General features: G+C 45.7%; 3 protein-coding genes and 4 long non-coding RNA genes across 12 annotated transcripts; 3 read left to right on the forward strand and 4 right to left on the reverse strand.

Annotated features, from left to right (window-relative positions):
* The first annotated feature begins 710 nt into the window (after positions 1-710).
* Positions 711-3,931, forward strand: LOC135178558 (uncharacterized). The gene is made up of 2 exons (XR_010303616.1): positions 711-860; positions 3,164-3,931. It is a non-coding gene; the product is annotated as an uncharacterized LOC135178558 (long non-coding RNA).
* A 968-nt stretch (positions 3,932-4,899) lies between these two features.
* On the forward strand, positions 4,900-8,038 carry LOC135178560 (uncharacterized). Its single transcript, XR_010303618.1, has 3 exons — positions 4,900-4,925; positions 5,682-5,761; positions 6,365-8,038. It is a non-coding gene; the product is annotated as an uncharacterized LOC135178560 (long non-coding RNA).
* Positions 8,039-42,114: 34,076 nt separating this feature from the next.
* On the forward strand, positions 42,115-57,208 carry LOC135178563 (uncharacterized). Its single transcript, XR_010303619.1, has 5 exons — positions 42,115-42,209; positions 44,528-44,673; positions 44,762-44,892; positions 45,577-45,778; positions 57,118-57,208. It is a non-coding gene; the product is annotated as an uncharacterized LOC135178563 (long non-coding RNA).
* Positions 48,579-72,996, reverse strand: SMARCA5 (SWI/SNF related, matrix associated, actin dependent regulator of chromatin, subfamily a, member 5). 2 transcript variants are annotated; one of them, XM_064149492.1, is made up of 24 exons: positions 72,979-72,996; positions 68,766-68,840; positions 66,009-66,175; positions 65,145-65,245; positions 64,426-64,526; positions 61,913-62,092; positions 60,805-60,960; positions 60,594-60,725; positions 59,782-59,850; positions 59,190-59,299; positions 58,715-58,941; positions 57,358-57,479; positions 57,113-57,265; positions 55,889-56,021; positions 55,097-55,245; positions 54,754-54,873; positions 54,352-54,462; positions 53,758-53,871; positions 53,450-53,572; positions 52,272-52,404; positions 51,353-51,471; positions 50,316-50,528; positions 49,759-49,869; positions 48,579-48,886 (listed from the first exon to the last, which is right to left on the reverse strand). In XM_064149492.1, the coding sequence occupies exons 2-24, from the start codon at positions 68,799-68,801 to the stop codon at positions 48,821-48,823; spliced, it is 2,946 nt and encodes a 981-aa protein (XP_064005562.1). In that variant the 5' UTR covers positions 68,802-68,840; positions 72,979-72,996; the 3' UTR covers positions 48,579-48,820. The 2 variants fall into 2 exon arrangements, with proteins under 2 accessions (XP_064005562.1, XP_064005563.1); XM_064149493.1 differs by lacking the exon at positions 72,979-72,996 and adding an exon at positions 71,289-71,597.
* Positions 72,997-77,904: 4,908 nt separating this feature from the next.
* On the reverse strand, positions 77,905-182,000 carry GAB1 (GRB2 associated binding protein 1). 5 transcript variants are annotated; one of them, XM_064149495.1, is made up of 12 exons: positions 151,703-151,818; positions 147,441-147,733; positions 120,508-120,802; positions 109,932-110,145; positions 99,866-100,470; positions 98,636-98,721; positions 98,126-98,429; positions 85,701-85,790; positions 83,509-83,602; positions 83,048-83,171; positions 80,081-80,203; positions 77,905-79,810 (listed from the first exon to the last, which is right to left on the reverse strand). In XM_064149495.1, exons 2-12 carry the CDS (start codon positions 147,504-147,506, stop codon positions 79,652-79,654), a joined length of 2,160 nt encoding a protein of 719 aa, XP_064005565.1. In that variant the 5' UTR covers positions 147,507-147,733; positions 151,703-151,818; the 3' UTR covers positions 77,905-79,651. The 5 variants fall into 5 exon arrangements, with proteins under 5 accessions (XP_064005565.1, XP_064005566.1, XP_064005564.1 ...); XM_064149496.1 differs by lacking the exons at positions 83,048-83,171; positions 147,441-147,733; positions 151,703-151,818 and adding exons at positions 80,816-80,891; positions 181,061-182,000; XM_064149494.1 differs by lacking the exons at positions 147,441-147,733; positions 151,703-151,818 and adding an exon at positions 181,061-181,993.
* A 5,743-nt stretch (positions 182,001-187,743) lies between these two features.
* On the reverse strand, positions 187,744-204,747 carry LOC135178949 (uncharacterized). The gene is made up of 3 exons (XR_010303796.1): positions 204,659-204,747; positions 203,838-203,981; positions 187,744-187,812 (listed from the first exon to the last, which is right to left on the reverse strand). It is a non-coding gene; the product is annotated as an uncharacterized LOC135178949 (long non-coding RNA).
* Positions 204,748-237,049: 32,302 nt separating this feature from the next.
* On the reverse strand, positions 237,050-252,025 carry USP38 (ubiquitin specific peptidase 38). The gene is made up of 10 exons (XM_064149499.1): positions 251,268-252,025; positions 250,419-250,554; positions 246,661-246,790; positions 246,312-246,413; positions 244,540-244,698; positions 243,177-243,370; positions 242,563-242,656; positions 241,179-241,285; positions 238,798-240,145; positions 237,050-237,406 (listed from the first exon to the last, which is right to left on the reverse strand). Exons 1-10 carry the CDS (start codon positions 251,950-251,952, stop codon positions 237,245-237,247), a joined length of 3,117 nt encoding a protein of 1,038 aa, XP_064005569.1. The 5' UTR covers positions 251,953-252,025; the 3' UTR covers positions 237,050-237,244.
* Between the last annotated feature and the right edge of the window lie 35,501 nt (positions 252,026-287,526).

Below are 287,526 nucleotides of genomic sequence, written 5' to 3' on the forward strand. Positions count from 1 at the left end.
TGTGGTATACCCTCAGATGAAGTACATATCTGTGTCAGACCACCTGGAGCACTGACCACTGGTTTTGGGATGGACTTGGGAAACAGCTGTGGAAGGCATAATGCTGTTGCTCTAATCACAGAATCAACCAGGTTGGAAGAGACCTCCAAGATCATCCAGTCCAACCTATTCCCCAGCCCTATCCAGTATGTGACTAATTATTAGTGTTTTCAGGCTGGCAGTTGTTGCTTTGAAGGCTTGTTTTGTGGTGCATTGAATGTTTAGGAATATCTTATGATCTGCAGTTAGGGCAGAAGAAATCAGATCTTTTCTGATCAAGAGGCATTTGGCTCCCATGTATCCAGGCTTCTCCCCTGGAAGGATATGTTTGTCATGCTTACAAAGAGCATTAAATCTGCACAGCCTCTCTGTGGGTATGACAAAGGAGAATATCCTCATCACAACTGGAGAGTGTCAGTAAATGTGCAATTCAGAACTTGGTTTTCATCTGAGAACTTGTCCTTTAGCTGCTGGTTTCATAACTTTTGTGCTCTCTGCACCCTTCACTGGGTAGTAAGTAAATTCTTTCCCAAACCTCCTAGAGTTACACAGCCTATGGGACATCTAAGCTCCTGTAGCAGCTGCTTAGGGAACAGGTTGATTCAGCCAATGAGCAGCTCAGGAAATGATAAGTGCAGCAGGGGTTAGGCTTTTGAGGTCTTTTGCTTCAAGGGGGGGTAATGACCAGGGCTTCCCTGCTGTGGGAACAGTGACCTGGGGATCTTTCCTGTTTGTTTTCTGTTGGTTTTGCCCTTTCCCAGGTGCAGAAGGGGAAATGAAGATGTGTAAGGCCGTGCCTATGTCCATTCTGCTGTTTACAGGTGAGGCAGCATTTCTTCATGCTTATTTTCTCAGCTATTACTTTCTCTGCAATATCTGTAATTAGATTTTGTAAGATACTCCTGAGTGTATTCTAAAGATGAATTCCTATGACTCAATGCATAAATTGTTGTGCCACCATTGCAGGTGGTTTTGTGGTTTTCTATTGTATCACATGAATGGTTGCTTTGGATACAGTTCTGCCAGTGAGCTCTCACTTGCTCAGAAAGCATAACAATTGTTTTGCCATACAAGATCTGTAGCACTGCTAATAGCAAAGCTTCAAGAGTAAGTTAGGTTGTTGTACTTTAAAGAAGACCCCAGCAGAGGCAGACATGTGTGCCAATAGAAGGTAAGACTCCTTCAACAGTAGTCGTCTCAAATTCATTAATGAATTGCAAAAATCACTGTTAATATCAGTAGTGATCAATAGTCTAATAATCAATAGCAGAACCAGAGGAATGGGAACAGATAAAACTCCTCTTCTTCATCAGTGCTGCTAGTTACAGGCACTATGACAGTGTTCCCACGATGCTGCAAGGAAAGCACCACAACTGGAGTGATCTGAGACCATTTAATAGTCAGCAGCAGGGCTCCTTATTGCCCCCCCAGAGAGCTTGTAAATGTAGTGAGTAGAAGTGAGAAGGGCTCGTTGGTATCACGCTGCAAGTTTCATCACCACCTTCCCAACCACACCACTTGCAGGACCCCAGCCCTTTATGTCATTTCTGTCTGATGCAAATGTTTAATACTCAGAATTTGTGCCTGGATGGGATGGAACAGAGACCCCTCACTTTGTGTCTGCTGTTAGACAATGATAAAGGCTTTAAAATGTATCAGTTAGAGTTTGTGACTATGTCAGTTTAATAATTCACTGGAATATTGTTTTGTTGTTAAAAGGGGGCTTCCCTCGGTACAAAGACGTAATGCACTTAGTTCTTTACACCTCTGCCTCTCTAGAGGGAGAGTTTAAGAGGGTGCTAAGAGGTGGAGGGGGTCGGCTAGAGGACCTTCTTATCATGAACATACACGTGCTCTCCAGCACAAGCCTGGCTGAGAGTTTATGCCATCCCTCTTCAAAGGAGTTCGTGAAGATATGTGTATCATCAGGCTCCCTCTGCTGAACTGTGCTCTGCTTGGCACTCCTAGAAGAGCTCCAAAGTCACAAGACAACTTTTTCACCTAACCATTGGACAACTTGAACCCCTGGCTAAGAAGTGCAGCATTTTCTCAGAGAGAGAGGCAGCATCTGCCCATGAGTACTGTTTGGTTTTATTGCAGCATCTTTGCTGCCTTCCAGAGAAGCTGTGGGTGTTATGTCTGGAGACGATGCTAGGATTCTAGGAAGAACATTAGAGATAAAGACCTCTTGGGAGAGGCCAGAATTATGCAAGGTGTTTGATGGTGGTGGTTTTTGTAAACTTGTATCTCCAAGAATTTCACGTGGCACAGCTTTGTCCCCCTCTGCTGCATCAGAGTCCGCTACTTCACGTGTGGAACTCCCTGGAATTTCCCTGGCTACATTCGCTTGCATAGAAGAGGTTTGGTTTTGTTTGCTGTGTCACAACTGTGACTCTGTAAGAAAGCATCTACTTAATGCTCCTATAACTTTGCCAACTGTCAGTTCAGGGAAACTGTTTTACCCCACCCCAAAATCTCTCTTCATTAACTTGCAGCTGAAATTGAGAAGTGCGAGAGGGTGTTTTCCTTTGTTACCTAAAGCAAGCTAATGAGTGTCGTCATCTGTGTTAATTACTTCCCATTTGAGAAGCATACAGGACAAGAGAAGTGAGAATGAGGATGGATTTCAGCAAACATCCCAAATGAATGCAGCTGCCTGTCCTATCAAGCCCCATCAGAGCAAGTGAAAGTGATTTCACTTGCCACAGTCCCCAAACCTAGTCAAGCTCTGCTACTATTGCTTTATGGATTTAATTTTCTTATGGAAGGAAACAATCTCTGAGAAATATATCTATAAATATCTCTCTCTATATATATATAAATGTAAAGAGATGAAATGATAGCTATATATCTATGAAAATATTTTCTTTCAGCTGGGTAAATGAGTCCTGTTTTTTTTTTCTGAGAAATGTCTTTATTTCACCTGAAATGTTCCTGCAGAAGAGTCAGGTGGAGGGGAAATACTCCACACATAAAGCAGGCAGCAGGGCTGGCTAACTTACAGGCATTTGAAAGCAGCATTTTATTCTATAATTATCCACCAAGCTTACAATAAATGGCCTGGCATACTCCAGCAAAGCATCTTTTTAACATAGATTTATTCCCCCCCAAAAAAAAACTGTAGGCTATCTTTGTACCACTGTGGATGTTGCTGCAGAAACCATGACACCGCTGCACTTCAGCACCGACTCAACTGCAGGTCCTTCCAAAGACGCTGGAACCGAAACCGTGACCCTGACGCACTTCAGCGCCGACTCAACTGCAGGTCATTACAAACACACAGAGACCGATGGATCCGGAACCCCGCCACGTGAGAGTGATCCCATTCCAGGTCTGGTGTTGAGTTTGTTGTTTCCTCCCAGTCCTGGGTCAGTTCTTCCCTTGGTGTGCACACCCAAGTCTTATGAATGCACCGTTCCACTTTCCCCTTGTTGTTTGCCACTCCCATCCAAAAGTCTTGCACACGCCAGCCAAGTCAGCAGCAATAGAACTTGGATTGGTTTAAATGGATTTGCCCCCTGCTTCTGCAGAGGTGGAAGCTGAAGCACAAAGAATATTTTGGACATCTGAAATAATGCATTCTAAATAATCGTCTGTCAGGAGGCCAAAACCCTCACTTTTCATGGTCAGTGAGTATCTTGGTACTTTGTGTTAAGGGAAGAAAACAGATGAGGGTGACAACAACAGAAAAAGGCCTCACAGACCTGCTAAGTGTCTTGGTGCTCTCTTTGACACCCCTCTGTAGCACCTGCCTCGGTGTGTCTCGACTGCTGCTGTGCTCCTGCTGATCTTTCTGGAGGCTTCATGAGGTCACTGCCTTTCATGAGCCCCACCTGTGCTCTGTGAGCTGTGGGAAGCCCTAGGTGGACGCCAGGTCTTCTGATTGCTCAGGTTTTATCAATTCCTGCATTTGTGAGGCTTTGTGCACTCGTGGTCATCTCTGCAGCAGCTGCTGGGGCAGTGTTTCTAGCTGAAGAGTCAGGAATCATGCTTGCCCTTTTTCCTGTGTCTTCTCTGTGCTGCTTATGCTGAGATGGTACTGAAGGCTCAGTGGTAAAGATGAGAGAAAGGCAAAAAAAAAGGAGGAAGCTTTTGGTGCCAGCATTCAGACCTGCTTGCTTCCTCAACCCTTCCTCTTTCAGCATGGCATGAGCTGAGAAAGCTTCTGTTCTGACTTGGACATAGGTGTGCTGGTTAGATATGTAAATGCACAGCTCTGAAGATGTGAGAGAGCCCTGGCACACAAAGCTTTACCTGCCAAACAGACAAAGCACTTATGAAGCAGGGTAAACAGAAATGAATGTGCAGGAATGGTGAATGTAGGCACAGAGTAGCTGGTATTGCAGCTATTACTATTTTGGCAGGAAATAAGGAGTTACTTTCCTTCTAACACCTGACTGCAAATTGAGTGCTTTGTAATCACACACACTCACACCCCCACCAAAAATAAAAGGCAAGGAATAATAGAATGATTTAGGTTGGAAGGGAACTCAAATATCATCCATTTCCAACTCCCTGCCATAGGCAGGGATCTATCCCACTAGAACAGGTTGCTCAAGGCCTCATCCAACCTGGCCTTGAACACCTCCAGGGAGGTTGTGGAGCACAGAATGACTCAATGTGATCAAAGATCAAAGATCACATTGAGTCATTCTGTGCTCCACAACCTCCCTGGGCAACCTGGGCCAGTGTCTCACCACCCTCATTGGAAAGAGCCCTTTCCTAACATCTAGTTTGAATCTCCCCTCTGCCAGTTTAAACCCATTACCCTTAGTCCTGTCATTACAAGTCCTTGTAAACCAGTTTTAGCTTCATGACAGTTTTCTCATGGTTCTAATTTCTGTTCTTTTTCCCTTTACTAGAAAAGCATCTGTCAACAACATTAGGTAGGTTGACAACCTCAATGTATATACTTCTGCTTAAATGTGGTTTTTATTCTTTACCTATCTTTTGAACTTTTGACTTATTTTACTGCCATTGGTTATAGAAAACAGAAGCTACACTTACCTACATTAAAGGTCTGATAAAGATATTATTTAATTGCAAATTGTGGCATTTCTCTGGTGATTTTATAGAATCAGTCAGGTTGGAAGAGACCTCCAAGCTCAGCCAGGCCAACCTAGCACCCAGCCCTAGACAGTCAACCAGACCATGGCACTAAGTGCCCCAGCCAGGCTTTGCTTCAACACCTCCAGAGCCAGTGACTCCCTGGGCAGCCCATTCCAATGCCAATCACTCTCTCTGCCAACAACTTCTTCCTACAATCCAGCCTCTGAATTTAACTCTGCTAGACTAACCCAGAGTAATTGACTTGTTGCCATAATTAGTACTTAGGCCTTTTTATTTCAGTACAACCTGCAACACCAGTAATATAGGGAGCAGCAGTAACTGTTGGTATATTAAGATTGGAGATGAATACAGCACATAGCCAAAGAAATATTTGACTGTAATGTGCTTGACTCATTTCTGTACAAATCCAGACTAGAATGAGATTTTTTGTTTGTAGGGAAAATAAAGACTTAGATTTTAATGCCACATATAAGGATTTTATGCTGTGTAATTATCCACCACAACTGTAGGTATTGTTTTTTCTTTCCCTTTCTGAATGGCTTGGAGTCATGGCTGTCTTACTGCTCTTCTAGTGGCAGGAATCAGCATTTCCTTGGTGCTCCTTTTTATTCTTGTCATTACTGGCATTTGGTATGCACGGAGAAAGTCAAAGGTAACCTTTGGATGTTTGTTTATCTGTGTATATTTTTCTACATGGATTACAGAATATGAAGTGTCAGCTTCCCAGGTTGCTCACTTTTCCCTCAGATTCTGGCGTTCACGTGCACTGCAGTTGCTTTTCTACTGGAATATTTTTGCCACTGGATGGCATCCTTAAAATTAGTTAAGTCTTGTAGTCAAAGTTAATTTACTTGAGCTGACCTGGGTAGTACCTGCTCACATTTTGGTAGGGGTGATTCCTGGTTTACAGTTTTATTTTCCCTTTAATGACAGTTTTGTCATTAAATGCCCTGCATTAGACATTACAACTGAACAGTTCAAGTCAGTTTTGTCTTTCTGAATTACTTGGGCTGCTGTCATCATTTTGCAACCACAGTAATGCATGCTGTAAATTAATATTGCCAAAAAATAAAATAGGAAGTGACTTACCTAATAATAGGAGTGAATATAGATTGTTATGTAAAAATAGCCCACTGTAGTAATAAAGCAAGTTAATATAAGGAAAGTTGTCAGCAGAACTAACACTGATATCATAGTGACCTGCTGGATGTTGATTTAACTGCTGTGTCAATAACCTGATTGTATTTCTGTCCAGGCTGAAATGAATTCTATCCCCTCTGGAGAACCTGGAGTGTCCTTACAAAGTATTTCAACACATGAGAACCAACGAGAGTGGCCTTTTGAAAGAGCACTACAGTGATAGCAGGAGGGCTGTTGCAGGACCCTGTGTGGTGGAACCCTGTGTGCCGTGGGACTTCCAATCAGTAATTTTCCCTTTTTCAATGAGAGTTTCAAATCACTCCAAAATAATTTGGAGTGTCAGTATAAGCAAATCTTGTTACCAAAACGAATCTCAGTTGATGCTATTGTTAAAACCAGGGGAAACATTAAAACCAAGGAGCTTCTTAAATGCCACCTGACGTGACATGCATTGCCTGTAGCCTGACAAGAGGAAGGTCAAACTGCTGCAGAGACCCCAAGTCTTGTAATCCATTTCCTCATCAGTACCACAACTAAATCCAGTTCTGAGGAGTGTGTGAGACAGGGGACTCTGGGAAACTTAACCACTGGTATTTGTGGCCCTTGCTGTGCATTTGATCTGCTTTATATTACAATCAAGTGTACTTACTTCCATGCTACTCTTATTTCAGTAATAGCTTCTTTTCTTACATCCTTTTCAGGAGAAGAGATGCAAGGGAAGTCCTCTCAATTGTAGATATTTAAACAGCACTTTCAAAACAAAAATCTTCAGAAAAGCTGAATTCTTGAAATGAAAGGTATCCTATGTGGAAAAAAAAGGAGGAAAAAAAAAGTCAATGTATTGATAAACTTATAGCCATTAAAGTCAGCAACTGCATGGTGAAAAGGTGAGCTCCTCAGTCAGTATAAACTGACAGACCTTCCTTCCTCTAGTTCTGTCATTGATGATGGCAGTGATAATAGTAAGAGTCAGTTAAGGCTGAAAACCTGAATTTTGATGGATGTTATTGTCTTTATTGCATTGCTACTTCCCCTAGCTGGTATTAGTGACTCCACAGTCACAGGTGACTGCTGTGGAGCCCTGCTTGAGCAAGGGTTGGGGGATCTGGGGCAGAAGACAACAGAAGACATGTACCCAAAGGGCTGCTTTCTGGTAATGTGGTAGAGAAAAGAAGACTGGAGAGGTAAGGGGATCATCTGAAATGACTCTAGCAGAACATTCTTCTATGAGCTTTTGCTGAGACAGCTTCTGGCCTACTGGACAAAAGTGGTATGTCCCTACCTCCTATTCATCTGTGAAGACAAATGTTTAAGAGCGTGGGGTAAGTCCCACAGTAATGGAGCAAACCTGAGAGCTAAGCATTTGCTGGAAATCACAGATTCTTTGCCTGCACTGTAAACCTTCTCAAGCCAGTATTACTTTTCCCAGTGATACTGCATCAGCTATCAATTTCAGGTACTGACTGACACTGTCTGCAAATAAAAGCATTTTATTGCCAGAGTCTGCATTTCATGAAAACCAAAGAGGTATTTTCAGTTCACTTCAGTGAAGCAAACTGAAAAGGAATATTTGAAACTCCACCACTTTTTCCATTTGTTGGGCAGATAAAGAGATCTCTTCCATTGCTGTGTGTTTATTCTGAGTTTAAGAGAGAGGTAACTATATGGATCCTATCTGCAGTGCTTTTATGTGGGGCAGGAGAGCTGTGCTGTAGCTCCTTCCTATGTGTGTTTTTAATCATGTGCATCTTCTGGTTTCCTTCCATTAAACAAGTTCCATAAGTGTCAAGTGTATCAGCTCTGATATTATACACATAAACCATCTTGGTCAAACCAAAAGATGTCCTCTTGCTTAAGGTAAAGACAAAGGATCTGTGTGCAAGTTACATTAAGCTCTATCCCTTGAACAGAGGAATACATTTTCACTCTGATTAAATCCAAAAGCCTGGCAGTAACAACTTAAGCATTTTTAACCCTTAAAGCCTTTCTTAGGCAAAGGCATCTGTCAGGCTTTCAGCATTTTATTTGTACTCACTTGAATTCTCTATTCCCCTTCTACCTGTGCGTGTCAGAAGCAGGCTCAGCAGCAGCCGCTATGTTTGCCTGCCTGTAGAGATCTAACCTGGAAGTGACACCAGACAGAATATTGTAGGTGGTAAATATGAGACAGGATGAGAAAGGCTAAAGGGCCCAGGGTATTATTAACAGTGTGTGTGTCTTTCTTTAGGCAGACAGTAGGTGTGACCACCACAGGCAGGGCTATGAAAGTACCTTGTACTGAACCGTCAGGAATCAGCAGAACTGCCTCTGCTCCTCGGCTAGTCCTTGCCAAGGAACAAAGCATTAAGTAGACACAAACACAGGAACTCTCTTTCTGTCTCAAACATTCCTTCTAGCAAACTTTTCACCATGCTAGGTGGCTGGAAGCAGCTCTGTTGGAGACAAATTGGACACTTTTTGTTCATGGAAGGACATAGGTCCTTTGGCAGAAGGTCAAACCAATTGTTTTCAGAGCACTAAGATTGCTCTTGGACATTACAATCATGTTTTAATGCTTTTGTTTATATCAGGCTGTGGCTTTCTGTTCCCTCCTGTGTGTGCTCAAGTGCAGTGAAGTGCCACAGCATGACATCTGTGCTGCCTGATTTGGGCACTCCAGTTCCAGAGCAGGAAAGGGGCATGTTCTACTGTGTGCCATTGATAGGGTTGGTGTGAGGGCCCACGGCAGAGATATGTTCTCCTGTGCCACTCCCTCGCCTCAGTTAACCTGTGAACACCCTGTTTTCTGCTTCATGCTGGACACAATCTTTTTGTACTTTTTCCCCATATAAAAGATGTCTTGAGCAAGAAGCAGCAGAGCTGCTGTGCAGGGAAAAGTACACCAGAGAAGGGGAATTTTTCCTCAGCACTGTAGCTGAGGAGGAGTCATTTTGCTTAGCTGTAGTGTAGCCTTAAGCAGAATGCCTGAGCTAATCTTAGTGGAACTATGTTCTGTGTATTTCAGGTGTATCTGGCAGTAGGTTTGTGCCCCTGATTAAACAGAAAGGAAAAAGGAGGAGCCTTTACTGAAAATTTCCAGCAGGCTGACTTTGCAGCTACCACCAGCTGGAATTCTGGAAGTTTACTGGTACAGACTGAGCAGGTAAACAGAGGACAAGAAATGCAGGCAAACTTGTGTTTCACATACCCTGCTTGGCATAGTCATTGAGTGTTTGTATGCTGTCCTGGATTTACTGAGGAGCTGGCCTCCTGCCCTCTTGTCATGATTCTTCTGAGTTGAAGAATCCCACATTCCATGGACATGGATGTTAGGCTGGATGTTAGGAAGTTGTTGCCAGAGAGTTGTTGGCATTGGAATGGGCTGCCCAGGGAGGTGGTGGAGTCGCTGTCCCTGGAGGTGTTGAAGCCAAGCCTGGCTGGGGCACTTAGTGCCATGGTTTGGTTGATTGGCCAGGGCTGGGTGCTAGGTTGGACTGGCTGAGCTTGGAGGTCTCTTCCAACCTGCTTGATTCTATGATTTCAGTTCTCTACAAAAAACAGAGATGGGTGCAGAGTGCTGCTCACTGTGTAAAACTACAGATGATACCAGTAAAGGTGAAAGAATCTATCAGCCCTAAAGGCTGTGCTGTGATTGAAGTCTGGCAAATCCTAAATTCTGAGAAAGAGCATCGGGGAAAATGAGGTGAGCACCTGAGAAAGGCTCTGTCCCAGCCAGGTGCTGCTCCTGAATCAGGAATGCTTTGCTGTTCTCTGTTTCTGCTGTTACAGTGCCATTAGGGCAGTGGGACTTGCTGCTTATTCAGTAGTAGGTTCCCCCACGAGCATAGTGCCAGGCACTGTTGGGATCAGGAAGTCTTGTGTGCACGTGCACATGGAATCACAAGCAGGGTTGAGGTTGGAGGGGGCCTCTGGAGCTTGAAGTTGTGCAAACGTTTTGTGGTCTCATGAAAGCCATCATCAGTACAAACTCTCCAGAAGAAGACAAAGTCCCCCCACGTTCTTCTGTAGAGAATACAGAGTAAGCAGCTGCTGGCAGTGACAGAAATAGGCATCAAGGCTGTTTAGTCTAGCAGCCATACTGCTCTGTGCCTCTCGCCAGTGGAGCCCAGAGCACTCAGGAGCTTTTGGGAGAAGTCCTGCCAGTGACTTCTAAACTAAATTCATTTTTGTTGTAACTGTCTGAGCTGTGCAAAATTTTCTCCCATCAGTGCTCCAGTGGAATCATCAAAACCATTCCTGGGAGTGCTTTACTGAGCTTCATTGCTCCTGCTCTGCACTACACTGTGCAGATTCCACACTGTGATTTTCTTCTCCCATAAAATTTCCTTACCTCTGAAAGTCTAGTTTTAGATCTCATTTCTTCTGACAAAGGAATTCCTTTTAGAGGTCCATCCAGGTAGTTGTATTCTATTGAGGAATATAATTTCACAGTTCTGTGTTATTCTGAGTTTGCAAAGTGTCTTCTGGCAGTAAAAAGTTGATCTCGGATTCTCACTTAGAAAATGAAAGCACAGATCCAGTGCCTGCAAGTTACATCAAATGAAAAGCACTGTCTGAGTAATAGAAGAGAAAAAATAATCTATCATTCTTCAGTACAGATTTGCAATTTCAGCAGCAGATGGCTGAGATAGAGCCGGGTGTGGGCACATGAATAGCGACATTGTTACTCATCCGTCAGCCTCATTACACCTAGGCAGCCTGCCTGTGCCCTCTTACAGGCACCCTATTATTACCCAAGAATACATTTTGATCAAGATGTATAATCCTGGCATTAAATAAGTTCATTTAAAAATAGGATTATGGTGGGGATGATTAACATGGCATCCCAAAATCTGATCCTACTGTGATTAGAAGGAGAATGAATTCAACACTGCTCTGTTTTTGAATCTTAGCACCTTGAGACATTCTGGTGACTCAAGGCTGGATTTGCTTCCTTATCTGCACACTGCATTTCAAGACCGATGAGAGACCTTGATGACAGATAAATAATCTGTAATCATCAGAAAGATTCTCATTAAAATAACGACCTTGCAGAAAGCTCTAAAAGCAAAAAAAGGAATTATCAGCTTCCTTGAAATGCTTCAATCCACTACTAGACAGAGTTTTGGTTTAGTAGGTGAAGTGGAACCAGGGAACATACACGACTGGAACTGCATAGCATGTTTAAGGTTTTCAAAGAGGCTTAAAAGTAAATTCTGTTGAGGATCTGCATTTGTTACGCAACCAGGGCATGCTGCAGAGCTGGGCAGAGGCAAGCTGCCTGTTAAAAAATGCCTACCTGGAGTTTTTAGATCTTATTAAGTCCTTTACATTTCTGTTCAGAACATGTTTGTAAGACTTTTAAGAAGCCAAATCACTTTCTGGGATTTGTTATGACTGACTTTTCCAGCTGCTTGCTTTCAGACATGCATTTGCAGGAACACCCTGCATAGATGAAAAGCAACAACCCTTAGGGTTACAGGAAAAGATCAAGGGATGGGTTGCCATGCCAGAAAGTAGAAGGTGGCCAGCAGCTGCAGTGGAGTTGGACTATCCATTTCCCTTTAGAAACTTGCCTCAGCAGCCTTGGCATACTGGAAGAGAACATGGGATATATATCAGAAAACAGCTTTGAGGGCTGAGGACAGAATCTGGAGCAAAGATTTGCATACGCACATATGACTGAAAAACTGCAAGCTCTGAAGGGCACCAGCTGGAGAGGACTGGAATGGGGAAGCAAGTCAGGAGAGACTTTCAAAGGTGGGTTCTCCAAGGGCTGTGCAGGATCTGTCTTTGTGAGAACAGAACCTTCAGTTTCCTGTCTGTAAGTCGTATTAGGTATGTTTTAATGACAACTCCAGACTAGTGGAGGCTGGCGCTAAGTGTTTTGCAGCTGTGTGGATTATGCCAAGCTCAGGAAAACCACAAGACTGAAGCTGAATGTCAGGTTAGAGGTAGATGTGGTTGGACCCAGTATTAACTGAAGAAAGTGGATATTGAATACTAGAATTAGCTTGGATTTACCACACACTCAAAAAAAAAGTCTTTTGGACTCAGCAGCTAAAAATGTCACTGCTGTGTGTACTCACTTCAGACCAGAATGAGCTGTCAGTGGAAAATACAATCTTCCAAAATTCCCTTGTGCTTTTCCACCACAGAGAATTCTGGAACTCTCAGAGGTGCTGTAGAGACACAGAACAGCTCCATTTTTATGTAGCCCCACAACATGCATGGCCAAAATGCATTTTTTTGCATAATACAGGTACAGAGGTTCTCCTTTGCTGAGATGTGAGAAGTCAAGGAGTGCAGTTCTGAAATGCTGCAGCAAAAAGCTGTGTTTTCAGTCTGAAGTGAGAGCTGAGAGCACAGGAAGAATAAAGGAAATGGAGAGATGAAGAGAGACAATGGGATAAACATTCTGGATCAGATGTAGAGGCTTTAATGACAATGTCAAATGTCCAGAAGGCAAGAAGGGAGCAAGGACAGAGATCAGTGCTAGAAATAATTGGCTTAATTGGAAGACATAGGTTTAAGTCTAGAGGAGTACAAAGGATGAAGTAGCAAAAGGAACATAAAAAGACCAGGGACTAGAAGAACAGACGGGGAATTGAGATTGGGAGGCTGAAAGCAACCAAAATAGTAAGGAACCAACAGTGATGAAATTGAGAAGTAGAGATTGCTGAAGTGAGGAAAGACAGCTGGAGGTGGAGGCTTGGAAGGCTGAAAGCATGAAATAAAAGGAAGTGGAAAGGAATTGCTGAGTTTTAAGGGGTGAAATAAAGCAACTCATCATTGATCCTTGGAAAGCTAAAGATGAGTGCAAACCAAAGTCCTGAGCATTGATCTGAAGTGTCCCAACGTTCAAAAGGACTGGTGTGTTTCAGAGTACTGCAAGTCAGGGCTGCCTCTATAATGGGAAAACCAAACTGCAGTGTGAAGTACTCCTGAACTCAGGGTGTTGTGGCCTAAATGTTGATGGTATAAGCAAGCCAAGTATTTGGTACTTGTAGCAGCTTTGCAAGCACAGCTGTTTGACACAGGCTTCCATTATGTTTAAGGCAGTGTAGCAGCACCAGCTTATTGGTTAGAGGATACCTACCAATTCATTTTTTCTTCCTTGAGGGCCCTTTAGTTTACAGAGAGGTCCAAATGTACTGATAGTTCCAATTCAGATTGAAATCAAGTCAGTGCAACTGTTTCCTTTCCAAGGTTTCTTCACAAGCTGGGACAGAAAATGTGGCAGTCTGAGTGTTACACAGTGTCTCAGTGAGGAGTTTCTGTAGGAGTTCTTGTCTCTGAAGAAGGCTTTCTGAAAAGCCTTGCTTATCCCTGACGGTAGAAGCCCTTTCTGTACTGATTTATACACAGCAGTGCTGCGGTCTGGGTGTGTGGATGCACCTGGATTTCAACAACTAAATGCAGTGCAACTTAATGATGCCTACTCCATCTGAAGCTGAATGATTAGTAGTAGCCACTAGTTTAACTAGTACAATGATTAGTAGTAACCAGTAGTTTAACTAGTACAATATCCCTCACTGTGCCCTCTTTCAGGTGAGAACACACAGAGTCCTACTTGCTTACTCTGCTTCTGGCCCCATGACTGGCATTGCTGACTGCATAGGCATAGGAAAGCTGCAGAGTCCCCCTCCTTCCACTGCAGTCCCCCAAAAAGCACCTCCACCTGCTGATAAAGGAACACTTCTGCAGGTTGGGGGTATAAGCTCAGAGCTTTTTGGGTTAAAAAACCCTAGAACATAGAAGATAGTCCACTGCCCAGACAATGGTCTTACCCATTAGGCTATTAATAGAGAAAACCATTGTTGTGTTAGGAATGGCACTGGTGTTGCCCAAGGTATATGCTCTTTTTATTGTTTTTTAAGAGCTTTTCTCACTCCATGAAGGATTTGTCTTCAGGAAATTAAACAGCCTGGTTCCTGGGTGATAGAAGTCACCCAGTATTTCTTATAGCATTCCCATACAATCAGTGGAAGAACCACTGGAGATCTTCCAAGGAGCCACTTTTGGGCTAAAGAAATTCTAGTAACCATGGCTGGGTAGTCTAGAACAACAATTTCTCTCCCTTTTCCTCATCCTTTACTGTTACTTTAATTAAATGTGAAGTAATATCTAGTAAGCCATTATTTCTTTAGTGAAGGCAGATTAGAAACTGGCAAAAACATCCTTGTGTCTAAGGTATAAGCCATTATTTCTTTAGTGAAGGCAGATTAGAAACTGGCAAAAACATCCTTGTGTCTAAGGTATTTAAGTAGCTGTGTCAAAACCTGGGGTGTTGAGACACACAGCTGTAAAACCAGACATCTGCTTACTAAGCTGGCTCTGAAAATGCCTGATCTTGGTGTGCAGCCACACACAGAAAGGTTCTGATCTTCAGATGCTTGCATTGTGTTACGGTTGGGGCTTCTCCATACGTCTGTAGTCAGATGCCAGTTTCTGCTTCAGTAAAAAGAAGTTTTCTCTGTTCCCACTGTTGTTGCAGTCAGCTATTAGAATTGTTTATGATTGTTCCCATCTTGCTTTAAGATGAATATAGCAATTTATTCATAATTAGTCCCAGTTGTCAGTGTCTGCTAACGTGCTCCATGGAGATGCTTCTCTTATTCAGAAAAGAATAGTAGGGCTCCTACTAAGAACCTTGATTCTCTTTCAGGGATGCTTTGAGAGATGAAAGGGAAGCTTTGAGGGTGAAAAACACTGGAACAACTAGCTAATTCTGGATTTATATATCAGAATCTCTCCCTCAACAATGATCTACTTCTGTGTGCTCTGAGACAGCAGATCCTGCTGTCTTAAGCTTTTTCATAGCCTTATCACTAAGCACAAAGAATACCACTTTAAAATATGTCTACTTTGCCACGTAGATTCAGCCACAACAGAGAGAAAAGGGTCTAGGCTGGATGTTAGGAGGAAGTTGTTGGCAGAGAGAGTGATTGGCATTGGAATGGGCTGCCCAGGGAGGTGGTGGAGTCACCATCCCTGGGGATGTTGAAGCCAAGCCTGGCTGGGGCACTTAGTGCCATGGTCTGGTTGACTGGTTAGGGCTGGGTGCTAGGTTGGACTGGCTGAGCTTGGAGGTCTCTTCCAACTTTCTTGATTCTATGATTTTGGAGACAACAAAACCTTTCCTCTTTGACATACAACAGACATTTTGTAAATGTTGTGGAGGATTTCATTTATATGTTTCTTATTTTTAACTAAACTTTTTCACATCTGGTCTGGAAAATGAAAGTGAAAAATGCCATAATCTAACTACAGAAAAATAAATCTTAGAGTGGTGGGAAGTAATGCAGAAAGAACTTGGAGCTGTTCCATCTTAACCAATTTTTAACTTCATTTCATTATATTCAGGTTGTTTCACCTTCTGATTGGAAAAATGTCTCACTTCCTTCTGCTGCTCCCAACCTTTCAACATCATTGGGTCATACATTAGGGTAATGAAAACAGCCTGCAGACATGCAAAACCAAGCTGTATTTATGCTGTGGAGGATGGCTGCCTTAGAAGATTCAAGGAGGATAAGACAATGATACATAATTGCAGCTAATTTTTTGGTTGTCAAGTTCTGGTGTCTTATTTTAGGCTGATTGCTATGGTTTTGATAGATTTCATTGGAAGATTACATGCTGGTGCAACAGCTTTTTGGTCTAAATTGTCTTTACTTGTTTGGAATGGAATTTAGTGCTTAAACAGGCTAAAGAAGAACTCAGATTTCAAGGCCAGGTCAGTCATGTCAATCCACATCTATCATTCTTTAAGAGACTGAAATGATAAAGACCACACAAATTGTTTCACAAAAGATCTTCAAGCAAAGATTTTTTTTTCCTCTGGAGGACTGGGAGTTCTTAACCTCAGTGTAATTCCTGGCTGTGGCATTGATCACATCCAAAACTTCAGATCAAAACACTGTGTCCAGTGCTGTGTCCAGTTCTGGGCTCCTCAATACAGGAGAAATATTGAGGTACTGGAATGTGTCCAGAGAAGGACAACAAAGCTGGTGAAGGGCCTGGAGCACAGCCCTGTGAGGAGAGGCTGAGGGAGCTGGGGGTGTGCAGCCTGCAGCAGAGGAGGCTCAGGGCAGACCTCATTGCTGTCTGCAGCTACCTGAAGGGAGGCTGTAGCCAGGTGGGGTTGGTCTCTTCTGCCAGGCAAGCAGCAACAGAACAAGGGGACACAGTCTCAAGTTGTGTCAGGGAAGGTCTAGGCTGGCTGTTAGGAGGAAGTTGTTGTCAGAGAGAGTGATTGGCATTGGAATGGGCTGCCCAGGGAGGTGGTGGAGTGGCTGTGGCTGGAGGTGTTGAAGCAAGGCCTGGCTGGGGCACTTAGTGCCATGGTCTGGTTGATTGGCTAGGGCTGGGTGCTAGGTTGGATTGGATGATCTTGGAGGTCTCTTCCAACCTGCTTGATTCAATGATTCTAAAACAACAACGACAACAAAAATTTGCCTTTTTTCCTCCCAGCTGTAACCTACTCTGCAGTTACAAACATGCACATTCTGAGGACTTACTGTGCTCCTCCCGAGGTTAATAAAAGTATCTGAATCTGGGGTGAATGCAAGAAAGGAAAACTTTGCATCTGAGGAGGTTGCAGCTGTCTAGCAACACAGGGAAGATGGTGATTTGCTAGCACAAACTCTGTTCAAGCTGCTCTAACAGTGGTACAACATAAGGTTGTAACACATGCACAAAAATTCAGATGGGAATGTGGAGCAATTTGGGGCCTTTTTTCTGTCTGAGCTCAGCAATTAGCAGGTGGACAGTATCTGATTTTTTGTGTATTTAAAAAAAACAACCAAAACCTCACCCCAAAAACCCTAGGAATGTTTAGTCTATCCAGGCAAATTCTTAAGAGAAAAATCCACTCATTTCCAAAACAACATTCCTGCATGAAATTTTGATGGTTCTGTAGCAGTGTTGTGGGGTTAGGAAGAGTAATTTGGCTCACAGCTGCCAATTGAAACACAAAGTGTTTTTCTAAACACGTGCATGTTTAATCCCCCCTGGCTTTGAGCAGCATCTGCAGTTTGTTTTGTTGTAGCATTTAGATACATTCTCAGCATCTTCCTTCAGCATCCTTTGTAACTAAAACTGGCATAGAAGTTTACATATACAACATGCACACACCCATCTGGACAAGAATCACTGCAGATCATAGAATCATCAAATCAACCAGGTTGGAGGAGACCTCCAAGCTCATCCAGTCCAACCTAGCACCCAGCCCTAGCCAATCAACTAGACCATGGCACTAAGTGCCCCAGCCAGGCTTGGCTTCAACACCTCCAGGGACAGCCACTCCACCACCTCCCTGGGCAGCTCATTCCAATGCCAATCACTCTCTCTGACAACAACTTCCTCCTAACATCCAGCCTAGACTTTCCCTGACACAACTTGAGCCTGTGTCCCCTTCTTCTGTTGCTGGTTGCCTGGCAGAGGAGCCCAACCCCGCCTGGCAGAGGAGCCCAACCCCACCTGGCTACAGCCTCCCTTCAGGTAGCTGCAGACAGCAATGAGCTCTGCCCTGAGCCTCCTCTGCTGCAGGCTGCACACCCCCAGCTCCCTCAGCCTCTCCTCATAGGGTTTGTGTTTGGTCTGAAGATAGCTGAACCTGAAAATATGATCACAGAAGCTTAAGTGTAGGTAAAGGCTTATTATGGCTAGGAGATGTGTGTTGACTTGGTGCAGTGATCTGACTGTCAGCCTGTGTCTCCGAATGTTTGGTAAATATTTTGCAGCTCTGCTATAGTTTGCAAAACTGTTTGTGGAAACTCTCTCCACAACAGACACACCCAGAAGACCGCCAGCACTGCCTGCTGGACCCAGAGCCAGGAATGCAGTGCTCTTCCTGCCCGTGCTCTGCTTCACTTGCAGCTTGGTTGCTTGGTTCTATGTTAACGATCTTTTACAACTGAAATGATTCTAATATTCCACATTCACTGTTAATGTCTGACCATGCATCTAACAGAAAGCAGTGGTGGAGATCCCCAGTAGGGCTGTAAACACCAGCTGAGCCAGCGAGGGTGTCACTTCTGTACTTTGAGAGTGCTGGAGCACTGGACCAGGCTGCCCAGAGAGGCTGTGGAGGCTCCTTCAGTGCAGACCAAAATCCCACCTGAATATGTTCCTGTGCAGCCTGATCTAGGTGAAACTGCATTAAAAGCAGGGTTGGACGAGAAGTCCCTTCCAAACCCCACCAGCCTGTGATTCTGTGAGGGAGGTCACCAAGTCGGTGGCTGCAACCCCTATGGCTTTGTTTCTGCTCTCTTCCCTCCTGACCTGGGAGGCTCCTCGGGCAGTAATTGCCCCTCATCTGCGTCAGGTGTGGCTCGGAGAGGTAGCAGCCCTGTCAGGGAATGGAGACAGGTGGAGTCACTTCTCATTTGGGGGGATTTGGGGGTGGTTGTTTTGGCTTTTTTTTATACCACAGAATTAAGCAGGTTGGAAGAGACCTCTAGGATCATGGAGTCCAACCTGTCACCTAACCCTTCTAATTAACTAGCCCGTGGCACTAAGTGCCTCATCCAGCCTCTCTTTAAACATCTGCAGGGATGGAAACTCCACCACCTCCCTGGGCAGCCCATTCCAATGCCAGCCACTCTTTCCATGAAGAATTTCTTCCTAATGCCCAGCCTAAACCTGCCCTGGTGCAGTTTGAGACTGTGCCCTCTTGTTCTATACCTGGCAGCAGAGCCCAACCCCACCTGGCTACAGCCTCCCTTCAGGCAGCTGCAGACAGCAATGAGCTCTGCCCTGAGCCTCCTCTGCTGCAGGCTGCACACCCCCAGCCCCCTCAGCCTCTCCTCACAGGGCTGTGCTCCAGACCCCTCACCAGCTTCGTTGCCCTTCTCTGGACTCCTTCCAGCACCTCAACATCTGTCTTGAATGGAGGAGCCCAGAACTGGACACAGCACTGAAGGTGTGGCCTGAGCAGTGCTGAGCACAGGGGCAGGGCTGCCCTGGCGCTGCTGGCCACACTGTCCCTGCTGCAGGCCAGGATGCAATATGGTGATCAAGAGCAGAAACATGTTGTGTGCTTTGGGCTTTCCCTGTTGCCATTCAGAGCCGTTTAGAGAGGCTGCTGGTGCCCTGCCCTCGGGAGGCAGGCCCCTGGGAGTCATCAGCTTGATTGGCGCCAGCTGAGGTGCCTGGCTCCTGCTGCAGAAAAGCCTCCTGGCTGTGCAGAGAGCTGCCTGCTGCGTCCCATGGCGTGGGGTGAGTTGCTGCTCCCTTGCTTTGGGGGGGAAAAGGTGTAAGGACTCCCCAGGAATGGGCTGGGGTGGGTGGAGGGCTGAGGGAGGCAGTCCTGGGAAAGGGCTGACAATGCAAGGGAAGGGGATGAAGGAGGTCTGCCCTTACAGGGGAGGTGAAGGTGGGAGGTTTGCCGTTGGAGGGGAGGTGGAGCAGGAGGAGGTCTGCCAGTACAGGGGGGTCGAAGGTGGGGGATCCACGTTCAGAGGAGAGGTGGAGCAGGAGGAGGTCTGCCAGTACAGGGGGGTCGAAGGTGGGGGATCCACATTCAGAGGAGAGGTGGAGCAGGAGGAGGTCTGCCAGTACAGGGGAGCTGAATGTGGGAGATTCACATTTAGAGGGGAGGTGGAGCAGGAGGAGGTCTGCCAGTACAGGGGAGCTGAATGTGGGAGATTCACATTTAGAGGGGAGGTGGAGCAGGAGATCTGCCAGTACCAGGGAGTGGAGGGTGAGGGTCCGGGCCCGCCATTTTGGAGCGGTGGGAGGGGGAGGCCGCCATTTTGGAGCAGTGGGAGAGGGGAGGCCGCCATTTTGGAGCGGTGGGAGAGAGGAGGCCGCCATTTTGCAGCGGTGGGAGAGAGGAGGCCGCCATTTTGCAGCGATGGTGTGGGAGAGCTGCTGTTGTCGAGGGTGTTGTGCTTCTGAGGGTGAGAGAGGTATGGTGTGATCAAACATGGAAAGCTCACAGGATGCTGTGGTTTTGGAGGCATGATGGAGGCTGCTGGCAAATGCTGTGGGGGCAGCTTTGCACTAATGCTGAGGCCGTGGCCATGTTGCTGCCCCTGGGGCTGAGGACACCTGTGTAAAACTGAACTGTCTGTGAAGTGTTGACCTCCTGCCTGCAAACTGAGTTTGCATGTGGCCTTGTGTGCCTTGCTGTCAATAAGGGTATGGGGTGGTGCAGCTGATGAGGCATAAGGGCATCTGAAATGTGATAAGTCTCTGCTTGTTGCCGAAATCCAGTGTGTTCTCTTGTCTGCTTGTGGCATATACAATCAGATCCAGGTGGTGTGGGGCGAAGGAGAAACCTGAGGGTCTCTCATGGAAAAATACCCTGTTTCCAGCTAGCTCAGTGGCTTACCTCTATTAACTTGGATCATTTGTTGTATCCCAGTTGCTTTGAAGGTGAACTGGCATAGCTGGAGTCTAGTTCAGTAAGTTTCAGACTTATCTCAGTGAGACCTATGGAACAAAATCATTCACACATATAGAGATCCATAAAGCAGCATTCTATGTGCTAACTTGAATATGGAAAATGGGGGAAGGAAAATATGACTTCTGCTACCTGATCTCCTTGAAACCCTGCAAGTACAGTTAGGGTGGATTTCAAATAACTGCCTTACTGAGGGAAAATGCCTTACATTGTTCAACCCTTGCTACCTGATTTGATTTATGACTGTCTAAATGTGCTCTGCGGCTGAATTACAAGGCAAATGTGTGTATTAAACCTGGTGACTGTGGGAAGTAAGTAACAGTGATACACAGCTTAAAGCATGTTCAAACCCAAGAGCTGATGTGACCGATGGGCTCTAGCAGATATTAGTAGTTTGAGGGCTTGTCATCTAGCCACAGGATCCTGATGCTGGCAGCGTGTTGAAAGGGATGTGTGGGAAACCAGTGCAAAGTGCTGATTTATTTTATGCTAATGGGGAGAAGTCCATACTGTTCAAATTAAATCCTAAAGCAGAAGCAAATCGTCCAGCCAAGCCCATCCTATGGAGTCTCAGTGAAACAGTTAGTGGTCTTCTTTGTGACCTCAGAGCTGTAAAAAGTTAAACAATGTTAGGGGGCTGCTGTTTTCAAGTGCTTCTGGCTGCTGCAAGCAGCTGAGATTTTCCTACAGATGGCTATTTAAGTTAGAAGCCAAATGGAGGGATCGCAGCAATTAGTGCGTGTTGGCTTCTGACTGCATCAAAGTGAATAATGTGGGAGAAGTGAGCCAGGACTGTGCCTCGCTCTGTGCTTTTTCCCACCAGAGGCTGAGTACCAGCAGGTCTTCTCAATTTCTCAATTAAAAAAAAGGGAAAGAAGGGGGAAAAAAAAAAAAAAAAAGAGGGGGAATTTCTTGCTGCTTCACTTGAACAAAATAAAAGACATTATGCAAAGACTGAGTGCAGTGGTAGGAAATTAAAATGTATTTCAAAGGGAAGAACAGCCTACTTCAGGGCTCTTTGACTGGGTCTGCTGTATAATGTTTCTCCTACTGCTGCCATAAATGGCCTCCCCACAGGCATGCTGCAGGCTCCTTGTAGGGAATAAAGCTCTCCCACTTTTTTCTCTCTAGCCTGAGCCCTAGAGAACTGCAGTGGGACGTCAGCATTTGTACTTAAAAGAACCGAAGGGCAAAATGCTTTATCGTCTTGGAGACTTAGAATTTCCTGAGGAAAGATGGAGGGGCAGAAGGAGTGTGAATTAACTTTTTCTTTTCTTTTGGCTTTTTTTCAGCTGGTGTTTTATTTCATTTTTTCCCTACTAAGGGACCTCATTTGTACATAGCAGAAACCTCAGCTTCACTGCAATTCTTACACCATTGTCCAGTGAGGTATTTTTATTATCTCTTCTGAATCACAGGCTCACAGGATATTAGGGGTTGGAAGGGACCCAAGGAGATTGTTGAGTCCAACCCCCCTGCCAGAGCAGGACCATACAATCTAGCACAGATCACACAGGAACACATCCAGACAGCCTTTGAAAGTCGCCAGGGAAGGAGACTCCACAACATCTCTAGGGAGCCTGTGCCCCTTGCAGTGAAGAAGTTCCCCTTTGTGTTGAAGTGGAACCTCTTGTGTTGCAGCTTGCATCCATTGCTCCCTGTCCTATTCCAGGGACCAAATGAGCAGAGCCTGTCCTGACCAGCCCTCGGATAGTGATAAACATTGATTAAATCCCCTCTCAGTCTTCTCTTCTCCAGACTAAACATCCCCAGGTCCCTCAGCCTCTCCTCATCAGGCAGTGCTTCAGCCCCCTATCATCCTCACAGCCCTCTGCTGGACCCTCTCCAGCAGATCCCTGTCCCTCTTCAACTGGGGAGCCCAAAACTGAATGCTGTATTCAAGATGAGGTCTCACCAGGGCCGAGTAGAGGGGAAGGAGAACCTCCCTAGCTGTCCTCAGGGATGACTTGAAGCAATGGAATTATGTTGGAAGGTAGTGATCAAAGAACTGGTCTCAGTTTTTAAGTCAAGAAATGCCTCTGGGGAATGATCAAGTGAAAACTCAGCGTTTTTCCCTTCAGGTCTTTCCTTAGGGAGCACACAAAACAATGACAAAATCTTTCTGTGTCATGGTTACCATTGTAGATGGCATCCAGTTTTTGCCTCCACCAGATGAAAAGATGCAAGTGTGATTGTCTTATACTCTTTAGTGACTTGTAATTAGCACCCTGGGACTAGTAATCTTCAAATTAGTATTTATTTCAGTGGTGCCCTAATGAAAAGGCTTATCTGTGAAAAATTTAAAAAGGGAGTTGCTTTCTGCACTGCTATTATAACCCTCTTTAAAACGAGAATGAGGAGCCCACAACTAACAAATCCAGAACAGAGTGCTCCTAATGTTGTTTGAAGAGTGGCTAGCAGCCAGTCTTTGAGTGGTCCTGGTAATTGGGCAGGACTCTTGAGGACTGGAAGAAAGAAATATCACCTGCCCCTGCCTTCTAGAAGGGCAAGAGGAAGGATCCAAGGAACCTACAGGTTGGTTAACCTCACCTTGATCCTTGGGGAGATCTTAGTAGTAACTAATCCTGGAAGCAGTTTCCAAAGATGAAGAGGAGAAGATAGTGATCAGAGGTAGTCAGCAAGGATTGATAAGCCATTCTCTGTAGTCTTAAAGGTCTTTTTTCAGCCTAAATGAATCTGTGAAAGCTGTCTGAGCTGCAGGCCTCGAGGGATTGTAATCAGCAGCATAAGGTCCAGCTGGAGGCCAGTCATTAATGAAGGATCCCAGAGGTCAGTACTGGGGCCGTGGCAGTGCAGAACAGAAAAGTGTGAAATGTGCTCTGCCACTTGATGGCATCTGACATCTGAGCATAAGAGGTGATTGAAAGGACACAGAAACTGAATGCGTGCCCAGGGGCACAGCTAAACTGCCTCAGGATCTAGCAGTATAAGTTATTTCAAGTAAAGGTTACTGGAGTCACAGGGGGAGAAGAAAGTCTCGAGCCGATTGTAAACTGAAAGAATAGAATAAATTGATGCCAGCCAGCTGTGAGAGCTGGTGACAAAGACAAGAGGCCATGGAGCTGGCCCTTGACACCAGCAGTTGGAGTTGCCTGGCATGGAAACCTCCTGCTGGCAATAGAAAGACTGGGAACAACTGCTGCTGCCAGCAGGGTGTTGAGAAGCGAAGCTGCAGTTCCATCAGAATTTATTTCCTCAAAGATCAGTTGAAATAAAAACCAAACCAAACTAGGAGCTCACTGCTGCGTGAGCACCAGAAGTGAGGGGGTGGCACCACGTGAGGGAGCAAAGGAGGACGTTTCAGAACGTGGCTTCTTCAGCCTGGTGGCCAAGGACAGCTGCAGACAGCAGTACCACAAAGTGGCTGGCTTCTAGTGGTTGGAAACAACGGGATCATTAATTTAGCTCATGACAATTGAAGATGAAACATAACCTACTTACTTTTCTTCTTGATTGTGGTGAGGTTTCCAGCCACCTTCTCCATGCTGTATTTCAGCAGAGAATTACACCACCTTGACTCTCTCGTGCTGGTAGTGATTTATCATTAGCACCTTGGGACTTGCCCTTCTCCCATCTCCTCTAGTCTCAGTATGAATTTTCAGCCCCACACATGCAGGTCAAACCCATATTTCTTACTCCTCCTAGATCAGCAAAGCACTGCATTCCCATAACACAGTTCTCCAGCAGACAGACTGTAGCTGGTGCTCTTAGGAAAGGGAATATCACAATGATTTCTAGCAAGCTATCATTTCATTTCATACTAGACTTACTGTGCTATAGTTTGCTGCTTGTGGTGATGAGCTTTATGCTGCCTTTTCCTTGAGTAATTCTTGGAAGTGTCTTTATTTGGGAAAATAGCTACGCAATTACATTGCCACTTCTTTCCAAATGAGATTGAGATGTGTTTGTGTTAATACATGTGGTATGTTGGCTGTGAGGTGAATCATATACTTGGGGATTAACAGCTCCTGCTGCTTTGGGTTGTTGATTGGAAATAATTTAATTTTCATATTTAATACCTTATGGGCTATCAGAAAATGCAATATAACAACACTTTGATTCTCTCTAAAGTCTTTTAAATACCTACTGAGGTTATTGCCAAATGTTTCTGTCTGTTGTTAAACCCACAGTGGTTTTTTTGCCCAGTTGGGGTAATACTATCTAGCTTGGATGGCCTGCTGGTGTGGTAGGACAGTTGGAGGTGGCAGGCAGGGCAGGTGCTCACAGGCTCATAACGCTGCCTTCTGAAGACTCTTGATTCTTGAGTTCTGGAGCCCCTATTACAAGAGGGATGTGGAGATGCTGGAGTGTGTCCAGAGAAGGGCCATGAGGATGCTCAGAGGGCTACAGCAGCTCTGCTGTGAGCACAGACTGAAAGAGTTGGGGCTGTTCAGTTTGGTGAGGAGGAGGCTCTCAGGTGACCTTCTTGTGGCCTTCCAGCATCTGAAGGGGGCCTACAGTAAAGCGGGGGAAGGACTTCTAGGCTATCAGGGAGTGACAGGGGAAATGGAGCAAAGCTGGAGGTGCAGAGATTCAGAGTGGCTGCGAGGAGGAAGTTGTTGAGCATGAGAGTGGTGCGAGCCTGGTGCGGGATGCCCAGGGAGGTGGTTGAAGCCCCATCCCTGGAAGTGTTTAAGGCCAGGCTGGATGAGGCTGTGGGCAGCCTGATCTAGGGTAGGGTGTTCCTGCTCATGGCAGGGGGGTTGGAACTGGCTGATTCTTGTGGGCTCTTCAACCCTGACTGATTCTATGATAATTGCAGCTGAACTGCTTCTGTAGAGTTGGACACTTTCTGGATGTATTTTGTGAAGTTTGTGTTAGATCACAGTTGAAGTGCTGAATGTATGAAAGTCTAAAGTCTTCTGGAGAGATTCCTGTTGATGTCAGTGAATTTTGGAGTAGGGACTTACATGTGAATAGACCTGCTCTTCCCTGGCACGAGTTCATGACATTCATTGGTGTGTCAGTGCAACTCTTCCATGAGTATGTTCTGCCAGCTTTTTGGTAGCGCTCGATCAGCACTGTCAGATTTGCTTATGTCTCATATATGTAGAAATCTAATTGCAGATAGCAAACCCACACCACGTTACACTGCAGCTGGGAAGCTGACTTTGGAAAACACTGAACACGAAGCAAATGTAGGTGGTAAACACAATATTCCTATATGTACACTTTCCCTTTTCATTTTGCAGTCGTTTCTAGAAAGGAGGAGAGTAACAGACAAGAAATGCTAGATTTTAAAATTATTTTCCTAGGTTAAATTAAATTATGGGATGGCACACTCCCCACTGCATTCTGAATGTATTTATTTGCCCTGGAAAAGGAAGCCATTGTCGAATGAAGTTGAAGCAACCCACACTGGAGGGCAGTGTTGACTGCTAAGAATTGGTGTCTTAACCCAGCAGTTTCTACAGACCGGGTTTTGGGTGTGACATGGGTAGTGGTTGGGTTTTCAGAAAGCTAAACGTAGACATAGACCTCATCTATGGCAATTACCATTTTTCCATTTAGGGGGGATGGTGTAGGCATTGTCTAGGTTCATAGCAGGATCCAAAAGGTATTTGTGATGGGACACATCCCACTTATCTCAGCTTCCCGCATCTGCTTCCAAGTATTTTCAATATAGCTCACGTGGCATAAATAGCAAAGTTCCTTTTGCAGAATGTTTGGGGGAACATTTCACCACGTAGGAGGAACTAGGTGGATTGTAACAGTTGAATCCCAAGTGCAAGGGAAAAGCTAATGAAATATGTTTTGATAACATCAAATGGCTGAAAACAAACCTTTAGGAAAGATTCACAGTAAAAGAACTTTACAAACTGAGTGTTCCCCCTTCTTGTGTTTCCTCCTGTGAGCAAAGCGTAATGTCTATCACAATCACACTTAACTGCCTTAATACCTTGTTGTGTCACCATGTTCCCCAAACAAATACCTGTTAGCTTAGTGCTGAAGTTTGGAAAATCCCAGCCTTACACATAAAGGTCCATCCCAAGGACAAATTTGGGACAATGAATGCCTTTATTATACAAAGGCTTGCAGCTAAGCAGCATGATGCTTTGTTTACAAAGATTAGTCTGACAAAAGTGGTTGCCCTCATGCTAAAAGGAAGTAAACCAGAAACCAAGTAAAATCAAACCAGGAGTAAGCTGCTTGTTCTGTGGCTTCATCAGCTGATGGCAGTGATTGACTTCTTCCTCCCTAGACATCATGCATGTATTTTGTATTTTACAGTCTTCAAACTGGAGGTGCTGAAAGTCTCTGCAGAGCAAGTCATGAGAAGCTCACCTGCCTGTCTCTACCAACAAGCAGAAAGGGATATTTCCAGCTGGCAAAGGTCCAGCATAGCTTTTGCAGGGTTATGATTCATGTCTTTCAATGTGACAGGTGGACTTGATGATCTCAAAGAGCTCTTCCAACCAAAACAATTCTGTGACCCTAAACCAGAAAGATCTTGTCCTATGCTATGAAGAGTTGGATAGTTCTCTTCTGTAGCTCATGGTCAGAGAACAGAAAGCAGGAAAAAAACAGAAAACCCAAGGGAAGGTTGTCAGGACGTGCTCATGACTGTCTGTACTCTAGACCTCCCTATTGACCTGCAAATCTTTCAGTAGTGTGTGAGACTGAGTTGCAATCCAACTTCTTAGAACTGTTTCAGTGCCTGGGGTGCAGTGCTGTAGCACAAGAAGCCCTTCAGCTTAGGAGAAATAGAGACAGAATGTTGGTGGGGTTTAGTAGCAACTGGAAAGTGAAAATGGTGAATTGGAAAAGAGATCAAACAAACAAAATCACTGAATATTGGTGCTGCAGACTAACACCCACATAAACACTGAAATCCAGAGTCATCTTATGTCTTGAAGCACCTTGAAAAGCAGAATATGTATTCTTAAAAAGAAAGATCTTATACCTTAAGGCACCTTAAACAGCAGAATATTTCATCTTAACTGGAAGATTATGAATCACTTCTGCCTTCTCCAGATTTTAAAATATCTTAAGCTCAACATTTGTTACCCCAGTAATTAGCGGGAAGAAACATCTGCAAAAGCAATCCATTAAAAGTTATTTATTTAAAGAGGTGGAGAAAACCAGTCTCAGTAGCAATAATATTTCTTCCTACAAGCATTTTGCATCACCGTGAGTGGTTGTGATTTAGTAATGCACACACCTACATATAAACCTAGCAGGCAGCACTACTTGCACATTCTCATAGCTGTGATGTTGATAGTTTATTTTCGCCCTTAGTAACATTATGTTAATGTGTCAGTGCCAAGATCAATTTGTCCCAGCAGCAAGATCCTCTGTAAACAGAATCTGTCATAAATCAAGGGTTTTTTTAGAAGCCATTTGTCTGATCATGATTTTTCTACCTTTTGCCAAGTCAGAATGTTTGGAGAGCTACCAAGTGAGCAGTGAAAATAGGGTAAAGGTTTTCCAGGTAGTGCTTTACATACTGTTAAAGCACAGGGCTTTTGGTAGCAGTTATCATGCTAAGAGGCAAAGATCTATTTCTGTGGTTTCTGGATAAAGGAGATGCAGGTCCCGCGTGTTTAATTTTCATGATTCTGTTCTCTTGATCCAGAGCATGCTGCTCTGCCAGACTAGTCTTAGCCACCTTTGTGTGGTGTGAGAGGCTGAGACCCTACCCTGTACCAAAGCCACAGTGCTGCTTCTGAGACTGCTGCTGGTGGTTCTTTGCAACACCGCATCACACACCTTGTCTAGAACTCTCTCTGTGTGAGGCAAGGCTTGCCTGGATGCAGTCACAGAAAGAGTTGTTAGGACTAGGTGTGACCTCACATCTCTTAAGATCTGACAACACTTTAGTGGACATAAGCTGAATCCAGTTCTCTAAGCCTGCTATGCTGCAGATGTTGCATATTCAAATTGTACAGGCTGGACTGTTTAAGAGCTAGGTAAAGCCTTGTGCAGTTACCTTGAAGTCTAGGTAGGTTCTTTGCTCCTGTGATCTGAATAGGCATCTACAGGGAACCTCAGAGAGTACGCTCCAAAACAGGAACCTTCTGTTGCTTTGGACTGTTCCCTAAGGATGGCAGAGTACAAATCGGAGTCTGTCATGAACAGGGCTCACCATGCGTTCCTAGTTTGCCACTGTGTCTTTTGTTCTGTCTTTGGGATCCAAATTGTGTTTTTCAACAGTGTTTGATATTCTGGGCTTAACTGTCTATGCATCCTGCTGCTTCGTACTAATGTGTCTTTGAAAATAAGAAAATAGAGTAAGGATTATTAGAAGGCTGTTAAGTGAGTGTCATCTCCATTTTTATGTACTTCAACACTTGCTTTAGATCCTAGTAGGAGGAAAAATTTGTTCCCAGAGAGACACATTTCAGCAGAGAGCTAACATGCAAAGTTTTACAAATCTGTTTTACTCTGTTATGCCTTAGTGCTCTATTCAGATAGTTAGGTGTAGCCTGATGAAGGAAATCTGGGTCTGCTGACTTCCAGAACAAGTGAAAAGGTGTAAGAAGAAATGTAAAGTTTCAGTGAATAGAGATCTTAGCTTCTAGATGAATCCAAGCTTTCTGGCTAAAATGGAGAGTGTATGTACAGAAGTTGTTTCCATAATGAAATAGCTCTCCGCTGCCTCTGCCCATTGTTTGAAATGATCCCTAGCCTGCTCTTTAATCAGTGTGCAGTTTCTTCTGGAAGATAATACCTTCTTTATGGTCACTGGTTGTACTGCAGGTCAGAAATGAGCCTTTACACTAAGCTAGTCTTGCAAAAATCTTTTTGATCCTTTACAAGCCTAGCTGTAAGCAATGGAAGAATCAAATGTTCTCAGACTTCAAATGGTCCAGGAAAGCCTTCCCTTCCTTCATTATCTGGAGGAACAGCTTTCTTTTTGTAGCCAAATAAGCATCAAAGGATCACAAACTTGGAAAAAGCAAGTTATGTAGGCTTATGTGGAATGATTGCAATGAACCCTCTCATTATGAGAGTCAGTGTGGTACTCCTCTTGAATTCCCCAGTTCAGCTTTTGTCACAGGCAGAAACACTAGTGACTGAAACGTTATGGGATTCATTAAGTGTAATTTTATAGGTTGTAACTAAAACCATTGACACTCAATAGAAATTTTTAATACAATGCTTTTTATTAGACGTGGTATTGAATATCATGTCTATATCCAGGATAGTTTGGTCATGGTTATGTTTCTGTTAACAATGATTAAGGGCAAAATAACATTTCTGTTACCACATAGTTTAACAAATAAGCTGCACAGAGAGACTGGGTTCCAATCCAAGAAATATTTCCCCATAAGTGAGGAACAATTGCTAAATAGTGCTGAGCCAGCCAGCACAGAATGAGTGCACGCCAGAAAACTAACAAATGAAACCTTGCTATGATACTGCTCTGTGAGCCGTTGGGAGCATCCTGATTCTGGGTGTTCCTAATGGGGTGCCAGAAATCTATCTCCTTTCCTGGTGGTCAGGGGAAGATGCAGCACTGCCTTGCTGGCTTGTACAACTAAAAGAAAATGTGATTTTTCTTATTTAGATAAACTGGAGAACATGTGTTTAGCAGAAGTGAGAGGAGGAAGAGGAAATTTGGCATGGGAACAGACAGCGTCTTGGTTTATATAACTCCCTTTTGAAGGAAGGGAACTCCATAGGTTCAGCCAGGGCCTTGAAGTCATTTCTAATGCAAACCAAGATGAGCTCAAAGCCAGTAGACAGTACTTCTTTTGAAAAATCCTCTTTTACTAAGGTTATTACATTTGTGGGAATAGGTGAGCTGATGTGAGAAGAAAATTGCTCAATAGCAATACTTCAGGGTTTGTCTTTCCCAGTGCGGTATGGCCAAGAACCAGACAAAGTCTTTCTTCCTAGCATCTCAAAGCAGGAACATCACTGTGGCCAGCAGGACAAGGGAGGTTATTCTGTCCCTGTACTCAACACTTACCGTGTCCAGTTCTGGGCTCCTCAATTCAAGAGAGATGTTGAGATACTGGAATGCGTCCAGAGAGGGGCCTGGAGCACAGCCCTGTGAGGAGAGGCTGAGGGAGCTGGGGGTGTGCAGCCTGCAGAAGAGGAGGCTCAGGGCAGAGCTCATTGCTGTCTACAAGTACCTGAAGGGAGGCTGTAGCCAGGTGGGGTTGGTCTCTTCTGCCAGGCAAGCAGCAACAGAAGGAGGGTGAGGGGACACAGTCTCAAAGTTGTGTCAGGGGAGGTCTAGGCTGGCTGTTAGGAGGAAGTTGTTGTCAGAGAGAGTGATTGGCATTGGAATGGGCTGCCCAGGGAGGTGGTGGAGTCACCATCCCTGGAGGTGTTGAAGCAAGGCCTGGCTGGGGCACTTAGTGCCATGGTCTGGTTGATTGGCTAGGGCTGGGTACTAGGTTGGATTGGATGATCTTGGAAGTCTCTTCCAACCTGGTTGATTCTATGATTCATATATAAAGGACAGTGCAGACCTGAGGAATGTCTATACTATAGTATGAGACTATTACTAAAGGTTATTTGGATTGAAATCCTCCTCTCTGTTAAGCCAAGCACAATTGAACAGAAGGGCATCTAACTCTCGTCTTCCTGTACTGCTTCTTGATCTGTGGTAACTGCTGTTTGTTGGGTGTGGCCTCAAATGGTTTGCCTGCTTAAAGAGATAGTTGATAACAATTTCTATAGTTGCTAAGCTCTTGCCAGAAATAATGAACACACTGTGGAGTGCTGTTGAAATATGCAGCCCTACATTTTTTCACATGACTTGCTTTTCTTACATGTAGACCATATGTCAGTAGTTGTAGGTCAGTGTGGAGGCACATGTTACTGGGACTGCTGTAAGGCCAAGTGTGACAGCACTTACAGGAGATGGCAGGTTTCACATAGTAACTTAGTCTTTCAGGGATCACTTTGACATGCATTTTGGAGTGTAATGTCATAAAGAGACAGGTTCAGGGTAAATAAAAAGGACATGACACAAGGTAGGGTTCCTATTCTGTCGTTAGTGCTAAGTCATCTTCATTTAACAGGAATCCAAGTTGGTAGCATGGGCTTCAAAAATGGTGGGATACAAAATCTGTCAGTTTTAAGGGACTGTAGCAGTGCTGTCAGATCTTCAGTGGAGGCAAAATAAACTTAAAGCAAGTTTTACTCAGTGGAGTTTGAAGGCCCCAGATGTAGACAGCTATTGAAGCTTCAATCCCAGAGGAAGCTGTAGAGGCTGCTGCAAAAGATACATTCCAGTAAGCATAAATGTTGTCTGTCACTCAATGCCCCTTCTCGAGCTGCTTTAGACAGGTCTACTATTCTACTCTCAATAAGATCATTTGCAAGTTCAATGACATTGTCAGTAAGTTTTTAACAGGCTTCTTGCTCTCTAAAGACTTCAGAGTTAAAGTGCCAGCGAATGTGCTTTAGAGCAAGTGCTGCTGCAAATGTCTTTGCACCAGATACTTTCTTGGTCAGAAGTGTTTATGAAGCTGAACTGTTGATCCAAGTGTGTTGCTTAGATGCATGTAAATATTACTAACTTGTAGGATATGGAAAAGGATGCAATAAATTTGGTAGGACAAATTATAAAGTTAAGGAGTTGAACATAGCTAACAGTAAACTGTCACACAGACAGAAATATTTGACTTTACAGGTGATTTGCTTTCCTCTTTTCCTCTATTAGGATGTCCTGCAGATGTTTGTTACAGCTGTTACAAACTTCTTACAGGGAAATTAAGAACAAATCTGTGCTGTATTTAAACCTAAGGGGAGTAAGAGCAAGTAAGGGAAATATTGTAAGGGGCCAGTCCTGTTCAGTATCTTTATTGATGATCTGGATGAGGGGATTGGGTCCATCATCAGCAAGTTTACAGATGACACCAAGCTAGGAGCAGGTGTGGGTCTATTGGAGGATAGGAGAGCCCTGCAGAGGGAGCTTGACAGGCTGGATGGGTGGGCAGAGGCCAATGGGATGAGATTTAACACGGCGATGTATAGGCTAGATGTTCAGAGGAAGTTGTTGGCAGAGAGAGTGATTGGCATTTGAATGGACTGCCCAGGGAGGTGGTGGAGTCGCTGTCCCTTAAAGTGTTCAAGAAAAGCCTGGATGGGACACTTAGTGCCATGGTCTGGTTGACTGGTTAGGGCTGGGTGATAGGTTGCACTGGATGATCTTGGAGGTCTCTTCCAACCTGGTTGATTCTGTGATCCTTTGTCAAATTGACCTGGGTGTAACTGTTTCCAGAGACTTCAGGCAGAAGTACTGGCAATGTTTATGAAGCTTGTCATATAACATTAAGTCCTGAACTGAATTGGTAACAATGATCAATCAGTATTTGCAGCTAGTCAGATACAAAAGAATGGAATTGTATTAGCTGTCAATTGTTAGCCATGAAAAAAATTCAGTACAGTACAGTGAAACGAAATGCAGGAGAGACTCTGAATAACCATGCACTTGAACAGCTATTCATATGGCTAGAAACCTAGGCTGGAGGAGAGAGAATCAAACACTTGCCATTGTGTTCTTAAAACAGAAAATTAAGAAGGAGATTTCCAAGCACAGAAGTTACATGCTGCTGTACTGAATTCCACTTACTGATGCTGTGCTGTACTTGTGGCAATAACTAAGAGATTTCCACAAGAATAGAACTGCCTTCAGTCCTATGCTCTTATCTTGCCGTATAGATAAGGTAGTTGTCATGCATTTGTAGAGCATTTGCAAACCATGAACCACATTCTTGTAAGCTCCAGTTGGGCAAGCAGCCTCAAAACGAGCAGCACAGTACATCTAAGCTTTGTGCTTTCTAAGAATGAGAACTATTTCTTCCTGTGTAGAAAACCACGTTAAATCCCATTAGGAGTACATCCCACAGGGATTTTCATGGCAGATTTTTTTTTTCTTCTTTCTCCCTGCACTGCAGAGAAGCAGATCCCTCTCCAGGGCTCCCCAGCAGTACCAGGGAACTTGTCGTCAGACTGGCTTGGTGTTACGCAGTACATGGCTCATGCATGGTTGGGTATTTTTCCACCCCCTGAGATAAATTCCTTGGCAAATGTAGAGTGAAGATGAAGGTGTCATGTGAGGGGAGAAAGACAGTACATTGCAAACCAAAATTTAGTTGAGTTGAGGCAGCTCTAGCTAAACCTGAAAGCAGAGTCTTGAGATTCATTCAGAGTTTATGTTCAAGTGGCACTGCTTCCACTTTTTTTCTCCTTGTCACAGAAACTGGAGTTCTGGTTTTAGTTTTGAGTGTGTGAGCTTCTTGCTTAGAAATAAGCCAGACTGCTTGCATTTCAGCTGCTTTCCTTAGTTGTGCAACCGGGTGAAAGGATAGAGCTAGAGGTATTTAGTCAGCCCTGGATAAGCAGGGAGTGTTTTGCAGGCTGCCTTTTGAAGGATGAGCTAAGTGCTGCTATGTTGCTACTGTAAGATAACTTATTTTTAGATCTGAGAAATGTGTGGTGCTAGGCAGTGTTCCACAGCAATCCAAACAAGAGTTATTACAAAAAGTAACAAGTAAGCAAAATACAAACCAGAAACCCCTGTTGGAAGCATCTACCAATAGCCCACACCAAGCCCAGCCCAAGCCTGAAGCAAACCCAAATTAGAATGTGTATTTTTCTTGAAGCCCTATGAACATATCTTTAAAGTTTCCCATGAGGTTTGGGAAAACTGTTTTATTGGGATGGAGGCATCTAGAGGATGTCTCCATTTTCAACACTGGTTTTAGCCTATCAGACAAGTTTAAGCCTACCACTAACCACCACCCAGAGTCATATTGTCTATAACTTGCCCACAGGATTCCCACCCCTGTGTTCCTTGGACTAAAACATTGGTGCAGATACTCTGTGGAAAGGGCTGCAGATACGTGATTTTTAAAAGCAGTATCTGGAGGATGAGGATGCAATAACAGCTTGCAGAACTTGTTTTTTGGCTAAGAAGCCCTGCTTGTGCATTAGTTAGTAATCATACTCACATCTATCCATTAGTGCCAGAAATCCTACTGCTGTGTTGTCAGCTTCAGACAAAAGATGCTTCACTTCTGACAAGCTTTCTACCAGCTTGAAGTCTGTTTGTTGCCCATGAGTGAGTTGCCTGTCTCCAGATGAAGGGGGTTGTGTAAATATGAAGACAGAAGAGTAGCAGTTAAGCTGACTGGTCTTACTGTTTGTGAGATAAAGACAGCAGAGACAGGAATGAGCTGAGATGTTTTGTTGCTTAGGGTTTTGAGAGGTTTGAGTGTCTTGGTTTTTAAGGTATGCTTCAAAGAAGGCAGTCCCAGGATCCTTGCTGCCAATGGGACCTCAGACACAATTGCAGATACTAAAACATGTGTTTCCCAAGCTGTTGGAAGACGTGCAGTAGTTTGGTTGTCAGTTGATGTTATTGTCCTCTGTGTGTCACTTGTTATGTCTGCATGCTCTTCAGGTAATTCCCCAGTTGAGAGTAGAATGTACTCACACATTTGCTAGAGCAAGGAGAGCATCTGCTATCTGGTTATGCAGGCATGCTGAGGGGACTTTTTCTTATCAGACATTCTCAGTGACCTTGAAGAACTGAGTCAAGGTGGTAACAGCAAAACTATTATGACGTTGCAGATTCCCAAGCCAGGTTTTTTGATGCAGGAGTCCTGGAAACATAGAATGGCAGGGATTGGATGGGACCTCTGGAGATTGTCCAGTCTGACCTTCCTGCTAATGCAGGTTGCACAGGAACATGGTATTATAGAACAGTTTAGGTTGGAAGGGACCTCAAAGCTCATCCAGTTCCAACCCCCTGCCATAGGCAGGGACACCTCCCACTAGAACAGGTCACTCAAGACCTCCTCCAACCTGGCCTTGAACACCTTCAGGTAGGGAGCAACCACAGCCTCCCTGAGCAACCTGTGCCAGTGTCTCACCACTCTCATTGCAAAGAAGCAGTGAGGGTGGTGAGACGCTGGCACAAGTCTAATATCTAGTTTGAATCTCCTCTCTGCCAGTTTAAACCCATTACCCCTCGTTCTGTCATTACAAGACCTTGTCAATAGTCTCTCCCCAGCCTTCCGGTATCTTTCAGATACTGAAAGACCACTATGAGATCTCCTTGAAGCCTTCTCTTCTCCAGGCTGCAGAGCCCCAACTCTTGTAGCCTGTCCTCATAGCAGAGATGCTGCAGCCCTCTGAGCATCTTCATGGCATCCTCTGGACTTGTTCTAACAGTTCCATGTCTTTCTTATGTTGGGAGCTCCAGAACTGTACACAATACTCCAGATGGCATCTGGATGAGAGCAAAGAGGTAGAATCCCCTCCCTTGCCATGCTGCTCCTGCTGCAGCCCTGCGTCCGTGTCCAAGTGGGCTTTGAAAATCTTCGCAACCTTTCTGGGCAGTCTGTTCCAGCACTTTTACAGTAAAGTTTTTTCTGTGTTCTAGTTTGTGTCCATCCCCCCTTGTCCTGTCACTGGGCACCACTGAAAAGAGCTCAGCCCTATCCTCAGGACCCCTGCTTTTTAGATATTCACAGTATCACCAAGGTTGGATTCATATGCATTGATAAGATCCCCTCTCAGTCATCTCCTTTTCCAGCTTGACTCCTGAGTCTCTCAGCCTCTCCTTGTAAGAGAGGTACTCCAGTCCCCTGTGGGCCTCTGCTGAACTCTTCAGTAGTTCCCTGTCACTCTTGAACTGGGCAGCCCAGAGCTGGACACAGTACTCTGGGTGCGGCCTCACCAGGGCAGACTGGGGTCCTGGTGAAGCTTTCAGCTGAGTGAATGTGATGTGCTTCAAGCTTTAAAAAAGTGGGCAGTAACAATAGCGTGGGAGAGGAAGTGAATGTAGCCAGGGAAGAGATCACGGACAGGCAGGAGAAACAAGCTGGAAAAGGCACTTCCCTCTCAAGCAGCCTGTGCAACCACTACCTGTCAGCCCTGGAAGCTTTTGATCTTCCTGCTCACTCCCCACACAGTATATTCCCTCTCATACTGCCAGAGCATCTTTCTTCTACAAGACTACAGAACTTAGAGGCATTTGCCCTAATTTTAAATTAGCTACCTTGCACCCATGAAAGCCTAAATCAGAATGATATATGATGAGGTAATATGTAAAACTGGGAAGCAAGGCTGCTGTGTAATTATCACAAGGGAGGTGTGTTTATGTCTGCCTGGGTGGTTGCTCCTGTGTGGCACAGGAGGATAGCAATCCTTCCTCTTTGCCTTTCATGAATTACTAATGAACTAAAGAAATCCACCACAGCATTCTTTACAACTCCGAATTAGAGACCAGTGCTCTGCAAAGAAAGAGTGTTGGCAGTAGGGAGCCTGTTGACAGACAACTGAAATATGTATCAACACTAAATAGTATTTCTCCTCAGCAATCAGTGGCATGCTTTAAAACCCAGGCACTCGGGCTGCAGAATTTTTACAAGTGTAGGAAAAATGTTCTTATTCTTTTAATAACTTGGTCAATTTCATATGAACTCTATCTAGATAAGAAATAAAATCCCTTATTCCTTGAAATGTAGAAATCTTTCCCATAATTTGTTTCAGGTAGTAGGTGGTAGAAAGCTAATCTGTGATCTCTGTTAACTTTGAGATGTATATGAAAAAGCACAACACAATTATAGAGCAGATAAGGTGAGTAATTAAGGGAAGTGTACTGCCTCTGAAGCTCTGATGGATAGAAGTGCTTGGGTCAGCAGCTTCTAATTTGAAGTCTTCTTTCATCATAGAATCAACCAGGTTGGAAGAGACCTCCAAGCTCATCCAGTCCAACCTAGCACCCAGCCCTAGCCAAGCAACCAGACCATGGCACTAAGTGCCCCAGACAGGCTTTGCTTCAACACCTCCAGGGACAGCAACTCCACCACCTCCCTGGGCAGCCCATTCCAATGCCAATCACTCTCTCTGCCAACAACTTCCTCCTAACATCCAGCCTAGACCTCCCCTGCCACAACTTGAGCCTGTGTCCCCTTGTTCTGTTGCTGGGTGCCTGGCAGCAGAGTCCAACCCCACCTGGCTACAGCCTCCCTTCAGCAGCAATGAGGTCTGCCCTGAACCTCCTCCAGGCTAAACAACCCCAGCTTCCTCAGCCTCTCCTGGTGCAAACGTGGACCCAAAGCACCAGCATATCAGGCCAGAGACATTGCTGAAATTTGCTCAGTAAGCAGTTTCTAAGTGTCACTATCTTGTGGAACATGGTAACCTCACACAGGCAGGAGTCTGTTGAACTGTGCAGTAATTAAATGTGTCATAACAGGCTTGATTATCAAGTTTTGTATTTTCTAGTTTCCTCACCTAAACCAACCTGATGCAGACTGCTGTATTCCCCTTCTCTTGCTGGATTTCATATAGCTCTTATGTCTTGATTCTCTCATAGTAGAAAAAAATTGATAGCAGTTAAGATCACTTTTCACTTCAAACTATGTCAGGTGGCCATAACACCAGCTCTGGAAAGAGTTCACTTTCTCAGTCAGGTAAGTAGTCATGCGGCTTCTGCGCAAGCTTCAGTTACTTGCATACAGGCTGCCTTCTATGAGTAACGAACAGCTGCTGAGCCACTGCTAGGCTTGGTAGTCTTTAAAGACACATACATGGCTGTTTTCTGTCCTTGAATCCAGCTTTGGCAGGAATTAAGGAGACCTGTTTAGGAGATAGGATTTGCTATGACCATCTTTCCTCCTGTCTCCAAAGTATCATGAGCATTTCTGCTCTGGATGGCTATTAACACAAGCTAAACACTTCAGGAAGATTAGCTTTCAGAAAGGCTTCCTGGAGCGGGCTACGTATCAGTCACCTCAGGAGAGACAAGTCTGAATCACAGCACCACTTGCCTATTGTACAGAAAGGGCATATATTTTCCCAGGCAAAGGTCACTTTAGCTTCCTGGCATCAATCCCATCAGGGATTAGGGGTTTAAATATGCAAATTAACATGTTTGCATTTACAAAGATTTCAATTTCAACTGCAAACCTACTTGAAATAAGTGCTGATGTTGATGTGCTACAGCAATGACAGTAATACTGAAAGGAGCTACCTGCTTGTATCTGTGTCACCTAATCCTCATTCTGGTCCTTTCAAGATAGGCTCCAGCTGACTTCCAAGGAAGCTGTCCTTGTGATATGCCCACAATGCACTGGCTTGCAAAACTACATATGCTGTCTGCTCTATTGGGTAAAAAAAGAGTGTGGCCATGCTTTGCCAAAACTGATAGCAATTTCTGGGAGTCTGTGGCCATCACTACCCCATTAGGAGTTTTTCCCACCCCTCTCAGGACACGCTGACTGAGGGGAAATATCTTTCTGGTGATCCTGTGTATTGCACATCTCTACTTGTTTGGAGGCTGTACTCAGGGTTATGCACAATGTAAACATGAATAAGATTGATTAAATTAATCTGACTCATTGAGTTCCATTAAAATGATTTTATAACCCAGAAGAGAAATCCAGAAGGTTTGATCTTTTTATGGCAAGCACACATAAACCAAATCAGAGCACAGCTGGAGAGAGCGTTACATGACCAGACCCATTTGTCTGGAGGAAAAAAAGGTCATCTGAATATTAAGCAGTTCTACATTGTCCTACCTTACTGGTTTGCAGTTCTGGACAAGTAACAGTGTTGTGGTGGCACATTTTCCTCAGGAACTCTGCAGACTTACAGTTGCATCCTGTTGCAGGCTGACTGTTAGCAGTGAATTAGGGCACTGAATCAGTTCTTCAGCCCAGCTCTTTAGTTGTCAAGGGCACTGAATCAATTCTTCAGCCCAGCTCTTTAGTTGTCAAGCTGTTCAGGGCAGCCTGACCTTGAGTCACGTAAAAGATGTTAGAAATTCAGCTGAGAGATAAGCTATGGGTGGAATAGTTTCTCTGAGTGTACTCATTTAAAGCTTGATGCAAATTACATGTGGATACTGCTACTTTTCAGCCATCTATACTCATTCTCATTTGATCTCCGGAGAAACCTGTTTCCAGACTGCCTGTTGCCCAGCAGTGTTTCTGTAACTATAACCTCTGCAACAAAGAATCCATAGTCCCAAATCCTGTATGTCACCTGTGAAGTGAAAATCGAAGAAAGGAAACTAAACACCAGGTTTTCCTAAACAGTCTGGGAAGCCTATTTGAGAGAAGAAAAACAAAACAAAGGTGTTTCTTCACTCCTCTAAGGGGTTAGGGACTTCCTCCGTTTACAAACAGATTGTCTCCTTTTACATACTTGAGTCAGTTGTGTCTGCCACAGAGCGTGAAGGAAGGGCGCTTTTTGAGAGACAGTGGAATGGCAAGGTACTTCTTTTACATGGTGAAATAATCCACAAAGGCATTTAGAAGAGGACAGAAGAGCAGCACCCAGCTGGCAAACAGAAAATTCTCAGGCTGAAGAGCCTGACAGCTGTCGAAGTTGATGGCTGTGAGAGCTGCTTGACGTGAATCACTCGGGTGAGGTTCCACCACACAAATTACTGCAGCAGCTTCCTTCAGTTGCAGCTTTTCTGTCAGCTGAACTAAAACTCTTATGAAGTATGTTCCTGACAAGATGTAGATGGAGAATCAAAACTGGTTGATGCCTTCGGCCTGTATTTTTGCATAACTTAGTTAGCTTTAGGAATTGTTCATTGTATTCTTTACAGTTCTGTTCAGCTGTAGGCAGGTGGCAGAATGGCCCCAGAGCAAAAAAAAAAAACCCAAGCGATTGTTTTCAGCACCAATAGGGCAAGTGACATTTCTTGGCAAAGCAGTATTTAGCTTTGAACAGACAACAGTCACTTCCAGTAACTTCTGAGAACTCACTGAGAAATGTACAGCTGTGCAGTGAAGGAGAGAGCACAGCCACACAGAATGTAGAGCTGCTTTTCTGGTAGTTGCAGCAATGACAAATCTGCAAAATATACTGCAGTCAAACAGCAAAAGAGCTAAATCCTACTTTTATTCCAATATTGCAACCACAGTACATTTAGTTAACTCCCTGAAATGGGATCTTTCAGGCTGTTAACCTTCCCCAGAACCCTCTTTGTTGATCCCTCTCTGCTGTTCTTCTGACCTCTCATTACAAGGAGTGGTGCAAGGATTGTTCTGCATTTTAACTGCTACTTGGACAAAAATGGAAAACAAAGAAAATGATGGGGTTTATTACCAGGGAACTTCATCTCTTCAGCAAAGCAGCCTGAAATATTTGAATTGAAGGCACATATTTTCTAACTGGCAGGCTGAAATTTGACTAATGCTAGCAAATGAGCCATTGCCAGTCCTCTGTCTTAATTCACAGATTGGTCGTGATGAGATAATGTTTTGCTCTGTCAGTGAAGTGTTACTCTGGGAAGATGTCTATGCTAAGGTGTATGTGTAATGGTATTTCTCCCCTGTCCCTAACTGGCTGAGCATGCTCTTACAATTAGAGAGGTAAGCTTAATTTAAACTCCCTTCTTTCTTCTTTTTTCCCCTGAAGTTTCCTTTCTAAAAATCAGTTGTCAGCCTTGAGAAATAAGATGCCTGACTTTCGTGCCATATTTTTGATTCCTTGTATTTACACCACATGGGGTTTTTATATGGTTTGCTCCAGAAAGGCTGTCTGATTATTCAGTTACAGTATGGTTTATCTTTAAGAAGAGGGAAAAAATAGTTATTGAAAGCACATTGGTCTGTGCCAGCTGAAATGGTCCTATCATTCTGTCTTTTGCTGTGGCAAATGATTTCCTAATTCTCTGTTAAAGAATACTGCATAAAGAAGTGCCTGGAGCCAGTTACTTCTCTAAAGAGGTGCTCAGAGTCCAAATCTAAGTCACTCTTGCCCTGTGTAACAAATTCTCATGTCATGATGGTGTTGCAGTGCTGCTTAAGATTGTTTTAAACCATCTAGTTTCAGAATGCAAAATTGGCCTGCTTTTATGCTAAACATTTTACAAGCATCAGCCAAAATTCTTCTGATGCAACAGCATCTGATTTGCACTTACAATCAAAGCAGCTCTTTCAATAGCTAACTTTGACTGATTGTAAGCAATTGGAAGAGCCCTATCATTACTCTGATGGGAGCACATCCAGTGTGCCTTAGTCTCTTGCTTCTTACAGACTAACTGATCTGAAGAAAGCAGTATCACCTGGATGTAAATAAGGAGAACCAAGTGGGGGCAGAAATCAACAAAGCAGCACAAAACCAAACAACCAGCATGCAGATTTCATGAGTTCACCACAAAAAGAGGTGGGAATATCCTGGAAGTCCCACAGTCTCTTCATCTTATTTTGACGTAGCACTGCTACAAACTGTAGTTCAGATCTCATGCTGGTTTTCAGAATGAGAGGGGGAAGTGTTACCTTGGGGGAAAATGTAACTGAAAGTATCAGATTGTGTGTTAATTGTATGAGTTTATTATTGCACATGAAAAAAATGTTCTGTCTCCAGAGAAAAATCTAACAAAGAAGTGTTAAGCTTTTCATTCTCTTCCTTCTTTCCTTCTGTGTGCTGCTTTTATAGCTTACCAGGCACCACGATTAATCATGGCAAATCACAATTTGCTTTTTATTCTTTCAGGACCATCTCTGGTATGGATGGTGATGTGTGCTGATCCCTGGGCTCACACAGACTGGTATGAAGCAAGCTGACGTTCCACCAGCCTCTGCAGCAGTGGAGTTGCCTCTTTTGCTTTGCCGTGAGTTCGCTTTCAAACTCAAATTTAGGGAAGCAGAGGGATGTCAGCTTTTAACTTACTTTCCATGCAGTTCTCAGCACTATGAGATCATTAAACATCAACTCACTTGGATCTAGTGATGTATTTTGTTACATAATGAACAGTTAGATGTCCCTGGTGTCCTTGGAATTGGAGTCTAGAGGCTTCAACTTATGCTCTGGATTGGCATCACTTACTGAGTAGGCCAGTGGTGCTGGAGCTGTGGCCTCTCTTAAAGAATTTACTTAAACATTATCTCCCTTGAAGTTACTGCTGCTGTTCTGAGAGACTGGTTTTTCTCCCCACACGTGACAAAGTTACTTAGCTCCTGCTGAGCTCAAGAGTCAGGGGAAATTACTGTGGCCCCAAAGCCTGTGCTCCTAGCAGGGCAGAAGCTTGCTTCTGTAAGAGGAACACAGCTCAGTTACCCAGCCGAGCAGGAAAGAAGCCATTGCAATTGCTAAAAATCTGGCCAAAATAATCTCTTCAGAGAGATTTAGTGTGTTAGATGTGAACATCTCTATGTACAGTCAGTTGGCTCTGAATAACACATTTCTGCTCACGTTTACATGTTTTATTAGTCTGATAACTTTGTTAGTCCCTCTTAAGATTTTCTTTATGTGATCTTACTGACATCATTTTAAATGAGAAAGCAAATGTTGATCTAAAGCCACAGATACCCTGACACAAAGCTAGAAGTTCAACTAACATCTGAGCAGCAGTGAGGAAAACCTTTTGACCACTAGCACAGCCAGACCATCATCTCTTGTCCCTGGTCCCTCAAGGGTTCCTACTGGGTCCTGTACCATTTAATATTTTCATCAGTGACGCAGACAGTGGGATGCAGATGGCACCAAGCTAAGTGGTGCTGTTGATGTGCTAGAAGGATGGGATGTCATCCAGAATGACCTGGCCAAGCTGGAGAAGTGGGCCCAAGTGACACTCGTGAGGTTTGGCAAGACCAAGTGCAGGTCCTGCACCTGGGTCAGAACAAGCCTCCTTATCAAGCCAGGCTGTGGGCTGAGAAGGACTTTTACAGTACAGACTGTAGTGATAGGATGAGGGGCAGTGGTTTGAAATTAGAGGAGATTTAGACTGGATACTAGAAACAAGTGGTGGAACAATGCAACAGGTAGCCCAGGAAGGTAGATGAGGCTGGAGTTATTCAAAATAAGGCTCAACAAGGCTCTAAGTAACCTGCTCAAGTGGAGGATATCCTTGCTGACTGCAGGGACATTGGACTAGATGACCTTTGGAGGTCCTTTCCAACCCAAACCATTCTGTGACTGACATGCTTGATTCCCACCATCATCACTGCAAGATCAGTCCCCGGACGGCCTGTTGCCAGATATGCTGTGCTAGTCCTTGTTTCACAGGGGAGTGGAGCAGAGCTGGCTCATGCCTTAGCCTTGCCACATTAAATGTGGTGTAATTGAGTGCAATTGAAACAGGCTTTGGTTCTGTTTAAGGGCTCTGAGAACATTCCAAGGGTAGGTGCAGAGTTTAAGTGAATGTATCTGAAACTGCAGTTACTGCATAGTCACATTTTCCCCTAACTGTGTTTGCTCTGTCTTGAAACTGCTCACACTAGAACCTTTCCCCACATGATGAAGGGGCTAAGTTGTTTCAGTGCTTAGGTTATTCTAGTCACAAATTGACTACTCAACGTTCAAGGCTACTTGGCTTGCTCATGCAGCTGTTCTCAGTTGCGGACTGGATGCACACAATAACTGCAGCCAAGCTGCTCAGACTCACTCTTGATTTGTTTTGAAGTCTGGCCTAGGGCAGGTGCTCTCACACACAGCCTCCCACTGATGGGAGCTGTTTTCAGATGCCAGGGAGAATTTGGTAGTGGCAGTGTTGGACTGGAAGTGCATTTGATTTTAATCCTTTTTTTATCAACCTGAACCCCAAACATCCTGTTAAGAACTTTATTTCACTTGAGGTTGGGTAGTTTCTTATATGTGAATATGGGTTGCCCTCTAGTGAAGAGAAAGAAAAAGCTTGCTCAAAAAATGAGCTGCCCTGTAAGAACCACAGGTCAGTTAAGACTAAAGCCCAAGATAAATTCACAGATTCGGATTCAGAGACTGCATCGGGTTGTAAAGGGCCTTCAAAGGTCACCTTGTCCAACCCTCCTGCTGTGAGCAGGGACACCTCCAGCTAGATCAGGCTGCCCAGGGCTACATAGTGTCTCTATAAATATGTAGTATCAGCGATGGAACAGGCTGTCTGCACCTGCAACTTAAAGCTAGGCAGTGCTGTCCTGGCTTGGTAATAACTGATTTAATTCTTTTAAGTTGACAGGCATGATGTAAAATTTACTGAGATCTGAAATCTATGACTGAGTGATGGTGGATCCAGTTCAGAACCTGGGCGACTCCTTCAGCTGCAGCATAGGTGCCTGCCTGGTTCGCCCTCTCTCCTGTGCAGACTCAAGAGCCTGGTGAGTAAGCTGAGCATCGAGTGAGCACTGTGTTCTTAGGTTCCTCACTCTCACGTGCATCTGGAAATAGCAAACCTACTTCCTTTAGGATAAAGCTCAGCCTGAGACGCAACCAAGAGCCTTTGGGAGCTTGCAGTTTCATGCTAAATTAGCAGCCGATCGTGCAACAGCCTAATTCTGATTGATGGTCTCAGCCTGATACCTGCTGCACTCCTCCTGGTAAGTACATCAGAGTAATTCTTCAGACAAGGTGGAGGTGGGGAACAGAACGTGCAGGTAGTGATGGGCACTGTGTTAGTGCCAGACTTCAGCAACATATTTACTGTGTTCCTTCTCCCTGACAGTGTAGGAACAATGAGCTGTCCTGCTGCAGCTTTGCTGCTATTGCAGATGTGTACACCTGTGTCTGTGAGCAGGAGTTGTGGATTTAGCTTACCATGGAGGCTCTTTTACACAGGGGACAAGTGAGAAATTGACTTGTTTTCTTGCAGCTGGAGAAAACTAAAGGTTTGTGTGGATATGAGAACTATGCATCCTGCTTTAAATCAGATGAATGGAAGTTCCCAAAGGCTTTTTTGGCCCCCTGAAGTGGGGTTGTTCTTACCTAGGTAAAGACCAGTGTTTTGTTAGCTAGATGCTGTGGACTTTCTGCAGTTACACCACAATGAAACAGGCTCTCTTAAGACACAATTTGTCTGCCCTCCTGCAGCAGTCTGCATTAAGGAAAGATTAATTCTATCCTCCAGTGTCTGTTCCTGCTGTTAAGTAGACATATTTCCCAGCAGACCTGGGGCCTCTGTCTGGATGAATCTGATGCTTGGTGTTTTCCAGCTTATAGTTAATGTGCATGGGAGGGACTTGTTCTGGTTTCTCAGGTTTTAATGTGCTTGGGTTCTTGTTAAGGTGGCAGCTGGCTGAGAATGGTACATTCACACTATTTACACACTGAGATCAAAGGGAAATGCACACAGGCACAATGGCAAAAGAAGTCTTGACTGCCACCACGTACAGCCCTCTGCTGAAGGAAATGTCAACAGCACAGCCTTGAAATGCTGCAGAAGAGCCAACCCAGGTGCCCCAGTCTCCAGGCAAGACAACGGAGCAGGTAAAAAGCAGGGGCAGGAATATTCAGCACATTGCACTTGGCTGGTCTCACAAAGCTGCTGTTGTCCACAAAGACATGGTCCCAGCTGATGTGCCACACCACAGGCCGCTGCTGAAAATCACCAGTAGGGACTCTAGAAGCAGTTCTGTCCGTTACTGGAGGCTTGACAAGGCTGCTGGTTCTGCTCTGCACTCCACTCATAACTCTCCTTCTGCTGAAGCAGAGGAAACAGCCCTCTGCTGAGAAAAGCAAAGCACCCGGCAGTGACACTGTGGTTCATAAGGCTGATTTCTGAGGTCTTCTAACATGTCATTTCACCCAAAAGCACTCTGGAAGTGAGCTCTGGGCTGGCTCCTTCCCACAGACAACTGCCTGCTGCACTTCCAGTGCTGGTTGAACTACTGACAGGGTTAGTGTGACTTACTCATGGAATTCAAACTCGCACTCTGTGAAGGGGAGGTGGTGGTGGTTTTTTTTCCTTCTTTTAAACCTAGTTTCTCCTTAATGGTTTGTGTGGCTACAGCTGCAGATGTGCCTTATACCCACCATGGTAGGCTGCTGCTGGCTTTGAATGCACGATAGTATCTAGAGTTCATGGATCTGAGGGTGTTACTGGGGAAGGCAGACATTACTATTAGACTGGAAGCTAAGTAGTAGATTATAGCAGCTTTTAAATGAGTGATACTGACAGTTTTGTCTCAGATTGTAATGAGGACCTCAGACCTGAGGACAGCAGTGGGAGCCTCGCAAAGGTAAGGCTGTAATTGCAATCATCTGCAAGACTATTCCATGTGATCAGTAAGAATTAGAACTGTATTATGAAGCTACACTAGAAAAAAATATGTCACTGTTTAGGTGCTGCTGTTAAAGTGCTTTCAAATGTGCTGAAACAGATTCTGGTACTTGGACCAATACCAATGCTGGCATTCCTGTATTCCACACTCGCCTGATACAGGTCTTACTGCACCAAAAGACAGGCAAATACTTCTAAAAAGGTAGGTTATTTTGCTAGATGGCACTGGGGGGAACACACTTCTAAAGTAAATACTTTGCTTCATTCCTTACTTCCACTTGAAAGAAAATAGATTTGCTGTAACTAGTAGGAGGCCCTGGGGGAGACTTGAGGTTTAGTTCCTTTCTCTTTCTGCATACTGGCACTTGAAAACTGTTAGCAGAGTTAGGTAATAAATCTTTCCCTTCTGCTTCCTCTAAAGGTTTTTATTTAGCTACCTGTGAACAACTGTGGCTTGCTGTGGTTCATTTTTTGAGGGTTTAGGTCTTGTGAAAAGGGATGCTTTCAAAGGGAGGTGTAAGCAGTTAGACTGATGTCCTCTAGGGCTGTCATGACAATCCACCTGGTAGTCTTGGGTACTGGCTCTTAGCTGCTGTGCAGGCCAAGTTCTTTCAGCACTTTGAAGAGCCAAGTGGGGTTATTTCACCTATTTTCAGCTGTGCTCTGCAAATAAAAACTCGTTTAAGATACTAGTAAGAACTGCAGTGCTGTATTGGAAATCTATGTGGGTGAAGTCTAGGGATGCCTTTCTCCCTGCTGCCTTTCAACATGTGTTCTTGAAAGGGCTAAAAGCAATCCAGGATCCCTTAGTGCAAACTGAGCATTTGCTCTGTTTTTTGGTGTGGTGTTTGGTTTTTTTTAACTCAATTCCAAAACGATGTGATGTTAGATGATGGCATTGGGAAAGACAGGACTTCAGCTCGGTCGTTACACACCAGACACATGCAAAAAGGAGAGTGTAGGAAAGAGTTGTGCGTGGTGCTGTGGGACGAGTTCAGGGAGCAGCGTGGATTGCCACCTAGTCAGTGTTTGCTAGTGATGGGGACTGGTACTTAGCAACATCTGCGTAAGGGGGCTGTTGTTTTACATATTGTTACAGGCTGTTCTGACTTGTACATATGACCAATAAAAACAATTCTGCAGCATCACTGCCTTGCCTTTGCTCTGGTGCAGACAGTAAGCAGAAAAGAGTCCAGTCTGTATGTGTGGTGAGCCTTAGTTCTATAGGAACACACCTGGACGTGGCAACAGTGGATTTGCGCAGGGAAAATGAAGCTTGATAAAGGTAAGACACAGCCTCCAGACATGAGATTTTGGTGATGGTGTGTAACAAGAAAAATATATGTAAATAGTTCCATATATACATTCCAGTCTGCACCTGTGGTGAGCCTTAGTTCTATAGGAACACACCTGGACTTGGTACTAGTGGCAACAGTGTTATTTGCACAGGGAAAGTGAAGCTTGCTAAAGGTAAGACAGAGGTTCCAGACATGAGATTTTGACAGGTGATGGTGTGTAACAAGAAAATATATGTAAATAGTTCCATATATACATTCCAGTCTGCATCTGTGGTGAGCCTTATTTCTATAGGAAAACACCTGGACTTGGCACTAGTAGCAACAGTGTATATTCATGCAGCCTGGAGAAGAGGAGGCTCAGGGCAGACCTCATTGCTGTCTACAACTACCTGAAGGGAGGCTGTAGCCAGGTGAGATTGGTCTCTTCTGCCAGGCAAGCAGCAGCAGAAGAAGGGGACACAGTCTCAAGCTGTGCCAAGGGCTGTGTAGGCGGAAGTTGTTGTCAGAGAGAGTGACTGGCATGGGTTGCCCAGGGAGGTGATGGAAGCAAAGCCTGGCTGGGGCACTTAGTGCCATGGTCTGGTGGACGGGCTAGGGCTGGGTGTGAGGTTGGACTGGATGAGCTCAGAGGTCTCTTCCAACCTGGTTGCTTCTATGATTCTGTGATAATTTTGGCATTCCAGTGGCAACAGTAATGAAAAAAGTCCTGTGAAGCTTTATTAATAAATGAAGCCTATTTATTACTTCAAGTGTTAATGGTAAAAAAAATTCAGCACAGCTGTTGCATTTAAAAAAGTGAACCTACATTAAGTACTATGTTCCTAGTTCAGTAAACAGATGAACCCGATGTCTTTTAATGACATAATAGTCGAGCATTATACAGTACATCTTATGAAGACCCGTAAATTAAAGAACTACTTTTTAAATTTAGTGATTACAAAAATCCTGCATTCACAGCTTTAGCTTCTTTTTTCTTCCACGCCCATCAGGAGTGCCATCCATTTTGCGCTTCTGTGCCTGAAAGGTAAGGGTCTGGGTAAGGTCCTGTGACACAAAATGTCTTTGAGCAAGCAGTTTGCCTCGAATCAAAGCAGGTGGAGGGTGACTGACACATCTCAGCTGTTAAGGTGTCTAACTTCACGTGCTGTAATATGGCAAAGATGCACACCCTCCTGGCATGGCTGCTGGTTTGTGCTCTCAGTATGACTTTATACAAGATGTCACAAAACTTCCTAATCCACCACCCTCACCCTTCCTGATTTCTGCACAACTGCATAGCAAAGCTGTGCTTCAAAGCTGTTGATACAACAGCTCAAGGCAACAGTAAATTCAGCAATAACTCTATGCATGCAAACAGGGAAGTTATTTCCTTTACAAAAGAGACCTGTCCTCTTTGGCAGCGCTTTGAAATCAGTCAGCAGAGAGCATTCAGACAGCTGTGCTTTTTCCCAAAGCTAGCTCCAAAAACCAGCAATGGCAGACTACACAGCAATGCCTGCAATCACAGCTGTAGCCTTCTCCAAGTGGGATGAGTGGTCTACATCGCACCTGTATCTTGCACTGGTAAGCATATCACCTCTTCAGGGATAAACATTCATCAGGCCAAGCAGATCTCGGGTTTATTTTGCCAGGATAGGCCTACAGAGTGTACCAGCTCAGGCAGCAAGTTTGGCTATCTGCTCCACAGCATGCGAGCTGCCATTTGGAAACTGAACTCCTTTCCTTGATATCCACAGCCATACTGGCTCAATGGGAATTTCGAGGGGCTCCTGACACTGCCCTGGTAAAGTGGGCTGTTGTTTCTGAGTAACTTCAGCTGTCCCTGGTCTAGAGAAGTAGAAAAGCAGCCTGGATTCAAATGTGCCGCAGAAATGCCCCTCAGATCTTACCGAAGATGGTTTTGGTCCACGTTTCTTCTTCTCTGCCTTTTCCTTTTCTTCCAGTTCCATGTTTTCTCTTTCAATCAGGGTGATTAATGTATTGCATCTCCTTTGCAGCTCCTAAATTGTACAACATATTCACTTGTTACCTTAGGCAGCCATTCAGTGTGAAAAGAATTATTAGACTATTAGAAATGGCTGTAAGGAAGTGAATTTTTTGTGGGTGCCTGGGCAGAGTGAAAAAGAAATGAAACACTTTTCGATAGTTTCTGGCTGGCTTTACAGGAGTGGATCTGACCAGAGATGCTTGCTTTTTAGAACACGTTCGTATTTACTCAAACTTGTGTTGGTTTTGAAGGGTACTGTGGAGTTTTGAGTTTCTCCTCCCGTAAGACTGTTTCAGTTCATTGCATTTTCCATCCACTGCAGCTGCTGGAACATCTCTAAGCATTTAATGTACAGTACACAGGCCGCTGCTTCAGTGCTGCAGAAGGTAGTTCATTGGGCAGTGTGTAACTACCTGGGTCAGGGCACTCGTGCAAAAAGAGCAAGAGCTGGGTACATACCATGGCAGTTCTGGACTTAAGGAACCAGTCAAATCTGAACTGCGGGGAGTTGCGGATGCACTGCCGTAACTCGTCGTAGACGTTCTCTTTGTCAAAGCCCAGCTTGTGCAGCATGCAGATGAGAAAGCGATCCTCCTCCTCCGTGTAGTTCTTCCCCTTGTTGGTGCCATACGAGATCCTCAGCTGGTGGAAAGGGGCTTTGTACCTGCCGATCTAAGCGAAACACAGAGGATCACGTAAGACCGCGCGATAGTTCCGTTAGCAGGGAGCTGGGATATGTGAAAGCAATCCAGCACATGGAGATGAAAACTAGATCCTTATGATCTTTGGTGCTGAGCCACCGCAGGTAAGCAACTGCAGGACCTGGAGACTGCATTTACCAGCACCATGGAAGCTGGGCAAGTTCTAGTTTAGCTCTGTCTGTGGATTTTTGGTTAATGACAGACTGCAGACCTACTGCTGCATTTGAAAACAGTGAAAATCTGCCTGGTTTCAAGTGGCAGTGAACCTTTTGACCATACAAACCCTTAGGAACAGTCAAAATCAGAGCAAGAGTAAATTGGTACATGAGAATGCAGCTGTAGCAGACACTCTTCTTCCCCTGAACAGTTAACTGGGAAGTGGGAGTGCAGTTAATTGTCTTAATTTACTACAAATCTGTTCATTACCAAACCTTAGCTGGTGAAACAGAACAAAAGCCTCCCCTGCTTGGTAAGTCTTCCTTTTCACTTGCTTTAAGCACATACATAGAGCATTTCAAGTCACCTGTGTCCAAAAGACACAGGCTTATTCAAAAGCAGGCAGTGACTAGGAGCTGTCTGTCTTGTGACAAAGATGGTTTTCCATCGAAGTTAGCTATAAGGATAACCAGCTAGGACAGCACAGCTATGGAAGGGAAAAGCTAGAGCAAGCAGCTGCTGGGGAACGTGCAAATACCTTGCCCACTGTAATTAAACCTCCAACAGTGGCTGGACAGTCCTGCATCTCATCCTAGCAGCACAGGGAAATAAAGGAAGCAGCGAACACAGCAAAGGTACCTTTGTATCAAGTGCTTTCTTTATGCTGATTCTTCTCTGAATTCTGGCTTCTCCTCTTTCTATCTGAGCCATGATCTTCTCTATGTCTTGGAGTTCGTTGCATCTTTCCCAGAACACCGCTGAGAAAAGAAGAAGCCATTAGCCTAGAAGTTAGGGATGTTTACCTGGGAGAGTTATGTTGGACATTAAATCCTTCTTTCCAGAACTCACTGCTGTACAGCAATAGGCATGGCTTACCAGGTAAGGCACCTCTGTATCCTGACAGCATGAGGTGCAGTGTTACAAATGCTACTGGGAATGGGCTAGAGAGAGGATGTCTCAGGTTAACTAAAAGCACTTTGGTTAAACTATCTCCTTCTCAAAGCAAACACTGCTTGGAATGGAACCTGATGTAACAGCAAGACATTTTTACAGAGGGAAAGAGGAGGGCAGCTGAGTGGCCTGAGACAAGAGCAAGTATCTACAAGGTAATCAAGTGTTTAAGGAAAAGAGGGTTTTTGGTAAGCTGTCAGGTACTATCAGAAGCTTAGCCCCAGGACATTGCAACTGTACAGTAGAAAACTCTGCTGGGACATCTGTGGTAAGCAGCCAAGTGGACTTAGGTTAAGCTCCAACGGCCATTATATATTTGGTCACAAAACATTTACTGAATTCCACTCTTGATGAGGTAATAAAGGTGTAAAGATTAAAGCAAGCTACTGGTTAGTGAACACAAAGAAAAGCTTGAATGATGCAGGGGCTCAAGATGCCCAAATGTAGATCAGTAGCTCCCAAAAGTACAGCACAATGCTAACCCTGAAAGTCTTCTAGCGCCACCTGCAAACCTCTCAGGACTAAAGGGTGCCCATGTTCACAGGCAGTTGAGGCAAGGAAAGCAGCACTAGGTAGGCACCGGCAGAGCAGCTGCTTCAGCAGTTACCTGAATACTCGATGACCTCCTCCGGAGTTTTTCCTTCTACTTCTCGTGCTATGTTCTCAATGTCATCCCGGCCCCACTTCTCATTAGCTTTGATGAACTGGTTAAAATCTCTCTTATTCCAGTTAGTGAATCCCTTTAGAGCAATCAAAAGGAACATTGCACAGAAGTTCAGTATTTGTTTCCCTCCAGATTTGTTTGAGTAGATTTAACTGGCCTGTAACACTTCCATCATGCCAACAGTACTGAACCTGCCTTCCCTGCAGTCGGTGTAGTAGAAGCCCAGCTGTTATACTGCAGTGCTGCATGAATAGTACTGCTCCTCTAAATGCCTACTAGTTTCAGATGAGTCTTCAGCTCATAAATGAATCCCTCCCAACAATGTTCCCTGGAAGAGAGCATGGGGTCACTTTTTAAGTAGAAAAACCCCTCAAATGGAGCAATAGGCTCAGTGACCCATGAAGGGCCTCACAGATACCATCAGCTATCTTCCCTGGTTACATAGGTCTAAAGCTCTCTTATGAGAGAGCAGGGATTAGAAACAGTAATGCTGCAACTGTAAAATCAGCCTATTGTGGCAGCTGATATTAGCAGTAACTTTTACAGGCTCTGGTTTAGCCACAGCTAATTTGATTACACCATTGTTGTTTTCAATAGTGAACTGCTCCAGTGCTGCCCTTACTCACATGAGAGGTCCTGGCCTGTAACCACCCATCTTGCAAAATACATGCACATAATACCCAAGCAAAGCAAAGAGGCATTGACCTGTTTGCAGTTACTTAAATGTACCTGCTCTCCACTTGTATACCTGCTCAGCTTATACACCAGCCAGAGTTTAGGTGAAATGAGCGTTCACCCTGCAGGACTCACTTCCACATGGGAATGATACTCTGGCAGAAGAATTGGCCTTAAACCAGGTGGGAAGTGGCACATTTGCTCTGCAGCTGCCCTGCAAGGTCCCTCAGCTGAGGAAAGAAGTCACAGTCTAGTCAGTGCTAACCTGGGAGCAACTTTGACACTGGGCTACAGTGTCACAGCACACAGATGAGATTCAGTGGAGTCTGAGTACCCTAATGGGACGCATGTTCTTCAGAGGTCTCCAACGTGAAACCTCTTAGCCAGACTATGGCATGTGTGAATCAGTGACCGAGAAATGTCTTGCTGACAGATCAAACCTGTACCTGGGTTAGAAGCTTCTCCTTTTCTTCTAGCTCCTCATCGTTAAGAGGCTCAGCCTCATCAATCTTAAGCTGCTCTTCCTTTTGTGCTTGAGCCGCATTTGGCAAATCAGGGTTCCGAGGTACCTGTGGAGTTTGGCACTTTGTCAAATGCGAGTCGGGCTTGACACTTAATTGCTAATTGTCACTTTGCCATTAACAAAAGATTGGATTCAGCTCAACTCCACTTGATTTAAATTAGTGTGAAAGGCAGGACACGTACAGACTCTCAGTACTGCAGTGAACTGCTGCAGCGTGCGTTCTTTCATTACCTTGTACCCAATTGTCTTCCTGTAGTAGAGAATCTCTTTTTCCAGGAGTTCAAAGAGGCGGGGAGGGAAGAACTGAAAATCCTGTACATTTGGCTGCTTTGGAGGCCGCGGTGCCTGCAACACAGAGGGAGGCTGTAACTGACTCCTCCTCACACTCAGGATGGGTTTGCTTCTAAGAACTGATTTTAGTTTAAGAGCAAAACAACAACAAAAGCTTTCTACAAAAAATCTACTCTCATAACTGCCAAAACAATCCCAAAGGTCACAGCAGGCAAAAGACAACTACAACTGTGAAGAATATGAAAGTTAAAGCTTCCTGAGAAGGTCTTTTGGGAGCGGCAGGCAGGTGGGGAAAGATTCACATGTCCATCCCCGTGAATAATGTCAGGTGGTCTGTGCAGCAATAAAGAAAATCTACTGCTGCTGAAATAGAAAATGAGAAACACTTTGGTATACACAAATTTCATTCTGCTCTTCACTTTCTCCACCAAAGTTTGTCTCAAGTCCTCTGGACTCTTCTAAATTTATTTCCATAGCACGTTTTTATTGGGACTGTCAGCTGGCACTGTTTCTTTTTGAAAGGAGTCACCTTACCTTGGGTGCTTTTGGCTCACTGACTCGAAGAGCCTCTCTGAAGTAAGCATCCACAGCGTAGTTGGCTTTTCTTTCTCGTTTGGGTGGTTCAATCCACTCTGTAAATGCCATCTAGAAAAACAAATCCCACGCCCCAAACAATTATTACAGCTGAGCCTTGCCAAATATTCAGACCAGATCTAAGTTTTCTATAACTCTACAGCTACTTAATTAATAAACCTTGCCAAGTAGTTACACAGATTTAAACAGTACCTCTTAAACCACAGAAGCCTTAACTGGAAAAGGCCTCCAAGGCTGAGTTGAGCCATTAAGCCAGCACTGCCAAGTTCACCACTAAGTATTGCAATAAACCAATCAGTTCTACAGTCCAGTGCTGTCTCCAAAAAGACATGGAAATGTTACCTTCTGTTTTTCCCTGTAGTCTTCCCCTTCAAAATTATACACACTGGACTCTGTATCCATTGTGAAATTCCTGAGGGAGCTCTCGCCCATCTTGGAGAGTTTTTCATTCATCTCTGCAGTCTTGGGAAAAGAGAGCAAAGAACAGCAGCAGTTTAGAAAGGTGTTTCACGGGGCAACCTCTCATTATTTACAGCAGCAGAAAAACCCAAACATGGGTTTTCCATGACCAACATGGAAACCCTCAATGGCAAAACCTCCTCCTCTCCAGCTTACTGCCATGCCCTTATCTAGGGTTACATTGAGTCTACGAGGCAGGCTTCCATTGCTCTAAACTTTCTCTCACCTTCTTTGCACCTCTTTCCAAAATGTGATCGATATCTTCATCTGTAATCTCACTCTCCTTCGAGGCGAACACGTGTGTGGCTCCATGTCTGATCATCTGCAGCATTTCATCCTTCCCAAGTTTGTTCAGGTTTTGATCTACCAGCCTTCCTGCAGAGGAGAGCAGTGGAGGAGAGAAGTTAGGAGCTGACATGATAGAAGGAGCAATACAGGACTTTTCTGCCCCTTATATTTGCACCTGCAGCCTTTTTGCTTAGCCAAGGAAATCCCAAATGAAGAATACCCACAGAGAAAGATTAGAGAAAGCAAGCAGGGTGGAGCCATGCATCACAGCCCTTCGCTTCATTAGATACAAATGGTGTTCATCAGCTTGGCTGGGGATGGGAGGTCTTCCGCTGTAAGCTCTGATGGTGCACCTTGGTAAAATGCCCAGAGTGAACCCTACTGAATCCTTTGGTCAGAAATGAAGTTTCTGATTTCAGTCAAGCCAGTCAGGGAGGTGATGCTGCCCTCCCTTCTCCACATCCATTTTAAGAAGGCAAAGCATTTCTCTCTCCAGTTCAGAGGAGAAGCTGAGTGCTTTAAACCCCCCAGATGACATTACAGTAGGTGTGCCTATGCTCACGTGTATGTATCTATGCATACAGGAGGCCAGCAACAAGTTAGTGAGGCCTTTGCATCAGAGTTCAGCTGAAGCAAAAGCAACATTCCCACTGGCTCTCCCTAGCTGGCTTCACAACGTTTCTAAGTTGTGACCACCACACATACACACAGGCTGCCTTTGGCCACTTGCCTTGCTGGATGACGATGGAATCCAGCCGGAGTTTCATTTCTGCACGCTCCACTATTCTTTCTTCCACTGTGTTGTCTGTGATGAACCTGAACACTCGGACAGTCTTTGTTTGGCCAATCCTGTGTGCTCGATCCTAGCCAAAAATAGAACAGCAAAGCATTTAGTCCCCTGTTTCCAGCAGGCCTACAGGACGAGTGTTCAACCTGCACTAGCTTCCAACACCTTGATTTCCACAGTGGAACAGCACAGGCCACTTAGAGCTGTGCAACAGTCCAGCTACCACGACTGCCCAAGCCAGCCACTCTTACCTGCACTGCCAGTTTTGGGGTGGGCATTTCAGTGCCATTTGACAGTGATGTCCCTAAATGATGTCACTCCTACACACAGCCTGTTTGCGTGTGTTTGTTAAACCACACAGGGAAGAAGCCTGGATGCTCCTGGCCTTGTGCAACATTGAGGTATTTCAGAAACTCTCTGTCCTGACCAAAAGCTACCTTCTCAAAATCCTTCACTTGTGCCATGGATAGTTGAAGGATTAAGTACACAGCCCCACCTCTACTATGACAACTGGTACTCCCAGCATAAAACTTTAGTGGTAGCTGGAACTATCTCACTTCAGCTTCCAAACACCAGTTCCATCATTCTTCTGAACTAGCTGTTGCAGAAATACTTGAGAACCCACAGCCAAACCAGTGGTGGTTTTTAAAGAGCTCTGTTTTCTGATGTGCTCAGCAGTGTTCTTGACATGTCCCAGGGTTGGTGATGCATGTAAATCTACTTAAAAACATTAAAGATGGTTGCTAAAAGGAGCTTGCTCCTTATCGCCACCATAGAAGTGTGACTCACCTGTTCTTTCTCTCCCGAGGTCTGGTTCACCTCCAGTCCCCACAGAAGTAAAGCTTTGGTCTGGGGATTAATATGCTCGAGCTTCTTTTTAAAGAAGCCCCCAGAGCAGGCTGCTTTCATTCAGCAGTACTGAGAGTACTGCAGCACACAGCCTGCCCAGCCTACTGCAGAGCGCGCTGCGTAACCCAAACTGAGTAAGGGTTCCACAAAGCAGAAGCTATACTAGATCTGACAGTCAGGCTTACAAACACAGCTCCTGTGCTCCAGCAGCAAACAAAGCCATTTGTTTGTTGAGATACTACATTATGCCACACATTTCTAAGTAAGGTCTGTGAGAAAGAGAAGCAAACAGCACATAATTTCTGTCTGGATTCTTACCATAGCTTGAAGATCTACTTGTGGATTCCAGTCCGAGTCGTACAGAATGACAACGTCAGCAGTGGCCAAATTGATGCCGAGACCTCCTGCCCGTGTACTCAACATGAAGACAAACTTTGAGCTCCCAGGTTCGTTATATGCATTAATAGATGCCTAAATAAAACAAGGAAAGGCAGGCAGCAGTTGAAGCAGTTGTGTCCTGAGCACTGTTCTCTCTTAAATAAAGTACTTTAACTGTCCCCTACCTGTCTCTCATCGTGTGGGGTCTGTCCGTCCAGCCTGCAGTACTCGTAATTCCGCCACATGCAGTAATCTTCCAAGATATCCAGCACTCTTGTCATCTGACTGAAGATTAAGACTCTTGAGCCTGTTTGGGTAAAAAGCCTCATTGGTCTCCACCAAAACTGAAGAGTTATCAAACTCCACAAGTCTGCATTAGCAGAAAGGGAAGGAGGGCAGTTCCGTGTAGTTCATACAGGGCAGGGCTGCAGTCACTGCTATTGCAGCAGCTGTGTGGGGCTCAAAGGCTTTTAAGATAAGAACAGATGTGGCTGGAGTGTGCTAACCCAAATTCAAAGCTGCTCAGATACTAATTTGGCAGGCTCCTGAGCTTGCCACGGGACTTGCCTTGGTGTTTATTAGTCTAGCTAGTGGCTGCCTTTTGGCTTCTGTTTGCTGTTGTACTCCTTATCAAAATGTTCCCAGACACAACCAAATAACATAACACAAATACAAAAATATCAAGGAGTAGGAGGAATAAAATTTCAAAGTGCTTGGTTCTGCTGCAGAGCAGAAAAGAAGGCAGAGCAGAAAAAGCACAGTCTTACAATGACATGTTATCACCACAGCTGCTTGCATGATACCTGACTAGGACACACAGGTTACTTTTGTAGTAGCTAGGGCTGAGGCTTAGACTTGGTTTCATCTTCTGACATGTCTCTGCAGGCACAAAATTTCCTCCACTCCTTTATCCAAGTTACTTAAGTGAGCATAGTCAGTAAAACATGAGTTAAAAATGTCTTTCAGAGTCAAACCTTCTGTGGCTGACTTTAGAGTCAACTCTTCCAAAGCTTTGTCCCTGCTATCAAATACCTTCAAAATAAGTGAGTGTTTCTCCATGGCCACATGCCTTAAAGGAGTCACTGGAAAGCAGGTGCTGCTCAGAACCACACTCAGCAAGAAAGACCAACATGTCACAAGGGATTTGACTGACTCTGAATGGTACTTCCCTGGCACATCAGAGGAGTGGCTAAAATCCCACGATTTGCTTTCAAACAGCTAATAAGGCTAGGAAAGAAAGCCTAGAGCTCTGTCTAGATGATGTTTTTGTGGTCTCAGTTTAGCTGTGATGATAAAGGTGTGGGGGGGAACCAGAACAGTTCACCATCACAAACAGCTATGATGTGCTATTAAGCCAATCACTTCACAAGTTGCTTTTTAAGACACTGTGCTGGACAAGCTGGTATCATGCTAGAAAACAGCAACAACCTTGTCTGAAGCCTGCTGGCTTTTGCTGAGGCCACAGGGCACTGTTAAGCAGCACTGACTTGGCTTTTCCTGTTCAACCAAAGCACGCTCAAACAACAGCGGCGAGGTGCTTACCTTGTTCTTTCAATTTAGGCAGTAGTTTGTCCAGCACTACCATTTTGCCACTGTTGGTGACCAAATGCATATCTGTTGTGTAAGGTGGCCCAGGCTCTGCTCCATCAAAGAGATAGGGGTGGTTGCAGCACTTGCGCAGCTGCATGAGGATATTCAGCAGCCTCATTTTGTCCAGCTTCCCAGCTGAATTCAGTATGTCTATGTCCTTCATCAAGATCCGGGTATACCTGTGTCAAACAAACAACTTTGGTGACTAAGGCACAGCTGCAGCGGTGAGTAGAGTCAAACGCTCAACTCCCCCTTCATTTCATCAGGTAACTCTCCCTGGTGTGCACAGTTTTGTCACCACAGGGTGTCACAAGGAAATACATTCGATTTGGGAGGCCAGCAGAGGGATTTAAATCAAGTCCCACACGAGGGTCAAGTGACAAGCAGCACATCCCTTCTGAGCCTTAGCCACAGCACAGTCAGTTACCATTCTCGCTGCATTTTGCTGAGACCCACATAGATTTTAACTTCCTTCTTGGGGGGCAAGCTCTTCTCTACATCTGCTTTAATGCGACGCAGGAGGAAGGGCCGCAGCACCTGAAAGAGATGGGAGCCCGAAACACTGAGCAGCTCCACGGAGACTCTCTAGCATGCACACTCACACACCAGAGCAGCTGAAAACACAATCCCTCTGCACAGGCTTCTAGACATGGGAGTCATACAGCTGCTTTCTCTGGAAAACTCAAGGATTAGGCCAGAATCATCTCTCAGGTAGTTCTATCCCCCTTGACTAAATTTTGGGTTTGCTGACTGAAGTATTTCACCTCTTCATGGCCTTCAGTTTTGATCTAAGCATTTCAGAATCCTGAAAGCCAGAACTATCAGCTCTTCTGCCCCTCCCAAAACAAACTACATTTCAAGACACAGGTCACCTGAGCTTCACAACCCTCTTCTGAGAGCCCACCATAGTTTCTGGAATAAGCTCTCTTACCCTAACTCTGTGTCACAGGCAGCACTGGATGAACTCCCTAGAACCTAGCTTGGCTACACGTAGCACTTGCAAAAGCAGACAGACTTACCATATGCAGACGCTCCACCAACTTCTGATCCCCTAGGCAGTTGTTTGTATCAAACCATGAGTCAAAGTCCTGTAGAAACAGAACCAGTGTAGGTAAGAGGTGTCCCTTCAAGGAGCAGTAATAGATACAACTCAAAGCATTCTGTTGTACAGGCAGTTAGAAGAACAAATTACTCTCTTTAGCCTGTTTTTATGGAAAGCTTCAGGATGTGCAGTGTCTTCAGAAAAAAAGGAGGAAGGAAAAAACCCATAAAATCAATAGATGAGTCCCTTTCTGTTGGAAAAGATCCATCCATATGAGCCCACTGGACAAACTCCATCTGGAAGAGGCAATACTACTGCAGCCTTGGAGGAAAAATTACAGCAACAAGTACAATTCTGGTGTAATGCACCACAAGGTTTCCCTTTCTACACAACTCATCAAAACACTTTGCTTCACGTTGGGAAGTCTGTTGCTTGATCTCCCCACTCACATGGAAGAGGTCTTAGATAAACAATAAGGCAATGTACAGCTACATGTAAGACCAAAGTTAGTTGGTGGAACTATCACAGTATTTAAACCTATTTTAAAACACAGCAGAGATCACCTCCATGTGGTGATTTTCAATCTCTGCTCTGCTCACAACAGCCCTTAAAAACAGCTGAGCAGCACAGCACACTCTGCCCTACCATCCTTCACACCACTGGCAACGCTTCTGCCCATCTCCTGCTACCACTGACTGGTGCTCCTACATACACATCCTGAGGTCTGCTTTCCAATCTGGAAAACCAGCACAGTTCATTTCAGTTAATTAGCAGAAACGAAGAACTTACTTCAGATGAGTTAAAGACATCTGGCAAGAGGAAGTTAAGGAGTGCCCAGAGTTCGTGTAAGTTGTTCTGAAGCGGAGTCCCAGTTAGTAGCAGTCGATTTGTGGTCTTGAATTCTCTCACGATTTCTGATAGCTGCAGGACATTGAGCCATGAGCAAAGCTGCCAAGGTTACTGCCTCCTGTACCCAGCACACAGGTCTGTGTGACATTACCTTTGATTTTTCATTTTTAATCCTGTGGGCTTCATCTATCACCAGGTATCTCCAGTTAAACTTTTTGAAGACTGACTTCTCTTTGATGAGCATTTCGTAGGACGTGACGCAGACATCCCACTCTCCAGGCAACAGCACATCCCTGACAAAGGCAGCCTGGACAGCAAGGGGACAGCTGGTTACAGAGGCTCTCACACCTACACCACCACAAAGCACACTCTAGTGCTGCTCAAACTGTAAGACAACCTTGTTCCTGAGGCAATAGAACACACTTGAAAAATATGGACTAGAAAAATAAACATCTCAGACCCAGACCAATGACCTCCAGAACTGTTTGTGGTTGCATCACTGCTTTTATAATTCTAACCCAACGAGCTCTGAAAACAGAGAGAGATGCCCCTAAAACTACAAAAGATTCTCTGCTGACAAAAGCAGTTTAATGGTATCACTACAGCTCTCCCTTCCACAAATAAACGGGTACCTCCAGCTGACAGACCCACAAATACACCATCACCAAATCCATGGTTTGCTTTGCTGTGCTAAACAAAAGCAGCAAAGCATGTAAAGAACTGACACTGAAGTAGCAAAGAGAATGAATGGAACATGCAAGGCCTTAAGAGCCTGACCAATATTTACTCCTCATCAAGAAAATTCAAGCCAAATAAGATCCTTTTGCATATCAATTACATCCACAGCCCACCTTACCCCCTCAGCATTAAGCTGATAGCTGCTTTCAGAAAACAGATCCTTAGTGACAGTCCCCATGAGAGCAGAAAAGCTGGAGTTTTACAGAGGTATCTATGCCAACACCATTTCCCTGTTTAAGATCTATCAGGTTGTGTTGGCCTACAGAGGCTGTTGCCTTCATGAGAGGAGTTAAAAAAACCTTTGGCCAAGAAATCCTGAGTGTGAAGCGATGAATCAGACTCTGGGCAGCACACATGTCAAGTCTAAGCAGGTTATATTTTAAATAGGTAGCACTTGCAGCTCTGAACCCTTTAACCACTACCAAGCCAAGTAATGTCCTTCCCTGCCAAGGAAAAGTAAAGGCAAAGGACAGCAAGATCAGAGGCTGGGCTCAGGCAGGAAAAACACCATCAGAACTTACTCGCTGGTCTTTATCACCTATCAAACACACTGCTCGAAGCGTTGGGACCCATCTCTTGAATTCGTTCATCCAGTTGTGTAGAGTGGACTTGGGAACTAACACCATGTGAGGACCAGGAATATTTCTATAGTGTTTCATATACCCAAGAAGAGAAATTGTTTGCAATGTCTTCCCAAGACCCTGTAAGAGATGTTAATGTGTCAGAAACCAGAAAAAACACTCTCTGGAAACACCTTAAAAACCCAAGAGTGAGCTCTGAGTACACCTGGAAGACAAGTGAGATTTACTAAAGACAGTGCTGCTCACAACAGCCATTGAAGTCTTGGTTAGGAAAAGCTGGTATGGCTTCCCACATGTAATGTAAAACACACTGAGAGGAACATTTTCAATCCTTCCAATACTCAAAGGAATCCTATAGGGAGGCTGGAGAGGGACTTTTCACAACAGTGTCTGGCAACAGGACAAGGGGAAATAGTTTGAAGCTGTGGGAGAGTAGGTTTAGACTGGATCTCAGGAAGAAGTTCTTCCAGAAAAAGGTGATGAGACTCTGAAACAGGTTGTCCAGGCAGGCTGTGGATGCCTCCTCCCTGGGGGTGTTCAAAGCCAGGTTGGATGAGGCCTTGAGCAGCTGAGTCTAGCTGAGAGAGGTGCCCCTGTCCATGGTGGGGAGGTTGGTGTAGATAATCTCTGGAGTCCCTTCCATCCTAGGTTATTCTGTTATTATGAAGTTAGAATTCTGCCTTCCCTTTCTAATAAAGCACATTCTTAGAGCTGCAAGAAAACATATCGTAACATTTTGGTTTGCACTATGTACTCTTACTATTCATTTAGAGGTCAACAAACTTTACAAACTGGACATATGCACTCCCTTCAGGTGGAAATAGTCAACAAATGAAGAACTCTGTAAGGAGGCTGTGCCATGATGTCAAGTCTCGTGGGCAGAAAGCCAAACAAGCAGTTGCACATGTCAAAGAAGAAAACAAGTAGTGAGCTTCAGAAGTCCTGGGTTTAAATCACTCTGTTCTTCATTCATCTGAAATACTCTAAACCTTCTATCTTCAGTATATCATTATAATTAACCGAGGAAGAAACACAAAACCCAAATCATCTGTATCACTGAAAGAGCTCAAAAAGGTTACAATTCATACACACAGGATTAAAAAGACCCAAGCCTCAAGTTATTTTTGCTCCTACAATTTGTCTTTGCCTTCAAAATAATCACATTCCACCTGAGGTAAGATATGGAGAAGAGTTTACAAGCTGTGTGAAGGCGTAACTAAGTTCAAAAAGATTAGCAGTTAAGAATGAATCAGAAAGTATTTAATGGTAAATACTTAAATGCCTCAACACAAGATGGGTTTTGGCATGCCATAAATGCAAGGATTTCTAGTTTCCCAGGCAGTTTTGTTAAAAGGAGCCTGAGCTGCTTAGAAATGTCTGCTGAAGAAAATCCTTATCTAGTTCAAAATTCAACACCTTACTGAACAACAATTATTTGTCTCTAACTTATTCTAAAGAAGTTTTTATTAGATGGAAAATACATTACCAGGAGGTATGGGAAATGTAATATACTGACAGATAATTAGGTTTTTCTTTTTCCTTATCTGCTCCTTACAAAAAACAGACAAAATCATTTAGGGCTAAAATCATATCTTCCTGTCAAACATCTACACTTTCTACTGCGTTCATCCCTTGCCCTTCAGGGAAAAAGAATAAAACCAGGAGCAAAAGACACCATGGACAGTGCTGACTGAAATGTCCATGGTCACACAGAATCATGGATTCAACCAGGTTGGAAGTGACTTCCAAGCTCATCCAGTCCAACCTAGCACCCAGCCCTAGCCAATCAACCAGACCATGGCACTAAGTGCCTCATCCACTCTTTTCTTGGACACCTCCCAAGGACAGCAACTCCACCACCTCCCTGGGCAGGCTGTTCATAGACCTCCAAAGCTCATCCCATCCAACCCCACTGCAGTCAGTAAGGACATCCTCCACTAGATCAGGTTGCTCAGAGCCTTGCTGAGCCTCATTTTGAGTATCTCTAGAGATGGGGCCCCAACCACCACCCTGGCAACCCATTCCAGTGTTCCACTGTCTTCATGGTAAAGAACTTGCTCCTAACGCCCAACCTAAATCTGCTCTTATCTATTTTCAAATCACTTCCCCTCATCCTATCACTTCAGGCCTTTGTAAACAGTCCCTCTCCAGCCTTTTTGTAGGCCCTTTTCAGGTACTGGCAGGCTGCTATTAAGTCTCCCTGAAGCCTTCTATTCTCCAGGCTGAACAACCCCAGCTCCCCCACCCTGTCCTCACAGGAGAGGTGCTCCAGCCCTCGATTCAAGTCCTTAAGGTATCTGTGACACTTTCAACAATTAGTGACTTGGAACAGACTCGAGAAGTAAGAGTTGGCAAATTATTGTGCTGTTACCCCCCCATACGTAGAGCTGAACTAGAAGTGGATCATACTGCACGTGCTGCCAAGTCCCCAGAGAGCTGTGCTCTGTGCATACCATCTCATCTGCCAGGATGCCATTGATGCCGTTTTCATACAGTGAGATGAGCCAGTTCAGTCCTCGGACCTGATAGTCCCGCAGCTTTCCCCACTTCACATCTGGAAGACAACAAAGAGCAGACACCTGTAAAATTTACCAAAGAACTTCACCATCCCTGGCCTACTGACAGATTATCTAAGCTGCAGAACAAACCCAAGGAGTACATTTCACACAGTAAATTCCAAGGACAACTCACACTGGAGACAGTGACACAATAACTGTTTCTGCAAGCTGCTCTGTCTTCTGCAGGAATCCAAAGTATCTAGAAACTCCAACTCTATCAGCATCCCCCAAACCAGAGCACAGCAAAACACTAAAAGAACAAAACTGAATTCCCTGTGAACCCGCTGGAAGCTGCTGGGTGCTGTGAGTTACATATGCAGAAATTGCAGGGTGAGAGAGCTAAACTAGCTAGCTCTCTCCTAGTAAACTGATGCAGAGCAACTGGATTTCTGAAGGATAAGATTCCCTGGATCACCTCCCTAGCCTGACCTGAAAAGAAACAGATCCTCGGCCACACATTTTCTCCCATCAAATCAGCATTGGATCATTTTTTCTCCTTTTGCCCCCTGTCTTTGGAAAGGATGAAAATAAAATTCACTCTAAATAACATTCTGAAGGAAAAGAACAGGAAAACGAACAAGGCCCCCTGAAAACTCCAAAGAAGGGAAACACACATGATGGAGACTCTTCAAATCGAGTGCAGACGTTAGTGGTCTTGGAGCTTTCTGTCAACAGCTCCTCATCTTCCTCCTGCTCTGTTCTACGGTGGCGGTAGCTGAACAAGTGCAAGAAACAAGTACGTTAGTTGCTTGTTGAACTGAAAAGACATGAAGGTATCACTGTAGGACAGAACACAAACACCAAAAGAAGCTTCTAGCAAGTCTTCAAAAGAACTTGTTTAGCTGATAACTGAAATGCTGCTTTTTAGAGGCACTAGCGTCTTAATAAGACAGCCATGTTGTTGGAAGGCTCAAGTATTAGAGCAAAGTGCCTGGAAAAGGGTGAAATGTGTGCTGCCCTTCAACCACAGGGCAGTCTTTGAGAGCTCTGGATCTGCTGGTCGCAAGAAAAGACTGGATGAGGCACTTGGTGCCCTGGTCTAGTTGACCGGATGGGGCTGGGCGCTAGGTTGGGCTGGATGAGCTTGGAGGTCCCTTCCAACCTGGTTGATTCTATGATTCTAAGTAGATAGTCTGTAGCCATAGAAGCTGCAGTGAAGGCAATAGAAATTTCTAGACTTCTGATTTTCAAGCTGCCTGTAAGAAGCAGTAAGCTGACATCCTCGACAACCCCTTACCATTTACAGCCATGAATGCTCTACTTTTCTGAGCCCACCTTTCTTCACGTTGGAATATTTTTATCATGATAAAATTATTGTAACTCCCAGAACTCTTTAGCAACCCTCAACTTAGAGGTGTGCAGTTGCAAACCAAGACAATTATACAGCATAAAAGACTCACTAGCAAAGGCCAAAAGAGCAGCCAGTCTAAAGCACACACAATCCATGCCCACAGCACAGCCTACATGTCATCACTCACTCGCCAACTGACAGCAGATTCTGTTTCTCATCTTTCTTTATCCGTGGACGTCCAGGCTTCATTTTCAAAGGTGAAGTTGGAGTTTTCTGAGCAGCAGGCTGAATGAAATGAGCAAACAGCTCAGTCTGCTTCAACAGATACTCAAATCTGTTTGCTCTGTCTGTTTGCTGTTGACAAAGAAAAATCAGCGGAGCAAGTGTGAGACACTACAGTACACATTCATTCAAAAGAAAAAGCTAACAAATCCTTTTTCAGCAATGTCATTTCACATCTCTTTATGCACATAGCTACAATAACAAAGAAGAGATTATTTACAGCTACATAACTGTTGCTGATAGATTCTTCTATTGGGTCAAGGCTGGCTTTTGCCAGTAAGATCAACGTTGCCTGACAGCCCTGAGCTGAGCCTGAAACCTGACTTTGGCACAAAGACTGCAGGAGTGTCACTAGATGAGACCACAGCCTCTTAACAACCTGCTATCAAAACGAATAGTCCCACTCCTAGGAATTTACCCCCACTCAGGGGATGCACAGGAACCTTCAATGAACCTTCTTCATCTCACCCACCTGGCTGGAACTACTTTCTACCACTTCAGTTTCCTGCCTGCTTAGTGAGACACACCACCTCACTGTGGTGTCAGATAAGCAAAAGAGCTGGCATGAACAGGGGCAGAGAGGGCAGAAGAGCCTACAGCTAGAAGCCAGAACACCCATTTCAGCAGCAGAGACCTCTTGCACTCGGCCTAACTTGTCAAACTGCTGCCTTTGATATAAGTCGCTGCTTCTGCTGTGCAGAGGAGATTAATTAGTATCTAAAAGGTTCAGCTCCTCTAAGACAGGTTCCATTTGGAATGAACACACCTTCCCAAGGCCACATCACTACCTTATAACAGACAACCAAGAGAGAAAACAACTCCAAGCTTAACAGGAACCGCTCCGACATTCTGCCAGCTGCCGCAACATAACCTGGTATGTAGCAACTCAGAGTTACAGGAAGTCACTTTTCTTAGTAAAAAGGAACATATGTTCCAGACTTCTGCAAGACCAATGCCAGCTCTGTGAGCGTTCTCTTTAAAGCAAGAAGCTGCTGCACTACGGGAAAGAAAGGACAACAGGGGCTCAGCAAAGAAAGAGACTGAGACCCTGTACATCGGGCTCACTAACTATAGCTGGAGACTGGCTAACACAGCTGCAATCCACATCCATTAAATTCAAGTCTTCCTGTCAATTCTCCACAGCTTTGGTTTGTAGTGCTTGCTTTGTTCTTCCCTGTTTACTTAACAACAGTTTCTGAAGTTCAAACTTGTACGACCTTACTTCTATCCAAACTTCTGCCCCTTATTTTTACACACTTGTTTCACTGGCTATGCAGAGGAGAGATACAGACTGTATTGAAAAAGTTTCCTCCTCCTAAAATTTTAGTGCCCAACCTTCTGCACACACACCCCAGCCAAAAAAGTGTTTTTATTGCACTTCAGGATATTCATTTCAGACACTAACAATCATTATCTACATGTTTTAGATAGGACACAGACAAAACACTGTACTCTGCAACCTTGAGGTATCCTTCTACCAAAAAACAACTTTCAACTTTTACTGTTTTCTTTACCAGTGCATCTCCTGACTATTACAACACTGAAATACAATCCTCCTTGCAATCACGCCCATCTACAGCTTAGAAGAGCCAACTCCAAGTTCACCTTCTTCAGTGTTCCAGGCAGCATCACAAAGAAACTAGCAGAAGAAGACTGGGTTCTTTTCAACAGCAAAAAGATACAACACAGGAAGCAGCAAATTCTAAGAAGCAGTTTCACTTTCCAATGAAGAAATTCCACATGTAGTCACAGGCACGGGAATTACAAATAGCAATTAGGGAAAGCAGGAACAGAGAAAGGAAACGTAATGAAATGGTGAGGAGTGGACAGCTCCATCTCTTACTTACAGGATGTTACAAACACAACAAAACAGAATTACAAATGTTCTCCTCTCTAACCCAAGAAGCACAGAAATTGCCATCTTCAAGAGCTCAAGGTCTCTAACTAGACCTTCATGAAGAACAAATCAAAGTTCAGGAAAAGCTAACAAAATTCTTTTCCATCTCTAAGGACTGAAAAGGTAGCTAAGGCTTAGTTACTACTTGTCCTACACAGCCTTTCCTCAGCCTCCAATGAACTTTGACAGCTGACTTTTCCGACGCAGAACTGCTACTCCTGCAGTTCAAAAATAAGTTTGGAATAGTTTTCCTGTACTCGACAGTGATATAAAGGTCCTAGACTTTGACTGACTCCATATATTGAGAAAGCAAAGCAGCACTTATCTAAACACTTGTGGACACTTTCCTAGAGAATATCTCAATTTCCAGGTGAGGAAGTGAACATTCAGCTCTTCCTAAGTGCCCTTGCCTACAGGTAACTTCAAAAGCAGCTTGACGACTTCTCTTACGTTGTTTCCTCTAAGACACTTGACTGTCCCACTATATCATTATTCTCCATTTAGAGCACGTCAGAAGCTGCTAGACTACACTTCCTTGAAACAGCAAAACACATTAGTAGTTATTCCCCAAAAGAACTGCAATGGAAACAGAGGAAGAGCAGAAGACCAGTGAAGAAAATGTTAAAAAGGAGAAGGGTTTGAGGTTTTTCTTTGGGATATTTGGGTTCAAGTTACCTCAATACTTTTGAATAACTACACAGTTTCATAAATGCAGTTAAGAGATGTCAGTCAGGAAGAAAACTCTCTGTTGAGCAGATGACATACCATTTTCTCTTCATACGTAGGATCTGCTTCCTGCATTTCTTTTTGTTTTCCTGGTGATGCATCGTCAAAGGATTCCTGAGATGAAAAAGAATTAGAAAAAAGTTCTTTTCTGAACAAGGGGAGACACCCACGTAAAGCAGATCACCCAGCTTGTTTCAAATTATCATGTCTCCACATCAGATGGCACAGCCTTCTGTGCTGCTTTGATATAGTCATCTTTCTATTACTTACTGCAAAAACACCTGGAGGTGGATCAAAGACCCCTGCCACAGCGAGAGGGACAGAGCTAGCTCCCTCTAATCCGATTTAGCGCCATCATTAAAGCATCGCATCAATGTGAATGAGAGAGGCTGCTGTGGTCCAGCAGCTCAGCACACCGCTCCTAGGGCGCCTAGCCAAACGCCGCCCACGCTGCCTCTGGAGAGCACTGTGACAGAACTAGCTCTGGTTCCAAAGCAAGAGCAGTTTCAAGGGGCTTTATCTTTTCCAGATTACCCCCATCTCTCATCATTCTGCACCAAGGGACAAGTGTCAGTAAGAACAGGATTACAGTCTCACCCTGGAAGCAGAGTAGCATTCTAGAGATCGCACTTCTGCCCTATTTAGCTTACTAAACCAAATAATGGTTATCACCAACCACAAACAGAAAAGCTGATGGGAGAAGGCAGTCCTCCTTCCATCCAAACTCCTAACAAACTGCCTTCAATTATTCGTTCAGATCAGGACTATTTCATCCTTGTCTTTTCTGTCATTAGGTTAGCCCTCTCACCATCATCTTCCACATGCAACTTCGTCTTCTGTTCTTATCCCCCAAAACAACGGGACGATCCGTCCCTAGCACACCGTGCTACGGCAGTACGTTACAACAGAATCCTTGGACATGAGAAAAGGAAAGGAGATGCCTTTGAAATCATTACTGACCATCTGTTTACTTGAGCCAAGGATTGAGGCGAACTCAATCTTTCCTAGCCAGTGCAGAACAAAGGAACAGGAAAGTAAGAAACGACACGAAACAAAGGCAGGCAAGGCACGGAATTGTTTGTGGGCGGGCATTTCCTCACAAAGCTCTGGCAGGTAAAGTGTGCGGAAACACAACAATTCTAACACAAATGTATCAAAATGTAAAAGAACTGCGTGTAAAAAGTTACGGTTAAAGATCTTCTCAGCGGACACGCGAATCCTCTTGCTCACCTCCCACCGGATTTAGCCAGCATCACCCAGGAGCGAGCACAAGCACTGCCCGCGGAGCGCCTGAACTTCAGTACAAAGCCCTGAAGCGCCTAACGTGTGAAGCGCAAAGAGGCAGCAGCAGGAGGCCACCTGATCCCATCACGTGCAATAAAGCCCAGCTGGGCAGCAAGAAAAGCAGTCCCTCGGGTGGGCAGGACTATCAATAAGCCAGCTTAAAAGAAACGTCCCTACACAGAAAGAAATCCCTTTCCCGTACGAAAAGGAACCAACTCGACAAGCCCGAGAAAGCCCTGGCACAGGGGCGGCTGGAGAGGGCGCCTTGCGCTGCCTCCACAGTGCCAGCCCCTGCCTGGCATTGCCCTATTTCTGCAGGTTCGAGCAGGACTCATTACCCACAGCGCTCCGGCTACTTGCTCATCCGAAAAACATGGCATTTGTAAACGTATTTAGATCAAGTAGGCTGCACCGCATGACTCAGAGTACAACACAGGCAGCGCTGGAAGCAGGACCAACCAGTTTCCTCCCATCATTAAAAAGAAACACAGCTGCGATAAAATTAGCATCTCCAGGCGATCGCTCGAACCCCTTGAAACTTCTGGAAATTTTCTGTTGCCAAAAAACACCCTCAGACAGCTCTCCATCCCACGGAAACACGGGGCGGGGGGAACCACAACCAAAAACTTTCGGGAGACTTTATATGACAGAAAATGCTTTTTAGAGCGTGGACTTGCTGATCGCCGAAGCAGGAAGCGCAAACGGTGGGAAGGCTCTTGAGAGAGGAAGGAGAGGACAGAAAAGCCACCCCAGGGAGGTGTCTCGTGTGAGGGGTGACGCTCCCCCGACCCCTGCCCTCCCGTGACCCTGGATTCAAAGACGGGCAAAACGAAGCAACGCACCGGCGAGCTGCTCTCTGCCCTAGTTCCCGTAGCAGCAACCGGCGGAGGAACACCGCAGCCGGGACCCGTGTGGGTCGCGGGCAGCGGCAAGAGGAAGCGGAGGGACGCAACTCCCCTCTTCATCCCCCCACCAACGGCCGGTGCCACCAGGCCGTTTCCTGGCCCCGCGCTCTCCCTCCCGCCGGGGCCCAGGAGCGCCCCGGAGGCGCCGTTGCGAACGGCCCGGCCCCGCGCCCGCCCCCGCCCGCCTCTCCATTGTCTCCCGCAGCCCCACGCGGCCCGGGGACGCCCCGCCGGCACGTCCCTCATGGCGGGCACCTGCCACCGCGCAGCCGGGCGCGATCCCGCGGCGGTGACCCCGGGAGCCGTCGCCGAGACCTACGGAGCCGAGGAGAGCGAAGGGGACCGGGTTCCCATCACGGGAAAAGAGCCTGACCTCCATCCGGCCGTCGCCTCCGACAGGTCCGGCGGCAGACGAGGAAGCTGTCCCTGCGGCCTCGCTGCTGTTGGCGCCTGGCGCTTGCGGCGGCGCGAGCAGCTCCTCCGGTTGCGACGGCAGCTGCCCGGCGGACATGATCCCCGCCGCAGACAATGCTCCGCCGGGACGCGGGCCCGCGCCCGGCTGGCTGCGCGCTGACGGGACGGCCGCTGGGCAGGAGCGGCTGCAGGGGCTCAGCAGAAGCGGCGCGCTGAGCGCGGTGCGCGGCCGCCGGCGGAGGCCCGTCCCCGCTGCCGCCCCGGCTTTCCCGGCGGGCGCCCACCAACCAGGAACGAGCCGGCTCCCCGCTCTCGCGAGAAGGCCCCGGCCGGCGTGCGGGGCGGCGGGAGGCGGCACTGCGGCTGCGCGGCGCGGCGGGAGGCGGCACTGCGGCTGCGCGGCGCGGCGGGAGGCGGCACTGCGGCTGCGCGGCCGCCGCCCGGGCCCTGACTGGAGGGGCCTCGCGCCCGCGGCGTCACTGGGCGCCCGGGGGGCGCGCGGCGGCGCAACGGCCGGCGGCGGGAGGGGGCAGCGCCGCGCGCCGCGGGCACGTGCAGGGCCCCGAGCCGGGCGCGGGCTGCGATGGGCACTGCTGCGGGAGCGCAGCCCTGGAACCTTCCAGAGAGCCGCTCCTGCCCCCCGCGGGCTACACCGCTGGCACCTGTGCGCGCCGGCGGAGCAGCACTGCTCGCTGACTAAAGCAGGCAGCCACAGCGCGGCTAAAGGAACGTTACGGACGAGGTGCGGGCTGCTGCACAGGTGTGAGCTGTTAATCGCAGCAACAGGTGGAGTGAAGTTGGCATCACCACGCTGCCACCCCCCACCGGGGCACTCCATCATAGAAAGGTTTCAGCTGGGCTTCAAGTCCCTCCCTTCTTTCAACTCTGACAAGGCTGGTGCTAAACCGAAGCCCTCAGCACACCGCTCTTCTTTTCGGTTTAAAACGCAGTTACTGCGTTACCGAAACTTTGTCTACTTGGGTCAGCAAGCAGTAACCTAGATAATGGGAAGTGCCATAGGCAGTGGTAGTGAGGAATTGCCTAAAACTGGGATTCAGCTGTTCTGAGTTTCCCCCTAATCACTGATTTATCCAATGTGGGTATAAAAATTTCAACCACCCTTCCTAGAAACCAATTCCAGACGTTTAGAGCCCTTTTCAGTAAAACTTCTCTTAATGAAGGAATTTGTATCCTCGCTGTGCTCTCCCAGCTAATGCACAAGGAGACCACCACTGCTACTGAAAGAGCAGGGCTCCAGTAAAACAAGGGTTTTTTATGCCAGTCTAATAGATCATCTGTCCAGCAGGAGAGAGTGCATCTGCAATAGCAGGGCTGCCACATGCACCAGAATGGGTGCTACAGCTGCCTGCCCACGTCACTTCCCCTCACATTATCTGGTTGAAAGACCCAAAGTTGGTAGGTATGGGTTTTCAGACCAACTGAATAAACCCAGTGTCTGCTCCTGGCTTGAAGCCATCACAGGCTGCAGAACCCTGCTTTAGGAGGTGCCTGAGCACACCCACACTTGCACTGCATTTGCTCGGGTGAGGAGTGCTCCTCACTGCTCACCTCTGCTTAACCCCAATTCACTTCTGGATTCCAACTCTGGCTCTAATCCGTTCATCACTTAATTATTCAGCATTACTCACTTGGAAGCTGCCAGGGACCCTGTATCACTGCAAGGCAGCAGTATATCTAGGAGCCAGCACCACCTCAGATTGCTGGAGAAGCTGTTTGCAGGTGAAGAGGACCATGCTGTGACACAGCAGAAAGAGTTACTGAAATCTCTGCTGTGCTCAAGAGGAAAAGGTTCAGCTGGAGGCAAAAATAATGCAAACAGTTAACTTTCTAACAAGTACAGAAAGCAGGCACAATAATAAAAAACAAAAAACCCCAAACCCCCACATTTCGAAGTGTAAAGTGAGATTAAAGGCTCTAAATGTCTTATCAGTAATGAAAGCAGAACATAAAATGATGAAAATTAACAAGATGCTACACACCAAAACCACTACACAAGCAAAAAAACCCAACCCCAGCAACACCCAAACACACAAAGACACCAAAACCCAACAACAAAATCCCCTAAACCAAAGCAAACAACCAAACTCAGCCCTAATCAAAAGCCACATCCAAAACAGGAAAGACAACTTTCCAGGTGATCCTGAAGATCCTCATGAAGACACGGAATCCTAACAGTCTACAGAGAGCCTGAATACAGAGACCTGCGATTAAAAGCAACCAGCAGCACAAAGCAGCTCATGACAGGGGCTGCTAATGTGCTAAACACCAACACATGGTCAAGTAGACACCAAGGCAAAAAAGGCTCTCTCAGCCAATGCTCAACTGTAGAGACAGCTTTACTGACTTTCATAAGCATGTTAATAATTAGAAGAGTTTAATTACAGAATTCAGTCCAATCTCTGGGGCGACATGTCTTTCAGTTTTGTTGCTCAGTTGTGTAAGCATAACTTTAATTAATATTCTTCAGATGATTTCTTGCTAAGCAAGAAACTGAAATGCCACAAGTGAGAGCAGCTCTAAGCAATCCTGTTAGCTGTGCAGCAGTTGTGCTGAGGCACTGCTGCACATCTATCAGTGCTGTAAATCTTCCTAAAGTTTGGGAAAGGAATGAAAGAGCTGGTTGTGGCCACGACATCAGGCATATGGCAGTCATTTGGATTCAAGAAGGTAGGAGAGAGCTCAGTTTGCATCAGATCTGAGGAGGAGTGGGAAGGGACTGTTGGTTTTCTTGTTTGAAGTTTGAGTTTAAAAAGCAAAATGCTATATAAGGGAGATTGGTTTTTCTACCCCCTCAGAACACTCGTGCTAAGCAGGACTGTCCCATCCAAAGCTAAGTATAATTATCTCTCTTTCAAAGCCATCCCTTTTCTGTCAGCATCATTTTAACTCCAGCCTCAGATGCTGTGGGCAAGAGGTGATATAAACACACCGAGAGATCCTGCAGGCCACACCAGCCATCAAAACCATGCTGTTTGTTAAGAATACAAAACAGCTCCCCATCAGCAAAGGTACAGCTTCATCAGAACTGATAGCACATAGATTTCCACTGTAGAAAACAAACAAAAACACAAACCCACACATGCAAAAGACACTGTGAATTCATTCAGCAGTTTAGTTTAGCACACATTGAAGTGTGGAAATCTCTATTCATGTGCTCTCAACTTTGAGTTCTGCAGAGATGGCACTGAAGTTGTTCCAGCGACAGGGTAACTGTCCTAGCAGAACCAGTCTGTCCTGTGAAAAGAATTAACAGCACTGAGTTCCTCTGCAGTGCTTAGAGATTTGTAAGCCTGCCATGTTTTAGGTCTGTCTTCAAAAGGCAGGCTTAACAGGAACAGTGACACACGAAGACCAAAAGTGGTTCAAATTTTGCACAGCCACAAACCAGTGAAAATTTGGTGACAGCAAAACATCCACAGAGCACATCAGACTCTGCCCAGTTTAAAACAAGCCCTTTGATCCATAAAATTTACACATGGGAGAAGGCAACCTCACAATGAGTCAACTGCTGATAGAAATTACAGACAGTGGAGATTCTGTAACAAGCAGCAGAGTCAGAACAGATGAAATAAAGAAAAACATTTAAAAATGCTTTTAGATTTGCATGCTGCTGCAACTGCAAGGCAAAAACAACATGAGGCTTGGGTTTGTTTACTATGCAAAACATATTTTTATATATAAAATAATAGATGCAGCTCCTTCCCTTTCTGAGCTCCAAAATCATCTTCTCCATGGTCAGGTTCTCCCAGCCCTGTCTCCTTGCACCCATGATGTTAACTTCTCATCATGTCATGGTAACCAGAGAAGACAAAGCATAGAGGGTCCCTTGCAGAAGGCCTTTCCTCCATCTGTTGGCACTGCAGCTAAGCCACCCTAATGTCCTCCTGGTGCTGCCATTCTTGGAGCAAAAAAGGATTTTAAGAAGTTGGGTATAAGCTTGGACTTCACTGAAAGACAGGGGTAAATCTGAAGGAGTTTTCTAAAGCAAGGCTTAATACTTTTCTCCTTAAACTCTACCAGCAGTTCCGCCCCTGAAGGTTCTAGTGGGATTCCAAAGGTACACAAGTGTCTGCCTGCAGACCAGCATTTGCTCAGCCAGGCCTCTGCCACAGCATCTTAATCCAATCCCCATGGGTTTCTTGCCTATCATGTGCTGTTCTGTTTCTCCTCAGTTGTGACCTGGGCCACTTCTGCTCACAGTGTTTAGATATCTAAAGAAATACCCATGGAAGATTTTGCAAAGCACAGAGACACTGAACCTGTCCTGACAAACATCTGTCCCCTCCTTTCCTGTAACTGCACTAGCAGATGAAACAGGACATGCAGGGGCTGGCAACCCAGGTTTTGTGCTGTAGACTGTGCCTGCTTTGTGCACATGTCTTTTCCAAGTGGGACATGAACACAGGGCTGCTCACCGCTCCCTACATGGAGCAACGAATTCTGAAGCACCGTAAGAAGCAGAGTGTAATTTGCCTGCACGCCCCATGTGTGGCACTATGGCACAACTGCCATACCTAAATGGGCTGCTGTTGGTTTTTCAGCATAAACACAAATCTCTGTGACACAAAAACAGACTAATGACCACATTCTCAACTTTCCACCTTCACAAGTGTCACTTCACAAGTGTTTAGCAGGCTGGAGCAGCCTGCACTTCAGGAAGTCACTGTGACGACAAGGGTGAGTAGAAGTGTGGCCATTAGTGCCTACAGATAAGATGCTGTTCAGATTATAGCATGAGGTGATACCAAACCACCCTTAGTCAGCCTTAGTGCACCAGGCACTACATTTTTCTTTTGGGCTTTGTGAGCAAGACTGCATCTATTTTAAAAAGACCTATTACACACCTAGATTTGCAGTTTAAAATGACAAGACACACAGAGCAATGACAACTTAAACAAATGCAGTGAAAGAAGAAGGCAGCTTACCTGTCTGAGTGTTGTCAAGTGGTGTTCTTCAAACTACTGCACTGGTACCTACTGGAGTTTCCACCAGCACCCATCCCTCTAACAAGTGTCCTCACAAAGCTAGTAACTGGAAGTTACACAAAGCTATTATCAAATACCATTTGCTTTCTACCATTTTAGGATTCACATTTTCAACTTAATGTTCATATCCTTAGACTATTGGAAAGCTTGGACACACCTGCAGCATGAAGCTCCACTCCTTCATTTGCAAGTGAAAATGAGATGTATCATCCAGTCATGGTGCTGATTCTGAACAGACTTCAGGCAACATCTAAGTACAATAAATGCATGAGGGGAATTAGGGGAAGAAACTTCTTTATAAATCTAATTCTAGAGAAATTTTAGACTCTTACTTAGAAAGCATTACACTGTCTCTACAGGCTGAATACTGCTGCTTTCCTTAACAAAAAGGAGGGAAGAGTAATCACAGTAACAATTACCATTGTAAAGGCTGCCAAATGTCATGTGAAGAAAGAGTAAGTGTGATCTGTAAAACAAGGACTGATATCAGCAAGTAGAGCAAGACCACCTTGTAGCAGTAGCCCAACAAGAGATCCCAGCCTAGGAAACTCATTCTTTTAGAACATCTGAATAAATACTATAGATACCTTCACAGAGAGAGCAATTTGCCATTGGAATGGGCTGCCCAAGGAGGTGGAGTCACCGTCCCTGGAGGTGTTCAAGAAAAGAGTGGATGAGACACTTAGTGCTATGGTCTGGTTGATTGGACAGGGCTGGGTGCTAGGTTGGACTGGGTGAGCTTGGAGGTCTCTTCCAACCTGGTTGATTCTGTGATCCTATACTGAAATGCACAGCTTGATAAGTAAAACCCCAAAGAGCTTTAAGAATAATACATAGTTGTGTAGCTGGTAGAAGTTTCAAGGACTGATGAGTCAGGGACAGGTAAAAGATGAGTAGGCTTTCCTAATCATCTCCCTCAAATTCTCCCATGTACTCAGAGAATAAAGAAATGGTTTAAAATATTCTACTATCACTTTACTCTTTGGGTGCACACATGAATGCAGGAGCCCACAGTATGGATTCTTCCCCCCAGTGGCAAGCACCAAACTGAGTATGTAGCATAAACACCAAAGTGATTACCTAACCACTCTTGTTAATGAGTTACAGGCAGGTCAGCAGTGGAGATGCACTGCTGTTAGTGCACTGATAAAATGCTTAACGCCAGTATCCGTAAACACAACTATCATGACATTAGTTACCAGGTACTCACCATGCCTATGGGTGCTCCACTTGTAGCATCAGTGAAGAGGAATTTGTTTCTGGATGAGAAAACTGTAGAAGCATATTTGAGCTGTAGGTCCAGAACCTTGACAGACTTCAGCTAACAACTGACTGAGTCCTCAAGGTCCCCCTGGCTCACATCACTTCTGGCTCCCAGAAGACTGAGAATTCAGCTTACTCAGCTGCTTGGTGTAAGGTTTGAAATCAGAAATGAATTTTGACTATTACTTTTTGCAGTGGTACCAAGAGGTGAGCTACAGTTCTGAAAGGGTGTGCTTGGTACTGAGGCACCCTCAGAGACGCACGAACAGCGGTTGGCTGTTTGGCAGCACAGAGTTTACACATCCAAACTGAACAACTTGATTTATTTAAAATTCACCTCAAAATGCATTGTGTTTAGTTTCCTCTTTTTTTTCTTCTTCTTTTTTTTTTTTTTTAATGAACATTCAAAGCATCAAAATATTACTAATTTTAAAAGAACCTTTGTTAAGAGTAAGATAATTTACATACTGTAGATTGTGGCAGTGAGGGGAGAGAAACAACCAGCGGTAAATTACACACAGCACTAAGGCAAACATGCCAGAGAACAACACAGCTCTATGTTCAACTTTTTAAGTGACCTGGACAAAATAAAATAATTGGGAGGGAAGATAAAACTCAACCACTTACTCAAGGGTGCTTGTGTAAAACAAAAGTGTTAGTAAGTTTTCTATCTAGACCTAACTCGTTCACTTCTTCCAAATAACAAGAAATGGTTCTAACCCAAGGCAGATTATTATTTGGAACTGGCATAGTAAAATAAAAGGATCACAGTATACAGAGCTTAAAATCCTGTACCAGGAAAGGGGCAACAAGTGGTTTACAAGGGGACCATTTAAGTATATCACCTAATTTTTAAAAACAGATATAAAACATCAGTTGCATAGGGATTTAAATGTAAGGCCAAGCAGGAGATTAAAGTAAAACAGAGATCATAAGAAGGGCACTATGGTGTCAAAACATAGTATTTCCATTTGAATTAATGTCTAATTCAAAATCACAGTATTTTGCTAGGACTACAAAGAGTGAATGTCAAACTGTCCCATTAGTCTTGAACTGAAAACTGACATTAGAACTTCTAAGTAGTACAAAACTAAAGCTCATTGTTTAAACCTGATCAGTGTATTAGCACAATAGTGCTTGGTACGTACCTGACTTTAATATACTCTACCTTCTGTAAATAATATAAAGGTTATTTCTTGTTAAAAGTGTGAGATCACAATATTACTGCATGCTCTCAGTGGTTTGCAGGCTTACTTGATATTTAATTATTCAGTCTTTAGAAGTGTAAGATCCCACCCTGCAGAATCTTCACCCATTGAACACAGAACACTGTCATTAATAAAATACAATAGAAGTTCCACCACTAACAACTAACCAGGATTGCAGGTCTAAACCCAGTACAGTTCATTATTATTAACTTGCAGCAATTTTTGTTAGGAAGGCAACTGTAGGCTTCCAAATGATCTGGTGTGTATTAAATATAAACAAGTATGTAACTGTCACCTCTTGGCATTTCAAGTAGATTATTCAATTGTGAAAGTATGTCTGCAAAAATCAATTGGAAAAGGTGTTAAAATGAAGTCCAAATACCCATTCCTGTATCTACATGTAGCTTAATTAACCTAAAATTGTAAGGAAGAGTAGTGTGAGGAAAACAACAAAAAAACACCACCAATAAAAACGTCTCCAGATGAATTAGGCTTTAAGGTACACTAACTGGGAATACCTGAACCAACATGGTAACTGAAAAGTGCATAAACATAGGAATACTACAGATGTGTTAACTACAGAACAAAAGGTTTCCTGAAAGCTAAGCAAGGCCAATTTACAAGTTATTTACAGACTGCAATTTTTCTAGAGACCACAGAGCCAAATGATGGTCTTAAGATTCCTTTGATGGATGCAGTGTCCTTCGGCTGCCACCCTTCGTTGGCCAACGACCTATTCACTCAGCAGGGAAGCAGGTACCCTACAGTCCAACAGCTCAGCCATCGCGGGTCTGTAAGGCTCCAAAAGTCACTCCTTTCTGTTGTTGGATGAAAAAGCAGGATTTTCATTTCATGCTTTTTGTAGGTGTTTCAGATTCTGTAGACTGTCTCCCATCAGTCCACGCCTCTCGTGTGTTCTTCAGTGCTAGTGTTTTCTGCTGGTCGACCACGACGTAATCAACTCTTTCGTCTGCCACGCTGTTGCCTGAACAGCTACTCTTTTTCTGGTAAAGGCAACAGAGAGTGAAAGGCTTAGGTTAAAACAAGTCAACAACAGAAGTTCATTGTTAATTAATCTATTGAGCAGACATCCCAAAACGATATAGAGCAGGCGCAGGTCTCCCTGAAAGGCCCAGCGCAGACTCCGGCATTGCCCATCTGACACCCTGGTTAAGATGACCTTGCATGAGGCTTGCTCTTTCCTAGCAACTACTCGTGAAGAAAGGTTCAGTATCTTCTGATGGCAGGAATGCAGGAGCTGAACAGTTTCTTACCTTACGAGGTGGGGTAGATTTCCCCGAATCTAGGTCCAGATCTAAATACTCTACTTGTTTGTCTCCTTTAGGTTTTACCATAGGGCTGCTTCCTCCATCAAGATTGTTGCTTCCAAACAAATTCTGAAATGATAATTGAATAGCTTCAGCTACCAATGCACACAGTGATGGTTCTCATTAACAAATACACTCATTAAAAACTACCAAAATGTTAAAGGTTAATGAACTGATTGAGAGCTTTAGCAATCAGTTAAACCATGCAAATTTTATTGACACTGTATAACAAGGGGATATATCCTAGGTCCAAACTGGGAAAAAATTGAAAGCCAAAAGCCCCCAAAACACCCCCACCCACTCCAAATTAAGGGCTGCCACCACACCAGCCTGTGCTTTCCACCTCATGTCCCTTTCAAATGATGAGAAGAAAGGAGCATGGTTTGTTCTTCTGAAATGAAGTGGCCACATCTCCAATTTAGCATTGCTTAATTACACACTTTTTTCCCCCCTTCAATTGCAGTTCAGCACCTTACAGGATTCTCAGCCTTACAGCAGTGGCAAAGCTCCAAATGCACTTTTTACATTTCATTCAAAAGCTGTAAGCTGAAAGTGACCAAGTATTATTCAGTCCATAGGACCAAAGGATTACATTTTTGGGCAGTATGTGTAGGGCTGCCTAAACTGAAGTTGCATTCTAAACACCTAGATTTTAATTAGCCCAGATTTTCACAACCTCACCTCCTCTGTCCTCTCCCAGCCTGATCCCTCCCTCTTAACAGGTGTTATAGGAACAGTACAATAGAAGGACTCTTCTCTAAAAGATAAAGAAAAAAAAAGGAAGACAGAGGGCAGCAGTCAGCAAAAAAATGAAGAGGAAGGCAGAAGGAAAGACAGAAGGGCAAGGCTGACAGCAACTTGAAGGGAAAAAGCAGAATATTGCTGGGTTTATTAAATAAAACAGAAGTACAACATGTCCAAACAAGAAAGACACTACAAAGCTGATGACAGATAAAGATGAAAAAAAAAACAAAACTCTGGACACCTTCCTAAGATGCAGTTGGAACAAATAAAAACTTCCCAAACGTGTATGTCATTAGCACATGTTAAAACAAAAGCCTTGAGATCTGGAAACGTGCAGGTTCTCTAGGAAATAAAATGGTTTATGGGTTAAAACTTAATGGGCTGGGCTTTTTAAAATGCAGTTATCCAGTACATCTCTATTGTCCAGCTCATTTGATATGGAAGTGGTACCAAGGACAAATGCAAACAACTGAAAGTCCATTTTTGTTGCCCAAACTCTTTCAAGGAATTTCTGTGTATTTAACATTATAAAAACCCAGTTCTGTACCAATGTTTTGAACAAAAAAGCCTATCTCAGTCTTAAACAAAAGAAGAATCTGTTATTTCAAACAAAGCAGACAGGCAGAACATATGCATTAGAAACAGAAACTTTAAATATACAGAAATGGAAATGGAAGTAGAACACCCTTGCAGAATGAATGGTGCAAGCAAACAGAAGATACTAATGCCAGGCCATCTGAGATGTGGTACTAACCATACCATCTTGACACTGAAGTTAAGCCTTTGTAGTAGCATTGTAAGAATCAGGAGATCCTCAGTTGGAATGGAGGGTCTGCTGCAGGGAGAGCTGTGAGCATAGGTGATTCTAAACCTTTCTTCCTTGCATCTGTTGCATGGGACACTACCAATTACTTACCAATGCCTCTTGTAAGAGGGCCTAAGCTTTTACACCATCATCTCCCCACTGCTGGAGCACACTTCACTTGGGAAGCACATCTGCACTGCTGGCAGGTCAGCCATGGTACAAAGCACAGCCCAGGCTCCTGAGCTTGCACTGAATCAGAGCTGCTGCAGAGAAAGCACCAGGAGGAGGCAGGACTTAAGGGGCACCATCCAGAGTCAGTAATGGAGGAGATCAGGGAGAGTATCCAGAGCAGCAGGGGATGGGAAACAAGCAGCATTGCAAGAGGAGGAGAGTCCAGGATGTACTGAAGTGGGCCAGCACAAGCCATAAGAAGGTGAACAAACAAACAGAAAAGAGGGTGCTAGACAGGCCCCCCTCAAAGAAAGTCTTTCATAGTGCTTTAGAGATGAAAAATGCTGCTGTATTCCCTACTAAGAACCCAAACTGTAAAGAAGTGGTGAATGCATTGCACTACACCAAACGAAAAACCTGAGCTCAAGGTCCAGGTTTTCCTCCAGTGCTTTAGGGGTATTCTGGACCTCATTTCAGTTCAGGCCTAGGTGTACTGCTCCTCTCTTCTTTTAGAATACTGCCATGGGTAGTTGTTCTCCCTCTCCTTTCTCCCCAGCAAGCCAAAATCCACAGCATACATGAGGAATTTTTCCTAACTAGCTCTTCACTTTGTATCTGAAATACCACCTGACAACACTGTGTCCCAAAGAGGACAAGTACAGATGTCCAATGCACAGAGACCCTTTCTAGCCTCTTTTTTCTGCAAGAAGCCTAAGAATTGTACACATGGCTCAGTTCTCACAGAACATAAACAACAAATCCAAATTCTCTTATTCCCCTGCTCTCTCTACACTTCTTGGAAGATGTCCTTTTAATAAAGGGGTTTAGATGTCTCAAGAGTTCCTAAGTCAGTTTGTTTTCCTTGATGTCACAATACTGATCTAGTGCATAGCCCAGGACAAGCCGTTACAAAGAGGAGACAATTTCTAGGGCAGAGGGGGGGAAAAACCCATCCCAAGTCATGTATTGGCCTGGTTTGCACAACAGACATATACACTAAGTATTCTTTTTGTATATGATCATGCTCTTAACTTCTTCAGTGACATTCTACCAAGATTACAGGTTCTCCATGGAAATGGTTTTATTATTATTTCCATCTAGAAGAGTGATGCTGAGTGGAAGGAGCTGTGTTTGCATGATTTAAAGTAAGGACTGCACAGGAAGAGAGTAGTTAAGATGTAGGTTTTACATACTGGGTCTTCAGTGGACTGATTTGGATTCATGGATACATAATTCTCTTCACTGTCGTGCGAGTCACTGCTGGAAGTTGTGCTATGAACTGAGTCCGGTCTGGGAGACATGGGAAACCTGGAGGGGCTAATTACCAGGAATTATTTTACAAACAATACATATCAAATCTCTTAAAACTCCTGGTAAACAACAAAAAAACACAAGGATATTAGAGCTGAAACTGTCATTTAAGTTTACTGCAGTGTCACATTTTTGGTCTATAGGCGATGCCTTACATTTAACACTGCAAAACACAAACTCCTACTCAGTGCACACAAACATGCATACAGACACACACACATACACTTCCAAAGGGAACTCCAACAGGTATTACACAGGCTAAAAATACAAGTCTGCAGACATTTATTAACACTCTAATCAATGGAAACAATTAATCCAAATGAGGAAAAGCTAAGAAACTTACTCTCGTGCAAAGCTTCTGGTGATAGGAGATCTAACTGGGGCTTGCAATTCTTCCCATTCAGGCAGAGGTTTTATTTCTAGAGGTGCTGGTTTTGCTATGTAAGAAACAGACAGTCTTAAAGCACAGATCATTCCTGCACACACTTAAATTTAACAGCTTTCCAAAGCCTAAACACCCCAAAAGACCCCCCCTTTTTTTTTCAATAGTACATCCCAGTTAGGAGAAAGAGACAATGTTCAGTTCTCAGAGAGCCATGCCTTCTATTTTTAATCTTTCCAGGCACTGTAAAGCAATATTAATTAGAAAACAACCCACAGTTTAGAGAGTTTTGCAAGATATGCTTGCACATAGTCATTCTGTTTTGAAAAAGAGACTCTGGAAATGGCAACCTCATGTTTTGGCTTTATTCTGCTATGATGACTGCTGGAAGGGACAAAGCCAGGACAGGGTCAATGATTGCTTCAACAGAGCCAACTCTGGGTGCTCTTTTTGGCTCGTGGACAGTTGGTATTATGCAAGCCCTGCCCTGGCTGCGTACATGTGCCCTTACTGAGGAGGTTTCATGGCTCAAGGTGTGGGCAGCAAAGACAAAGTCTGCAGAAATGAGAGATGAGCTTCAGCTCCTAAGAGCTGCTTGGCTGGCCTCAGTGCTTCTCAGCACTGTGCCGTCACTGACAGCTAACATCAATCTAGCAAAGGTGCCATTGTGGAAGTCCATTTTCAGAACAGAATCACAAAGTGTTAGCAAGAAACACCCTCTTCCTCCCTCCAGCTTGTATGTTTCACCCCTCCTAAGTGTGAGTGGGATAAATATAAAGAAAATACTTGTGTAAAGAAATAACTACAACCGTAAAATCACACAAGTGCTGTCATAGTTTGATCCTTAACCTTGCCCTCCCTAAAGCTGTTTTTAGGACACAAAATGCAATGTCACTCTAACAACTGCCCTTTCTCTCCTTGCTTCCACGTGAGTCTGCTGCCTGCTGGATTTACCAGGGTGAGCTGTCAGGGTGCCACGCTAGCTGATGTGGAGTAAGAGCCAGCCACCACGTCAGGAACTGACAGAAATCAGTTGCTTAATCAGTGTGGTTATCCCACAAGGAAAAAGCAGAACTGTACTCTTCAGATGGGATTTATTCAAAAGGCAGCTGTCATGTATTGAGCACAAGGACTCCTGATTCAGATTTTCTGGGTAAGGAGCAGTCTGTGGTACCCCAAAAGGTTTTCTCCTTTTCTCTTATAGGAAGTCATCATTATGCACTCAAAACCTATCAGGCCTTCTCCAGTAATTCTGCTGCTTAAAACTCACTTGCTCATACAAAGCTGTCATCACAGACTCAGAAAAGGAACTACAACTCATCTGCCTCGGTATGTAAGGTATCATATAAGCGTGGCAGAACCAAACCTGACATAGGCAAGATGATACTGAAGCATGAGTGACACAAAAATGATCAGCTTGGCTCAAGTCCTCTGTAAAGGCCTGAGACTACCTGACAGGTATAAATGGTGGGCAAGGGACTGCTTTTTTGTCCGAAGCCCACTGAGAGCAGCAGGAATACTTCATCCAGTAACCAGTGGGCTTTAACAACCAAAGGTACTGATCAGTGACACTGATATTTAACGTTACTTGTAATGCTGAATCTCTCCTCTACTTCTTGTGACTACGTAAGGCACCAACTCAGCATCTTCAGCAATGCCCATCAGACTAATTGCAGTGCTCATTAAGGTGCATAAATACATCTCTGTACTGGTAAGTTGTCAGAGGATCAGTATTTTGCTTGCTTTCAGTGTTTAACCAACAGCAGAAGAGTCAAGTAAACTGTGATTTCATGTTATTGCCTAACAACAGCTATTTCAAGCAGCTATACTTGTTGATAAAATATTATAGACTTGTTTCTAAATAAACAGACAAAAAGCAAATCTAAAGTACAAACAGCTACAATTTAAGAGCTCAGAACATCCATGTTAATGTCAAGGAAACGCTTCTATGAACTGCTCAAGTTAGAAAGCCTTTAATTCCTCATGTAAGTGAATTTATGCTCGGCAAGGAAAACATTTCCATGACCTTAAGATGATAACAGAAGTAAAAGAACTATACAGGAGTTAAAGTTATTCTAGAACAACAGTTTGCTTCATTTTTGTTTTACTTATTGTCATACAGCTCCGTATACATACAGTGCTAAAGTACATACCCTTTCTCCTTGTAGTAAAGTCACCTATGGTTTGTGAATCAGTTCGCTCTAAACCATGTGGTTTAGGTCTTAAAATTTTAGGACTTTGACCTAATTGGTAAAAAGAAGACTCTCTTAATAATATTCTATTTGTAACTGGAAAATGGAATTTTGTAAACAAACAGCAGAACCCCCTGCAGAAAGGTTAATGCCACAAGCACAAGCAAGCTGCTGAAGGAGAGTTTTACAGTCCAGCTAGGTCTCACACTAAGAGCTTTAGCTCCAAACTAGAAACAAAGAGAATACTGCATGCAAATAACGTGTTGGAGGCAAGCAGAAAGGGTATACAAAAAAAGGCTAGAAAGTGCATCAACAAATATTGTAACTGATCATTGCTATTGACTGCTCTCAAGATGCTTTACATTAAAAAGAAATCCATATTTGAGGAGTATTTCTCATGACAGGAGGGTAGTCATGTTTCAGATGCAAGCTGAGGTACCTTCAAAGAAATTGAATTCTCTTTAGTTACAGTATTACTTTGGTGATACCCTTGGGATGTTTGCTATCCACTGTGCATTTCCCACTTGAGAAGCCCCAAGAACCCTTTTCCACACTGTGGTGGTTAAACTTGTCCCCCAGAGGTCTCTGTACCAAACTCCCATCTCCAACCTTGCAAACACAGAGGGACTTTTTTCCCAAGGTCCCAAGCATGCACAACCCAACTTCCCCCACAAATGAACCTGTGATAAAATTCCATTCTCAACACCCTTTAGTAATCCTAGACCCCTGTATACGAGGGCAGTAGCTGCACAAACCACTCCCCAGTCCTTGTGCTGTCAGACACTATCATGTTACCAGCAGAGCTCTCCTACATGCTGGGTCACCAGACAACAAAACACTTTACATGAGTTCGGTAACAAGGTGAAGAACACAAACTAAAGGAGCATTATAGTCAGTGAGCAATAGAACCCTGCTCCCAGCAAGGAAGTTTTTTGTCACCTTGACCAAACCCTGCAAGTGCTTCAGATGGCATTGTCTGTTTTAAATAAGCATGATCAGTAAAGCACAGTGACCCTAACTTTTTGAGGAAGTCTAGCTGACAGAGTGTTAAAATGAGAAAAAGGCAAGTGCCTTCAAGTGTTTAACCTACTGTTAGCACCAATAAACCCTAGGAAAAGGTAAACCAAATGAAGAGTGTGAGTCTGATTATGTTAGGAAGTTGCCCTACAGCACCAACTGGAAAAGGACTCTGTCAGGCTGCACTGAGAATGCTTTCTGAAGAATCAACCTGGCAACGAGCAGCAGGAGTTTGCATATCTCTACCCCAAGGGTTTTGCATATGAAGTGCTCTGTTACTGTCACCCCTGCACTATTGGAATAATCAAGGAACAAAAAGAAAGGCAAACAGAAAGGTTTTGTGTGGTACCTTAACTTCTATACAGTGCATCTCAGAGATCATGCAGGTAAGACAGAATTTACTTATTAGTAGTGCTGCACAGAAGCTTCCCTAAAAGGACATGAAACGACTTTCAGACAGACACTCCCCCAAATTCAAAATCAGGGGCTCCCTCAAATGGTTTGAAATGCTGCTGAGAGCTGTCCCTGCCCACAGCAGGAAGGCTGAGGTAGCTGATCTTCTGAGGTCCCTTCCAAGCATCTGGGCAATGCTGACCAAAGACCCAGCGTGTGAAGTGTTTCCCAGTGCATTTCTGTACAGCATGCTGTTGGCTGGAGCTAAGTCAAAAGCATGACCCAGCATGTTGGCCTAGTTCATTTCAAGCTGATTTGATATTTTTAAGTACTTTGCCTACAACTCTATGATAAAAACTTGCCTAGGATAAAAATGCCATGATCTTAAAATCAATTAAACAAATGCAGAAGTTGAAATTCAAACACCTTTTATTAAGAACAATTTGATGCTGAGTGTCATTACCTAATCATAGTAAGTTTTGTGTGCCACAACTATATAACCAAATTTAAAAGACATTTGATCCACTATGACTCAGTTTAAAATGCCAGTCAAGACACTGACTTAGGAGCACAGGTTGTAAGTATGGTGAGAAACCCAGCAGCAGTAAAAGGGTTCATGACATTATTTGACCAGTGTGTACTTTATAACCTCTCTGCTCTTATAGCCAAACATACTTGAAGTGCCTGAAACCCATAATACAGAAGATAAGCCCAAGGAACTCAGGGTTATGACTCATTACTTCTACTCCTGTTAGCTACTCTATGTGGTCTTGTGCAGGTAACCTTCCTGAACTGATTCCCTCCATTTGTAATATGAGGGTATTATATATTATATAACTGCCTGCCTCTGACTTAATTTAGACTTCCAAACAAAGCTATATAAATAAATGCAGGTCCCTATAATACTGCTCTTCTGCAGCAGACAAGAACATACAAAATGTTCCAGTATAAAATAAACTCACAGCTTTCATCTCTTGCTGGTGAAAGACTGTTCATTCTAAGCAAATTTGGTAGCTCAACAGCTTGCTGCTACCAACCAGCCAAGATATTGCAAATCTCTTGTTTAGTGTGACAGAGAATTAAAATGTTTGTGTGGGGCTGGTGGGTTTTATCCCTCCACCACTTTTTCCCTACCAAAGAAAAAAACAAAAGGCCTAAGGTCTCTTGAGGACCTTCTGCTGGAGAAAAGAGCTGACACCAGGGCAGTGAAAAGGGGAAGGAGAATCACAAACAGAAAGCTGAGGTTACTTAATTGTGTATGCAGTGCACAATTCCTCCCTTGCCCATTTAGAAAGATAAAGTCACAAGAGCCAGGGCACCAGAAGCCCTTTAATCCCTCAGCACTTATTTCTAATAAATCCATCAGAAACTTCAGAAGTGCCATTTTACATCTAAGAACTGACAGTTCTGTCATGACCTTAAGCCAGACTTGTGAACAGAAACACAGCAGTTTAAGAACTTTCAACTGCAACTGAAATTCCAGGTGCTGCTCCCAGGTCAGCTCACTAATTTTCTCCAAGGGTATGTCTCTAGAACTCTCAGGAGGCAACAGGCCAAGTCTAAAACAGAGGAGAAAATGCCTCACACCTGTACATCAGACTGGTCTGCAACACCTGCTCTATGCAGAAATAATGACTATAGGAATGTCACAGGAGCAATGTCACAGGGCTCAGTGAAGGTGGAAGGACAGGAGGGCTCTCTGGAAAGCTCTATTCTGGGGAGAGAGAAACCCTGGTGAAAAATAGAGGGTTTTGAAACAGATTCTGGCAGGAGGGCTGGAACTAGATGATCTTTAAGGTCCCTTCCAACCCAAACTACTCTATGATTATGTATTTATGTTTTGCAACTGAAAAGGAAACAAATTGTGTTGCAACACCACTGGATGAAAACCTAAGGAGGGGAAAAAAGCCCCAAATAAGCTACAGCAAGTGAAACCGACCAACCAAGAAGTGAAAATGAGACGTTTTCAGGGTTCAGTCGAGTAGCACCTGTGAAATGCAAAGTGCTCTACAGCCAGGAGAGAGAAGCTCAGCTTCTGCATGTTCCATCAGCTGAACACTGTGCAAGGGCACTCTGAGCTGAAGAATCACTGATGAAGTCTATTTTTCTAACAAATGGCTGCTTGTAAAAACTGCCAAGCAGCACAAGCGATTATGGAGCTAGCACTGGAGTGCACTCAGACGGCATGAATTCTGCTCCTGGCATTCTGGTGTGTGTCAATGCTGCCTTTGTCTGAGAAGTCATCAGCAGAAGAGTCCGGCTCACATGTTTGATTTCGTTTCAAGTGAGGGTTTAAGCAGCAAAAGCTTTTGGTTTTTCCATCAGCTAACATATTTGCTCCTCTTCATTTCCATAAAACACTTGGAACATAACGGTAGGGGTGGGGTGGGGGAAAGGGGGTCCCACTGCAGCAGATTCCTGCAGCAGAGTAGGTGGATCCTAACATTGTTGGTGCCGAGGACGTCAGCCACTCGCTAAGAGCCTCGTTTGTTTCCAGGCTAGTGCCTTGCAGCACCAGCACTAAGTAAGATTTCTGTTAAGAGCTCTTCTCTTCTGACTGGCTGCGTGCTCCATGGCTTGCTGACAAGGGGCTTTACGTCAGGAAATGGCAAACATCCTCACGAAAGAGGCCAAGGCTCTATTTAAATAGCAGTTATTTAGGGCTATGGTACATCTCCTAACCTGACAGAAGATTTCAGAAACGTGTGACCTGCTAATGCAGCTTCCTGGCCAGCAGGACTAATCCTCACCAGACAGGAGATCAGATGCAGGAATGCTAAAGTAGCGCTTTACTTGGCATAGCAGGAGGAGAGCGCAAGGCAAAAGTAGCCCCAGAAGTGGCTACCAGCAGTTTGTTTCCATTAAGAAATGCACCTCTGCCTCGCTTTGCTCTGCAATCAGAGACAGCTGAAATCTGCACTGAGGTCCAGGAATTCCAATACTCAGCACCACTGTAGACCTTCCCTTTGCAAACAAGGCTGAAGCTCATGGTCTTACTCCCACAGGGTTATTATTTGGTTTCCATGTCTGTGAAATAACCTTTCCCTTTCCTTCTCTTCCTCACCTCAGTGAACTCTGACTCCTGAGTACATGGTCTTCAGCACAGAGCTCCACAAATATCCTGCATTTGCTTTTTCATCTCTGTTTTTATTAAGACTGTTTCCTGCCAAGGCACTTATGATTCCAAAAAAGTATTTAGTTATACAACATTCATATCCATTTCCATGCTAGCATCCAACAAAAGACAGGAATATCAATTATGCCTTTAGTTCTGGTCAGTGATGGAGATAACTACAGTCTGTTTAGGACAGCAAAAACCAGTTGAAATCAACTTATTGCAATGTTATGATACATAAAAAGCAGCCATCTAAAGATAAACCCTCTAGTTTTCTTTGACATCTTTATGTTCTCAGAATGACTTCTCAGAGCACTTTTAATGCTCCAGAAATTAAGAATGGAAAAAAATAGCAGATGATAAAGAAGTCCAACTGCATCTGACAGCTAAGGTTCTCTGGTATTCATAAAATACTTGGCAAATGCCATTAAACTATTCAGAGAATACCAAAGCTGTTAATCATCCAAATACTGTTTGACTGCTCTAATTTGTGAGCAACTCTCCGTTTTAAGACCAAAGTACAGTGTTCTGGAATGTCTATTGATTAGTAGTTTAAAGCTGCACCAAGATTCATGGTGGCCAAGAGATAACTGCTTGAGATCACTTTTCCTCCTTGTTGATTTTTTCTTTCCTCTCCAAACAAGCCCTCAAAAACTAATGGAGTTCTCCTTAGCCTCTAGAAAAGTCAAGTCTGACATTAAGTGTTTAAAAAAGCCAATGAATTAACACAATAATGTGTATATAGAATCATGGAATGGTTTAGGTTGGAAAGGACCCCAAAGTTCAGCCAGTTCCATCCCTCCACCATAGGCAGGGACACCTCCCACTAGAAGAGGTCACTCAAGGCCTCATCCAACCTGGCCTTGAACACCTCCAGGGAGGCTGTGGATGACAGGATCACAGAATGTGATCAAAGATCACATTGGGTGATTCTCTGCTCCACAACCTCCCTGGGCAACCTGTGCCAGTGTCTCACCACCCTCACTGCAAAGAGCTTCTTCCTAACATCTAGTTTGAGTGCAGGAATCACTATGGGAAGAAAAACTGTACAAAGGGAGAAAAAAAAAAAGGGTGTTGTTATCTGTGTTCTCCTGACCCTGCTCTCTCTGGCATCTTTGGAGTACAGCACTGCCAGCTCCGCTGCTAGAACCAGGGCAAGTCTTGCAGTTTCTCTTCAGAAAACTCAAATGTTTCAGGTTTGAGGTTTTTTTTTACAACCATTATGTCCACTAAACCATAGCTTCCTTTGCAGCTGGGATGCAGCCACCCAAATGCAATCTTCACTTGAAATTATCTGTTGTGTCAAAGTTTTGAAAGGCAAAATCACAGCTGCAAGTTAAGGACTGGTGTATCATAGCAAGGAGCTGTGTAAATCTTGTTTTAAGTAAAAAGCAGCCTTGTAGAAGTAATTTTGTACAGCCATGGAGAAAGGGTAGTTTTCAGCTAAGTGGAAGTCTCTGGAGCTCTTACAGGGTAAAAAAGAGAAGAAGAAAAGATAACAAACCAGTATTCAACATGCTTTGGGAACCGTGAAGAACCTTTCCAATCTGGTTGATTCTATTCTATTCAATACAGGAACATCACAGAATCCTCTGAGATAAAGGTCTCAGAGGAGACCTCATTGCTCTCTACAACTACCTGAAAGGAGGCTGTAGCCAGGCAAGAGTTGATCTCTTTTCCCAGGCACCCAGTGACAGAACAAGAGGACAGTCTCAAACTGCGCCAGGGTAGGTTTAAACTGGATGTTAGGAAGACATTCTTTACAGCAGAGTGATGGCATTGGAATGGGCTGCCTGGGGAGGTGGTGGAGCCACCATCCCTGGAGGTGTTTAAGAGGATGAGGCACTTAGTGCCACGGTTTAGTTGATTAGAAGGTGTTAGGTGACAGGCTGGACTCGGTGATCTTAGAAGTCTTTTCCAATCTGGTTAATTCTGTGATAGGAATCACCAAAACATTCCACTAAAACCTTACTTTTAAAAATACCTAAGTGGAATGAAAAGGAGGAACAGCTTCCAAGAGTAAATGGAAGGAATAAACACATGGATTTCTTAGAAGCAAAATGAAAAGGCCTCCTCAGAGTCACAGCTTCTTTGTCAAGAGATCTTCAGCTCAGACCTTGCTGCCGATTAAAATCACCAAGCCCAATTTTTCAGTGCCTACTTGTCCTAAAGCCTGCGAACATGAGCGAGCCTTTATTTCAGAACATGCCAGACAATCAGGACAGCACAGAGCACTGCAGTGCTGCCAACTTCCAGCTGTTATTCTCTGTAAAGAGAAGCCAGCTCCTGTTGTCACAAATGCCTTATCTGGTTCTCCCCAGTTCCCTTTCGGGACGGTGTGGCGCTCCAGCTCCATCAGGATGTGCAATCTGTTCACATTGTCCAACTCAGACACTCAAACGCGTAAATATTCAACAAGGAAACTGTTCACTGCTCTATTTATAACTGACTTCATGATTAATGAGGGTTCTTAACTTCCTTAACCAACCTCCTTCACTTGGGATTTTTACAGCATCATGCTACACTACAATGGGTGATTATTTTGGTCATCCAGAAGCATCCCAGCGGGTCCTATGGGGACCAGAATGTGGCAGATGCTTCCTGCCACGTGAAAGCCCTGTACATAATTACCTTTTTAAAGTGGCCCTATGCTGTTAAATAAAGCAAACTGGAATTTTCCCTGAAGTTAATCTGTTTGGGAGATACTCATGAGAAGCCATGGCAAAGATCTGCCTCTACATTCTTAAGAGCGATCCACATATTTGTGGCTCAACCACACAAACTCTGTCTTGTAACAGCTTAAATGAGAACAAAATCTATAAGGAAAACAACCAGATAAAATTGCTAACATTTTAAAAACGATTACAAGTTCCAACTCCATGAGAATATTTCTCCTTTCCCTTGATTTTGTCACTCAAATGCTACCTCCTGACCTATAAAACCAAATTCAGACCCTATGCCTTTTACTTTTGACCACGTGCTCTGCTTGCTCTCTGATTTAGACTGCATTTGTACTGAAGAGTAACAACATCTAGACTGACAGGCCTCTCTCAGGCCTCACAGCCTTCTCCTGGTCAGCCAGCACAGACCCCTAGGACCTGCTTGGCTACACACAGCTGCTGTCCTGGTGGAGTGGTGAACATCCACTAGCGTCACATCCTGCAACCTGTCAGCAGGATGGAGTTCACAGGATCCACTGCCTCATATCACAGCCCTGTTCAGATGCTTTGAAGAGCCCCAGGGGAAGTACAAGGCGGAGCAGAACAAGACCTGTCTGTTCTTTGCTGCCTTTGTTGTCTGGGGAGTCTGCGCCTGGGCACCTTTAATCCTACTGCTTCTTCTTGGATAAATGGGCTTGTGAAGAAGGAACACCTGACTGTCAAATCATGTCCCCTAATGGCTCTTTGGCAGAACCAGTCACAGGCTTTGAACAAGTTAAAGAATCAGAGCCAGCTGCATGGATGGATGCAGCATTTCTTTTGCCTGAAGCCTTTTGCTAGCAACAACGCTTCCAGTTCAGCATCACAACTACATGCAACTGTGGCAAGCTAAAGCAGCCAAAAAGCAGCAACACGAAATCAATAGAGAAATAGCACCCTGAAAAAAATTAGCATTACAAAGAGATTACTTTTGTGATTCAATTACAAGTGAATGCAGAAAAGCACCTGGCCAAGGCTCTCCATGTTGTCCCAAGCAATTTGTCACTTACCTTTCGGTATGTTTTGCTAAAGAAACAGTAGAAGTACTTGATTCAAGTTATTGGGGCAGGAAGCCAACATCATGTTTTCAAATTACTTTCAAGACTTCCAGAAAGTACTGGATGCTCCCCACACTAGAAGCTCACAGAAGCAGCTGTGAGCTAGAGAAATGAAACTACATGGAAATGTAGTGTAAGAGGCTTAATTTTTGTAAGTTCTCCTATTATTTTTAACCCATTCTCTAAAACAAAACTCTAGAAATTGATATAAAAACCCCACAGGGTATCCCATGGCTCACCATGGCTCCTAGCCCAGGTTACTCCTACAGGTAGGAAGACTGAGGAGCCTGAGGTTCTCACAGCAGGGCTACACATGTCCGTCCTCAGACAAATGTGAATGTACCTTAGTGAATTTCAGGCCTACTACCTGCATTTAGTTTAGCCATATGACTAACCTCTCCTAACTCAAGCCTCTGTCACAGTCACTACGCTATGTGACTGTACTTATTCTTAAAACCATGTAGAATTAACAGTGTAATGAGTTACCCACAACAACAGAGCTGTGAAGACAGACACATTACACTGTCACTGCTGCTGCCAGACAGATTGCCAGATCCTTGCTGCCAGACACATGATTCTTCTTCACAGACAGCAGAACCAGAAGTAACTGAGTGTGTTTCATTTACAAAAGAGAGATAGCAGAGAAGAGAGCAGGCTACATGCAACAGAACATTCCAGGTCTGGCTGGAGACTGCTCTGAGCAATCTGATCTAGTTAATGCAGGGGGATAGGACTAGGTGACCTTTTTTAAAGTTCCCTTCCAACCCAAACCACTCTACGACTCTATGAATAGCCACTGCCATCACTGAGCCTTCCATCTTCTGCCCTTGTCAAACTGGATGGCTGCAGCAATAAGCCCTTAAACCAAGAAGCAGGAGATGCTGAGTGCATACATATGGCAACAGCCAGCAGAGCACTTCATGTGCTGGCTTCACTGCATTGTCAAAAGCATTTTTAGCACCAAACAAATGTAACAAACCTCCCTGGCCCACACAAAAAAACATTACTGAGCTAGAGATAATGCTCACGTGAAAGGTCATAGCTCTCAGGAACTAGAGGAGCTCCCAAAAAGGAACTGTTACTTGGGCAGTGCAAACACTACTTTTGCAGCAAAACGATTACAGCAGTTTTTTTGGTCAGAAGATGAGTTGGGCCCTCACAGAGCTAGAGGCATTATCACCAACACACTGATCTCTGCAGTAACAGAGATCTTTTTGAGATGACAGAGAGTCTCTGAGTGGGTTTCAATAGTGATTTTTGATCCAACAGCATACTACAAACCCTCAAAACATTTGAAGAAGCAATACTGAGAACTCTTCTATGTACTATTTCCTCCCTTTCTAGGTCTGCCTAACTTTTATTGACCATACCAAGCAACTTGGTACTTCATGCACTGATTTGGAGCAGAAGATCACTGCAGAACATTTCTATAAGCATAAAAAACAGTGGTAATAGCTTCTAAAAGTCTACAGGCAAAAAAGATTAAGCCTGGCACTCTGCATTAGAATCACAGAATCATAGAATCAGTCAGGATTGGAAGGGACCACAAGGAGCAGTCAGTTCCAACCCCCCTGCCATGGGCAGGGACACCCTACCCTAGAGCAGACTGGCCAAAGCCTCATCCAGCCTGGCCTTAAACACCTCCAGCCATGGGGCCTCAACCACCTCCTTGGGCAACCCATTCCAGCCTCTCACCACTCTCATGCTCAACAACTTCCTCCTCGTGTCCAGTCTCAATCTCCCCACCTCCAGCTTTGCTCCATTCCCCCCAGTCCTGGCACTCCCTGACAGCCTAAAAAGTCCCTCCTCAGCTTTTTTGTAGGCCCCCTTCAGATCCTGGAAGGCCACAAGAAGGTCACCTGGGAGCCTCCTCTTCTCCAGCCTGCACAGCCCCAACTCTTTCAGTCTGTGCTCACAGCAGAGCTGCTGCAGCCGTCTGAGCATCCTCCTGGCCCTGCTCTGGACACACTCCAGCATCTGCACATCCCTCTTGTAATAGGGGCTCCAGAGCAGGATGCAGCACTCCAGGTGGGGTGTCTGATGCTAGCTAGTTCTTCCTAATTATAAAGCACTGGAAGATGATGGGAGCATAGCAGAAGCTTTAGGCACCTTCAGAAGGTGAAATCCTTCTTCAGGTTCAAGAAGAGAGAGGCAAGAGCATCAGTGCTGCTCCCACAGACATCCATGTGGCTGCTTTGCACTGCCAAGAGCCACAGTGAGAAGCTTTCCAATATAGCAAATAGCTACTTTTGAAGGTCAAACATTTTATCAGTAAAATACACAAACTTGCCAGTCAGGGAAAATATTTTCAAGTACCTCACTGTTTGTTTTGAGCATATTTTCCAGTATCAACTTTCATCAGTCTGTTACTGCACAGTATTCCCTAAGAACTGAACAAAACTACTGTCTGGTAACACAGAAACAATTGTAGAGGAACAGAGAGCCAAGGTCTTGAAAAAGGCCATGCCTCATTTTCTGAAGATGGAGAGCCAGGGTGATATGTGGTACCTCCCATTTCACACACACAACATCTTCATCCTGCTGCTATGATCTACTTCACTTCCTTACATTACTCAGTGGTAAAAATACTAATTTAAAAGTTTAGTTAGTGGATATTTTGGATCATCTGAATATTTGCCATTGAATTTTCCCCTAAATGAAGTCAGCCTTTCTCAATGTAAACAGTAATTTTTCAAGCACATCATTTTAAAAATAGGACTTAGTGCAGCACAAAATAGTGCAGACATTTGACCTAATGTCCTCTAGTTCTCATTTCTACAAGAAACTTAGTTATCCTGTCTGCACAGTAGGGAAATAAGTTCCTTAGCATTTGCATTTCTGATAGGCTAATGAAACACTTTAGATGAACTGGAAAGTCCAAGTTCTGTATTAGTGATTGTCTATATCAATATCTGTTAGAGGCATCACAAAAGTGCCTTCTTTGTTTCTTAAGAGCACTGCTCAGCCTAAGAAACCCTGTTTTAAGGAAAAGTAAACCTAGGATACAGCAGATTGAAGAGACTAATATTTAGGATAGCTTTGAAGGGGCGCTCTAAAATGTTGATTTGTCACTGAAGTTGTTGCAGCTTCATCAGACTACTAAAAGTCATCTTCCACACAGTCAGCAGGTTAAGATATTTCCTCCTAAAGCCAGTCCCCCTTTTGTTTTAGGACTTGGTTTGCTCTACCACACTCCATAATGGCAAGGAAGAGTTCACATACTAGAGTTTATATAAATTCCAACCCAAGTCTGGCACCCAGCTCCTGTGATAAAGCAAACATCTCCTAAGAATTGTCTTAAATTAGCAGTTCCAGCCTCCTGTTTGGATCCCAAGGTAAATACAGATGGTAACCTCACAGCTCCCATGATAGACATCATCTTCTGACTGCCCTCTGACACTTCAACATTAAACAGCTCTGATTTCCCCTCCTTTTACAGACCTCCACGAGGACTGAACATTACCTCCTTAGCAGTAACACTGTCACTTCTATCTGATTCTTCCTTTGTTTAAACACATTTGCAAGAGTTATTCTACATGGGATTTCTAAGACCGCTGCATGCTTTTGAGTAGGACTAAAAAGCAGCACAAAACACAATTCAATCTTCTTGTAACAACTGCTTGCCTCTAACAATGTTTACATCAAAAGCAAACACCTGAAGTAGTTCAATATCTTATTTTTAACGTTTATTTCAGACAGTGAAAACCTGTACTGATCCTAGATCAAGGACTGCTATGGCTATAAAGCTTCCTTCTGTCCAAGGCCTTGTGTGCCCTCCCTCCACCACAAGTCAGCCTGCTGACTTCTATGAATAAGGACTGAACCTCCTATTTCTGAGTGTCAGCAACTCTGTCTCGTGTTTTCATTAGTAACTACAGCAATAAAATCTAAGCCTGTGCCTGTCTTAATATGGTTACCAATAATCCCAGGAGCCCTTTACCTTAGGGTCAGCATTTTGTTATGACTACCATGTTATTTTGTTATGACTGCCATGTTATTTTGTTAGAACTTCTAAACACAATGAAATTTTTCTACTAATCAGAAGTTGGGAGAGGTTATTTTCTTAGATGCTAAGAATCAACTTCTATTAGACGTTTTCCTCACCTTTTCTGTCTGGTTTGAGGTTCCGATCCACTGGCGGTGGCTCACATTCTGCAACAGGTACTGACCGTCTGGGAGGGGTCTTTGGACTGGACCTGAACCCCATGTGAGCAGGAGGAGGGACTTGCTTTCCAAATAAGGGAAAATCAAACGTGCCTGGTGTCATTGGTACATAGTTTGTTTCCTGGATGGGTTCAGTGAAGCTGCTGGAATGCTGTCGTGGAGGAGAGTTGGGATTCATTGGGACATAATTTTCATCTAGTTCTTCACTTGAAACACTTCCCACTGTCAACATGCTTCTGTTTTTCTAGAATTAACATATATTTCCTTTAACAAAATAAGTTATGCAATCAGCTGTGAATCAGACGAGTTTTTAACCTACTCTACTCAGATCAAGGTGTTCTACTGAAAGCGAGACACGACACACACCGCACGGCTCGCTGCGCAACGCGGGCGCGAGGAGCACTCGAGCACCGCCACCGGGTGCCTCTCCTCAGCCCCAGCCATACTTACAAAGTGGTTATGGAAGCCCTCCAGAGAATTCGATCTGTCACTCGGGAAGGTTCGTGGAATATCATAACAGTCTTGAGAACTAATTTCTGAAGAAACAAGAAGAGAGAGCGGCTATTTATCGTTCCTCTCACTTGGCACCCAGCATCCACAGCCTTCTGCTATTTACTGCCTGCTTCTGCAAGCACACAAACACACCTCCTGGAGCTATGGCCACAGATTTTTATCTATGCACGTGAGAAGACTGTGTTCACAAACAAACTTTACGCTCACGAAGCTCTTACAGTGGCATTTTTCCTTGGCATGAAAAGAGAAAGTCTTTCATTTGAAAGCAGCAGCAAATCCTACCTTTCAAATAGGCAGGTGTAAGGATTGAGTTTAAGAGTGGGTTTTGAGACACTGGGCCCTTGTGACAAATCTGTACTAAAAAAAACAGCAGATGTAATTTAGCATCTGGAGAAATCTGCCTGAATCCCCTTCCCCTGCAAAGTGCTGGTTCAACAGGATTCAACCTATTGCAGGAACAGGTGAATCTCTGCTCTCAGCTCCCCGCTGGGTCTCTGAGGACTCCCAGTTTGAACAAACTGCTACACCACTGAAGATCTCTCCATTTTTGGAGTCCTGGATCTTGATAGTCCCTAGCTTTATGGATGATTCCCTGGTGGACAGGGTAGGGGTATGTGAGACATCTGGCTCCCAGCTCCTCCTCACCCGTGCAGGGAACAGGCTGCCTTACACTGTAACAGTTATGTCCCTCCTCCTGATGCCATAGAGAACTTATGGACAAACTCTGGTTTTCATCCCTGCCTGGCCCTGAAAATGCACTCTGAAGTGTTGGGGCTTTTTTTTGAGATTGCCACCTAGAAGTCAAAATAAACACTTTGGTGATTCTGTGCTCCCCAACCTCCCTGGGCAACCTGTGCCAGTGTCTCACCACCCTCACTGCAAAGAACCCTTTCCTAACATCTAGCTTCAGTTTAAACCCATTACCCCTCATCCTGTCAGTACACATCACCTAACCCTTCTCATTAACTAAGTGCCCCATCCAGCCTCCTCTTCAACAGCTCCAGGGACGGTGGCTCCACCACCTCCTCGGGCAGCCCGTTCTCAGGGGCAGTCACTCTCTCCATGTAGCACGTCCTGCTGATGTCCAGCCTAGCTCTGCCCTGGCGCAGCCGGTGTGGCTGGGCGCCCAGCAGGGCTGCGGGAAGGCCCCGGCTGAGCAGCACTGACCTTTGCGGCAGCCGTGGAGGTCTCCGGTTGAAAGGGTGTTGCTGCGGGCGGGCGGCATGCCCGCCGCCGGGACGCAGTAGCTGCTGTCGGTGTCTGAGGCCGTGCGGCTCATGCTACATGTTTCCACAGGAGAGCGATCTGCGGCGTGGGGAGGTTTCGGTGGCCGAGGTGGAGGAATATCTGGAATAGTCTCCAGTTTCGAAGTCTGAGACAATGTCCCCTCCGGAAAAGTCCGTGGGATCTGGTAAGTACCTCCAGGCGTGGGGGGAATGTCGTAGCTAATGGAGACGTGTCTCATCTGCGCGTCTAGCGAGGACGTTGTGGAGGGGGTGCTGAAAACGTGCTGCTCGCCCTCCGCATCAGTCCCAGCCGGAGAGGCTGCCTTGGGTAAAACATCCTGCGAGTAGCTCCGCGGCAGGCTGTAGAGGCTGCAGTCGGCCAGCGGCAGCGCGGCCCGCGCGGGCGGCGAGTCGTAGGCGCCTGGCTGCGGGAAGAAGCCGTTCACAGCCTGCCTGCTGCCGGCCGCGGCCGGGCCCTTGTGCGAGGGCAGGTTGTCGTTGCAGTCCGTTTCGGAGGAGCTGGATTTGGCAGAGTCAGCGTGAGACCTGCACACAAGATTGCGAGGTTAGAACGCGGAGGAATATAAGAACAAACACCACAAATCACAAACACAACCCCTTAAACGTCAGCTGCTAAAGTCTTATCAGTCTCTTCCACAGACTCCTGTTGGTTTTCAACAGCAGCAACACAACTATCAAACCAACAGTGGTGTTCAGAAAGACCCTAAATAACCACACACATACACATCCATGCACAGCAAACAGGTAATACAGCTGTGAGTCTTTAGCAGCACCAAACGACAAGTTGGTGTTTCACAAAGCAAGTGCTTTCCATGATGCCAGCCTGGGGCAGAGCTCTGTCCGAGGCCTGAGGAAGTTTTGGTTTTCCCATTTTTTTCAGCCTGGAGAAGAGAAGGCTTCGAGGAGACCTTCTAGTGGCCTCCCAGTATCGGAAGGGGGGTTCAGCAAGGCTGGGGAGGGACCATTGACAAGGTCTTGTAATGACAGGACAAGGGGGAATGGGTTTAAACTGGCAGAGAGGAGATTCAAACGGGATGTTAGAAAGGGTTCTTTGCAGTGAGGGTGGTGAGACACTGGCACAGGTTGCCCAGGGAGGTTGTGGAGCACAGAATCACCCAATGTGATCTTTGATCCCATTCTTTAAGCCTGTCATCCACAGCCTCCCTGGAAGTGTTCAAGGCCAGGTTGGATGAGGCCTTGAGCAACCTGTTACTAGTGGGAGGTGTCCCTGCCTATGGCAGGGGCTTGGAACTGGCTGATCCTTGAGGTCCCTTCCAACCTAAACCATTCTATGACCCTCTGATTTTATCCCATGCTGCCAAATACCTGTGCTTTAATAGCACTGGGAAAGGTAAAAAAGTAATGCACTCAATCTTGGGGTTTAGACTTCTTGTGAGTTCTAATCAGCGTGAAAAAAAATACAGGCAAAAAAGTACAGCTGCTTTTGATACTCTTAAGTGCATGCCTGAAGTTATCTACTGAAGATATAAAACTTGTTTTAAATACATTAAGGAGAAAGAGAAAACAGATAAGAGCAGAACCAGGAAGAAGCTTGCCTGCACTTTGGAGGAAACAAAATAAATCCATAGGATGTATGTGCAACAGAGAGCTTTTGTCCCAAGTGCAAGTTAAAGTAGCACTGTTAGATAAAGCTGCACAGTATTTTACACCTTTGATTTCCTAAGGAATTCCATCTTTTATGGGAACAGCACTCCTCAATACTGGCACCAGCCAGTACCAGTAAACTTCTGTGGAAAGCAAACACACTGCCATTTATTTATTTTTTCCTCCCCAGTTACCTTGCTCCATGCAGAGAAATTCTGTTACCAGTCTAACTCCTTGCTTAAAGTCAAGGAAGTGGCAAAATAGTGACACAGGTGGAGTTAATGCAGTCCACACACTCCCACTGTGTTTTTTAATCTTGATTATCACACTACCACAGCACCACACATACATCTGGACCCTACTCCAGCCTCACACAGGCATGGGTGACTATCTGAGCATGCATGTGCACCAAGGAATAGCAACTATACTACTCTTACTAAGCTCTATTAAGCAACTGGGCCACGCAGTTTATAAGACTTCTGAGTGTAAAATGCACAAAGATCAACATCATAACCACCACAAGCAGCTTCTTCTCCCCTGACTCTCCAGCACCGATCACAACTTGTGATCAGATTTCAATCTGTCGATAAGATCAGACAAAAGTTTCTTTCTTGAGGGAGAGCTGGATTTGTCTCCTGGGGTTCTGGCAAGCTGAGGAGAAAGGAATCCAGTCTAGGTATTCATTTCGGTTGCTTTTGCAGTCGTTGGAGAAATAGAGACTGTGTGAAATGCAATCCATTCTTCTTAGATATCCATCTAAACCTGATGAATCACTCCCAAAGTGCCACTCCAACAGCTCTGTAGGAAACCAGTGTGATCAGCTCAGGCTTCACATCTACAGTGGAGGAAAAACCTCCTTCACCTAACCAGCTAGGTTTTGCTCCGTTTAACAGCACCATCTAAGCACAAGTAGCTTAGGAGAGTTCTTCTGTGGCTTTAATTTGTAAGCCTTTTCCTATAAACTTGTTCTTAGCTTTCCTGGGGTGGGTTATTTTTATGAGAACAGACACCAGTTTAGCTCTGGTTCTTAGTTGAAATGCAGATGTAAGGTCTGTCTCAACTGTTAGCAACTGATTTCTAGGTAACTTATCCTTAATCTGCACTCTGTTTAAGGGACTCCCCATCCCCCCCCCCCAAAAAAAAAAAAAAAAAAGAGAATAGAATCAAGAAGGTTGGAAGAGAGCTCCAAGCTCATCCAGCCCAACCTAGCACCCAACTCTAGCCAGTCAGCCAGACCATGGCACTAAGTGCCCCAGCCAGGTTTGGCTTCAACACCTCCAGGGACAGTGACTCCACCACCTCCCTGGGCAGCCCATTCCAATGCCAACCATGCTCTCTGCCAACAACTTCCTCCTAACATCCAGCCTAGACCTCCCTTCTGCCACAGCTTGAGACTCTGTCCCCTTGTTCTGTTGCTGCTTGCCTGGCAGAAGAGCCCAACCCCACCTGGCTACAGCCTCCCTTCAGGGAGTTGCAGACAGCAATGAGCTCTGCCCTGAGCCTCCTCTGCTGCAGGCTGCACACCCCCAGCTCCCTCAGCCTCTCCTCACAGGGCTGTGCTCCAGGCCCCTCACTAGCTTCATTACCCTTCTCTGGACACCTTTCAGCACCTCAACATTAAGTATTTATCCTGGACACAACCAAATGAAACTTCTTACCTCCCTTATGATGGAGACATTCTCCTCTTTGTTAACAGTTTACTTCTTTTGCCTCAGAGCTTCAAAAATTCCCTCATGAACCACTGGAAATTCAACACGCTTACAAAGATGTAGTACACACAGGGATGAAGGAAGCATGTGAGGTTACAAAGGGCATAAGAAATACTGAGCATATCTGTGTGATGAGTAACACCTAGAGCTAAGGCCCTGCTGCAGCCCGTGCTCTTAAGGATTCATTCCCAAAAGATTCACCCAGGAGTTCCACAGTCTCTACATGTATTCTTCTGCTGTGGAACTTCATCAGACCAAAGCCTCTGAAGTGTCACATGTGTTTCACATGAGCAAGGATGGCAAGGACTGTGATCTTTTATATGCTATATGTGGCTGGGCAGTGAGTGGCTGGAGAGCAGCCCTGAGCAGAGGGACCTGGGGGTGCTGCTGGAGGAGAAGCTCAACAGGAGCCAGTAGTGTGCACTTGCAGCCCAGAAAGCCAAGCAGAGCCTGGGCTGCAGCAGCAGAAGTGTGGCCAGCAGGTGGAGGGAGGTGATCCTCCCCCTCCTCTACTCCGCTCTCAGAAGACCCCACCTGGAGTACTGCATCCAGCTCTGGAGCCCCTATGACAAGAGGGATGTGGAGATGCTGGAGAGTGTCCAGAGCAGGGCCACGAGGATGCTCAGAGGGCTGCAGCAGCTCTGCTGTGAGCACAGACTGAAAGAGTTGGGGCTGTGCAGTCTGGAGAAGAGGAGGCTCCCAGGTGACCTTCTTGTGGCCTTCCAGCATCTGAAGTGGGCTACAAAAAAGCTGGGGAGGGACTTTTTAGGCTCTCAGGCAGTGACAGGACTAGGGGGAATGGAACAAAGCTGGAGATGGGGAGAGTCACAGTGGATGTGAGGAGGAAGTTGTTGAGCATGAGAGTGGTGAGAGGCTGGAATGGGTTGCCCAGGGAGGTGGTTGAGACCCCATCCCCAGAGGTGTTTAAGTCCAGGCTGGATGAGGCAGTGGGCAGCCTGCTCTAGGGTAGGGTGTCCCTGGACATGGCAGGGGGGTTGGAACTGGCTGATCCTTGTGGTGCCTTCCAACCCTGACTGATTCTGTGATTCTATGGAAATAAAGTGTGCAATCGAGAGAAGCTGGACACTGACAATCAATTCTAGAACCCAAACTATTAGTTCCAGTTCACTAGGATATACTTTAAAATGCCAAAAATTCCCCAAGCTCCAGAAATAACATCTGAAGGCTACATTTATCTCACAGAACCACGCAGCAGTATCTAACCAAAGCTCAAAATGCAGCAGCACATCTGCCATGCCAGTGCTTAGGGATCACCCATCACATCTAAGCAACAAATGGTGGCATGTTTAAACTGAGGCTTTTCTTTGGGTTTAAGTGAATGCTGCTGCTGCTCTCTTGACCACAAGCACTCATAAAACCCAAAGACTCTGAAAAGCCACCAGGCAGACAGGCCTGTCATTTGCTTAGCTGGTGGCAACAACTGACATTTCTCCTTATAAGAGGGCATTTCTGATTTACGTCACATTTTTCTAAGTCATCTTCTTTGGAATCAACTTCTTAACCAGAAGTTTGAAGATGGTCTGAAACACGGCCCAAGAAAGCAGCTCATGCCAAAATGAAGACAGGGAAGTAAAAAAAACCCAATCAGTATTCACCACTGATCACACTAAGAACACTACAGACAATGCTGGAAACTGACGGTGCATGGCTGACTGAGGTTACATCCAGGAGATGTGGCTCAGGGCCAGAGTTCAGGGACAGGCTTTACTCTTGCTACTTGTTTATTTTCTTTAAGTATTTCATATAGCATCATAGAATGGTTTAGGTTGGAAGGGACCTCAAAGCTCAGCCAGTTCCAAGCCCCTGCCATAGGCAGGGACACCTCCCACTAGAACAGGTCGCTCAAGACCTCATCCAACCTGGCCTTGAACACCTCCAGGGAGGGAGCAGCCACAACCTCCCTGGGCAACCTGTGCCAGTGTCTCACCACCCTCACTGCAAAGAACTCTTTCCTAACATCTAGTTTGAATCTCCCTTCTGCCACTTTAAACCCATTACTCTTTGTCCTGTCATTACAAGACCTTGTCAACAGTCCTTCCATAGCCTTCCTGTAGCCCCCTTCAGATACTTGAAGGCCACTATAAGGTCTCCTCAAAGCCTTCTCTTCTCCAGGCTGCAGTGCCCAAATTCTTGCAGCCTGTCCTCATAGCAGAGCTGCTGCAGCCCTCTGGGCATCTTTATGGCTTCCTCTGCACTGACTCCAACACTTCCATGTCCTTCTTGTGTTGGGGGCTCCAGAACTGCACCCAGGACTCCAGGTGGGGTCTGAGGAGAGCAGAGCCAAGGGGCAGAATCCCCTCCCTTGCCCTGCTGCCCACACTGCTCTTGCTGCAGCCCAGCACAGGGTTGTGTCTGAGCTGCACTCACACTGCAGGCTCCTGTTAAGCTTTTTACCAGCCCTGACCAGGTCCTTTTCTTCAGGGCTGCTCTCAGCCATTCCCCACTCGGCCTGGAGTTCTGCTTGGGACTGCACCAACCCAGGTGCAGGCCCTTACACTTGGCAAGATTCTCTTGTGCACATAAGACATTTCTCTGAAAATTTTCATTTTCCCCACGTGCTTCAGAAGAGCTCAACAAAACCATCAGTTGGCTTAAATACTCCATTGACAACTGATTCCTGGGGGTTTGCACCTCAGTCTAAACCACTGGCCAGGTTGGATATAAGACAATGAAAACTCCTCACTGCCTATAAACAGAGAGAGAGACTGGAATGTGAATTCAGGGTTATCACAAGGGCATCATACATCAGCAAATGACGCTAAGAGGCCAAGCTGTTTCTTAGTGCTAGGACTGGACACCTCTCTCCTCATATCAAGAAGAGAGAACTGTACAGCCTGCTGATCTGCAAGGACTGGACTTAAGATGTGCAGAAAAAAAACCAAGAGGTGGAGTTTGAAGCTGGGAGAGTCCAATAAAAAGCCTCCCTTCCACATACTGGGAATTGTTGATAGAGAGGAAGAAAAAGGTACTTTAGTCTGAGGGGTACTAATGGTAACAATCCCACTTTTTAATACACTGTGTATGGTCTGGTTTGAACACTTATCCTTTGAGCTGATTCTTCTCCCATTTGCAGGACTCCATATCACTAATTAAGCAAAAAACTATGAACAAAGTGATGGTAAAACTACTCCTGTGTGCCAGCAATCTGGGACAGAAACAGCAAGCATAGTAAAACTGTGGGCAGATAACTAAGTAATCAAGCAGATCTATTTCCAGCAAACAGAAGGCAAAATGATGTAGTTTTTCTGTTAAAACTCACAGAACACCATGCAAGATGCATCTCAGACAAACAATATTTGCAGGCAAGTTAATGGCTCTGTGATTAATTCCCCACACTTGTTCCAAGAAGGGCTACTGTTCACTCACTGCAGCGGGATCTTTTTACTCTCAAAATCTTCTAATAGCAGGTATTCCTGCTCTTCTGAGAGAAAGGATGACCCTTGGCTGGTTCATGAACATAGGAAAGATGAGGAAGACAGCATTTAGTAGCATTCAATATACCTCTCCAGTCAGCCAGAACAACAAGGGGGTTGGGAACTGTCTGAGGATGCATTGTCTTACTTAGGAGCCAAACAGAAACCTTAACATCTCACCGAATGCTGCAGGTCAACAATGCTCTCTCTCAAATCAGTGATCAAAGCAGAAAACCATTTCAGACAAAAGACAACATGATTACTACAGCTGCAAGTGCAGATTCTCCCAGCCACATGTGGTGCACTGCATGACACCATAAGGAAGCACTTCAAAACTTAGTTCTTAGGAGTCTTGCCAATGTCAGGGGCAGCTCTGATAATTCCTCTCTGCTTCAGTCACCTCACACAGACAGGAGTCCAAATTAATTAATTAAATCCCAAACGAGTCAGTTTCAGTAATTCCCAGATAATCTATGAAGTAATGTGCAGAATTAGAACAGAAAATGTTGCAGCTTTGAAGTCTAAAGGGAAAAAATGCAATAGAAATAAACCATTTAATGCCTGCCTACTTAATTACATCAATTAAGCTCTGCACTTTACACTAAAGAAATAAAGGTTGCATGAAACATGTAGAGAAGTTACACAGACTCACACAGAGTACATCTGGTTTAAAGAGACCTCAATGATCATCCAAGTCCAACCAAATTCTTCCTAGTTTGGAAATCAATGGGAAAATTCAGGGTCACTTCCTTTTTCCTTCACCTTTAAGGATGTGGCCTGGGGTAGTGCAGAGAGTGCCATGGAATTGGTCCTCTTGCTAACATACAGGCAGGTAGCTCTAGTTCTATAGGAAAAGGCCTTTGTCCTCTGTACTTCAGCCCAAGCAGACATGGAACAAACAGTCCTCACAGGTGGAACTGCAACTCCAGCATAACTAATATTCTGAATTTCCATTATTACACCCTTCCTAATAAAAGGACTTCATTATTAAGTGAATTTAGCTAAATGTATCAGACTAATCCCATATAATTTCCAAGTAATCACAGTGTCTGTGTTTCACTGTCTTTAAATCTTCCTATTAAAACCCAATTTATTTAAATAATTTCTATGTTCTCAAGGACTGTACATAGTTGTCTTCCATTCCCTCAGCATTTTCTCTCTCTGGTGGAACTTTTGCCTTCCTCAGCAGCCAGATACCTTCTCTCCTGCATCACCAGTGTCTTCCTCAAAAGATTTTGCAGGCCAATTCATGACTCTCTATTATGCACTGTTTCAGGCCCACTTTTATGGTCTCCTCAGAATTTACTCCCTCTACTTCAAAACTGGGGGGTGAATTCCAAGAGCCACAGATCATATGGTGTAAGAAATCCACCCTGTGCCTATCCCTCACAGAAACAAGTGGGAACTCAGACATTTCAGACAAGCCAGAGTGCTGAACTGAAACCAAGATCTCTTTAGCAAGCTGTTCTGTAAGACACCAGACTGGCAGGAACAGGGACATACCTCTGGAGCATCAGCAGCATCTAAACATCACTCAGCACTGAAGCCTTTAACACCCAGAATGCAGACACTGGTTTTCCCCTTCTCTTGCAGGGGAAAGTGCCCCAAGTCCTCCTGCACATTCCATACTCTGGGGTGACTGTAGGCACATTCCTCTCCCTCCTAAAGGAGACTGTAAAGGGTGGAGAGCTTTCTACCACTTAATCGTCAGTAAAACAGAGCAGGAAACTCCTAAGGCACAACAGAGCAAGATAAAAATGCTGAGGGAGCAGAGAGCACATGGCACAGGTAAAACTGGCAGAGCATCAAGGTGCTGATGAAGAAGGCACCGCCACTGAAAGGTATGGCCCTAAGGGAGGATGTGAAACACTCCTGAAAACGCTTTCAAGGGAAGCTCTCCTCAGCCTTCCACGTACTTGTCTGAAGCCATAAAAAGATAAAAGATGATGACATTTTGTTTCTTTTCCTGGAAATATCCCACTAGATTTTATTTTCAATTGCTGCAGAGTGAAGAAGCTTGATTTATACACTTATCCCATAGATCACACAAGCTTGGGAGGGACCTCTGGAAATTGTTTGGTCCAGCTCTTCCAGTATCTCTCTATAAGTAAAGCCAACCTCAGTGTCAGGCGAGGTTCCTTAGGAGCTTGTCTAGTCAAGTTTGTTTGTGGCTGGTTTGTTGTTTTGGGAGGCTTTTTGATGTGTCTGAGGACAGAGATTCCACTAAAGCCTGGGCAGCCTACTTCAGTGATGGTCTCCACAGTCTGTTTTGAAAAACTGCAGCGTATTGCTCAGGAAGCTACCATAAATACCCTCCTGTGCAGGACATGCTGCACCTGCAGTTAAGACAGAAGTAGCAGTTGGAGAAATAAATATACATTTAATGTAGGAGAGCCCTGCAGAGGGACCTTGACAGGCTGGATGGGTGGGGAAAGGCCAGTGGGATGAGACTGACCAAGGCCAAGTGCAGGGTTCTACACTTTGGCCACAACAACTCCAAGCAGCACTACAGGCTGGGCACAGAGTGGCTGAGAGCAGCCAGGCAGAGAGGGAGTTGGGGGTACTGGTAGAGAGTAGCTGAACATGAGGCAGCAGTGTGCCCAGGTGGGCAGCAGAGCCAATGGCATCCTGGGCTGGATCAGAAAGAGTGTGGCCAGTAGGACAAGGGAAGTTCTTCTGCCCCTGTACTCAGCACTGCTCAGGCCACACCTTGAGCATTGTGTCCAGTTCTGGGTCACTCAATTCAAGAGAGATGTTGAGGCACTGGAAGGTGTCCAGTGTTAGGAGGAAGTTCTTCCCAGAGAGAGTGATTGGCATTGGAATGGGCTGCCCAGGGAGGTGGTGGAGTCACCAGCCCTACAGGTGTTACAGAAAAGTCTGGGTGAGGCACTTCATGCCATGGCCTAATTGATTGGATAGGGCTGGACTGGATGACCTTGGTTGGATAGGTTGGACTGGATGATCTTGGAGGTCTCTTCCAACCTGGATGGTTCTGTGATTCTATGATACTTCACATGGGCAAGTGCTGCCCACACCTCGAGGAAAGCAGTATGGGTCTAGACCTGACCAAAGAACTTAACTATTGCTGCACCAAGTTGAAGCATAGGTAGAGAAGGAGCAGAAGGTTCCAGCAGCTTTACCCTGTAGGTTCCAAGTAACCAATTATTCAAAAAGGGGCTTTTGGCACAAGCATTCTTGCCCTGTAATAAAACTGTTACCACCAAAAAAAGCCACTCACCTCATAGGTTCAGGTTTTTTACTTTGACAGTTTATTAGCAGTAGGTAGTCTTGAGGATCTTCTTGACCAGAGGAAGACTCCAGTGGGGGGATGTTAATAAGCTGATACGGAGGAGGTAGGGAAGATTCTGCTTGTGTGGAAGGTGGTGAAGTGTTGATGGGCAAAGGTAACTCAGCAGATGGCTGTAAAGAACTGACTGGTGGCTTCACAGCATCTGCAAACAGAGAAGCAAAGCATTTTTGGGTTGGATTTGGTTGGTTTTTTCCCCTCCACAATAAAGATATGGCCTTACAAAACATTTTTTCAACAGAAGGAGAAAAGTCAAAGGATTTAATCTGGAGCTTTAAAATCAGTGGACACAAGAATGTTGTGACATCCATGTTTGTTTCAGATTGGTGAGACACTGGCACAGGTTGCCCAGGGAGGTTGGGGAGCACAGAATCTCCCAATGTGATCAAATATCACATTGGTTGATTCTGTGCTCCCCAACCTCCCTGAAGGTGTTCAAGGCCAGGTTGGATGAGGCCTTGAGTGACCTGTTGCAGTGGGAGTTGTCCCTGCCTAAGGTGGGTGGTTGGAACTGGCTGAGCTTTGAGGTCCCTTCCAACCTAACCCATTCTATGGCTGTAGCTGAATCTTTGCAATCTCTTCATGTTTTTCCCAACTGCAATCAATTTCAGTATGCCTTGGAAACAGAGGTGATGCCTTATTTAATGACTTATTTACCTGTTTTCTGACCACAGAAGGAACAAAGATGCTGACAGCTGCAGTGAGAGAGCTAAGAACACAAATCTGTTGTTTTAATCCAGGGAACTGGCCCATAGGTTATTACTTAAATATGGTAACCCAAGTCAGCACTTGCACATAGGCATCTCTTTCTGACCAAGGTCACTTCTACATCTGAGATTAGTCACCAGTCAAGAACTGGCCTCTCTCAATAACTGAAAAGCAACAGGAAAAATGAATGCTGCTTATGCAACAGAAGCTCCCTGAGGACCACACAAATAGCTCAGAGGTACAATAGGTGCCATGTTCTGCTAAGCCCCCTCATTGCATACCCCAACTTCTTATTTTAGGGCAACAAACAAAGTAGTTGTGGCTTGGTTGTGTTGTTTGGTTTGGAGGGCAAAAAGGAGGTGGTGTGTTTTGTTTTGGTTGGGTTGTTTTCTTGTGTTGGTTTTGGGTTTGTGAGGGTTTTTTAACAGAATTGATGTAATTTTTTTCTTAATAACCTTGTCTTTGTAATTCTTAGCCACTTCCTGCTCATCTCTATTCTGGAGTAACTTCTTTTTCCCCTTCCAAATGCACAGATCCTGACTATTAAATTATCTGGGAGCCTGGAAAAAAAACATTGACACTGTCAAGCACTAAACAATCTTTTAACTTTCTCATTGTTTTAATGATACATTGACTAAGAACAACATAATTAAGCAAATTGTTCCTCAATTATCAAGACTCCCTTGTAGTTGCAACTCATTGTGCATTCCAATTTGCACATCCCAAGAACGGAGGCCGATTATTAGCATCGTGTGATTATAGAATGCAGACTGCTCCTGTCAGGCTTACAAACCAGCTCTGCACTACAAAGTAACTTCATCCAGCTTCTGTTTCCCAACTCTATGCTGGGAAGAACCAGATGAGCAGACCAGAACCTCCTGCTTCCAGTTCTGTGTACGCCAGGCACAAGTGATTTAGATGTGGAAATGGGAACAGCAGTACTTGCTTTGAACTCCCATGGCACTCACAGAGCTGCAGAAACTAAATCCCACCACACCCATGTGGGTGGAAGAAGTCTAGGTGTATGAAAATTCTTCAACTCAACCTACCTGAAAAGGCAGAAGCTAAAAAAAGAGTTTTTAATAGAAGATTGTGCCTGACCTATCCATCCAAATAGTTAGAGGAACAAAGGCAAACCCAGACTGCACTCAGTGATCACAGACACACAAGTAAAAGAGCTTTCTTACTATAGAGCACAATATTAAAACACAAAGAATTTTCCATTAAGTGATTTTTTGAAACTCCTGAAGTCAGAGGTATTTACTGACACTCCTTCATTCCCTTAACGTTGGGGTTCAACCTGAATGAGCCTCCCAAACACATCTTTCTTGGTCCCACAAAAAGAGATAGTGGGAGAAAGGACAAGTAGCTCTGCACCCTGTCCCCTCCAAACCTGAGGGATGCAAGTGACTTGATGCAGGGGTGAGAGCAGAGAAGAAAGGTTTCCTGTCCAGAGACACTGCCATTCTTTGGCTGCACTCACAGGCAAGCTCCTCAATGGCTTCAGTGTACCACAGTCCCCACCTCTGTTCCTTGTCCCTGACTATGCACGATCCTCACGTCACTAGAGCTGCTCAGTGCCAAGTTCACACAAGGGGAAAGAAGAAATCAAACAGGATGTTGCTGCAGCTTCCAGGGAAGATGGGTGTGTCAGACCAGACCACAGGTAGTCAGGAGAGCTCAACAGGTATACAGCAAGATGCATGCCTGTATGAGGCTGATGCATTTGAACCCCCATGCAGCAGCACTCCCAGGAAAAGTGACAAGATCCAGGGGTACCTTTCAAAAGAAAAATAAAGACAAGAGGCTTGAAAGAGGACCAAGCTTGGAGAAAGGGCTAAGTTCTTGAAGGACTAAGAACAGAGTGTGCACATGAAAGAAAAACAAACTAAAGGATGGCTGCAGTTTGTCAGTGGTGAAAGGAGACAAGGTGACAGAGACCATACACACGGGCTCAGATCTGTAGCCCCTGAAGCCCACTAGGCCATCTTCAGTGGTGGGCTGCTGCAGTCAGACTGAGCACAAGCAGCAGGCAAGCTGCCACACTGCACCCAGCTTCTGGAGCTCTACAGCCTCCAGGCACCTCAGTACTGAGGCTGCATCCAGAGTCTACACCAAGCGGCCAGTCTACACCCAACTTTTCTCTGACTTCATCCTACCTCTTTTGAGAGCATCTACATTTTTGAACCTCTACTACCATCCTACAGCAGTGAGCTCCACACTTTACTGTGTGTGGCATGAAGAAACACTTTCCTTTTACAATAAACTTCCTATCTGGTAGTTTTCCTGGACATGCTTCAGCTCCTGTCTTCAGAGAAGCAGCGGACAATTGGCTCCTCTTCATTAAGTCCCCACTGCCATCACACCCCAGTTGGTGCTGTTTAATTTTTCCTGTGATGGAAACTATTTCACTGCAAATCTGCCTTCCCTTCTCCCTCACCTTTCCTAGCTGTATTATAAATACCTTCCTAAGGAGAAAAAACAGCTGTTGCTTAAAGCACACGGAGAAGAGCCTGGCACACACTTACTGATTTAAAGACATCATTCATGGTGTTTCTCTCCTAGCCATGTGCCTTTTGATTGCTACTGGTGAGGCTGGCTGACTCACCACAAGGTTCAACATTTCTTCTCTGATCAAGGATTTGGGGCCAATCCATGTGAAAGGATCATTATGGATACTTGATCACTTGTCAGGCCACAATTTGAGTACTGTGTCCAGTAAGATCCCTTGTGGTGAGCTGCCTCATTTATTTTTACACAGGCACCACCTGAGGTCTCCCACAGCTTTGTTGTGTGGGTTTGCATAGTTTGGGTGGGATATTTTTCTGCAGTGGATAGAACACTAAAGTATTAAAACATCCACTTTCTAATCTGAAATTCATCCTCATGCAGGCATTTTGTACGTGTTAAATGGTGTAGGCTAGTGCTTGATTTAAAGAGCAACTGAAATTAGTGTAAAGCACTTCACTGCTGGGCTACTTGCAATCATAGAATCAATAAGGTTGGAGGGGACCTCCAAGATCATCCAGCCCAACCTAGCACCCAGCCCTGGCCAATTAACCAGACCATGGCACTAAGTGCCCCAGCCAGGCTTTGCTTCAACACCTCCAGGGACAGCGACTCCACCACCTCCCTGGGCAGCCCATTCCAATGCCAATCACTCTCTGGGAATAACTTCCTCCTGACATCCAGCCTATACCTTCCCTGGCACAACTTGAGACTGTGTCCCCTTGTTGTGTTGCTGCTTGCCTGGCAGAAGAGACCAACCCCCATTTGCTTTACACATTCAAGCTACTTCAAAACTGGCCATGAAGAAAACAGAGATGGTAACAACCTCCATCACTGGGCACATGAATGCTGTCTGCCCATCAGTTCCTTCTCAAATATTCTCTTTAGCCACAAACTTCAGAAACTGATATGAAGGAGAGAGCCTCTCCCAGCAGCCTATTCCAATTTCAAAGAGCAGTCATCAGCTTGCTGCCCTTTGGGCTAGCAGATTTTTAGGGAAGGGGTCATCTGCACACCAAAGAGCGCTCTAAGTAACCTGGTTTGTTCCCAGAGCTCAGACACTGGGACTGCTTTGAAATAAGTGGGAGCTGGAAAAACATCCAGAATGTTTAACGTGCAAATGAGCCTAACAAGAATCCTACTTTGGTTTTCTAATTCCTGCATTCAGCACAGCTAGAACAAGAAGCTTTCTCAGAACAGGGCAAGACTGCTGTCTTCTCTTGCTTTGCTAGGAGCAGTTGCAGGCAACATCTTCACTACAGTTTAGACGTTTTCCTGGTAACCACTTTTGTATTTGCCTCACTAATGGTCAGAAAATTTGAGGTAAAAGGAATGGTTTTCTGAGCAAGAATAACAAAAGGCTCTTCTCTCTTCCTTCCTAACTAGATAAAACTTCTTTATTCCATGTGTTCTTGTATCTGAGCTTTATAAGCCATCTAGCAGATCTGAGTGTGGGAGGTCACATTTAAGGTGTTGTGTTTGGTTTTTACTTTTAATGAGAGCAAAAAATAAATTGTTTTCTTCATTCTGCCTTTAAATATTCTAATTATGTAAATACTTGAAATGCTCTCATCCTGAGCAGAACACAGAAACCTCATTACAGCAAGCATTTCTTTAAATGTCAAAACTGAAATCAAAGTAAGAAAATGTGGTCTTTGCAGATGGGAGGTAGAAAGACTAAAATAGAACTGGGATTTTCCCCATTGTGCCAGAGAATCAGCAACAGAACAGCAATTCCATGCTTTATTCTTCTTCCTCTGCGATGTTCCATTCACTCCTGTTAGTATGCTGCAGATCTTATCATTACAACAACTGATGGCCAGCATTAGAGTAATAACCTTGAACAACAACGGTGAGAGTCATAAACATCACCACCCCACACTCCACTCTAATCCTCAAAAGAACCTTTTTCTCTTTATGCTGACAACTTTTATTTGGGCTGCCCAGGGAGGTGGTTGAGTCACCAACCCTGGATGTGTTTAAAAGTTGTTTAGATGTGGTGCTTGGGGATGTGGTTTAGGATGAACCTTGTAGGGTAGGCTTATAGGTTGGGCTTGGTGATCCTGAGGGGCTTTTCCAACCTGCATGTTTCTGTGATTCTGTGACAAGCACGGACCAGTGAGCCCCTGCTGCATTTGCACACTGAACTCAATAGATGTGAACCATATCCAGCCCAGAAGATGCATGGCCACATCAGCCTGGGTTTGGTTTCCAGCAAGAGGTTATAATCAATATGAAATCTATGCATTGATTCCAAATCCCCTGAAAATGCTTTAATAAAAAGTTTCTCTGCATTTCCTAACCTTCTCTTCTTACTTTAATGTATAAATATGATACCCCAAAAGAACTACCCAGCAGTTGCTCACTGTATATTATGCCCAGGACAACTCTGCCTTCTGCATCCAAGCCAGAAACACAACTGACTTCCTACCACATACTGAAGTCTCCAGCTTTCAGTGCTCACACCTAAAGTTTGGTACTTACTATGTGCAGTTCCTGTGTCATTTTAAGATGCACTTTTGGTAATCCACTGAAAATCTGAAAATACCAACAGTGTTTCCACCGAGAATTTCTTCTCCCTCTGCACCTGCAATTTTCTTTTGAAGACTACTCATTCAAAAAGGGAGGGGGGAAGAAACATCCGTAGCCTGCTCTTTCCATCTGCAGGTGGTACACAGGCTGGGTGATGCAGCAAAAATAATCATAGAATCGACCAGGTTGGAAGAGACCTTCAAGATCATCCAGTCCAACCTATCCCCCAGCCCTAGCCAGTCAACCAGACCATGGCACTAAGTGCCTCATCCAGGCTTTTCTTGAACACCTCCAGGGACGGTGACTCCAACACCTCCCTGGGCAGCCCATTCAAGCAGTCCTTTTACAAACCATCCTCTGTAGGTGCTTGTGAAGAGAAAGCACAGCACAGAATATGAAAGCATTAGGGGCTGCTCTTCCCTAAGGAGGCTCACAGCTCGACCTACCACCTGGTGAGCTTACCCAGCTGAGGCTGCAGCACACTGCCTGGAGCCGCAGCACCTCAGTGCCTCTCAGCGGCGTGCAGTACTCCAGGGACTGCCTCACAGCACTTCACGGCTACAGAACTAGCCATGTGCAGAACAGTTTTCTAACCCATCCTCCTGCAGTTCCCTCCTAACAACTCATCAGGTGATGTCAATGCCACAAAAGGTGTGCAGCAAGAACCAAGGAAAATTAAGTTAATTACCTGAGCATATTAGACTGGGTTTCAGTTTTCCTGAAGGAAGAGCAGAATCACCTTCCATATGAATTTTTGTCACATGCAATTGGCAGCTTAAGATGTTAACTCTCAACACTCACCATTAAGATTCTGACTGCACTCTTCACAGTATAATTGTATCTTTTTCATCTCAGATGCTTGTAAGGGATGCTCTACAGATGCAGATTTTGTGCTCTACTCATCACTTAGCCACCCATCTTTAAACTGCTCCATCTGAAGTCAAAGACACCTTAGTCTTCCCCACTGTCTCCTCTTTCCCCTTTGGATAATGGGCAACAATGATTTCATCTTTGTCTTTGTTTACTCAGCTCTTTAGCCATCAGCTACCACTACAGCCAAACCTGCCATGCCAAACCTCAGGTCCTTCTGCAGACCTACTTCTAGTTTCATGATTTCTCTGCAACTTTGCCAGATAAAAGCTCACAGGTCTGACAGCCTCCTTTACATTCTACCCTCACCTGTCTCTCATATCTAAGAGATATAAAACATTCAACCTTCATCAAGTGCATAATCTCTATAGTGCAGCTTTGTTGCAAAGACATTTTAAGCTTATTAGTATCATTGCTCTTCCCTCTGCACTCCTCCAGAGCCTCCCTTCATCTTCAAACTCCTATTTCTCCTCACTTTGGGACCCTTTCATGACCAAGGTCTCTAGTACTCACCACGTATCATTCAGACAGTGATTTTCATCTGCCAGGCGTGCCAGCCTCTATCACTCACTTGTTAAATCTGTCAGAACATGTTTTATGTCTTACAGGCAGACACTTCATGCAGCAGGGGCTCCCTAAACACTCTGAATCTCAACCATTTATCAAAGACCCACTGAAAACTTTCTTATCAATCTCAGAGCTCATCAGCAGGCCAACAGCTGAAGCACCAAGATGATTTTTCTGTCACAGTGATGAAAACCACCTTATTTGCTTTTGCTTCTTCCCAAACCTCTGCTCCTAGGTTGTCACCTCTTACTGCCAAGAGCATGTTCTTAGTGGCAGAGCCAGTGTTCTGTTCCACGTTTGCTCTACAGGCAAGCACAGGGGTATGGTGGTCTGACACAGAAATCTCCACCACGGTGCAGCAGCAGCGGTGACAAGCACACAGCAGCAGAGAGGATACCAAGTCAGGATCAGAAGAGGGAGTCACATTCATCCTGCCAGCCGCTGACACTGCACCCAAACTACCATCAGCCTGCAGTCAGTACAGTTGTTACCAGGTCTCTGGTTTTAAGGAACAATGGTTATCTGAAAACATTTGGCTCTTCAAAATGCAGAAGATGTGACAGGCAAACACCAGCCAGCAGCTGCCTCAACACAAACACTACAAACTTCGAGGGCAGTATGTAGAGCCATAGAATCAGCCAGGTTGGAAGAGAGCTCCAAGATGACCCAGCCCAACCTAGCACCCAGCCCTGGCCAATCAACCAGACCATGGCACTAAGTGCCCCAGCCAGGCTTTGCTTCAACACCTCCAGGCACAGCAACTCCACCACCTCCCTGGGCAGCCCATTCCAATGCCAATCACTCTCTCTGCCAACAATTTCCTCCTCCTAACATCCAGCCTAGACCTCCCCCAGCACAAGTTGAGCCTGTCCCCTTCTTCTTCCATTGCTGGTATCTCATCTGAGGCCTTCACAGCACCAGGCAGAAGACAACAGTCATGTCCCATCTCTGGGCAGTCTCTTTGTCCCAGACCATCTCTTCCTGGAGCTCAAAGTACACATTACATTTTTGCTTATAGCTACCTTTTTACCCCATAAATCACAGAAACAACCACGTTGGAAGAGACCTCCAAGCTCATCCAGTCCAGCCCTATCCAATCAACTAGACCATGGCACTAAGTGCCCCACCCAGGCTTTTCTTGACTGCCTTATCTCATGAGAAATATGAATGTTAAAAGTAACGTGCCAGCTCTCAGCAAGAAAAGGCCTCATGGCTTTGATGGGATCCTACCTCTCCATCCCATGCAGTGAGCACCTGCTCCTTTGTGCTCTCATACACTCAAGAGCTCCCAGCTTGACATTTCCTCCTTACTTTCCCAATTCCTCGTTTGGCCTGGAAGCGATGATGTGTGAGCACCCCCTGCCCACAGCTGCACTCTCCACAGCTGTATTATCCACTGAGGAGCAACCACCTGCCTGGCTTTGTCCCCAGGGTAAGGGCTGCCTGGCAGGCTGAGCACTGACTCACACGGCAGCCGCTCTCGGAAACGTGCCGCGCGTAGTCACGGTGACGTTCAGGTGCCACAAAGCCACACTGCAACTGTCACAACAAGCACTCTTCACTCTATTTGCAATCCAGAGAATCAATTTTAGTTCAAAACTGCAATAAGGAGAAAGAAAAGGGCTGCTCTTCCAGAAAGCATCAATATTTTCCATGGAAGGGATGCCAGCTCTTCTTTCCCCTATTTCCCCTCAATCCACAACCCTACAAGGAACAGGGACTCAATTCTAGCACCTCCAGCAAGGCATGGCACACTTACCACTCCTAATCAATCTTTTCTTGGGACTGTGCACAGAGCTACAGCAAGTCATGCAACCCACTAATCTCCACAAGGAATGCAGGAATGTTAAGTAAATAAATAAGGATGGATCCAGGACAAGCAATGGCCACAAGGTATTTGTAGCAATTAAGCACACCGTCCTGTCACCTACAGGCTGCTTTCACACAGCATCTATTGCACAGAATTACAGAATCATCTGCGTTGGAAGAGACCTCCAAGCTCCTCCAGTCCAGCCCTAGCCAGTCAACCAGACCTTGGCACTAAGTGGCCCAGACAGGTTTGGCTTCAACACCTCCAGGGACAGCCACTCCACCACCTCCCTGGGCAGCCCATTCCAATGCCAATCACTCTCTCTGACAACAACTTCCTCCTAACAGCCAGCCTAGACCTCCCCTGCCACTACTTGAGACTGTGTCCCCTTATTCTGTTGCTGCTTGCCTGACAGAAGAGCCCAACCTCACCTGGCTACAGCCTCCCTTCAGGGAGTTGTAGGCAGCAATGAGCTCTGCCCTGAGCCTCCTCTGCTGCAGGCTGCACACCCCCAGCTCCCTCAGCCTCTCCTCACAGGGCTGTGCTCCAGGCCCCTCACCAGCTTTGGTGCCCTTCTCTGGACATATTTAAGTACCTCAACATCTCTCTTGAATTCAGGAGCCCAGAACTGGACACAGCACTGAAGGTGTGGCCTGAGCAGTGCTGAGCACAGGGGCAGAAGAACCTCCCTTGTCCTGCTGCCCACACTGCTCCTGAGCCAGCCCAGGATGCCATTGACTCTCCTGCTTACCTGGGCACACTGCTGGCTCATCTTCAGCTCCTCGCTGCCAGTACCCCCAGCTCCCTCTCTGCCTGGCTGCTCTCAGCCACTCTGTCCCCAGCCTGTAGTGCCGCTTGGGGTTGTTACGGCCAAAGTGCAGAACCCTGCACTTGGCCTTGTTCAGTCTCATTCCATTGGCCTCTGCCCACCCATCCAGCCTGTCAAGGTCCCTCTGCAGGGCTCTCCTACCCTCCAACAGCTCCACACCTGCTCCTAGCTTGGTGTCATCTGCAAACTTGCTGATCCTTTCAGTAGGACTGGAGCTGGACAGTGGAGAACTGCAAGTTATTTCTCCTTTGTTTCAGCTGCTGGGGGGTGGATTCATTTCTTTTCCCAAGCTGCAAAGCACACGCTGAAGCGGTAAGATTAGAAACCTGACATTTTGCACTCATTCCCGCTTGCATAACCATATGTTTTTATGCCAAATGGGATTCCTTTGATGATTGTGATGATCTTTGGGTTTGCATGATTTTACTTAAAGACCTTTCCTCTGCTCTCAAGACCTAACATCATGCAAAACAGCATAGTATCATCCAGGTTGTATGGCACACTTAATTTGTAAGAAGCTCTTAATATGCCCTCCCCCTGTTCTTTTCCAGAGTAACAAGGAAATTTCACACTCAATGCAGGCAAGTTTTAAGAGAAATGCTGGCTAAAGATAGTCATCTGATCTTTGAAACATTCTTTGCACGTAGGCATTGCACTTCCTCAGAGAAATGAGCAGAACTTACCCTCATCTGTAGGGTTGAACCCACAGATATCGCAGATACATCGAACCCACTTATTCATTTCCTCCTCGCTGTCTGCTACCAGGTAGAAAACTCTGTCTATGGTGTTGATATCAAAAATGTAACTGTTTTCAAACTCCTTCTTGTTGAATGTTAATCCAGCATCCACTTGTTGACACAGGTTTAAGTCAATAATTCGGATTGGTTTCTTGGCATGGTCGTTCTTGTAGTATTCCAGGACGTCTGGGTCCCCCGTTAAGCGCCCGCTGCGAAGCACAAACCATCTCCTCTTCCATGCCTGAAAAGTGGAGAGGAACAAAGGAGAAAGGTCAGAAGGAAGAATCCACACTTCCTGACTGTACCTCCTGTGTATGGTTCAGTAATGATGAGTATTTCAGTTATAATTCTGAGAGATTACACACCTGTTGCCTACATCTGGCACAGCCTGTGTATTTTTACAGCTGCAGACTAGCGTCCAGTTCTGAGACCTTCAGTTTAAGAAAGATGTTGAGGTGCTGGAATGTGTCCAGAAAAGGGCACCAAGGCTGGCAAGGCTCCTGGAGCACAGCCCTGTGAGGAGAGGCTGAGGGAGCTGAGGGTGTGCAGCCTGCAGAAGAGGAGCTCAGGGTAGACCTCACTGATCACTACAACTACCTGAAGGGAGGTTGTAGCCAGGTGGGGTTGGTCTCTTTTCCCAAGCACCCAGTGACAGAACAAGAGGACACAGTCTCAAACTGTGCCAGGGCAGCTTAAACTGGATGTTAGGAAGTTCTTCACAGCAAGAGTGACTGGCATTGAAATGGGCTGCCTGGGGAGGTGTTGCAGTCACCATCCCTGGAGGTGTTGAAGAGGAGGCTGGATGAGGCACTTTGTACCATGAGTTAGTTAATTCGAAGGGTTAGGTGACAGGTTGGACTCAGTGATCCTAGATCTGCATTTTGGTTCCCCAGCTCTACTAGAAATGAATGAAATTGTCAAGGCCAGTCCCAGAAGAGGTCAAGATGTGATGTCCCTTACACACTGGGATACAGCTTTGAACACAAGACTTTCTTATTCTGTCTTAGGAAAAGATTCAGACCCATTCTCCTGAGACACAGGAGTGTTTCCTCCTGATTTTTATGTAGTTTCACCTCCACATGAACTAATGGAGGGGGATGTTGAGAGTGAGAACTGAACTGCAGTCTTCCAGCTCCAAACTAGTGCTGTCAGCTTTTCATTAGAGACTCACAAGCCCCTCATTGTCCCTCATGAGCATGCCTTTTTTGGGTATCAAGCTTAGGAAGCTATTATGAAAAGATGGTAATAATAAACAGGAGAGGGGGAAATGTGCCAGACAGCTTCATTAAGGCTTGTGACCCATTCCCCAATCACCAAGCCTCTAAGTTATTTGATTTTAAGTTATTTTTCATATGTTATTAATAAAGTATATTCATTGTAGTTGTGAACACAGCATCTGCATTTGCATGCTGAACTGTGTGCATCGGGTCAAGGTCTCAAGCAATTATTTCCACAGTATCAGTAAGTTTAACTGGGTTAACAGCAAAACACAGAAGTAGAAGACGTAACACACATGAGTACAGGAGTACTGCATCCAGTTCTGGAGCCTCTATTACAAGAAAGATGTGCAGATGCTGGAGCATGTCCAGAGCAGGGCCACGAGGATGCTCAGAGAGCTGCAGCAGCTCTGCTGTGAGCACAGACTGAAAGAGTTGGGGCTGTGCAGGCTGGAGAAGAGGAGGCTCCCAGGTGACCTTCTTGTGGCCTTCCAGGATCTGAAGGGGGCCTACAAAAAAGCTGGGGAGGGACTTTTTAGGCTGTGAGGGAGTGAGAGGACTGGGGGGAATGGAGCAAAGCTGGAGGTGAGCAGGAAGTTGTTGAGCATGAGAGTGGTGAGAGGCTGGAATGGGTTGCCCAAGGAGGTGGTTGAGGCACCATCCCTGGAGGTGTTTAAGTCCAGGCTGGATAAGGCTGTGGCCAGCCTGATCTAGGGTAGGGTGTCCCTGCCCACAGCAGTGGGGTTGGAACGAGATGATGTGGTCCCTTCCAACCCTGACTGATTCTATGATTCCACATGAAATCACTTCATGTTTCAGATGTGAGCATCTTTTAGTAGTCCAGCTGATAACCATTGTTTAACAGCGACCCAAAAACAACAGCAAGGTTTGTTTTGCTTCCTGTTTCCAAATTAGATGCTGGGATAACAGGAAACTTCAATATCAGAAGCTCTCCATCCAAACAAGGTTGACCACAGATAAGGGTTAGCAAATCAAGCTGCAAAATTCTCGCTTCAGAAACCAGCTTAATCTCTCAAATCTGCCTCCAGCCATTCAGAAGAAAGTTTGAAAGCTTGAGTCAGGAGGAAAGAGATAAGAGATAGAAGAGGGACAAGGGTGATGCAGAAGCACAATGCATTTTGTCTCACATCAAAACGTTGGGTTGCTTTTTTTTGTGTGTAACAACAACAACAAAACCAACCTAAACCAAACCAACCAAAAGTGAACTTCATCAACCAAGCATGCCTCTTCCAGGGAGTTTATTTCTAGTGTGGTGTTAAGGAGGGGAAGTCTGTTAGGGAGCCTGCAGTCTGTCAGGCAGTGAGTAAGGAGCACACTTAAAAATTCAGAAAAATCAACTAGCTAAAGAGAAATTTGCTTTCAGGCCTTCAGGCTACAAAATAGCAACTATCAAGTACTTCAAACATCGAATTCAGCCTGCCAGCACCTGCTACTATTTTTGAAGGGTTTTCACATAGTGCATATGTGAACGTTTATTTCAGTCATAGAATGAGTCACACTCGCTGAAACTGGCACAGATTATAGTCAAAAACAAAAGCAATTCCATAAACTACACACTAATAAGGCAGATACAAAGGTTCTCTGGATTGCAGCACAAAGCACAATTTAGCAGCAGAATAAAGCTTAAAGCTAGACAAGCGAACTGACATCAGCACCCTTGCTAATCATAGTACAAAAGCGCCTCTATATTTTGGCCAAGCCCACATAAATCACTCTTTGTTATTTGAAAATATCTGGGATTCTTAAAGCTTCATCTATTTTTAACACTGCAGTGTTTGCTGCTGTAAGGAAAGGGCTACACTGCCTCGCTGAAGCGCAGAATGCTCTGCTGGAGCTGTAAGCGAGGGAGCTCCTTCTGTAACAGCTCTCCTAAAAGAATCACAGAATCAAGCAGGTTGGAAGAGACCTCCAAGCTCAGCCAGTCCCACCTAGCACCCAGCCCTGGCCAGTCAACCAGACCATGGCACTAAGTGCCTCATCCAGGCTTTGCTTGAACCTATTTACACAAATTTACACTTCCTTTAACCCCTCTGGGCCCTCTTTGCTGGGGAATGTTGCATTTTCTGCTACAGACTACTCTTCAGCATCACCAAAAGAAGATGCGACTGGTCTAAGTCACAGGAAAATTACAGGTAGTAATTATTGGTTGCACACTATTATTTTCATCTGTCACACATCACCAACCATTAGCTTTCTGTGCTGACAGGCAGCTGCATTACATGTGAGAAGCGAAATAAAACCCACCGCGGCCAGTGCAGAATTGAAACATTTTGTCCTAATGCCAATATCCTTTAATTCTGCAAGAGGTATTTCAGCAATGGGGGGAAAAAGGGTGGGAGTTTAATGGAAAGAGTTTCCAGATACATAAAGTGTTTGTTACTCATACAAACATTTTATGACTATACTAAGACCTGGTTACAAACCACTGCCTAAATTCAGGAGTACAACTGCAGCTTTTGGAAGTGTAGTGCTGCAATGATGGGAATCCCATTCCCCCCAAAAGCTTGTGCAGGCTTTTTGCATTGCTACAAAACAAGGTTTAACGAGGTTTCAGGCCTTTGTTTCAGGGGAAGAAAAGCCTTGTGTGTCTCTCAGCTTGTTTTCCCCTTTGAGCTGCAAAGCCTATCAGCTGGCCTAACACAGGACATCACCGTTCTTGCCAAACATTGTCCTGTTTGCATCATGAGACCATCGTATCATGAGACCATCGTAATTATAGAAGCAAGCTTGTCTGCTTGTTTTTGAGGCAGTCTGAAATGTGACAAGCTGCTCACCCACAGAGCATCAAGTGATCAAAGGAACAGGGGAATTCTCTACTTCTCACACAGCATTTTGAGTAGCTCACAAAAGCAAACCCAAAGTCCCGTGATTAGTTTTTCCACTCACATATATGCAAATTGCTGAATTAAAAGCGAGTGGATCAGCTAAGGAATTGGCTGAAAGCATCATTTAGTGCTGGGGTTTGCTGGGTTTGAGGGGTTTTTTGAGAGGCTGTAGCTAAACTTGAATGCAGTACACAGAATATGCAACATAATCTCCTTCACAAGAAGTGTATCTGTTGAAATTGTAGCTCTGACTCCCTTAATCTTTGCATTTATGGATTTTTTCCCTCCCCTCCCCATTCCTATACATTCAAGAAGTACCTCGTTCAGCTCTGGCTGTAGCTCAAAGCTGTAGGAAATAGGGGGTGTAGGTGTAAATGGAGAGGGAAAGGAAAGAGGAAGGGGAAGAAAGAGGAGATGATTTACATTTTTAAAAGGATATAGTCTTCCATTTGGATCCCACCAAGCTGTGCCTTAAGAGGCCAAAATACTTGCACAAAACATTTAAATGAAAGCTTAGGAATGTTAAATCAAAGACAATTTCTGTGGTCAATTCTTTTACAACATTTGCTCTCATGTGGTGAAGTAACTCTGCTTACTGACAAACTAGTCAATTGTCCCTCTAAGGTTTGCTAAGTACTGCTACTCATAATCCTCACATCATTCAAAGCTGGTTTTCTTCTTCTAGCACCTTTACCACCCTCTTGCTCTTGGGTAGCATCCAGTCAAAAAGGCCTCCACGACTGTGGAGCAGCAGCTAAGCCAAAGAGGGTATCACTTACCTCCCGCTCCACTAATACTGCTAATAAACCTTTCTCCCATGCATGACCAGTAGACCTGGGAATAAAATTACAGATCTCAAACCTTCCTTCTCATCTCTTACGTGTGCAGACATTTGTGCCTAGGTTTTCATCTCTGCACTCTGCAAAGAGTACTCTAAAAGAGCCGTATCTGGCATTCTCCTTTCCCAGTTGACTGAGGCTTGGAAGAAAGCAGTGACTTCCTTGTGGATACAACAGAACATTTGATATTTCACAAGCACATAACACATTGTCTTGCTCCAAAAGAACCTCAAACAGTAGAAGACATGCAGAGCATAAACCAGAGAGAGAAGAGGGTGAAAGAAAGCCCAAGGTGTCCTCAAAATGCTCTCCTGGACATATAAGCCCTGAACCTCCTGTTGAGGTATTTTCACTTGTTTGCAGAAATGGAGACTTTGTTTTCTCCATGATTTTTGCTCCCACCTTTTTCACCTATCTCTCTCCCTTTACTTTCCCCCTCCCCCTCAGTGTAAAGGTTAAAAAACAGCGAATTTGCTGTACAACTCTGACAATCAACAGGAAGAAGAATCACAGACAGAAAATGAGTAACTTTTTCTCCCTTTTGCCTCCACAGCTCTAGTGCCCAGGTGTTCTGCTCAGAGCGAGCGTCAGCTACACTGACTCGTGCCAGACCTGTGCTCTGCAGCCCAGCAGCAGGTCAAACCAAACAAAAATAAGTTCTCCTTCACACTCTGCTTCTTTTTGAATCCTATTTGTGGTAGGCAGAGACCAGTGACAACTGTCACTGATGAGCTTCAGCCCACAAGGCACGTATCTGGGAGGACTGCCGGGAAGTAGCCCAAAGAGGTCACCTCAGGTAACAGCACTTCAAGTAGAGAACTCTCTTTTCCCCCTCGCTTGCTCCCCTATCTCCAGCACGGTGAAACTTCAGCTGCCATTTTCCCTAGGAAATGTGGGCCCTCCTTGTGTAATGCCACATGCAAATAAATTAAGGGATGTCTTTCAGCAAACGTTGTCTGGAAGTCTTTTTAAACACTTTCTTTCTTTCTTTTTAAAGGCCATATCATGAGCAGCAGAGCTGAGGAAGACATAATTACTATTTACTCTGCAAACCACTGTCATTACACCTACAGGCAGCTGCCATCCTCTTCCCTAAAAACAATGCCCTTGCCTTTTTTTCCCCCTTTCTTGTTTTTCTCTTAATGTAAGAAAGAGCAACTAAACCCAGCACAAAAAGAAGCATGTTTGGGGGCTTAATTCTAACAGCAGAAATCACACTTCCAAGAGCTGACAACGGTCCAAACATTCTACTTTCAGCAGCAATTAACTCCTAAGAAGTGTAAACAGATTGCTGGAAAATAAACAACTGTAAGAGGAGGAAAACACCGAAACATTAGGAGTTTCTTTAAATACTTAAGGCTTGTTTTCCAGGAAGCACCATCTTTTCTCACTGAGTAAAACAAGGAAAAAACAGTCTCAGTGGAAGTTTCCACTCTGCTGGCCATCATCCTGATCATCTGTTCCGAACGCACACAAGGCCAAAATTTCCTGTTTTCAAACTATTGTCACCGTTTTCTAGTCTTGCGCTGATGGAGACTAACTTTAGCCTGTTAAACAAACAACAGCAAAGGCTGAAAACACAGCAGAACAATGCAGCCCCGCGGAGCGACGGCGAGCACGGCCGCACCGCCGGCACCGCAGCATCCGAGCTCACCTCCCAGCCTTACGCCCGCACTTACGGCACACAGCTCGGAGCATGCGGCTGCACCAGCCGCTGCTTTGTCTGCTGAGTCTGGAACTAGCGCAATACCGCCAGCGTCTTTCGCCTTCTGCGTGATGATTCTGGAGGCTTTCTGGGCTTTTGGTGGGTTTTTTTCTTAGAGAGTGAGTGGTGATCAAGGGCACGAGGTCCACCTGGAGACCAGTGCCAAATGGCTCACTCAGGGGTCAGTGCTGGCACCAGTGCTGTGTAACATCTTTGTCAGTGATATGGACAGAGGAATCAGTGCAGCCTCAGCAAGTGTGCAGCTGGCACCAAGCTGTGTGGCACAGTCGACTTGCTAAAGGGCAGGGATCCATCCAGAGGCACCTGGACAAGCTGGAGAGGTGTCCAGGCCAATCTCATGACATTGAACAAGGCCAAGCGTAAGGTCCTGCACCTGGGTCGGCACAATCCCCAGCAGAGATACAGGCTGGGTGGGGAATGGCTGAGAGCAGCCCTGAGGAAAAAGCCCTGGGGGTCTGGGGTGATGCAAAGCTCAACAGGAGTCTGCAGTGTGAGAGCAGCCCAGACACAACCCTGTGCTGGGCTGCAACAAGAGCAGCGTGGCCATGAATTTTCTATCAGCAAGCACAAGATTTTCACTGCCATACTCCTGCACACCAAAGTGTAAAGACAATGACCATCATCTCTTCACCAGAAGAGAAAATCCTGAGGGCTCTACAGAGCAACAGATCTGCAGTGGAGCTAGGACCTGAGCCCTCACTGCCTTCAAGCTAAGATCAGTGCCCATATATCATCCCTGTGTCTTCTTACATCATCCTAGGCACTTCTTGTGCCTATAAATAATCTGTCATTTCTAATCCTTTGCGAACTTATCTTTTCACTTCTAGTTGTCCTACTTCACACCACCCACCTTATGTGGCTCTCATCATTCCCAAACAGTCTTGCCATAAACACACTCTCTATCACAGGTATTAGCTTTGCCAGCAATGACAACATCACACTTAGCATGGTGTGTTGCTTGTTGCAGCATAAGGAGAAGTGTATTTGCTGCAGGTCCCTTACCCTCACATCTATGATTGTTGGTTTGCTGCCCTGCTTCTCGGAGCTCTTCCAAAATGTGATGTTTTCCTTATCAAGAGCAGGTCTGGTCACCCCCCTCTCTAGTTTTTCCCATCTCTCTCCTATTTAAGGAAACACCACTAAGATTATCTCCCTTCTCTCATTCTGATTACAGCATCCTCTGTTTTCAAGTTCTTCATTTACTGGCCGGTTTTATTACAGTTTTGAGCCTCTTGACTATTTTTAGGCTTTTTCTTCTTTGGAAGATCAATACACCTACTTGACTTCACCCCTCCTGCAAGTCACTTCCTATCACTTTGCTCTACCACCTATACCTTGGTTCATTTTTCATTCTCTCTAGCAACTGTGGTCTTTCTTCAACTTCTGTGTCCAGTTCTGGGCCCCTCAATTCAAGAGAGATGTTGAGGTACTGGAACATGTCCACAGAAGGGTGACGAAGCTGGTGAGGGGGCTGGAGCACAGCCCTGTGAGGAGAGGCTGAGGGAGCTGGGGGTGTGCAGCCTGCAGCAGAGGAGGCTCAGGGCAGAGCTCATTGCTGTCTGCAGCTACCTGAAGGGAGGCTGAAGCCAGGTGGGGTTGGTCTCTTCTGCCAGGCAAGCAGCAACAGAATAAGGGGACACAGTCTCAAGTTGTGGCAGGGGAGGCCTAGGCTGGATGTTAGGAGGAAGTTGTTGGCAGAGAGAGTGATTGGCATTGGAATGGGCTGCCCAGGGAGGTGGTGGAGTCACCATCCCTGGAGGTGTTGAAGCCAAGCCTGGCTGGGGCACTTAGTGCCATGCTCTGGTTGATTGGCTAGGGCTGGGTGCTAGGTTGGGCTGGCTGAGCTTGGAGGTCTCTTCTAACCTGGTTGATTCTATGATTCTATGACTCTGAAGACTTCCTGAATCAATAATCAAGGGCATGGCATCTTCCTTCAGATTGCTCCTAAAGATCAGTCTTGCAATCACCCAACCAAATAGCAGTCTGGCTTCGCACCAGATGGCCCTACTCAAAAAGCAATGGCTTTATATGTTCATCAGAGAAAGGCTTGTTTGTTGGGAAGTTCTGGTTTCTAAAGTTGCTCCACTCTTCTCATCAGCTCTTCATTAGAAAACACTTTCCCCTAAAACTCTTACTCTAAGATAGCAGAACATTCACTGTGGATTCTGCTCTTTTTCTTTTACAGTGTCTGTATATTGCTTCTCCCAAAGGTTGTGGCAGTGCTGTCAAGACCCCCCTCACACCAAGACAAATGCAGAGAAGACACTAGCTGTGCTGCTTGAATTGAATTCCACTACCATGAGCTCAGGGGTGCAAGCTCTGACAAGCTGCATGAGAGCCATACACAGGCAATCTAGGATAATGATACAAATCCAGAGCTGAAAGGTCCAACCTGAGCTCCGTCGACATCAACATCTTACAGCCCAGGGATGAAAGAATTTACCATGCATTCATTCCTCATTGCTGAGGAGGGTTGTCATTTTGAAGTGGTATGAAGAATCTCCATCCTTCCAGATCACAAGCCCAGGGGTTTCTGCAATAATTTGTACAGGTTCAAAGTTCTCTCCCTCACTATCTTCCTTGCCTGTGTAGATATCATCATCTGTGGAAAGCTTATACTGAAGGAAAAGCAAGACACTAAAGCAGGCAATTCCTGACACGGGGTTGGATCCCTGAAAGGACACTGCAGTTTTAACAAACATGTAACACATGCTCCAGTGCTCCACGTTTGGATCACTCAAGCATGCTCACACTGCACACAAAATAGAGATTTCTAGGGATGTCACAGCCAGGCATTCTGCACATCATCTTGTCAGCAAAATACTCAGAGGCTTAAATACTCCCCACTAAAGAAAGAGGATTTCAGCTACAGAAGAAGCAGTTTCTCCAACTTCAGTAGGGAATGTTGAATGAAGGACAGGGCAAAGATAACCCATAATTTCTGCAAATTGCCTCCCAGCTAGCTAGCCTAGTTTAAGCTACTAGTTTTATGCATGATGAAAGAAGCTCTTACACATCCATTAACACGCACGGAAAAGTCTCTGAAGAAAACTCCAGCCCATGTTCTAAATAATCCCTACAAATTAAATTTAGGACCTAGTGATACTCCTCTTAGCCACATCTTGTGAGAGCGAGGCTGCACCTGAGTCGGCATTCTGGCAAACCAGGTGTCTGCAGACCAAAGCAGGAGCCTCTCTTGTGAGTCAGTCACTATCACAGCAATAAAAGGCTGACACTTCTCCAAGCCACTTTATTCAGGCACCATAGAGGGAAAGCTAAAGGAAATCCATTGTTCTGCCAAAGTGTTAGAGGGAGAAGCAGTGCAGTGCTTTTTACATGCTGCCAGGCGTTGCAAGGCATTCCTTGCTCTAAGAAAGGGGAAGCTTTTCCGTTACAAATCATCAGATCTGCCATGTGCATGAATCAAGTGTGCAAATGCGGCAGGAAGAGCTGCTCAGCAAAGTGAAAGCCACCACAGCAGCCAGCACTGCGTTGGACCCACACAGGCTCACTTTATACAACTCACAATGTTTATCAACCAGGCTCAATTACTTTCTGAATGTAACTGGCCTAAAGAACTCCAGCGACAAATTCAGTTCAAAACAAACAAGCGCCAAGTGAAGAGTCTTTGCAAGACATGAGACACCAATTGCTTTTACTGTGCTAATTCATCGGAGTTCCTCTTGTAATAAAAACAGCCCTGATTTTCCAGCACTGCAAATAAAACACTTTCAGGTCCAAGTCACTCACTGGTAGTTGTAACAAAACGGTTAAGAAACGTAAAAGCCACACCACATACCGACAGCAAATTGAACTAACACATCAATAGCAAACTCAACTAACAGACCAGCATGCTTGAGTGTAATTACTTTGATTAGCTCACAAAATGCTCCTCTTGCTCTCATCAGCTTGCACAGAAACGTTCCTCATGTTTCCTAGACTGCAACAGTACTCATGCAATAAAGTCCTAGGATCCACAGCTCTCTAGATTTCAACTGCCACACCCTGTTAATTTCTCTTTTGTTTCCTCCCCACTCCACAGATGCATCAAGACTTGCTCTGCAACCAAATCCTCCCAACATCATCGCCACCGTTTTCTTACCACCAAGGCTGCACTGTGGTGCCGCAGAAACCTGAGCAGCAGGACCAAGCCCTGGCCAGCCAGCGTCTGCTCACAGCAGCTCGCCGCAAGCCTCCCTGGCGACAGAGCCGAAGTACTCAGCAGTAGTATTCCAACAGCCGAGAAATTACACATGGTTCTTGAATCATGATACCAACGTTAAGATTAACTGTTTTAGAGGGCTGCATTAATGCACCTACACGTGCCCACATATGCCTGGAACGTACTGAAGGGGTACGTCACAGAGCTGCAACTTGCACTTCATGGCATAAAAAATTAAATCAAAACTATTTTTTTCTTTTTTTCCCCTTTTGAGTTGGTGATAGAAGTGAGCAAACAGATAGAGGTTTACTCTTGTGCTTCAGAAGCAGAATTTACAAGTTGGCTTGTAAATCAAAACAAAAGGCACAGCTCTTTTTGAGCAAACCACATTTCTCAAGCAGAAAAGACAACATTCTTCAAGGAAGCCCTCGTTTACTTACTCCAATTCATTCTCCATATACTTCAGTTACAAAGCAGAGCAGCAAACAACATCAAGAGCAGGTTTGTTCTGGTTTACCTCTTCAAGTCTTCAGCAAATTTAAGCATTGTCCTGGCCATTTCTGTAGTTGTGTCTACCCCAAAAATAAGCAAAGCTTTCTTTTTCCTGCCAGCTTCCCACCTCACTCTACACCACCCTATCCTCATAACCTTTGACCAACAGGAAGCAGACACAATGGACTGAAAATAACAGCAATTGTAAGATTTCAAATGATTTAATACGTGAGGGGTGGGCTTAAGAGTTGAAAATCCAAAGCAAGCAAAGTTTTTCAACAGTTGCTTAAAACACATTATCTACATAGACTTACGATATTTGTTAGAGATCTGAGGCTGGAAGAGGCTAAAAACTGTCAGACACACTACTGAGAGCAGAGAAGCACAAATTCTTGCTTATGCTGAGACTCTGCATTCAAATTGTAGTCACTGGACTACTGACTACAATAAACTTACTTTTTCTGATAGTGTGAACAATAGCAGTAAAAGTGTCTTACCACATTGTCCCTTCCTCCCCCAATACTTACCTGACCTTTTAGCTCAGGATAGGTTTCTATGTGTGTGTGTATAATATATATACATACAGACACATATGTCCCACAGAGTAACAGGACATTCTGGTAAGCAATGAAACCAACAGCCTGTTTAAACACCGCACTTAGACCTATAAAAACCAGTGATGATGGAAGTCATAGAACAATTTGCCAACACAGAAAGGACCTTTGCTAATTCTAACTAGCTGAGGTGCACTTTGTAGTGTTGAAGGGAAGATCTTTGTCTTCTCCTCGGGTAAAAGCCCAAGCAATGACCCCACAGTACCTTCATGACTAGTTACAAAAATTCACGTGCTTTAAATCCTATCTTGTTGTGAATGCCTGAGTGGTACAGATTCCAAAGTCCAGATGGGCAATTAAAGCATTTCTGTTTATTAATGCTTTGTCTTGCACCTCAAGTACCAGCTGATCATTATTTTGCAAAGCCACAATCACGTCCTGTTTCTGTCATCCTGCCCCAAAGCCCTCAGGTTCCTCCTTTGCGGTTACACCACACCACACACCGGGCACAATGACAAGAGCAGAATGGAGCAGCTCATAGAGAGCCTCACCTCTCATCTGAGAGCTACACTGCACTTTCTGGAGAGGAGAACGGAGAAGAATAAAGAGTCAGTGTCATTTTCACACAGACTCCTTGTGCTGAACACAAGATGACTACATCAAAGGCTCCTCCGCAATTACCAAACTGGTGACACTCTCTGCCTTGCAAATGCCAAGCAAGATTCTAGGCCAGGAGAATTACAGGGCAATAGTTACAAGCGTGCTGAAATCCAAGGTCATCATCATGTTCCAGTGTAATCTGGAGTACATTTGCTACCCCATGCACACACCTTATCAAGCATTCACTGTACCTCTATTGCACGCTAGGCACTGCTTGGTTTTAGAAGCATTCTAACCATGGCACTACACCAGAAGTATTTTCTTGGCAGGGGAAGCCTCAGGCACTGCATTTCTACAGGATACAACTGGATCTAGCTTGTCAATGCAGTATTTCATTGAGATCTGCAAGTGCTCAAAATAACTAGAGAAGCCCCTCATGATATGCTTCAGCATGGTATCCACAAGAGCTTCCAAACATTAGCCATCTACAGTGCACATGAGCAAGCCTGAGCACAGCAGCAGCAGCCACCACTGACACATCATGATAGCAGCTTGAAGCTCAAATGGTTCAACAAGGAGAATAAGCATGAGGTTCTCTGCAAGCCTGCAGTTTAAAAGTCCCTTGAAACCACTTTGTCTGCTAATAGGATCCTCCTTTTCCCTTCCTCCTTTTTAAGACACAACCTGATGCCATCACACCAAGGAATAACACAGAAAGGATATCCTGCCCAGATTTTCCATTATACAGATCAAATCATCAATCCAGAGAGGTCTTTGCTTACACATAGGATAAAAAGAAGATGCTTCCAACTGATAAACCCTGAGAGGAAGCAAGGTTGGCTCCATGACTATTTTTAAGTAGTTAGCATTCACACAGTGGCCTAAAATTAATGGCCAGCCCCCAGGGCCCACAAAGCCTTCATTAAAAAACAACTATTAAGGAGTTAGCATTAGGGAGAGGGAGAAAACCAAAACAAAATACCTAGAAGGTAGCAGATATTATCATGCTTCTGCCCACCTCAAAAGAAGTTTGTATGCTTGGTTTAAGTGACAAGATAGGAATCTTCAGGTTGCTCTCTCTAAAAACGAAGCATTTCCTTCAACAACTGATAGAAGAAGTTCTACTTCACAGCTCTTGCCATTACAGACTTTTGCTGCAAGTAGCATAGGACAAAAACTAATTAAAGACAAGAAAATAAGAATATCTTAATGTAGCTGTGTGATGAAAGAAGGAACTTGTTTCTCAGCCTCGATTTCCAAGGCCAGCTAGCACAGCTGTGCTACAGCTCCCAGCTGAACAGCTCCCTACAGCTCACCACCTAGCAGACAAAGGGCATTTAGTTTACCAAATGGCCACTGTTTCACATTTAGCTCGGTTAAAAGCATCTCACTTCTAAGGCTTCGTCTAAGCACGAGAAGAACAGCCACACTTTGTGCATCTGGACAGATGATGAATACAAACATCTTTGGTATCGGCTAAGGATGAATAATTTAAGCGGCATTAAACGCACTGAAAATGCAATTCCCATGCCAGACATTTCTTTGGATAAAGAATAAGATGAGGCAAATGGCCCTTTCAGAGTAGCTTTGCAATCTAGGAAACGGCCAGAAACTCAAAAGGGTGATATTTAAAAGTGTCTCATCTCTCACTTCTAGCGCTAAAGATTCCTTATCAGCGTTTATTCACCTGAAGGTTTGCTGTAACAAACCTTTTTAGCAGCAGCATCCTTCTGGTGAGTAACTAAAAGAGAAGCAAGGCAAATAAAAGTTGCCTAGAATTCCTGATCTCCTCACAAACTCCTCTGTGCACTAGATAAAAAGTGAACAATTAGCCTGCTGTTTGCGCAGTACACTGAGATTGTTCAGCTCTTCATTTGCATCTGAAAATCATCTGATCCATCCCAGAACAGGGAAAAACCATTAAAATCAGATTAAAGACCAAAACAACAGAAGTCAGCATTAAACCACCAACACAGCTATGAGAACTTCAACCCCATCAGCTTATTTCTTTGGCAGTTTTGAGCAGATCCAAGTGTTACAATGCCCTTACCTTATCTGGCTTGCAAAGTACTTCACCTTTGCAAGCTTTACTCCAACACGTAGAGCAAGCACTGCGCTATCCCAGTGCTTTTTACACTTTTTGGTAAGAGTTCATAACTAGTTCCACTCACTAGAAAAACGTTTAATTTTTAACTTAGGGGCAGCAACTGCACTCCTCGTCACTTTCTTTATTGGCTCTCTATACATCTAAGCCACATCTACTTTGTTTACTGACTGGGAGCTCTTGCCACTGCCAGCACGCCAGGAACAATGCGCCGGTGGAAAGGGGAAAACATGTTTTTCTCTCTTTTGTTTGTCATCGAACTGAATTAGAAGGTACACATGTGCCAGGTTGAAAATATTTTTAATAGCTGGTAACCTCAAATGGACAAAACAAGCACCTCAGCAGGTACTCTGTCTGAGCTTGTAACTTAACCCTTTTCTTTCTGGAGCTGTTTGTGAGTAATGACGACTGCTGGGTTTTATTTTTCAGCATCTGTATGGTAGTGGCACTGAAGAGGTGTAGTGTATTTCTAAATATGACCCTTCTTTAATCATAGAATCAACCAGGTTGGAAGAGACCTCCAAGCTCATCTAGTCCAACCTAGCACCCAGCCCTACCCAAGACAGGGGAAGAATAACCTCCCCTGTCCTGCTGGCCACACTGTTCCTGATACAGGCCAGTCCTTAATATGATCTACAAAAAAGCCAAGGAGGGACTTTTTAGGCTGTCAGGGAGTGCCAGGACTAGGGGCAATGGAGCAAAGCTGGAGGTGAGTAGGTTCAGACTGGATATGAGGAGGGAGTTGTTGAGCATGAGAGTGGTGAGAGGCTGGAATGGGTTGCCCAAGGAGGTGGTTGAGGCCCCATGGCTGGAGGTGTTTAAGGCCAGGCTGGATGAGGCTGTGGCCAGCCTGATCTAGGGTAGGGTGTCCCTGGCCATGGCAGGGGGGGTTGGAATTAGATGATCCTTGTGGTCCCTTCCAACCCTGACTGATTCTGTGATTCTAGGGGGCTAGAGCCTGGACAGGCTGAGGGAGCTGGCATTGTTCAGCCTGAGGAAGAGAAGGCTCTGGGGAGATCCCATAGAACCTTCCAGTACTTGAAGAGGGCCTACGAGAAGGCTGCAGAGGGACCATTTACAATGCCTGCAGCAGTAAGAAGAGGGGCAATGGTTCCAAATTAGAGTAGACTTAGATTGGATATTAGGAACAAGTTCTACACCATGAGAGAGGTGGAACACTGGAACAGGTTGCTTTCAGAGGCAGTTGAGGCCCCATCCCTGGAGTTATTAAAGGTCCAGCTTGACAGGGCTCTGATCTAGTGGAGTATGTCCCTGCTAGCTGCAGGGGGGTTGGACTAGACAACCTTTGGAGGTCCCTTCCAACTCAAACCATTCTATGATTCTATGACAATGGGAAGAGTTTGGGGCAATAGGACGACACAAGAAGTCTGAAAGAAGATTTAATATCTTGCATAAAGTTTTTCAACTCTTGAGGGATCACAACACTGTTTGTATGTATCCAGTAAGAAACACAACTGAACTCTTTTGACTTTAAATGCAGATGCACAGAGCCACTCTAAGAACATAGCAAATCTCAAGCAAAAATAAGGATGCATCTCATTTTCTCCACTACTTACAGTGGCATCCAGAATCTTTCCTCCCCTAGGGAATTTTGGTGCCACTCATTAGGCTGTGTGACAGGGATCCAACTTGTCTGTGGGGTTACAGCAAAGTGAGAGGGATTGTTAGCAGTCAGACAAGTCCTCTGAGCACACCTCCATGCCCCAACCCCAGGGAGGCTGCTGTGCTCTGTTTCCAAGAGGTGAAACAACGCAGAGAATTGCACTCTTACATCCAGCATTAGGTCTCACACAGGTTCCCTAAGCTATCGTTTACCCTCCATGCCAAACAGCTGTAAGGCACACCTTCAGAACTCCAAGGGGATGGCTCCCCTACTTACACAGCAAACCATCCACCCTCCCTCCTAGACCAGAAAGGCTATGAAAACCGCAGAAAGCAACATGCTCACTCCAAGCACTGCTCAGCCAACCTTCACATTTGAGCATGTCGGGTTTGCCTGTGCCGCAAGCTTCCAGAAAGCTGCAGAGCCGAAGCTGCTTACTCACAGCGCGAGTCGTGACAGCAGAGTGGTGAGACCAACAGCAACAATGTCAAACCATAGTTTTAGAAACTGCTGGTGCAGAATGATTCTATCTGCACTGTCACCAGCTGCCAAGACAAGACACCTACGAACGGCACCGTGTTTGTGCTGCTGCAGGCAGCTCCCTATCAGGCAGGTGCCACTTCACTGAAGCTACTCCAGGACTTGAGAGCACTCGTTTTTCTTGATAGGCAGGGAGGCCAAAGACTGAGAGATATGGAAATAAATCCACTCTCACTTCTGATAACAGGCTGACATGCCAGAGTGGCAGGAAGGTCCATTCTTCATCTCCATTACAATTTTTTTAGACAGATTTCAGCAGCTCAGGCAAGACATTTCAGATGTTACTGAAGCAAAGTTTTACCACTGCATAGTGTAGGTCAGAAGATTGAGGATGGGATGATGAAGTGAGTGCTGAAATCTCAGTATCACTTCATTTTGGTTCCAAAAAAGTGCCTTGCTTCTCTCCCTCCCACTCCCCCGTTCATTTTGACCCAGAAACAATACACTTTAAAACATGAGGCCCCATGGCAGTTAAGAGTCTAAGCACTGCTATGACTGCTCACAGCAGCTACTAATGGATGCCATCCAATTTCCTTCAATCCAGACGCAGATCACTTTGGTGATCAAAGTAATAATAAGGAGCACATACACCAAACTCTAACACCTTAACCAAAATATGCTAGTGGGAGGTGTCCCTGCTTATGGCAGGGGCTTGGGGCTGGATGATCTTTGAGGTCCCTTCCAACCTAAACCATTCTATGATTCTATGTTGACAATTTTTAAGTTGTGATGAATAAACAGGCATAACTAGTATTGTGTGCTTTCCACATCACTCAAACCCTGCAGTAAAGGCACAAGTGAGGGGTTTAACAGTTTGAGAGCTCTGTATGTGTATAAATACACATGCAAGAATGCCCTCCCCACAGCAGCATGGATAGATGATTTTCTACAATATAGAATCAGCCAGGTTGGAGGACACCTCCAAGCTCAGCCAGTCCAACCTAGCACCCAGCCCTACCCAACCAACCAGACCACAGCACTAAGTGCCTCATCCAGGCTTGGCTTCAACACCTCCAGGCACGGCAACTCCACCACCTCCCTGGGCAGCCCATTCCAATGCCAATCACTCTCTCTGACAACAACTTCCTCCTAACAGCCAGCCTAGACCTCCCCTGACACAACTTCAGACTCTGTCCCCTTGTTCTGTTGCTTCTTGTCTGCCAGAAGAGCCCAACCCCACCTGGCTACAGCCTCCCTGCAGGTAGCTGCAGACAGCAATGAGCTCTGTCCTGAGCCTCCTCTTCTGCAGGCTGCACACCCCCAGCTCCCTCAGCCTCTCCTCACAGGGCTGTGCTCCAGGCCCCTCACCAGCTTTGTCATCCTTCTCTGGACACCTTCCAGCACCTCAATGTTTCTTTTGAATTGCGGAGCCCAGAACTGGACACAGCACTCAAGGTGTGGCCTGAGCAGTGTTGAGTGCAGGGGCAGAAGAACCTCCCTTGTCCTGCTGGCCACACTGCTCCTGAGCCAGAACAGAAACATAAAAATAAAACTTCTAGCTGAGGAAGATGATGGCAGCATGGGATGCTGTTTAGAGGAAAAGCTCCAGCTGAACCTTGGTCATTTAAGAGATCTCACATCATGCCAACAGAACTGATAGAACTCCCATATAACCTAAGGAAAGCTTCAATGGCTTCACCAGACACAACAGAAATGAGCTGTCAGTGTAGAGAAGCACATACAAATGGCTGTTTTCTCTTTGATTCACAATATTTAGACTGTTATTTCCAGCTCAGGTTAAACAAATCGGTGTTATGATACTATTGTTAGGCTAGATGTATAAACACACTCCTGCAGTTTTGGAGGCAGGCCAGCCAGCCCAACAAACAGGTTACAAAAGAGGCGGCCAAGAGGTAGAACACACAGGAGCTGCTGCCTGGGTTCATCCACAGGGCTATTGTGGAGAGAGAGCAGGGGGTGAGAAGGAAGAAAACAGCACAGAACAGTGGAGCAAAATAGGTTGTGAACATGCTGTTTTGATGTGGAAGGTTTCTTAAGTAAAAAACAAAACCAACCAAAGCTCGGGAGCTAGTTCATAGTCAGCAAACCAACTCCTGAACATTCCCTCTGGAGACAGATCAAGCAGCTTCAAGAAGGCAGTGAAAGGAAAATTAGTGTTCAAAGCACAAATCACCATCAGCAAAACTCTACTCGGTGGAGAAAAACTTTTTTCTTCATGAACAGGGCATAAGGACAAAACGTAGGTTCTGAATAGTCCAGATCTCCCACTGAGTCTCTAATGAGAAAGCCTCTTCAAGTGCTTAAGTGCTTGACTCAAATGTTTCATTCCACCCAACATTTCCCTGAAACTGACACTGAAAAAAGATTATTTCCCCCCTCATTTTAATCAAGGGAGAAAGGTTTGGAGACAAGGTGTTGACAGAGTTTACTATACCATTTGGTTTACTGACAGAGTTGAAAGCAAGCTCACATGGAGGATGGATTTTTCAGGTGTTAGAGCCAGCCCACGGAAACAAAGAGTTAAAACTGTTACATAGAAAAGGCAGAGTAACAAACACAAGCATGGATTAATCTTCCTAGCCTACACCCTGTCTTAGTGAACCTGAAGTCACTTATCTGGTCCAAGGGTAAGTTCCCTGCAAGTTCATTTTCTAAGTGGACCCAACATGTAGAAAGAAGAAAACCACATAAAGAGGTCAAATCAATAACTCGTTCCATTTGCAAGAGCCTGGTGAGACTTCTCATGTGTGATTGATCTCCTCCATTCACAGCAGATGCTCTGGGAAGAGTAAGCTGGGTGCAGTTATACTAACAAGGCAGGGTTCTATTTTCACACCAAAACACTTCCCTCGTTTCACTGGAAATGCCCCACAGTCTTCACTGACAACACAGCTGCACACCAAGGCCCTGCTTTGTCCACTGTTAAGAAGTGCCACCGAGTGCCCTCAAACATCTCAGGCTTGACCAAAGTCTCCAAATAGGAGATCTTGAGATACTTAGCCAGCATACCTGGGGAGGAGGCTGAAGTTGGAGAACATTTCCATAGCTATACATAACAGAAAGTGTATCCAGCAGGCGATTCATCTCTGCCTACTAGACAGAAAACCATACTTAACTGCATGCAAGTAATGCTTTGTGAACGCTTTAAAAAGGCATGAAAACCATAACACACTTCTAGCACTTGCATTTGTTTTCTTATCCATTCTGTGTTTGATAAAACACAGCTTGATTTTGCATAGAAGTCATTGGCCTGCCTCCTATTTGCATATCACTGCCAGGCAGTAAAACCTTGAATTTTAAGATCACACAAGATAATGCCTCCTATCAGCAAGTTATGCTACTTTTACTCAACGAGGAAAATCAAACCCGAAACCCTGGTGTGTACCTGCTGTGCTGAGCACATTCCGCAGCACGGTGTTGTCTGTAGCCTGTTAGGAACTTGTTGAATTTGATACATTTATTGTTTCTCAAATACAGAATGAAAGAACACTCTCCTCACAGGATGCATATTTCTCTGCCACTTCACACACTGGAGCAGGTTGTTGATTTTGGGGTTGGTTTTTCAATGGGCTGCTGGGGGCTTTTTGATACCAGATCCTAAATAGTGCTTAAGGCAAAGATCTCCTCCTAGCTGAACTGCTGAAGGAACACTTGACAAGAGAGCTCAGAAGGCATTAAACTGCTAGGCTTCCCTTGCTCAAAGTAGAGTTTCTGTGCTTTTGTCTCACCACATGTCCCTATGTTTGTTAACCTTGTACAGCACTTTCTCCATGCAACAGAAATGGAGCAACCACTCACAGCACACGGTGCAAGTCAGAAAAGTTTTCCTCGGTTTGCCCCTGTGGTCTGCCCCCCAGCAACAGCAGCGACAGCCAAGCTTACAATACTAGTCTTAACTTTCCAAAACTCCCTGCCAGTAACCCTTGCATGGTAAATGCTGAAACACCAGAGCCTTGGAACTTGAAAGGTTTGGTTTTCCTTTCAGCTTGCTAGCAAAACCAAAGCTGAAGCGTAGGACTGGTCAGGCACACCATTTTTCAGCTGAAATGCAAGGCTTTTCTCTGAGCGCCTTAGAAGCAGCAGCGCAGGATGGAGTGGGGATTTGCCTAGCAGCAGCTGCAGAACGGGCATGTGCTGCCTGTCACACAATATGCCACACACAGGACAGAGAAGAGGGGAAGAAATGCCACTCACACTGCACCTCATTCCAAGTCAAGACGAAGCCAACCTTCAGAACAAAACAGGGTTACCTGAAAAGCAGAGCTGTGATACACACTGTGACAGTCCCCTTGCTGCAGGGGCATCGGAAGTCACACAAAGCAGCAACATCCTTTCAGCAGGAATGCCACAGAATTTCACAAGGAGCAGCAGAGCATGCTAAAAGCCAGCCAGCACAACCCTGACACTGCCCTCAAAATAAGACAACACTATTACGCAGAATCTTACTTTGAAACACAGAAAGATGGAAGATGCTTCATCGGTCTCCAGCTGCTGCAGTTTTTATCTAGGAGAAAACCCCAGCAAGATCTCCATCTCAGGATGACTCCGAGGAGAGCTCTACATTTACTTAGCATCAGCTCCTAGCAGCAATACAACTGAAAGGTCTACAATCTGGTAGACTCAATGAAGGTTTTAATCATCTAATGAGATTACCTCATCCGTGTGTGGTTTCACAATGCAGTCTCAATGGTAGCCCATTATGCCGGTCCCCTGACATGCAGTATCAATCATGCTAATCGGCTTACTCTGCTATCACTCCTACGGCTAGCTGACTGCCACACACAGAAACCAAAATCATGAGCAGGATAAAAAGAGACTGCGAGCTAAGCACTGCCACAGCAGTCCAGAAAACATTGCTAGCTTCCAATCCTAAAGTTTAAAGTCACTTCTAAGCAACAGTTTATATGCTATATGTTTGATTTTGTCTGTTCTATGCTCAACCACAGCAAGGCCCAACAGCTCCCTTTTGGAGAACAAAAGTTGTAACAATTCACATATTTACAGTTAACAAACTACACATTGGACAATGACAAAGCTGCAGAGAACATAAGCAGGTCCCTTTTCTGAAGCACAAGCACAGGAGCTCAGGAAGAACAGCACACTGCTGCTTCACTGATATACTTACTGCCATTCAGCTACCAAAGCCAGAAGCACCCAACCTCACAGAAACACCAGACATGTACAAATAAAACTCACTGTATTTGACAGATGAGGCTAATGAGAAATTGTAAATATGAAAACTAAACTTAGTCTGTATTTTGTTAGCTGCAGAGGGAAAAAAAACCCAGCTCTGAGTTCTGATCCAGCAGGGATCCAGCTCTTCTACACACCGTTTAAAAGAGCCCAACACTATGCAGCAAAAAGGACAAAACAAGCCCCTTCAGCACCAGCATTTTGTACAACAGAGATCAAGCAGCTTGCCCAAAGAAGCACATGAAATCACAGTCAGAACTGTAAGATACACCTCTTAAATCAGCACTACCTCATGTGCTGGCCTCACACTTTCCACTTTTTCCAAGGCAATTCAAGGTATTTGTGCCACAGGAATTTCTGCTGCAGAGGGCTGCACTAGATGACCTTTGGAGGTCCCTTCTGACCTGAACCACTCTATGAATCCATAATAAGAAAAGCCACACAAGCATAGAACAGATATTAACACCTACCCAGCAATATGTGGGTTTTCTAAAGGCTGTACATATCTGAACTTGACCAGGGACTCAAATCCCTAATCCAAACACCTTCTCCAGTGTATCTTGCAACCACCAGTAGCTTTCAATAACGTGAAGGAAAAGGTAGGAAAATAAATGATGGAGTCCAGATGAGGAAATAAGGATATTATCTTTAGGTTGGAAATAAACAGAACCACTTAAAACAATCTTTAAGAGCCAAAAATTTCAAAATGAAGTAAAAATAATTCTAAACCCAAACAACCACAAACAAGACAGAAAAAAGCCAAACACAGACAAACCAATGCAAAGCAACTTTAGGCTGTTTCAAACTTGTTGCTGATTATCAGCCCATTCTGCTGGACCAAACATCCCCAACCTCCTCTGAAAGCATCTTGGTTCAGTGCCAGGATGCTCGTTTAAAACGGGAACATAAAAAGGCAAAACCAACACAGCAATCTCTGGGAAAAAAAAAGTCTTTTGAACTTGTTGTGCAAATTAAGTGCTTTCTGAGCAACTGACTCAGTTGGCCCAGCTGATGCCAGCATCTCACTGGGGACTCCTGCCTTGCTGAGCAATCTTGGTTTTGTTTTTTTTTAAGAGAAGATACCAATAAGGCAACCTTTTGGCATTTGATGCTCCACATAAAACACATCATATTTGAAAAGGCATCTATGTTTTCTCCCCTGCTTTTGCACAAGCATGCTCAATCCAAGCAGTCCAATAACTTCACATAGTTCTAGGGTATCATCTTTGCACATCCCAAGTGAAGGCAAATTGTTCCAAATAAGAAAACAAAGGATTTACAACTAGCTTACCTCTGCAGACTAACTCTCCAGAAGAGAAACAAGAGTGAGCAGAGTCCTGATCCTCTCAAGCCCAGATTTGATTACTTTGATGCAAAGTTAACACTTTTTTCCTGGTTTCTCAAACTTCCAAATGACAGAAGGGCAAGACCAGGATTAAGAGTAGTCAGCACGGATTTAAGAAAGGCAAATCACCCCTGCCCAACCTGAAGAAGTGACTGGCTTAGGGGAATATGGGACAAGACTGAATTTTCATTACTTTGACTTCAAACAGTGAAATACTGGCTAGATAAGTGAAATGAAAAGTGGACTAAAGATGTCTAAACTTCCAAGCTCAAAGCCTTGCAACCAGCAGCATGAATTCCAGGTGGAAGGCAATTTTGCTGATGTACCCCAAGCATCAGTACTGCTGAGCATCTTCAGTAAGGAAGGGACAGACCACACTCCCAGCAAGTTTGCAGATCAGACAGCAGCAACCAATACACCATACAGAGGTGCTCAAAACCCAGCTGGACATGGTCCTGAGCAGCCTGCCACTGCTCTGAGCAAGGGAGCTGGAGTACATCTCCAGAGGCCTCTTTCAGTGTCAGTAACTCTGGAAATATATAAACTTGTCAAGCAACTACCAAAAACTGTATTAGGTGACCGGTTTGAAGCTTTATTTTTACCACAAATGCACAAGCCAAAGGACAGTTTGCACAAGCAAAGACCTTCAAACTCTTTCCCACTGAAATAACATTTACTGAGCAAGAGTTTTCTGGAGATAATATTATTATTTACTGTTTTAAAAGTGATTTTAAGTGGTCTGTGAGACAACACAGTAAGCACAGAACCCTGGCAATGCACAGGTGTCGTTTTTAATCTTCACCCTTTATAGCCCTTAATATTTATGTCCCACCCAGCAGCTTCATACTGTTTCCAGATTCAAACAGCACCCCAAAAGTTTGCTAATAGCTTTCTGAAACTAAGATGTTCCTTTCCTGTTTCAAATACAGTTTCCCTTGGAAAAAAAACAACACCAAAAAGAACAAAAACGACAACAAAAAAGAGGGGAAAAAACCAAACCAACACTTAAATACCTCTCAGGGTCCCTCAGCCTTGCTACTGGAGGAATTTAACAGGGAGGAGGAGAGGGAAGGACATCTTTCTTAAGCAAACCAATAATTATCTCATTTTCTCTCCTTTTCTCACACAACACTCAGCTTACAAAAGATATCCAGGACAAAAAGTCATTAGCACAACCAGTTAAAACATGATTTACCTAAGACAACACTGTAATGGGAGATGTTAAGCAACCTAAAACTTTGCAATTCATTGGCTGGTTTATCTGTAAAACACATTCTGTTTCCATAGAGATCCAAAATGCTTACTGAAAAGTCAAAAAAAGTATGAGTTGTACTCTCAGCCTGGAAAAGATACTAAAGAGAGATCAACTTCATGTGAAGTTTGTCTTAAGACACATCTCAAGTTTGCTTAATTCAATTAATGGCCTATAAAATTGTCATTTGGAGAGAAGTAATCCTAAGCCCAGGTAGGAGAGTCACTTAAAGCCCAGGGAAGCTGCTTTAGGATGAAAGAATTCATTTGTAATACTGAAGTGCAGAGTTCATTGGGTTTCTGTCACTCATTTATCAGGGGTACCATTATTTTTCCACAATCACTTTTGTTCTTCCCAGCAGAAAAGCACTCTCAAACCAGCACACTGTATTGCTGACTACGCCCAGGCTGAGCACCATTCAGATAACCAAGCACTCGTTCACCATGGTGAAACACCCATGAACCACAAGGAGTGCTCAGGGGATAAAGGAAAAGGAAAACATACTGCCCTGGGGGAAAAAAAAAAGAGTTTGAGCTATCATGGTTCACCTTTCTGCTACTTTTTCTTGAGGATATGGAATGAGGAAAGAGCAGCAGGCAAGAACTCACTCGTGCAGATGACCTACAGTGACAAGAGACTAGGACTAAACTAAGAAACAGAATCACAGAAACTACCAAGTTGGAAGAGACTTCCAAGCTCAGCCAGTCCAACCTAGCACCCAGCCCTAGCCAAGCAACCAGACCATGGCACTAAGTGTCCCATCCAGGCTTTGCTTCAACACCTCCAGGGGCAGTGACTCCACCACCTCCCTGGGCAGCCCATTCCAATGCCAATCACTCTCTCTGCCAACAACTTCCTCCTAACATCCAGCCTAGACCTCCCCTGGCACAACTTGAGCCTGTGTCCCCTTGTTCTGGTGCTGCTTGCCTGGCAGAAGAGACCAACCCCACCTGGCTACAGCCTCCCTTCAGGTAGTTGTAGACAGCAGTGAGCTCTGGCCTGAGCCTCCTCTTCTCTGGGCTAAACAACCCCAGCTCCCTCAGCCTCTTGAGAGGATGTCCTAGTTCCTAAAACATTTTTCTTGGTACAAGGTGCCCAGGGAGGTGGTGAAGTCACCATCCCTAGAGGTGTTCAAGCCAAGACTGGATGAGGCACTTAGTGCCATGGTCTGGTTGACTGGCTAGGGCTGGGTGCTAAGTTGGAGTGGATGAGCTTGGAGGTCTCTTCCAATCTGCTTGGTTCTATGATTCTATAAGCACGCTCAAGTTGCACAAACACAGTAACCACCAATGACTGGAATAGAGAGAGACAGAGGAAGAAACTGATTTGCAGGAGACAAGAAGGCAACAGATTCATGGATTGCAGTTTGTAAAAGAATTAAAATGTTTTCCATTGGCTGCCATATAGTGAGAAATTTTAATGTCAAGCTTGGCTTATAAAACCATACTACTGCTTAGTGTCTGACAAGTCATTTAGGGCCATAAAAACATGCTATTTCTGACACATTTCTTGTTGGCCAGAACCTACCGATTGCTCCACACTTCTAAGCAATAGGCATGCATGTTGAAAGAAGGCTTTAGAAATATCTTCCCACCTGACAGTAATTTCTTTCTGACTCCATTATGATGAAGCAGAGTATGAAGCTGTACTGGAACTTACACCCACAGAAAACTTTAAAGATGAGAAAACGCTTCTGGAGATGGACATTTGACCACATGACGTATGGGACTGGGGTTGTTTGGGTGTTTTGGTAGTTTTGCATATTTATAAGAGCCCGTCCTGGGAAAGTGCAGGTGCTCCTTAGGCCAGCGTGCTTTCAAACCTCACCTACAGGATTTGCAATGGGTACAGTTCAGAACCACAAACCTCAGCGTATGTGCTGCACGGCACCGCCAAGACCACGTCTGTAAAACAGGCGTATCTCAGCCTGCCCTTGCAGTTCCTGTCTAGCGCAGAGAAAACCTGAAGTGAAGGGCACCAGACAAGACACACACACACAGAGGCTGATAAACAACCTGTGCTCGGACAGCTCACAGCAAGGAAGCCTGATCACTTCTACTGATAGTGTCCCCGGCCAGCGCTCCCAGACAGGCGAGCAGTGCACAGCCATTAGCACGGGACAGACCATCAGAAGAGCACCAAGCTCCGGGGCGTTGCCTAACTAACAGCAACACAAAAAGCTGGCCTAGACAAGTCTTCAGAGGCAGCAGAGCTCCGGCAGAATGAACCCTCCACCTAAGATCTCGCTAATAAGCTACCTGCGATATCTTCTAATCCCTGTAAGCACAGATTCGGGCCTGAAAACAAAGGATAACATCTTTTTTGCGCTCTGCCTCCTGCCCCTAATTTCTGTTCTACATTATTACATACAGAGATATGGTATGCATACATCAGAAACAACATGATTTTACAATTAGAAATTACCAGCGTTTGGCAAGAGAGCCATTTCAGCCATTGTTCCAAGATTCCCCAGTAATCGGTCGTTACCATATGAATTGAAACTAGGCAAGACTTCGTGGCAGGAATTTAGAGTCAAGAAGAAGCAAAGCAGAGCAGCCGCATTACTCCAGCTTGATTGAAAGCACGCTTGAAGTACTGCACGAAGCACGGCGGGCTTTGTGGAAGAGGGAGAAATACCCAAGCGCCGGGAAGAAACAAGAGACACGACATGTGCTTTGGTAAAGCTGTTCCAGGTGCGGCGTATGGGAGAAACAGACCTGTGAGGAAAGGGAAAACTGATTCATCGGCCCCGACAAGGACGCGACGGAATGCCATTAGCAAGCAGTAGTGCTCCACGTGTATGTGTGCCGGCTCCGTGCCCCTCCTGCCCTGAAGGCAGATGTGCAGCAGCACACAGCCCTGCCACCCGCTGAAGATACTCTGAGGGGCACAGCTTGCAGAGGCCATCTGCAGGAGAGCTCTCCGTGCAGACAGCAGGCGGCTGATACTCCATCTTCGTGATTCCTGCCTGGAAAGGGAAAGCCAGCTCTATTTATTTGTACTTGATGCGAGGCACCTCTGAAGACCACGAAAAACAACTCTAGCTCACCCTTCAAGAATCTCCCCGCAGCTGTGCCTGGGTGCAGAAACGCCTGCAGACATCTACTCTGAAAGCAGAGGGAGCACAACAATTGATTTCCTGCAAGTGTAACGTCCTGTTGTTTTTCCGAGGTGAGCTGGAGAGTTATCACAATCCCAGATGTTTACGAGGGGAAGGAGAGAACTGCAGTAACTTTGCACAGGATGAGCCAGACTGACTGCCTAAGCACACTCTTCTAAACTCAAATTCAGCTCTCCGTGACTTTTTCTGCAGGGGCTCTCAGTTGCAAAGCGCAGAACGGCAAGCTGGAGGACATGAGCAAGCATACATCTGAGTTTCCAGCCACTTCAAGTGTGTATGAGGCAGTGAACTTACACAAAGTATTTTTAGACTTCCTGCAATCAACTGTCCTCCTGGCATTGCTCAATCTGCACACTTGTCTGAATGATGCACTTGTGCTAACACAGGCCCCAGTTTTAAAGTTCCACTTCTCTCTTTTCCATAAAATAAGCACCGTCAAATTTGCTCATGCAAGAGGTTGAATCAGAAGCCATTAAGGGTCATCTAAGCTAAAGCATATTGTGTAAATGCTTATTAAATTATACTTATAAAAAGTAATTTGTTTTATCTACAGAAAATAATGGTGTAAACTGAACAAAAGACTGGTAACGATTGGGCGTGTAGAGAGCAAGGGGTGGCTTAATTCTGCGCAGCAAGTTTTGACTTTGCAGAGGCAGACGAGCTTAAGGTTACCCTCACTAGGAGGTGACGTAGATCTGTTGCAAAGGAAAAGCAAGAAGAAAATGTTGCCTCAGCTTTACCGATCCTGCAACAGCTGAACTCTTTAAGAACTGTCCTATTTCCTGGCTTGATTCAGAAGATATTCCACAGCTGAACTGTTCTGAGGAGGAGTCAGGAAACTGGGTGATGGTTTGTATCATGCAGGCATCTCACGTGTCCAAGAAAGGATCAAGTTGTCGCTTATCAGTGCACGCATGACAAGCCAGACAGAAGTATTCCAGTACAAGAATAACCAGGGATGGGGCGATTGCTAGAACCACCTAATTATTCAGCAGAATTGAGCAACAAATGACTATTTGATGCAGCTCCAGACTATACACCATTACAGTAAATACTGTCATTAACCATGATTATGCATTATCTCTAATGAAGAAGCCTCAAATGAAGGAGCTTGCAAATTAGCTGTGTCCTACATCTCGGAGCCAACAAAGGAATCTTAGAAGTCTTCTCTTACCCATTTGCAAAACTGGGTGAATAAGCTTGGTCTAGTAAGATGCTGATGACACTTCTGCCATTAAGAAAACAAAAGATGCCATCAAGATGTGGTGCCACAATTTTAAACTGCTACTGACGTGTTTCTTTTGGCCTATGGCTGCTCTTGGTGTTCTTGAACACTGCGACTGTCATTTACAGAAGAAACTTGATTGTCTCTTTTGGCAACTGCCTGAATTCATCATCCCCTCATTATCACCATTATTATTAGAATACTAAATTATAGAAAAAATAATCACACTGTCCAAATCATTAAAAAAGAGGAGGTTTCACAAAGTGAAGCTGATATTATTGCTTTTGACTCAAAGCCCAGCTGAAACTGCAATGCAAGAAAAAAAACAAAAAGGTACTTAGAGCAAATTTTCCATAGTAATGTCCTGTTAAAAAGAAATTCAAATTCTTTCTGAAGAAGGAAATCAAAATAATCTGAGCTTCACGTTACTAAAGATGACTTTTCCTCAACTAAATGATAACAGACAAACCATTTAAATGAAGGAAATGGTCTCTAGAAGGATGTGCTCTAAAAATGGGGAAGAACTAATCAAAACAACCAGAACTACACTGATTGATCCAGTGCTGCTGAGGCTTACTACAGTATGTGCAGCACATCTCAGTTCCAAGACTTGCAAGAAAGATCCAAAAGTCTGCATTTAAATAAAATAATCTGAAGCCATGCAGCAAAACCCCACACAACCTTCTGTGTGAGTGTTGCTCCTCTCTAATTTGTTGGGTGGATTTGAAGGCATAATCAAAGCAAAGTTCCTCCTGTAAAGTCAAGTCAGTGCAATTACTCCTAAAAGCAGAAACAGTGCAGTTATGTTTTATTTCCAGTATGAGAACACCAGTACCTGGAATGTGACAGCAATCAAGGTTAGTTTTACCTTCCACCACTGGAGAAGTGAACACCAGGTACATCTGGACAATGCATTAGCTCTCAGTGGTTTCTTTAAATCTAAGTACTGCACAAAGAGGAGGGAAAAAACTCTCTTCTTTACAGGAAGAAAGAAATTCTGTAGGACATCTCTAAAACACAGCTCCCTTCCCTTTTCTTTGCCTGGCACAGGGGTTTTCTTAAAAGCACAAAGAGAGCCACTTGCCAGATCCACTGATACAGTCAGAAGAAACAAAACGTTTTCCCACAGCCCTGGTGCTCTACCAGTCACAGACTGAAACACAAAGCCAGGTCACTGCCGTTTTCAAAAGTCCCTTTAACAGGAAAGACTGCATTTCCATCCTTCATTAGGCTACTTCAGATAGTTATGAGAATCTAGATGGTTAGCAAACCCCTAAAGGGTTCCCCCCCCCCCCCAACACATGCTAAATGTTCTAAGGAAACACAACCCATTGGGATTTTTTCATTAGCTTTCTGTGGTATGTTTTCAAACATTCTTCCTTTTGTTATTATAGTTCTTAAGGAGACCTCGTAAAAAGGTTATGAGGAACTGCCTTCTTTAAAAGTTGACCAACTTTGTTTAAAAGAAAAGCATATTAAACACTGTGGTAAATCCAGTTAGTGTTCCACTGCACATCTGAAGTCTCCTTACATCCAAGTAAAAAGTCACTGAGATTACAAGCAAAGAGAAACATCAAATTCTAGGCTTGATAAATGATATGATAAATATGATATGATAAATGATAAATGATAATAATAAATGATAAATGATAAATGATAAATATGATATGATAAATATGATAAATATGATTAAAAGACCCTGTTGAGGTGATTTCAGTTTTCATATTTTTTTTCTCCACTGTAGTAACCTCTACAGTACTTTAGCTAAAAAGCTTGGCTGCAAAAGCTTTTCTTCTAGAAAAAGTCAGGGTAAACACAGAAACTTTCAAGAGAAACCAAGCTGCTGCTTAGAATCATAGAACAGAATCATATAATCAGTCAGGGTTGGAAGGGACCACAAGGATCATCTAGTTCCAAGCCCCCTGCCATAGGCAGGGACACCCTACCCTAGCTCAGCCTGGCCAGAGCCAGCTTCTCTGTATTGTAGCAGTACCTGTGATGTGCGAAGAAGTCCGGCTATGCTTTGGGGTGTTTTTAAACGGGCTCAAATGACACCTTTGTAGCTGCATGCCTGCCCTTCTGCTACACAGAGATAATCTACTGACCTCGAACTCCAGATCTGTTGAACGAGCCTTTCATCAATGAAAGGCGGTTGCTTAATGACTTAATGGAGACAGACCATTAACTTACCAAACAGCGTCAGTTTGTCTAACCAGGGAGAGAGTAAAGTTATCCCAGTGGGACAGAAAAGGAGGCTAGTAAGGAGAAGCAAGGAAATGTGAAGCTCACGAGCAGGGTTTGGACACGTCGAAGCTGGCAGGACAGAAAGACAAGACCTACCTTCCCCTCGGCGCTGCCCCTCTCGCTATCTCTGGCTCACATCACTGCTCTGCGCCTTAGAGTGGTCTTCACAGAGGCTGCACATGCAGCACAGGCTGGCCCACGGCCAACTCAGTGACTTCAGCTGCTCCATATTAATACGGCCACAGAAGCAATAGGCAAGGGACAGCGAGAGAAAATGGAGGGGGCTGCACCCTCGGCTCAGCCCCTCCAGCTGCCAAGAGGCAGCCGAGCAAGACACCGCTCACTCAGGCGGGACCAGCACTGAAGCGTTACCGATCCCAGCACCTGCTGGGCCACCTCACACCGGCCACGGTTTGGTTCAAAACAACAAACGACAGACAGACAAACATCCTCCCTCCCTGCTGGGTGGCTGTCACCGTTCAAACACGAAAGGATTTAAAAGGCAGCCAGAACCAGCCTCCTCAGCCTCCCCACAGCAAGCAGGGCAAGGTGCTCCAGCCACATGATCCAGTACCTCCCATGGGCACTTGACAGGCAGAACTTCTCCGTGGTAAAGGGTAAGATTAAAAGAGACTGACTTTAAAAAGGCCTTCAAAGTCTCAGCAAGTGATAAAATGCACTAAATTCCTGCAATAAATTATCTTGCACATTCTGAGCTATTTCCTGATACACGAACCCTTCAGTCGAAAACTTAAAGGTCAAATTTGCATCCATAGCCTCGCCAAGAAGTTTTCTACACAGAGGAGAGGGGAGGAGGAGAGATTAGAGAAGCAGACATGACAACGAGCAGCCAGGACTTTACATTTTACACAAGCCAAACTCACAGTGCAGAATCAACCTTAAGAGGCGAGGTTTGAGTCTTAGCTTAATCAATATTCTTTATTTCACCTTTGCCCTTCTAATCAGTGAGGTTTGTTTTCTCCAGTACTACCTGGAAAGCCCTTTCCTTACAAAGAGGGGAGGGGGATTACTCACTGTCTCAGTTTTAATCCCTCCTCACTCTCCCACACAGAGAACATTTTTTCCCTTCAGAACACTTCACAAATACTTCATTATGTCAGATTTTTTTTCCCCCCAGTATATATAAAAACCAGCTCCTCACCATTTTTAACTCATTCACACTACAGCCAAGCATCTTGCCACAGAAGTTGAGAACTAGAGACACTGCTGTTAAGAAAGAGCTCTCTGAAAGCTTCCATTAGAATAGCACACTTAAGCAAGTAACCACAGAATCAAAGTGTGGCCTGAGCAGTGCTGAGCACAGGGGCAGAAGAACCTCCCTTGTCCTGCTGCCCACACTGCTCCTGAGCCAGCCCAGGATGCCACTGGCTCTGCTGCCCACCTGGGCACACTGCTGCCTCATCTTCAGCTACTCTCTACCAGCACCCCCAGCTCCCTCTCTGCCTGGCTGCTCTCAGCCACTGTCCCCAGCCTGTAGTGACACTTAGGGTTGTTGTGTCCAAAGTGTAGAACCCTGCACTTGGCCTTGTTCTATCTCCTCCCATCCAGCCGGGCCAGGTCCCTCTGCAGGGCTCTCCTACCCTCCAATAGCTCCACACCTGCTCCTAGCTTGGTGTCATCTGCAAGCTTACTGATGCTGGACTCAATCCCCTGGTGCAGATCATCAATAGCCACATGGAAGTGTCCAATAGAATGACTTACCTATGTCACCTGCAGATTTGTAATGAGCCCACACAGGTTTATTTGGGTTTTCAATCAGTTCTGTTTAGTGAAGGATACAAAGAAGCACCTGCATCTTCTCAGACCAGCACACACCCATAAGAAAACTGAAATCATTAATTACTCCAACCTGTGTAGTTCACAGTTAATCAGGAGTGGCTAACACTAAAATGCCTCTCATTGAACCAGCTGGTATTTTAGTGAGATCACATTCACATTAAAGCTGATATGCTGCCCGGCTCTGATAGGGAAGGAAAAAGCAAAAGCACAGCCACATGCCTGCCTTGTTTTCACATCTCATACTGTCAATAAAGCCTTCCAAGAACAAAATACTCAGAAAGGAAAACCCTGTCTCAGTGCAGTCTGGCACTGTGTTTAGCAAAGCAAACAGCAGCTCGCTGTTAGAGCTTGGTACTCGTTTTGCAGTGATCAAACCCTAATGAGCCACGCACAAATTCAAGAAGGAAGACTTCTCACAGTAGCTTCTGGGCTGCTACTCCATCGCCCCTCAGCATCTCTACCTGAGAAAAGCTGCAAGGTATGTACCCAGCATCACTGCCTCTCATACACCAGTGCAGCTGTGCTGCCTGGCACAGGAGCTGCAGAAAGCCCTTACTCCATTCAGCCCTTCCCTTCCTGCTACAGAAGTAGGGGAAGATTGAGAACTCAGCATTTTCTCCACAGCTTGCTTCAGCTTTCCTCCTGGAAAGGTCACCACTTACCCCAGGACATTGATTTAGCCCCAGACAAAAGAAACAACCACCTACTACACGGCCCTGTTACCATCAGGTGCTGTGATCCACCAGAAAGCATTACTGAAATTCCCCAAGAGAGCAGCTTCAGCCCAGCTGACAGCAACTGTAGGTCTGAAAGACATATTAAAAAGCAATCAAGCTGATTACATTATGCATCAAAACATGGTTAAGTGGCACAGTTTTGCTGCAACATTAAAAGAACATCTGATCTTCCCCTGAAGAAATATGGTTTAATTGTCAAGATATAGGCAAGGAAAAGGAAACAAAATGCAATGGAAGGAACAGATCTTCTTTGGTAGTTTCTGGATTATAAGGCTGAGGCTTCCCACACCACGTCAAGCTTTGTGGAAGCAAAGGGTGAATTTAGCGACCTTGCCCTAGGCAGATGGAGAAGGCTGTAGCATTACTAAGTTCTCCCATTTCTTTTGGTTTTTTTTGGTTTGTTTTCTTAGGTACAAGTTAACTCCCACCACTGCCTTCTCACCAGGTGTAGGCTCACCACTAAAACTCCCAGTAAAACATCTCTCCTCTTTTGGCTGCTAGAGACCAGCCACACTCCAAGCTTCTACACTCAGAGCCCAAAAGAACAAAAGCTTCTGTCCAAAGCAGAAGCATTTTTTAAGTCAAAAGGAGAGGACTACAGCAGAGATGAGTAACAGAGAAAGAAGTTCATCTGCATAGCTTGCTCTACAAAACCTTTTTTTCTCAAGATGTCACCCAACAAGGCAGCAAAGAGCTCCATTGTGGCTGTGCTACATTTCTGCTGCAGACAGATTCACACAGGCATTTCCCCATAGCAGCTACGGACCATGAGTGGTGACAGACTTGTAGAAGGATGGCTTTGCTCAAGAAAAGGGAGGAGAAGCATATGAAGAAAGGACACTTGTCAGAACTTCATCTGCCCTTCCAAATGCAGTGGCTTCACTGGATCCAAATAAACTCTTGAGCCCTGAGAAGTTCAACCTAACAGAGAAGCACCTGCTGTAGATAGCAGCCAGCCAGTCCCCAACAGCATGGCTCCTCAGCAAGAGTCACTGCACACAACCTGATGGGGAAGACTTTAGACAGCTCTTGCTAATCTAATCTGACAGCATAGTACAGCCACTTCAATTAGGAGCTCTCCTGCTGCTTTTCACTGAGGAGTTTCCATCCCAAGTCTCCTCCCAGTTGTGGATGCTAGGCTAAGGGACACAACAGCAGTTTGAGTCAAAACAGCTGCAGAGAGTGTGAGATATGACAAGTTTGTACCAACTTCTGCTTGCCTTTGCATCAGTACTAACTTGAAATGGCTTTTTCTCTGAAGGCCCAGAGAAACTTACAGAGCAATACTGTGCACAGAATCACAGAATCAGCCAAGCTGGAAGATCATACACCCAGTCCTATCCCAACAGCTAGACCTTGGCACTAAGTGCCTCATCCAGGCTTTTCTTGAACATCTCCAGGGACGGCAACTCCACCACCTCCCTGGGCAGCCCATTCCAATGCCAATCACTCTCTCTGCCAGGAACTTCCTCCCCTGACAGAACTTCAGACTGTGTCCCTGTTGCTGCTTGCCTGGCAGAAGAGCCCAACCCCACCTGGCTACAGCCTCCTTCAGGTAGCTGTAGACAGCAATGAAGTCTGCCCTGAGCCTCCTCTTCTCTGGGCTGCACACCCCCAGTTCCCTCAGCCTCTCCTCACAGGGCTGTGCTCCAGGCCCCTCACCAGCCTTGCTGCTCTTCTCTGGACACCTTCCAGCACCTCAACATCTCTCTTGAGTTGAGGAGCCCAGAACTGGACACAGCACTCAAGGTGTGACCTGACCAGTACTGAGTACAGGGGCAGAATAACCTCCCTTGTCCTGCTGGCCACACAGTTTCTGATCCAGGCCAGGATGCCATAGGCTCTGCTGCCCACCTGGGCACACTGCTGGCTCCTGTTCAGCTCCTCTCTCCCAGCACCCCTAGGTCCCTCTCTGCCTGGCTGCTCTCAGCCACTCTGGCCCAGCTTATACTGCTGCTTGGGGTTGTTGGGGCCAAAGTGCAGAACCCTGCCCTTGGCCTTGTTCAGTCTCATCCCATTGGCCTCTGCCCACCCATCCAGCCTGGCCAGGTCCCTCTGCAGGCCTCTCCTACCCCTCCACCAGCTCCACACCTGCTCCTAGCTTGGTGTCATCTGCAAGCTTACTGATGCTGGACTCAATCCCTTAGTCCAGAACATCAACAAAGATAGGCTTAGTTAAACTCACGTTAAACTCAATGCAGGGCAAAGATTAATCAGGAATATGGAAATATGCTTTGCTGGACCATCAAGACTATCCAGGAATCTCACAAAGCTCCACAACTATGATTCTGAAGATTCAGTTTTCCAGCCTAAAGGACAGTGAAGTGGTCCTTGGATGTTCTGCAGCCACATGTTAGGCAGTGCATCCATCCCTCACAGGACATTTGGACCAGCCTGCAGCCTAGTTTTAGGCGTTTTTTTTGCTGTTTAACTCAAGAGGACCTTGCTGAGCCCTCCTACAAAGACTGATGCCACAAGACAATTCTAAAGGCTGCAGCATTCTAATAAGCATTGCAGTTCTAGGATATGGATTTCCATGGGCAGCCAAGAAGATAAAGGAGGAACAATTAATGCCAGACTCTCCTCCTAACATAATCTATGAATCTGTGGGTTCCATACACAGCCTTGCATCACATCTGTGAAATAAAGTGCAGTAGTTTTCCAGGGTTAAATAACCCCAAACAAACCAAAGAGAAAAAATAGTGTCCCACAAGCTTCTTTCCACAGATGACCAAAGCTGACATCTCCTCTTTCAGTACAGACTACCAAAGAAGTGGTTAAGTCAGATAGCACGCTGACAGGAAAGGTTTCACGTTTCAACATGGCAAAAGACTCCCAAAGCAAACAAATAGCAGAAAAGGAAATTCTGCTTCCATGCATCAGGCCTGAGCAGGAACACTAAGCAAGGCTTCTGAGTCAAGCAACAACTTCAGCACAAAAGCTCTTCCAAGCTAGTTTTTAAGTTATTTGGTTGAAAGTCTTTGCATTTTATATCACAGACCACCTAATGGGATTCCTTCCAACACCCCACCCTACCCTGCGTGCCAAAAGTTCACAAATCTGAAATTCTAGCCCCATCCTGGATTAACAATTCACTGCTCTGTCACCAAGTCATATTTCGCAACCAGTCTTTAATGTACTCACAGCAAGAACTGTCTGTAAAATCCTAAGCTGCCAAAGCCTGCTCTGATGCTCCCACTCTGCTCCTTCCCACTCTCGTGCAGGACTGCAGTGCAGACACAGGAAAAGACATCTCTGCCAGGAGCCCAGGTATATTTCTGCTATGGCTGGGGAGGTATCTATTGATTTAAATCCAATGATTCATAACGTGTCAGTAAGTCTCAAGTGGAGTCAATAAAGTTATTTGTCTCATTTCATTCTTCCCTTATGAATTAAGGAAGATTAGTCCACCAATACACTGCTGCAAGAGGCTGCAGATATGTAACTTGTGATGTATGCACTGATGATAATCATAGAATGGTTTAGGTTGGAAGGGACCTCAAAGATCAGCTAGTTCCAACCCCCTGCTATAGGCAGGGACACCTCCCACTAGAACAGGATGCTCAAGGCCTCATCCAACCTGGCCTTGAATACCTCCAGGGAGGTTGTGGAGCACAGAAGCACCCAATGTAATCTTTGATCACATTGTGTGCTTCTGTGCTCCACAGCTTCCCTGGGCAACCTGTGCCAGTGTCTCACCACCCTCACTGCAAAGAACTCTTTCCTAACATCCAGTTTCAATCTCCCCTCTGCCAGTTTAAAACTGTTCCTCCTCATCCTGTCATTACAAGACCTTGTCAATAGTCCCTCCACAGCCTTCCTGTAGCCCCCTTCAGATACTGGAAGGCCACTATAAGGTCTCCTCAAAGCCTTCTCTTCTCCAGGCTGCAGAGCCCCAACTCTTGCAGCCTGTCCTCATAGCAGAGCTGCTGCAGCCCTCTCAGCATCTTGGTGGCTTCCTCTGGACTGGCTCCAACAGTTCCATGTCCTTCTTGTGTTGGGGGCTCCAGAACTGTACACAGGAAAGAAACCCTCTAGAGTATAGCAGTCAAGTCTATAAAGAAGCCAAACCACAGTTTCTCCTGTCTAAGAGTATGCTGGTGACTGTGTGTTCTTAAATGCTTCAGATTTTATTCCTGTAGATAGTTCTGAGAGAGCTTGTCAATAGCAAAACTGATTTCTGAAAACAAGGAAAGCTGTAAACAACCTGAAATGTAAAGGCTAATAATGAGCATTTGTCTTCAGGATTTCTGATTTCTGATATGATAGCACAAAATTCAAAGCTAACAAATTCTGAGTAGCACAGCATTTAGAAGCAAAGCTCTTGGAAATAACATCACAAAAGGAGGAGTATTTATAGGGCCTGCAAATGGAAAACAAGAAAGTCAGTGAAGCAGTTCTTGCACAGTGAAATGAAAAACAAAACTCAGGAGGGAGGAAAAGGCAGACAAAGAAGAAAGTGAAGCAGTTAAAAACAAGGTTCCAGCACCTATTCCTCTGTCATGTTATTGCCAAAGTGTTTCACTGGGTTTTGTTTCTGTTTGTTTGGTTTGAGTTGGGTTTGGGTTTATTGTGTTGTTGTTGTTTTTGTTCTTTTTTTAGTTTCAAACTAGTGCCTTTCCCCCCCCCCCTCCTTACCTGTTCCAGTTTTCATGAGTGCCTTTCCCAGTTGTCATAATTAAAGCCATTAAATAAATAATTATACGGCCATGACGCATGTTGCTATGGCAAGGATTGCGATAGCAAAGATTCAAGCTTTTATGACTTCACTACAAGGTCACACAGAAGCCTGTGAACAAGAAAACTGTGTGGTGGAAAAGGTTACTTCCATTACCATCAACTGCAAGGCAGGACAGTGAGATGAAGTGTCCTGGCTCGGTTTGGAGCAGGAGTGCTTCAGTTGTCACTCCAGGCTGCACAACAAGTCACCGAGGAAGACAAACGTGACCAGTGACTATCTCACCCTTCTGGTTTTGTCAGCAAGGGTTGGCAGCACAGCCCTCAGACACCACGCTGGCCCCAAGGCCACCTACATTTATTTGCCCACCAACCCAGTTGGAGGCTCTTTTGCCTTTCAAAGTGTCTATAAGAACACAAGACTGATCTCTAGAGAGCGTGCATCCCTCACCTGCTGCCTTGACAGTGGGCTCCCAGGAAGACAAACACCACAGCCTGCCCTCCCAGAGCAACGTGGGCACCCCCTGGGTCCGCCACTCCCCCCTAGCAAAGACAAGGGCAGCCTGGCTGGGACACACAGGAGGTGCACAGGCAAACCAGAGGTGCCAGCCCAAAGCAAGTGGGCAGAGCAGGAGAGGCAGCTACATTCCCTAGCTGTGCAGTGGTCTCCTTGGAAGGGGACATCCAGCATAAGGCTTTGCCTCAGCTGGGGAGGGAGGAAGGAAGACAGGAGCAGGGAGCAGCCTTCAGTCCAGCACTGCAGAGGGTTTCAGGAAAAGCAAACCTGCCCTGGGATTACTGCTCAAACTTCCCCACAAACCAGCCCTGATGCCCAGAGCCCCAGGATCCCCTGTGCCCCACAGCCCCTAAAGGCCATGACGTCCTTGATGACAAACAAGCTGCCCGCTGGCCTGCAGCTGCTTGAAGCACACTGCTGCCAGCCTGGCAGCAGTCCCTGGGGTGACAGATGCCACTGTGCCTCACTCACAGGTGCACAAACATCAGTTTCAAATGAGAAACATAACTTAAGGGACTGTTTAGTGTGGAGAAGAGGAGGCTGAGGGGAGCCCTTTTTGCTCTCTACAACTCCCTGAAAGGAGGTTGGAACCATTTGGGTCTCTTCTCTCAGGTAACTAGCAATAGTATATGGGGAAATAGCCTCAAGTTGTACTAGAGGAGGTTTAGATAGGCTATGAGGAACAATTTCTTTACCAATAGAGTGGCCAGATGTTGGAACAGGCTTCCCTGGGAGCTGGTAGAGTCACCATCCCTGTAGGTGTTCTAAAAGCATTACAGACATGGCACTTCAGGGCATGGTTTAGGGGGCATGGTGGTGTTGTGCTGATAATTGAACTGGATGATCTTAGAGATCTTTTTCAACCTTAATGATTCTGTGATTCTAATCTAAAAGTAAGGTGCCTCCAACTTGTTTATATTTTTACCTGTAAGTCTTGCCCTAAAAATATATGCATGGGGGAGGAGGGGAAAAAACCCCAAGTACTTAGTGGGGTGTCAACTAAAAACTTCTAATCAAATACACAGATGTATTTCAAGGCAAATAAACTGCTTTGATGCTACTCCATGGAGAACCCTACAACTTAGCATAGAGGATGAGGCAAACAGACTTTCACACTGGGAGAAGAGGAATTAGAGATGAAGAAAGCACACACTTGTACTAAACTTTCAGAACAAGTTATTCCAGTTAAACATTTTTCTTCCTGAACTGACGTAGCACAAATAAGAACCAATGAACTAATGAAATGCAAAGCTTATCCTGAAGCATGAAAGTATTATAATTGTGCTGTGCTTGGCTAATTTTAGAAGATGAAGAAGGATGACTCTACTATAATAAGTCAAATGTAAATATACGAGGCCATCCAATCACCCCTACTGCATTCAGCCCAATTATTCAACTCTTCTCAGTCTGAAGACAGCAGGAGTAGCAAGGAATTCCTCTCTAACCTCCAGCTTGCTAGATAAATGATATCTACTGTATTCCAGAGAGGAGTTTACCACTTACAATCTCCTGTACTTCAAGGCTGACCTTCTGCCCATAGCTTTCTCCACCCCAGGCATGCAGAAACACCAGCGTTGTCGCAGTGCTCCAAGGCCCTCACTGATTCCATCATCATCTCTGCATCGCAGGAGAAATGTAGATTTTCACCCCTATGGTACCCACACTCTGGGCTGACATCAGTGCAGGGTGAAGGCTGCAATTTCTTAGATGACTCTCAAAGCAACTGGACTGAAAGTGTTAAGTAATGGGGAAAAGAAAAGGCAAGCAAACCCAACAACTGCTGGGAAGTTCCAAGCAAAGGAAGATCTTCCCTTCCAGGCACACATCGTGGCAGGTCACGGCCCCTCCTCTTATAAAAGCCAATGTTTTGCACAAACCTTCTTCCAGTAACTTTGATTAAGAAAGTTAGATAACTACAGCAAAAAAAAGAGATGAAAGCCACAAAGGAAGCTAGACATGAGTATATGCTTACCATCTTGGCTGTGAGTTTCCCTGAAGAACTCTGGACAAGCTAACCTAGTTCAGACCGCAACACGCACGCTAAAAAGGCTGGCAAAAAGGGATCAGCTCAGGAAATCTCAAGACTCTGAAGCTGCATTTCCTTCCAAACTTTTTGGAGAGTGGGGAGAGAGAAAGGGAAAAATATTCTGTAAAATGTTTGTTTCAGTGGAGCTGAATCTTCAGTCTTAAGAGGAAATTTTATTACTGCTTTCATGCTAATGCCAAAATACCAGGAGGTTTCTTGTTGTTGTTTTGGGTTTTTTGGTTTTGTTTTTTTACTGAAACAGAAATAATAGTTCACTACTTCTATCTGACCAGAGTAGCTTTCTACAAAGGGCATTAAATCAATAGGTTGACAAGGAGATTGAGTCCATCATCAGTACGTTTACAGATGACACCAATCTAGGATCAGCTGTGGAGCTGTTGGAGGGTAGGAGAGCCCTGCAGAGGGACCTGGCCAGGCTGGATGGGTGGGCAGAGGCCAATGGGATGAGACTGAACAAGGCCAAGTGTAGGGTTCTGCACTTTGGCCGTAACAACTCCAAGCAGCACTACAGGCTGGGGACAGAGTGGCTGAGAGCAGCCAGGCAGAGAGGGAGCTGGGGGTGCTGGTAGAGAGTAGCTGAAGATGAGGCAGCAGTGCCCAGGTAGGAGAGCCAATGGCATCCTGGCCTGGATCAGAAACTGTGTGGCCAGCAGGACAAGGGAGGTTCTTCTGCCCTTGTACTCAGCACTGCTCAGGCCACACCTTCAGTGCTGTGTCCAGTTCTGGGCTGCTCAATTCAAAAGAGATGTTGAGGTGCTGGAAGGTGTTCAGAGAACGGCAGCAAGGCTGGTGAGGGGCCTGGAGCACAGCCCTGTGAGGAGAGGCTGCAGGAGCTGAGGGTGTGCCGCTTGGAGAAGAGAAGGCTCAGGGCAGTGCTGTCTACATCTATCTGAAGGGAGGTTGTAGCCAGGTGGGGTTGGTCTTTTCTGCCAGGCAACCAGCACCAGAAGGAGGGGACACAGTCTCAAGTTGTGGCAGGGGAGGTCTAGGCTGGCTGTAAGGAGGAAGTTGTTGGCAGAGTGATTGGCATTGGAATGGGCTGCCCAGGGAGGTAGTAGAGTCGCTGTGCCTGGAGGTGTTGAAGCAAATCCTGGCTGGGGCACTTTATGCCATGGTCTAGTTGTTGGGACAGGGCTGGGTGCTAGGTTGGACTGGATGAGCTTTGGAGTTCTCTTCCAGCCTGGCTGATTCTGTGATGAACACGAAAATCACCCAAAGAGCAAGATGACAGTGAGCTTGGAGGGAGGTTTAAAAAAAAGAAGTTACCCTGCTTGATACCAATTTTCTGTCAATACAGAACTTCAATTCGTCTTAGAGCAAGCTGAATGGTCACTTATAAGGAAGGTAAAGGGAAGGTGAAGATTTAGCAACTCAGGTCACTGCCCACTCTCAGCCCTCTTTGATTTAGTTGTTAAATGCATAAGGGTGGTTACAATTTGTTTTTTAGTATGTTTGACTTCCCACAATGCGCAAAAAATGGATATCATCACTAAGAAGTGTGTCAAAAGCATACAGGTTCCATGTGCCATTGCTATGTCATAGCAGAGGGACATATTTTGGTAATGCCATGTAAGATATTACAGTACAGTCCCTTAGCTCTGCAGACTGTAGCCACACTCATCCAACAAGACAAGCGAGTTTGGCTTATACAATACGTAAACAAGCCTTAGAGCAAACATGCAGTAGAACAAGTTGAAACATTGGTTACATTAGTTAAACCTCATTACACCTGAGTAGCCTCTTCATTTCCAGTTATTCCCATTAAGAACACTGCAGGTTAGCAAGATCAGAGAACGGCAAGTGATCATCATCTCCATCCCCCTCATTCCAGGAATACCTCACACAGAAAGATGCAGCAGAACAGTTGTGAGAGCGCACAAACCACTCTGGACCTCTTGCATGTTACATTCACGTCTATATGCAGGCAGCTCTGTCTTTATCCCCTAAGCACAGGCACTGCAAAACCCAAACACAGAGGCTGATCAGTTTTAACTCCAGCAGCAGCTGCCTTTGGTACTTTGAGCTGCACTGGTACCTGCAGGACCCTGAGGTAGCTGACACAACTACTTCCTCTTAGACATCAACAGGCTTGAATTGCATTGTGGCACTCAAGATGCAGATTCCCTCTTGTGCAGAGCAACTAAATCTATCTTGTCACACATCATTTTGAGTTCTTTTTTAAGGAACTGTGAAAACAGAAGGCAGCATCCCCAATGGTTGTATCTACAGGCTGGACGTTAGGAGGAAGTTTCTGGCAGAGAGAGTGATTGGCATTGGAATGGGCTGCCCAGGGAGGTGGTGGAGTCACTGTCCCTGGAGGTGTTGAAGCAAAGCCTGGCTGGGGCACTTAGTGCCATGGTCTGGTTGATTGGCCAGGGCTGGGTGCTGGGTTGGACTGGAGGAGCTTGGAGGTCTCTTCTAACCCAGTTGATTTTATTCTATTTTGTGGTAATGATATCTCCTAGCTCCAAACCACTTCAAGACCTGTCTGACATACTGGGAGAAAAATATCTGATAGATACTCAGTCCAGAGAGGACAAGGCTGATGCTGTAGAAACACTGGAAGGCTCCAAAACCTTTTACCTTGCTCAGAATGTGGTGAATTCTGCTGGCTTCAGTTTTTTAGGGTTTGGGGGTTGGGTTTATTTGTTGTTGTTTTTCCTTTTGTTTTGTTTTAATATGTATTTTATTATTAAAGTAATGAGATCATCAAATAGGAAATCTGGGTTTATAGTTAAAATTGCATTCTTTTAGAGGTCAGCTTTCACATTTGTGTTTGCTTTTATATCTCAGAGGAATGTGAATCATGTTCGCTATTTGGGGCTTCACTGAAGGATGACCACAAAGAAACTTTACAGCTGATACAGAAGACAGCAGCTTATCTTGGCAGTGCTCCTAACAGAGCACAGATAATTCCCATGCTCTCCAGCCTGTGTTCTGTCAATTGTTCCTATGCACAAATTCAAGCCAGTTCAGCCTTAACAGATCTCCACACAGGCAAAGCCCTGGCTACAAAGGAATCTCTCACTCCACTCATATTAGACTGAAAAGAAGCAATTCTGTTTAAAGCCTGTTAAATGCTTTCCAAGCAAAAAGGGAGAAGGGACTGAACTATTGACCCAAGAATCAGCTTGGAAAAGGTCACCTGTGGGCTTCTACAGGCATCTGTAAGTCATGAGGAAAGAGTGAACGAGGCAGAAGCCAAGGTTTCCCAAACATGGAGATGTACCAGTAGATAGCTTTCTGGGAAGGCTCCTGGGTCTAATTTTTGCTCCCACCTCCCCCTTACAGATGACCTCCTGGGCATATTGCAAGGCTTATGTATTCATCCAGGTTCTTACCCGAAGGATACAGTGATGGCTCTGAAGATCTTTCTGCTAGGGAGGTAGAGAGATCTCTTTTGTCAGCACATCACTAATTCCTAAACTGTTCAAATTGGTTTAATTACTATATACACACCAAGAGGTTATGATAAAAGCAGCAAACTCATACATATTTATCATGTATACTTGTTTGGACACTGAGGTGAGTTTTACCACACTCACTGGAACTTCAACATGTTCTTTCAAATGATTTCCTTAACAATACTCAAATTTCAAATCCACAGCTGTGCCCAATTTAGAAGACTCTCTCATTCGTCTTTGTACACTCAGCCAATACACAACTACCAGAGTGAGAGTTCGGGCAACAGGTCCTTGCTATCACATACAATAATTATCCAGAACTAAAGTTTCTGAATAATGCCACTGCAACCTTAAAGACTGACTGGGTTCTGCCTAATCTGCACAATATGCCCTTGGGCAGACCTGTGAAACTATCCATGCTCCTGCAAGAGCAGCTGTATCTAGGAACCTTTTTCCACAGATGAAGAAGTTGATGAACTCAAAGATCTCTTCCAACTTCAGCAGTTTTACTATTGGAATGGGCTGCCCAGGGAGGTGGTGGAGTCACCATGCCTGGAAGTGTTCAAGCAAAGCCTGGATGAGGCACTTAGTGCCATGGTCTGGTTGATTGTCTAGGGCTGGGTGCTAGGTTGGACTGGCTGAGGTCTCTTCCAACCTGGCTGATTCTATGATTCTGTAATTGTAATGCTACTGGGGGACAACTGTAGTTGGGTGGAACTGCATTTAATGGCCTCAAGGAGCCTTCCTCCACGCAGTTTGTTTCACCTGCATACCTGGCAGTTTATAGATCTGTTAAAAGAAGGAGTTGATCGCTGTGGGATGCTGCACTTCTTTATGAAAAGCCAAGATTAACACATGGAGCCAACAAATTCTATTTTGAAACAGCTTAATTCCCTAAGAAGGTGAGTGCTTTTCCCAGATGATGCAGACATGTCTGCTGTTGTCTGGGCCAATTCAGAGGCTTGTTATTCACTACTGGGGTGATTTCAAAATCAGGCTACCCCTTTCAGAAAGTTGCAGAGACTATGACATCACATTTATGATAACTTATTGCACAAGTACAGGGGTTTTGTTTCATGGGAAAGCATTTTTGCACTGCAGCCTCAACCATTTTCCTGGCTTACATCTGCTTGCAGAGTTACAAGTTTGGAGATAAACCTTACTGTGATTTTTTTCCCCCATAACACTACAAAAAGGTGTTTTAAAGACTGGGCAGTGCAACTAGAATCATAGAATCAGTCAGGGTTGGAAGGGACCACAAGAATCATCTAGTTCCAACCCTCCTGCTATGGGCAGGGACACTTCACACTAGATCAGGCTGGCCAGAGCCCCATCCAGCCTGGCCTTACACACCTCCAAGGATGAGGCTTCCACCACCTTGCTGGGCAACCCCTTCCAGGCTCTCACCACCCTCATGCTGAAGATCTTCTTCCTAACATCCCTATTTCCAGCTTTGTTCCATTCCCTCCAGTCCTATCACTCCCCGAGAGCCTAAAAAGTCCTTCCCCAGCTTTCTTGCAGCCCCCTTAGAGAATCACTGGAATTTCACAAGCAACTCACAGAAGCACTGCTTAACTTCTTGCTAAAAAACAATCACACAGCTCTCCATCAGATCTGACTTTTAAAGAAGGACAAAACCCTTGCAGGACAACTCTTTGCAGAGGCAAGGTTGTTGCTGCCTTAGGTGAAAGCCAACAGTGCAGTCACTGAAATTCATAATTAAATAACCTCAAATTCAAATGAAAAGATCTGCACAGCAATGTGATACGTATTGACTAGAACTGAGAAAAATAGTACCACAGAACATTGCAAGACAGCTTAAAGCAAGGCAAATGACTGAAAAGTTTGGTTTCACTATGCTTTGGTCAGTGTTATCTTCATTCTACCCAGAAATATTTTACATTAAAAGCTTAAATTAAAAGGCAATAGTAGACAGGTCCTGTAATACTATAATTACAGGACCCAACCCTTACATTTTTGCCTCTGATTCAGCAAAACTTTCACCATACCTTGTGCAAAGGACACAAAAGCATTTTGCATGTTACTTAACACAGCATCTATTGAGTATGCTCTATTTAATGATTCAAAAATGGATAAAAAATGGATGAAAAAAACCACCCAGGTGGCTGTTTCCACATAGAGTTTCCATGTGATTTAGTGTAATTAAGGAATATATTCTAGTCTGAAATGACAGCAGCCTATTATAAACAGGATATTGTCCTCCAGCACACTGCTTTCTTCCCAACTGCCTAGCATCATTCATTACCTAAATTGCACCTTCAAAAAAGAGACTTTGATACTCCTAATACAGAAAATTAATTTCAGCTCTAACTATAAAAATCAGTGACTCCTCCCATCACTGCAGAAAGAAATGGAAATTCTTTCATTACACACAGACAAACAGCCTAAGTAGGCCACGACAACAGAGAGAGTGTCCAACCTGTTCACAGCTTCTAAGATGAGCTACCAAGTCAAAAGTCTCTCAGCCTTCTGCATCCTTCACAGACTGGATGAGAACAAGAAGCACAAGGGAAAACCCCAAGTCCCTGCTGATGCACAGCCTCAGCCAGGAGAAACTGGAACATGAGGCGTTCCTATGACATGTAACAGCAGAGTTCCTTTGCTTCAATGCTCCTTTGTGAAATTGGTATTAAACTGAGCTGCAGTGAGATTCTGCTGCTTTGTTTTATTGGCACAACCTGCCAGTAAGTCATCTGCAGGGAGAACGTGCTTCCCATGCTACGTGCAACTCTCCAAACTCCAGGTGAGCTGGAGCTGCCAAACCTCTCTCACAAGAGAGCAGGGAGATGAAGTCACTTTGACATTCAGGCTGTTCTCATCTCAGCTAGTCTGTACTGAATATATGTGACTGATTCTCCCCTCCATTCTTAGGAGGAGGAATTAGAGGGAAGCGAGGATGCACAGACAGACAGGAAGATACAAAGGCAAAGCTGCCAAAACAAGAACTGGATCTTTCCACTTCAGTCAGCACTTAGCAGGTCAAGTCCATCCCACAGCTGCCCTCGTAGCTGCAGTGAGGGAGCTGGGGCGCTCCGCACACCAGCGCTGCTCTAGCACAATTCCAGACAGACTTTCCCCGAGAGGTCAGAAAGCAGCAGCACGCCAAGTGCAGCAGGAGAGGTGAGGAGTCCCCACAGGAATGCCTTCTATGTGGCATTCTGGAGTCACAACCAGTTAAAGAAATAAAATTAAGGCCTTCAAAGCTTAGAAATAAGAAAAGTAAGAGAAGTGAGAGCAACGCTCATGCTGCATCTTTTACAAACACGGCTGAGGAGGGCCAAGCAGGCTGACGGAGGCAGACTGCATCTCTGGCAGCACCCTGTGCTATCTTCTTGCTTTGCAGTGAAAGGACCCAAAGACGAGCAAAGCTCTAACATTAAACAGGACAGTCCTTATCGCAAGGGACAGGGTAGAAGGCAGACACAGTGTATCTCAGCACCCTGTCTATTTGCAAGGCATGAGAAAGAGAAGAGGCAACATCAACAGCAGGAAGACCTGAGGCAACTTAGTTGCTACTGTTACTAACTCCAGTAGCTTGTAACCCACTGCTTACACACCTTTTCGTAATCCTCTACCATCCACCTGCTGGTCCTGAGCAGCCAAGCAGCTATATCAGTTTAGAAGACTGTCAAGGCAAGGAAATGAGCTGGCCACAGAAGTGTGCAGCAGGCAGCGTACCCAGCCCGCACACAAGTGAATGAGCTTCCCGAGCGCACTGCCAAAGGGACCCCCCCGCACCTTCAGAAATACAATGTCAAGGTTTGGAAAGGTGCCAGCAGAAAAATGTTTGTTTACTGCACGCAGGAAGAGCTACCTATGATTCAGACATTAGGAAGTGGCAGGAAGGACTAAATTATGCAATTGAAAAGTAGGAAAATAAACACAAAATAGTTGCAGCGAGGAGGAAAGGACATGAGAGGCAGAAGGTTTGGATCTTCTCTCTCACTTGTGCAGGGCTGAAGCCATCATCGCAGCAGGAGGCCCCCGCAGGATTTCTCCACCTTTTAACCCTCATCCTAGAGTCCCTAGCCAGGGACTTTCCTCCTCAGCACTGAGTAAGAAACATCTGTCCAACTCAGTCTCTCAGCTGGAATGGACAGATCTTCTTTATGCCTATTTTGTTTAAGGAGAAACTTCAGAGAGGAGCGTGCCGTCTGCCCTCCCTTTAAACAACAGCTACCAGAAGCAAAGGATCAAAAGGCAGGCAGAAAGGCAGCTCATTTTCCAGCCAGCTAAGGGAGGCAGGAACATATTTCAACCCTGTCAGATGCTGGTTGCAGAGACTGATAGGAAAACCTCTTCCCGTAAGCAGAAGGCAGAGAAGCACCCCGATGGGAATAGCACTGCCTTCCCAGCAGTGGTTGGAAGCAACAGAGCATCTCAACAGTGTTGCTTGTGACTGCACTTCCCCTCACAGCAGCACAAGTTTTAGGTTCGTTAAATGGCAGTAACAGTCTGCACCCTTAACTTGCCCATTCCAAGACTACACCAGCAAAGAAGATGGGAGGCAGAGTCAGTTATGGCTGCACTGTAAGAAAAGACCACTGAAGAACACAGTAATGATGGTGCCTTCCTACAGAAGCAGTAAAGGTTCTCCCACTGCTCTCTCTATAAACCAGACAAATTCCTCCTCTGTTCCTAGCCCTCTCTCCCTGGAGCTGCAGGGATTCACAGATAAACACAGCCATTGGGTCAAGGAAAAACATAAAGGTGTGTGAATTACCTTAGTACTGAAGTACACACCATAGTAGAACACTCCATAGTTACTTGTCCTGAACAAAATTACCCAGAGACAAAACCAACCTGAGCTTCCCAGTTTACACTAATGAGTCATTTCAGTGCCACTCTTCACTTCGCATCTTCCCCCTACCTCCTTCTCCCTCCCCTCCTCAGAGCTCCAGAAAGGAAAAAACAGGTTTTGTCTTAGTAATGACTGACCTCCGAGTGCATGTTAGTGTGTTCTGCCTGCCAACAGACCTTCAGGAGTGAGGAGTAGCTTAAGTCACTTCTCATAGTGCTTATGCAATTTAGCCTCATTTGTGCAGACAACTGTATTAGATCGGTCATAACTAAGTGTATGACATGGCCTCAGCTTTGAGCTTTAAGGGCATTATTTCACACTGAGTAACAAGTCATTAGACTGCTAAACTTATCCACGTAGCATGATGCAAATAATTGCAGCAGTAATTGTGTAGAAACAGTAAACTGGAACACATTAGAACATGCAAGATACAGGAATACACTTAGACAACAGTTCCTTATACCTACTTTTGCACTTCTTAATCTCCCTTGCAACAGTAAGATTTTGTAGTCAAAGAGTTTATCCAGTGCCACCACTAGAACAGCACTCACTGTAACATGCAACTGAAAAACATTCCTTTAACAAAGAGCACCACAAGAAATCACAGAATTGCAGAATGAGTGATATAGTCAGAAGGGGCAAGTTTTCACCAGTTTGTGGATTAAATCTCAAATCAAGTTAATACAGATCACTGCTTTCTAGGAAAGCAGAATTCCCAGATGGGACCATGCCCACAGCCTGCCTTCCACACTTGCAGCACATCAGCAGAACTAGGCAAGGACTGGATCACACAGGTGAACCAAAGGAGTAGTTTACAACATGACAATTTAGTAGTCTCCTCTTACCACATCCCAGACCTCCAACTGCTCACACTTACAGCCTGGGGATTCTCTCCAAGCCCTCTGGAATCTCCTACATTCCCAGTGTTGACCCCACATGGCAGAGCAATCCACTGCCTCCTCTGTCCTGGGAAATGTCAGCCTCTTATGGTTCAAACTGCATTCCATACCCTTCCCTCTCACTATTTCCCCCCTCCTTCCCCCATTAAATCATGCAAGAATAAACTGCCAATTCATCTCAAGTCCAGGTATTATTTGGACATCCTGTTACTTCTTTCTTGTACTGTGTGCAGTTCTGTTGGAGCTCCCAACACAAGGACACGGAACTGGAGTAAGTCCAGAGGAGGGTCACAAAGATGCTCAGAGGGCTGCAGCAGCTCTGCTATGAGGACAGGCTACAAGAGCTGGGAATTCTCAGCTTGGAGAAGAGAAGGCTTCGAGGAGACCTTATAGTGGCCTTCAAGTATCTGATGGGGGCTACAGGAAAGCTAGGGAGGGACTACTGACAAGGTCTTGTAATGACAAGACAAGTGGTAATGGGTTTAAACTGGCAGAGGGGAGATTCAAACTGGATGTTAGGAAAAGGTTCTTTGCAGTGAGGGTGGTGAGACACTGGCACAGGTTGCCCAGGGAGGCTGTGGCTGCTCTCTCCCTGGAGGTGTTCAGGACCATGTTGGATGAGGCCTTGAGCGACCTGTTCTAGTGGGAGGTGTCTCTGCCTATGGCAGGGAGTAGGAACTCGATGACCTTTGAGGTCCCTTCCAAGCTAAACCATTCTATAATATAAAGAACACAACATCAATCCTTACAATAACCACTAGGAGCATCGACTGATCCCTCAACCTCTTTCCTAACATGCTCCTTACTAGTAAGTGTTTGCTGTGACAGGGAAGACTCCCTGACTGTATTTCACCAGACCAAGGATTCACTCCAGTGGGAATGAAGGTCACATGCTTATACACTGCTCATTATTCTTCTTTCTTACATTGCATTCCCACACACTCCTAAAAATCAGAGCTGTTTGCTAGATTCTGTATATGGAATCACAGAATCAGTCAGGGTTGGAAGGGACCACAAGGATCATCTAGTTCCAACCCCCCCTGCCATGGGCAGGGACACCCTACCCTAGAGCAGGCTGCACACAGCCTCATCCAGCCTGGCCTCAAACACCTCCAGCCATGGGGCCTCAACCACCTCCCTGGGCAACCCATTCCAGCCTCTTACCACTCTCACGCTCAACAACATCCTTCTCATGTCCAGCCTGAACCTACCCACTTCCAGCTTCACTCCATTCCCCCTAGTCCTGTGATTCCCTGATATCCTGAAAAGTCCCTCCCCAGCTTTTTTGTAGTCTTCCTTCAGATCCTGGAAGGCCACAAGAAGGTCACCTGGGAGCCTCCTCTTCTCCATCCTGCACAGCCCCAACTCTTTCAGTCTGTGCTAACAGCAGAGCTGCTCCAGCCCTTGGAGCATCCTCCTGGCCCAGCTCTGGACACACTCCAGCATCTCCACATCCCTCTTGTCCCAGGGGCTCCAGAACTGCAGTACTCCAGGTGGGGTCTCAGCAGAGCTCAGTAGAGGGGGAGAATCCCCTCCCTGGCCCTGCTGGCAACGCTTCTCCTGCTGCAGCCCAGGATGTTGTTGGCCCTCCGGGCTGCAAGAGCACACTGCTGGCTCATGCTGAGCTTCTTGTCCAGCAGCACCCCCATGTCCCTCTCCTCAGGGCTGCTCTCCAGTCAGTTGTTGCCCAGCCACAGCTGGACTTCAGATTTAACCAAGATTTACAACTGCTTACAAGCTCTATACCAAACAGTTTCAAAAAGCAGTCCTTCAGAGTATTAATTCTCCCCTGCACCACCCCAAAACCAGGTGCCACTTCTCTTACTACATCTGATCCTGCTTAAGAATCTGCATGGGAACTCAAACGTCAGGAAAGTGTAAAAGAAACATGCATTAAGTGTGACTGGGAAGAGCTGTCTGGCACAGTATGTGACTCAGTGCAGTTACTCTTCATACAGAGGCAAAATGACAAACTGACACATTATTTTCAGGCTGCCTTCCTTCTTTGTTAGAAACAAGCACAATCCCATGCTGAAACTTAGACACCCGAGCAGGGGTGGCAAATGGAATTTATCTGCCCTTCGATGAAGTCTCCCCAGTGGATTGTCATTCTGGTGCGTTGATTGCAAAGGTCTGTTTGAAGGCAGAAGTATTAACTGTGTTTGAATAGCTTCCTGGACTCTTCTTCCACACTCCAAATCCCATCCTATGAACTCCTACTATCCATAATAAACACCTAAAAGAGATTTAGTCTGGTTCTAAATCCCAAGCCCCAGACAACACAGAAAAATAAACCAAAGCCACTCTATTTTTGTGGTGTTTTCTCTCCCCCTCTTTTCTCTGGAGGCAGAAATGCTGAAGAGCCTGGTAGTAGCAGCAACCCCGGAGGGAGGACCATGCTGGCCTGCAATACTGAAACCCATCACATTCCTCCTGGGGTGGAGACAGGCTTACCCTGGAGGAAAGCAGGCAGGAGATCTGCCATCACCCTGCCCCAAGGCTGGCTGTGCTGGAAAGTGGGTGGGGAAGCAGATTTGGTTTGTGACAGCCACTATCTCCACTGCCACGAAGGCTTTATCTGGTGTTATTTTCACTTATAAAGCAGTATGACAACCCACACATGACCAGCTATCTGGCCAGAAAACTTGTGTGGAAACCAAGCAAAGAGACATAGAGAACAGGCTGCTTTTCTCCTGCTGGGCAAGCTCCTTCATCCCCAGGTACACAGCCCCACATCACGATTCCCTCTCTGAGCCTGGCCAGCCTGTGGCAGAAGCAGCACTACAGGCTGGAGACAGAGTGGCTGGAGAGCAGCCAGGCAGAGAGGGAGCTGGGGGTGCTGGTAGGGAGTAGCTGAACAGGAGCCAGCAGTGTGCCCAGGTGGCCAATGGCATCCTGGCCTGGATTAGAAACAGGACAAGGGAGGTTCTTCTGCCCTTGTACTCAGCACTGGTCAGGCCACCCCTTGAGTGCTGTGTCCAGTTCTGGGCTGCTCAATTGCAGAGAGATGCTGAGGTGCTGGAAGGTGTTCAGAGAAGGGCAGCAAGGCTGGTGAGGGGCCTGGAGCAGAGCCCTGTGAGGAGAGGATGAGGGAGCTGGGGGTGTGCAGCCTGCAGCAGAGGAGGCTCAGGGCAGAGCTCATTGCTGTCTGCATCTGTCTGAAGGGAGGTTGTAGCCAGGTGGGGTTGGTCTCTTCTGCCAGGCAAGCAGCAACAGAAGGAGGGGACACAGCCTCAAGCTGTGGCAGGGGAGGTCTAGGCTGGATGTTAGGAGGAAACTGTTGGCAGAGAGAGTGATTGGCATTGGAATGGGCTGCCCAGGGAGGTGGTGGAGTTGCTGTGCCTGGAGGTGTTGAAGCCAAGCCTGGCTGAGGCACTTAGTGCCATGGTCTGGTTGATTGGTTAGGTCTGGGTACTCAGTTGGACTGTATGACCTTGAAGATCTCTTCCAACCTGGCTGATTCTATGATTCCAGGAGGAAAATGAAGTATTGCCCATTTCCTTTTATCAGTTCTTGATGAGGCTGCTGTGGTTCCTTTCTTACAAATCCTCTGGCTTGTTTACTTAAGGAGAAGTGTTCATAGTAGTACAAATATTGTTAGCTTTGTACACACTGCTCGGTGCAAGATGCTGGTTTTATCTGTGAGTGTTTCTTCTGTAACAAAAAACCTCTTCCCTGGAATAAAAGCATATATAGTCTGGTTTTCTAGGGGGGTGTACGTTTGGTTTTGGTCTTGCTTCCAGCTGTTGTTAAAAGTTTTGATTCTCATGATCAATCTTTGAGGCTCTTTGGAACATACCACACTGGTTTTAGTTGTAATAAAAACCCCAAAATAATAAAAAGATGATCTAACCTTATGTAGTATCTGACTGTCTCCACAGCAGTATCCAATAGGGAAATGTTTATAAGGTAACTTTGTGTGAGATGAAAGAGGCTGAATTATCTGTGGAGCTCTCTAACCATCTTTTAATTTAATCAGATCATCAGGATCAGGAGATGGCACAACCCTACCCCTGCCCACCACCCCAAGAGTGGGAGTGCTGCCTTAGAAATAACTTCTTTGTGCATATGAGGAGCTGAATTCACACCAGAGTCCCTAATAGTGCAGCAAGTTACATTGGACTAACACTATCCACCTGCGCACAGCACAAACCTGCCTTGACAAGATTATCCCTTTCTGTCTGGTCTTTCTGCCTGTCTTGCTCAAGTCATTTACATGACATCAGGTCTGTCCCTCCTAATGAAATACTGCAATTAAATTGCAACAGTTCAAACTGCTTCTATTGGCAATAAAACAGTCACTGCAGCACCAAAAACTTCTAATGTTGATTTGAAAAAGCCTCAAGAAGGCTGCCACTGCAACCTGCAAAAGAAGCTGGGTTGGAAAAAACAGGGAGGTGTACAAAATTTGCACCACATCAGTTGCACTTTCCTACTTCATACTTGGTGACATCTATTTGTTGACTAGAAAAGATGATAGGAGACTGAAGGAGCACAAAACACCCAAGCCAGAGCCATCTGAAAGACACCAAATTTCTCCATTAGTGTTCTTTACCCTTTTCATCATGACTTTTATCCAAGCCATGAACCAAATTTCACGGTTAAGAAATGTGTTCTAAATGTCCCTAAGCAATGACTCTTGATTTTAACAATCTGATCCAAAAGTCATGCCAAAAGGAAAGATTAAACCCCCCATGCCTCAGAAGTGTTCAAACATCATTGCAAGATCTCGTAAATTTCAAGAGAGAGAAAAGGACACTGGAAACAGTTTTGTGTCTGTCACTTTCTTCTCTTTAAAGCAGAGTGCTGAATACCAAAAAAGATGAATGGAAATGGATTATCTCTCATTTGAATGAGCAACCTGGTCAACCAAAGGCCTCCAGAACGAATGCTCCTTGTGACAGTCAAGGCCTTTTATTCAGTAGGCTAGCAAAAGCATTAGCCAGTACATCAATTCACATTTCACACAGCTGCTTTGGGCTTATGATTGACTATGAGGTATGCAAAACAAAGTCATAAGGCGTGTAATTGAAGTTCAATTCAAGGCATTTCATGATTTCTTCTGGTTAGTACAAATGTTGCTCATACTGAATGTTCAGTGCTGCAAGAGGTGGTGCATTCGTGGAGGAGCAGCCACTACTCAGCATCAAGAAAGTGGGAAACATTCATTTGTTTCTCCGCTTCCTTACCTTGCTCCCTGGTAGTTCTCCACTGAATTGCAATCCCCTCTGACCAGCTGCACCAGATCTTGCCAAGACACCCACCAAAGCCAGAAGCCTGGTGAAAGGGTATTCATAAACTGCTATACACGTGACTGAGAATGATCTTAAGCTTCAGCAAAAAAGTTAGATTCTGACAATTTCCTCGTCTCTCAGCTGCTATGATCCCAAGCTAAGGGTTACCATTTAACATCTGTTCAGAAAACAGAAGTTCACATCAGAAAACATCTTTAGAACATCTAGCTTGCTTCAGCTGCCTAGTAGCTCACCTGCACTTTCTATTACTTGAGTCTCTACACCAAGAAAAATTGTGTCCAAGCAGTTCAGGAAGTGTCTGCCCACCCAAGCTCAGAAACGCTGAAATTACCGCTGTGTACATCAGGGTGGCATAGAACAACTAGAGGCAGATACATATCTCAGTACATGCATATTAGACTTCTGCATCTGTTTTATATGCTGTTGCCTGCTCTAACCCTCTGAAACCATCTGCTGGCAGTTAATTCAGAGCATGTACCATAGGTCAAGCACTAATAGTGCTGTAGCTTTGGCAGCAAAGTCAACACCAGCTGCTAACCTCTTGTCAAAGATGATAGATACTTCTACGATGAGTTCCACGCACCTCAAGTGAGACTTGCACCCAAAGAGCAAAGTTAGGAGGTAGTTATACACCCAAAATCATACCAGAGATCAATTCAGCACCTTCACCCAGCACACAACACAACTTCCTTCTACAGTCAACACAATACATTACATTTAATCACGCTTTCAAATTCACCTAGGGTTTAGTAACCCATGTTTAAAAACAGCAAAAGTCAAAATCCTGGTTCCTGAACAGCACATAGCAGAAGGAAACAGGCAGACTTTCTTCCAGAAGGAAAGGCTTCTGCATGAACATCAATTCCTGCAAGGTCTTCAACTCCTGCAGGAGCACAAGCACAGCAAAGTTCAGAATATTAAGACATCACATAACATCCCTTGATTACACTCATCTGTCTTGAGTTAACTTGCCCCAGTTCTCCAGCGACTGAGTGATGTCAAACACGCTCATCTTGTTGTTGGGTTTGGGCTTTGTGTTTTGGTTTGGTTTGTTTGTGTTTTTGTTTGCCTTTGTTTTGCTTGGTTGGTTATTCCCCTGCAACCCAGCTAGCTTCTAAGATCTGCTTGCTCTGCTGATGCAAGATCACAAAAAGCTCCAAACAAAACCCCAAAGCCCACTTTAACACAAACAGGTGCCTTCCAGAGCAAGGGCTTTTGCCAGGTGCTGCAGCTTCCACCGGACTACAGCTATTCTGCTGAATAAAACATTTCTTAACGCCATTACACAGATCTGAGCACATTTAAGTATTACTCAAGACAGAAGCAGAAGAGGCACCTATGTGATTAGTGTCAAAGAGCAACTGCCAAACAAAACCACAGTAAAATATTCCACTTCTACTTTTGTACCTGCACTGTCTGAGCCTGCTATAGTCCAAATACCACTCACTAGCTTAATAGTCTGGCACTTTTTTGGCCACTGTCTGCAGCTGCAGAATAAATAAGAGAGTTGTGCATTTAGCCTTGTCTGAATTGTATCAGTGTCCCTTATGTCCTCAGGAGATCAAGCCTAGTCTCATTTTTTAAATAATTAAATGTACAATCAATAGGAATAGTCATATAACCACAGGGGGTTTAATAATAGTTACATAAAAATGCAGCTTTCCTAATTCACTTTCAGAATTATCTTCTGAACTCTTTGTAACTACAGGGAAAGGTACCAGGCAGAAAAATCTGACCCAGCTGGCCCAAAGCAGTGTTTTCTCCTTTCCCAAGGTGAGGTGCTTTTGATGAAGTTTAACCTTTTGTCAAAAAATGTGTATTGCACTCCAAGTGGGACATGCTAGAACACTGTGAATTCCTCTAGCACATCCGTGGACTTTCTACAAACCGGTCCCATAAACAGACCATCAACACCGAATTGCTGATTTTAAGCACATCCAGTTTTCACACCGAGCCCCAGCCACCCACCAGGTGAAAGTGTAGTAGTTCCAGGAGAGAATTTAGAAGTCTTATTCTCATTCTTTCAAGCTTTTACCAAGTACAGCTGTGTTTAAATACCTGGCAGTTTCTCAGCATAATGGCAGTAAAAATCCTCTGTGTTGCTCCCACAAAGAGGCAGCTATTTTAACTGGCACATGCGCAGCAGAGGACTCTTAAGCCAAGTCTACTATCACTTTTTAAAGGGCAGACATGGAGAAGAAGGCTTTCCAACTCTTTGAAAAACAAGAGGAGCTGAGCAATACAGGAGGTTAACGTGAGAATATGAGCATTTGCAAAGCTGAAGGCAACAGCACAAGTGGGGAAAGAAAACAAGGCAGAGTAGCAGAAGCTGTGAAACTGAGCAGCTCTCCATCCCTACGCACGAACAAGTTCTTTCACGTACTCGTGCAATCACAGCGTACACTGTAGAGACCTGTGCAGGATTTAGACCCAGCTCCCTTCTCCTCTGCTGCACCCACATCCACGCCTTGGACCCTCCAGCTGACATGAGAAGTTAGCTGCATTTTCAGAGCTCTGTAGCTGGAAACGACCAGCCTATTCCAGCAAACAAACTGTTCTGAATACCAGCTCCAAGGGAGCCAACAACAGGTGCCAATGCTTATCAGAAAGTTACTTCTGTATCAAAAATGTATGAACAGGACATGAAAACAGGACTCCTTTTAAGACAGTAAAAAGCATAGCCACAGCATCAAGGCATATATTCAAGGCAATGTGATTTTTCCACCTGCAGGACAGGGTTGGTTGGGGTTTTTATCTTTTTTTAGCCTCCAAATGACTGTAAGCTAGCTTTAATACCGTGTCCAACTGTTTCAAACTAAAAATTGAAGTCCCTGTGAAACATATGTCTATGGACTAGCTTCAAAGTGCTCCTTTTCACCCTTCCTTAAGAACTGAAACCATATTTAATGGCAATTTCAGCCTTTTTATCTGCTTTCCCAGATGGTAACCTGGGTTTGCCCCAACACTTGCACACAGAAAGAGCGCAAAGCTCTGATTTTCCATATATACAAGTGAGAAGTATGTGCTGCAGAAAAGCAGTTTCCTATTGAAATCACTTTCCCATCTTTTCATCTGGTACAGCCTCTTGAAATATCGCCGGTATAAAATACAGCTTTAAAAACCACAGCTCTTCTGTGCCTTTGCCTGAGCATAGAATTACAGAGAGCATGAGCCAACACTTCAATCCATGCACTCAGCTAAAGTTCATCATCTTAAGTACGTCAACTTTTTGTTTGCTTGAAGACTGCGATCGTGATGCCAAGGTCACTTTTAGGTCTTTGAAGCGAGTGTGAACCTTTAGCCTTCAACTGATCAGGCACTGCAGAAAAGCAGGCGGCTTTTTACTTTTACGTCCTCATTTAAACAGCACCTTTCTTTTATCCAAGCAGGAAATAAAAAGCCTAAAACAATATGCAAGATTGAAACTTATGACCTTATGACCTACAGACAGCAGAGATGTGAACTCGCTATCACTCTGATACCTCCTCAAAAAGCAGATCTTCTTTTCAAGTACAAATTAGAGAATTACTCCTTCAGGACAGGGAACCACTTGACCAGCGCTGTAGTCAAGGTTTCCCCCTCAAAGGTTAAGATGTTATTGTAGCATAGAGGTGGAGCTATAAATACACTGAAAGGGCAGTTACATGGAAAAAAGCAAGTGTATTTAGGGACTGATTTATGGTATTGATTTAGGAGGGCAAATTCTTGTCCATTAACAGAGAGCATAGCTGTACATGATTTAGAGTCTGAGATGGAAATTTATTCAAACCTTAAGAACATTAATACTGCTCTTAATTCTTCCACATTACTAAAGCAGCATCCTGTGAATACACACAAACCCATGGAGGGCCAGCCAAAACCAGTACTCGTGTCCCACTCAGCAGTGAAGCACAGCCCTGCTGCGCCTACCAGGACATTCTCTTTCCCACGTCCTTTGCCTGAACCGGATTTTTGTCACTAGGCTACCCCAAATAGCAGTTTACTATTTAAAAAGAGTCTTATTTCACCAAGGTAATGGCATCTAAAAAATTGCCTATAACAGCAACAGCTCTTCGCAAAGCAGTTGTTAATCGCTAACAGATGAAACTGGCACGGGCACACTAAGACCACATTCACAGATCCTCAAAGGAATCTGAGGGTTTAGTTGTTTATTAAAAAAGGAAGGAAAAAAATCCTCAAAACAACCAAAACAACCTCACGCCACACCAATACCTAACTTGGTAAATGAAGGTTACAAACAAAACCAAACCAAACCCAAACAAAAGCACAACAAAGGAGAAAGAAAGGCAGGCCCAGCATTTTGTCCCAGTTACACAGATGCCGTGCAAGAGCGCCAGCGGGAAAGGGCTCTGCAGCCGGGATGACTCCTGGCATCACCCACTCCTCCTACGTGACTTGACAGCGCCTCAGCCGGCCCCGGGGAGCCCGGTGCACGGCAGCACCGCCGCTGCCCTGTCACCGAATCTGCCCTCTCAGCAAACGCGCTCCATTTTCCTGCGAGCTCCGTGTCAGCTCCGCTGCGGCCCCGCTAACGCACGCACTTCGAGCAACAGGAGCCTCAACTTCCAGCCACAAAAAGGCACTTTCCTTGCGGCTCCCTCCCCCACACCCCCAACCTTTTTTCCCCGATGCAGAGGGCTCCAATTCCAAGGGCAAAGCTCCCCCGACCCCAGCCAGAGCGAAGAGGGCTCCCGGGGCATCCCCGGCGCTTGCCGTCTCCGGGCCAACAGCTCTGGCTGCTCTCCCGCCAGGAACGACTTTGGGCCCACCGCACCGAGTCGCCCCTAAGCAGCGCCCTCCCCCTTCCATCGGCCACCAGCACCAGTAAGCAAATGCCTACATTAAAAAAAATAAAATGTATATATATGTATCTCGATGCCGGATCCAGAGCAAGACGGAAAAACTCCGCCCCCCTCTCTCTCCCGACTCCCTCAGAACAGCGATAAAAACAGGGCAGGCACATCTGACCGCTCGGCGCCCCTCTGTGAGGACGGGGAGGGGGGGAGAGGGGAAAAGAAAAGGGAAAAAAAGAGAAAACAAAGAAAACGAGAAGCAGAAAAAAAAAAAAAAGGAAATGAAGGGTCGGAGGCCCCGCGGGACACTCTGGGCAACAGTCTCGGCCGAAGCGGGGAGGCGGGCGAGAAAGGCGGCTCGGCGGCGGCACCGCCGGGCCCGGCCGGGAGGGACCGCGCGGAGAGGCAGGGCCCGGCGGGAGCGGAGGGAGAGCGAGGAGTCCCCGCCGGGGGAGAAGCGGGGAAGAGGAGAGCATGGACCCCGAGTGAAAAAGGGCACTCACGTAGCGTTTCAACTTCTTCTCCGGTGGGGACTTTCGGAGCCAGCCCGAGCAGACCACCTCCCCGCCGCTCATGGCTGGGCCGTCTGCCCGCTGGGGCACTCCTTCTTCTCCGGTAGCAGAGGCGTCCGGGCCGGGCCAGGCCGAGGGTGCCCCGAGACGCGGCGGCAGCAGCGCGCCCGCTCCGGCCTCCCCGGGACTACGGGGCGAGGGGAGGGACCGGGGAGCGGTGTGTGTGTCTCTGTCTCTCACGCACAACAACCAGCCGGAGCGGATCGGCGAGCGGGGCTGAGGTGGGAGGTCTCCCCCTTCTCTCGTCCTCTTCACAACCACCGCCGCCGCCGAGTCACACGAACATCAGGCGAGACGACAGGGGCGGCCGCCGCCCCGCCGCAACTTCGGCTTCGGAGTCCCACAGCAGGATCCAGCCGCCGCCCCGCGCCCGTGGCACCGCCCCCCGCGCCGCCGGGACCCTCCCGCTGGGGAAGGGCCGCGGGGGGCTTTCCCTCCCCTCGCCTCGCCGCCGGGCTGAGCTCGGCCGCCACGGCTCCCCGGGCTCGCTCTTTCTCCTTTCCCCTTCCTCCTCCCCTTGCACCGGGAGGAGGGGATCGGCCGGCGCTCCTGCCTCCTTCTCCTTCACCTCTAGGGAAGAGCGGCGGAGCGAGGGGGGAGCCCGCAGCTGGGTCTAGCCCCCGGGGCTGGGGCTTCTCTTCTCCCGACGAGCGTGGGAGGGGTTTACCCTGGTATTCACGGCGTCGTGTCGGCCCCCGTCCCCCTGCAGCCCACTTTTCCCCACTGCGCCGGCCGCCGCACGGCAGCGCCTCCCCACTCCGCCCTCTCCGACCCCGAGCGCCAGCCTCCGGGCCGCCCCGAGCGGAGGAGCCACAGCACGGCACGGCGGCTCCTCCCGAAACTCCACGGGAGCCTTTTCAAACAGCAGGGGCCGGGAAGGGAGAGGGGAGGGAACGGGGCCTCCCAGAGGGATCCTGGGAGCTGTAGTTGGACGAGCGGCAGCAGCCAGCCGGGACTGCGGCGGCGCGGCCGTCGGGGCGGGTGGGGGCGCAGGGCGGGGAGAGTACGGGCCGGGCCCGCCGATTGCCGGCGGAAGAGAAGTAGGAGTCTGGCCTGGATCCTGAGCCGCAGCTCCAAACCCGCCCGGCGAGGGGCATGTCAATTTCTCTTCGGTTCCGAAAGCCAGGACTGAGCTAATGAAAATTGAAATCTCCCTTGGTTCTTTGAAACCCACCGCAAGACCTGGGAACCATTCCCCACCCCTTCGCCCCCAAGCCACAAAGCCCTATACAAGCTGCATTAGGAACAACTCGGGAAAAGGAAACTACTCCTAGCGAGTCTGAAGGTGCCTTAGTAGAGAAAAAACAGGAAACACTAAAGTGGAAAAGTTGCGATGTGAGGACAGAAAGGCAAAGTGCAGTCCTGCCCGGAGCCCGGCAGGGCTGTGATAGCTCTTCCCAGGCGAGAAGCTGCAAAGAGAGGGTGGCCTGTGGGCCGCTGCCGACCTCCTGCCCCGAGCCCCTCCGCTCCATAGCACCGTTCCCTGCCGAAAACACAGCAAAAAAAACCCAAAGAGCCCCAACCCAAATTAAACCCTGACAATCGAGCTTCGACTGTTCCTGACTGCTTATGCCCTGCTGCATTAGTGATATTTTCAAGTGGCGTTTGGAAGGACCCAGCGCCTTTCCTTGGGGAATATCCGCAGCTGCCGGTGCCGGGGCGGCAGCGAGGCGATCCCCGAGCGGGCCCTGCCGGCGGCGGCGGCTCCTCCCGAAAGGTTGGAGAGCATCGCCTGCACTCCTGCTGCCGGGAGGCGGCGGGGATCGCCCTGAGCCGGCACACCGCCGCTGGCACCGGAGGCGGTGCGCAGGGTCCCGCTGCTTTCTCTCACCGCCCTCTCGCTTTCGCTCCTGGCTGAAGGCAGGGCTTTCTGCTCTGCGTGCGCACAGGTCACAACACAAGAAACCCAAGAGCGGTATGCAGGGCAATCCTAAACACTATGCAGTTAAAAGCGAAGCACCTAACTCATTGGGCAGTTCTGCTGCTGGCGCTGTCTCTGCTGCTCTGCCAGATGATGTGTCCGAATAAATGTCAAAAATATTTTAAATACTTTGGTGCTTTGCTTTGCTTTGCTTTGTTTTGCTTTGTATTTTACAAATTGCTAACGGCAGGCTTAGTCTGGCGTGTGGTGGTGATGGTTCTTCCACTGCAGAGAAATAGTCCCCCTAGTGTGCTGTTGAAGGGAGCACTGCGATAAAAAGTAGTAACGAAGTTATTCCTGCCCCTGCGTTTTAACAGGGGCACGGGTAACAGGCAAGGCAAAAGTGAATGAAAGCCTAGAGGCATTACAATAACTGCATCCATTTCACCATACATCTTTTCACAATTACCACAGGTAAAAGCACTCTTAAGCACTACAAGAAAGACTGTCAAAGATATTTTACCAAAAACATCTGAAAAAAACGGTGGATGTCTGCCTTACCGGTATTTAAAGTGCACAGATTCCAGCATCCAAACCGTCCTCATCTACATTTCCACACATCACCATTTCAGCTGCTGGAAAGAGTGGAAAAGTGACTTGGTGCATGCATTTGGTAAGCATGAACTCAAACTGCGCTGCTAGGTTCTGATTTCGTTCTGGGTTTCAGCATAGCTCTTCTGTCTGAACTACTAATGCTGTGGTTCCAGAATCACAGCGTGAGGTTATCCAAGTCCCAGGTAATACCACAATTTGCTATGGTCAGAGCAAGACCATGTAGCATCAGCATGAACTTACTAGAAATGCCACTGGCAGTAGGGTGTTGTAGCGAGATCCAGTGGTTCATTTTGATCCCACTAATTAACCCAAGTCTCCAGGGCAAATCAAAGAAAGCCAGAGATTTTTGGCTTAAGCAGACTCTAAGGAGGCACCAACCAAACAAGCTACCTGGTCAAAAGACACCAAACTGTCCCCAAGGTCAAAATACAACATTTGTGTTTTCAAACATGCTGAAACCAGCACTAGCCTGGAGTCCAGCATTCATTTTCATGTACTTGTCATATATTTGTTTGATTCATTTTCCTGAAAATAGCTATCTGGAGACAACTTCTGTGTGTGGGTTTCATCCCTGACATAGAACAGCAAATTGTAGGTTAGAGAAAAGGAGTTAATGTCAAGAGCAGTGATAAATAATAAGTAATGAAAGCTGCCTTTTGGGCCATAGCTTGTTGTTGAGTCTAATTGCAAGCCTCAACACTGGACATAAAAAGGATTTATTGGCTTGTTGGATTGCAAAGAATGATTGGTGCCATGGTCTGGTTGATTGGACAGGGCTGGGTGGTGGGTTGGACTGGGTGATCTTGGAGGTCTCTTCCAGCCTGGTTGATTCTGTGATTTCCACACAGCTAGCTAAGGTGCTCCCTTTCTAGTCATGGTGGTGGATGCCCCTTTCTGCTTCCAGCTGTTTGAGTCGCCCATTCACAGTTCTAGCAGTGCTTTCACTAATCACGTTGAGGGAGTTATCTCTGCCTCTCTTCCCATGTACCTGAGCAGCCAGCAAAACTAACAGTAGTAGTGCTGTGGATTTCTGTGCATAGCCAGCAACACTCCATGGTTCATAACTTGTGCTAGGGTAAACTGAAGCAACTAAGAGTTGCCACCCCTGAGATGTTCAAAAAAAGACTGGATGAGGCACTCAGTGCCATGGTCTAGTTGACTGCACAGGCCTGGGTAATAGGCTGGACTGGATAATCTTGGAGGTCTCTTCCAACCTGGTTGATTCTATGATTCTAAGAACACCAATGAAATGGAATGATATTTAGGCCTGACTCAACATCTGCAGCTGTAAAACTGTCTCTGAAGAGAGGTCAGTGGGTGCCTCTGAAATAATTACACCAGTTTCTCCATGTAGAAAGATCCTTATGCTCAGCTACATTAGGCTGGGGCATAATGCCCTGAAATGAGGATAAAAGTTGAAAAGACCTCTGTCAAGAATTAATATTTCAGCTTGTTTGCCTGCTACAGTTTTGTTCTGAAAGTTTAAACACCACTAAGTGTGCCCCATCTTGAAACAGTCCTGCAACAGGACTTGGCCTTGCAAGTACCAGTCACCCCCTAGGATGGTCAGTGCTTGCAGGACTGCTGTAACGCTGTGTCAGGACAAAATCACTCTCTCCCCACAAGTAACTTCTGTGCCAGCATGCTGATTTCAGGAAGGCCAGAGGATAAAGGTCCTTTGAGCTCAATTAATTGCACTAAGGAGGTCTTTTGTGTTTCTGTACAGGGCCAGTCCTGGAGGGAAGTGGATTTTCTTTGCTTGGCCAGTGTATCGGTGATGGTCTAAGAAGCTGCAGAGGTCTCATTGTGCTCACCAGGATCAATCCATCTCTTTTGCTTTGCAGACAGTCAGTGTTTGTGAGGAACTGCCACTTTATTTTTCTAGCAGGCTCCCTCTTCTTGTTTGCTTCACCGGTAGGAAGCAAACTCTCACCAGCCCATCGCTGGTTTGCAGCCAGTTGGGTTACTGAAGTTTGTGGGAGTTTTTCCTCCTATCTTTTAAAAAGAGCTTTTTAAAAAAGCACCTGCTAGTGGCCAAGGAGAAGGGGTGCCCATCAAAGCAGCTAGAGAAGCTAGGAGCTCTGAAGGGATCCATCCTCACCGCCTACAGCACCAAAACCACTTTGGGCACAGCTACCACACCACTCAAACTGCCATTTCTGTATCCCCCTCCAGTTGTTGCTGTCCAGAGCAGCAGCAGCCACAGGGTCAGATACCATCACCAGCCACACAGAGCACAAAGCTCTGAATAAAATGCACTCTGACCAGCGAGATGATGCCATGCCCTGCTGTGTGATGGCCAGATGCACAGTCACAGCGCTTGTGCCACCTTCCAGCTCACTGTGCTGGACTATGGGCTCATCTGACGGGGGTTTCATCTCAGTTACCACCTCCCTTCCACAAGCATTTGTATGTTGATTCCTCCACTGCCTTTGTGCTCTTTCACAAGTGAGTTCCAAAGTGTTTCAAACAAGTCCTTCAAAATTTTGGAGTAGACTATTTATATATCTCACCAGATAAAGTAGGTCATGTGGAAATCCATTTGCCTCTGGTTTGCCTGCCAAGCCACCTTGACAGAGGAAACAGGAGCTGATAGAGGAGGAGATTAAATTCATATGGGCTTGGTTTTAAAACAATAAAAATGATGCTAATTTCTCATGCAAATGGGTTGGAAATTCTGGGCTGACACAATATGACAGTGCTTGCTACAGCCCCCAAGTTGATGTCATACTGATAGTATGAAAATCTGTGCACTCCTCTGAGGCTTCGCCCTGCAATCAGTCACCTGTGGCTCCTGGTAGCGATCTCTAAACTCTTCTATGCCCTATGCTTACATTTGGAATTAAAATATGTGCTTCACTATGGCACAAGAAATGTAACACTCCAATAGAAAAGCTAATACAAATTAACTGAGCAAAACCCATGCATGTCAAACTACACACCAAAACATCTCTATGCAACAATGACTCAGTGCAAAAAGGACTTTCTTTTAAGCTTGGAAAAAGCCTACATTTCCCTTTTGGTTGCAAAATCCTTCTCAGGTAAATTGAATCTATAGTGCTCTTTTGGCCAGCTCCTAGATGACATTATCTGCTGTCTCTTTCAGACTGTAGTTGTTCAGATGGTTTGGCAGTGGAATTGAGGACAGGAACACAAAACATATATAACTGAGGCAACTCTATGCTCACACATTTTAGAGTTGTTCACTGGTTATTAAGCTGCTTCTTGTCTGTTCTCTGTTATTCTGTTTAATATTGATGTAGGTAAACAGAGGCAAGGGTATACTGCAAAGCCTGTACAGAAAAGGGCCAGTTTTCAATTCTGCTTTGGGCTAATACACTGAGATTTCCTCTGTGATTTTTGTAGGAGACTCTCCTTCCCATTTCTGAAATGGAAATTCACTGGTAAATGTTTGTCCTCTGTGTTTTTGCCAGGGCATCAGTTGACTACTTTACTTCATACAAGGGAAATTCCCTTTTCTTTCTGGACTAAGCAAGGAAGAAGGAGCAGGCTGGCTGCTTGGCCAGCCATGCATAAACTTCCTCAGCTCTGTGCTGTTCAAAAATTAATCAGCAAGAGTTTCCCTCCATAAGGACAATACCTTTGCACCTCTCCTCGTGCCCAGTGAATACATGGTTTTGTTTTTTTCTGCCATAGCAAGGCTTTTGCAAGTTCAGCACAACACAAACTTAGTGACTCAGACATATTTGGTTGGGTCTTGTATTAGCAATAAGAGATGACCATGGTTTCAGGAACAAAAATGAATGCATGGTCACATCAGAGAATAATACTCCAATGAGAAGCACTGGCAAGAAATCACCACCCCAGCTGTTTGGTTGGTCATGGTTTGTTCTCCAAAAACACAAGGCAAAGGTGTACTGAAAGCCTCCTGAAGGAGAATTGGATTGCAGTGCAGAATAGCAGGGAGCTAGCAGGCTAAGCAGCAGCAGATATAAGGACACTGCAGGCTGGTGGTTCCTGTTACAGCCCAAAAAACCAGGCTCCCATCAGAGAGTATTTTGGTTGGAGAGCCTTTTCATACAATACAATTTGAACAGTTCACCTCACAAATTCAAGTAAGATAATACATTATGTCAGCTAGAAATTCTGCTTTCTCTTACCTTTCTTTGTTCCAATCTCCACGCTTAAGCAGTTCCTTTCAACTGGTGTCTTGAAGTGGGCAAATCAAAAGATCACCTAGAAGTATCTGAAGAGAGAAGGAAAAATGCCTGAATGCCAGCCAGGGTTAAAATGTGTCTAGCTGAAGCTCCTGTCTCACCCTAGCAGACGAATCCAAGACGTATGCCACAGCGCTCCCAAAGTGAAGTTATTAAAACAACTTGAGCCAAAGATTAAAGCCACCAGATCTCCTGGAATATTTTTGATAGCCAGTGGGAACACACAGCCAAACCTGTGAAAATTAGGCAGTATTTAAAAACAAATGCTTTTGAGGAGAAGTTTCATCTAAGGAATGTACCAATAGCTCTGAACATTGCAAAGACAGGACCTACCACCACGAGACAGAGACAACAGTAAGATGGTGCCTCCCTAAGATGTTCTCAGGCTACAGGGTAACACCTTAAGGCACAAACTCACATTGTTTGGGACCTGGTACTTTGTGGGGAGAAATTAGCCCCACTACAAATTATCATCTCTGCAGACTTCAGGATGCCTGCATTAGCAGTGCCTAGCTCTCATTCTAAGTGGTTGCTTTTCAGCCAGCCACATTTACTTATCACATATCTGACTGGAGGAATGAGAAATGCAAACCTCTCACAGCACTAATGCTTTCTGCTGTAGTAAGGGCAGTTGCAGGGGCAGCCCTAACCCTTGCCTTCAGCCTCAGCCAAAGGGCAGTCCTACTATATGAAGCCAACTAGCCACTCAAGTCATCTAGGCTGGGATCCATCTCCCTGTACTCACCTACAGTGTGGTGGTTTGCATATGTGCTACTCATCTACTCCTCCTTTATAGTCAGTGGTGAGATATAGGCAACCAGGACATATTTAATCACTTCCAAAAGGCAGATGCCTAAATTGATATTTGTGTTCTTGAAGTGCTTGTTTATCTCCATTGACTATAAAAAGAGTCTAGACAGCCAGCTCAGAGGTAGACAGCCATACCTGTGACATGTAAAGTCTGGGGAGGTGAAACCTCTGCATGTGAGAAAGGCAACCCTATTGTGGGATGTGAATGTCAGTCCTGAAAGGGAATTTTATGTATTTCTTTCAGTGGAGTGGCTTTGAGATTTTTGGGTTTAATCCTCAGCCTATATGATGGCAGGGACAGTAGGTCTAATGAGTTTACAGGAGGTCTAATGAGTTTACAGGTTGGGTTGAAAGATCTGTGAGCCAAAGTCAAATGCTTTGTACAGAAGATGTAGATAAGATGAGATTGAACAAGGCCAAGTGCAGGGTTCTGCACTTTGGCCACAACAACCCCAAGCAGCACTACAGGCTGGGGACAGAGTGGCTGAGAGCAGCCAGGCAGAGAGGGACCTGGGGATACTGGTGGATAGTAGGCTGAAGATGAGCCAGCAGTGTGCCCAGGTGGCCAAGAGAGCCAATGGCATCCTGGGCTGGCTCAGGAGCAGTGTGGCCAGTAGGAAGAGGGAGGTTATTCTGCCCCTGTGCTCAGCACCCCTTGAGTGCTGTGTCCAGTTCTGGGCTCCTCAATTCAAGAGAGATGTTGAGGTGCTGGAACATGTCCAGAGAAGGGTGACGAAGCTGGTGAGGGAAGTCTCCATCACCACTGTTCTCTTTTCACAGCCTATAATCTACTTTCTCTCATTGAAATATTCCAATTTGCCTCAAACTAGCACAAGCCCTCCAAGCTCACCCAGTCCAACCCATCACCCAGCCCTAGCCAATCAACTAGCCCATGGCACTAAGTGCCTGTTAAGAGGCTCTGTCCTTTCTGCAGCTCCTCAGTTACGTAACAGAAGTGCCACACTCCACTTGCTTCTCCCAGGCACAAATACTTTCATTAAGAAAAATAAATACAAGGATGGGAAAATAAATTCTAAGGTACAGGTGAATAGAAAAATGGTTTAGCTGTTTGTAAAAACAAGATGTTAAGTTCCCTACATGGCACCATATATTCTCTCCTATCTCTATCCCTCCACTGACTGCTACCTCCTTGAAGGTACTGATATCTCAGGTCAGTGCTTAGGCCACCACTTTGTCCACAGAGTCATCCATGGTGGTGAGAAATACAACTACTGCTGCTTGATCAGCCACACAACTGCAGCGCTGGTATGTGAACAGTCACCAGGAACAATCCACCAGCAAGCCACAGTTTGTGAAGAGCATGAACTGAACTCTTCACAGGAAACTTATGATCAGCTGAAAGAGCTGCACTTGACCCTCCAAATAAAGTTTCCTGCTTATTCATTCATCTGCTTCTGCTGGAGGCTATTACATCATATTTCAAAGGATTTAGAGTCACCTTTTTCTCTAGAGTGTAAATCCTCTGCCTGTCTGCAAGCTGCCCATACTCACTGTGGGCTTTCACAGGCAGAGAGCTCTCTGTGGGGTTTGAGACGAAAGCCTTTGGTAAAGGATTTGGTATATCAGGAACTAAATATTTACTTGGTGCAGATTTTTATGGCATAGCTATCATGGCACAATCTTGAATTGGTTGCTTCATTCACTGCATGCTGAAATCTGTTCCACTGCAGTAGCTGTTGCAGGCAGGCAGGCAGGAAGGCACAGGCATTCCTGTCATTCAGGATCTATTACACAGATCCTCAAGGAAAAAGGCACTCTGATGGGGTTGATCCTGAGGCTTCAGATATCAGTAAGGTCTTTCATCACAGGCACTGAATAGTTCACAAAGGGTTCCTCTGATGTGAGGTTTTTTGTTTGTTTGTTTGATTGATTTCTGTTGTTATTGCTGTTGGTTTGGGTTTGTTTTTTAAGGGTAGCACCCACTTAAAATTGGCTTTTTAAATGTTAATAAAATAGGGTTTTTTAAAATATTCTTCCTCCTAGTGTTATTAGAAAGCCTGGAAGCTTCCCCTGGGTATTCCTGTTCCTCTGAAGGTTGGATGTGTTGGCAGGGTTTCCTTTATAGGTGGTAGAAATCACTGATCCAGACAAAATCCTTATGGGGAACAGAGAGAAGGATGCAAACAGAAAAAAACATTGGGTGAAGTGTGTTTAACTCACCTCCTAGGCTGTCAGAAGATGGAGGGTGATATGACCTGATCAAGAGACCAAGGAAGTTCTCCTTTAGAAATGCTTTTTCCTTGGTTTTGGCAGTGATGCCACAACTTTTGCTCCACAGTACCAAGACTGCGTGTCCTGTTCAATATCTTTATTGAAGATCTGGATGAGGGGATTGAGTCCAGCATCAGTAAGTTTGCAGATGACACCAAGCCAGGAGCAGCTGTGGAGGGTAGGAGAGCCCTGAAGAGGGACCTTCCCAGGCTGGATGGGTGGGCAGAGGCCAATAGAATGAGATTGGACAAGGCCAAGTGCAGGGCTCTACACTTTGGCCACAACAACCCTAAGCAGCATTACAGGCTGGGACAGAGTGGCTGAGAGCAGCCAGGCAGAGAGGGAGCTGGGGGTGCTGGGAGAGAGGAGCTGAAGATGAGGCAGCAGTGTGCCCAGGTGGCCAAGAGAGCCAATGGCATCCTGGGCTGGCTCAGGAGCAGTGTGGCCAGCAGGACAAGGGAGGTTCTTGTGCCCCTGTGCTCAGCACTGCTCAGGCCACTCCTTGAGTGCTGTGTCCAGTTCTGGGCTCCTCAAGTCAAGAGAGATGTTGAGGTGCTGGAAGGTGTCCACAGGCTCATTGCTGTCTACTACTCTCTGAAGGGAGGCTGTAGCTAGGTGGGGCTGGGCTCTTCTCCCAGGCAACCAGCAATGAGCTCTGCCCTGAGCCTCCTCTGCTGCAGGCTGCACACCCCCAGCTCCCTCAGCCTCTCCTCACAGGGCTCTGCTCCAGGCCCCTCAACAGCTTTGGCGCCCTCCTGTGGACACCTTCCAGCACCTCAACATCTCTCTGCAATTGAGCAGCCCAGAACTGGACACAGCACTCAAGGAGTGGCCTGAGCAGTGCTGAGCACAGGGGCAGAAGAACCTCCCTTGTCCTGCTGGCCACACGGTTTCTGATCCAGGCCAGGATGCCATAGGCTCTCTGCTCTTGGGGAGCACACTGTGCTTTGCAGGACTGGGGCACTGAACATGTGTGTAACAAGCAGCAAGCACACAGGCCCAGCTGCACCAAGCAGCAGATGCTAACTGCTTCCAGCTTCATGTCTGCATAAGCAACTGAAAAGAGATGCTCTGGCAAACACAGTGTGACATGCCCAAATGCAGGGGGACATTATGGTTATGAACTTAAAACACTAAAAAGTTTTATGCAGCTATAAATCTGCTCTTACAGGACCATACAGCTGCACATCTGTACTTGATATTCCCACAAAGCCCCTGTCAAAATCTCAGCATAAAGCCAGAAATCAGAAACTTAGAATGCATTGGACTGGAAGGGACCTTTAAGGGTGATCTGATTCAAACCCCCTGCAGTAAGCTGGGGACGTCCAAGAGTTACTGCTGGGTCTAAACAAGCTGCAGATCAGCATTTTAAAAATGCAAATTCCTAAGTTTCTCTGAGGAAAAGCAGCAGAACAAGAAGGATGTTGTGTTTGCTGTTTCCTAGCTGAAGTGCCAGGACAGCACCAGAGACAGGGAAGTGAAATTGCTTGGGGCAGATGGATTGTACCTTAAAAATACTATAGAATGTGGCTGGGATTGCAGTCATCCACTCAGATCCTGGCTGCAGCCTGCTGCACCTGAGTCTGTTGTGAGGATTAGACAGACTCTGTGTGCTGGCACAGCCTTCATCCTGCTGCTTTTTATGGGGATGCATTTCATCCTTGCCACATAGCTGTCAACAGCTGCGGTCCATAAGAGATGTCCTAAATGGCAGCTGTTAAATGGACCTTCCTCGCCTGCTGCCATGTGAGTGGCAAAGGTGCAGAGCACAGTGACTGGGAAGCAGGAGGTGACCATGCAATGCTTCGGTCTCTGCATGTGCATTTTCTGTCTGAGGTGAAAATGCTCTGAGCTGCGAGGCAGCGAACGTAGGCTGAGAGGAATTCAGTTCAAACAGCAGATGCCAGCGCTAAGAGGCCACTGACAAACAGGGGCTCACCCCACGCTGGGATCTGGCTTTTTGGAATTTATGAACTTCAGCTCCAGACACATGGGCTTGGAAAGATAAGGAGAGCAGCTCCCCCAGCCAACCCATAGGCAGGATAAGCACGAAGCAGCCTGGCATGCCTCTCTGCAGAGTGCAGGGCCATACACACATCAGGCATGACCCCTCAGGCTGGTAGCTGCCATGAGCCACCATCAGCCCAGACAAACCTCCCACAGCAGGGAACCCCACATGTCACGGGAAACAGCAACATCACCTTGGCACAACACAGATTAAAATGTCAACAGCTTTCCAAGAGATCCAGCAAAGCAAGCATCACTTGGATTTACAGATCTTCACTACGGCGTGGAACACCACCCAGGTGTGTGTGTGAGTACAGCCACAACCATATTCCCACACTCTTCCAGAGCACTACAGAAGGAGCTTTGCCCTGCCTAATCTCCTGGGTTTAAGAGTATCTTCACTACCTGCAGATATAATCAGCTAAGAAGACTGAAATGATCAACACGTATGAAACAATGAAGCAATTAACAAAGGTTGGCAAAGCCTTTGTGGGCATATTGTCATGACAATGCTTGTGGGAGGGAAGCTTTATATCCCTGTAATGAGATTGCTCAGTGGTGGAGTAACCAAAACTCAAACGTGGAAGATACCAAATGATGCTGAACAGCTAAGTGTGAGTACCATTGCAGCATGCCAGTACTAACAGCAGTAATTCTATGCATTCTTCTGCATTGCTTTCTGCTCATCTACAGATCCTCCTGCACTGAGGTAAGCAGTGGTCACTACCTGGCCTCTCTGCTCGTGCAGGGCAACAGCAGTCATGCTGCCTTTGCATCCAAAATTCAGCAGACCTCACTCTGACTCCTTGAATGCCCTGCACCCTGGGGTCCACTGTGGCACAGACCTAGGAGGCAAGTTGATGAAAGAAGCAGCTGGCCTGCAGCACATAGCTGTCTTCTGCAGAGGCTGCAGGCAGCTTTGCACCAGAGCTTTCACTGTAAGGTGAAGTTTCTCAGGATGGATGCATCAAGCCCAGTGAGAAGAGGAAGCAGACAATCTCTCACACAGTCTCTGTGCTCCACTGATCCATGTCATCCTTCTTGTACCATGAGCCTTAATGATACCACAACAGCTTCTGACTTAGTACTGTGGCAGACTCAGGTATCTGTCAGCAGTAACCTCCCCAGACAGTAAGTCAAGTCTGGCATGCTGCTCAAGATTGTCTCATTAGCTATGATCTTTCTCTGGGCCTAGCAGTAAGCTGGATCACAAACCATGCAGTAAGTTGTTCTACCACGTTATGGAATGCTTACTGACTGAGTTGCATCAACTCTTCCTTTTCTTTCTAGGAAAGAGTATCTGGGAAAACACCAGAGGAGAGACATCTTCTTGTGGAGTCAGTTTCAGGAAGCTGCAAATCCATCTGCTGAGCTCTGGCCAGAAAGATGGAAGCATCCAGAAGCCAGGATTTCCAGGGTGAAAAGAGGGTTCTGTTGCATCATCCCTTAGCTCTAGCTATTCCTTCCACTTGTAAAGGAGAAGCAGCAGGGCTAGAAGCTACAGACCTAGCTTCCACTAAAGAATCTGCCTCCAGTTCCAGGGAAATTTGACCTTGTGTTCCACTGATACAGTGGCAGCAAAGTCACCTGGGACTTGCTATCTACACTCACAATTTAGACCACAGTAATTCATTGTTATTTGAACTGCAGGTAGCTCAGCAATGTCTTGGTAATGTCACAAAGCTTCTAGCCACAGGAATGATATGGCCAGCACTAACACCTGCTGGACCAAAGTAGCATTTGGATCTCACTGTGCAAATTACATATATCTCACCTTTCAGCCCCCCCAGGTATATCAGTACAAGATGTAATACATCAAGATTCAACCTTTGGCCACAACAACCCCAAGCAGTGCTACAGGCTGAAGACAGAGTGGCTGAGAGCAGCCAGGCAGAGAGGGAGCTGGGGATGCTGGTAGAGAGTAGCTGAAGATGAGGCAGCAGTGTGCCCAGGTGGGCAGCAGAGCCAATGGCATCCTGGGCTGGCTCAGGAGCAGTGTGGCCAGCAGGACAAGGGAGGTTCTTCTGCCCCTGTACTCAGCACTGCTTAGGCCACTCCTTGAGTGCTGTGTCCAGTTCTGGGCTGCTCAATTGCAGAGAGGTGTTGAGGTGCTGAAAGGTGTTGAGAGAAGGGCAATGAAGCTGGTGAGGGGCCTGGAGCAGAGCCCTGTGAGGAGAGGCTGAGGGAGCTGGGGGTGTGCAGCCTGCAGCAGAGGAGGCTCAGGGCAGAGCTCATTGCTGTCTGCAGCTCCCTGAAGGGAGGCTGTAGCCAGGTGGGGTTGGGCTCTTCTGCCAGGCAAGCAGCAACAGAACAAGGGGACACAGTCTCAAGTTGTGCCAGAGAGGAGGCCTAGGCTGGATGTTAGGAGGAAGTTGTTGTCAGAGAGAGTGATTGGCATTGGAATGGGCTGCCCAGGGAGGTGGTGGAGTCACCATCCCTGGAGATGTTGAAGCCAAGCCTGGCTGGGGCACTTAGTGCCATGGTCTGGTTGATTGGCCAGGGCTGGGTGCTAGGTTGGACTGGATGAGCTTGGAGGTCTCTTCTAATCTGTTTCTATGGTTCTATGATTCTCTGATTCTGTGATTCTAATCTATACTGTCCAGAGAGGCCCTCTCCTGACTCAGGCCCCAATAACAGGCAGAATGACAGCAATAAGCCAAACCAGTATGACAAAACTGTATTTGGCTCACTAATACCATGCAGGTTGTCTGTGTGTGCAGTGGTTTCCACCACCCAGCTCCTACTGCACAGCTTGATGGCATCCCAAATCTGCATGAGGACAAGGTTGTGTTGTGCACTCTGAGTGCTGCACTGGAGCCACATCACACTGTGAGCAGTCCCCTAGCTGGGAGACCAGAGCAATGGGATGTGCTGGTTAGTGCACCTGCCTTGAACACTACATGCTGTACCCACAAAAAAGATGCTTTGCTCTCTGCTAACATGGACAGGAAATGTTTTTTTCCTCATTCGAGTCATTGGTTCTTATATGTGGAAGAAATCAGAACTGGGATTCTGCAAACTGACTCAAAGCAGCAAAAATGCAACCTAATACAAATTTCCTAACACTGATCACGTCACATCACTGATGAATAAGCACTTCTATACCATTCTGGAGAGCTGCCACCATTAGGAAGTGTGCTTTCTTCAGGAGGAAGGCTATTCACTCATAAAGGAAAGGTCAAAGGCAATGGTTTTGTCTGAATGATCATGACTATTTCCTTTGACAAGCGCTCTAACCGTTTCTGGCAGAGTCCTTCCCTTAGCTTGAACAGCCTTAGCCTTGAATGCTGCGAGTGCAATTCTCTATCCTGAGTTGTTATTTTGGACCATTGTTGGAAATTCAAGATAATGCTGTTCTGTTTCTTCCCCAAAATGTACTAGCCAATATCTTAGGGCTTCCCAGTTCCTTTCCCCCACTGTCCTTTGGAGATTGCTTAACAAGAACTTATTTACCAGGGGGGGAAGAGACTTTTTCAGGCCTTTCTGACAAAGAAATTCCTGCTTAGTTCAACAGTGCAAAGTAATTAGCAAGTTCCTGATGGAACATCACTTGAGACTAGCACAGATCATCTGTGCTAGAGACTACCAGCAGCAATACCCTGAGGAATTTTAATGATATGTATTTAAAATACACAAGTGAAGAAGTAGCAACCCCTTCTGCCAGCTTTCTGGCTAGATTCTCTCTGGCTAAGTTTATTGAAATAAAATCAGCAGCCTCCTAATTTAACCTGGGGAACAGGAGCAGGTCAGTCCATCTCCCACCCCCAAACTAACTTAAAGCCAAGCTGCATTTATCCCAAGCAGCCTCAACCCTGCCATGTGCATCGCTGCTCTGCTGCATGTCCCAGTGTAGGAGGTCACAGAGATACAGGCTGAGCTGAGCCCTTGACTCCTCTCTGTGTGAGAATGGGTGATGGCAGCAGCATTGTGGCAAAGAAAATCTCAGCAGAGAATATAACAATATAACAACAACAGCAACAACAGCAGCAACAACAGGAATAATAGTACCATTTTACAGTCAAACTACCATCAAAGTGTCAGCTGCAGCTTTCTCCTCCCAAGCTTTTTCCATTTCTCTCCTCAGCTGTTTACAGCTCTGCTTTAAGAAGCCATAGGGGGAAGGTAACGTTCAGTGCTTCATACATTAGACAGAACCTGGAGCAGTAGCTTGCCAGCATGTGTCACAAAAGGCCTCTCCTTCAGGGTATGATCAACTTTTTGACTCCTATTCCTTGATAAGAGGTGGGAAGAGGCAGGAAGGATTCTCCTATACAAAGAGCTGCAAAGCAGCCAACTGCTTTGCCATTTGCTTCCCACCACCTCCCTTTGCTCAGCATCCCCACTCCCTGTGAAGTCTACAACAACAGTGATAATAAAAGAATGCTAAATAGAAACTCCTTCACACACAAGCCTGTGAAATTACAGACTGCAAGCCAAAGCTTTTATAGGACAGAAAAAACTCAGGGGCAGAATAAAAAGCAGATGGGAATGTGGTTAATGGAGAAGAATATGGTTCTGGTGGTGGAAGGCAGACTTGCTCAATTTTGGATTAACCATACCTGCACTTCCAATAGAAACCTGAGCTTGGGTGTGAAGCCTGAGGCAGTGTGTTCATATGAAAACACATTTTGCTTAGGTAGTTCCCAAAGGCTAAGTTGGCTGACTAGTGATCATCCCTTGCAGCCACTTCTGCACCTCCGATGCTATTGCCTGGAAGAAGCATTTGTAACACTGCACTTAGTTTTCATTTCCATTAAGGAAAGGGTAAATCAGGTCCCAGGTTTCTGGATGCACACACAGAGGGAAGGAATGGCTTTTCTAGGACAGGATTATTTTCTCTTTCTTTCACTGCACATGCAAGTCTGGCCAGTTCATGTAATGAGCATGGAGCTGAAAACCAGAGTTTGTTGCCTAATCTCATACTTGTGTGTTCCCACCCAGCCCATGCTTCCAGAGACATGCCAGCACGGGCACAGCCGAGAGCCCCAGCTTCCACTCTGCTCAGAAACAGGCTGAGACTTCCTGCTGCCAGACAAAGTTCTGAAAGGTCATAGAATAGAATCATAGAATCAGGCAGGTTGGAAGAGACCTCCAAGCTCATCCAGTCCAACCTAGCACCCAGCCCTGGCCAATCAACCAGACCATGGCACTAAGTGCCTCATCCAGGCTTTGCTTCAACAGCTCCAGGCACAGCGACTCCACCACCTCCCTGGGCAGCCCATTTACTATCCAGTCTCACAGTTCTAGAATACTTCTATTTCCCCACCTGTTTCTTTGCCTTCTTCCATCATGAGGAAGAAAGGAGGAGAGGGAGGAAGACACAGACAGACATTTTAATGTACTTCTGTGTGAGCCATGTGAAGGGAAAGGCTGGTAACAGACTCCTTCCTCCTCATTGCCCTCGCACATGTAAGGGCCAGGCTCAAGTTGGCTCCTAAGGCAGAACCAATCCTGGTAACAATTTACTGAAAACCACGATGAAATAAGATCCTTAAAGCTGACAGTCCCTGGTGTTCAGAATTAATTAAAACAGATTTCAGTTCATGCAATAACACGAACTGGACTGCTCTGCCTTCCTCAGAAACACAAAAACAAGGGGAGGCAGCTTCCCGTCAGCCAGAGCAAAAGACACTTTATGCCTTTGGACCCCAGTTCCAGGCACCAGCAGCACATTCCAGATTCTGCTGTTCTTTTGGCCCACGTTACATGGACTCTTTATGGCTCGAGTTAATCTACTGGTGGGATTAAATCTGTGTTTTTAAATCGGAGAGCAAAATGGACAAAGAGAACTCCAAAAAGAAATTGAGCAAAACATGACAGAGAGGTGAAATCTTGTTTTCCACACAGAGGGCCAAATGTGAAGTCAGTGGAGTAACTTTGAATGTACAGTGGTGGAGCTGAAGGCAGGATTTGGCCCCTGAAGCCCTGGATTAGGTTTGGAAGAGAACACAGGTCGCTTCTCCTGGCTCTAACAGAATCTGACTTCTGGACATGGTCCTGACAAGAGGGGAATCATTTCAAACAACCATCATTTTGTCTGCATGGTGTAGGATTTCACTCAGTTATAAAGGCATCTCCTAAATTAAATTTCCCTTGAAAAACAACGATTTAAGGAACAAAGTGGTTAGTTAAGGCCAGGGTACTCTGGGTGAAATGCAGACCTTGGGGTGGGGACTGCTGGAAGCTCAAACCACTGCCTAGTTTTTGCCATGACCACAAGAATAGGATGTTCAATCTCAGGCAGTGTCAGTTGGCCTCGTGGTTTCCTTTGCCTTTCCTGTAAGAAGACAACATTTTCACAGGCAGCAATGGCACAGGGTATATTTTCTCTCTCTCCCCTCCCTCAGTGAGGACAGGCAAACCACGGCTTTCAAAACACTTCATCTGTGGACCACACACAGCCTGAGCTTAATGCTATTATGGCTCCTTTGTCAAGGAGCAATTGCCCTTTTTTGTCTGCTCTGCCAAATGAATTGCCTGTTTCTTTATTAAACGGGATCCTTTTCCAGTAGCTATCTCCCTTCACCTCAGAATAACCCCTTCCCTAGAAGAGAAAGATCAGCTGTGGACTCTCATCCCCTTGGTGAAATGGCAAAGAGCACATTTTATCAAGGGGACACCTGAGCCTTGTACCAATTGGAGGAGCAGAGAGAGAAATTCAGCCCCTCACTCCATCGGGTGGAGATGGACAACCTGGCACCTCTGCCCTTGCACTGGGGCAGAGATGACTTCCTGGCTGACCCATGAGGGAATGGCAGGGCAACTGCACATCTCTGCTTCTTCTCTAGAGCAAGCAGACACACACAGAGCCTGAAGAGACAGAGACATGCTTCCTTGCACACCTGAAACCTGGATCACTCAGCATCTTCTGCTAGAAACTCCATGAAAGGAGGCTTCTGATGGCTTGGAGTAAGAGCACTTCAAACATAGGGTTCACAGCATACACCATGCCAGATGAGGTCTGTGTTGAAACAGGAAACCTCAGTGTAGTGCATATGCAATGAAGCTGCCAGAAATTGGCAACAGACTATTTTAAGAGCAAAAAGTGAACAGGGAAACGTGAGGCCTGTGCTGCTAAAGCATCCCTCATGTTTTGTATTGGAAAATAGTGACACTTTTTGCACCAGAACTATCACACAGAACCACAGAAACATCCAGGCTGGCACAGCCCCTCAGGATCACCAAGTCCAACCTAGAGCACTACTCAACAAGATTCAGCTTAAACCACATCCCTAAGCACCACATCCAAACCACCCTTAACCGCTTCCAGGGTTGGTGACTCCAGCACCTCTCTGGGCAGCTCATTCCAGTCCCTGACCACTCTCTCTGTGAAAAGTGTTTCCCTAATGTCCAATCTAGACCCCCCCCGGCCTCGGCTTGAGGCCATTCCCACTTGTTCTGTCTCCAGTGACCTGTGAGAAGAGCACAGCAGCAGCCTCTGCACAATGTCCCTTCAGGTAGTTGTAGATGTGCTGAAACTGTATCAAGCACAGCAATGGAAATAACTGTAAAAAGCTCCTCGTAGCAAGATGGGAGAGGACAACCAGCAGAGAAGTGCAACCAATTCATTTGATAAAGGCTGTTATCATAGGTCTTTGTGCAGCTCACAAAACAAACTGCTGTGCTAGAGTGCATATTGCTGGTGACTTACACAGTGGCATCCACAAACTGTTGTTTCCTTTTACTCACTGGGACACAATCAACCAAAGCAAGCTCCCAGGAACAGAATAATCTGTATGTGTCACTGGCTGATAAGAATTTCCCTTTAAGAGACAAACTCATGGCAAATTATGCTGTGGAAGGGACAGGGCAAGGCTGCTGGCTGGGTCAGGGGGTGCTGAACCAAACACGTAGCGACACCTGCACTGATATATAGACTGTTCTGAACTTGTGCAAACAAATAATTCATGTCACAGCTCACAGCATGAAGCTTCTGTGTGAGGGAGCCTTATATTCATAGATGACAAGACAGCTGCCATAGATGGCAGATCATGGCTTAGAATCATAGAATCAACCAGGTTGGAAAGGTCCTCCAAGCTCAACCAGTCCAACCTAGCACCCAGCCCTAGCCAATCAACCAGACCATGGCACTAAGTGCCCCAGCCAGGCTTGGCTTCAACACCTCCAGGGACAGCAACTCTACCACCTCTCTGGGCAGCCCATTCCAATGCCAATCACTCTCTCTGCCAACAACTTCCTCCTAACAGCCAGCCTAGACCTCTCCTGCCACAACCGGAGACTAAGTCCCCTTGTTCTGTTGCTGGTTGTCTGGGAGAAGAGCCCAACCCCACCTGGCTACAGCCTCCCTTCAGGTAGTGAGGAGATCTTATAGTGTCCTTCTAGTATGTGAAGGGGGCTACAGGAAGGCTGGGGAGGGACTGTTGTCAAGGTCTTGTAATGACAGGACAAGAGGTTGAAACTGGCAGAGGGGAGAGTCAAACTAGATGTTAGGAAAGGGTTCTTTGCAGTGAGGGTGGTGAGACACTGGCACAGGTTGCCCAGGGATCTTTGATCACATTCTGTGCTTCTGTGCTTCCCAACCTCCCTGGAGGTGTTCCAAGGCCAGGTTGGATGAGGTCTTGAGTGACCTGCTCTAGTGGGAGGTGTCCCTGCCCACGGTGAGGGGTTGGAACTGGATGATCCTTGAGGTCCTTTCCAACCTAAACCATTCTAGGATTCTATGATTAACAACAAGTTAGCTTCCATTTATATGGATGGTCTTGTAGGATCTGAGGAATCAGCTCAGTAGCTGAGCAAGAGTCACCCTGCAGCCAACCTGCAAAGGCACAGATCTGTGTAAGCAAGCTGAGCATATGTAAGTCTGTATATTCTTAGTGGATAAAAGTTCCTGGCAACCGTCAGGTAAAGGGAAATGTGCTGGCCCTAAAACTTGATGAGGTCAGCATTTTTTGATTTCCAGCTTCTTAGAAATCTTTTCCAAAGGCCTAAGTACATCTTTTCTGAGCCATGGAATGCAGCTGAAAAGGCAGTGTTGAGCAAGTGCCTATCTAGTCAGGGAAAACAGGTTATGTTTGCAGACGTGTTAGCAAAAACCTGTATTAATTAAACCATTTTAAAACACTGTTTAGCCTCCTGCCTGAATAATGAGAGGAACAACTTTTAAACACAGGAGGCCTCTGAAGAGCTAAGGTATTTTCTAAAGCCCTGGCTGTAAGGGGAGCTGAATTCTGCCTTAAAACACATTCAAAGAGGTACTGGTGGATCAAAAAAATGTTTTTCTTTCTGGCTCCAAATAAAGCTGCTGTGGCTGGCACTGCTTCCTCAGTGCTGAGTTCTAATTCTTGTGACAATACTCTGACACAAATCCCCAAATGCAGACATTTCTGTACCCCATGGAGTTTTCAATCTGGAAGACAAAAGAGATAAGCCAGGCTACAAGCAAGGATTAATTTGGAAAATTCCAAGTTTGTTTGTGTTTCTCCCTCCTCCCTTTCTCTGGCTTGATAAGGCAGTGGTGATTGACTCCTGTACTGGCAGGAAATCAGCCTCGAAGGGCTTCCAGTTTGCACCTTGCAGAACTGGCTTTGTCACTATGAAAAGATGAGCTTACTGGAAGGCAAAATCTTGAATTAAATAAAGCCTAATGCTTGTGATTAGGAAATCTTTATATAACTTCTGCAGTGCACTGTGAACCACATCTGGAAGGTGGCTGAGTTTATTCATGAGGAGACACTGGAATGTGAATGTGGGCTAGGCTGGACCATTATGAACCCAAAGAATGTAGGTCAGGCACACTGTAAATCTGTTATCACATGGGGGTGGGTTCCAGAAAGAAGATGAAAACATTTGAAAACTAAAAGCCAAAAAAAAATCCTTAGGGTCAATTATTGCTGTTGCACCATGGCTGAACCTGACTTGAAGAACAAAGTCTGTAATACACAGCAAATGATCTTTTCTCTACGCAGTTAGATCAGTATCTCACTTCGGATGTCTTCATCAGCAACTTTCTCTAATCCTCTCCCTTCTGCACTGCATATCATCGGAAGAAATGATCTGCTTAAAACTATCTGTGTTTTCTCCAAATGCAACACAGGTTGGAAGCAGAAAAACAGGGGACAACCCTGACGGCTGATGCTGTGCAAGTGTCTAGAAATGCAGGCTCTTAGGTAGAAACTCACAGTGGTACTTTCCTAGAAAATGGTTAGTTTTCACAACTGGTGATTCCCTGAGCAGGATCTTTCTCTCTCTGGCCTTTCCTGCAGTCAGCAGATGTGAAATTTGAGCCCTTTCTCAGAACACAGATGGTAATTCTCCTCCCAGACCTCATCTCCGACATCGTTAGGCAGATGGGAATGGACCATTTAGACACCTTTTGGTAATTAAATTCTAATTAGATCACTCTCATAGTCTGTTTTCTGCTCTTAGTGCCTAAGCCAAGGAGTAAGGAAGCTAAAATTCCCTGCAGACCTGTGAGACCAAGATATTTCATTGAACCTTCCACTCACAGTTCGTGGCACTGCTTTTCAGGTCTCTCAACACAGCCTCGTCAGGCATCTATGTTCCCTTCAGCACCACCTCTCTCAGGCACAAGTCCTAAGAATGCCAAGACTGGTTCTTGTCCAGCATCCCAGAGTGGTCTGAGTGACAACAGCCACAGAGAGATGTCAATTCCCCAGAGCTATATGCAGATTGCTGGGGCTGTTGTGCAGATTCAAGGAGCTAGTTTCTCCCGAAGGACCAACCAGTGACACCAACTCTCCTGAACCAAGAGATAATGTACCCCAGATTTCTGCTGGCTCCAGATCTACAGGGACTACAGAAGTGTAAACCCAATTCCTCAAGTTCCCTACAGAAATTCTGACCTTCTCCTTCTGCAGAAAGGGATAATGAACTGTAACTTCAGTTCAGTGGAACTTTTGTGTGCTGATAGCTTTTGGCCTTTATTTTTCCTTTTCCCCAGGTGGTAAACATTGCAGTAATAATTACAGCAGCAGAATGGATGTTAACTCTTGTCTGCAAAGTGTTTAAGTACTGAAAAACATACCTGAGCCACTAGGAAGTAAAAGAGGGTGTAGTCTATTTTCAGAGGCAGTTCTCCAGTTCCAGGTGGTTGGAGGGCAAGATCAGAGCATTCACTCATGATGTGGGTGGTCTGGACTGCGAGCTGAGCTCTGTGCAAGGGAGTGGACTGCACAGTGGGAGAAAGAAAAGTTGAATTTATTATTTTTTTCACTTGATTCTGTTCAGCAGAAGTTATTCAGTGAATATCTGCAAAGGCAAAGCTGTTGGTAGAGATGGCAAGACTTAGTTTGAATTTACTAAAGATACTTGAGAAGAGAAAGAAAAAAAACAACAATAACAAAAAAAACAACCCAGGAAATTAATTAGCAAATTAGAAGTGGCTGTAGGGTAAGTGCTGAGCTCTCAAACAATTCTGAACGTTGGAAAACCTGGATCCAAGTGTCTTGGACCATGGCAAGATCTCTATCTTTAAAAGCCAAAAGAAATCTTTATTTTATATCCCCAAGCATCTCCTTGTGCCTGTTTCATTTACAGCCCACAAAAGGCTTTTTTTGGGAAGGGCAGGGTAGGAGTCTTCCTCTGGTCATGGCCTAACAGGATGCCCCCCATGAAGGGGGTTTTGCAAGTGCTACAGGGGTGGAAAATTGCAAACATCAATTTCCTCACCTACAGGTAAGGATCCCAGTCCGTTAAGCACAGACAAAACACTCCACACTTGCATTACCAGCATTAAGAGGCAAAGCTTGTCCCACCACGTGTTAACCGGGTAGCCACTTCTCCGTTAAGGAGAGGAAATGCTTTGTTTGTTGCTCTTAATTTGCAAGAGAAAAAGAATAGTTGTACCTCTGTGCTCCATGGAGTTTGTGATGCACTGAAGACAGGGACAGGTGCGTGACTTCTGCAGCAGCGCTGGGAAACACTGGACCAAAGCCTCTGTCAAGATCACTGAAAAAAGACCTATTATTAGTGGCACCAATCCCATGTATGACAGCACAGTTTGGCCCTTTACACTTTCCAGGTCACTGAAGCAAGGTCACTAAAGAGAGCAAATAGAGAAACAATTATTCTAGGGCGGCTTGATTGGAGCAACTGGATCAGAGCAACAACCTTACCATCCATTTTGCATGTAATAAACCCTTTCAAAGGCAGCTATAATTGACCTAAAAGTGTTTAAACTACTTGGGGCTGGTTTAAGGTTGCAGTTTTGTTTAGAGAAGAGGAAATTAACGTTTCCTAAATTCCTGGGAAAACAGTATGCTCAAGTGTGCTCTGTTCAGTGCTCATTAAGAGCTATTCCCAAACAAAATGACTGTTGGTACACTGCATGATGTATCATTAGGATTTCCAGAGCTCTATGAACCCATTCTGGAAGCTGTTAAGGCATATTAGGAATGGTAAAAGGATGGAATGCTTTTCTTTAGGGAAAAACATATTGCCATTGGCATGGGCTGCCCAGGGAGGTGGTGAAGTCACTGTCCCTGGAGGTGTTGAAGCAAAGCCTGGCTGAGGCACTTAGTGCCATGGTCTGGTTGATTGGCCAGGGCTGGGTGCTAGGTTGGACTGGATGAGCTTGGAGGTCTCTTCCAACCTGGTTGATTCCATGAAAATTGTAGAGACCAGAGAGAATATCTGGTCTCTGGAGATACCAGAACCCATGGGCAGAAATTTGGGTAACCTGCCCTGGTTCACCCTGCTTTGAGCTTGTTATGTAAACTAGAAGTAGTATTGATTGAAAACCAGGAAAGAACATCAGAAGTGCTCAATGGAGAACAGAGACCAGGTGACAGGGACAGAGTCAGCAATAAACTGAAAGAGCAACTCAAACACTGACACAAAGAGACTAAGAAAAGCCTGGATGAGGCACTTAGTGCCATGGTCTAGTTGGCTGGCTAGGGCTGGGTGCTAGGTTGGACTGGATGAGCTTGGAGGTCTCTTCCAGCCTGGCTGATTCTATGATTCTATTAGGTATCACATGTAGCAGTGAAAGGCTGTTAGATGGCTAAAGGCAACCAGAACAGCCTGAAATGAGCAATCCAACCATTAGCAGCCTCCTCCTGTGGCTGACTGCCTGGTGTATCATGTCCTGAATGCATTAGGTATTACAGCCTCATTCATCACAAATGGCTTTAATGGAACCAAAGGTCAGGGGCAAAATGGATGCTGGGGAGAAGGAATGGCCTAAGTGTGTGTGGAAGGAGGAAGATGATTATTTCTACCTCAGCTTAAAACACTGCTGTGTATTTGTGGCTGCACAGCTTAATAGCTACTGAAAGGCCACAAAAGCAAGCAGAGGGTACAGAGCTGCTGGGCTCACAGAGATGACAGTTACTACAAAGCTCAATTAAAACCTCCTAGCTACACAACATAAACATTAAGTAGATGGTTTTAAGGTGGCCTCAAAACAGAATACAAATGGTAAAAGGCACAACCTATCCTCATGAGCATGCTTTGACACTTGGCCACAAAAAGGGGACCTAAGCACACAAAAGGAGCTTTATCCTAGGCTACTTCATTTTGCTTTGCTAATTTAACACATTTCTTTCATGAACCTTTCTGACACTCTTGGGAACAACTGCACATTGAGGAGTTAGCAAAAGCCTCTCTTGCACTTGGGATTTTGTGTGATGTCAGAGAAATGAATGTGGCAAAGGCTTCAGAGATCCTGGGGTCTGCCTGTTGAGTCACTGAAGAAACTGTGAGTGAACTCTGTGCGAAGCAGGAAGCCTCATTAGAGGCTGTAGGCACACTGCTAACTTGCTCCAAGTGACAAAGTGGCCCAGAAAGAAAACATCCATATTTATGAAATCTGAATTCACTTCAGAGTATTTTAATAACAACAATAATAGCTCCATTAAGATCTAAGCTCTAAAATGAGTTATTTCAATAGGACATCATTTCCCCTTCTGAAGCGCTGCCTAGAACAGAGCTAATCCTCACGGACCAAAGAACACAGGCAGGGCAGACCTTGTGAATGGCTGTTCACTCCTGTAATGCTAACACCACACAAGCCATTGTGCAAGCTCCACCTGCACAATCAAGATGGCAAAATCAAGCCCTCCCAAACCCAGGTATTGCCCAAACAGAAATTTCTACACAGTATCACAAAGGTTGGAAGAGACCTCACAGATCATCAAGTCTAACCCTTTACCACAGAGCTCAAGGCTAGACCATGGCACCAAGTGCCACGTCCAATCCTGCCTTGAACAGCTCCAGGGACAGCGACTCCACCACCTCCCCGGGCAGCCCATTCCAGTGGCCAATGACTCTCTCAGTGAAGAACTTTCTCCTCACCTCCAGCCTAAATGTCCCCTGGCACAGCCTGAGGCTGTGTCCTCTCGTTCTGGTGCTGGCCACCTGAGAGAAGAGAGCAACCTCCCCCTGGCCACAACCACTCCCTTCCACACAAGCTTTGTGATAATATCCTTTGGTTTATGGGGAAAAGCTCTTCTGCTGTTGTTAGGGTTTTGTTACACCAGAGCCTGCCTTGAAGGACAGAATTCACTGCTTAAAGACTTGACTGCTGTAAGATATTTAGTGTTCACACTACATCCAGTGGCCTCCTTACGCCTCACCATCCAAAGCCTACACAGGCTCATTAACTCCTGTATGGGAAGGGAAGCTGCAGGAAAGATAATGACCATGCCACTGCAGAAGGTTCTGCAATGCACACAACACAAGAGAGCTAAATTAGGGATGCTCAAAACAACCTCAAGAGCTTTCTCAAACGTTGCAGCTCTTCCCAAAGGTATTTCAGCTAATCACCTGATTTCTGAAGATTATTTCCTGCTTTTCATCTTGTCTGAAGCCACCATCAAGAACAGGGCTGACTTCTGATCTGCACTATTGTCATGTAATTCAGTAAGTTTAATTCTTAATGGGAAAAGATTCCTGAGAGTGGTTCTTTTTGCCATGATGAAGTAGAAGAAACTGCCAAGGACACTCAACCCAAGTCTCTCTACCCACTGTAATCATGTTGTGATGTTGTCTTGTAATGACAGGACAAGGGTAATGGGTTTAAACTGTCAGAGGGGAGATGCAAACTAGATGTTAGGAAAGGGTTCTTTGCAGTGAGGGTGGTGAGACACTGGCACAGGTTGCCCAGGGAGGTTGTGGAGTGCAGAATCACCCAATGTGATCTTTGATCACAATGTGTGATTCTGTGCCCCACAACCTCCCTGGAGGTGTTCAAGGCCAGGTTGGATGAGGCCTTGAGCAACCTGTTCTAGTGGGAGGTGTCCCTGCCTATGGCAGGGAGGTTGCAACTGGTTGATCTTTGAGGTCCTTTCCAACCTAAACCACTCTATGATTCTATAATCTTACAGGTCTCTTCCAACCTTAGTAACTCTTTGATTCTAAAGATCCAGCCTCTGATAGGTACTTTGCAATTGGACCAGGGCCTGGCACTAAGGTCAGGTTATTTCACCTGCCCTTGCCTCCTGTGCCTGCCTGCTTCCAAAGGTGCTGTTGCCAAGTGCTTAGCATTGTTTTCTGCAATGGGAGTTTCTATTATATACAGACTTTGGATCAGAGGCAAAGACTTGTGCAAGACACACTATTAACTCATCACTGATGTCACACCAACTTGTATTTAGAGGGCTTTATTTCTTGGCCATTGCAGAAGGAAATGATCTAGTTACAGACTAATGCCCTAAGATCATTACTGTGTTAGCTGCTCAAGACTTCTCATTCTAAGGGCCCTTTTGCATTGTCTGTAATTTTGCAGTTTTAACTCTTTGACCTCATTTCTGCAGTCCCATGAGGCTCCTTCAGTCTTTTTTGGTTTTTCTAAATCCAATTTCCAGCCAAACCCTATCTTGATTTCCAAGAATGCAGCTGAAAAGAGAGATGCTCTTTTCCTGGTGCTACATCTTCCACATGAAAACTCCAGTATGCATGGAGCTTTGAGCAGGGATGAGATATTCACAGTGCAGGGGGAGTTAGGAAATTGTCCTTTTAAAATCAGATTAAAGTTAGTGGTGGAAAACCAGCAGTTTGCACACTTTCAGGAGAGACCTGCCAGAACTTTGTGCTGTATTTCTTATGCAACTCAACTAACACATTTTTGCAATTGTTATACCACTGCTGGGTCACAGAACCATAGAATCAGCCAGGTTGGAAGAGACCTCCAAGCTCATCCAATCCAACCTAGCACCCAGCCCTGGCCAATCAACCAGACCATGGCACTAAGTGCCCCAGCCAGGCTTGGCTTCAACACCTCCAGGCACAGCAACTCCACCACCTCCCTGGGCAGCCCATTCCAATGCCAATCACTCTCTCTGACAACAACTTCCTCCTAAGATCCAGCATAGACCTCCCCTGGCACAGCTTGAGCCTGTGTCCCCTTGTTCTGTTGCTGCTTGCCTGGCAGCAAAGCCCAACCCCACCTGGCTACAGCCTCCCTTCAGGTAGTTGTAGACAGCAATGAGCTCTGCCCTGAGCCTCCTCTGCTGCAGGCTGCACACCCCCAGCTCCCTCAGCCTCTCCTCACAGGGCTCTGCTCCAGGCCCCTCACCAGCTTTGGCGCCCTCCTGTGGACACCTTCCAGCACCTCAACATCTCTCTGCAATTGAGCAGCCCAGAACTGGACACAGCACTCAAGCTGTGGCCTGAGCAGTGTTGAGTACAGGGGCAGAAGAATCTCCCTTGTCCTGCTGCCCACACTGCTCCTGAGCCAGCCCAGGATGCCATTGGCTCTGCTGCCCACCTGGGCACTGCTGCCTCATCTTCAGCTACTCTCTACCAGCACCCCCAGGTCCCTCTCTGCCTGGCTGCTCTCAGCCACTCTGTCCCCAGCCTGTAGTGCTGCTTGGGGTTGTTGTGGCCAAAGTGTAAAACCCTGCACTTGGCCTTGTTCGATCTCATCCCATTGGCCTCTGCCCACCCATCCAGCCTGGCCAGGTCCCTCTGCAGGGCTCTCCTACCCTCCAACAGCTCCACACCTGCTCCTAGCTTGGTGTCATCTGCAAACTTACTGATGCTGGACTCAGTCCCCTGGTCCAGATCACTGACAAAGACATTGAACTGGACTGTGCCCAGCACACCACCAGTGCCAGCTGCCAACTGGATATGGCACCATTCACCACCACTCTTTGGGCCCAGCCCTCCAGGCAGTTCTTGACCCATACCAGAGTGAATCTGTCCAAGCCACGAGCTGCCAGCTGTGCGAGGAGCTGCTTGTGGCCTACAGTGTCAAAGGCTTTGCTGAAGTCCAGGTAGACTACATCCACAGTATCTCTTCAGAGATGCTGTCTGCACCAAGCACATCAGACTCTGTAAGGCTTTTCTGTAGCAGGAGGGTTTATAACCTAACACAACTAAGAACTGCTCCTTCAGATCAAGTTGCAGGCCTGTGCAGCAGACTGAACAGTTTCAGCCTGCTGATAAATCCTGTTATTATGGGTACAATTACCCAGCTGAACTGTCCTTGTTTGCATCCTTTGTGTGCTTAAGAAATTGGCACAAAAGCTCTCCTTTGAAAAGAAACACAACATAAAACCTATGCAAAGTGAACATTATTATTCCCTATTATAGAGATTTGCAGCTGAGATACATGAAGTTTAAAGCCAAACATATCCGTTGGTTTTCAGGTCCCCAGCCAAGAAGTAAGACCTGATTTATTTACTTTTTCTTCCTGTTTTTGGAGCTCATGGCTTGACACAGCTGTAGCTCTGCGTTCTCAGGCTCCTGCAGATCTGCTTCAGGTCTCAGAGTGAGACACTTGAAGGACAGAGAATGTACAAGATAAAGACTACCTGCCAAAAACATGGGGAAAGAGTGATCTCACACAGCCCATATCTGAACTCGCATTACATGGAGTGGTTAAGATGAGAACAGGACTCCCTGACCAAGATCTGACTTACAGCAATATCTTTTTAGCACACTGTTTCCATAAACATTACACTTCCTATGATCTAAATAGGCATACTGACTGCCCAGAACTATTTGGTCAAGCCTATTTCAATATCAGCTTAGTCTTTCTCTCTGAGTTCTCTCCTGTGTTTATATGAACAAAAATAGTAGGAAATCATTAGTATCACAGTCACAGCAACATTCTGGTTGGAAAACCCTCAGGATCACCAAGTCTGACTGCTAACCCTACTCCACAAGGTGCACCCTAAACCATATCCCCAGGCAACACATATGTTTTCTATTGGAAAAGTAAGGCCACTTTTTGCACAAGAATTATAGAATCAGACAGGTTGGAAGAGACCTCCAAGCTCAGCCAGTCCAACCTAGCACCCAGCCCTGGCCAATCAACCAGACCATGGCACTAAGTGCCCCAGCCAGGCTTGGCTTCAACACCTCCAGGGAGAGCAACTCCACCACCTCCCTGGGCAGCTCATTCCAGTCCCTGACCAATCTCTCAGTGAAAAACATTTTCCTAATGTCCAATCTAAACCTCCCCAGTCTCAGCTTGAGGCCATTCCCCCTTGTTCTGTCTCCAACTACCTGTGAGCAGCGCCCAGCAGCAGCCTCTCCACAATGTCCCTTCAGGTAGCTGTAGACAGCAATGAGGTCTGCCCTCAGCCTTTGCTTTTTCACACTACCCATCCCCACCTCCCTCAGTCACTCCTCATAAGATTTACTCCCCAGGTCCTTCCCCAGCTTTGTTGCCCTCCTCTGGACCCACTCCAGCACCTCCACATCTCTCTTATACTGCAGTGCCCCAAACTGAACACAACACTCGAGGTGTGGCCTCACCAGAGCCAAGTCCAAGTGGACAATCCCCTCCCTGCTCCTGCTGGCCACAGCATTTTTAATACAAGCCAGGATAGCATTGGCATGCATGACAAGTATTTATATAACTAAGATGTTGCACAGATAACTTTTGAGGGTCCCTTCAAACCCAGTGGTTCCATACAACAATAATGAAGTCATTTAAGGTTAAACTTTTCATTGTGATGCATCAAACACCAACTAATATCTTATTTTTCTTTCAGAAGAACTGAAGCCTAGACACAGACATCGTCATTAGACTGAACTGGGGTGTCAGAAAAAAGCTGGGCACAAGCAGATGTAATGTTAGTCAGCCAGTAAAGGGAACAAAATAGAATCATAGAATGGTTTAGGTTGGAAAGGACCTCAAGGATCAGCCAGTTCCAAGCCCCCACCATAGGCAGCGACACCTCCCACTAGAACAGGTTGCTCAAAGCCTCATCCGACCTGGCCTTGAACACCTCCAGAGAGGTTGTGGAGCACAGAGTCACCCAATGTGATCCCTGGGTAACCTGTGCCAGTGTCTCACCACCCTCACTGCAAAGAACTTCTTCCTAACCTCCAGTTTGAATCTCTGCCAGTTTAAACCCATTCCTCCTCATCCTGTCATGACAAGACCTTGCCAATAGTCCCTCCCCAGCTGTCCTGTAGCCTCCTTCAGATACTGGAAGGCCACTCCAAAGTCTCCTCAAAGCCTTCTCTTCTAAAAACTGCAGAGCCCCAGCTCTTGTAGCCTGTCCTCACAGCAGAGCTGCTGCAGCCCTCTGAGCATCTCCATGGCCTCCTCTGGATTTGCTCCAACAGCTCCATGTCCTTCTTGTGTTGGGGGCTAGGGAACTGTACACAGGACTCCATATATACTACCAAACAGGCAGAAGCACTGGTAATGAAGGTAAACACAACAACCTCTTCCCAACAGCACCTTGGTTTTTGCTTTTACCCACTCTGCTCAGACCCTTTGCTCCCAATGAACAGTTGTGCATGTTGCAGTTGGGAAGCAAAACCAGAGCAAGCTGAAGTCGCTGCCTTAACTCAACATTTCCTTGTATTTATGGATTTATATTAAATCCCTAAGGTTATTTTAAAAGTTGCTTTCAGTGTTATTGTATCATTAATCTTATTATCATCCAAAAAAGCTGGCTGCAAAGATGATTGCTTTGAGGATTGGCAGAGGCATTTGTACAGCTTGAAACCATTTCTCGCAAGCATGCTGCTTACATAAGAGAACACGCTGTCTTGCAATGCTGCTGCTAAGAAAGGCTCAGTTCTCCAACTGCCATTCCAGTTATGGGCTCTGAAAACAGGAGAAATACAACTTAAAGTGCACCTAGGGGTTCAGCACCTTTTTACAGTCACCTTATTTTAACCTTCAGAGAAGGTATCACAGGATCACAGCTCACACAGGATGTCAGGGGTTGGAAGGGACCCAAGGAGATCATTGAGTCCAACCCCCCTGCCAGAGCAGGACAAGACTGTCTAATAGAGATCACATCCAAACAGGCCTTGAAAGGCTCCAGAGAAGGAGACTCCACAACCTCTCTGGGCAGCCTGTTCCAGTGCTCTGTGACCCTTACAGGAAAGAAGTTCCCCCTTGTGTTGAGGCAGAACCTCTTTTGCTGCAGCTTACACCCATTGCTCCTTGTCCTATCCCAGGGAGCAGTGAGCAGAGCCTGTCCCCCCCTCCTGGCAGCCTTTAGATACTTATAAACATTTATCAAATCCCCTCTCAGTCTTCTCTTCTCCAGACTAAGCAGCCCCAGGTCGCTCAGCCTCTCCTCATCAGCCATGCCCTCCAGTCCCCTCATCATCTTCGTAGCCCTCCACTGGACCCTCTCCAGCAGATCCCTGTCCCTCTGCAACTGGGGAGCCCAAAACTGAAGGCAGTATTCAAGATGAGGTCTCAGCAGGGCAGAGTAGAGGGGGAAGAGAACCTCCCTTGATCTGCTGGACACACTCTAGCTGTGACTCTGCAGCAGGCTCCTCGGTGGTGGCAGTGAGCAGCACACAAGCCAAGGGAGCAGGTCTTGACAGAGTATTTGATCTCTTCTCCAGAGGAGAAATCTGTAACCAGTCACACTGCAAACTACTGAACCTTGGTTTAATAATGTGGAAGATTTTAGGTTCAGTTCAGCAGAGCAATCATTTTTAGCCAAATGTGTTTCTGTGGGCTTAGAAGGTGCAATAAACAAAACTTTATGGGAATGCATTTCCTTACTTACTTTCCTTACAGCAACAGAACAAGGGGACACAGTCTCAAGTTGTGCCAGGGGAGGTACAGGTTGAATATTAGGAGCAAGTTCTTCACAGAGAGAGTGATTGGCATTGGAATGGGCTGCCCAGGGAGGTGCTAGAGGAACCACCTCTGGAGATGTTAAAAAAAATAGCAGACTTGGCACTTGTAGACATGATACAGTGACCATGGTGGTGCTGGGTCGAGGGTTGGGCTTGATGATCTCAGAGGTCTTTTCCAACCTTAATAATTCTAAGTACCTTGCCATCTGCTTTCTCTAAGAACACAGAAGCCCACAGCTTTACATCACAAATTGATTCTTTAACTTAAAAAGGTGCAGAAAGGAATAAAAGGAAACTTTGGAGCCTTCAATGTGTGCAAGTACCATAACAAAAGCTCATCCCTTTGTTGACTTCCAGTGGCTATATTTTGCTGCAACACATCTCAGTTTCTGTAAACCCATCTGCTTGGTTCAATAGGAAGTTCTGCCTGCACCTACATTTCACACAGGAACAAAAGTAAATCCTTTCTCCAGAGTGAAGGGAAGGAGCTGGCTCACTCCCAAACTCAGCTAGAAGCCTGCATTTCTAGCTTGCTTCCTCATGTGCTCACTCAGCTCAAGTTCACAAAGGCTGGACCCAAAAGCTCCTCTGTCCAAATTGGCTCTCCTACATGGATTTTATTACTGTTATTTCCAATATCCAGATTTAATGAGGAGAGTGACATATGTGCTTAGGCATTGAGAACAGCTTCCTTTTACAATCAAACAGAGCTCCCTTCTACAAAAATGAACTTTGGAAACATGCTAGATAGAAAGATTCCCCCAACCACAAGTATGCATAACTTATCACAGCCAGACTTCAAAGATTCTGCCTTTACACCCACACCAAGGTCTTTTTTATTGCAATTCTTTCCTAAATGGCTGATTTCTTGCAAAGCATTAAACAAGCAATTTACATTGCCCCCTTATTCTTTGTAGTGCAGTTGCCAATGCTGAGAGCACAACTACCAATCAGCTTTACTGACAGCAACACAATTTGGGCCAGGTCACTCCATCCCAGTTTCCCCCTTGTGCTGCAAAGGTCAGCTGAGCAACTTTCATCGTGTTCTACTTCAATCTACTTCAGCTCTGGAGCCTCCAGCATAAAGAGGACACAGACCTGATGGAGCAGATCCAGAGACAGACCACAAAGATCGAGGGGGGCAGGCCACACCTTGAATACTGTGTCCAGTTGTAGGCCCCTCAATTCAAGAGAGATGCTGAGGTACAGGAAGGTGTCCAGAGAAGGGCACCAAGGCTGGTGAGGGGCCTGGAGCACAGCCCTGTGAGGAGAGGCTAAGGGAGCTGGGGGTGTGCAGCCTGCAGAAGAGGAGGCTCAGGGCAGAGCTCATTGCTGTCTGCAGCTCCCTGAAGGGAGGCTGTAGCCAGGTGGGGTTGGGCTCTTCTGCCAGGCAAGCAGCAACAGAACAAGGGGACACAGCCTGAAGCTGTGCCAGGGGAGGTCTAGGCTGGATGTCAGGAGGAAGTTCCTGGCAGAGAGAGTGATTGGCATTGGAATGGGCTGCCCAGGGAGGTGGTGGAGTCGCTGTGCCTGGAGGTGTTAAAGCAAAGCCTGGCTGGGGCACTTAGTGCCATGCTCTGGTTCATTGTCTAGGGCTGGGTGCTAGGCTGGACTGGCTGAGCTTGGAGGTCTCTTCCAACCTGGCTCATTCTATGAAGCACATCCCAAGCAGCATGGCATATTTCCATAGCTGCTGCCAAGGGAGGTAGTTTTGCAGTCCCATAGGGATTGATCCATACAGGGAAGAGATTTCTGCAAGACACCACCAGGTTGGTATTTTTAACCATTTCTCCTCATTGTGTCTTTTCTTTTGAACTTCTCTCCTCCTTAGAAAAAAAACAAACCAAAAAAAGCCAAGACTCCAAAAAGCTATTATGGAAAGTTGAGGAAACATTCAGCCACTTGTTATTAAATTACTCATTTCAGACAGCAAAACATCAGTTATGATAAAAAGGTCAGCAAAAAGTGAATGTTTCCTGGGGGTCTCAGTAGATTTTGCTTATCTTGAGATAACCCAAGTGCATTTCTGTATGCACTGAGTAACTCTGAAAGCTTGGGGAGCAGGTTTTCACAAACTAGAGGGTGTTAGGTGGGGATCAGTGCTTTGCTTTTTATTTAGCTTGCTCTGCAGCATGTTCTCCTTTGGCAATATATAAAGCAGTCACTCGAACCCAGCTGATCTCTCTGACTCCCAGGTGACTGGAGAGTTTCCTCTCTCATCACCTCATTAGGTCAGCCCTGCTCACTGACAGACAATCACATTGATATGGGCACTAAAAATAGCTCACCTACATTCCTCTTTAAGGTCAAGCCTGGCAATGTATTGGAGTTGCTGGAGGTTCAGGGCTTTCCAGAACGCCTCTGATATGTCCCTCCTTCTACCAGCTGCAGAGGAAGCCTGAGCAATCTGACCTCTTCTGCCAGTGATCTAAAGTAGACCAAGTAAGTGCTTTTCTTCACATGCCCTCTTTTATGGTCTCAGTAACTTCACACTGCTGTACAAAGCCTATCCTTTGGTGTAAAAGCTCAAAACAAGGAGCCAATTACATCCTGTTGACCAAAAGTTATTTTCATCTGCATGAAGCACTCTCCAAGTTCTGTTAAAATAGCAGAATGAGGACAGGCTACAAGAGCTGGGGCTCTGCAGCCTGGAGAAGGGAAGGCTTCAAGGAGACCTTCTAGTGGCCTTCCAGTATCTGAAGGAGGCTACAGAACAACTGGGGAGGGACTATTGACGAGATCTTGTCATGACAAGATGAGGGTTTAAGCAACAGTGGGTATTGTAATGACAGTAATGGGTTTAAAGCGGCAGAGGGGAGATTGAAACTAGATGTTAGAAAGAAGTTATTTGCAGTGAGGGTGGTGAGACACTGGCACAGGTTGCACAGGGAGGTTGTGGAGCACAGAATCACCCGATGTGATCTTTGATCTTTGATCACATTGGGTGATTCTGTGCTCCACAACCTCCCTGGAGGTGTTCAGGACCCAGCTGGAAGAGGCCTTGAGTGACCTGTTCTAGTGGGAGTTGGAACTGGCTGATCCTTGAGATCCCTTCCAACCTAAACCATTCAATGATTCTACAATTTTCTCCAGACTTGATGTTTTTGTTATCTATTTTCAACTCTTCCTGACTTCTGTTTGCATATTCAGGGCTGTACAATTATTGTGGGCAACTTTCCCAAAGTGTTATGCAAGGTGATTTGGGCTTCTGCTCCAGGAGCTTCACCCATATCTGCCTTCTTAACAGCTAATTCCTTCCTTCCCCTGTCTGATCCATGCCAAGTCCTCTTTCTCCTTTCCCTAGGAAAGGTTTATTCTCACCTTCTCCCACAGCACTCCAAGAAAGAAGTACCAAGTCCACAAAGTTACCACACTCAGCATAGTTTCTACAATTGCTGTTAGAAACTGAGATGGGGACAAGGGTACATGTGCAGAATAAAAGCCTACTATACTGAAAGGTGTTCCAGGCCTCCAGGTAGATCCAGAACAAAACAACCAGGCCTTCCTGAGATGAATTAGGTAAAGCATTTCAATTCAACCATGAGCAAGTAGTGAGGGGCCCAGAGCACAGCCCTGTGAGGAGAGGCTGAGGGAGCTGGGGGTGTGCAGCCTGCAGCAGAGGAGGCTCAGGGCAGACCTCATTGCTCTCTAAACTACCTGAAGGGAGGTTGTGTTCAGCTGGGGTTGGGCTCTTCTGCCAGGCAAGCAGCACCAGAACAAGGGGACACAATCTCCAGTTGTGCTAAGGGAGGGTCTAGGCTGGATGTTAGGAGGAAGTTGTTGTCAGAGAGAGTGATTGGCATTGGAATGGGCTGCCCAGGGAGGTGGAGTCACTGTCCCAGAGGTGTTCAGGAAGACTGGCTGGGGCACTTAGTGCCATGGTCTGGTTGATTGGCCAGGGCTGGGTGCTAGGTTGGACTGGATGAGCCTGGAGGTCTCTTCCAACTTGCTTGATTCAATGATTCTAGGAGCAGGCTTTCCTGGGCTGCATGAGGTAAAGCACTTCAACCCAACCATGAGCAAGTAATCCAGGCATTCCTACCATCTAGAGAGCTGACAAGCAGGCAGACTGAAGTGTCCAAAGAGAGGAAACATCTCCAACAGATTGAAATCCTCAAGTGCTTTTGCTGAATAACAAGTACTGCCTGGAGGACACTGTCCTTACTAGCAGCTCTGGCTCGCCTTCGGTTACCATATAAAGAATCCCCCTGGGCTCAGCAGGGTTTCAGGAACTGGCATAGCTGTGTGAGTGTGCAGTCCCCTTCCCTGAAGCCACGTCACCACACTCTAGAAATGAGCAGCCCAAAAATAATATTTGGGAAAGAGCACTGCCAACCCACCCTTCATGGGAACACTTTTCTCACTGGCTTGCCTTAAGGTATTTAGGAGTCACAATATAAGAGCCCTCCAGGCAATCCTTCCCTCCTGGCACTCCAGGCTTGTGCTTTTTCCTAATTGCAGTCTGCTGTGATCACTTCTATCACTTACCAAGCAGAGTTCTGGTTTCCATTAGTGCATTTAGCCATCTTATTCCTGGGCTACAGCTTCTTCTAAATCTGCAGTTAGAGGCTATTCTGTTCTTTCTACTCACTTCTGCACCCTAAAAATGCGAAGAAAAAATAAGCATTAAAAACCCCTGTTTGGCAAAAGGGCATTTGTCTGTTCTGTGCAGCAGATCAGTAAATGTGTTGGTCTGGCCAGAAAAACATCTCCCTTCCCCATGTCAATAATTTCTGCCTGGGTGCTTCCTCTTTTGTTTGTTGTTTCCATAAAGCACGGTCCAGAGAAGAGATGCTGCTTCCTGTTCACAGGGAAAAAAAAGCAATCCAACAACAAACCAAGACCCAAAGCCACTGTTTGTCCTGCTCTCACGCTCTGCAAGCCACCAGACCACCAGGCTGGTTTTCATTTGTTTGCTGACAACCATGAAGCAGAGAAGAGTATCATTAAAGCTGAAAAAGACCTCAAAGATCATTGAGTCCAACCATCCACCCAACACCACCATGTACACTGGTTTTAATACCTCTACCACCTCCCTGGGCAACCTATTCCAATGCCTGACCACTCTTTCAGTAAAGAAGTTGTTCCTAACAACCAATCTAAACCTTCCCTGGTGCAACTTGAGGCCACTTTCTTTCATCTCATCGCTAGTTACTTAGGAAAAGAGACCAACACCCAGCTCACCACAACCTCCTTTCATGCTTTCATAGAAGCAACCAGGTTGGAAGAGACCTCCAAGCTCAGCCTGTCCAACCTAGCGCCCAGCCCTGGCCAATCAACCAGACCATGGCACTAAGTGCCCCAGCCAGGCTTGGATTCAACACCTCCAGGCACAGCAACTCCACCACCTCCCTGGGCAGCCCATTCCAATGCCAATCACTCTCTCTGACAACAACTTCCTCCTAACATACAGTTTAGACCTCCCCTGGCACAGCTTCAGACTGTGTCCCCTTGTTCTGCTGCTGCGTGCCTGGCAGCAGAGCCCAACCCCACCTGGCTACAGCCTCCCTGCAGGGAGCTGCAGACAGCAATGAGCTCTGCCCTGAGCCTCCTCTGCTGCAGGCTGCACACCCCCAGCTCCCTCAGCCTCTCCTCACAGGGCTCTGCTCCAGGCCCCTCACCAGCTTTGGCGCCCTCCTGTGGACACCTTCCAGCACTGCAACATCTCTCTGCAATTGAGCAGCCCAGAACTGGACACAGCACTCAAGGAGTGGCCTGAGCAGTGCTGAGCACAGGGGCACACAGGGTCCTGCTGCCCACACTGCTCCTGAGCCAGCCCAGGATGCCATTGGCTCTGCTGCCCACCTGGGCACACTCCTGACTCATCTTCAGCTCCTCTCTACCAGCACCCCCAGTTCCCTCTCTGCCTGGCTGCTCTCAGCCACTCTGTCCCCAGCCTGTAGTGCTGCTTGGGGTTGTTGTGGCCAAAGTGTAGAACCCTGCACTTGGCCTTGATCAATCTCATTCCATTGGCCTCTGCCCACCCATCCAGCCTGGCCAGGTTCCTCTGCAGGGCTCTCCTACCCTCCAACAGCTCCACACCTGCTCCTAGCTTGGTGTCATCTGCAAACTTACTGATGCTGGACTCAATCCCCTGGTTCAGATAATCAATAAAGACACTGAACACCCACTTCCTGTCTAAACCCCCTATGGAAAAGCAGGATGCCAGCCTTCTCCAGAGCACCTCAGACTGCCTGCACACAGCCCTTTAGTTCTGCAAGAGCACCACAACCTCACATCCTTTCAAACTAATACTACTGGTGGCACACATCTGGCACATCCTTAACCTAATCAACAACCCCAACAAAATACTGCAAGAGGGGAGGAGAAAGAGCTTTATGACATGTGAACACAGATCAAAACAATCTTCTATGCCTACAGGGGCTTCAGGAAGAAAAAGGCAACAACCAAATGTAACTTCCACTGAGGTGTAATTGATGAATGATTTATGGGCCATTTACGGTGAAATCCTGAGCGTGATAAAGCCTCATCTTGATTAATCAGCTCAAATTCCACTAGTGCCATTAATAAACCAAGGGCAGGTCAGCTCCACTCTTCATGTTATTATTATGGTGCCTTCTGTCTGCTAATGCAAGTTTTAACACCTACTTCACACGTGAGTATGAGCCAAAGATATGTGTGTCTCCTTAGTGAATTAATTAGCGAGCAGGATTTTGCATCCTTCCAGGCAGGACATCTCCCTGCTCTCTTCCTCATGTTGCTTTAGCTTTCTGATGCCTGCAATACGTGGAAGGACAAGTTTATAAAAATATGATAAAACCAAGCCAGGCCCTCTAGAAATGAAAAGCTTCCCTCTGCCCTTCTGCAGTACCCTTTTCTTAGCCTGTTCTCTTCACTCCTCAGCAGTGCAGGTCACCCCCTCCCTTGTGCTGACACCAGCACTTGTCCCATTGCAAAGTAGGTTGATGGAACTTAACATTCCCAGCAGAACTTAAAAAAACACCAAAAGAAGAACAACAGAAAACTCAACACATCACCCCCTACTGTTTTGGAAACAAGGCAGAAGAGCTGTGGGAACATTCAACAGCACCGAAGTGCTTTATGTTGACTTAAATGCAGTCATAAACACCAAAGCCAGCTCAAGGCAAGAGGGTTTGGGTTGAAATGGACCTTTCAAGATCATCTATTCAAACCCCTCTGCAATGGGTAGGCACATGGAAGATCTGTCCTTGCTGAGAACTGTCATTTGCTCATGTGGCTCATCCACCTATGGAATTTCATTATCTTAAGATTGCAGGACATGTCTATGGGCTTAAGAATCACTAAAACTGGCAATTACTTTGATTTCTAATTTAGTCTCATTAGTTCCTACACACAAATAATTCTCTACATCTTCTCTGTGCTGGTCAATACTCATTGAATCACAAAATGGTTTAGGTTGGAAGGGACCTCAACGATCATCCAACCCCCTGCCATAGGCAGGGACACCTGCCACTAGAACAGGTCACTCAAGGACTCATCCAACCTGGCCTTGGAACACCTCCAGGGAAGTTGTGGAGCAGAGAATCACCCAATGTTATCTTTGATCATATTGGGTGATTCTGTGCTTCACAACCTCCCTGGGTAACCTGTGCCAGTGTCTCACCACCCTCACTGCAAAGAACCTTTTCCTAACATCCAGTTTCAATCTCCCCTCTGCCAGTTTAAACCCATTCCTCCTCATCCTGTCATTACAAGACCTTGCCAATAGTCTGTACTCAGCCTTCCTGTAGCCCCCTTCAGATACTAGAAGGCCACTCCAAGGTCTCTTTGAAAACTTGGTGTCTCCAGGCTGCAGAGCCCCAGCTCTTGTAGCCTGTCCTCACAGCAGAGCTGCTGCAGCCCTCTGAGCATCTTGGTGGCCTCCTCTGGACTGGCTCCAACACTTCCATGGCCTTCTTATGTTGGGAGCTCCAGAAGTGCACACAGTACTCCAGGTGAGGTCTGAGGAGAGCAGAGCCAAGGGGCAGAATCCCCTCCCTTGCCCTGCTGCCCACACTGCTCTTGCTGCAGCCCAGCACAGGGTTGCTGTCTGGGCTGCACTCACACTGCAGGCTCATGTTGAGATTTCATCACCCCAGACCCCCAGGTGCTTTTCCTCAAGGCTGCTCTCAGCCATTCCCCATCCAGCCTGGAGCTGTGCTTGGGATGGCACCCACCCAGAATCTGCAGAAAGAGTTGGGCACTGCATCATGTTGAATATCTGTATTTGGTTTAGTATCTTTTACGTGTCCTAACATTAAACCTTAGTTGTAATATGAAGCATCCTCCAAGGGACAGAGAACAACACTTTTTATCAGTGTGCTGATGAGCTTCCACCTGAATCAGAAGCTGTGGTCAGCATGCAAGCCCCACTCCCTACAGCTTGTTTCCAAGGATCTGTGACAGGCAGACAGACAAAGACTGAGGATAAATAACTTCTACAAACTCCAAGAGATGATATGGAAGCCAAGGGGGACTGAAGAACACACAGTAGAATTCAGGAATCCAACACAAGTACTGGCATGCTGGGCTGAGTGGCTCTGCCTGAAAAACCTCAAATGAGTTTCAGTGACAAAAGAGAAAATCTACAAGGCTACTACTCTTTAGTACTAATTCTGCCAACACCACAACTTTATGGACAGAATAGAGATGTAAAAACTATGGATAGAGGTGTACTGGCCAGACCCTGCTGTATGCATAGTCCTTGCTCAGCAGAGTTTACAGAGAGCTCAGGAGACACTCTCCCCCACACACACCAAAATCAACTTTCTATGTAAACTGCATATTTCAGCCCCAATTTAAAAGTGCTTATTAAAGTGAACATTCACCAGCTTCATATCTCTGCATTAATCAAATATTAGGTAGACTCAGGAATGAGATGATGTAGTATGAAGCTTTATTCCCACGTGTTTAATCTTCCCAGAGAATTTACACATGGTTGAGGCATGACCAAGATTTGCAGGTGTTTATAGGCTGAGGTTCGCACTTGGCAGTCACTGCTGCAGCCTCCCAGCACCTTGCAAGAGCTAAAAACACCACCATCAATTACCTCTCCTTCCTTCCTTCTAGCAGGTAGGCGTAAATTACCTGACTTGGATGATGGGGCTGGAGGGGAGGGAGACAGAGCAGGGCAACTGAGGAAAGCTCACCGGAGGTATGAAGCGTTCAGCTTCATACTAACACTCACAGCCTGTGGTTAACTTTCTACCTCTTTTGGCACATGGCTCCAGTGCCAAGGTCCAGCTCACACAGAAGTTCTGACTCCTTCCTTTACTGCACAGGCCTGTGGCCACAGAGAAATATCTGTGGCAGGAAGGAAGTGAGAGGGAAGAACCACCTCAGGCTGCTGGGGCTAACCCCACAGAGAGCTTGGAACAGCAAAAGAGTCAAGACAAAAGGATCTCCTCAGCATCTGGAATATCAGAGTGATGGTCTTACAGTGACCTGCATTGCTCAGCAAGCAATCCACAGCAGGTTTGGCCCAGATGGGGCTTTTCAGGGTGTGATCTTGGTTCTTGCTAATGGAAATCACCACGCCTGGCTGCCTCCAGCACACGGATGGCTGTGGAGGACAGGACGAGATGCAAACTCCTAACCAGAAGCAGATGGAAACATTTATTATTGTGGCTCTTCTGCACTCACAGGGAGGTGGGGTCTAAAGGGTCTGAATGCTGGAGGCTGACAACGTCCCTCTGCAGCAGGGGATGTCACAGAGCCAGAGACTTATCTCAAGCACATTCTTCCTATCCAGCAAGAAACTCAGCTCAGCTTTTGCCCACTGCTGCCATGCCAGGAGCTGCCAGATAAACAGCAAGAAGACTCAAACAGATTTTGCAACAGAGTAAATTCTGTGATTCTCTATTAAGACTTCCTTGGGAAGACACACAGGGGAAAAAAAAAGGCTATCATCTGGTTCTATTAAGACTTCTCTATTTCCTTATTTCTCTTACTCACAAAAATGTACTCCCTTCCCTATTTTGCCACAGCAAACGCTGAAAAGCCTCAGCTTGTGATTATATACGAGCTGGGCACTTTAGTATTTCTCTCTAGCAGCTTCCCTCCTTCATTTGCTGCTCCTCCCCAAAAGAGTTTCAAAGCAGGAAAGGTTTTATATCTGAACCGGGATAAAATGCTCACCAACTGTTTTCAGTGCAGAACAAAGATAAAACCCTCACAAGCTTCTCCTAAGCTACACATTCTTCAGGGGCTTCAGAAATCACTTAACACTTCTTTACTCAATTATAAAGCCTGCTAATCTCTCTCACCCTAGCAAAGATTTCTGTTGCCATTGAATGGAGGCTATCCCTAAAAACAATGCACTGGGAAAATACCAGGCTCAGTAGGAGCTGGCGAGCAGCAGACGTAACTGTGGGAGTGACTCCCACAGTGGGTTCTGGCTAAGATATGCCAGTTATGTGTTCTTACTTTATCTTCATTGTAGACTGGGGTTTTGACAAACACTCTCCCCGCCTCCCCCCCCCAAGGTTATTGAACTGCTGCAGTGCACAAGGCATGTTGAAACTGAAAAAAAGAGAAAAGCTTAGCAAGGGAGGGTTTTCTCACTTTGCTTTTCAGCTAGTCAGTAAAGGCTGCACTTAGGTTGTTTCTTCAGACCAATGCATACCCTGGAAAATAGGAATTCCAGTGCTTTACACATACAAAGGCACTCTCCCCTCACCACAGGTGCCCAGGCTGTGACCACACTGCAGGGAGAGGTGATTAGGAGAAGGAAGCTCACCAGAGCAGCAGCTGAACTGGAAGCCCAGCACACCTACCTGACTCCACTCTGTTACAGAAGTACAGAATCACAAAATAGATCTGGTTGGAAGAGATCTCAAAGTCCACCCCTTGACCCAGCACTGAAGGGTCCACACTAAACCACGTCTCCAAGCACCAGGTCCACACACTGCTCAAACAGTCAGCTGTGCCTTTGTTCATCCCCTCCCTGCATAGCAGCTGGGGTGGCTTGGTCAACTTGCTCTCAACAGCAGAACTCACAAACCTTTGTTCAGCTCATAGCCTCGTTTTTAAAGCCCAGCACCATGTTTCTGACTGCAAACTGGAAGCTTCAATAGCTCTAAACATCCCACGAGAACAAAATTACACTTGAGACTGATCCCGGCCTCACTTTTTCACTTGCTGTAGAAGAGATGGATTGAAACCAACAAGTGGAGCACCCTAACATCTGCTCAGCAAATGCTCACATAAATCAGGATGCAGAATATAGCATATTTGCCACACCCTGACTAGCAACAGTCATGCAAAATGAAGAGCAGAGTGAAATCCTGGACAAGCCCATGGCAAGACTCTCCTTAATTTGAGACAGGGCAGTATTGTAGCACAGATTGTTAGCAGATGGTAGATTTTTAGGACCAACTGAAAAATGCAAATAAAAGCAAGAGAAGAATTAGCTGATGTGATAGCTGCATTAAGTGCATTCACATTATCAAATAACAATACACAAAATTAATCTATCTCCCAGCAATGTGCCCAGAGAAGGCTGATGAAGCTGGTGAGGGCTCCAGAGTACAGCTCTGTAAAGAGAGACGGAGGGAGCTGGGGGTGTGCAGCCTGCAGAAGAGGAGGCTCAGGGCAGAGCTCATTGCTGTCTGCAGCTACCTGAAGGGAGGCTGTAGCCAGGTGGGGTTGGGCTCTTCTGCCAGGCAAGCAGCAACAGAAGAAGGGGACAGAGTCTCAAGTTGTGCCAGGAGAGGTCTAGGCTGGAGGAGGAAGTTGTTGGCAGAGAGAGTGATTGGCATTGGAATGGGCTGCCCAGAGAGGTGGTGGAGTTGCTGTCCCTGGAGGTGTTGAAGCCAAGCCTGGCTGGGGCACTTAGTGCCATGGTCTGGTTGACTGTCTAGGGCTGCGTGCTAGGCTGGACTGGATGAGCTTGTCTCTTCCAAGCTGGTTGGTTCTATGATTCTTTTCCAATGGTCACATTATTATAATTCTTCTGTAACCCTGAGGGAGCACTAAAAGACCTTTTTCTCCTACAGACAGCACCTTTGTGCTCCAGAAGTGAAATTAACAGCTCATCGAACAAAGAGCTGGACTGCTGGGCAACACAGTGAGAGATGTTTTACCCAGGACTCAAATTCAAAATAGACTCCCAAAGTGATTCTGAAATACTTTTTTATGGGTCTGTTTCTCTTTTCTCATTGGCTCCATCTCCTTTTCTCACCAGGTATGTAAATGGATTGTAACTTTTAAGCTGCTGGCCACAAACTCCATTGGATGTCTCAAAGACAAGTTAGTCTTTCTCACTCATGCTGCATCACCCATGAGGACTCTAAGATTCCAGCTTTAGTAAGTTTTCTCCTATCCAGCTTAGCTGTCTTAGTTCTACAATAAGATTTAGCCACTGCTCATAGGATATTGCCTACATAAAAAGAACAGCCACTGATTATATCACTCATTTGCCTGAGACCTTCAAGATACTTGGAGCAGCAGCAGCCAGCCATTTATGCTGACAGACCTGGCACCAGCCATTCCAAGAGGAATGCTGATCACTGCCACATGAAAGGCCTTCACTGAGCTACTCCATGCAAAGAAGATGCACAAGCATTGCTCAAAGTCCCAACCCTGGGTAAACATTAGGTTAGCATTTGCTGCAGATGCTGCATTCTCCACCTCCCCCAATTATTCCTAGCACAGCTTCAGTGCACTGATTTAAGAGAAAAAAAATCCTACAGGTTCAACACCAGCCCAGAGCTACAAAGCGACACTGAATAACTTGATGGGAGCATCAACTAACAGCTAGCAGTGTCATTAGTGCTCTCTACTGGATAAGCACATCACTACTCTGCAACTCATACAGCACACCAGGGGCCTCACTAATAAAGTCCTGTGAAAGCTCTTGTATTTAAAATTGTAATACTTGGACTGTAGAAAACTCATATGCTACTCAAAGCAAGTTAAAAAGGATACAAATAAATCATTGAAGAGAAAGCAGAGCTAAAGTTGCAACTCTGAAGTAGGTCACATAAAAAACAGGCAAGGCTGTAGGAGGACACTTGAGTTAGGGTAGTTTTAATCAGAAATATTCCTTCCCCTGCTTCACATACTATAAATTATGTGCATACAGATATAGCTAACAACTGTGAAATTCAGTTTCAGAAACCCCTCTGCCCTCAAAAGCAGTCAATGCATCTGGAAGTCACAAAACAATTCTCTTCATCTTCCAGACCCTGCAATTAAATATTGAGCTTCTGTTTGGCAGCCAGACTTAGAATCATAGAATCAAGCAGGTTGGGAGAGACCTCCAAAATCATCCAGTCCAACAACCTAGCACCCAGCTCTAGATAATCAACCAGACCAGGGCACTAAGCAGTCTTTTCCTGAACACCTCCAGGGACGGCAACTCCACCACCTCCCTGGGCAGCCCATTCCAATGCCAATCACTCTCTCTGACAACAACTTCCTCCTAACATCCAGCCTAGGCCTCCTCTCTGGCACAACTTCACACTCTGTCCCCTTCTTCTGTTGCTGCTTGCCTGGCAGAAGAGCCCAATCCCACCTGGCTACAGCCTCCTTTCAGGAAGTTGTAGTCAGCAATGAGCTCTGCCCTGAGCCTCCTCTTCTGCAGGCTGCACACTGCCAGCTCCCTCAGCCTCACCGCACAGGGCTGTGCTCCAGGCCTCGTTTCACTGTGACTTGCAGGTGAAGGAAGCTAAGCCAACAATTCTGTTACTCCACCATCTATAGCTCCATGTGAAGGCAGAGAGCCATAGTTTGCCGTCCCCTCCAGCCAGCTCTGAACCACCCAGCTCCACCGGCAGCAGAACGGCTGTGCTGCCCTCTAGTTCAGCAGGATTTGGAGCCCAGTATAAAACCCCTACCTTGGCATCGAAGTGGTAGTGGTGGTTGAAGCACCTGCAACCACAAGGCTTTGCATAAACCGAGGAGCGACTGGCCTTTGTGAGAACCTCTTACTAATGCAATTCCCTACCAGGACCTGAAGTACAACCACCATTACACTGCTTCTCTGGACCAGTGGGCAGACAGATTTCCTAGCAGTTCCCAAAGAGGTGAACTCACACAAAACTATTTTCACTTCAAGTGCTACCTGCCTGAACGTTCACAGGCAAAAGAGAGGCTCTGCAGAGAGTCGTGTCAGGTTATGCAGAGGCAGGAGCTCCTTTCCAATGCCTTTTGTTACTGCATGTTAGGTATGTTCAGGAGCTTCGTTTAGCATGGTGGCAGGTAAAAGCTAACAAGAAAGAAACACCATTACCTACAGTCCTGTACCACCACACACATAATGTGAGATAGAATCTGTGTCCTGGAGAGGTTAGCATCATAGAATCAGTCGGGGTTGGAAGGGACCACAAAGTTCACCTAGTTCCAACCAGGGACACCCTACCCTAGATCAGGATTCAAGTCAAGAAGGCTGCTGCAAGCAGCACTAGGAGGGACAGAGTGGATGTCAAGCGAAAAGACACCAGAATCCTCACCAAACCACAGCAGGAAACATTTCATAAGTATCAGGATAATTTATTTCACTGAATTTATTTAGGGGATAGTAAGATAAAAGAAAGAATTGACAGATGGACTGGGAAGAACTGGTGAAAACCACTCCTAAGCACAGAGCTGCTGAGAAAGCTCTCTGAATTACTGTTTTCCCTGCTTAGTTCCTCTCACCCACTGACTCTCTGACTGCATCCCCTCAGTTTCTCACAAAAGCACTTAAAAGCAAAGAGAATACTCATGCTGGGTCCAACTGATCTGAAGGAGAACATTCTAAAAACCTCTGGGGCTCAGGTTTTGGTGATGAGGCTACAACCTAAAATAAGATACCTGTCAAATGATATTAGACCAACTCTTCTGACACACACTCCCCCAGCTTTTTCAATGACAGTGTGCACCATCCTTTACAATAAATGGTGAGAACACACAGGCAGCAGAATTAACTTGGGGAACAAAAATTAAATAGCTATTTCCAAAGGAGAGTTAAGAAGACAACCCTAAAGTACATACTTTTGTCCAAAAACAGTAGTTTGAATACAATGCAGACAGGTAAAGAGGTTGGGCATTAGCTTAACTCAGATAATAATGAGAACAGGTCATAATTACCTTGACCAAGCAATTGCTGTGCTTTTCCCACAAGCTTTTCCTCTGTGTACACAGGACATGTGAAGGTGGCAAGGTTTTGCCTAAAAATCTTCTCTTTGGTCCCCAAAAGGGTAGGAAATCCACAGCTCTGCATACCCACACGCTCTGAAGCTCTTGCTCACATTTCTTTGCAGCTTCTTACTCCTCTGTTTTAAAGCCCCCTGGTTGTTTTCCTTTCAAGCTGCTCCCCCCAAGCTAAGCATTCAGGACCATTTCCACAATGCAAGCTGGGGAACGTGGAGAAGTTGCTACCCCTCCTAGTCTCTCCCACTCAGCACATCCCCAGCACCAAAGGAGAACAAGTCAGATGGAGATGAGCTGACTCTGAACTGAAGAGCAGCTCGATCACACAAGCAGTTATAAACCTGCTCACTTGAAGTTTCTCCCAGCTTGTGGCTTACAGTCTGCATTCACGACTGGCTAAGCAATATTGACCACAACGTCCAAACTCCATATTAAACGAGCTCCCAGGGAAGAAGGTTCAGAAAGCAATACTCTGCTCCTCCATATCTGCAGTGAAAAGAAATCTTTTGATCTATATCCACATTTCAGCCTGAGGCCTGTGAAAAGAAGGTGAACTTCAGGTCTAGAGTACCAATAACATTTTAGCCTCTCCAACTTGCCTTCCACCTTAACACACCCTGAGAAGCAGTACTTTTGTAGGCTGCCATGCAAGGTCACAGTGGCACTACCTAGGATCCTGTTCCACAAACTGATCCTTCTTCTGCAAAAATATTGGCAATTGCTTTTAAGAAATTAACTAGAGGTCTGCTTGCCTTTCATTCCATGTCCTCTGACTCATATTGCTTCTTATCACAGACACATCCAGGTTGGCAAAGGCCTCAGGATCACCAAGTTCAACCTAGAACTCTGCTCTACAGGATTCATCTTAAACTGTAGCCCTAAGCACCACATCCAAACCACCCTTAAACACACTCAAGGTGGGTGACTCCACCACCTCCCTGGGCAGCTCATTCCAGTCCCTGACCACTCTCTGTGAAAAACTTTTTCTTTGTCTAATTTAAACCTTCCCAGCCTCAGCTTGAGGCCATTCCCCCTTGTTCTGTCTCCAATGACCTGTAAAAGAAGAGCCAAGCAGCAGCCTCTCCATAATGTCCCTTCAGGTAGCTGTAGGCAGCACTGAGGTCTGCCCTCATCCTCCTTTTCTTTACACTAACCATCTCCAGCTCCCTCAGTTGCTCCCCATAAGATTTATTCTCCAGGCCCTACACAGCTTTGTTGCCCTCCTCTGGACCCACTCCAGCACCTCCACACCCTTCTTGTATTGCACTGCCCAAAACTGAACATGATATTTGAGGTGTGGCCTCGCCAGAGCCAAGTCCAAGGGGACAATCCCCTCCCTGCTCCTGCTGGCCACAATCCTCACACATCTTCGTTCACATCAATCCCCAAATGCCAAACACAGCAGACAAACCCCAGTGATGCAATCATCCACCTAGCTGCTTTTCAATAGTGCAGCCATTCCCTGCCCCAGTGAGCTCTGCAGAGCTGTTCTCTCCATGGCCTCTGCAGCAGCAAACACCTCTGGCAGCCCCGGGATTTCAGAGCAGAGAACCAGCAGCAACTCCTGCAGCCTAAGTATTAGCTTTTATTGCAGGTCTGATTAGGTCCTTCATTATGTTAAAGCTTGCTCTGTCCTCTATCTTGGCAGTTAGCAGGTTCAAGCTACTTAAAGCAGAACTGAAACAGCTCAGGTCAAGAATAATTCCTTAATTAGCCCAAAAAGGTCTTGGATGAAGGGGAGCAGTAACAGGCTCAATCCTGAGATCACATAAAGCAGCTTTTTCTAATGCCAGAGGGAGGTGTGGACAATCAACTAGAGGAGACTCAACTTCAAACTACAGATTCTAAGGGCAAGCCAAATCTTTCCCTTCTCTCTCACACAATTCACCACCCAGGAGTAATCCAGGGACTATTAGCTGGCCTGTTAACTGTTTGAGCTTCCTAGGTATTCCTGCAGCCAGAAATGACACCAAACCTAAAAACCTCCTTGCAACTTGTCTGGGCAAACTTGAGGAGAACCACACAGAAGTTGAGAACAGCCTTCAAGAACCTTGTCTATTTACAGGCAGCCTGAATGGTTCTGTGCCATAACTTCCACGTTCACTGAGAACTTCTGAAACCAATGATCAGATTAATTCACCGAGCTGAAGGCCATTTCAGCTTCCTTGAAGATTTAAGGGAAGAGAACTCCAATGAAACATCCCACTACTGCAACTGAAATGCACATGACATTCAGCTACTGTCTACACTTGGTTCTCCAGATCTAGAGGGCTCATCAGGAGCTCTCTGCTCTTATTTTCCACCTTTGTGGGCAAGATCCTGTTTACAGATACAGTTTACAGCTCAAACCCACCCAACCTTACCGTTACTGCATTTTACTAAGATATTTTGTCTCCCAACTCAAGTCAAGCACATTAAAACATAGGCACTTGCAAGCACCTCCAAAGTAGTTTAAAATATATATTTTGACTTTTGAAAGCAGTCAAACACTCAGTTGCCCCAGCCATTTTAAACAGCTGATATGAAATACTATTAAACACCGATGCCAGGTTACAACAAGAACATTTAAGAACAGGCATGATGCAACTGCAGCTCAGCAGAACAAACACCAAGACAGATGCAGCAAGAAAAATGTCAGTAACTTGCAGGAGTTGAGCACTAAATACTGTAACTCTTCAGAGAAGACTTGAGGAAAGGCAGTCAGGTGAAAGCACTGACCTTTAAGGCCAAGTACTACCACATTCCTGTGTTTGGCAAGGGATATGCTCCCCCTTTAGAACCAGAATGGCTTTGGATCTCTGCACACCACTTAAGGCTGACACCTTTTTTATTGTCCTTTAAAGCACACTGAAGGAAAGAAATGTGTGATGAAACAGTTCACAGCCCTTGCACAGAATTCCCTAAAAACTCTATTGAATAACCACAGATCCAAAACGTAGTCATGCAGCATAAAGCAATGGCAACAGTCTAGATTCACTGAGCCAAAGAAACCATCAGCAGAGGCAGATCAATCCTGACACCTCTGCCCATCGCGTCAAAACTCTTCTCAAGACTACAGCCCAGAGAAGAGGTCTCCAAAGCCAGGTGCACTGCAACATTTGGGAGCAAGAAGAAAGCATTTTTTGTACCACTAGTAAATAAAATTGTAGATAAAGATAAGTGTTTATTTCTTCTTCAGCTCATACTTTTCCAACCTTGACTTTCATGTCTTCACATAATATATTACATCATAATATTACTATATTATAAATATATTGGTCCCATGGCTGGAGGTGTTTAAGGCCAGGCTGGATGAGACTGTGGCCAGCTTGATCTAGGGTAGGGTGTCCCTGCTCATGGCAGGGAAGTTGGAACTGGCTGATCCTTGTGGTTCCTTCCAACCCTGACTGATTCTATGACTCTACATCAGTAGCACATACATCACTTTTAAATAAATATACCCATATTGGGTGCACACAAACTCTGGGGCATGCAAACAACAAGTTTGGAGACCACTGGCCTCGAGGAGGCTGTAAGATACTACAGCTGCCAGCCCAATCACATCCTGTTGCTGAACTCATGCCAATTTGAAATACTCCATATTTTCAATATGCCTACAGGGAAATTTTTTTCCCCTCAAGCACACTGATTTAACAGAAGGCTTGGATTAGGCTAGGATAGCAAAGCACTGACAAAAGAGCATCCCTTGGTGGCACTGCACTGAAGCTACAACTTGAGAGCAAGTACACATGAACTTGTCATTAAAACATATGCAACTTCTGAAACAGAGCAACCTTCTCCTATTTGCAGTTTGTAAGTTACAGTTTGGTATTGCCCCAGCACTTCTCCTTCACCACCACCCTGCCCAGTTAATTCTCATACCAGCACTTGTCCTTCACTGCCACCCTGTGCCTCCTTCCTACACACCAACTCCCATGCTCAACCACCTGACCTCTGCAGGTTGCTGCTGTCAGTGGGGCACAAGGTCCATAAGCAACCTGCTCTGGGCTCACAGGTGTCACAGAGAGGGCAGGGAACTGTGCCCCACTTGAGCTAGCACCTGCCACTCTAGCAAACTCAAGACTCAGAGAGAACAGAGGGATGCATGTGCACATTCAGCAGTATGTGTGGCACCCAAATCTTATGCTACACACCACAGCCCCACACTGCTCATAGCCAGAGCTCAGCTCACAGGCCAAGCCTATTTCACCGGCTTGTTGGAGTAGGGTTACTTGCTAGTGAAGTCCATGTGCAGCAGTGCTGTAACTAAGCCAGTGTCACACAGTTTTTGGTTCTCAATTGCCACGTTTGACCTTACATCCATGTTAATTTAAGAGCATATTACTCACAGCTGCAAATTCAGATGAACCTGTGACAGCTGGGTGTAGGGAACAGGCACCTTGAGATCACCTAATCTTGCTCAGATCATGGATCATTTGCTCACCCACTGAAAAAGTCCAATACTTAACATCTGATTACAGCCTTCTGAGGCTATCAACTGCTCCAACGCACCACATCCCACAGCAGGTTCTTAACTGGGGAACTGCCCCTACATCAGAATAAAAATAGCACATTTCTTCAGGTCACAAGTCTTCCTAGCTTCCACTTTACAGCACTCTATCATTTTAATGCTTCACCCTCCTCTAGCAGAGATCAACACCACCCAAAAGACAGCAGTCTAGCTTTGTTGTTATGTCACAGTTCAGTACTCCCTTCATTTACACTTTAATCTTGGAGCATTGCCAAGATTGGAACCTCAACAGCAGTGCAAAACTCTAGGAAGGGGCTAGAAGGGACCTCTGGTTTGTCAAGTCTGGTTGCCTACTATTCAGACACCACTTTGCATTAATTCCTTTCAGGGATACACTTGGCTCTTCCTTCAAAGCAGGTCCCTGCCTGGAAGGCTGTTCCAAAAGTAGTGCTAGTAATTAAGAACTTTGTTTCTAATCTTCATCTTATTTACACAAAGTTTATACCCACTTGCTTTTTGTTCTAACACTCCTTCAGTTCTCAGTGCTTCTGCCTGTTGCATAAAATAAGAAGTAGCATTATTGCTACAGAGTGGAAAAAAAAAGCATCTTACTCATGAAACTACATTTACACAGCATACAAAAACTAGAACTATTTAACCTTCTAGAGCAGGGAACAAGAGGAAAAAGGAGATAGTAAAAATAAAAGGGGGGGGGGGAAGAGCTAATCAGAAGGTTGGATTAGGCCTTGAGTGACCTGTTCTAGTGGGAGGTGTCCCTGCCTATGTCAGGGGGTTGCAACTGGATGAGCTTTGAGGACTCTTCCAACCTAAATCATTCTATGATTTGTTCAGTTATCCAAAGAAACCTTTTCTTTGCTCAGCCTGGGTAAACAGGCCTGTAGATACTGTAATGACTTGTTACAGGGTGACATTCACAGCAATCCACTGTAATGCTCCACATGAAAGCACTGTAGAAAACAAACTGTATGGCACGAAGTTAACTCCAGTGACCATTAAAACAAAGAGCAAAACACAATCCATCTCGTGAGAAGGAAGTATGATTTCAAGAGACAAACAATCCTCTAGTGTGGTACAACATAGTGTCCTCCATGAAAGGAAACAACAAACCCCCCAGGCTTCAGAAAGAGTATTATGTATTTTGCATCTTTCTACTCATTCAACTTAGAAAGCAAATGAAGAATGGAGCCAAACAGGTCAATAAAGAAACTATCCAGCATTCATTCACAGACAACAGAAATCAAAGTACCCTATGTACATATTTCTCTCCCATCACGTCCAGAAGAGAGGAGCATGCAACAACTGTGAACAATGACAACAGGTGTACATTTTAGAGGCTGAAATACTTCTCCACATGGGAACTTCCCCAGTTAGGCATGAACTGGTCTATGATGGTTGGCAGGTCAGCAGTCAGCACATTTGCAAGTACTCCAAATTTTAAGATGCAAAACTCAAAGTTAACTGTGTCAACAGAAGTCAACAAGGGACAAGTCAGTTTGAGGCATACCATCATTTTATACCTAAGGAGATCCAAACTTGTTGGCATTACTCTCATATAAAATTTCCATATTTAACACTTCACTTAGAACAGGCAAACAAGGGTGGAGAAAGCCTTCTAAGAGCTCATGAAATGAATATTACAACAGGTATACAACCCCATACCGCATGTTCTTCTTAGGGAGGCTAGAGACCTGGGATTTTTACTGTGAGAACATAAAACCCAAGCTGACCTTTAACAAAATAATGAGTAAAAACACTTGCTCCTGCTTCTACCTGCTCATGTTTTAAAATGAAGAGTAAAGTGATTCAGATAGAGAAAAATACTTCCATTTTAATGCAAACAGTAGACAGCTCTTGACTGCACCCTCACGATCTGGGAGAGAAAGCCAAAATAATCCATCATACAAAACCATTTCAAAAATCAGAACTAACTGGCAGAGAAGCTTAACAAGAAATAAACCCCCCTGTTGGGACTGAAAGTGACAGAAATTTCAAGGCAAATTAAGCTTTCAAGAAAGCCTTTTCCAAGCACAGCGAAATGCGAACGTTCCTCTCATGAGTCTCATAACATTCCACATTTCCATGGCTGAGCCTCTGGTTCAGAGACCTCCAACTGTGATGGCAATGGAAGCCTTGGTCAAAGCAGAGGTTCTAAAACCAGCCAAAAGAAAGCTTGAAAACTATCAGCACACTTAAGCGAGCTGCTCTCACTTCCTTGAGCACTAACATTTGAACCTACAGCAGAGCAAGAGAACAGTTTTAGTGATCATAGAAAAAGAGCTTGCAAGCCAAGTTACCTTTCAGACTAAACTCCATCTATTTGAGATCAACAAGGTTTAACTTTTCTCAACTTCATGTTTTTAAAAAGGCATTTTCTAAGACTTTGATTCTGTACAGTTAAGCTAACAACTGCCAGGTTTGCATGCTTTTAAGGATGCACTTTGTCACCTAGAATAGAAAACCACATTAAACCGGTGCAGAATCTTGTAAAAATACTTGAAATAAACACTTCACTAGAAGATTATCCAAGTTAAGAATTCAATCACCACATTCAGCAGTGTAATAATTCCTTGACTTCTGTTATTCTCATTGCACATCAAACCCAAAGTTGCTCTTTCTGTCAAAACTAGAGTGGATCCTCAGCCAGCGCTGGCCTAAAGAGGAAGCAAACACTGATCCATGGACAACTCCGTTTTGGTCTTCTGCAGACATTCAAAACCCGAATTCACCAGAAATTCCTCACCACAAGCAAACCCAGAAGGCAAAACATTAAAGGAAGAAGAACAGATCCTCAGCAAGGATTACTACATGTAGCTTAGTGGTCATGGCCAGCTTTTTCTCCAGGAGGCAGGCCACAGAAGTTCTAGGTCACTCAGCAGCTACTGTTTTGAGTCGGAAAACTAAATGGGCACTACACTTACTGTATTTTAAACTACCAGATTCTTACTTCTGCAAACCTAACAGCTTTCTCCAAGAGCACTGATTCCTAATACTGACAAAAATAAATACATGAATCACTACTAAAGTCTTTCCCCTTATTCTGCAGCCTCAGAGAGCTTATCTTCAGTTACAGTACTGCAAGGCACATACAAAATCTCTTCCTTTCCAACACGCTTCAGATATATTCCCTGAAATAACTGTAAAATCCTCAGAACAATTAAAAATGCTACAAAGTTAACAATTCCTATTGAAAAACATTGTTCCTACTGAACATGCACTTCCTTGGAAAACAGCTTAGCAAATATTTAGAAACCTTTTTTGTCTTCTTTAGGTTTACAGTGGAGTAGATTTCCATCTGGAAAGCACTGTCACATCACATTGAAGTTATTGCCTTCGTTATAAATTGCATCCTCTCTGGAAATCCATAAAGCTACTGGATTTGAAAACAAGGTGGGGGTGAGAGACCATGTATGCAGTTTAGCTCATCTGAAAGGATTTCCATGTCAAGCAATACCATCAAGAGTGGAAAAATAATAAGAAAAATGAACTTTCTTCCTTCAGTGGATGAGGAGAACAGAAAGAGATGTCAGCACATTTGTTCAGTTCAATGCAGTATCATTAGCAACTACTGAGAAATCTCCAATCTCTGTCTTTTGGGCAAGCACATCTTCACTACAAAAACAACTGAATTTTTAAAGAGGTAGGTTTTTTTTCCATTATGCACTTATTTATTTCAAATACAACATAACCAAAAAAAAAAAAATTCCCAACATTTGCCTTAGAGCAAGGATCAAGTCTCAAAACTTGGTACAACATCTGATAGAGTTCAGTATTTTAGTTGTCCTCAGCAGTACGGGGCTGCCTTGGAACCAGTGTTTTCCAGGTTGTCTTCATAGTCAAAAGACCAATCTACCAACAGTACTAAACCCACCCCCTCCTCCTCCACCTGTCGGTCCACAACTTCCTGGGGGGTCGTTGTCATCAAATCCATTGGGTCGGAAAGAGCAGGATGCTGAGGCAGCTTGAAGCGCTTGTGTTCGAGCACTAAGCTCTTGCTCCTGAAATGAAAGAATGAAGACAATTTTAAACCCCAACCACCTCACATCCCTGTATTTCTACTCAATTTTGAAACCACTTTTCACAGAATCACAATTAACCAGGTGGGAAAAGACCTCTGAGATCACCAAGTCCAGCCTAACACCTCATCCTTCTAATCAATTAAACCCATGGTACTAAGTGCCTCATCCAGCCTCCCTTAAAGTCACCTGACTAAATTCCAGTCTCCTAAGTCTGAATGGCTTTGTTCAACTTGAAGTTGACCATTCAGAGACAACCTGAGATGTTCAATTTTGTTGAACACCATTGAGGAAATGGATTTAATTATAAATCACATATAAGTTAATGCTAAAGCCATATTGCATAGCAACATGAGATGTCACTAAACAATCAGACTGCTGACCAACAGCTAAAATTATTGTTTACTACATTTCACATCAATTTTCATCCCAGCAATTTTAAGATGCCCTTGTCCATGGATGCCAAGACCATCAAATCAATGTTAATTATTTAAAAGACAGTTCTTTATTCCACTCCAACTGCACAGAGTAACAACCTACTCAGATGAAAGGCAAACTTTTGGACAAGCTATTCAGCTTCCATTCAGTCCAGCTTTTTAACTTTCATGGGTAATTGCTAGCTCTGTTTTAACATTAGTAAGTCTCAAAAACTCTCAGGCACTCCATAAAATCAGAATCAGCTGCTGGATAAAGTACCTGCAGAAGCAGAAGGAATGAAAAAGCACAGCCTCCTGCCAGCAGCTTTTTCAGCTGAATGCCCCTGTGGCTTCTTAAAACATCTGAGGGGATGAGCAAAGGCTTTTTCCCCTCATTAGAGATATCATAGACCATTTCGTCTCTGGCCAACTAGCCTCATAAACCTTACAGCCATTTCCTGCCTCTAGTATCCCTTTCTCAAATTGGCCAAGAGCTTCAAAACTAGAGGGAAGGCAGGTGCTGAGCTCTGGAAGAACGACAGCAGACTGTGCAGGCTTTACTTCTTCAGGAAACAAAATGAAAAGCATTCAGGTGCTGAGGCTCATACTGACAGACTCTTTCACATGACACTTTGTCACTACATACCTTCCCAAAGGCAATGGGAGGAAATTTTACCAGGGTTTCAGTAATTACACAGGTCACCTTGAATTGTTCCCAGTGAAGGCAAGGAACAGAGCCAAGAACCTGGAAGACTGTTCATATTATACTACCACGGAAGCACTGAACTCAGCTCTCTAGATATATACACACACAAAAGAAACACAGAGCAGTGATCAGCAAGGTGGGTGATTTATAAGGTGAATATAACAGAACATTGAAAAGCTAACTTGTTTTCTCTTTTACACCACCTCCTGTGTGTTTTAAGGGGACCACTTCATGTACAGTTGGCATCTTACCTGCAAGTACAGTTTGTTATCTTTTGTAATTGCATCCATGAGGTCTTTCTGGAGGGGAGGGTCTCCATTCACCCAGAGTCCATTTGCTGAAGTGGTGCTGAATCCACAGGTGCTGTGTTGTTTTTTGTAAAACAGAACATAAGCAGTGTCCTTTGGAAACCTACTGGTAATTTTCTGGACTGACTGAAACGAGGTAAACGTCACTCTGCTGTCATTGAACAGAAACCATTCTCTTGGCATCTCAGCCTCCAGCTCGTTTTCTACAAGAGTACAAGGACCATCCTCTGTCAACAACTTATCCTGAGGAGAAACTAAAGAAAGAGCTGTAGACTGGTGACAGAGTCCTGAAGGCCCTGACCCCGTAACATTTCTAGCATATGAATAGTAGTGTCCACTTTCAGAGGACACACCAGAATGAACCACCACAGAGCTTAACATGTAGGGCACCAACTGCGGGCAGGTCACTTCCTCAGCCCCAGAGGGCTTCAGTTTTTTAGCAAGGTTTTCTCCAATATCAGAAATCTCAACACCAACAGACCAACCACCCGAAACTACAGCTAGAGGGGAAGTTGCCCTTTTGACTGGCAGTTCCAACACAAGTGGCAGAGACACATTGTCCAAGATTTTGCGCCTGATGTGACACTTTGGATCGTAAGAGAATCTCAGAAGGGTGAGAATGAGGTATTCAGGTTCCTCGATGATTTGCATAGTTTTCTCAGCGTTCTGCAGAGAGGCACACTTCTCACAATAGTATTTGTTGTCTCCACTGAGGATCTCAGGTGCCAGGAAATAATTCAGTAAGTCTGTAACTGACAGGGTGCTTTTACCTACTAGCCTCTGAGACACGTCCCTGTGATCTTGAACTTTGTGGAGTTCAGAATTGGTGGGATTCTCAGAGTTTGGCTCAGGAGGAAAATCTTTTATGGTCCCTTCATTCATTGTGTCACATCCACCATTCACTTCCAGGTTAGCAAGTGGGGTTTCTCCAGCAGGGCTGGTTGATAAAGTGTTAGTTTGCACCATGTAGTCATCTTTCACCTCGGTGTGTTCCGTGCATTTCGGATCAACATCCTCCAAGGAAGCTGGAGGACAGAAAGCCAGAGAGAGGTCTGTGAAGGCTTCTTCCTTTTGAGACATGCTTTTGCAGTTCAAACAGCATATAGTAGTCTTCAATTTTCCTCCAAACATCTTCTCTATCAGTGTTCTTTCTTCACTTCCTACACAAGGTGCTTCAGCAAATATTTGTGCTTTATGAACAGCTTCTTGGGCCTGGGACTCTTGGTTCATTATACTTTCAGAAGTTTTTGCTGAAGACAGTGCTTTCAAGGTTCTCTCTTCCTCATGCAGCCTGAAGACAAAGGAAAAATAAATCCAAGTAGCTGTGCTATTTCCCAACAAATACTGCTGCAGTAGATCAGACATTTTTTTCCCAGTTAAAGAAACAGACATTTTTAAGTAGGTGGAAGAGTCTTATATTAAAAACACCACACAACTATCTGCTATTTTTAACACAAGCAAGCTGAAGCACACAGGTCAGTACGACCCAAAAAACAGTGTGACAAGCAGAGATGCATTTAATGCAAGTTTCATTCCATATAAACACAACATAATGGATGTAACTGAGAGAACTGGTGAGTCCTAAAAAACCCTCTAACAAAGTTTCTATTGTCTACCATTACATTATCTTAATAAATCAGTTCTCCAGTGTACTGGTTTGTAAGAGAACAAGTAGCTATTTATCTAGTGCCAGACTATTTCCAAAGAAAAGGTCAGGATTTTGTAGCCAATAAAGAAACTACAGCAAGAAAAACCAAAGAGAAACCCAACACAAGGGAACTGAAGAGTATTTCACTATTGAGCTCAGCTTTCACTAGAGGTGCAAGGTGTCATAAAGCAGTATTACTTAAGCCACATCCCAGCAAGACAAATCAATTCAGGTTGGTTTTGTTTGTGGTGTTTTTTTTCCTGTGCCATAGTTAAATTTGCTTATTTAACTGGTTATAAATGCATGTACAACACTTCATGACTTCTTGGACCTGCATGACATAGAAGTGTCACCAACACGAAAACTAAACTACTTGCAGCAACTCCATTAATTTTACAATGGGATCATGACCCCAGCAAGAGACCCACAAAAAATGGAACACTGCTACCACTATAACCTACTTGAAATAGTAGGAATATAAGACGTTACCCAGATTTTACCACAGATTCAACCTACAAAGAAAAACATTTCATAGACCAAGCAGGAAAAGAGACAGCCAGGAATGAGGCCCAGAAGTTAGTGTCCCAAGTCATGCAGCAGAACTGTTACATGACTGAGCCCATCATTCTGTGGTAAGAGTGTAGATTCATTCCCATCAATGGCACAATAACTGTACCTGTCTAGCAGGAATCTGAGGTACTCCGAGCAATCCTGCTGGGATCGAGGTGTGAACCATGGTGGTCTGGAAGCCTCAAAGAAAATTCTAGGAGCGTATGCCTCCCTCTGCTCATGTAAGAGAGGGACACAAAAGGTTACAGAAGAACTGCTTTACAAGTTGGTTATGCTATTCTGAACCTTGGACTACATAATTCTGCAGGAACCATATAAAACACTTGGTGCACAAACACTGGAATCACTTAATATAGGAAGAGACAGATATGAAGGTTGTAATAATCTCCTCTAGCAGAAAAAAAAGAAGTGGATCATCCTGCAGGCAAATATTAAATGTGTAGTGTCCAACCAGATGTTATGTGCAATAGCAGTTGCTGTTCTTGCTGGCAAGCTTAAAAACATTTCCTTTCTTGAGACCCCCAGTATTTCCCCAGTACCAATATATGAGCAAAGCAACCCAGTCTCAAACCCTTCATAAGAACTTTGTTATTCAAAGAGAAAAAAAGTGTCGTGTCTTTCTAGCACAATATTCTGCACGGTTAACAAAGTCCACTCTAAAATCTGAATCACAATAAAATGCAATGTAAAAGCCACTGTAGTTAAGACACTTTATCCCAGACAGTTACATAAAGTCAGCCTGTATAGCAAGGCAGGACTGACTTAGAATCATAGAATCAAGCAGGTTTGAAGAGACCTCCAAGCTCAGCCAGTCCAACCTAGCACCCAGCCCTAGCCAGTCAACCAGACCATGGCACTAAATGCCTCATCCAGGCTTTGCTTAACACCTCCAGGGATGGTGACTCCACCACCTCCCTGGGCAGCCCATTCCCATGCCAATCACTCTCTCTGTGAAGAACTTCCTTCTAACATCCAGCCTATACTTCCCCTGGCACAACTTCAGACTGTGTCCCCTTGTTCTGTCGCTGGTTGCCTGGCAGAAGAGCCCAACCCCACCTGGCTACAACCTCCCTTCAGGTAGTTGCAGACAGCAACGAGGTCACCCCTGAGCCTCCTCTTCTCCAGGCTAAATAACCCCATCTCCCTCAGCCTCTTCTCATAGAGTTTGTGTTCCAGGCCTTTCACCAGCTTTGTCGCCCTTCTCTGCACATGTTCCAGCACCTTGGATTTTTTCATTTTGGTTTCTCAGAGAAAATTTGTTACTCCTGATTTATAAGCACAAGACAATGTCAAGATGTTTCACTTGTGAAACCTAGATTTTTAAGTCAATCCACACCATCTGAACATTTGAAGGCAGACTCTTTCCTACAAACCTATCACATTTCTATTTTCAATACACTCAACAGGACTCCCATAGCATCATGTCTGTTACTCAAGTGTGGCACATAGATCTTAGCTGAATAAATAGCAGATGAAATAAACTGACACACCTGGGTATGAGCCAAAAATGCAAAAAGGTGCTGTAATTTTCTCATTAGTGAGTTACATCCATTTAAATTCAGAGACAAAACATGTCTTCTGAAACTGAAAAAATAAAGAGAGATAGACAACAGTTAATCATTCCAGCTCAGGTAATAGCTTCCATTTGAAAGAAAGATAAAAACATGTAACATGCCCCTTCAATGCCTGGATTCTGCTCTAGTGCAGATGCAAACTACTGTACAGTGGGAGGTACCACTGCAGAAAGTCTATTTCTTTAAATATTTAGATGTGTGAGAATGGGCCACAGACAGACAAAACTTTTGTTCAATAGCTTCCAGATTAAAACAAAAGCATGGCCATATGCTTTTCCAGTACTGAAGGGAGAAAGGACAAAGAGGAATAAAGTACAGTGCCTTCTGACACTGGGCAGAAGGATCAGGATCTTTCACGTTTACAACTGCAGTTTCACAGGGCTGGATTTTAACACAGCAACTGGTAAGGAAACCCACTCTGCTCCAGCAAGCTGCGAGACCTCAGGACATGTTAACATTCAGTGAAAAGCAAGAATGCACCAACTGCAATAGCTGATTTGCAATGAGAAGAGCTGTCAAAAAGGACTTACTCTGTAGCCATAAAAAGTGCCTGGATAACACTGTTCATGTAGCATGTATTTCCTAGATTAATTAGACCTGTCTTCCCCGTTTCAGATTTCCCAGAAAGTCTAGATAAACAAGATGGCAAAGAACTGGACTGAGAAGTCCAAGCACTCTGACTGAGAATCAGCTTGATCTTCTCCTCAGTGGGCTTGGGCATATCCTGTAAAAGAAACATTTAACACTTAATAGGGGGTTGTATTGACTTTTGTAATAGTTACTGCCACTTAGCAGCCTTCACTCCTGCTCTCTCTTCCAGGGTCTTGCTATTCCCCACAGTCTAGAACATACACCCCCATTAAACTCCCTTCTTCAAAGCCTGACTATCTCTCAAATTGCAGGAGTAAGAGGCTGGTAGGCATCTCTGACCTCCATATTCACAGAATCCCCTCTCTCCAATTTCAAGTTTCTTTAAAGAGATGCCTAAAGCATCCACCAAGAAAACAAAATGTTAAGAATGAACCAAGTTCTGAATACTTGGAATGAAAGTGTCAGGAGCTGGGACAGCATCTAAACACTTAACTGCAACTTTACTGCTATAAAAATCAGGCAGTAATACCCAAGCAACTTTTGGTGAGATTTTGGTTGTCTGGGTTTGTGTTTCCCTCCCTATTTTTTTTCCCACTTGTTCTGGGGTGTTGTTTTGGAGTTTTTAAGTGCATTTAACTACTCATTAAAAAACATGCACTTTGCTTTTAAACACCAAAGGTCAGCATCCTTCAGCCTCAGAGCTATGCAATACTGACTGCAGTACTAAAATGTAAGGCTTAATAATGTTGAGGGTTGCCAAAGGAAAACACCATGCCAAGTACACTTCAGAACCTGCCTTTCTTTAATACTTTCAGTGCTCCAAACTTGTATTTGAAGAGTTATTGTTTTGAGCTTGCCTTGAAATTAAATGCCTAGAAGAAGCTTTACAGAAGCATACTAAGAGTCACAAGAAGCTTCAGAAAGTAGATTGCACTTTTAATAAGGGATCTCATTACAGGATTTTCTTAAAGCTTACTGTAATCATACCATGGACAACCAAAACAAACCTTCTTTCTCCTACTGGATGTTCTAAACAATTTAGATGTGTAGGATTATAACTTTCATACTTGAATAAACTAAAGAATCACAGAATCAACCAGGTTAGAAGAGACCTCCAAGATCATCCAGTCCAACCTAGCACCTAGCCAGTCAACTAGATCAGGGCACTAAGTACTTCATCCAGGCTTTCCTTGAACACCTCCAGGCACAGCAACTCCACCGCCTCCTTGGGCAGCCCATTCCAATGGCAATATGCTTTTCCCTGAAGAAAACCATTCCATCCTTTTACCATTCCTAACATACCTTAACAGCTTCCAGAATGGGTTCATAGAGCTCTGGAAATCCTGAGTAATGATACATCATACAGTGTATCAACTCGGTGAACTGCATCAGAAAGGCTGTACTGGAAGGTAAGCCGTCTCTTTTGAAGGAGTGAACCAAGCTGACCACATGTGGGACAATCTGAAAGGGACAACAAACAGCCAAAAAAAGGGTGTGAATTGCATTTGTCCATTTCTCTCTTCTACAAACAACCTGACTGTTTCACACGTGCCAAATGACAGAGGACTTTTGTTCTTCAATAAGTGACTGAGAAACAATGACTTGAAAAACATGCATTATTCTTCACCCCTGACCATTTCCAAACAGCATAACTATTCTGTGCTCTCTCTACCTCACACGCCAAGTTTTGAAACTTTGAGCTTAGGAAATGCAAGGTAAGATTTTAAACAGTCAAGTGTCCAATGTGCTCATCTTATTAAGGAATTAACAGCAATCATTTGGCTTTTGTGCCTCTACTAACAGTGCAGTAACCTGTTCTGATGTCACAAACACACGTTTTAAAACAAACCTCAGAGTTTTCCTTAAACAGAATCTAACTTCTGGGATGTGAAGCCAGTGAATAAATCACTGCGATTTCAGCCTACAAGAGGGAAACTGGCTCACAGCTCCACCTAGTGAGGGAGGGAGCTACGCTCAATAAACCAAGACTAATTTGCTACAAGCTAAAAAGCCCTTTCATCATATCACCATATCTGTGGTTGAGACTCATTGCTATTTTACACGGGGTAGCAATCAGAAATGTTTATTTCACCTTCTTCCCTTTCTTCAGCTCAGCTCTGTTTCTGCCTTAAAGGATCAAGTTGAAATTTATTTCAATGTAGTCCCAAAGAGTAAGTACTTTCCACTGTGAATCACAATCATTTATACAATTCTGTCAGTTCCCAACTGATCAAAATGGATTTGCTGTCAAAGAGGTGGAAGGAGTAATTTCTCATCACAAATTAGATTACAAATTGTTTGGTTGTAAAGGCATGAAGCAAAGAACAGAAGCAGGATAGGTAGGAAAGTATATAAATTCTAACAATTAATGTACTTCAAAACACTCAAGTGTCTGATGCACCTATCCAGGGTGACTAGTTTATGCACAGCAGGTAACTGATCATCTTGTTTCTCCAAACAGTTGTGCTTTGCAGCCCAACTTGACCATAAAATCATAGAATCAGCCAGGTTGGAATAGACCTCCAAGTTCATCCAGTCCAACCTAGCACCCAGCCCTAGCCAATCAAACAGACCATGGCACTAAGTGCCTCATCCAGGCTGTGCTTCAACACCTCCAGGGACAGCGACTCCACCACCTCCCTGGGCAGCCCATTCCAATGCCAATCACTCTCTCTGTGAAGAACTTCCTCCTAACGCCCAGCCTAGACCTCTCCTGCCACAACTTCAGACTGTGTCCCCTTGTTCTGTTGCCTGCTGCCTGGGAGAAAAGCTCAACCCCACCTGGCTACAACCTCCCTTCAGGTAGTAGATTACTTCAGACCACATAAAACAGTTTTTCAGAAGTAAACAAAGATAGAATGTGGTGTCCAGATACTAGTGCCAGAAATGAACACACAGCAGGAAGAACAATGCTTGTTTTCAGTTACAGATTAATGGTCAAACCTGCAGCCTGTGAACCACAGAAATCTGACTCTGAAACCTTAAAAGAAAGGAAATCCAAGTGCATCCGTTCTCCATACCCACTGCACAAAGCACATTTTGAAGAACTGAAGACCACTTATTTAGTAACTTACCAAATGAAAAGCTTCTGGAGAATGCTGAAAACTAAGTAACATATGGGAAAGGACAGCAAGGGCACCAGGCCTCACTAGAGGAAACCAAAGTCGATTAAAGACCTGGAAGAAAATGATCCAAACTAATTACAGTAAGTCTAGAAAGTAAAACTTCAGTCAAAATGTAAACAGATCTGCAACTCCACAATCATTTGAACCAGACACAATCATTACATGCAACTGGAAGCTACAGATGTGTTTAGATCATCACTGCAGAATAATAAGGTACTATCTGTAGTAATACAAAAGATGCTACACAAGTGCATAGCTGAGGCAAATTCTTTTGAAAACTTTTTTTTCTCCAACATACCAATTCAATCTTTAGCAGAGTGACATCAATGAGGATGGTAAATTTCTGGACTGCAGCCAAGCCTTTGAGCAGTGCAATCACCCATGTTTCCACATGCTGAGCCAGAGGCCAGGACAACCAGTCAATCATTCTGAAAGATCAATGTAAAATAAATTAGTAACAAAATAAACCCTTACTAGACCACTAATTTTCTTCTCAACAAAAAACCCTACATATTACCTTGATGGTTAGGCAAGCAGCAAAATAACTGATTCCATCTCATTAATAATTATCTACTAAATATATTAAAAGCAAACATGACACTCTCCTTTGAAATACATACATGTACAAAATTCAATAAAGATTAAAGAAGTGTGGCCAGCAGAGTAATGGAGGTGATCCTCCCCTTTTGCTCTCCTCAGACCCCACCTAGAGTACTGTGTGCAGTTTTGGAGGCCCCCAACACAAGAAAGACATGGAACTGTTAGAACGTGTCCAGAGGAGGCCACCAAGATGCTCAGAGGCATGAAGCAGCTCCACTATGAGGACAGGCTGAAAGAGGTGGGGCTCTGCAGCCTGGAGAAAGCTTCAAGGAGCGGCTTTCCAATATCTGAAGGGGGCTACAAGAAGACTGGGGAAGGACTATGACAAGGTCTTGTAATGACTGTACAAGGGGTAATGGGTTTAAACTGGCAGAAGGGAGACTAAACCTAGATGTTAGGAAAGGGTTCTTTGCAGTGAGGGTGGTGAGGCAGTGGCACAGGTTGCCCAGGGAGGCTGTGGCTGCTCCCTCCATGGAGGTGTTCAAGGCCAGGTTGAATGAGGCCTTGAACAACCTGATCTAGCAGGAGGTATCCCTGCCTATGGCCAGGGGGTTGGGACTGGATGAGATTAGAGGTCCCTTCCAACCTAAGCCATTCTATGATTCTATATTATTGTTACTTAAGACTATGAGGGCCAGTAGGTGAAGGATGAACATACTGGTTATGAAACTCTCTCTGGATTGCATTTAATTGATTACTGCTTTGTGCAGCTGCTTTGACTTTATTTTTCATTCAAAAGCTTGATCATGAATAAGGATAGAGGCTGCTTTTGGAATCTGACCAGAAGAAAAGGATCTTAAAGGCCTCAATAGGACTGTCTGCCTCACATCACCCTAAAATACAGGCAGACCACCTGCTCTTACATGCCACCACTTCTGCTATCTCTCTATAGAAGAGAATTTATCTGTGCAACTTCAGCCATTGACACCCTTCACAAAAATATCTTCTTTGCCACATCAAAGAATTTGGCAGCTCAGGTGCAAATCCCTCAGGATAGGAAGAAAACCACCAAACACCAACAATAAAACAAAGCAAGAAGGTCTTCCCAACTCTCAGGCACTCTTAAAAAGATGTACAGGATACCTGACATTTTTACCAACAGGACCAAAGAAGTAGTCATATCTGAAGGTTTTCTGAGCAAAATTCTCAGTTTCCCTTAAGGATTATTTGTGTTAAAGTGTAAACAAACATTACACTTGTCAGGATACCCATATCTGCAGTCAACTTCCTCTGAAGTGGACCCTTAAAGCAGGCACACATCCAAGAAGAGTCAACTATTTTCTGTTTTTTCCTCACTGATGCTTCAGGTAAGGTTTCATGAGACAGCTAAACCTATTAAGAACAACTCAGCCAAGCTTATTAACAGCAACTCAGCCAATTAAAAACAGATGCTGCCAATAAGCAAGCATCCTGTGCCTAACAACACCTCAGTGAAGTGATTCAATCCACTATTCTGATTACAGATTCACTGATCTGTGTTCAACTTGAGCCACTCTGCAGTGCCATGGAAGTCATCCCCAGGAAGTGAGCAACAAGCTCTCTAACTTGCAGTCACCAGAGCTCTGTTGACTCATCTGGAGACCTTGTTATGCTCAAGTTCTCCATCTCCTGGGAATGATGAAAGCCTCATGACAATAACTGTCATTTGATGCTTCAGACATTGCAGCTGCTTTATCCTCTTTACAATTACTCCTCCAAACCAGAAGAGAGTAATTACTGCAAAGGGTTGCCAGAGGTAAAAAAAGTAACTGGATACAGCACTGACATTAGTATCTACACATAAAAACAAAGGGCACAAAAAACCTAGTTCCATGGACCAGAACTAGAGGCTCTTAAAATCAAGTGCTACTTCAAAGAACAAACAAGGCAAGTAAGACTGTACTGCCCTCTCAAAAATAAGAGGAACAACAGCTCCCTTATACTCAAAGCTCAGCACTGCATTACTTCCCCAAGCAACAGCATACAGAGAAGCCGTTCTAAAGGCACAACAACACGATCACACTGTGTTGAAGCAGGTAACACAAACAAACCTTAGAATTGCACAAACATGAAAACAAGCACATCACTGGCAAATTATTAGCATGCACAAATCCCTCTGGAATTCCTAGCTCTCAACTTCAGGCTGGGCACACTGTTAAGATTCAGTGAAGCAGACTCTTTTAAAAGCCCTAAACAATTTCTTAGCCCAAATTATGATATTAATGCTGGGGTTTTATTTAATTATATTTTCAATTTAATTATGGCTTCTCAACTCAGTGTACCATAGGGAATGTTTTCAGTGTGAAAAAACACTTTAATATTTCCCCAACATATATAAGTGCTGCTCTACCTGAATGTGTCTATTACACTTCACTCAAATGCATGCAGTTAAAAAGAATACAGCAGGTATTACATTTTCTGTTGTAAGCCTTTTTAGAAGTTGCTTTTTAAACAACACAACACTTCAACAGTCTCCTGCTTAACTGCTTTACTCATTTTCTACACTGCAGAGCTTAGTAACAGCTTCTTCCATAGACTTTAAAAAATAAGAATATCATAGAATCAATCAGGTTGGAAGAGACCTCCAGGATCATCCAGTCCAATCTATCACCCAGACTTAGCCAATCAACAAGGCCATGTCAAGGTTTGCATCTCTATTCCACTAGCACCATTCTGCATCACTATTATTCATGTATCTGAGGATATTAACCAAGACTGTAATCTGAATTACAGCCTGTTACGAGTGTTACCAATCTCAGTGTTGACTCATGTTTAGATGAGTGACAAGCAGCATTATGTGTATTTGTTTTCATATCATTTCTGTTCTTCTACTATTCAAACAACCAAGAAACCTCTGGAGGCTTGAGTTAAGACAGAAACAGAAGCTGTCCCTTATGAATCCCACTAGAAAATAATTAAGATACTAAGCAGAAAAGAACCCTCAGGAATAAACAGTAAAGCTCATTTCTAATTATCTCCTCTCTTCAGAGCAGCAGATGATGGATAAGTTAATTATGTGAGAGAGCCACTCTGCTCCTTGGACAAGTAGAAAAGTCAACTCAAAACAAGGCCTCATTTCTCAGCTTGACTGTAAACCCCACCAAGTTCCCTATTTATGCCATCATGGTCAAGGTGGGAGGTCTAAGCAGAAGATGCTGACTAAAAGGAAAACATCTGGTTTCCTCTTGGTTTCTATTTAACTTTCTTCATCTACCCTGGCAAAGAGTAAGAAGCCACATAAATGATGAAAGCAGCAACCAACATCTATAGTAGCATAAACACAGATTACCTTGACATTCTAAACTACGTAACACAGGATGCCACTTTAAAAGGGAGGGCTGGGGGGATGTTGACTGGAGGTTTTGTTTGTTTATGTGTCACTTTTCTTTAATGGAACCTAAGTTTCAAATAACTTCACCAAAAAAATAACAAGAATAAGAAAAGAAGACTTTTCCCCTCTTAAAAGAAATACAGTACCTGCAGAGAGCTTGAGTCATACTCGCATCTTTCACATTTGGATCTGTAGTAAGGCTCCTGATGAGTACTGTAATCATCTGCAATGGTATGTGCTGCACAAGACTTGCCAGTGCAACAGAAGGTTCAAATGACGTATCTGTAAGAGTTGAACACGGCACAAGGTAAGAAACTGAAAAGAGAATTCCCAGAAAAAAGGTGTTTTATCTTCTGTGCTACAACTTCACTCTAGGTGTAAAGTTGTGAGAGAGTAAGTCTATGTTACATTTAATATTCTGCCCTCAAGAAACAAAAACTTTCAATGGATTCAGGACAATGAAGAATACTAAGGTACAACCTCCTTTTATTCATCAACTAACCATGTAAGAGAGCAACATTCTGCCAACTTCCTCTTCCACCACCATGAGAACTGGAAGTGGGATTTTACCACCTTACAATTCATCATCACACTTGATGTTAAGGCTAGGAACCCAATGCAGCTATTTCCCACCACAGTGACTGACTGCTAACCAAAACCAGTCACGACAAAACAACATTGGAATGTGAAGTTTCCCTGGTGCCTCAACAGCAAAGGCACTTTCCAATGTGAGCTAATAAAGCACTTCACGGATTTTTGAAGCCAGAGGGAACCTATTTACAATTGCCCCAACATGACTCCGGTAACGAGACAAAAACTTTTGCTTACTCTAAAACCTAAAAGGCTACACTTGGTCTAAGCACGAAACCTATGGTTTCAAGACACTGCCTGCAAAGCGACCAATGCTAGCAGCGGGGCTTTTTCCCTCCAGCGCCCACGTTACTCTCCTGTCATCCCGCCTCCACCTCCACCCCCCGGCGGGCGGCGGCTCTCACCGGCAGCGGAGATGACGGCGAAGAGCTCCTGCAGGGAGGGCAGCAGCGTGTCGGGCTCGGCCTTCCAGACGCTCCGCAGCAGCCCGCTGACCTGCGTCACCTGCGAGACGTAGAGGCGCAGCTCGGCCTCCCGGCTGCCCTGGCTCTGGAAGTGGGCGATGCTGCGCACCAGCTGCTGGCAGAAGGCGAGCGAGAGCTTCCTGCCGCGGGGCAGGCACTGCGGGAAGTCGCCCAGCAGCTGGCAGAGGCGGGCGCAGAGCGGCGGCGCCGGTCGCTCGCACACCAGTCGCAGCGCCTCAACCTGCAGCAACTCAAAGAGCTCCAGCACCGAGGGGCAGCTCATGATGAGGCGCAGCCCCGCTTGGATGTAGTCGAGGATGGCGGGGTCGCGGTTGCTCAGCTCGCCGTAGCCGCGCTGCAGGAGACCGAGGACAAGCCCGCGGTTGAAGAAGGCCTCAAACTCGGCGCGGTGGTAGCGACCGTAGGCCTCCAACACCTGCCGCCCCACCTGCCGCTGGAAGGGGTCGGGGCCCTGCAGCACCAACCGGGTGCTGAGGGCGAACATGGCGCGGCACTGCGCCTGGCTCAACGGCGTCTCCGCCGACTCCACCACCCGCCGCACGATCACCCGCTTCAGCGGCAGCGGGTGCGACGAGCTCACCAGCCCCTCCAGGATCTTGTCCATGGCGAGATCTCTGGGCGCATCGGCCGAGCGGCGGCGGCGGCGGACCGGCGCAGGCCTCGGCGGAGGCCGCCGCCGCCGCCTCCCCTCGGCCCTCCTCTGGCCCCGCCGCGCTATGCCGCCCCGGCGGTGTGCGCCGCGGCTCCCGCGCCCCTCCCGCTCTCCCCTCGCCCGAGCGGCGACGGCAGCCACGCTCCGCCGCCTCCGGCTGAGGCAGCCCCGCGGCCCCAGCAGTCAACCGCCGAGCGCTCCGCAGCGACCCGGAAGCGGAGAAGCGCAAACAGGAAGCCAGGCCGCCGCCGGGGCTCGGCCACCGCGCATGGGCCCTGCGCATGGGCCCTGCTGCCCTGCGCCTGCCCCTGCGGCCCTGCGCCTGCCCCTGCGGCCTGCCCCCTGCGGCCCTGCCCCTGCGGCCTGCCCCTGCGGCCTGCCCCCTGCTGCCCTGCGCCTGCCCCTGCGCCGGCCAAGGGGCGCGGGGGCGGCTCGGCTGCGGCCCGGGGCTTCGCGCCCGCACGTTTAGTGCGAGGGCTCCGGCGCTGTGTGCCGGTCAGCGTTCACTTGTCCCTCAGCACACGTAACCACAGAATCAGCCGGGTTGGAAGAGACCTCCAAGCTCAGCCAGGCCAACCTAGCACCCAGCCCTGGCCAAGCAACCAGACCATGGCACTAAGTGCCCCAGCCAGGCTTGGCTGCAACATTCTTTCTGTGAAGAGTTTCCTCCTCACATCCAGCCTAGACCTCCCCTGCCACAGCTTGAGACTCTGTCCCCTTCTTCTGTTGCTGGGTGCCTGGCAGAAGAGCCCAACCCCACCTGGCTACAGCCTCCCTGCAGGTAGTTGCAGACAGCAATGAGCTCTGCCCTGAGCCTCCTCTGCTGCAGGCTGCACACCCCCAGCTCCCTCAGCCTCTCCTCACAGGGCTCTGCTCCAGGCCCCTCACCAGCTTTGGCGCCCTCCTGTGGACACCTTCCAGCACCTCAACATCTCTCTTGAATTGAGGAGCCCAGAACTGGACACAGCACTCAAGGAGTGGCCTGAGCAGTGCTGAGCACAGGGGCAGAACAACCTCCCTTGTCCTGCTGGCCATACTGCTCCTGAGCCAGCCCAGGATGCCATTGGCTCTGCTGCCCACCTGGGTGCACTGGGCTTGAAATAAAGCTTAACAGTCATCTAGGAAGCCGCCTGCAGTAGGTAGGGACATACCTCACTTCATCAGGTTTCTGTGAGCACCTTCAAGCCTGATCTTGAATGTTTGCAGACAGGGGACAGCCACCAACTCCCTGTGCAACCTGTTTCAGTAAGTAACACTGTAGTAAAGGACTTAGTAATGTCTGAAGAACTTATTCCTAATGTCTGTAGGTCCCTGCAGCCCTCGACAGGGATCCCTGTGTGGCAAGGCAGTGGCCAGGCCTGTCTCACCCTCTGTGTACACAGCTCTCTCCACTTTGGAGTAGTGTTTACCCCTTTGTTATCACTTGGTCTCACCTGTCAGCGTACTTGAAACCAGCAGCTCTTCCTCAGAGAAGCCTTTGCTGTTGATCAGTGGTTTAACAGAGTAGCACTCTCTGCCAGCTTAAATCTAACACCTTGAGAGTGTTCCTATCTTTATTTATCCCTGCTTATCCCTCACTTTGACCTAGTTTTGCTCCAGTTTGAGCAACCTGATCTTGTGGAAGGGGTCCCTGCCTAAGGCAGAGGGTTTGCAACAAGATGGTCTTTGAGGTCCTTCGAAGATCAAGGTGCTTTCTCTGATCAAATGGATCCATTTTGAGCTCCTTTAGTTGAGCTCCTTTTATGATCAGGTTACCTGCCTGGTGAATGTGGGGCAGGCTGTGGATGGAGTCTGCCTGGGCTTCAGCAAAGCCTTTGACACTGCTTGCCGCAAGCAGCTCCTGGCACAGCTGGCAGCTCGTGGCTGGGACAGATTCACTCTGATATGGGTCAAGAACTGGCTGCAGGGCTGGGCCCAGAGAGTGGTGGTGAATGATGCCACATCCAGGTGGCAGCTGTCACTAGTGGTGTCCTCCAGGAACTAGTGCTGGGCCCAGTCCTGGTCAATATCTTTATGGATGATCTGCACCAGGGCATTGAGTCCAGCATCAGTAAGTTTGCAGATGGCACCAAGCTAGGAGCAGGTTTTGGAGGGTAGGAGAGCCCTGCAGAAGGACCTGGCCAGGCTGGATGGGTGGGCAGAGGTCAGTGGGAAGAGATTGAACAAGGTCAAGTGCAGGGTTCTACACTTTGGCCACAACAACCCCAAGCAGCGCTAGAGGCTGGGGCCAGAGTGGCTGAGAGCAGCCAGGCAGAGAGGGAGCTGGGGATGCTGGTAGAGAGTAGCTGAAGATGAGGCAGCAGTGTGCCCAGGTGGGCAGCAGAGCCAATGGCATCCTGGCCTGGATCAGAAACAGTGTCCCTAGAGGTGTTCAAGAAAAGAGTGAATGAGACACTTAGTGCCATGGTCTAAGTTGATTGGACAGCTCTGGATGATAGATTAGACTGGATGATCTTGGAGGTCTCTTCCCACCTGGTTGATTCTATGATTGCACACTCTATTATTTGTGTTCCTTGCATTTTCACATGAAAATACATTTCCAGGATGAAAGTTCTGCAATTTCCAGAGACTGAATGTTACCTCTTGAGAACTAGGTAATGGGAATGGTCACAAAACTGAATGAAACCCGTCATTGTCAGCAAGCAAACTGGGAACAGAACAGCACTTCTATTTGACTAATCAAATCAAGTCCCTGAGGGCAGATCACTGGTCACACAAACTGACCGTGCTTGCAAAGCCTGCTCTTGGTTGTCCATTTCTCCCCACCTTTATGCTATGTGGTTGACTTATACCTGTAATCAGGAAGGTATGAAAATGAGCCTTATCATTCCCTGACAATATTTGGTGTGTGACAGATGCAAAATCTGAGCCAGAGTTTAGGTTGCCAGCAGATGCTCCTAAGAGTAACAAGAACAGCTCACAAACTCTACAGGGACAGCTGTAAGATACTAGAGCTGTCAGAAGGCAGAACACGAAAGCAGGAAGTTCAGAGTTACCTCAGAAACTGAGTACACTGTTTATAAAATATCTCAAATACTTAGTTAAAATGCTCAGATAACTTTAACTTTGCTCCTTCGTGCCCCAGTTTTCTGTTTGCTTCTCACAGACTTAAGGTCTAGCACTAAAAATAGCTGTGCATTTGCTGAGTCATTGCATTCCAGGATAAATTGTGTTGATCAAGGGCTTTTTTTTCTGAGGACTGTACAAAGGTCAGAGGCTGTTGCCCCAATATTTTGTCTAAATTATCTTTGTAAAGTGTACTGTATCAGAATGATATCTGCATTAACTTTTTGTGGTTGTTGCTTCCCAAGAGGACTTTGTAGTTAGTATCCATTAAACAGTAAACCTTGAAGAAGGTGCTGGATTCTATAGCTTGTTTACCTGTAGAACTTAGTGCTTTGCTTTCTGTGATCTGTACCAGGAATGTCTTCATTTTCTTAAGCACACTACTACAAACTTCATTTTGATATGTTACTTTTTTTCTAGCACTATTCATGGTATCTTCTGAGGCCAGGAGAGGAGAGGAGTCTGCTCAGGGGGTTCAGTGAGAACTCTGAAAGTAAGGGGAAGGACTGAAATTGAGATGCCCAAGACACATATATGGGAAGGGGTAAAGTGACACCTTATCTGGAGAGAGGATCATGTTGGGAATGGAAGCAGAAAGAAAGTTTGGTGTTGTGGGAAGCTGCAAAGGTGCTCAGATGTGTCAGGGTGTATGAGAAAGAGAATAAAGGAGAAATGGAGAAAGGCAGGCAATACTGTAGGCTCGTGGGGCATACAGTGGATTGTGGAAAAACAGCTGGATGAGGAGAGGAGCAGTTGCCCTGAATAGCAGGAAAACAAATGTGAAAGAGCTGGAATGGCCATCTGAAAAGCTGGAGACATAAATGGCTTGGAGGTACATGGAGATACAGGGAATGCAGAAAGCCTGAGCAGCTGCAGATTAAAAGGATCAGGGACTCTTCTGAGCTGGGAGATCAAAGGTCTGAGCTAGTTTCCAGTGCTTCGTTGTTTGTTTACACAGCACTGAAGATGGGAGGAAAGGTTGTGCCTGCTGCCTGGGATGAGGGAACGGTTTTCCTGGCAGCCTGGGAGCATTTTGCCTGGCAGCCTGGTCACAGTGATCACTGCGATTGCCTTCAAAAAAGCCACAGAAAGGGCTGAAAATCTACAGCCCCAAGAAAGTCTAGAACTGGTAGTTGGAGGGAAGGGAAGGTACCTCAAGCATAGCAGCATGGGAATGGTCTTCTTATTTGCATCCAGATTCCCAAGTACACATAGTCTTAATTTAATGAACTTATTTTAGGTAATAGAACTATCAATGGAAACCAAATTATTGAGAGTTAATGATAGTTTCTTGAATCATTGAATATGTTTATGGCTTCAGAGTTCATTGAATATGTTTATGACTTTGGAGCTAAGAATAAGCTATGGGGATGATCCTAGCTACAACCTCACTATGGCAGGGGGTTGGAACTGGATGATCCTTGAGGTCCCTTCCAACCTAAACCATTGTATGATTCTGCTAGATACACAATTATCAATACATACTTAGGAGCTGAAATGTGGAAGACTGTCCCTCTCTTTTCAGTGAAATCCAACTCCTACATGTAACTAGATTGTGACAAAAAGGAAGTGAATTCTTCAGTGAATAAACTACACCTTAAAATATTTCCTGACATAAGTGAGACAAAGGCCCAGTTATATCTCATCACACCCCAAGATTACTGACTAATCTGAACTGTAATTACTTTTACTGTGAAACAGCATGAATAGCAGCAGAAGGTTAAACATGGTAGCATCTCCTTAAGGACCCAAATATCTCAGACAGTAAGGCAAAAATGCAGCATTTTTACTAAGAGCCCTGGATTGAAGTTATCCTGTCAGCCTTGAGACATTTCATACCTCATGCACAAGACAACTGCTTGCTAGCGGAACATCTGGTAGGTAAGGAGTCTATCCTGTGTGACCATCCTAAGGGCTGGTGAGGCTCTAGATGCAACGTTAGCTCATCCCTCATGCCTCCCACATGGACAAGTCTAATGTGGTGGACTTCCTGCTGAGGTACAGACATATTCACGTTGCATGTGTGGTCAATTCAGTCTCCCTGAGAAGCAGGATCCCCATAGAAGTGCAGAAGGTTCAGGGCATCTGTCATTAAGTATCATGTAGCTTGGCTGTATGGTTGTGTGAGTGCTAAATCTAGTGTGAGACAGGCAGCAGGAGCCTGAGGGAGATCTGGAGCAGGCACCCCTTTTAAGTCACAACTTGCTTTAGATCAGTTTCACTGTAACACGAAGCTGCACCATGAGTCAGGAGCTCCCGAGCCCTAATCGTGGCTCTGAAATCAACTCCATTGGTGGCTGCAAGCAGCTTATTTAACTGCAGGGGTGGTGTTGGTCAAGTATAAATAGTTGTAGCTAGGTATTTGGGAGCACTGTAAGGTTCAATTAGATAATATTTACCAAATATTAATTAAGTATTTTGATTCTCAAAGTGTTGATTACCAATGCCTGAATGTTGAGTCATCATACTCTAGTTTTACAGTCACATGTCCCTGAGGGTTATTCATCCAATAAACAAGGCACAGGTTTATTTATCCAAAAACCAGGACAGCACAGCACATGGCTCCAGTGTCTTGCCAAAGCCTGCTGGCACAGTGCAATAGTTTATTTCTGAGGAAAGACACTTTGATTTGAAAGAGACCTTTGATTTCCTGTAGATACAATCTGTCATCATTCAGTTTTGCCTATGTAATGTATATATATAGATATGTATTTGTCATGTCAAGGAGCAAAATCTAATTGAATATGACTTTATTACTAACTTCATTAATTTTCCTCTGCTGTAACCAAAAGGTGTTGCAGAAGATGTTGGTATGCTGAAGTACTGTGTAGCAAACACCTCAAAAATGGGAGTCAGTGGTTGCTTCAGCCAGCTAACTGACTATTAACAGCTTTAATTAAAGGCTTCAGTCCAGCAGTGGGGGAGATCTAGGTAGCTCCTCAGCATTTGTGTGCCAATAATCTGCTTGGGTATTAGGTTGAGACACTAAAAAAAATTAAAGAGACTCAGGCCTCTGTTGTGATTAAAAGACACACAGTGTGGAATGTAAGGTCAGAGAGTTGATGTGAGTTGGACTAGGTGACCTGTAAAGGTTCCATCCAAACCAAGGTGTTCTATGAGTCTATGTTCTAATAGACAGGAACATCCACATGAGATAAACTGAGAGACTACATCTGCCACTATAAATTTCCAGGACTAAGAAGCATCTCAGTGGTTCAGCATGGCTCAGATGTAGTTTGGCTGTTGTACTGTGTTTAGGCGCAGGTTTCTTTGCTAGATACATCTGCCTTCTTTACTAAGCACTCTGTCATAGAATCATGGAATTATAGAATAGAATCATAGAGTCAACCAGGTTGGAAGAGACCTCCAAGCTCATCCAGGCCAACCTAGCACCCAGCCCTGTCCAATCTCTCTTGAATGGAGGGGACCAGAACTGGACACAGCACACCAGTGCTGAGTACAGGGGCAGAATAACCTCCCTTGTTCTACTGCCACACTAGGACAAGGGAGGGTCTTAATGAGGGTTTCAGCTGCTCCTCTGTGATGAGTGTATTTTGTGTTTCATCCTTTTACCCAAAAGGATAACTGGCAAGTTTTCATACTGTCTCTCTCAAATCTCCTTTACATGAATGAACAAAATTGCTCGTTAGCAGAAATACTGTCCTCACTGATGTCTGTCTCATTGCACACCCTAAGGACAGGGCATGTACCAGCCATAGTCAAACAACAGTGATTAGGTTGATATTTGGGCACTCAGAAACTTAGCTGAGCATTGGACTCTCCTTGCTTGTTATTCATTTAGGTCTTTCTGACATTCAGCATTGTGTCAGGCCAGGAAGGCCTGAGGTACCCAGACATTCACAGCAGCTGCCCAGAGGCAATGTATCTGCCAACACCTTATGTTTCACCTGTAAGATGTGCATACACATTTGAAGCCTTGACAGTCTACAAAATGAACTTCTGAGGACTCTATCTTTGCCTGCTCTGGCACTGCACAAAATGTTCACAGTCAATGTCCCAGATTTTGAAGTCAGCATAAACTGCATTATGTTTAAGATGTGTACATATGAGAATCAGCCTATGCCACCCCCCCTTGAATTTACGCAATCCTTTATCTCTTTTGCTTGTGCAAGTGCCTGTTTTGCATACATAGATTTGCAATACAAATGCAGCTTGAGTGTGTCCATATGACAATGTGGCATTATGGAGGAATTTCTATGTAGTGGCACATAACTATTTTCAGGGAAGAATTTGTGATGGTGCTGATGTCTTTCAAGCACAGACTGCTCTTAAAACAAGAAAAGCTGTGCCTATATGAAGAGCTTCCTTTGATAAATGATACATTTGATAAAATTCAGATACCTGCTGAGGAAATAGCCCCTTTATAGAAATGCAGTTATACATCAGCCCAGCTAGCTGACAGAAAGTAATAAAAGTAGATTGCCTGCAAGGTCATCTGTGACTCAGAAATTAGGCAGAATATGGACTGTGGAAGTCAGCAGTGAGGCTGTGGCAGAGGACAATGCATACTTCACCGAAACTGCACCAAAGGACGTGTCAAACATCACACCTTTCTTCAGCAAGAAAAGATTCAGTAGGTGAAGGGAATACTGAGCATTGTGTTTCACTGCTTGTTCTGCACAGCTGACTTAACAAGTTTTGCACTGCTTGATACTTTTAACGTGCCAGTGGAACGCTTGGCAGTTGCACACACATCCAAATAGTTCTAGATTCTAATTTGTGCAAGCGCGGCAGCGTAATTCATTTGGGGAAGTAGCAGGTTTCGCTTAAATTAGACTGCTGCTTCTTTTACTAGTTTTTAATGAGACACTAAGCAGGAGCTGAAATCCTTACAGCCATTGGTTGACACTTACAATGTCTGCTGCTTAATGAAGGAGTAAATTGTGTCATAAATCTGCTATTTTTATTGCCGTTTCTTCACGCGAGGAGTACAAATCACCTTTGGAACTTCCAGGTTTCTGCTGGCTCCTTCATATATTATCCACATGTGTCGTAAAGGGTATGTCAAAGAATTTAATTTGTCCAAGCCCAAATATCAAATTGGATTTTCTGGATATATATTTGTTTTATGGATGACATTTGAAGGATTAGCTGAGGATCAAATGTGCATTAGCATTAAAAACAAATCCAAAAATACAGGAGGAATCCAGAAAAAAATGAAGCTGGGTGGACAAAAGGCTCAGTGAGAGTGAACAGTTGTGATGCTTTGGGAGGTATCTGCCCCCCTACTCCTATGAAATCACCCAAACTAGACTCAGCTGTCTGGAAGTTAAGGAATGAAACAGCTTAGCACAATTTACAAGCAGTTATTTACAATATATTACAAATATATACAGTTATATACAGAAATACACAAGTTAAAAGTAATATGAAAACATAGCAGCCCTCCTAGAAATCAGAGTCCCCAGGAGGGGCTCCCAAAATCCCTTCCACCTTCTTTCCACCCCCCCTACCTTGTCCCATAGCCTGCCTTACGTGCCAGGTGAGTTTGGAGGACAGGGGAGTTGAGAAGTAGAATTAGTTGGGTTGCACAGCAAAAACCCAGGGAGAAAAGCATAGACACTGACTCTGACAGACACACACACACTCTGTCTTATCTTTCTTCCCCTGTACTCAGCACTGGTCAGGCCACACCTTGAGTACTATGTCCAGTTCTGGGCCCCTGAATTCAAGAAAGATGTTGAGGTGCTGGAAGGCGTCCACAGGAGGGTGGCAAAGCTGGTGAGGGGCCTGGAGCACAGCCCTGTGAGAAGAGGCTGAGGGAGCTGGGGGTGTGCAGCCTGCAGCAGAGGAGGCTCAGGGCAGAGGTCATTGCTGTCTGCAGCTGCCTGAAGGGAGGCTGTAGCCAGGTGGGGTTGAGCTCTTCTGCCAGGCAACCAGCAGCAGAAGAAGGGAACAGAGTCTCAAGCTGTGTCAGGGGAGGTCTAGGCTGGATGTGAGGAGGAAGTTGTTGGCAGAGAGAGTGATTGGCATTGGAATGGGCTGCCCAGGGAGGTGGTGGAGTCACCATGCCTGGAGGTGTTGAAGCAAAGCCTGGCTGAGGCATTTAGTGCCATGGTCTGGTTGATTGGCCAGGGCTGGGTGCTAGGTTGGCCTGGCTCAGCTTGGAGGTCTCTTCCCACCTGGTTGATTCTATGATTCTATGATCTATGTTTGTGTTCTTGTTTTTACACAGCAAGCCTGTGAGTGAAGTAGACATCACCAATGTTTCCTTTTCACAGCCTATATTTTCACATTAAAATATTCCACTTTGCCTCAGACTAGCACAAAAGGCTCAACGTCAGTAAGCAGTGTGCTGCAGTGGCAAAGAAAGCCAACAGGATGCTGAGTTGCATTACTAAGAGTGTCACAAGCAGGATAAAGATGTCATTCTCCCACCCTACTCAGCACTAGGCAGGCCACATCTTGAGTATTGTGCAGAGTTTTGGCTGTTGTTATATAAGAAGCAAGTGGACAGACTAGAAAGGGTCCAGAGAAGGGCCATGAGAATGGTCAGGGGACTGGAAGACCTGAAGGAATCATAGAACGGTTTAGGTTGGAAGGGACCTCAAAGCTCATCCAGTTGCAACCCCCTGCCATAGGCAGGGACACCTCCCACTAGAACAGGCTGCTCAAGGTCTCATCTGACCTGGCCTTGAACACCTCCAGGGAGGTTGTGGAGCACAGAAGCACAGAATGTGATCTGCAATCACATTCTGTGCTTCTGTGCTCCACAACCTCCCTTGGAAACCTGTTCCAGTGTCTCACCACTCTTCCTAACACTGCTGACTCATATTTAGTCAAGTGCCAACCAATACCCCCAGGTCCTAGTGACAGCTTTCCAGCCACACACCCCCAAGTCTGTAGCTGCACAACCACCAAAGGAATTGTAACCACGAGTTTGGCTTGAATAGCTGAATTCTTCAGGAGGAAAAAAATGGTGACTAAGAAAACTTTCTGTACCTCAAACTTGCTTAATATCCATGAAGAAAAGAATTGTGAGATACAGAAAAACAAGGCAGGGTCAGATGTGTAGTCTGAAATGTGAAATTGTGTAAACACTTTATTTTTTGTGTTTGGATTCCATTTGAAATTGCAGCACAGATGGAGGCTGTGATAATTCAATAGTGGTGGTATTTTGTCTTCATCTTAAACCAGGAGCTGACATGTTCTTCGCTTACAGTAGCTGCCGAGGGGAGCTTAGGTTAATGTGTAAAATAATTGCTTCTCTGAACAGTTGGGCACAGTCTCAATCAGTTCCAGTTCCAATATCAGATTTCTTTTAATCAAAGGGAAGGAAAGTCTTTTTCTGGTGCTCTTAATGCACTGAAATTGGTTGGAAAGAAAATGCTTTGAACAGTGCAGCACAGAAGCAAATGTTCATCGTGTTACAAATAACAAATGATTAGACAAATATACTGAACCTGTAGAGCTTATTTCTGTTGAATATGTGTCAGGCTGTACTGTGGACTTTTCTCCCCTGGTTTCAATGATCTCATTCTCCGGGGAGAGGGCAAACTTAAATTTCATTTAATGCAAGGCATAAGTACATATAGAACAAGTTTATTTTTCTTTTGTCTATTGAACTCAAATTTGTCTATTGCCAATGAAGACATATTTGTCTGTTGAAGACAAAATTCTCTACTACCTCTTAGCTACAAGATGAAAAAATATTCAGTACTGGTGGCCCAGAACATTTTATAAAATGTAGATCCAGCCCTACCATTCTGAACATGACATCATGTATAGAGTCATAGAATCAGACAGGTTGGAAAAGACCTCCAAGCTCATCCAGTCCCACCTAGCACCCAGCCCTAGCCAATCAACCAGACCATGGCACTGAGTGCCTCAGCCAGGCTTTGCTTCAACACCTCCAGGGATGGTGACTCCACCACCTCCCTGGGCAGCCCATTCCAATGCCAATCACTCTATCTGCCAACAACTTCCTCCTAACATCCAGCCTAGACCTCCCCTGGCACAACTTGAGTCTGTGTCCCCTTCTTCTGTTGCTGCTTGCCTGGCAGCAGAGCCCAACCCCACCTGGCTGCAGCCTCCCTTCAGGTAGTTGTAGAGAGCAATGAGGTCTGCCTTGAGCCTCCCAGGTTGCCCAGACAAATTGTAGATGCTGCATCCCTGGGAACAATCCATGTCTGGTTGTCTGGGGCTCTGAACAGCCTGATCTAGTTGGAGATGCCCCTGCTCACTGCAGGGAGGTTGGACAAGATGACTGCTGAAGGTCCCTTCCAACCCAAAGCATTCTATGATTCTGTAATGATAAGGGGTTAATTGAGCTGACACAGTGGTGTTCAAGCTGTGCTGCCAGAGCAGACATCCCTGCCTGATTATGGGTACAGTCAGGCCTGCTTTATTTCAATACCCTGCAAATATCAATGCTTTTGAAGGTGAAAGGCCTTTAATGCTTGCTCATTTAAAATTTGTCTTTCCTACTGTTTCACAGAGCCCCTGAAAAAGAAGAATGGAGGCCCACAACTTGCTTCTGAAATAGACATTGCTGTAGACAGCCTAAAAGATTCCCAAAAGGCTGCAAAATTATTTTACAGCTCCTGGGAGTCTCTGAGAATTATGCTGGACATTATCTGGTAAGGCAGCTTGATTTTGTTTGTATCATGATTTATCTGTATTTTAAAAATGGATCAGGAGGACAAGAAATTACAACCTGCACTTTCAAAGTGCTTTATGAGTATCAGCCTTACTAAAAGTCAAGGGTGCATGTTCTAAAATGATTTTGGTGCTTTTAAAAATCCTCCTCTGTGAACACCTTAACATTTTTCCTGATGAAACTCCATCTCACATACCCTCATAAATATCTGCAACACCACCTCATTTTCTTGTCATGATTCTGTCAAGCTACCTGTTGTGATACCTAGAGAAGCACTCCACTTGGCTTTCTGTGATTGCTCCTTGTTTTACTGGCCTTGATTGTCTTGTTATTATCTCCATACTGCTTCTATTTGTTATCCCTTCTGCCCTGGCTCACATTTACCTTGCCAGTGTTCAAGAGCTGGAGTACTGTGTGCATAGAGTACTGTGTGCATGAAGTCCTGTGTGCAGTTCTGGAGGCCCCCAACACAAGAAGGATGTGGAACTGTTGGAGCCAGTCCAGAGGAGGGCCACGAAGATGCTCAGAGGGCTGCAGCAGCTCTGCTGTGAGGATAGGCTACAAGAGCTGGGGCTCTGCAGCCTGGGGAAGAGAAGGCTTTGAGGAGACCTTATAGTGGCCTTCCTGAATTTGAAAGGGGCCTACAAGAAGGCTGGGGAGGGACTATTGACAAGGTCTTGTAATGATAGGATGAGGAGGAATGGGTTTGAACTGGCAGAAATGAGATTCAAACTAGATGTTAGGAAAGAGTTCTTTGCAGTGAGGATAGTGAGACACTGGCACAGGTTGCCCAGGGAGGTTGTGGAGCACAGAATCACAGAATGTGACCAATCCACACCTGGCTAAAACCTCCCTTCTCAGGTAGTTGTAGACAGCAATGAGATCACCCCTGAGCCCCCTCTTCTCCAAGCTAAACACCCCCAGCTCCCTCAGCCTCTCCTCACAGGGTTTGTGTTCCAGGCATCTCACCTCTCTGTCTGAATAAAAAGGAGTTGGGTTTCATCTGATGTGATGAGGAGTGACATGGAACTGATTTTTGCTTCTTTTGAATAGTTGAAATAGGAGAAAGAATAACCAACATAGTGCCAATGACACACTGGCCAGCACAATAGAAACAATCAAGATTCCCATTTAATGAGTTCTTGTAGCACGTGAGACTGTTTTGAAGTGCAAATGAAAAGACAGGAAGTGTTAGAAAGGTAGAAAGTGGTAATTGGTAGATAGGAACACATTCAAGGAATAGTGACAGTTTCCTGTGAAAAAGCATTGTAAGAATGTTGATTAGCTTAACTGGGACAGAAGAGATTTACAGAAAGAAGGGATTCAGAAGAACAGCCTCACTCCTGTCCTTGCATTGATACTAATTAAAACTGAGACATGACAAAGCTTAGAGCATGCATAATTACCCAGCTCCATTTATATGCACCATAATTCCTTTTATGTTCATGCAGCCAACAAAATATCCTCTGAATGGCACTGACCAACACAGGTGAGCAGGAGGTGAATCCAATATTGCAGAACAAGTGGGAGGATTAGGCACTTTGCACTGTGCCTAAGAGGTTGCATGGGTGAGGTATTCACAGCCCAGCTGTTGGTTTACATTGTCCACCTTGCATGTAGGGCAGGAGCTCACTGCCCACTGGAGATACACACTGTTGTGGAGGCAGGGAATTAATGTGGCTGAGTCAGGAGTTATAAAAATAGAATTATTTCACCTTCCTGAAAATCCTGCCCCCAAACCAGATACAAAACCAGCTTAGGTTCATTTACAGATCCCAATTCGATTGGGGATTCTTCAGAGGATGTTATGGACAAAGTCAGAGATTGAGAAGTCAGGACATGGAAAAGGCTAAGCCACAAACACAGCTTTACCCCACGATCAATCAGGCTGAGCAGAGAATTGAGGCAGCAGCAGGCTTTACTCAGGGAGGTGAGAGAGGTATTCTGCACAGATCCCTTGTGAGATCGCTCTGCTCTCAGCTGCCTCCTGGTGCTGCAAGCAACATCCAATAGTCTGGATCCAGGCAGCAGCAGCCCAAGTCCAGTGGCAAAGCTGCCAAGCTCAGCAGTGCCTCTGGACGTGGCTGCCCCAAGACAGGGATTCGTGGAAGCGAGGCTGCCTCAGCAGCAGCAGCAGCAGGGGGGAGCAGACTGCTTGGGTCTCCCCAGTCCGGACTGGCAGGCAGCAGATCAGCTGTGCTGTGGCCTGAGAGCAGCCAGGTCCGGGTGCTGCCAGCAGCTCTCTCGAAAGGAGCCCAGGGCTTGCCCAGCCTGCAAGTCTGCACTGAATGGTGCAGAGGTGGGAAGGACCAGCCACAGGCAGGGATGCTGTGAAACAGAGAGCTGTGCAAGAAGGTAGGAGCCATCCAAAAGCAGGGATGGTGCAAAAGGGGAATTCTGGCACGGCAGGAGCCTGTCCTGTCCGGAGCTCTGTCAAGGCAGGAGCCACCTTGCACCTTCTCCCTTGCTCTATTTATGCTTTTCTAGACAGTGTCCATTTGCCATTGTATCCTGGGTGCCAAAACCCAGCCAAGCACCAGCCCCATCCCAGCGTGGGCTTCCACACGGGTCAGCATGCATGGGGAAAGGCCTCCTGCTGTTCCCCCTCCAAGCCTGCAGGGCCAGGCAGGGAAAGCAGTTTTCACACCTTCTTCTTCCCCATCCAAACCCAGAGTGGGGGGAGAAGAAAGGAATTTGGAGTTCTCCAGAACACATATTCAGTTCACATTTTGTGTGACCCCCAGCATAATATTTGAGCCCTCTATATCCTAGATGAGGTACCTGAAACAGTGAAGTTTGTATTATGGTTCTTCTGGTGTGGCTTTTGTACACCACATTTATCTAGATAATGAGACAGTCCTTCTGGCAGGAGCTTTCAGTAACTAACACAACTGGATCCCAGTCTGGACTGATTGAGTGCAGCCCAGGTCTTGAACTGCCTGTTACAACCTGCCCTCTGCTGCTGGTTTCAGATGGATTAAATGAATGTGATTCTTAAGTGAGCTCAGCAATCCCATTTCTGGATCTGGAGCGATAGCAATAAGCTGCTTTCTTGACAGATGCCAAGCAAGTAGACCAATATCTCTGACTCCATCTTTACCTTTTGGAGAAGACAGTAAGAATCCTGCCGTGCTGGCTTTAGATGCAAATCAGGGAAACAGCAAGTGATCCCCTGAGCTTCTGTCTGGGTGCATTTAATAAGATCTGTCTTGTTCACACTAATCACTGGCAAAATTCATACTATCTTCGGGAAGCAGAATTAGATCCACTTCTTCCTTTAATGTCCTCAGGCTTCTGCATTAAGATGACAGATTTGTAATGCTGCAGATTCTGGGGCTGCACCTTTAGTATGAATTTTGTGCCCCTAATTGCTTCCAGCTAAGTAGGAATTCCATTTAATCACAAAACATTCTGCTACTAATTCAGCAAACTCCATGAAATGAAAACTTCCTTTTATTTGTGTTTTCTTTTACCTTACTTACAATTTAGAAATACATTTAACATAAAATGCAGTTTTGTTTTGTTTTTTTCAAATTCAGAACCATTTCATGCCATTATCCACATATCCACATATCTCATCTTGCTTGTTATTGGCATAATTAATCTCTTAGAATGGAAATAAATTATCAGATTCATCCTAGCCATTATTCTCTGATTTTGCCATTCCCATTTAATGGTAATGCTGTGTAAAATCTGCCACGCTGGGAATATCTAACATATTTCTGAAGGGCATGATGGTAATCAGATTTGTCTAGACATGTAGAACCCATTTCTGATGCTGTGAGCTCCTCCAATTAATTCCATGAATTTTTGAGACTCATGTTAGTTGAACTCAGAGGTAGGGTGGGAATTAGAAGTTCTAACAGCCACAAAGCTTTTTCAGCAGAAAAGCCACTGCCATCTTAAAATAATAAGGCCACATAACTGTAAGCTGTAAGTAATATTAGTGTGTTATCCACACCAACCCCAAGCAGCACAGCCAGTCACAAGTGGTGTCCCCCAGAGATCAGTGCTGGGCACAGTCCTGGTCAATATCTTTATTGATGATCTGGACCAGAGGATTGAGTCCAGCATCAGAATGTTTGCAGATGATACCAAGCTAGGAGCAGCTGTGGATCTGTTGGAGGGTAGGAGAGCCCTGCAGAGGGACCTGGCCAGGCTGGATGGGGGGGGTAGAGGCTAATGGGATGAGATTGAACAAGGCCAAGTGCAGGGTTCTACACTTTGGCCACAACAACCCCAAGCAGCACTATAGGCTGGGGCCAGAGTGGCTGAGAGCAGCCAGGCAGAGAGGGAGCTGGGGGTGCTGGTAGATAGTAGCTGAAGATGAGGCAGCAGTGTGCCCAGGTGGGCAGCAGAGCCAATGGCATCCTGGGCTGGCTCAGGAGCAGTGTGGCCAGCAGGACAAGGGAGGTTCTTCTGCTCCTATTGCTCAGTACTGCTCAGGCCACCCCTTGAGTGCTGTGTCCTGTTCTGAGCTCCTCCATTCAAGAGAGATGTTGAGGTGCTGGAAGGTGTCCACAGGAGGGCGCCAAAGCTGGTGAGGGGCCTGGAGCAGAGCCCTGTGAGGAGAGGCTGAGGGAGCTGGGGGTGTGCAGCCTGCAGCAGAGGAGGCTCAGGGCAGAGCTCATTGCTGCCTGCAGCTCCCTGAAGGGTGGCTGTAGCCAGGTGGGGTTGGGCTCTTCTGCCAGGCAAGCAGCAACAGAAGAAGGGGACAGAGTCTGAAGTTGTGTCAGGGGAGGTCTAGGCTGGATGTTAGGAGGAAGTTGTTGTCAGAGAGAGTGATTGGCATTGGAATGGGCTGCCCAGGGAGGTGGTGGAGTCACCATGCCTGGAGGTGTTGAAGCAAAGCCTGGATGAGGCACTTAGTGCCATGGTCTGTCTAGAGCTGGGTGCTAGTTTGGACTGGATGATCTTGGAGGTCTCTTCCAACCTGGCTGATTCTATTCTATTCTATTCAGATTGACTATATTAATATAATTGCTTTTTGCTGCTAGTAATAATTGCAGGGAAATGTTGTTTATGCATATATATATATAAATTATCTTTCTTTTTAATGGTGTGACCTGAACAACTCTAGTATATGAAACCTAGTTCTGTCTGGGAGCTGTCTGACTTGCCCGTGTGAAATATGTGTGCCCGTCCTGCAAGTGTGGTTAAAGATCAGTATCAAAACGTGTGGCCTAGAAGCCATAGGGGAGACAATAGAGGAATGAACTGAAGAAAGCTCTAAATGGTTTAATCTGCTGGAGTGACCATAGAAAAGGTTTTCCAGGAGGGTTGTCACCAGGAGATCTCTGCAGAGGTCTAAATGCCAGCCTGTCGTGTCAGAGTGCATAAGCAGGATAGAGAAGACAGGAGGTGAAGAGGTTTCTGCTATCTTTCCCCAGTTAAGAAGTGGCACAAAGGGGCTGGTTAATTTCTTATGGAAAGCTAAAAATCTCCACAGCACAAAGAAAGGTAAGGCTGGAAGGTTTGTTTCTCAAACAACAGATGAAATGTCTAAAGAATGATGGAAATATAACCCCCAGCTTTGACAGTCTGGGCTTCAGCACTTGCAGTTCATGGTTGTGCTGGTTTGAAGCTAATTGGAATATTTCAATGAGAGAAATTAGATTATAGACTGTGAAAATGAAACAGTGGTGATGTCTGCTGCACTCATAGCTGAGATGTGTAAAAGCAAAGACAAACATAGATAAGACAGTGAGTGTGTGTCTCTGTCTCTTGGAGTCTGTGTTTCTCCCTCAGCTTCTTCTATGTGGCTAATCCTTCTGCTTCTAACTCCCCTTGCTGATCCTCCAAACTCACCTTGCACATAAGGCAAACTCTGGGATAAGATAGAGGGTAGGAAAGAAGGTAAGAGGGTGGTTGGGAGCCCCTCCTGGAGACTCTGGTTTCTGAGAGGGCTATTGAGTTTCTGTATTACTTTTAATTTGTCTATTTCTGTATATGGCTGTATATATTTGTGATACAGTGTAACTACCTGCTTGTATATTGTGCTAAGCTGTGACTATAAACCTTCATTCCTTAACTTCTAGCTTGGCTGAGTCTAGCCTGGGTGATTCCATAAGAGTGCAAGACATTTTGTTCTCTACAAGGATGGAGAAGAGAGGAAATGTGTCCCCTGCATCTGGGGCTTTTCAGCACAGGGTCTAGCTACACCTCTGCTCAGGGAAGATGCTAGAAGAACTAGCACAGCCAAAGCTAAGGCACACAACATGTCTTCCCCTTCCACCCCTGTGTCCAGGCATAGGTGTCAGTGTCATTGCCTCTGGGTTAAAAAAACCCTGCCTGGAAGCTTTCACTTGTCAGCTGTCTCCCTTCAGCAGTGCTCTGGTTTGTTCACCTGCCTGGTTGCGGTGAAGTGCTGTTAAAAATGCCAGCCTCATCTCCCCTGATGAATGTTTCAGCACAGAGGGTTTGGAGGTACAGCTGTTTCTGTGTGAAGTTAGCACCTGCCAGCTTGAAACAGCAGTTTCCCACAGCAGACACCATACGCGAGCCTTATTCTGCGAGCAGGGCGTAGAGGAGGGTGCAGGTAGGAAAAGTTTGGGGTTGAGGTAGCTCCCCAGGGGAGCTGAATGCCATTCCTTAAGGAAAACTGATGGGACTTAGCATCATCACCAAAATCATTAGAAGTTGTTCCTTCTTTCCTGAGATGAGTCTGAAATGGGGGACTTAGCAGAGCACTGCAAAAGGTTTCCTTGTTCCCAGAGGAGATCCCGAGCGATGCCATTCCCCATGCTTGCTGGAAGCAGAATCCCCTCTGCAGTTTAAAAAGGAATGAGCCTCCTTATCATTCAATTAGATTGCTGCAACTCCTTACTCCAGTGTTCATAGAGGAAGTTATTTGTGATGGAAAGTACAATTATAACATCTCCTGAGCTGGTGCCCAAATAAAGCTGTCAAATGAGACAAAGTGCTAATAAAGTCTTACACAGCTTAGGAAATATTACTGTAATTACACTGGATGAAGAGTAAGTCATACATAACAAAAGTACAGTGGTACAAAGGAAAGAGTGTGACTACAGTTAAGTGTTACTTGACTGAAGTCCTTTCCCTTAGTGTCATTTGATTATGCTCTCATTCCAGCTAGGATCAGGTTCATCCCTGGTGTCACTTGGAGGGAGTGCTGGCAGATGGGGGTTTGCCTTTCATGAGGGCTACTCAGAAGTTTATGTCACTGCTTCTGAAGAAGTTAGGAATTCTTTTGCCATTTGTGTCAGCCTGGGCTACAGGGTTTTTTTCTGGGCTTCTTAGCATCATATCCCTGCAGGTCCCTGCTCCTTGTGCTCTTGTACTGGAATATCTTCTGGTGGTACTTGTGCTCTTAGAGAAGCAGAAATGTTTGCCTAAGCAACAGTCACCCTGTTCGCTGTTCCGAGTGAACACTCACATCAGTAGATGGGGCTGTGCTGCACAGCAGGAGCTCAGACGCACTGGTACTTTAGCTTTACATGAGTGCAGCAGATCCGCGGAGTCTGCTGGAAGAGACTCTCCTGCCAGTTGTTCCTGCACACTGTACTGCAGACCACAGCACAGAGCAGAGCAGACAGCACTGCAGTGTGACCCTGAAGGGACAGGAATTCTGTGTGCAGAACAGAGCATTACACTTGGGGGTTGGTCCCTTTTGCCAGGCAAGCAGCAATGTAACAAGAGGACACAGTCTCAAGCTGTGCCAGGGGAGGTCTAGGCTGGATGTTAGGAGGAAGTTGTTGCCAGAGAGAGTGATTGGCATTGGAATGGGCTGCCCAGGGAGGTGGTGGAGTTGCCATCCCTGGAGGTCATAAAATCATAGAATCAGTCAGGGTTGGAAGGGATGAGCCATGGGCAGGGACACCCTACCCTAGATCAGGCTGCCCACAGCCTCAGCCAGCCTGGCCTTAAACACCTCCAGCCATGGGGCCTCAACCACCTCCCTGGGCAACCCATTCCAGCCTCTCACCACTCTCATGCTCAACAACTTCCTCCTCACCTCCAGCCTGAATCTCCCCACCTCCAGCTTTGCTCCATTCCCCCCAGTCCTGACACTCCCTGACAGCCTAAAAAGTCCCTCCCTAGTTTTTTTTGTAGGCCCCCTTCAGATCCTGGAAGGCCACAAGAAGGTCACCTGGGAGCCTCCTCTGCTCCAGCCTGCACAGCCCCAACTCTTTTAGTCTGTCCTCACAGCAGAGCTGCTGCAGCCCTCTGAGCATCCTCATGGCCCTTCTCTGGACATGCTCCAGCATCTCCACATCCCTCTTGTAATAGGGGCTCCAGAATTGGATGCAGTACTCCAGGTGGGGTCTCAGCAGACTGGAGTAGAGGGGGGAGAATCCTCCCTGGCCCTGCTGGCCACACTTCTGCTGCCGCAGCCCAGGCTCTGCTTGGCTTTCTGGGCTGCAAGTGCACACTGCTGGCTCCTGTTGAGCTTCTCCTCCAGCAGCACCCCCAAGTCCCTCTCCTCCGGGCTGCTCTCCAGCCACTCACCGCCCAGCCTGGATTTGTGCTTGGCATTGCCTCCACCCAGCTGCAGGTGTTCAAGAAAAGTCTGTCTGGGACACTTAGTGCCATGGTCTGGTTGATTGGCCAGGGCTGGGTGCTAGGTTGGACTGGATGAGCTTGGAGGTCTCTTCCAACCTGCTTGATTCTATGATTCTGTGATTAAGGAGACTGCTAGACAAGGGAGACTGCTTGCTGAGTGTGCTTGGGAGAGAAGTGACTGGAGACTGATCAGAAATCAATAAGCTATTCTTGATTTAAATGCCACCTTTGTCTCCTACTAATCAGCTCCCTGACTACTTCCTAACTATGAAACTGAGCATTTTCAGTGCTGCCCCGGGATGTATTAGCTACAGTCAGAGCTCTGCATGCACAGATTATTGTTTTCTTAGGTGTGTCTTCTGCCTCCTCACCAAAGCAAACAAACTGGCACTTGCATGCATGGAGCTTGGTTTATGTTTGTTTTGATTATTTGGTAATTTATTCGCTATGACTGCTGGTGTTTGAATGGAATAGCTGTCTGAGTTCATTAGTCAAACAATGAGTAGGCTGCCTGCAGCTATCTCCCCTAGCTTGTAAATGTCTTGCTAGCATTAAAACTTTATTTCTATCAGTTTTGCTAGTCCTTTTCAGCTTTCAGCTGTGTTAGGCCATGCTGAAGTCTTTGTTTTTCATACGAGTGTATATCCAGCCCCACAGAAATTGCCTTATGGCATTGAGACCTGATAGTATTTCTGTTGGTGCCTACACAGCAAGCAGTGGAGAGCCCCAAGCAATGCTACAGGCTGGGGACAGAGCGGCTGGGAAGCAGCCAGGCAAAAAGGGAGCTGGGGGTGCTGGTAGAGAGGAGCTGAAGATGAGGCAGCAGTGTGCCCAGGTGGGCAGCAGAGCCAATGGCATCCTGGGCTGGCTCTGGAGCAGTGTGGCCAGCAGGACAAGGAGGTTCTTGTGCCCCTGTGCTCAGCACTGCTCAGGACACCCCTTGAGTGCTGTGTCCAGTTCTGGGCTCCTCAATTCAAGAGAGATGTTGCAGTGCTGGAAGGTGTCCACAGGAGGGCGCCAAAGCTGGTGAGGGGCCTGGAGCAGAGCCCTGTGAGGAGAGGCTGAGGGAGCTGGGGGGGTGCAGCCTGCAGCAGAGGAGGCTCAGGGCAGAGCTCATTGCTGTCTGCAGCTGCCTGAAGGGAGGCTGTAGCCAGGTGGGGTTGGTCTCTTCTGCCAGGCAAGCAGCAACAGAAGGTGGGGACAGAGTCTTGAGCTGTGCCAGGGGAGACCTAGGCTGGATGTTAGGAGGAAGTTGTTGTCAGAGAGAGTGATTGGCATTGGAATGGGCTGCCCAGGGAGGTGGTGGAGTCGCCGTGCCTGGAGGTGTTGAAGCCAAGCCTGGCTGAGGCACTTAGTGCCATGGTCTGGTTGACTGGCTAGGGCTGGGTGCTAGGTTGGACTGGAGGAGGTTGGAGGTCTCTTCCAACCTTCTCTGATTTAAGCCCACTTAAAAGGCCATGTTATTTCTCTGGGGTCTTTGACTTGTACTGTACACACCAACTCTGCACAGTTTTTATAACAATAGCCTGGGTGATTCTGTGGTTCTCTGACTTTTACCATACATGCTGTAAGCTCTCTTGTCTATTTTCTGCTCACACATCAGGACATCTAGAACACAGTGCTCCATTTGTCTCGTTCTGTGTTGCATACTGTACAGATGGACGTTCTAATGATTATTCCACTGTAACTTCAAAATCCTTTCTCTGCTCACCTTGCTGGATGATTGCTCCATTTGGCACATTCTTGAGCTTGATTCCTCACTTCCAGGCTGTTTTACAAGGTGCAATGGCCAATCTAAACTGCTATGTCAAGGAGGCAACCTCTGGAAGCCTTTAGTTTTTCTTTTTATTCTGTTTCTTTTTTTTTGCTTTACAGCAAGAGCAAACAAAATATTAATCAGGAAAAGCCTGGAATGAAGAGAACAACTCTCATTCAGCTGTCATTCATATTGCTGTGTAAAGCAGGTGACAAAAGATTGGAGATCAATAAAGCAGCACTCTGCAGGTTCCACATCTTGTTGAGTTTTCCTCAACTCTCCATTATCTAAGTGCTTCTTTGCCACAGTAACATCTGAGGAGATCTATACTTACTCACTTTTAGCCATAACCTCAATTATGTGAAACACTGCTTCAGCAATGTTTTCTTTCAAAAATAGCTATTCCCTTTTGCTGCCATTCCATAGCCTCCCTTGAGCTATGCCAGCTTGATGTAGAAAATAACTTAGCATCTCTCACACAGTTTTGTTGTTTCTCATTTTCTGCATAGAGGAATTAACTGATTTCAAGAATTCTTTCCAGGGACTTGAGACTGATTAAGATATCTTAATCTTCTCTTTGCTAAACCATTCAGACTAAATGATTTGGATCTCAATATTAGTAAGGAAAACTTGTTTCCCTGCCAACCAGGTCTGTGTTTTGCTGATCAAAGATGCCAGTATGAAGTCATGAGGTTTATGTGTCAGCAAAGCCCCGGGTGACTTAAAGCCCTTAAAATTGTGTACTCTAAAAATGTACTTTAGAAGAAATTCTGGATGCAAGTAGCAAGGTCTATTGCATTGCCAGGGCTGTCTAAAGCAATGAAAGTGGTCCCGTGTTATACCCAGTTTGTGCCTCAAATCACTGTTAAAGGGAGCCAAAGGAGTGGGTGGACTCAATAGGACAAGGAGCAATGGGTGTAAGTTGCAGCACAGGAGATTCCAGCTCAACACAAGGGGGAACTTCTTGGCTGTAAGGGTCGCAGAGCACTGGCACAGGCTCCCCAGAGAGGTTGGGGAGTCTCCTTCTCTGGAGACTTTCAAGGCCTGTCTGGATCTGTTCCTGTGTGACCTGAGCTAGATTGTATGGTCCTGCTCTGGCAGGGGGGATTGAACTTGATGATCTCTTTGGATCATAGAATCATAGAATCAATCAGGTTGGAAGAGACCTCCAAGTTCATCCAGTCCAACCTAGCACCCAGCCCTGGCCAATCAGCCACACCATGGCACTAAGTGCCCCAGCCAGGCTTTGCTTCAACACTTACAGGGATGGCCACTCCAACACCTCCCTGGGCAGCCCATTCCAATGCCAATCACTCTCTCTGACAACAAATTCCCCCTAATACCAAACTTGTACCTCTGTGTCCCTTCCGACCCCTGACATCCTGTGATCCTGTGAGACAACTTAGAGTGAGGGAGATCCCAGATAGACTCTAGGGGAAAAAATGAAGTTGGGCAGTCAATGAATCAGGCTGCCCAGGGAGGTGGTGGAATCTCCATCCTTCAACACTGGGCTGGATGTGACTCTCAGTAATTTTTGTCTAGTGTTTAGGCCAGATCAGACTTTGAAGCTGGTGATGCTTAGTGCAGTGGACCAAATGACCTCCAGGGGTCCCTTCTAATCTGCATCATTCTGATCTTGTGGTTATAAAACATCTGATGAGTTGGGTTGAGAAAGTAGAAACAAGGATGAAAGGGGAAAGCCTAGTGTAAACATTGGTATGTTTTTGTTGTGGTATTTTTTTGTCTTGGACTATGTCCTGATTTTACTGGGACCGAATCCTAGGCCAGCTGTGGGCTGCAGGCCATTAGCAGCTTTGAGTCAGCCAAGACAGCTGACCTGAGTTGGCTGCAGGTGTGTCTCATATCATCAGCATCACACTGGATATAAAGGGGGAAGTTTGGGGAGGCAGGGTGAGTGTTGTCCTGGTGGAACGTTGTGTTGGACTTGCTCTTGACCTTATTCTTCTCGTTGCTGCCTTTGTGCTGGGTACGCCTGCTGTATTGTTGCTGGGCAAGTATACATTCTGTGTTTCAAGCTGGTGCTGGGGTCACTCAGGTCATCTCATTAAATCTGTTTTCATTTCAGCACTCAAAACTTCTATCTTTTTCAAGATTCCCCTTTTGTGCTGGGGAAGGATCTTGGGCCAATAGAGCAGAGAGCAACTGCTGGAGTTTAGGTCTGTATAGGGGCAAAATATCGATAGGACATTACAGAAAGCTGAAGAAAATGATGTTGTGTCTGGATGACTCAGATACACAATGCTTGTAGCACTGCAATGCCAGCACATTTCAAAGAAGCCTAAGCATTTTCTTTTCCTAACGTGCAGTTTTGTGACTCTCATTGAATTTAGCACCATTAAGAGCTAAGTTTTTATTGCTGCAGCCTTGAAATGCAGTAGGAATATGTGTGAAGATAGACCATTTAGGGTTCATCTTCCATAGAGCTATCTGTGACACAGCATCAAATGCACTAACTGCAATATCTGCTTTTGGCATGGTTGAATCTTTCCTGTGGAAGCAAAACTGGATGGATTTTCACTATCTTTGGTGGCTGGCTTATCCCTGATGACTTATATCCATTCCTATTGATTTTTCCATCCAGTTGTTCAAGTGCCTCTGCAAATAGTTTCTGGCTTACAACTCTGGGTTTGGAGATGGACTGGTGTTTGAAGGAGGATTTGAAGCGCAGAGCAGAGGAGGAAGTCAGAAAACACGGCGGTGATGTGCTGTTTTCTCACATTTGACTGTTTCCTTTGTTGATGAGTCTTCGTAAGCAGTGCCTGAAATGCTTGTGCAAGGATGGTGGGGTGGTGGTCAGCGGGCTAAAAATAGCGGCGCGGACATGCGCAGCGCCAGCCGTGACACTGGTGATTCATGAGTTATCTGATTCTTCCACTTCACAAACTATTTCCTTGCATCCCTGCATGGCATCATCTTACATCTTCTCCCCAAGATCTGCTGCATTAACCAAATCAGTAGAGCAGAAAGTTGTTCCATTTTCACCAGAATAGGAATTGAGGGCTATTTTTTTCTGTATTTCATCTTTTTAGAGACTGTGAATGAGCTCTCTCTAGTTTGTCTTCTGCATCTATAATGTTTTGTCCTCCTTGTTGCAATGCTCTTCTGCTGAGCTGAGAGACCTGTAGTATTAAAAATCAAAATTATTTATGCTTCAGTCAGTATTTTTCCTGAGAAACGCTCTGGAAATGTAGCAGCAGCTGGCAGCCTCTTGCATACACACAGACCAAGAAGATATTGTCATTCAGTCATCAGTGTAAGGGAAACTCACCCAAGTGACATTTCAGTGTAAATCTATGTTTTATTGAAGCATGAGACATGCTCAGCTAAATCCCTTTCCTCATTCCTTCCCCTTGTGTCTTTACTATCTTATTCCTGTAGGTTTTCTTTCTTCCTTACAGGAAGATTCTCTCTGCCAAACAAACGGGCAGCATTGCCATCAGCTTAGTTACCACTGCCCTGGTCCTGACAGAGAAACAAAGGCACTGAAAGCAGTGGGAAATTATCACTGAGTGGTTTAAGTTGGAAGGGACCTCAAACCTCATCCAGTTCCAATCCCCTGCCACAGGCAGGGACACCTCTGACTACAACAGGTCACTCAAGGCCTCATCCAACCTGGCCTTGAACACCTCCAGGGAGGGAGCAGCCAAAGCCTCTCTGGGCAACCTGTGCCAGTGTCTCACCACCCTCACTGCAAAGAACCCTTTCCTAACATCTAGTTTGATTCTCCCCTGTCTTGGTTTCAACCCATTGCTCCCTGTCTTGTCATGACAAGACCTTGTCAATAGTCCTTCTCCAGCCTTCCTGTAGCCCCTTTCAGATACTGGAAGGGCCACTATAAGGTTTCCTCAAAGCCTTCTCTTCGCCAGGCTGCAGACTACCCCAACTCTTGTAGCCTGTCCTCGTAGCAGAGCTGCTTCATGCTTCTGAGCATCTTGGTGGCCTCCTCTGGACTTGCTCCAACAGTTCAGTGTCGTCCTTGTTCTGGGGGCTCCAGAACTGCACACAAGTCACTTTCATATACTTAATTGAACACAGCCAAACAAGGGTTACTACTATGAAACTCCAGGGGAATGTTCTCAGCGGGTATTTCTGTTTATGGTTCTATGTAGTGGTTACAGCAGTCAGTACCACCATGTCTGCAGAGGCAGAGAAGGTGACCTGTCTCTTTCACTCCTCAGGGTGCTGCTCTATTTCCATCACCAGCAGAAGAAATTCTGAAAGGAAGGTGTGTGCTCATTGAGGTCATTGTACTATTGATCTTCCTGTTGGATGTCAAGAGTGCTCCATGGCAGTCCTCCCCAGACAGCACGGGGGGCTGTGCTGGGTGTCTGCTCTGATGGGTGGGCAGAGGCCAATGGGATGAGATTTGATCAAGGCTAAGTGAAGGGTTCTACAATTTGGCCCCAACAACCCCAAGCAGCACTACAGGCTGGGGACAGAGTGGCTGGGAAGCAGCCAGGCAGAGAGGGAGCTGGGAATGCTGGTAGAGAGGAGCTGAAGATGAGGCAGCAGTGTGCCCAGGTGGGCAGCAGAGCCAGTGGCATCCTGGGCTGGCTCAGGAGCAGTGTGGGCAGCAGGACAAGGAGGTTCTTGTGCCCCTGTGCTCAGCACTGCTCAGGCCACCCCTTGAGTGCTGTGTCCAGTTCTGGGCCACTCAATTCAGGAAAGATGTTGAGGTGCTGGAAGGTGTCCAGAGGAGGGCGCCAAAGCTGGTGAGGGGCCTGGAGCACAGCCCTGTGAGGAGAGGCTGAGGGAGCTGGGGGTGTGCAGCCTGCAGCAGAGGAGGCTCAGGGCAGAGCTCATTGCTGTCTGCAGCTGCCTGAAGGGAGGCTGTAGCCAGGTGGGGTTGGGCTCTTCTGCCAGGCAAGCAGCAACAGAAGAAGGGAACACAGTCTCAAGTTGTTGCAGGGGAGGTCTAGGCTGGATGTTAGGAGGAAGTTTTTGTCAGAGAGAGTGATTGGCATTGGAATGGGCTGCCCAGGGAGGTGGTGGAGTCACCATGCCTGGAGGTGTTGAAGCAAAGCCTGGCTGGGGCACTTAGTGCCATGGTCTGGTTGATTGCCTAGAGCTGGGTGCTAGGTTGGACTGGATGAGCTTGGAGGTCTCTTCCAACCTGGTTATTCCTATGAAAGCCTCTGAGTATAATGCAGAAACCCTTCCTGCCATGATTTTGTGCAGGAACTGGAGTGCTTGAGTAAGGATATTGGTGGCTAACTCACAGTAGCTCCAAAGTCAAAGAGCTGTCCTGATTGTTATGTGTTGGAAGTGGAGTGGTTGTGGTTGGCTACCAATAATCTGAGAAGAGTAGGTAGAAATTTGCAATCAAAACTTAACCCTGTTTCTATCAAGGGTAGCTCTGCTGACTATAGAAGGACTCAGATTGTTACACAGCAACGATTTTCTCTCGCCTCACTAATCAACTGACAGGAGAATGAAGGGATTAGAGCTCTAGGAGTGGGAAGATTTGCTGTAGCTCTGTAACTTCTCCCTGAGCTTGTTCATTAATGGACTACTGGAGGAGGATGGGAAGCTGTTGAAGGGAGGGCTACTATGGCTGCTCTCCCTCTGGAGTTCCCTTTTGCTGAAGAGGGCTCTCCTGTCCCTTGCTGCTGGAGACAGTTTTAGGAAGGCTGTGCTGTCCTCTCTGTACTCATTAGGTTGTTCTCTGAAGTCCTTACATAGCTTTGGTAGAGGCTACTGAAATGCAGGTGTATCTAGCCCTGGAGCGATAGTTCCTGGCCCTGCGTTTACAGGAGTGGCTGTGTTTAGCTAGGGCTGAGGACTGGCACAGCGAGCAGTAACACATCAATTCAGGGGTAAACAAACATACTTTCATCCTCAGTCTCTGTGGAGAAGCAACCTTTACATTTCACAAGCAGCGTCCACTGCATATCTCTGCCTGACAGTGACTGACAGCTGCAAATCTCTGGGCTCTTCCAAGTGACGCTCTGCACTGCCACCGACATGGGCTGGGAACTCAGGGCTCTCAGCATCCCTCAGGCACTGCTCTGCAGTTAAAGCATTTCACTTAACAGTGTAGCAGACTTCTGGCCTTGGATTCCAGAGATGTGCTCTTACCTCTTACAGCTCTGGGCTCTGCCTCAAAGACAACTTCTCTCACTAAAATTTAGCACAAGTGGCTCAGAAGTGGATTTGTTGCTGAAGTAGGAACTAGTTTTGTTAAGCACTTCTGCAGGAAGCCAAGCTAAAGATGATGAGCATTGGTGAAGTGTTTACATGGTGGGACAGAGCTCATATTTCAAGGGTTCTTGGAGATCACCTAAAGGTGCAGGGGTTTCTATCACTTACATGAGTAATTAATTCCTTTCAGCATATCCCTGCAGTGCTGGGAAAAAATCCCATGTGTGCATTTTGGTCAATGTATGGATCAGTTAGTACTTTCCATTGGAAGGAAATTAGATCTAACTCTGCTTTAAGAGTGCAGGTAACAGATTGGAATCTGAATAGGAGCAAGGGCAGCACACCTGTTTCTCTCAGTTCAGCCAGATGTGTGTAGCTTGGTCTTCAAAGCCCATACGCTGGCCATGGCAGCTCAAGTTTCCTCCTCCTCTCCACAGAGTTTGTAATTTGGGTGGCAGGAGAGAAGAAGAAATACAAGAGGAGAAATAGTTTTTAATTTACAGGCTAACACACCTGATAAAAATCTCTTTTGAGACAATAAGGCAGCTTCCTATGGAAATCAGCAGGGGCTGCATGCTTCAGAAGCTGCTGTGGGTAATTGCTATGTTAAACCTGTCTTGAGAGCCTCCCTTGTGCTACAAAATAGCTGGGTGCTGATTTATTTTTGCTTTCAGTGTGTCATTTTTACATGGTTGCTGCTAACTTTGCCCATGACGACTATGCCAGCAATGTTCCCAGGTGACAGGAGGAGAGACAGCAATGGAAAGTTGTACAGGTTGTTTTGTTTTTTCAATAGATTTCACATTTTTTAAATTAAATCCTAAGTGAAGCCCTGCTAATTATCAAATTCACATGGATGTACCTAATTACAGCTGGAAAATAACCTGGGTCAGAACAAACTCCCTGCATAAGGAAATCCTGACCTCACATCAGAAGCCTTTAAGTTATTCTGACCTGACCCACCAGCATGGCTGCAGGCTGAGATGGGGACTACTTAGAATCAACCAGCTTGGAAGAGACCTTCAAACTCATTCAGTCCAACCTAGAACCCAGCCCTAGACAATCAACCAGACCATGGCACTAAGTGCCTCAGCCAGGCTTGGCTTCAACACCTCCAGGCATGGTGACTCCACCACCTCCCTGGGCAGCCCATTCCAATGCCAATCACTCTCTCTGACAACAACTTCCTCCTAACATCCAGCCTAGACCTCCCCTGGCACAACTTGAGACTGTATCCCCTTGTCCTGTTGCTGCTTGTCTGGCAGCAGAGCCCAACCCCACCTGGCTACAGCCTCCCTTCAGGGAGCTGTAGACAGCAATGAGCTCTGCCCTGAGTCTCCTCTTCCAAAGGCTGCACACCCCCAGCTCCCTCAGCTTCTCTTCATAGGGCTGTGCTCCAGGCCCCTCCCCAGCTTTGGCGCCCTCCTGTGGACACCTTCCAGCACCTCAACATCTCTCTTGAATTGAGAAGTGCAGAACTGGACACAGCACTCAAGGTGTGCTAAGCACAGGGACAGAATAACCTCCCTTGTCCTGCTGGCGACACTGTTCTTATGTTCTGTTGTTGCAGGTATCCAGCAGAGTAGGGTCAGTCCTGCAGCAGCTTGACATTACCGCTGATGTTGGTAGTGTTCAGTAGGAAAGAGCACACAGGACAGAACAAATCTGTTATTTCATCACTTCAATTTTTTTGTTCTGTGGTTAGGCCTTTGTATATGAAAGCTCCTTCTTTTTTGTGACCTTTTGGGTTTATTTTGTGCCAACTAAATGTTTTTCCTTACCACAGGATCAATTGGACTATAGAAACATCATAAATTGTAGTGGGTTGGCTGATTTTATTACAAATGTTATGTGGAGTTTCCCTTGTTCTTTTATCTGACAGAAGTTTATAGTAAATGAGTGTCTTAGCAAATGCCTCTGAGGATTATACGATGCTGATTAATCAATGTCCCCTGTTGCTGTCCTGCCAGCAAAATGTGAAGCACAAAAAAATCACTATGAAGGAATTAGATGTAAATTTCTTTTAAAGCATACAGAGCATAGCTGTGCTAATTGTAATAGATCATGGAAGAGATGGATGAAGTAAGCTGAGTTTATCTGCTGGGAGGCACAAGTCAATTAATCAAGGAAACACATTTACCACATTTGTTTCTGCTTTCTAGCACTGAAAACCCCAGAAGGGAAAAAAACCACCACAGCAAATAAGGAAATGCTGCTTTTAATAGGCTTTTTATTTGCCCTTTCACAAATCTCTGTAACCCTCTTCAGGGATGTGTGTATGTGTTTACAAATACTCCAAAGGAACCCTTCCTGGAAGAGCTTCTGGCAGCTGGGAATTGGCTCCAGTGCACACAGCAGTGTTATCAGTGCTGGAGGTTTAACTGCACAACTTCATGCTTTCAGAGAGCAATATTCTAATGGCCTGTCAGGGTCAGCTTTGTGTTCTGTATTTGTTGTTAGGAAAGCTGGTACTGGAGTGGGAATGTGGTCTAGTTGACTGGATAGGGCTGGGTGAGAGGTTGGACTGGATGATCTTGGAGGTCTCTTCCAAAATGGTTGATTCTATGTTTCTGAACCTTTCCTGGCCTCCTTAGAAGGATTGAAAGAGAAATATTTATGCTTTCCCCCACAGATTTCAAGGGGTAATACACTGCAGCAAACCTTCAAGTTCTCTACCTGTGCTGCTGATGTTCCTGAGTCTAGTGAACATTACTCTAAAAATGAAAGGTTCATGAGGTAGTTGATAAACCTTTGAGTATTGCTGGCTCAAACCTCTGATAATTTGCACTCTACAAGTGTTTCTTAGTCACTGGCCGGTTCACACAAGTTGCCTAGTCACACTTCCCTCCTTCCACTTCAGACAATGAGTACTTCCTAACAGCCCCTCATCTGCAGAAAGGGACTGGAGGTGCTGGTAGATAGTAGCTCAACAGGATCCAGCAGTGTGCCCAGGTGGGCAGGAGAGCCAGTGGCATCCTGGGCTGGCTCAGGAGCAGTGTGGCCAGCAGGACAAGGGAGGTTCTTCTGCCCCTGTGCTCAGCACTGCTCAGGCAACCCCTTGAGTGCTGTGTTCAGTTCTGGGCTCCTCAATTGCAGAGAGATGTTGCAGTACTGGAAGGTGTCCACAGGAGGGCGCCAAAGCTGGTGAGGGGCCTAGAGCAGAGCCCTGTGAGGAGAGGCTGAGGGAGCTGGGGGTGTGCAGCCTGCAGCAGAGGAGGCTCAGGGCAGAGCTCATTGCTGCCTGCAACTCCCTGAAGGGAGGCTGTAGCCAGGTGGGGTTGGGCTCTTCTGCCAGGCAAGCAGCAACAGAACAAGGGGACACAGTGTTGAGGTGTGCCGGGGAGGCCTTTGTTTTCCTCCTGCCCTTGCTTCCCCCATCAGCAGAAGGATGGGGCAAGCCAGGACATCTAATAGACCTGTTAACCTTCCACAACACCACAATGTGGGATGGGAACTCTGTAGAGATTGCATACAGGATCCAGAACAACATTATCTGTGCTGTGGAAACACTCCAAGTACAAGATGGAGATGTTGTGAGAGAGCCTGCTTGAGCCTGCTGAGGCAGAATGGGTGGACTGAGGGCTGGCAATGAAAGAAATGGCTGAAATAATATGAAACCCTGAAGTACAGTAAGGGGATGTATTTTATAGTGTAAACATTTTATGATGGCTGTTCTTTTGGAGTAGGATGCACTCCCAACTGAATTGCAATTGGCAGTTTATTATAGCAGCTCTCCTGAATTCCTCATAAACTGGGAGGGACTTGTTTTGGATGGAGGTAAACAGTCCCCCACAGGGAAGGATGGCACCAGTGTGCTCCTAGCTCTGAGTGCCTGTTGTCCTTTTTCAACTGGAATTTTATTCTGATGGCATTCCATCTGTCTGGCTTCCATCATCTTCCTCCTCTAGAATGTTTTAAGGAAGCACATGCACTCAAACAGTATGGAAACAGTTTGTATAGAGAAACAGAATTGTCTGGTGTTTGAGGCAGCTGGGGTTGTTTAGCGTGGAGAAGAGGAGGCTCAGGGCAGAGCTCATTGCTGTCTGCAGCTACTGAAGGGAGGTTGTAGCCAGGTGGAGTTGGTCTCTTCTGCCAGGCAAGCATCAGAAAAAGGGGACACAGTCTCAAGTTGTGCCAGGGGAGGTGTAGGCTGGATGTTAGGAGGAAGTTGTTGGCAGAGAGTGATTGGCATTGGAATGGGCTGCCCAGGGAGGTGGTGGAGTTGCTGTGCCTGGAGGTGTTGAAGCCAAGCCTGGCTGGGGCACTTAGTGCCATGGTCTGGTTGATTGGCCAGGGCTGGGTGCTAGGTTGGACTGGATGAGCTTGGAGGTCTCTTCCAACCTGCTTAATTCTGTGATTCTGTATCTTTTCCTTCAACAAAACTTTAAAGTGAGGAGAATTATTTTGGCAACCATTTCAGTGTCTTGCTGAACAGCTGCGGAAGGAAGCGCCTTGGGTTTTGCTCTTGTTTAAAATGTCTCTGCATAAATTAGCAGAAGAGAAACATTCTTAGTGTATTGACAAGCTTTGACTGTGAGCTGGTGTTACACAATTTTAAGTAATTGAAAAAAAATTACAATCATTTGCCTTTTTCTCCCAGCTTGGAATTAAAGCACTTCATTTCCCACTCAGCACTATGTGCTCTTAATTTAGAAGAAATATGGAAATGAGTAGGCATGAGACCTACTGACAATTCCCTGGGATGCCTCTTTATATTTATTTCCTTTCCTATACTTTCCATTAATTGTGGCTACATCTGGTTTTGTTGTGCTTTGGGACAGAGGAACATACTCAATCATGGCAGCTCACTATTTCACAGCAGCTAAATTTTGACAATCACAAAATCAGAGCCAAGCCCAAATCATGAAATTTGAATAATCTCTGAGTTTTGGCTGGTTTTTTTTGTCTGCTGCTCTATGCCCTCTCACCAGCCTGGCCCTGGGAGATTATTATGATTTTGCCAATCGTTCCAAATTCAGACTTCACCTGTTTCAGCACCTCCCTACAGCCAGCTTACTGCTGGGGGTCTTCTGGAGGGCTTTGCACTCCAGTGCTTGGCACTGCACAACTGGACTTTGTCTGACCTGAAAAGCTACCTCAAAGCTGTGCAGGCATATATGTGAAAGAGAAGCTGGAGCTGAGACTAATGAATCTAGTGTGCTGACTCCAAACATCAATTAGCTGGGAATAAATTTTAATCCCTCCTTGAGCCAGGCAGGATTTAATTTGGTATCAAGAGGTGACAGATTGTATCATTCATTTGCCACACTTGGTGTTCTAGGGAGAGGCTTATAATTAACAAAACGAGGGGACACAGTCTCAAGTTGTGGCAGGGGAGGTCTAGGCTGGATGTTAGGAGGAAGTTGTTGTCAGAGAGAGTGATTGGCATTGGAATGGGCTGCCCAGGGAAGTAGTGGAGTTGCTGTCCCTGGAGGTGTTGAAGCAAAGTCTGGTTGGGGCACTTTGTGCCATGGTCTGGTTGATTGACTAGGGCTGAGTGCTGGGTTGGACTGGGTGCTCGGTTGGACTGGCTGAGCTTGGAGGTCTCTTCCAACCTGGTTGATTCTATAATATTAAGTGCCAATCTCTTTGGATTTGCATGGATTTGGGCACCTTGTTGCTGGGAATAGCAGGGTCCTCAAGGGTATTTCTTTGGGTTGTGTCAGGTGGCTCTGTTGCCAGCAGCACTGGTCTGCACCCCACTTTGTGCACTGGTCTGTGGTGGTTAGCCCTCCATTGCTGGTGTGCATGCTACAGCTGAGGAAGCCCAATTCCACTGAAGTATGGAGGCTGCCACATGTTGTCCTTAAAGGGCTGGATGCTGTTAGTCACAACAACAAGCATAGAGCAGTAAAAGCTAGATTAACACTGGTATTGAAGTCATATATTAATTCAGCATATAGGAAGCCAATTATTCTAGAAGCATCTCATTTGAGTGCCCTGTGTGTGAGAGCCCTTGCTGGTGCTTCAATGCTGTCCAAATAATTTTTAGGTTTCCTTTTTTTCCTGCAGAACTTGGAAATAATAGTTGCTGTGCAGCTGAATGTAATGTCTTGGGTTGAGAAGGGCAGAAAAGTATTAACTACAGTTGGCAGAACAGCTGGGACTTGAACAATTAGCCTCTAGACACATAGATAAAGCTCTCTTCCTCAAAGCCATAAGACATTCTGAGGGGGATTAGTTCCTCCTTCTCATTTTGCTTTGCAAAAATGGTGTGAAAGTTGCAAGATTATCTATAGTGACAAAAGAGCCTATAGCAGTGACCAGAATTATGCTACCTGTGATTAACAGAAGCTGACAATCCTGCCAGTGTGTGGCCTAGTTCCATGTGAGCCACCCAAAAGTTGCAAGCGCAGTTTTGTGTCTGTCCCACTGCTCCGGATGGTGGAGTCATTACTTGAGCAGGCTGCTTGCAGGACTAGTGCATGACCTGCACACATGGCACAGCTGAGCTGCTACTGCATTGTAGCCACTGCTGGTGTGAAACAGTAAAATCAGTTTGTGGCTTAGAATCATACAATCGGGACCACAAGGGTCATTTACTTCTAACCCCCCTGCCATGACCAGGGACACCCTACCCTAGAGCAGGCTGCCCACAGCCTCATCCAGCCTGGCCTTAAACACCTCCAGCCACGGGGCCTCAGCCACCTCCCTGGGCAACCCATTCCAGGCTCTCACCACAGTTATGCTTCACTGCATAGCTGTACAAAGCTGAGGTGAGCAGCACTGCAGCCACTTCGGTCTGCAAGGGTAGCAGACCCTTTGGCTACATGATTTAGTTGGGGCAATTGACAAGGCAGGAATTATAAAATAGGTAGTTATTTTATTTCCAAAAACCTTGCCCACTAATTAGTTCAATTTGGTCAGGAAAATCTTTACTGGGATGCTTATGGGCAGTTAATTAATTTAGGAGAATCAGAAGGTTGGAAAGGTTTAGCCCCAAGTGGCTTTGTTCCACTTACAAATAAAAGGCAGCCTGGAGCACTGTGGAAAGTCTGTGCTACTCGTGGTGGTGGAGTAGAAATTTTGAGGTAGACCCTGGCTCCTTTGTGGCAGTGTTGGAACTGCTTAGCATCTTAGTAGCCCTTGAGAGGCTTCTAGATCTTCCTAGGCTCTAGCAGGGTGCTGGGAAAGAGGCAGACAATCTCTGACCTGATCCTGGTTCCTCTTGGCACAGAGGTTTGAAGAGGTACAGGCAGGATCTCTTGCAGATGTGCAGAGAGCACCGTGTTGGTGACACTTCTTGCCATGTCATTAGGCACTTAACACTGTCTCCTTGTAAACTTGAGGCACTTCAGTTTCCAGGTAGTTCAAGGCCGAAACATAAGGGCTAAGCTGGTCTGAAGCATCAAGCAGAGCAGAACATATGCAAGCTGAGAGCAGCGAGGCAGAAGCAGCA

Source organism: Pogoniulus pusillus, chromosome 10 (assembly GCF_015220805.1).
Source record: "Pogoniulus pusillus isolate bPogPus1 chromosome 10, bPogPus1.pri, whole genome shotgun sequence".
NCBI lineage: Eukaryota > Metazoa > Chordata > Aves > Piciformes > Lybiidae > Pogoniulus > Pogoniulus pusillus.

What these genes read in the sequence shown, in the direction of transcription:
- SMARCA5 (XM_064149493.1), bottom strand. Translation starts at nt 71,426, where the DNA reads ATGTCCGCCGGGCAGCTGCCGTCGCAACCGGAGGAGCTGCTCGCGCCG. An exon ending in GCATCCTGGCAGATGAGATG is followed by an intron (nt 62,093 to 64,425) that starts GTATGCACAGAG and finishes CATCTCTTACAG; the next exon opens with GGTCTTGGGAAGACATTGCA. An exon ending in AAGTAGATCTTCAAGCTATG is followed by an intron (nt 56,022 to 57,112) that starts GTAAGAATCCAG and finishes ATTTTTGGCTAG; the next exon opens with GATCGAGCACACAGGATTGG.
- GAB1 (XM_064149494.1), bottom strand. Translation starts at nt 181,132, where the DNA reads ATGAGCGGCGGGGAGGTGGTCTGCTCGGGCTGGCTCCGAAAGTCCCCA. An exon ending in AAAAAACCTGAACCTATGAG is followed by an intron (nt 100,471 to 109,931) that starts GTGAGTGGCTTT and finishes TCTTGTGTGCAG; the next exon opens with GTCTCACGCTGACTCTGCCA. An exon ending in AATCTACCCCACCTCGTAAG is followed by an intron (nt 79,811 to 80,080) that starts GTAAGAAACTGT and finishes TGCCTTTACCAG; the next exon opens with AAAAAGAGTAGCTGTTCAGG.
- USP38 (XM_064149499.1), bottom strand. Translation starts at nt 251,952, where the DNA reads ATGGACAAGATCCTGGAGGGGCTGGTGAGCTCGTCGCACCCGCTGCCG. An exon ending in CGCCGTCATCTCCGCTGCCG is followed by an intron (nt 250,555 to 251,267) that starts GTGAGAGCCGCC and finishes CAACTCTTACAG; the next exon opens with ATACGTCATTTGAACCTTCT. An exon ending in CCATTCTGGAAGCTGTTAAG is followed by an intron (nt 243,371 to 244,539) that starts GTATGTTAGGAA and finishes TTTCTTTTACAG; the next exon opens with GATATGCCCAAGCCCACTGA.